This window comes from Hemicordylus capensis, chromosome 1, assembly GCF_027244095.1.
Source record: "Hemicordylus capensis ecotype Gifberg chromosome 1, rHemCap1.1.pri, whole genome shotgun sequence".
Lineage (NCBI taxonomy): Eukaryota > Metazoa > Chordata > Lepidosauria > Squamata > Cordylidae > Hemicordylus > Hemicordylus capensis.
In genome coordinates this window covers 221,160,990-221,431,011 of record NC_069657.1, presented here as the reverse complement: position 1 = coordinate 221,431,011, position 270,022 = coordinate 221,160,990, and the positions used below count along the sequence as shown (strand labels likewise).

Sequence of the window (270,022 nt, the reverse complement as noted above, 5' to 3'; positions counted from 1 at the left end):
ATACAAATATAATTTAAAAATTAAACACCAACACAGCACCATAAAATATAGAGCAGCAGCAACAAAAACAACATATTAAAGCCTGAGTAAAAAGCCAAGAATTCACTTGCTTTCTAAAAACTGTGATGGAGACTGAGGAGCATATGCCCACTGGGAGAGCATTCCAAAGTCTGGGGGGCAATAACTGAGAAGGCCCCATCCTATGAGCATGACAACTGAGCCTCCCTCATTGTTGGCACATAGAGCACAGCCCCCTCCAATGACCTTATCAAGTGGGCAGAAACCCTTGGGAGCAGACGGTCCCTCAGATATCCAGGGCCCAAATTGTTAAAGAGTATTAACAGTCAAAAACAGCACCAAGAATTGGACCCGGAAACAAACTGGCAGCCAATGTAGATCTTTCAATATCCCAGCCGGCCACTACAGATAAAATCTTAGCTGCTGCATTTTGTACCAGCTACAGTTTTTGAATATTCTTCAAGGGCAGCTCCTCATAGAGCACATTGCAGTAACCTAGCCATGACATGACTAAGGTGCGGTAACTGTGGCCAGATCTGCCTTCTAAAGAAAGATGGCACACTAGCCAAAGCTGCACAGAGGCACCCCCGGCCACTGCCTCCACCTGAGAGATTCGAAAAGCAGAGCCAGGTCCAGCAATACCTCCCAAGCAGCGCATCTGTTCTTTCAAGGGGTGTGCAACCCCACCCAGAACCGGTCAAATCCCCTCATTCCCCTCACTGCTGGGTGAGATCATCAGGAGATTTGGAGCAGGGTGTTATCAAATTGCACTGAATCAAAACAAGATGGAAGTACAAATGGTGAGGGGTCATAATTTGAGGGATGTGATGGAACTTCTTGGATGTGATGGAAATTAATGAGTTTAATGGATGGCTTTGCACTTCCTCTAAAAGAAAAGATACATAGCTTGGGAGTGCTTCTGGACTCAGGCCTCACCATAGTGTCTGAGGTAGAGGCTATGGCCAGGAGCGCTTTCTATCAACTTTGGTTGATACAACAGCTACGTCTGTTCCTTGAAGATAATCTCAAAACTATGGTGCATTCTCTGGTAACTTCTTAGCTTGACTACTGCAATACGCTGTTCATGGGGCTGTCTTTGTAGGCGGACCAGACTCGAACCGGACAGGGCATGTTCGGTTTTGTGCACCTCAAATATCCCCCCCATTTGGTTCGGGGAGTTCACGAGTTTAGTCCCCCCCCCCGAAATAGAACCCACTGCCACTGCTCTGGGGGCTTCTCCAAGGCTGTGAGGACGGGGAACTTCTGGAGAACATGTCCCCGCCTGTGGCCTCAGAGAAGCTCCCAGAGTGGCAGCAGTGAGTTCTATTTCTGAAAAAAATTAAACATTACAAAAATTTAACTCCCAAACAGGCCAGGGGGGTTTGGCTCGATAACAAACCAAATGGTGGGGGGTGGGGGGGTGTTTCAATGTCAAACAAGTTAATTTTCGAACCTGTTCGTACATACCTAATGTAGACCAACTGTTTTACATCTCCCCATACATATTTTTAGGCCCAAGTCTTTTGGGCTGTTTTGTTTTTGTTTGTTTTTTAAATCACCACATAAAACTTGGTTGTTCTGGCAACTTCCACCTTTTGTGGGAGGATGATGCTCCATTGATTCTGCTAGGCTTTGCTCTGGACTCTGGAGCTGTATTGTTTTAACTCTGGTTAAAAGAAAAGCTGGTTGCTTTTGATTGCTGTATATGTCAGGTTAGATTTTTAGCTGCTTTTTCATTTTGTTGCTTGGGGTGGTTTATATTGCTATTTGCATTTTTTTCCCTACCCCAAACCACTGAGTATAATTTTTAGCAAAATATTTCAAACAAGCCCCCTGCCCTTGACTCAAAGATTTTTTTAGAAAATTAGAGCATCAACAACAACAACACTGCAGCATTCTGAACAGGTATCTCAGATCTTCAGAGGAGAGCTATTTGTTTTGCCAATATATGATAAATTCATTCCAGTTCACAAGAAAACTTAAGCTTTTCTTAAGAAAAATGTGATAATTAAAAAAAATCACAATAAAATATTTACAAGCATGTCAGTATAAACACAAAATATAATTTATTAATACATGCACACACACCAACTTGAAGGAAAAACATTCTCCCTATACTAATACTGGGAAAAGTGAAATCAGCATTAGAATTCACATAAGAGAGCTCTCAAGAATAAAGCATGTTCCAATAAAAATCAGAGAAAAGTTGCATATAACAAATATATGTATGTACATATGTATATACACAGGCACACTGCCAATATCACACTTCCCATAGTTGCCTCTGTGCTGCTAATCTGTAAATCCGAAAAACCCTGGAACCACTAAAATTCTCCATGTAAACTGGGCCGTACTGTAGTAATTCCATGAATCAGTCTTGGCTCAATCTCTGGTAGGCTCTCTTTTGCTTGTTTTGGCTGGACAGGTATATATCTGTATTTCTCTGGTGGAAGATCTTTTTGGTTGCGTATAGCAGTCAGATCCAGGATCCCTGCTTGATTCACAAACCAAGACTCATAGATTTCATCTGTGGGGCGAGGATCAGGAGGATGTACCATCTTCATGAGTTTTGGCTTCATCACAAGTTTCAACAAATCTTTCTTAAACATTTCCCAAGCGTTGTGTCGGAGGAAAACCTGGCACAACTCGTCATCACTGAAAAGTGAAATCAAAACTGAAAATAAATCTAGGTTTCTTTTGTTCAACAGCAGTTCATTGAAATTTATTCTACTGACCTGGGATATTTAACTGTCAAGTTGTATAATTTTACTGTTGTGACATTATCAATAAGTTCCTCAAACTTTTCTTTTCTGAAACGGATGATCTCAGCTCCTTTACTGACCAAAATCATTTGACGGGTATCTTGCAGATTTGTCTAAGAAAAAGAGCAAATGCAACTTTTGTCGCTATGCAATTTGATATGGTTCCTGTACATGCTCACCTACTTCTCAATGCTTTAGAATGCACTGAGGTCAAATTTGACAAGTACCAAGGCTTGGAAACATTTAGGGTAGATCTTCAAGTTCCAAAGAATACCATAACCCTGTATTGAGTCTTCCTCCTGCTCATGTGGTGACTGTAGAAAGAAATTAAAGCCTGTTAGATATCAGGTTTGTGTGTTTCTTCTTCCTCCTCTACTGACCAGATTATGTAGAAAAGTTAATAAGCATGTAAGAGCCCTGCTGGATCAGGCCCAAGGCCTATCTAGTCCAGCATTTTGTTTCCCACAGTGGCCCACAAGATGCCTTGAGAAGCTACACAACCGGGAGATTAAAGTATGCTCCTTCTCCTTCCTTTGCTCCCCTGCAACTGCTATCCAGAGACATGAGTTGACACAGGAACAACTGGAACACTCATTACTGCAGTGATTAGGAGCAGAGGTTTGAATGCATGAACCCAAGGTCAGCTTTCAGTCTCACCTGACCCAAAATCAGTGTGGGCCAGCCATTGAGTGAGCAGGCCCTGTGTGTGAACACAGATCGGCAATGGCCACTACAATTAGTCGGATGTTCTGCTGCAGAAGATCTCTCAGAGTGATCTGCATTGCCAACAAAATGCAGAAATGCACAACAAAAGTTTAAGTCAGCAAAGGTAACTTCTGAGGGCATAAACCCTGGCACTTAATTTTTTTCAGGAAAAACATTCCTGAAATTTTTTTTGGCAATTGTTCCTTGGGGATATCTACTACATTCTCCTTAAAAAAAAAAAAAAAAAGTTGCATTGTCAAACACAGAAAATAGATTGGGATTTTGTTTTGTTTTTCTTTATACAGACCAATGCTTGCTGCTGACCACTAAAACTGAAGGTCCCCAAAGGTGCATGGGTTTTCGAATACTGCTCCTTACTCGTTCAGTATGGAAGTCACCGTCTCCCAGTGCCTTTATCCATATCTCCTCCTTTCCTTCCACTCCTTCAGAGCCAAGACCTACTCTTAGCCTCAGCCTGCAATATGAGACTCACTCCTAATTCTTTTTCTGTATATGCCTGCACACTTCCCTCTCTTTTTTCTCCTTCACTTTCTCTGCCTCTCCAGCCTCCCTCCTCCCCCACCACCTTATTCTCTCCTTTCTTCCTCGCCTGTTAAAATAAAGAAAGTGGCAGTAGTGCTTCTAGTACAACCTGCTTCTAGGGCAGGGATGCAACATAGTTGTAGATAATGGACCACAAGACTACTGCCTTAGGAGGCACCGCCGTGCAAACAAATATAGCTCATCTGGTTTTCCTTAGTAAGGTAATACTACTACATTCACAATCCCCACATAAACTATTTTGTGTCCTAGAATATGTCATATTTATGTGTTGCCCAAATTAGTTCAGTTAAGGCAGCAGAGGGCTTAAGACCTTATGTGAATTTTCATGCTGAATGTAAGAAATATTCTTTATATTCTAGGGCAGGGGTTCTCCACCTTGGGTCCCCAGATGTTGTTGTTGGACTACTACTCCCATTGTCACCAGCCAAAAATGCCCTGGCCTTTAGGCAGGGGATGAGGGGAGTAGTAGAGTCCCACACTGGAGGACCCAAGCTTGGGAACCCATGCCCTAAAGCTATAGGTGAGGGAAGAGGAGGAAGCAGGGGGAACCTGGGCCACCGCATTCTAGGTCTTTCCCCTAATGTTCAGCTCAAGAAGCAAAAAACCAAGTCTCTAGTCCTTTTACTTACAGTGATACAAAGACAAAGTGGAGGCACTAGTTGTGCTCAGTAGGTAAACCAGCCTCTTGTGAGTTCTTCTGCCCAATGGGGCAAAGGCACTGAGAAGTCTAATTTTCTGAATTGTATTAAAATAATACAAAACATTAACTATAATTGAAACTAGCTGGCCCGGGCACAGAGCATCTGTGCCCCTAGTTTTCCCTAATACTCGGCCCCTCGTTCTCAGCCCTCCCCCCTCTTCCCCCCCTCCAATGTTTTTTCTCTCTGGTTGGCCGCCTGGCCAGAAACCTTTTCCGGGGGCTCCTGGTGCTTTCTCTCCCCCCCCCCCGGACCGCCACCCACTGCTGCTTTTGCTTTCTCTCCTCCACCGGCTGCCGCTGCTTTGTCTCTCCTCCTGCCTGCCCGCCTGTTTGCTGGCCTGTCCATTGGTTTTATGTTCCCTGCCGCCGTCGCTTTCCTCTCCCCCTCACTCACGAACTTTCACGAGAGCTGCCATGCATGGGATTAGCCACAGGTACCTCTAAGAGAATTCTATAGATAGATAGATGTACTAGACTGCTTTTATTGTTGTTGCCGTTTCAAATGGATTTACAATACCCAGCCCATGTATCCTTAGTTCCCCACTCCCACCAAAATGGGGGCTAGGATATACTCACTATATATTCCCCTTTATGCAGTTCATCCACTCTGACATACACAGCTGCAGCAACGGAAGCTGGCACATCTCCATAGGAAGTATAGTATGCTTGCTTCTTTTTGAGGCTTCCTGATACAACACTTTGAACAACTTCTTTTCCATCATCTTGCTGCCCATAATCCAGACTAGAAGATAAAAGAATGAACCATCTTGATCCATTTTAGTGTTGCACTACTTCAATCAATGTAATTTTTTCCTCTCTAAGAATAAAAGCTGGATATTATATGATTTCTAGTAATGAATATCTTCGGAATTAGAGAGTCAAATGAAACTGAGTTGAGATTTAAAAAATATATATCAGTGAGTTGGAATTGAACCCAAGCCTAAAATCTCTTTGTTGTCTTGTACAATCTAACTCCAAACACAAAAAGTGGTAACCTCTTCAAAACTGATTCAGTAATCAGGCACTCAGGAAGGTCTACTGAGGGTGGCTAAGGGCTCTTCTCTGCTCCAGTTGTATTTGGCAAAATTATATTTCCCAATGAGCCAGCTGGAAAGAGGAACAAGAGAGATTGGTAGGCAGGGTGCTTAAGCAGAGACTTGTTGACTGAAGTCTAGGAACAAGGCCTCAGGGTAGAGACTCTAGAGCAGAAGCTGGAAGCATCTTGTGTTTCCTTGACACAGCAATTCCTCCTTGCTGCTGGTCTACTATTAATCCTCAACAGAGTGGCTGCCATCCAAATTAACCCTCCACTGATGCACCAAGTTTTCTGTTGCACAAGGGGGGGGGGGATTTTTTGTGATTGCCCCTTCTCTCTGCCCTTGCCAGTTCTTCCCGAAACTATCTCCCCGAGGCAAGGCTGTCTAGCTTGTGCAGGGCCCAAGGGAAAAATAGCTTGCATGGGCCTCGCATGATGAATCAATTTTGCTTGGGTCCTACCAGAACTAGAAGAGTCACTCTGCTATAGCTTGGGACCCCTGTAAGTGCAGGGCCCTGGGTGACGCCCACCCAACCCACCAAGCTCCCCTTCAGACAGCCCTACCTGAGAGTCCTTAGGGGGTTTCAGAGGTAGAGGCAGCTGCAGAGGGAGGGGCTCACCCCTCCCCCAGCATGAGTGCACTGATAAAAACATTACAAAAAAGCAGTCATTATCTGATGGAATGTGGCATCTGAATTAAGATAATTTTGTGTGGTGTTTCATCAACTGCACACATGCATGTGTACATTACTCAAACACTGCACAAAAAGGATCCTGAGGTAATCATATACACAATTGTATCAAGACTGCCTTTCTCCTGCATTTTATTAATGTGAATATGTGTATTGGTAACATAGAGAGAGGGAAGAAGCAAATAAACTGAAATCTGTGGTCATCTGGGAACACTAATCTGTGGTCTTGGTCCATATAGGATGCACTACTTCAAATCTCTCTAACAATCTTCTGGAAGCTCCAAATCATGTTACTTCTGAGAGCTCAAGAAAAAAAGAACGTGGGTTGGAAGGTCATAGCAGAGGTTCTCAACCTTGGGTCCCCAGATGTTGTTGGACTACAACTCCCAGACTACCTTCCACCATTCCCTGCCAAAATAACCAAATGCCACTGTGGCTGAGGATGATGGGAGTTGTAGTCCAACAACAAGTGGGGACCCAAGGTTGGAAACCACAATGAAATTAAGTGGCAAAAGTAAAAGAAGATGTGTTTTCATGCTACCTCTGTTTTGTCCTCCATAGGGTCTTGAAAGACACCAGAAAGCAATCTTTGTGTATTTCATTTCCCATCTACTCTAGCAGTAGTGGCACCAGAAAAGAAATTGAGGAGGGGCGGGGTGGCACAGAAGGGGCAAAGTGCATTTATGAGTGGGTGAACTGTGTCCCACATATTAGATTTCTGAAATAGAAATGTGGAGGGGGGGGCAGTTTTCTGATGGGACACTTGTCCACCTGTTCCCCCTGGAGTTGCAAGTAGGATATTCTGGAAAGCAAGCAAAGTTGATTCCCTCACCTCTCAATAACACAAGGTTCCACATTTATCAAAACACTTCTATGGTTCTTGAAAATAGAACTTTGCCTTTCATAGCCTTCATAAAGCTTATTCAGTGGCTGACTAGTATAGTACTCTTTCAGCTCACTCAGTTTCTGCCCAGTGAAGGAGTTCCAGGTGGTACTTTTGAATCTATCAACACACGCAATATCTGTAAAGAGAGGAAAGAAAGTACCCTTGAAACTAGTCACAATCAAAAGTTGGTATCCCACTTTTGTTTTGATATTTATATATTAGTAGTATTTTGAAGGATATAAAGTAACTCCAAATGTTTTTAATCTTTGGAATGCATCTGTTTTTTCTTAGAATGTTTTCATACTGCAGGCTTATGTTGCTTTGAGCTTCGGGCATGCGTTTTATGTTAAATCTGATATAAAACAGAAAGTGTTGTAAGAGAAGTATTTGTAACAGAAATGAGCATTGTCAGTTGTTACCAGTGAAGGTTTAATGTTTACAGTGCAAAGTTAATTAAGCAAGACCCACTTGAAGTCTCATGGGTGAAAACATACAAAAGTCTTATGAAAGACTTAATAAGCCACAAGTCTCAATTGCAGTTGTAAAAGGATGGATTAAAGGGGCAACCCTTTTCTGTTCTGTTTTTATTCTTATATTAAAAGTTTTTATAAAAAATTTTTAAAGGAATAGCAGCATGAATTCCCTACTTTGTCAATACATGGAAAGATATAACTTTATTAGCCATTTGCTAATAAAAACAAGTCTGATTTCTGGAAGAAAATGCTTCAGTTAAAGAAGAGGGGCGAAACCTATACATTATTATAATCACAAGAATCCCCCTCTGAGGTGAGCGGGCTGTGGCAGGGGGTGAGGGGAGCAATCAAGTATTAGCGCACAGATGATCTGCATGGGTTAAGCTAGTTAAGATTAATATCTTTCATAGATACCATGCTGACAGTAGTGAAGCCTTGAGAACTCAACATATATGCAAAATACAGATCTAACATACCAGACCCCATTTGGCGCCTTTCCTTCATGTGCAGTTCGCGTTTCGGAAAGCCCAGTTGTTTAGAAAGCCACTTGCGATAAGATGGACAAGTGCTGAGTTCAACCAGTCGCAAAACCTCACAAGCACCCTGTTGAAACAAAAAACAAAAAACAAATATTGAGTCAGTACTGTGTCTGACTGTCCTGTCTGGTAGTCCAATAACCAGAGGTTTTGTGGTGAGAGGGCCTCTGGATTTCAGAGTGGGGAGTGAGAATCAGTGCAGAACAGCAAGGTTCTTAATACAGGTAGCTGAATATCTATCTATCTATCTATCTATCTATCCAGTTTCTATACTGCCCTTCCAAAAATGGCTCAGGACAGTTTACACAGAGAAATAATAAATAAATAAGATGGCTCCCTGTCCCCAAAGGGCTCACAGTCTAAAAAGGTGGTTTTATTTTATTGATAAAATCAAATAAATACAATTTAATGTTATAATTTTCAAAAAGAAATCATTTGATTGTCAGTCCCTTTGCCCTCACTGGCCAGAGCAATGGGAAGCACATTTATGGCTTAGTGAGTAACTGGGTAAAGTACTGCCTTTACACTTTCCCTCATGTATTGACAAATAAAAAAGTCTAGCTCTTTCAGTTTAAATAAATGAATTATGAATATTAAAACACTTGCCGTTTCCACTGTTTTTGTGTGGTGCCAGTGTTGTGTAATGGTTAAAGTGTTGGACTAAGACCAGGGAGACCCAAGTTCAAATCCCCATTCAACCATTAAACTCACTGGGTGACTCTGGGCCAGTCACTTATCTTTCAGCCTAACCTACCTCACAGGGTTCTTATGATAATAATTTTTGAGCAGAATAGTGACTGCACGTTTTGATCCTTAACTCCACTTCTGCAAGGGCTAGAGCTTAGCTTACCCCCACCCTTTTAAATGAAAACTTAAATCTGGGCAAATCTGGGTGGGCTAAGCAATCTGGGTGAGATGCTTAAAATCCAGGTGAAATCTGGAATTTCAGGGGGCATGGCAACTCTAGATGGGAAGGTATGACTACCCAGTAGCACTGGCCATATCTGAGCGTGCAATCCACACAGCTTTGGACTGGGCCCCAAGAAAGCAGCAACCACACCACATAAATGCTGCTTGTATGGAGCTTTAGAGAACAGATTGCATTTTGGAGGTTTGAGCTGATGTTACTCTGGAATTGTGTGTTTAGCTGCTGCTCCATGTGTAGATTTGTAAAGAAACATTTTCCCAAAGATATCCTAAGTGTCCAGTCCTCTCACCTCAAAGGAAAAGGACCCAACAAAGCCTACTCTGAAATTCCCAACCCCTGAAGAAGGGAAAGCAAAGCCTATTATGAAGCACTAATCACAAACCAATCTTACCTTTGTAATAAATATTATGGTGGTTGATCCTGCAATGTCATTGGTAATCACCTGTCCATAGTTGAATCTCTCTACTTTGCAAAAATTAGCTACTTCCTCTACTGAATCATCTGGCATGGTTTCAAAAAGGCTGAGAGTTCTGGAACAGAAATGCAGTTCTTTTAATATAGCATCTTCATTGCACCCAAAGGCTGCCTTTAAAGCAATTCTTCAGGAAGGTACAAACTGCATGTGATGGCAGCTCATCCATATCTTTAAACCTCGATCTACCCCAACATACAAAGCAGGGTGGGTCCATTTTAAAGACTATATACGGAGGAATGCCAAATCCTTCCCCATTCACAGCTTACCTCCCTATAGTTCTTCCCTCAGATACTTTTTGCCCAGGCCCTGCCAAGGTCATTTCTGCTACTAGAGCCCAACTATGGGACAAGTGGGAATACAGGTGAAACTCGGAAAATTAGAATATCGTGCAAAAGTCCATTAATTTCAGTAATGCAAATTAAAAGGTGAAACTGATATATGAGACAGACGCATTACATGCAAAGCGAGATAAGTCAAGCCTTAATTTGTTATAATTGTGATGATCATGGCATACAGCTCATGAAAACCCCAAATCCACAATCTCAGAAAATTAGAATATTACATGGAACCAAGAAGACAAGGATTGAAGAATAGAACAATATCGGACCTCTGAAAAGTATAAGCATGCATATGTATTCAGTACTTTCTTTCAGCTTCTGCCTTCGAGAAGGAGGTATAGGGTCTTAAAGACCAGGACCAGCCGCTTGAGTAGCTTCTACCCAAAAGCGGTCTCAGCTTTGAACGCAGCAAAACACAGCTTCTGAGGGGGTTTTTGTATTTAGTTTTTAGAGTTTTTTAGTGGGTTTTTAGTGGGTTGATGGGAGGGGGGCGTATGGGTATATGTTTAGATTATTCTTGTTAGGTCCTGTAGTAGTGGTTGTAGATTCTTTTCAATCTCGTTGTTCTGCACAGGACAATGACAATAAAGATCTATCTATCTATCTATCTATCTATCTATCTATCTATCTATCTATCTACTTGGTTTGGGCCCCTTTTGCAGCAATTACTGCCTCAGTGCGGCGTGGCATGGATGCTATCAGCCTGTGGCACTGATGAGGTATTATGGAAGACCAGGATGCTTCATTAGCGGCCTTCAGCAATTCTGCATTGTTTGGTCTCATGTCTCTCATCCTTCTCTTGGCAGTGCCCCATAGATTCTCTATGGGGTCAGGTCAGGCGAGTTTGCTGGCCAATCAAGCACAGTACACTGTATACTTTTCAGAGGTCCGATATTGTTCTATTCTACAATCCTTGTCTTATTGGTTCCATGTAATATTCTAATTTTCTGAGATTGTGGATTTGGGGTTTTCATGAGCTGTACGCCATGATCATCACAATTATAACAAATTAAGGCTTGACTTATCTCGCTTTGCATGTAATGCGTCTGTCTCATATCAGTTTCACCTTTTAATTTGCATTACTGAAATTAATGGACTTTTGCACGATATTCTAATTTTCCGAGTTTCACCTGTAGGTCTGCAGGGGAGGTAAACTATAAGTGGGAGTGGAGTTCAGTACCCTCTCTCCAAACATTCTTTTGCTCTTTTAATCAGCCCCACCCCGCCAGCTCTGTTTAGAAATGATGTGGGGAGACCAGGTATAATATAAAGGCACAGGAAGTAAAACTGCCTTTCCTCTCACTTTGTTCAGGTAAACAGCTTCCCTTTGGCAGTGCTGCTCCGGAAGTGGAGCAGGAAAGGGTAGAACTTCTTGAAGACAGCAGAGAGGTGGGCAGGAGGTGAACCCCTTTGGAGTGGGTAAGGTGTGAGGGGCAGTGGATGTACCTAAAGTTGCTGTCGCCTGAGGCAAGAAGGGAAAGAGTGAATGCGAACATAGGAAGCCGCCTGATATCATATCAGACCATTGGTCCATCTAGCTCCGCATTGTCTAGACTGCCTGGCAGCAGCTTCTCCAAGGATCCAGGCAGGAGTCCCAGGGATTGAACCTGGGAGCTTCGGCATGCAAGGCAAGAGGCTAAAGGTGACGTTTCCCTCTCCCAACCCTGCCCTCTTTTCATATGCAAGTTCTGAGTAAAAAGACTTTTGAGGCACTAAAGCAAAAACTTCAAACTGATAATCTGGCAAAACTGAGTTCAGGACTGGGTTTACCTTATGCCCACCAATGAGCACTTGGAAGAGGGAAGCAGAAAGGGTATGTTTTAAAAAACCAAATATTAGATGGGGAGATTAATAGAAAACGGCTGGAAAATTCTGGAAATCTAGGCACTAGGGGGCAGAAATAGTAGTCGAGTCTCACATGCACATTCATCTCTAAACAAGTTAGGGTGGGGGGAGCATTTTTTAAAAATCAGCTCATATCAGAAATTGTTTTTCTTGCAATGCTGGGACACCAGCCTGTACATATATTCTTAGTACATTCTAATGATTCTAAGACATTCTAATGATGTTATCACATAACACAAAGCGATATAAATCTCATGCTCACAAAGGAAAAGCTTTAGCATTAGCAGATATTTCATATTATATAGGCTACCTTTTTAATTGAATGGAATAGAAAATCAAAGCAAAACAAATTGCATAAAAAGAAAATGAGCAAAAAGAGACTATTGTAGAAGATTACATAGCAAGAAGTTACCTCAAATACTCATAGCGATTTCTGGCTTCTTGCTCAAGTTGCATGTCTAGTTTGTAGGCAAAAAAATCCTTTTTATCCACTACCAGAAGTTCTGTTTCTTCCACACAGACAACTGTGGCAACTCTCAATGTGCCTTTTAACAAGGCAACTTCCTGTTAAAATGCAGAAACAGATGCATGCATTAAGACAATGCACTCAACAGGAGAGGCCTGCAGCTAAATAATGTGGCTGTTTGTTTCAAATTAATATGCAGTTCTTCAGCTTTGTAACTCTTGGCTGTGTGCAACTCTCCACTCTGCCCATTACCTCTGAGTTTCTTCTCCTCTCGCTCTCCCAAGTCCTAAACCACCTTCTCATACTTGCCAACATGTCACTATTTCCCCATTCACCTGCTTATTAGGCCCACGTAGATATTCTCCTCTTTTCCTAGCCTCTCTCTAGGATCTGAGAAATTCAGCTAATGATAGACTATTAGGATCAGAAGAGCTGTGCTAGTGGCAGCCAGAAACCTTTCTGCCTGCCTCACCCTCTGTGACATTGAGGCAATTCAGCTAATCTGTGCCAGTCACATACTTAGTCACCAGCACGGCCTCAAAATGCTTTAGTTCCTGAATTACATTTTGATTCAACTTGGGCATCTTGTGCTATAACATTAAGGCTGATATTCTAGAAAGAGAGATTATACTCAATGGGGTGTAGTCTTATGCTCATTAGCCCTCAAGCCTGGCAACATGAATAATATTAATAATGCATGTTTCTCTAAGATGTACAGTTCTATACTTCTTGTTTTATAAGCTTAGCACTGTTCCATAGAATTTTAAAAGCAGAAAATTTCCATAGAATTTTAAAAGCAGAAAATTTAAAAAGCAGAGTAAATTATGCAAAAATAAGATGCTGTGCTTAATTTGACTCACATTGCAGAACAGACAAATGTCCATGCATTAAAGTGACACCTCTCTTTTGAATTTCAGGTGAAACAGCTATGTAATGGGTAATCATTCATATCTATCTATCTGTATAATTCTCTTAGATGTACCCGTCGCAAATCCCATGCGTGGCAGCTCTTGCAAGAGTTTACGAGTGAGGGGAGGGGGAGAGGAAAGCAACAGCGGTGGGGAACATAAGGCCAATGGACAGGCCAGTGAACAGGAGGCAGGGAGATAAAACAGTGGCCGGTGGGGGAGTGAAAGCCATGATGGGGTAGGGGAGAAAGCAGAGACAGCCAGCGGTGGGGAGAAAGTGGCAGGTGGCCAGAAAAAGTAGCTGGCTACTACATTGGAGGAGGAAGAGGGAAGAGGCCTGAGAATGAGAGGCCAAGAATGAGTGAGAGCTAGAGGCACAGGTGCTCTGTGCCCGGGCCAGCTAGTTTATATATAATGTATAATCAGCAGGGTTTGAAATTTAGTAAAAATTGCAGGTTGGGTAGACTAACTATGTTTGTAAGGGTTTAAATTTATGTTTTGAATTATTATTATAGCAAGGGTAAATCTTATAGCTGATGATTCACGAAGAGATGTGTGTGGGAAGTCCACTTTTGTTTATTTGTTAATGATAATATTACTATTGTTAAAATCAATAAAAATTGAATTTGGAAAAAAAAATGTATAATCAGGAAAGCTTTACTGTTAGAGGCAAACTAAATATTATATTAAATACATGTTATATTAAAATGTTAACATTATATTAAAATGTTATATGAAATTCCCCCGCTAAATGAGCAAAGAGACACCTTTTTAATCTTCTTTATTGAGTAGGGGGAGAGCAACTGGTCCTATACAACCCCAGTACAGCCTCCCTCCAGTGGCTGCTGCAATCTTATTTTTCTTTTTAGATTGTTAGCCCTTTGGGGGAACTTAGTAGTACTACTGAGGTGTGAGTGTCACCTTACTTAGTAGTATTACTAAGTGGAGCTTGGCCACTTGAGAGGGCCTTTACTTGTGTAGCAAAGTACATCTCTGGCCCCTGAAATGTTTTGGAGGAAAGACCAATACTGAAAATATAGAAGTTGGTTATCTATACAGTATACTTATCTATATGGTATACATTCTCAGGCTGGTTTAATCATAAATGCTTCACAACTAGATCTATAATGTCCATCATCAGCAATTATAATTTATTTGTGTGCAAAGTAATTATTACAAGTGCCAGTAATGAAAAGGACTTTGTAGTACTCAGTATTGATGTAAGGGTATGCTTTGATATGAACTCTAGTGCATAGTTGCAGATGACACTCACACCAAAAGAAAGCCCTTTCCGGATAAGAGTTGGGGCTGAATCTACAAAAGCATGGCTGCCATCATAATCATCTGTGACAGCAACCATGCCACAATAGATGAAGTAAAAACTGGACCCAATATGCCCCTTCCTGATGACCACTCTCCTGCGTGCAAACCTGAAAAACAGACATACATGATCAGCTAATAGAAATTAACCTGAATGGGACAGGCCTCAGTCATGATCATACTTTACACCAACTCAAGATTTGCTTAGAGGTGCAAGACAAGATACATCCAGAACAGCTGATTTGGTATGAGCTGTAAAGTGAAACAGCATGAGTGATTGTACGCAGCAATTCCGACAGCCCTGAACCACTGCAAAGGATGAACTTCGGAAGCTGCCTTACAGAATCAGACCACTGGTCCTAGATCTAGTTCAGTATTGTCTATACTGACTGGCAGTGGCTGATATCATGGCTAATAATGCATACCGCACAGGTAGTGAGGGACTGTGGGGATGCGGCTGGGGCTCACACACAACTCCCACAGTCCCTTTACATGTGCAATGTTGTGCAAGTGGGCAAAATATCCCCACATTGCTTGCGTCCCAGAAGCACTCTAGAAGAGAGGAAGCATGTCACTTTTGGAGCATGGGTGGAGCAGGGACTTTTCACCCATTTGCACAACAGTGTGTGTGTGTGTGTGTATAGAGAGACTGGGGGAATTATGCATGAGCCCCTGGCGCATCCCTGCAGTTCCTTATTACCCATGCACATCATTAATGAGGATGTTAGACAGTGGCTCTCCAGAGTTCTGGACAGACGTCTTTCCCAGCCCTACTGGAAGATGTCAGTGATAAAACCTAGACCGCCTGCATATAAAGCTGATGTTCTTTCACTGAGCTATGCCCTCTTTAATGTCACAAAGGCCTTCAAAAATTAGAAATTAAGCCACCATGTTGAATTCATCCACCATTCCATGCCCTTTGAAGCAGGAAGTCCCCATGCAGAACTGATTTCCCCTCTTTCTCCGTCAATGTATGGGCAATGACCATTCTAAGTGGGGGAGTAAGGATGCATTGGGACTTCCTGACACAACCCATGCAAAAGAATCCCCAGAGCTTCACTCTTGCCCCCAAAGGTGGGTCCCATCCTCGAGACCTAAACCAATATATCCTGAGCTTGCAAAGAGGATGCCCACCCATTTTTTAGTTTAGATTGAAATGTCCCTCCAATCTGAATCCAGAAAAAGTTATGGTGCATGTATCAAAAGCTTGGGAAAACAGATAAACCAGGGTTGGCCAATCTAAGACTCTTCAGCTGTTTTTGGACTAGAAACCCCCATCATCCCCAGCTGCAATATGTTGTGGCTGGGGATGATGGTAGTCCAACAACAGCAGACAGTCTGCTCCCCTGCCCATTTCCTTGGCCCCTCATCAGAGGCTAGCCATAGGAGCATAGCCAGCTGGAGAATCTGGCATTTGGCACCTAAGAAACTGGTCTTGATACACTCAGATAGCCGAATATGAAAAACTTGATCCAGTGGGAAATGAGCATGGCCCAGTGGAAAATCCACCTGGAAATGGCAGGGGGTCCCTGCCATTGGTGAACTATCCAAAGTTCCGGTGGACAAAGGAAAAGTTAATGCCCAAGGTCATGAGAATCCTCAGCCCATTCAAAGTGCTTCAAGATACAACCAACTTCAGGAATTCTCTTTGAGGATACAGATTGGGACCAATAGCACCCTGTTGTTCTGACCATCAACTGAATAAGCATTGGGGCCCACAACTTTCCCAGGCCCCTGCCACTTGAGCAGGGGAATGAACTTCCAATTTTTCTACCCTTGGGCTTAAGCCAGCAAAACCCCCCAAAAGACTTAGACACCCCCCCCCCAACACACACACAATCACACACTCAGAGCTCTGCCCAGGACTTGGTATTCCTGACATGCAGCTTTTAGGACAGGGTTATCTAAGGTAGCTGAACTTGCAGGAGTCCAGTGGCCCAGAGCTTCACCCCAGCAAAGAGCCTGCTTTGCTCTGAAACCCTTCCCTTTGAGCTGAAATCAGTAGGCTGTTGAGCCTTTTGTTACCCTGGATTGCAGGATCCAGACTAATGAGAAATCACATGAGGTCTCAATGTGCCTTGAGTGGGACACTTGTGTACCGCCTTGGCCATTCTCAGCAAGTAGTGGGCTTCCATGAGATGTATCTTGCCTTTTGCCCGAGAAGTCCAGGATTCCCTGAGCAGCAAACCCAGAAAGAACTCCTGTGAGGTTGAAACTATGGCATGAGTTCTATACTCATGCCTGACTGCCTGGAAATCTCAGTGCTCCCCCCGATTGCTGTGAACGCCCATACTACCTATAAGTTGGAGGCCTAAAATCTGCAACACATTCAAATTAAAGAAACATTTTGCAATGTTACGACCCTCACCCCACCTCCAAATTACCGTTCAAAGCGAACCACTCTAGCTAGAAGGCTCTGCAGATTTGGACTATATTGTCGGTAACTTTCCAGAAGCAGCATGCGGTTTTGCAATTGCTTCACTTCGGCATCAGTTCTCCATGCTGGCGGCTTCCTGGTTATTTGGATTGCTTTTAAAGGAAAATGATCCTGAGAAGACATGAAACCTCACTTAAATTAAACAAATGCACATAGAGAGATAAAACATTACTTTCTGATGACCCAAAAGATGGTATATGAATGTTTCTTACGTTTGCTTTTTAAAGAAGTAAAACCCAACTTTGCTCTCTTTTCTTTCTGTTCACAGGTTGAACAAGGTTCCGTGCATGTGATTGTCTCCAACTGAAACCACAATTCCATGAGGAAGGGCTGGCTGATGGCTCCGATTTGTGATATGGCAAAGGTATATCAAAGTACCAATAAGGTAGTGGCCTTGTGTAGCATCAGTGTGGATGTCTGTTCACACACTCACTTCCTCTACAAAACTGCAATATTACAAATCAGATATGATCACAGGGCAGCCTGTGTAACACCAGAACAAATCTTTCAAAGATATCCTAAGTGAATCTACCATAGTTCCATATCTACCATAGATATCCATAGTTCCACTACCTACACTTAACCACAATAAGTGTGGTTAATCTGTTAACTAATCTACAACTAGTAGTAGATGGTTAATTAGAATAGCAGCAGTCCATGTTTAAGGCTCCCAGTGCTGACAGTACTGGGTATTTACATCCCTTCATTCATGTCAAGTGCTCTCTTGAAAATTCTATTCCAAATACTAATCCAGAGTTCCTTGTGTACTGCAGTGGGCTGTATGTAAGGATCTTTCTGATACTGTCATCTCTGATCACCTGATGGGAAAGAGCGATTGCCAGAAATCAGTCTCCCCCACCCCCACCACCCTCAAATCTGGTGATCAGCACTCTTGGAGGTAAAGGCACTGCTGGTCATCTGTTCAGTGGCATTTGCACAATTCAGGAGTATTAAGTGTGTACATCTTCCCTAGTTGTTGGAAGTAGATTTTCCCGCCACCTGCATGGCACCCTGAACTCCTTGGAGGAAGAATAGGATAGAAATATTGTTTTGCAAGTATGGTAGGCACAAGTGTGGTGGTGCACATAACGTTATTTGTAACACTATCAATGTGTATGGTGCTTGTACACAATAAAAAGAAAAACACTAGCTGAATAATACCAACAAAAGGTTTCTGTCTGCCCCGAGAAATGTACAAATGAAGTTTTGACAGTAGGTGATAACAGCTGGGAAGGAGAGGAGTGGGAGAGGATTAAGGTAATGGATTGATCATGAGTAAACGTACCTAGACTTCAGTTTAAATGGGGGTGGGGATTAAAAGGTTAAGTCAAAGACAGCTTGGAAAAGTTGGCTTCACATGACTGGGCTGGTAAGAAACACTACACATATACATAGATGCACACTCACACATATCTATGCCTTTTTGTTGATACTGTATTTTAAGTGCTATTATCTCTCGTATGGGAGTACTCATGTAGTGGAACATAAAAGATTGCTTTTGTAAAGTGTTAATCACAGCAAGGCTTCCTTCTGTCCTCACAGCAGCACCTCACTATTTCATACACTTTCCCCTGAAAGTATTATATTATTCAAAATTAGCCAGTTGTAATAAATTGAGATATTCCGGAATTGTCACAGCACAGCTGACGTCCAAAAGATACCTAACTGAAGGTACCTATTTCTCTTGACAAAAAGAACACAGATTGGCCAACACTCCCACACTCCTCCTTCCCAGCTCTTAACACCCACTGTCAAAACCTAGACTGCACATTTCTTGGGGCAAACAGAAACCTGTTTCTGTTGTTGTCCAGCAAGTGTTTGGTTTGGTTTGCTTTTAGTGTGGAGGCTGAAGAAGGCTTTTGATCCTGAGATGCCCTCTGGTAAGGTCATTTGGGAAGCTAAGAGCATTGCCAAGCCATCTCTTCATTGCAAGGTGCTAATGATCAAGCTGCTGGGCAGGAGCGGTCCAACACATTTTGCTGCCCGAGGCAGAGAATATGATGCCCCCCCTTCTGCAAGTGAGTGCTTAGCATTCTCAGGCCTTGCAGCCGAGGCAGTGGCAACCAGCCACCCCCAAGCACTCTCCAATGATGCCACAAGACAAGCAGTGGTAGCAAGGGTGTTCCTAGCTCAAGTCCAGGAGTCAGGGAAGAAGATGCACCCCAGCAGTGCAAGGAGGGGGAAGTGGACAGTGTGCCACAGGAGGGCAAGGAAGGGAGGCAGCAGTGGACACTGGGCTAGAACCATGGGGGTGGAAAACCTAGCACATGTCGCCCTCTTGCATTACTCCCCACATGTGCCTGAGGTGACTGCCTCACTTTGCCGCACGGAAAGGCTGCCATGGCTGCTGGGACAGAAATAAGGGTCAACTCCAAGGAAAAGGCCTGTATGTTTGAATGCAACATAACAAATAAGAACTGGTGACACACTTGCCCCCGTAACAAAACACTCCAAGGTTACACTGAAGCTACTGGACTGCAGCCCACACCCTCACACCCAGATGTCGATGCAAGGAAAAGAGGAAACAGGTTTGCCCTGACCTTTGAAATGCTGAATTCATGGCGATCAAACACGATGCTAGAACTCTGCTGCTTCTAGAAATCAAACAGTTAATGGCAATTAATCTCATTAGTGTGCACAAGTGTTCTACAGCCACATTTCAATGTTAGTTCTATTGAATTGTTTTGATTGTGTGGCTGATATTGGTAAGCCCAGTAATAGGACTGTTGGAGTAGGTGATGGGGCAAAGCTGGCATCAGGGTTTGTTACAGGATCTGGATCCTAGGTCTGTGCCTTTATTGAGTGGCCCAGCATTAATGGCAAGTAACTGTATTAAGGGGTGTGTGTGTATCTATAAGACAGGGACAGGCCTTCCCTCTCTTTTCGCTATGGACTCTGGGGTGTACAGGAGCCAAACGGCTGAATTGGCACAATTGGAGAAAACACAAATAGGGTTAGATTCCCAGCAAATGCCCTGTGTAGACAAATGCACATCTGAATTTTAGTTACACAGAGCGGAAAACAGAAGCTTGCATGCTTGAGTTGCAAGCAACAAAGAGGCGCTAAATCCTGGCAATCCTATATGAACACATTTGCACCATTTGCTGGAGTTTTGTGCCCCAGAGATTCAGTCAATCATCATTTTATTAAATAAAAAAAGTCTATAATAAACATAGGCTTTGTATCAATTTTTGCAACATTCCTTACTTCCTCAATCCCCTCATGATATTCTAGAAGCTGAAAGCCGGAGAATCCCCGCAGACACAGCCGGAAACACTTGCATGCTCTGATCAACAGGATAAGTTCTACAATGAAGTTGTAGAAAGCCTATGAAAAAGGACATGTACAGAAAATCATGGTGCCATTTCTGTTTCAAAGGGAAAGGAAAATGGAGTTACAAATACTGACAAGACCCCTACAGTTCCATACTTGGAATATTCACACACACACACAGAGTCCAGAATTCAGGAAAATAGTTTCCATGAGAGGTGGGGGAGAGGGAGAGAGGGTGCCCCACCTACAGCCCTCTGAGCGGTGGAGCAGTCAAGAAAAATTTGAATGTTTTGGCTTTGATTCTAAGAGCCACACTATGGAGCTATTAACACGCGCATGCCAAACCAGGCTAAGGGAGACCAGCCCGGTTTTGCATGTGCATGTGAACGGCCAGAATCGGGCCCGATCCCAGCGGCTACATGGCGGCAAACCCACCAAAGTAGCCTCCCTCAAAAATGAGGTTAAGGAAGCAAGTGCTCCCTTCACTTAATCTTCTTGATTGTGTGTCAGCAGCCACGGCTGGCACACTCGGGGTGGGGGGAGGGGATCCCAATAATGCACCGTGCACTCATGCGGTGCATTATTGGAGCTCGGGGTGGGGGGTGACATGCAGCGGCATGACGCGGCACCCCAACCCCCAGAGCAGCCAGGCGCTGTTCGCCCACCTAGGGAAGGCACGGAAATCGTCTGCCGGGAAGTTAAGTTAAATCCGCCTTCCCCGCAGACCTCCCTGGAGCTCTTATTTATTTATTTTATTTGTTTAAAGTATTTATATCCTGCCCCCCCTCCAGTACATTACTGCTTGGGGCGGCTCACAACATCTTCTCACCGATCACGAGAAGAACTCCTATATGTTATAGGGGACATGTGGCTGCTACTGACCTATGTTCCCTCCCACTTCTCCGAAGTTTACAGCTGATACACAAGATACGTATGATATTCTTCGTACATTATCAAGAGTATTTATACAGCACTTGTCAACAAAACAACACAGAAAGCAGTTTACACAGGAAAGGGAGTTAAAGAAAAATAATGAGGTAAGAGTTCTGTCTCAAAGGGGCCCCAACTGAAAAAGAAACACAGGGGAAATACCAGCAACAGTCACTGGGGGTGAGGAGACTGTGCTAGCTGAATAGGGACAGTTGTTATCTGTTAAATATAAGAGAGCTACGGTTCGATTCCCCGCAGGTATGTTTCCCAGACTATGGGAGGCCTATTATCAGGCAGCAGCGATATAGGAAGGTGCAGAAAGGCATAATCTCATACTGTGAGGGAGATGGCAGTGATAAACCCCTCCTGAATTCTACCAAAGAAAACCACAGGCCTCTGTGGGCACCAGGAGTCAACACCAACTCGATGGCACAACTTTACTTTTACCACTTTAGAAGGTGCATGGCAAAAATGTGTTCGGCATTTCCCCATCAGCCAATGAACTGAAACAATTATACAGAAACCCTGAATGGGATAGTGTCATGTCATGCCTTTCCTTTTAACAGATATTGCCAAGGAGACATGGGTGATATACAGGTTAGCAGCAGCCCTGTGTATCCCAGAGACACTAAATTTTAGGCCTTAGAATTAACACCAAGAAATTCTCATTCTTTCTGACCAAATGAGCCCTTTACCACTGGGAGGCCTTGGGTAATACAGGACTTTGCAGGAATTGCATGATTGCTGGAGAAGCACTTGCTCTCTGTTTTGCTGAAGATATTAATCCACGAGAGAGAGAAATTTAAGCTTAAAAACTCCCCCATGTACTGTGAAATATAACATGAGTGGTAGCAGCCCTGCCCATTCTGCTGTGCATGTGTAAACATCATTGACAGCATTGCACCCCAGGGCAATTCCACTCTGGCAGAAACTGTGCAAACGCAGTAGCACAACAGGAACTCTTTATTTCCAGTGGGTGTCCTAGTGTGCAACAGTGTTTGCACAACATTCCACTGGTGCAGAGCTATCCTGGGGCATAACTCCATCAACTATTTTTACACGTGCGCAGCAGCATGAGTGAGGCTCCTACCACCTGCATTGCATTGTGTAGTATGTGAGGAGTGATCTTTATTGGAATCAACCAAAAATGTTGACTCACTATTTTGTGGTTTCTGGATGTCCTGATAAACAGAGTATTTTACGGGCCCTGGTCAATTTATTGTATTTTCTGCATCATGTTACAGCACCTGCATGCTATTGCTCACCATATACTCAAAGCAACCTTTGTTTTTCCACATTTTTACATAACCCAAGGGCTAAACAAGTTGTTATACACAGTTTAGAGGCATAGCAAAGTTGGAATGGGCCTCAGGAGAAAGAACGTGAATATGGGCACTTCCTCACCCCACTCCATGCCAAATGTAAAACTACCTCCACAACTCTTTTTAAGCTAGAAAAGCTGCTTCGGCTCAGACCCTTGTAACTAGTTCCCGCCTAATTAATTTGTTGATCTTTTTTTCATTCACAAAATTCCATTAAAACACATTTTCACTTTTTCATTCAAGTCTGAGTTTGACTAATACAGTATTAATATGTTGGAGCTAGGACCCTGGCAGCATCAGCTCTCAGCTGCAATGTCTCATAGTGACTACTGGGGGGGGGGGCGGGCAGGCTTAGGGTCATGGACAAAAGTGCTGGATTCCTCCCCTCTTTGTTCTTCCAGTGCTAGTCTCCATTCTGTCTCTCCAGAGATGGCTGTTTGTTTTGGACTCTCTCTTCAGCCATGAGCAACAGCTGAAATTAAGCTGCGGGCTTTTTCACACATCCTTTTGTAACTTCTAAATAAATCCTTGTAGTTCTTCAGTACTAAAGAACTGTCTCCAGACCTCTTGCTTTGCTGCTTTATCACCCAACTGGTTTTGCTCTGCTACTGGGGGACTGAACTGCCATTCTTCCCCTACAAAATATCTTGTTCATTCTTCCTTTTTGAAGTCCACCCTTAATGCTGTGGCTCATTTAATCTGCTTCACACACCAGTCTGGGCACAGTTCTCCTCTATTCCATTGCCTACCCTGGCTTCTGCTTCCTTAATGTGCAGTTAACAAGGGTATGCTTCTGCACCTTACTATCAGGTATCTTTGTTCTCTACTATCCCTGCAGTTCCTTTTAGACCTAGTTCACCTTCTGTTCAATCTTCCTGCAAAACCAAACCTAGGCTTTTCTCTAATATGGCTTTTGGCATTGGAATTCTCTTTATTGGTTCACTCTTCAAAAGACAATTTAATAATCCATCTTTTGCTTTGACCTTCCCTGATTAGTATTTTAATGTTTACTCCTCGACATTCTCATCCCATTCCCATCTTGTTACACACACACACACACACACACACACCCCTCTTTAGTCCCTGAGGTTATTCCCACGATCCCTGGAAAGCGGGCTAAGGGAGCTTTCCTTAGCCTGCAGATGAGCCCGGTGCTCCCAAGGCAGCTACCCCGCCTAATTCCCCCTCCCCTTAAATGAGTTTAATGGAGTGAGCGACCTCATTTAGTTGCTTGTGTGTTGCCACAGCGCACAGCAACACATGAGTAGGCCCCCGACTGGGAGGCTGCAAGCAGCCTCCCAGGCTTGGGGGTTTCTGCAGGATGCCCCGCACACTTGCCCAGGGCATCCTGGAACTTCTGGGGGCCATGCGGCCCCTGATCCCCGCAGCCCCCACCAGCTCCATGACGGAACCGGCAGTCGTGTGGGCTGCCCAGGGCTGCCTTTTGATCATCTGCGGGGAGAGCGGGCTAAGCCCACTCTCCCTGCAGACCCAGAAGAAGCTCTTCTCACCAATCGTGAGAAGAGCTTCCCTATCTTGTTTGATAGACAGGGACAAATTGTTTTTACTCTAAACAATACCTACCAATTCTGCAAAAGTAGGCAGACAGAAGGGCCCACATCAGGGATTGATCTCATCTGGCAGCTAGTGATGGCCCATTGTACCCGAGACTACCTCTGCACCCATAGTCTTAATGTGGTGGTGGCAGAGCAACTCTTCAGGTCCACCTTCGGGTGCCACCATTTCATTTGGTGGTGACCTGGGATAGGGCCTTCTCAGTTGTTGCCCCTGGATTGTAGAACATGAAGGGCCCCATGCAGTTGGCCCTGCAGGCAGATTGATCCAAGCATCTGCACCTGGAAAAACATACCTTGATTCCTCTTAGGGGGCCAGCTGAACTTTGCTTATAACCTATAAAACAAAATTAGATCACTTATTGAGAAGTCTGCCCTGAGCCACTGTGTCTTAAGTCCAGATGGATGATGACTCCCTTAGAGCTGCTATTTCCAAGAAGGAGCCCATTCAGAGCGGCTGCTCACCCAAAGTGGGCGAATCCATTTCTTGAATTAATTACACTTCAATTCTGTATGTTCTTAGCATTTTATGAGGAAGAAAACCATGGGTTGCTGTTCCTGAATGAAAAGGAGATTAAGCATTCAATTATTCTTTAGAAAGGTGACCAAAAGCTGGTGAGATATAGGCAAATATGGCTGATTTATGAGCTCATAGCCACTAAAGGGGCAAATAGCAGAGAGAGAGAGAGTTTTGATGAAAAGAACAGCACAGGAAGGGGTTAAACTCAGAGGTGTATCTAGGGAAAATAGCGCCTAGGGCAAGCACTGAAATTGCGCCCCCTGTCCAAACATCTGACACCCATCTTTCAGATAACTTTACCATAATATCAATTGAAAAATACAAGTCAAGCTCGTTAATCTTTTAATATTTCAAAAACTATTTCGCAGTGGACGTAGCCAGACCAAAAAATGCTGGAAAACTACAAATTTCAGTATGCTGGGGCTCATGAAATACCCAAATACTATGTGGAGGCGTACTTGGAAAACTAAACAGAAGTGCCTGTCTAATTCTCTACTATGCATCTACTAGCATCACTATTACATAAGTTTTAAAAATAAATGGAGAATTTGACTTTTCCCAGATACTAGGGTCTTGCAGAGGCCATTTGAGTATGTGTGGTGGCCATTTTGTTTTCGGTGTCCATTTAATTTTTTTTTTCATTCTAAAAAATGGCACCCCCTTCAAGTGGCGCCCGGGGCATGTGTCCTGCCTGCCGTACCCTAGATACGCCCCTGGTTAAACTCCCATGCATCACAGTCCTAATCTGGAATTGGACACTTCCCCTCTCCCCGCCTGCCTGCCCGCAGAACTGCTTTTTGATGATGAAGAGATGCCGCCAGGTGTTTTATCCCATCAGTTCTAACCAGTTCAGTTGTCCAGAGACTAGTCCTGAGGAGGATACTGTAGAACAGGCTTCCCCAACCTGCGGCCCTCTAGATGTTGCCAAACTACCATTCCCATCACCCCAAGCTACAACTTATTGTGGCTGGGATGATGGGAATTGTAGTTCAGCAATGTCTGGAGGGCTGCAGGTTGGGGAAGCCTGCTGTAGAAAGAAAAGGGCAGGCAAGATCCCCCCCACCCCCACAGTCCTATGCTGAAGACGGCAAAATGATGCTGGGCTGAGGGTGTTTTTCAAATGTCTAAAACTCACTAATCCAAGAATGTAGAACTAGTTTCCCAGAAGGTTTTTTCCAGCGCTGCATGACTAGAGACCTCCGGAGATTGCCTCTGTGGGAGCGGAAAGGGCGTTCGCAACTGGAATAGAATCATCTGCTAGAGAACCAACTGCCTGCACTCTCAGGATAATCCACATTCCATTCTTTTGCCTGAGAGAACATCAGAACAATCCTGCTGTATTGGACCAAAGGTCTGTTCTAGCCCAGCATTCTGTTTCCAACGCTGGCCTGCCAAATGGCTCTGGGAAGCTTATACCAACAGGACAGGGCATGGAAGGCAACAGCCAGCCTTTCATTGGTATCAAGCACCTGAAATTGAAAGATGCCTCTGAACTTTTAACTATGATGCTTACACTATCATGGCTAATGGCCATAGACAGGCTGCTGCAGTCATTATCTCCCCCATGTTCACTGAACACATGTGGAGCTGACATGGCAGCAGGTCCCACCAAACTGCACACACAGAGGGATCTGCTCACACGACTGGGACCCCTCCTTTACAGGTTGCCAATCTCATGGACAGGGCCCTCCACACGTGCGCATGGTGGGCCCATTCCAACATTAAATACAGGGGCTGTGCCTGGTGCTTCCTACGTACGCTCATAGACCACACAAACACAATGTCTGCATGTGCCCTTTTGCTCCATGTGTTGGACACATGGAAAGAGAGCAGGATCATGCCTGCCTGCTATTACCATGTCCACCCTCACCTAGTCAGTAATAAGGAGAGAATGAGCTAGATGTGTGTAGGATGAATGCACAGAAGCTGGAGTGGGGCTAAGGGTTGCAATCCTGTCCCTCCATGCATTCCTCCAAGGCATGGAGCCAAGATGAGCATGGGGTTTATTAATCTAATTTTTTTTAAAAAAAAGTCAGCCTAGTATTCATCACCACCTCATCTTGTGGCAGTGAATCCCAGAGAAGCCCATCCCTCAAAGTATTTGATAGGAAACTGCAGCTTCAGGCAGTTTGAAATAAGGCTTGTTTCTCATGGTAATTTTAGCACCCTCACCTCTGGTAAACAGTTTTTTATTTAAAACATTATTTCATAAAATTGCAACAATATTTTATCTATACAAAATCATTGCATAAAATGGCACCAGAGCCAGTGGGACCAAAGATGTGTGCCTCCAAACCATGGTTAACACTATCCACACGGGCAGCTAAACCCAGGCTTGGGCAGCCCAGCCAGGGCTTGGTTGCCTGCGTGTACTGCCAGGATCAAGCCCCAAGCCTGGGAATTTACCCCAGGCATTAACTTGGGTTTAAGGCTGCAAGTGTGCCCTTAACCCCAGGTTTGGGGTCATATGTGGGTGCGGGTTGCAGGCTAGAGCACCCAGCTGAGGGAGGATCCCTCAATGCAGGGCATAGCAAGGTTGGAGTGGGCCCAGAGACAAGCTTTTAAAATGGGCCCCTCGCATATATACACACACAAACACACTTCACAATATATAGTGCACTCACACTCACATCCCCATTATGAATACAGTGAATATCTAGTTCACATTGAATCTAGTTCACATGGGCGGATCCAGCAGGCAATTACAGGGAGTACAATAAGAATCCCCCCCCCCAAAAAAAAGATTCCGCTCCCCATATAAATATACCAGCCCAACAGCCAGCTTCCTCGGCTCTGCAGTTACATACAAATTCCTAGTGGGGGAGAAGCATAAGATGCCAGGAGAACCAATAGGGCTGGGAGAAAAGTTAACCCCTTTTTTACTCTCTGCTACTGCCGATCTCCAAGAGACTCGATATTAATTCATGGGGTGCAACACGGGCGGGCGGGGAGTCATGTGATGTGCCTCTAGGGGGCCCCTTGAGGCAGTGGGACCCCAAGACAACTGTTTCCCCTTTTCTAATGGTAGTTACACCCCTGCCTCAATGCACCGCGCTCCTGGTGTGGTGCATTGAGGGATGCCGGAGGACTTCCTCATCCAGCTCCCTGCTCTGCTGCTTGCTGTAGCAACGATCATGTGTCAGGAAGACAGCTGATCTTGTGGTAGCAAGCATGAATTGCCCCCTTTGTAAAGTAGGGCACACCATGGTTTGCATTTGAATGGGAATCTCCATGTGTGAGCACCAGAGGCGTATCTAGGGAAAATAGCGCCTAGGGCAAGCACTAAAATTGCGCCTCCTGTCCAAACATTTGACACCCATCTTTCAGATAACTTTACTATAATATCAGCTGAAACATACAAGTCAAGCTCGTTAATATTTTAATATTGCAAAAACTATTTAGCAGTGGACATAGCCAGACCAAAAAATCTGGGAAACTACAAATTTCAGTATGCCAGGGCTCATGAAATACCCAAATACTATGTGGAGGTGTACTTGGAAAACTAAATAGAAGTGCCTGTCTAATTCTCTACTATGCATTGTAGCATCACTATTACATAAGTTTTAAAAATAAATGGAGAATTTGACTTTTCCCAGATACTATGAAAATACTGCTTGGAATTTTTCTAGTATTTCAGAAAGACAGTTAAAACGAGAGAAAGAGAGCAAGAAACTCCCAGTGGGCCTTAATACTAAGGATTTCACACTGATTCAAAGACAAACTCACCATTAATAGCCATATTATTAAGACATCACATTTAACTCACTTATCACAAGAAGCAAAGTAAGAGCAAATGAATATAATCCTAGCTTATAAGCTTCAGGTCAGTATTCACAAGCCCTGATTCTCTGTATATAGTGCCAAACTAAATATGTGTACAGTGACTTATATTATATTAAATGTTTTTTTTAAATTACCTGTAGCCCTTTCGGGGGGCTTCCTAAAGGCCAGGGGGGTCTGCAAAGGTTCCCCCTCCACCCAACAGCCTCTTAATTAACCGCCACAGCCCGTCCCGGGCTGATTTTTGGGCCTGTTTGAGCCTACAGAGATTGGCGTGGTGGCCATTTTGGAAGCTGCCATGCATGCTCAAATGGCCTCTCTGAGGCCTGGCAAAGCCTAGGGCCTCACAGGGACCGATCAGGGGCTGCAGTGGTCATTTTTAAAAATGATTAAAAAAAAAAATCCCACCGAAAACAAAATGGCCAACGTGCATGCTCAAATGGCCTCTGCTAGGGCCTCACAGAGGCCATTTGAGCATACACGGTGGCCATTTTGTTTTCAGCAGCCATTTTTTAAAAAATTCATTTTAAAAATGGTGCTCCCCTTCAAGTGGCGCCCGGGGAACATGCCTTTCCTGCCATACCCTAGATACGCCCCTGGTGAGCACTGTAAGATATTCCCCTTAGGGGATGGAGCCACTCTGGGAAGAGCATCTAGGTTCCAAGTTTCCCTCCCTGGCATCTCCAGATAGGGCTGAGATAGATTCCTGCCTGCAACCTTGGAGAAGCCACTGCTAGTCTGTGTAGACAACACTGAGCTAGACAGACCAATGGTCTGACTCAGTGTGTGGCAGCTACCTATGTCTATGTTCCTAAGCAGCAGAGCAAAGAGACCAAAATCACTCGTGTGCAGGGTGGCATGTCTCCCCACCAGCCCTCTGCCCTGCCCACTTATTTGGTTGTGTGTATGACTTTACTGTCTCCCCAAAAACTTTCAGCTTCCTTTACAAGTATTATGTTTCCAGCTTCTCTTCTTCCGTGACCTCTGATTTTTACCCTCTTTAAAAGACTTGCTGTCCCATTAAATTAGCTCTTCTGCTCAATAGCATAAAGAACTTGTGATCATATGGATGATATGATCATTGCTTTGTTAGACTAAAAGTGTAGAGGACCAGCTGATTTCTCTTAAGATGAGCTAATGGTTCAGCCATCACCCCGGAGGAGAAAGTAAACAGTTGTGTGATGACACATATCTTCCATCTGATGGGAAGGATTGATTCGTGTGTGTTTGTTTTTGCATGATAACAGAAGCAGCAGCTTGAAACAAATATATTCTTGCTTTTTGTGCACTTCCTCATTTCTTCATCCATGAGTCTCTTTCTCCCCAAACCACATTTCTTCTTCCCTCATCAGGAGTCAAAAGGTGTCCTCCTTCCTCCCTCAAATCATCACATACTATGCTGCTGAGGTGACCCTATGTGTCCCTACCAACTATACAATTTGGTTCATATTGGTCCACGCATTGCAAAGTTGATGGCAGCAGGTGTGTGTGTGTGTGGCGACACACAAACAGGGACACACACACACACACACACAATGTCAAGTGAGCTCATAAGCTTACTTTCCTTAAGGAAAGTAGGCTAAAAATGAGACCAGTTAGTCATGACTAACTTCAGTTCCTTGTTTGAAAGTTATCTAGGACCCTTAACCAGGCTTAAACAGTGTTAACACACTTTAACCAGGATCACTAAGCCCTGCAATGTTAATTGTGAGAACCTAGAATTTCTGGGCAATCCTGGCCAAACTGCTGTGGCTAAACCACATTTAACCAGGATACATAGCCAGGATCTGATCCTGGTTAAATATAATTTAATCGGAAATAAATTTGGATCTCTAAACAGATATATATGGCGTACATTGGACAAATTGGTTAAATGTAGTTTAATTGGATATACATTTGGTTCTCTAAACAGATATATATTTTGAGATCCAAGTGTATATCCAATTAATCAAAATTGTATCCATGTAACACATTGCAAATGTAATTACAGTAAGAGACAACTTACATTAGGAGGCTTCAAATCTAAAGCGGAGCGGATGAAAACGAATGCTGCCTCTGCTGAAAACCCATTTTAAATTTACTGGGAAATAACATCTTTTCCAGAATTAATTATGAGGACAGACATTACTAAACTTGGCCAGTTTACAGAGAACATGCCTTTTAGAATTCTGGTAGTCTCCTAAACGGCATAATTTCTTCCTCTCTAGCTGTTTATGGTCCACAAAAACCTGGGGTCAATTGTCTGGATAGAAGTTTGCTCTCCTGTCATTCTTTAAGAGTACATTTGGAGAGATCAGATGCAGTTCCTTAAATACTGTGAGAATAAAGGGCACGCAAGAGAACAGAATATGCTCCAAAGGCTTATATTACATAAAAAGTTGAAATCTCAATTGTGAAGGAAGCTTACTTTGGCAAATCTGAGCAGGCAGCTCTCTCCATGATGATGCATCGCCCATAGTTCAATGTCTCCCAGAGCCAGAGGCAATGTTGGGCTCCTCAGTGGATGCCCTCAATCATCAACCCCGATTCAAGATGGCAGACACATGAACATTTGAGGCGCAAGTGGGCTAACTTGTGAACCACCTAACCAATTTGAACTAAATTTACTACAGCTGAAGGGACACATGGGGGGGCTCAAGGCCACTGTTTGTAATGATGTCATCCACCCCAGTTCAAGATGGCAGATGAGAGAAATGGGCAGTTAGGCCCATTTGAGGCGCAAGTGGGCCTAACTTATTTGGACCAAACTTGGTGCAGCTATAGTGAGTGATACAAAGGGACACCTCAACTGCATAGTTGGTGATGATGTAATCTACCCTGATTCAAGATGGCGGACTCGTGAACGTTTGAGGCGCAAGACTCAACTTGTGAACCACCTAACCAATTTGAACCAAATTTGCTAAAGCTGTAGGGACACATAGGGACACCTCAATGGCATAGTTTGTGATGTCATCTACCTCAGTTCAAGAATGGGGTTCAAACTGGTTCTAAGGTTGCTGCCATTTTGTCAGCACTTTTACTTGTAGGGATGTGCCCGGAACCATTCCGGCAGTGGTGGGGGTGTTCCCTTAAGGGTGGGGGTGGGAGCATTGAGACGCTGGGACTCCTCCCCTCTTTGTTCTTCCAGTGTTAGTCTCCATTTTGTCTCTCCAGAGATGGCTGTTTGTTTTGGTCTTTCTCTTTCCTGCCATAAGCAACAGTTGAAATTAGGCTTCAGGCTTTTTCACATTTGCTTGTCATCTTTTCTTTAAATAAATCCTTGTAGTTGCTCAATACTAAAGAACGGTCTTGAGGCCTCTTGCTTTGCTGCTTTCTCACCCAACTGGTTCTGCTTTGCTTTTTGCAGACTGGACTGCCATCCTTCCCCTACACCTGCCTGCCAGCACCCATCTGCACTCCCCCTAGCTGTTGAGTGCCAATGTGGGCTCGGAGTTCCTGGTCAGATAGACTCCAGCTGAAGACGCTGAAAGAAGACGCCAGATTGGTAAGCCCCCACAAACCCCATTTAGGGTTCTTTCTTTTAAATAGGGCACACTTTGGGGTTGGGGTTAGGGCACACTTTGGGGTGGGTACTAGGACTGGGCAGCTTAGGCCATAGTAATCCTCTGCCTCTCTTCCCATAGACTTACCCCATTGTTTCTTGCTCCTCCCACAAAGCCTCCCCGCCCCAAATAAAGCTTGATTCTTTTTCCAGCTTCAGTGTGTGCACTACAATGTTATAGATAGCACCACGTGTTGCACACACAGCATAATAAATAGACCACCAGGTCTGTAGCTGTGAATCTCCTTTCTCAATGCTCACAGCTACAGACCTGGTTGGAAATAGACCCAAATGCTGAATGTCTAAATCATTACATAGAAATACAAGGACTATGATTCTTCAGTACTGATGCCACTCACTAAGACTGTCATAGTCGAAATGTGCTTGGCACAACACAAAGTAGACAAGCACTTCCTTGCGCTGTGTCTCACCATGAGAGGATGAGCCACATGCAGAAGAGTTCTCTCCATACTATTGGCACAGAAGCTTGGTAACTCCCATGAGCCTTTGACTTTTGTTGCGATACTCTTTTTGGATCTATCTATCTATCTATCATGCATGTGTTTATAGATTTCTATATATACGCTTGATGTGTTTTAACTTTGGAGAGCATATTTTGTTGTTTGCTTTTTATCTGAATTTATACAGGTTTTATTCAGATCACTTTTAGACCATATGCTACCTTACTTTTATAAAACAATACAGACTTGTGATTTCAGATAGTTTTAATTCTAAATATACATGTATTAATATAGATAAATATACAATACATATATCTATGTTGAAGGGGGGCTCTTTTTGTTTCAGTATATTGTTTCTGAGACCCTACAAAGACATGTTTATTTTGTATAATCACCGCCCTGATGTGATGGGAGCCAGCATGGTGTAGTGGTTAGAGTGCTGGTCTAGGACCGGGGAGACCCGAGTTCAAATCCCCATTCAGCCATGAGACTAGCTGGGTTACTCTTGGCCAGTCACTTCTCTCTCAGCCTAACCTACTTCACAGGGTTGCTGTGAGGAAAAACTTATGTAGTACACCGCTCTGGGCTCCTTGGAGGAAGAGCAGGATATAAATGTAATAATAATAATAATAATAATGTGTCAGCCAGGGCCCAGCCAATCTGAGGCCATGGCTTATATATTATCGAGACACAAAGAGAAGAAAGAAGTTATTCTCAAGGAAGTTTGTGTTTTTTCCTAAAATATTTTAGCACCGATTATAATATGCTTGCTGTGCTATTGCTTGTTGCTTTGATTGCCTGGTTTTGTTGGATCTCAGTTGAACAAAGACAGAACTTGGATGCTTTCCTTTCTTCCTTGAGTTGTGGTTTGGTTTGTATGTGAGATGGTGGTGTGGCAGGAAATGGACAGTGGCACATCAGCTTTCTCTAGTGTATGTAATATTTTCTTGGTGGTTGTGAGATAAGCTCCATGTCTGTCCTTAAGACTAACTTGTGCTTCACTCAGTGTTGTTCTGCTCTGTATTCTGCACTGCAAAGTACTCAGTCAAAATGTGGCTATTCTAGTTGAACTTATGGCTATGCTTGCTAAGGGTGTGGTGGTGGAGCAATAGAATCATAATGCTGTGTCAGTGTGAGAGAGAGCAAGATGCAGCGGATTCTGGGTCAGTGATTCTTTTTCGGACTGTGTTTGAAATGTGCCATGTGTGTACTGTGCTGAGAGGGACAGATTGAGATGATTCCCTTTTTGTAGTAGTACTGTTTTTCAAAACATGTGTGGCAGTGCACTGTTTCACCCATAGGGAATAATTGGGAACTTGAGCCACCCCATTATCCCCCATGGGTAGCTTCTGGGGACACCAAAGTGGGTTGGGTGGTAGGGCATGATGGGTGCTATCTACCACCCAACCTGCAAAACAACTAGGAAATCAGGGAGTTTTTAATGAATTTTTGATTTTTTTTCTCTGGGTCAGTCTGTCAACCCTAACCCTAGGGGGATTTAATTTAAAAAATGCCCGATTGCCTAATTTTGTTTTGAGGGGTTGGGTAGTAGGTATCATGCCCTACCACCCAACCCACTTTGGTGTCCCTAGGAACTACCCATTGGAAATAATGGGGTGGTTCAAGTTCCTTATTATTTCCTATGTGCAAACAGATTCAAACTGGTTCAAGTTGGTTTGTTGAATAGATTGGAACAGCTTGTCGGTTTGACCAAACAGTTTCACAAACCCATAGTCCAGTTTGAATTTGGTTCAAATCTGAACCAAACCATGGGAAATGGTTCTGCACACACTCCTACCCCAATACAAGATGGCAGATGCGTGAACGTTTGAGGCGCAAGTGGGCTAACTTGTGAACAGCCTAACCGATTTGAACCAAATTTGCTACAGGTGTAGGGACACATAGGGCATGGCTCAAGTGCATAGTTTGTAATGTCCTCATCCACCCTGATTTAAGATGGCAGACATGTGAACGGTTGAGGCACACATGTGCTAACTTATGGACTCCATAACCGATTTGAACCAAATTTGCTACAGTTATAGTGAGTGACACAAAGGGACACCTCAATGACATAGTTTATGATGATGTCCTCCACCCCAATTCAAGATGGCAGACATGTGACATTTAAGGCTGAAGTGGGCTATCTTGCAAAAATGGTAATTAAGATTATAGTGAAAGGAAAGTAGGCAGATTAGTTCTTTCCAGAACAACTTGTTTTCAAAGATGTTTAGCCATGTCTAATTTAGTCTGGATCTTGTCCATTATCTAAAATGAGTTTTAGGACGAAACTATTTGCTTTATATAAGCAATCCAATAATTTTGTTTAGAAAACACACCATGTTTTGTAGAAAATTCTCAAACTTTACATTTTAATACAAAACACTATACACTGTATACAATACAAAAACTCTGAATTTGTACAACTAGAAATACTTTCATATTCACATGATCAAATATTCACCTTCACAGCTCCAAGTAGAGTTATTCAGGTTTGAGTATTACAAGTTGCCAACTGTGTACAAGGATTTAGGTATTTATAAATGACTGTTTGCACTCTGGCCACAAAGTTAGCATGTGCACACATTATCTTCCGTGTAAACTGTTGTCATCTTTATACAAAACACACATAAGGAGGAAAGTTTAGTTACAACATTATGGTAATATTAAAAAATGTCTCTGTTCCTCTTCGTTCCGCTTCTAAAGTCCTTCAGGTTTTGGGAGCAGTTTGTCTGGTAACACAGAGAGCTATGTTCTAGAGAGAAGGGTTCAGAATCTCACTGTATGTATTCAGAGCTCATTGTGTGTCCAATGTTTACGGCCAATTCAAAGGCATTTAATTTGCAAATCACAATTTTAGTAGCAGCCAGGGAAAGGTTTAAAATTAAATTTAGCAACATGAAGTATGCGACAGAAACATGGATGAAGGTTTTTTCCATTACTCATGTTATTTTTATATGCAGTCCAAAGATACCTGCAAGTCATTAGTTACTGGTTAGCCAATTATCAAACTATTTCTTTGAACTACCTACATAGCAACAATTCTGAACACGATCACAGACATGTAGTTTTCTCATTAGAAAATAAATGCAGAATTGTAAACTTTAACTTCTGATGGAACCCCTCTGTATTCTGTAGTAATCCCTACCCCACAGATGGAAAGCAAGAGCCATTGCAAAACTACCTTCAAAAAATAGCACCAATAACAAATATGGGATTTTAAAAATGCAATCAAATGATTTAGATTTTCTAACAAAAAGTATCCTGGAGTATTGTAAGTCACCTATTTATTGCCTCGTTTTCCAAACCATGACTTCCATATACCAACAGGATAAAGAAGGAACACTGAATCTGTAACAGGATCTCCCCAAAATTGCCAATTGCCAACAGCGCCTACAGTGACTACAAGGGACTGAAGAAAAGCACAGAAAGAAAACTCCATCAGCTGTGATTCTGCCCATCACTGCAGTGCTCAAACTAAAAAACAGCACCTGGTTGTTGTTTCAAGAACAAAGATGTAAGTATCCACACAGAGCAATGGTGTTTGTAATTAAAGGATCATATTTCTGTGGTATATCTCCACTTAAAAATATATCTTCAAAAAACCCCACCCAAAATCACGCGCACACAGAAGAGCCACAATATTCATACTAACGAACAGTATGTTAACCATTTGCCGTGCTAATGCCACGCAATATAATTCAGCAATCTTTGGAGAGAGCAGATCTGCAGATAGCATCTTTCTAATAAAATGAATGGGGATCATATGTGCTCAGAAGAGCTCTGTACTGTACATGTTATGTGCATCCAAAGCACAGAAAACAGTGGATCAATCCTACACTTAACTAACCAATCAACTGAACTCAACAGGACTTTCGTCTGAAAAATATATGCAAAATTGCAATCAAACCTTTATTGCTGACTTTGGCTTCAGAGTTCTAATTTAAGCACTAAATGTGTCAATGTAAGGAAAAATCAGATTTAATTAAACATGTACATGTTTAAATACCTTTAAATGCATATAATGAATGGTCATTATGTTTACCATTTTTGAACCCTGCAAATATGAGTAGTGCATTCAGAATTCTGTTGGGTACACAGTCCCATGTCTTCAGTTTTGAACAATTACTGCAGAGAAACCCTTCCTTTGTCACCAGTTTGAGAGTTTTCATTCTGAACCCTCACTCTCTTTTGTACTTCCCTAAAGTCCATTTTTGTGACAATCCACAGGAAGCTCAGTTTATCCCCTTGAATAATGGATGGCACCTCTTCATATTTCTTGAAGCTTCAGACACATTACAGATCTTACAATTCTGTTCTACAACATGGTAAAATAAATAGACACACTGGGACACTCAGCTTTTCATCCTATATGCTTCTCTGAGTGTGAAGAGTAAAAGGTAGGACAGCAGAAAAGTCACCACGAGATGAAAGGGCTGCTGTTAGCCACTGTGGCTGTTTCCCCTTCAGAATAAAGGGTATAGCATGAGACAGGAATGCCATTAACAAGACCGGAGTTTAAATATAGGGGTCAAGTGAAAGATTGTTCTTCTACAATGCTATGTATACTTCTACTGGTCATCCAGTTTAAAAGTTTTGTTGTTAAAAATCCATTGCTACTGCTGTCAGGACAAATTCCATTGTGTACGAGATTGGATTGTCAAGACAAGTAGAAGACTTCAGAAAAACCAGTCGGAACAGTCAGAAAGCATGGGGGTTTGATTTTGGAACACCTACTAAAATACTAACCACAACAAACAATTTATGTATTCGTTGGAATGCAGTGTGGACGACAACAAAAAATGACAAACAGCAGCTCCACGTGGGAAATGAGTGATCTGGAACTGGCAGTGATTGAGAGTCATAGCCGCAGTAAATCAAAGCAGCTGTCTAATACAGAACAGTGCATGGAGCTTGCAGCAAATCTCACATTGTCTTCTCCAAGGCAGGCCTTTTGTCAATACCAGTCTTAAGAGATATTACGAACTCAAGTACTGGATGGAGCCTGGAAGTCTCTGAATGTCTCTGTCTCCAAGGATACTACTTGTCCTTTGGCTTCTTGATTAAGGTAGCCTGTGAGGATAATGCCCTCAGGATTTTCTTTTAATAACAGAAAAGGACACAAAATAAAAACATGAGGGTTAAACTCTATAATGCATGCATGCAAGGATATAGAAGACTATCATTCAAAATTAAAAAGTCTAGTGAACAGAAATCACAAATGTTCTCAGAGTTTGTTTCTTACTGAGTGTTATTCTGGGAACCCCTGCATTGGAAATATGGGACTAACTTCTTTCTGGAGATGGATAAAGACCCTGGAACCTTACAAAAGGGACACAAAGGTTCCTATCTGCAGTTTCCTTTCAGATTTTGTTTTAACATGCACTACTGTCCATCACTTCTAAAGTGAGAAATCCTGGGGCTCAAACCTCCCTGCAAAGCAGGTCCTCTTACCAGGAAGCTGCTCCCTTCTTCCAGCCCCAGATGCTAGCTTAAGGCATACCCATAGAAGCAATCTCATATTTAACATTACAAGGATAATGTTCACACTACAAGAATAATATGTTCATCCTTATAATGAAAGGATGAAAATAAGGTCTGGGGAAAGCCTTTTACTAGCTCACATTAACCAGGCTAAACATACACCTTTGGATAAAGCAATGATATTAATCTATGTTCAGAGAGAAAGTGTTATACATACAGAAAAATATTTACCTGTGTCGTAAATATATGTATGTATGTATAAACATATGTACCTATCTTACCATAAACCTATCCCCAACCCAATGATATATTGCTCACATTTTAATTTGTGATATTAAACCCAAGATTGAAGGAGGATCGTTGGTTTCTATGTATCTTATGATGCCCTCTTATCATGCCTTTTAAGTAAATACAAAGTGGTTGGATGTTTAGCACTTTCAAGAAGGCACTGAATAGCTAACCAATTCCAGCATACTTCTGTTGGGAAAAATGCAGAGGTATGTTAATGTAGATGGGCATTGAGCCCTTTGTTTCAGTCCATGGATTTCAGGATTATGAATAAAAAAGCAAGAGACAGTTGCACTCTTCCTACCTGCAAGAACAGTCTAGTATTTAGAAACCATTAAGAATTTCACATCTAGACTATCAATGCTGCTATAATTTGCTAGAACGTATTTATACACAGATAACCTCAGAATACAAGAACCCGAAGAGTAGCCTAAAATAGTCTCCCCAATTTTGCAGTCTCATTCACAGGGTGTGAAAGTTTGTGCGGGGGTATTTCAGCAATTCTGGGGTGGAAATGCTCCCAGTGGCTGCCATTTCCCCTACCAGAATGTTCCTCAGAATAATGGCTAAATGTGATAAATAAATGCCATGTAATGATGTTGCCTCATTCTGAGGGGCATTTTGGAAGAACCAAATGGTATCTAACAGAAGGAGGGCTGCCACTGCTGTGAAATGGACCAAAAAAAAAGTTAGCCCTCTGCAACCCCCAGTCACCAAAATTTGAGTTGAAAGTTCCTAGAGAACATTTGGCTCAGTCATAGTTGTAGCGGACTCCACAGTGGCATCTTTACACACCAATAGCTAGCCATCATCTCCCACATACTTGTAACACGGATAGCAAAGAAGTGTAATACTCTTCTGCATGTTAATCATGAGAGATTTGCACTTACTAAGAGTAGCACAATTGCCTGTTATTGGTGCAGAAATCGTCTGTACATCTAAAATAATCTGACAGGCATCCTGCTCGATACTATCTTCTATATTTCCAACAGTTATAAGCTGTTTCACAGTGACTACCCTTTGATCTGGTACAGTTTGCTCTTCATGGATTGACGCAGTAGTGTTGTTCTGTATTGGACTGGAACTTGCTTGAAGGTTAGGACCCTGACAGAGTGTAGGCTGGCTTGCCTCCCTATGGAATGCAGAAGGTTTTCAGAGTTGAGAGGAAAGTAGCTGTCCACTGTTAGAAGAGCTGCTGCTCCATCAGTGGAAGCAAGTGTTTGCTGCAAAAAACCAAAGGAAATAAAAGAGAATAAAAACCATCCGAAGCATTAAAAACCATTGGATGCATCCATGTGAAGTATTTTTAATGCCGAAGAGTATAATGGTGCACAGACTTTGCTCTTAGTATTGGTTAGGGATGTGTGCGGAACCAGTTTCTGTGGTTTGGTTCGAATTCGAACCAAATTAAAACCAGACCACCAGTTCAACAGAACTGCTTGGCCAACCCAATCAATCTGCAAAACAGTTCAACCACAGGGAATAATGGGGAATCAAACCATCCCATTTATTTCCCATGAGTAACATCTAGGGACACCAAAGTGGGTTGGGCAGTAGGGCATGATGGGTGACCACCCAACCCGCAAAACAATAGGGCAATTTTAAAGGAATTTTTGCTGGGTTAGTAGATCTGATCCAGAATAAATTCAAAAATTCCTTAAAAATCAGCCAATTGCCTGATTGTTTTGCAGGTTGAGTGGTAGATAGCACCCAACATGCCCTACCGCTTAACCTGCTTTGGTGTCCCTATGCACTACAAATGGGGAATAAAGGGACGGTTTGATTCTCCGTTATTCTCTACGGGCAATACAGCACGTACTGCCACACAAGAGAAACACCCACCTACCACAGTTAAAACAGCGGGGGAGGGGGAATCTCACTCCCAACACAAAACACAGTCCAAAAAAGAATCACTAGCCCAGAATCTGCCAGCCGCAGTGCCATTTGCCTGCGCTACACCATTGGCACAAGTTGCTCTCCTAAACACTGACACGCTCCATTGCAACAGTAGCAGCCTTTTGCGAGCACAGCCATAAGCTCAGCTCAACTAGAGGAACAACTTCTTCAGCCACATTTTGACTAAGTACACCTTGCAATGCAGAATGCAGACAGAGCAGACCACCAGAGCAGTGAGTGAAGTACAAGTTAGTTAGTCTGAGTCTCAAGGATAGACATGTAGCTCATCTCACAACAATCACCAAGAAAAGATTACACACACTAGAGAGAGCTGAGCTCCATGCCCATTTCTCACCACAACACCATCTCACAGACCACACCTCAACAAGTCTCAAAGAAGGCAGGCAACCAAGCCTTTGTCCATCTGAGATCCAGTAAAACAAGATAGTCATCATCAATAATAGAAGCAGTAGCAATAGCACAGCAAGCAAATCAAACAGTGATGAGAAAAAGAAAACCACACAGTTACTTGATAAGAAGCCTTCTTTCTTCTCTTCATGTCTGGGAGGGATAAGTTGGCCTCAGAACTGGCTGGGCCCTGGCTGTGCTGACATTCTGCCTGGCTGACACGTCAGGGCACCAGTCCACACTCATCATGGGCCACATGAGTGCATGTCTGCTCGTGGAAAAAGTTAAACTAAAACACAAAAAACCCAAACCTTCTGCCTGCTCCACCACAGCCTCCAACTGGTGCTGGGCCTCAGGGCACCCGTACATCGTTACCACAGGCCTGGCGGTGTACATGTCTGCATGTGTCAGCAGTACTAATGGGCAGACTGTGACACATCTGGTTTGGGGGTTGGCCAAGGATGGGGTGAACCGACAGTGGTGTTGCAGCAGGTGTGAGTGTCCATGAGAAAAATCACCTTCCACATGATAGCTCGGGATAGCCCAGCAGCGGAAGACTGGCTTTGGGGGAGACCAGCTACTCTACCAAGCCAGTATCCAAGTGCGAACAACAAGGTGTCACCATGTCCCCAGCCATGGAGAACACCCTCTTGCTCTGGGTGCTGGTTGGCAGGCAGGAGAGGAACCGTCCAGTCACAGCAGCCAAATCTGATCAGACTTGGCCAAGTGTTGACCAAAACTAGATCTGCTCCATCTCTGGGTCTGCCACCACCAGCTCCTGCAGGTACTGCAGAACAGAGTGCTCTGCAGTGCCACAGGGTTCGGTCAGCTCTCCCATACCCCTGGCAAGGTGCAAAGGCATGCCTGTATCAACCACTGGGTAGAACTGCTGGCTGTGTTGGCACTGCCAGGGACACCATGCTGCTGCTCCAGGATGTGGTGGTCATGCTGCTGCTGGGGGTGGAGTGTGCACTAGAAGTAGTTATGACCCTCCTCCATTATGACTTTCCTTCAGTTTCTTTCTAGTTAAGTTGTCAAAGGGTTTCCGTGCTTGTGAAACACTATGTTATGAAACTGAATATGACCCAGTTTTATCTGGATTGACTGTCAGTTTATTCTCCTTCCAGCCCATTAACCAGGCATATTCAATAATGAGAGTGCCATTCCCGGTTCAGATGCAAATAAGAAGCAGATCTGGATGTCATCAGCATACTGACAGAGGCACTCTTAGGACCAGGCCACAGGATCTGGCCTGGTCCTCCACTCCCTGGGAGAGCCCTCGGAACAGTCCCCACCATGAGTAGTGCTGGCAGCAGCGGCCATCTGCACAGGCCACTGCGCACCGCTGCTATCGCCACAGTGTGTGGACGGGGCCTCAGTGGGGATGGGGCAGCGCCGCTACTAGTGGCCATGCTGTGTGTGCAGAGCAGCTGCTGGGTTCAACCTCTTGGCCCAGTGGCTCTTGAGAACTGTGAGGAGCTTCCTCACAGTTTTCACAGTTCTCAAGGGCTGCTGGGCCGAGAGGTCAAGCCCAGCGGCTGCTCCTGAGTCCTGCTCTGCCCACCAACGTCACCAGGTCCACGGGGGTGGGGGAGGCCTGCTTGTCTCACCCCCCCCACACACACACACACCCTGGCCACACACGGTGCAGCTTGAATTTTTGAAGGTGCAGCAGGGCAGTGGCAGGGTGGGGTGGTGGCAGGCAGAAGGCCCCCCGGACCTTTTGGTGCCGTGGTTTGTAGCAAATCTAACTTTTTAAAAAAAACCTTTTAATTTTAACGGGGGGGGGGGGGCTCTGAAGCCCTTCAGGTCCAGGCACCAAAATTACCTAGGAGTGCCTTTGCATACTGATGGCACCCTACACCAAAACCTGGACAATATCTCCCAGTAGTTTCATACAGATAGAACTGATCCTTCTAGTACCCTGTAGGGTAGTTCCTAAGGAAAGAAACAAGCATCTCCTGGAGGCTTTACACATAGGGCTTCTACACCAAATCTGCTTCAGGAATTACCCCCAAGTCCCTTCAAGATCCTTGGACCCACTCCACACACACGTTGGGCTTTGTCTTGCAAATTCTAGCTTGAGGTATTTCCAGGTTTTTAAAATGCTGGTTTTAAGCTACTTAGGAGAGGTGAGCTGGTCTTGTGGTAGCAAGCATGACTTGTCCCCTTAGCTAAGCAGGGTCCACCCTGGTTGCATATGAATAGGAGATTAGAAGTGTGAGCACTGTAAGATATTCCCCTTAGGGAATGGAGCCACTCTGGGAAGAGCATCTAAGTTCCAAGTTCCCTCCCTGACTTCTCCAAGATAGGGCTGAGAGAGATTCCTGCCTGCAACCTTGGAGAAGCCGCTGCCAGTCTGTGAAGACAATACTGAGCTAGATAGACCAATGGTCTGACTCAGTATATGGCAGCTTCCTATGTTCCTATGTACTTTTTCTGAAAACGCTGGAGTAAATAGGGAGACACATTGATGTAGAATCATTGGCATTATAAGAAGGATACTCTCTTTACAAATGCAGATGTAGCAGTTCAGTACTCTCTCCCTCTCCCCCCACCTGCCCCACCATTGGCTACAAGGAAAACATGATAATTTGCATCAAAAGCAAACCCTAGAGCAGAGGGGAAGGGCTACTTCCCTCAATGCTGTGAGTGTACTTCGAAGTGACTTCGCTCAACATTTACCCTGTAGCAAGAAGCCATGTGCGAATAACTCCCTGGTAAGAAAGGAGCAGAACTGCTAGCCTACACAGGCAAGGGTACATCTTAGTAGAGTGTAAAAGGCTTTGAGTTCAGTTGGGGTACTCATTATTCAGGACACCTAGATTTCATCATTAGTATGTCTTCTAGTTTCTCTAGTCTGTCATTTTACATTCTTACTTAATCTTACAGGGAAATGGTGGATATCCCTGCATAGGGGTTGCACTCTACCCTCATCCCACAAAATTAGCATTGCTCTTGAAGACAGTTTGGAAACTTCAGTTGGTTCAGAACGCAGCACCAAGACTCGTTACTTGTGTTACATGCACAGAGCACGTAACACCTAGGCTTGGATTCAAAGAATCGTGGTGGTGCTCTGCACATGGAATTGAGCTTTCTGACTCCTTTACTTCCTGCATTCATTTTAATCCCTCCTACCGAAAGTTGCTCTTGAGAATCAAGAGAGCCGTCCAGATTGCTATGCAATGCAGTGGTGGAGGGGCTTCAGCCAGGAAGAGGGGAACATGACCACCTCGCGAACATGGCGTCTCAGAGAGAGGCTCCGGACTAGCTGTCCAGGGTCCTCTGCCTCTATCTGGCCCAAATTATCTCTCATCACATGATGGAGATCGGATTGCAAATGCAGGGCTTGGTCCTTTCCCCGGGGTGGGGGTGGGGAGGTTTGGGAAGATTTTCCCGGACGAACCCCTAGAATGAACCTTTCTTCTCAAGCAACTGGCTGAATAGAAGAGACAAGTAACATCAAAGCCGATGAAGAGACAACCTCACAATCAATCTATCCGCTTTTTCTTTCCTAATTAATCTCTGAGAGGATTGTAGTTGGGAGTGTGCAAGATCCTTGGTATTTTCTCACTTCGTTTTCTTGAACCTCCTACAGCCTTTCCTAGAACCAATTACGGAATGATTTACAGTGCTAAGAAGGGGGCTGGTGGAAGAGGGTGCTTGACCGATGGAGATGCCGTATGGATGTTTTTTCTACTTTTTCGTTGCAGAGCCTACAACCTACATTTTTATCAGCTCAGCTCTCAGCTAGAAGATTGTAATTCTTACTTTGAACTCTGATTTATTCACTGCTTTGGCATTCCGCTGTTAACAAGATGCCGTGATGTTCGAATCCTGCTTGGATGTTTCCCCCGCCCCTTTCTTTTTCTACTTTTCTGCTGCAGAGACTACAGTTTACTTTTTTATTAGCTTAGTTAGAAGATTGTATTTTTTACTTTGAACTTTGACTTATTTACTGCACTGGCTTTTTGGTGTTGACAATATGTTTTATGGCTGGTAACTAAACTTTCTGCTTTCCACTTCAGAACCTTTAAGAGAAGTTTTCCTATATGGGAGGAGGGTATTTTTTTAAATTTGATTTTCAGAACAATTACTTAGCAATGTAAGCCTTTGAAATCTAACACCAGAAAAATGGAAAGAATAAATTGGATTGAAACGGAGAAAGACTCTTCACCCTTTCCCATGTGTAGGTTTTTGCATGGAGTAAGTTCCGGTTTATTATGTCTTCAGCAGAACACCTTATCTCTGGGCCAGGAACTCTCTCAAAATTTCTCAAAACTCTTATGTTAACCCATTGTTGGACTTGGATCTTTCTATTGTTTTGTTTTTGATGCAGTATAAGAAATACTTTGGAATCAAATTAAATATGTCTTCCTCCCTTCTTTTTCCTTCTTCAAAAATAATGAGACTCTTGATTTCCTCTGATTTGTTTCAAGAAAAAAATGTATTAAAAAGAAAAAAGTATTGAAGTTACCAGGATGAAACTATAAGGATTTATTTTTTAAAATCCCCCCCCACACACTGTATTCCCTGTGATGCTAGTTCCAAAAATATAACAGAAGTTAGGGAAACTTGTTTAAACATTTTTACCTGTAAACATTCATATATATCATGAATGCGGCAGTACTGTTGATCTGAATATGTAACTAGTCTCTGCTAAATGAAAAATTTGCTTTCACACTCAAATACAGCATGATTGCTGCTGCTGTACTACTGATCTGAATATGTAATTAGTTTCTGCTAATTGAAGAATTGCTCTTACACTCCATGTTACTTAACTGCCTCTATCCAAAATCTTGTAAGAGGGATTTCTCTATTTTATTTTATTTAACAGTTATTTTACCCCTTTTTACTGTTTATCTTTCACTTTTTCTTTTCGGTCTTTGTACAATAGGCTTTGGATACCAGTCATGAATACATGTTAAACTGTTATGTAAGAAGGTTGTAATTTTTACTTTGAAATCTGACTTATTCACTGCACTGGCATTTCGGCGTTGACATTTTAAGGCTGGTATTCTAAATTCTTTTGTGTTTTACACCTCAGAATCTTTACGAGATGCCTTCTTTCATGGGAGGGGGTATTCCCCCCCCCCAGCAGAACACCTTATTGCCGGATCAAGAACTTTTTAAGAACTTACTTGGAATTAAATAATATGTTCTCTCCCTCCTTTCTATTTCTTTTTTAAAATAATGAGATTCTTGATATCCTTTGATTTGTTGCAGGGTAAAAATGTATTTTTAAAAAAGGAAAGAAAGAAAGAAAGAAAGAAAGAAAGAAAGAACTGAAGTAACCAGGTTGAAATCATAAGGTCTCTCCGTTATTTTCTCTCATGGTATTCCCTGTGGTGTTATTCCCAAAATATAACAGAGGTTAGGGAAATTTGTTTAAACATTTTTTTCTTGTAAACATTCATATATGTCATAATTGTCGTTGTGTTGTTGTTTTGAATATGTAATTAGTTCCTCCTAATTGAAGAAATGCTTTTATATTCCCTGTTATTTAACTGCTTTTACTACTAATCTTGTAAGAGGGAAATCATTAAACTAAAAGCTCAATTTCTCTTATGTCACAGGTAAAATTTGAAACATGATTTGATGGTATTGTATAAGACCGTGGTTAAGGAAACCTTAGCTGGGCTTCAAAATGATGAGAGAGCTTCCAGCCAGTTATTTTACCGTAATTTTACTCCTTGTTATTGTCTACTTTTTACTTTTATATTTTTGTACATTAGGTTTCGGACACCAGTCATGAATATATGATAAACTGTCATTTTACTGGCATGTCAGGGCTGAGAATTTCAATATGGATCTGCGCTATTAAGAAAAATTCACATTCAAATTTCATGTTTTTGGAGGATATTTATATACTCCTTTATATATCATTTTATATATCATATTCAAAAACTGTTCTTCCATTCTTTTATATGTTTGTCTTCTATACATATATCCTCTCACATACCAGATTTCAGTTTTACTCTGTCTTTTTTGGTTTTCAATGGGATCTTCACAGCTGAGAGCGGAAATGGGTTTTTTCTGCATTGTCTGTATTTTTATTACGTTATTATAGATTTTCTTGCTGTGTTTTTGTAGAGAGGAGAACCAAACACGAAGTTATAATAAATAAGCATGAAGATTTTGCTGCATGATTTGGCGCTGAGCTCAACACTCTGGCGGGCTGCTGTTCTGTTTCAAGGGTCCCCTCTAAGTACTTTGTTGAAGATTCATTAATCATATTTTTATACTATTATAAAAACAATATTACTTGTTGTTTTTATATTATTATTTTGGAGTTGAGAGAACTCATGCTCTTTCTGTTTAGGTACGAAACTAATAAAAGTTTTTAATGGATATAATATATTAATAATATTAATTATAAATATGTTTAATGATACTTTTGAGTCAGCAGGTACGGGAGGGGTCCCCTGTTATGGAAATGCTCTGTGCCTGAGCATTAATCTTAATCTTCATGTATATCGTTTCCTCCTTCTTTTCTGCCAGTTTTGGCTCTCCCCTCTATATCTTGGTTCACTGTTAGTCTTGTAATTTTATTGATGGTAAGACTGAGTCTTATGTTAACATTTCTTATTTTATAATTATATACATACATATATATAATTATATATAACTATTATTGTTATCTTGATATCTTGCATGTAGAGGAGGCTCTTATGCTGGACCTGTTCTTGTGTGTAATCATGTATACTCTCAGAGATGTAACCTTTTCTGTTTTATCTTATATTACTAATAAAAGCAACATAAAATCTTTTTTTTTTAAGGGGGAAAAAAAGAAAAAGGTGCTTTAGAGCCAAGCCTAATATGTAAATGTGCACTAGCTACCAAATTGTTCTGGGCTAACTTCAAGGTTGGTCTCTGAGTCATATTGGTCTCAGACCATATTACACCTATACTAAAAGAACTGCACTGGCTACCATGTACTGCTGTTGGTTATAACCTATAAAGCCCTAAACAGCTTAGGCACAAGGTATTTAAGAGAACACCTTCTTGTTATCAGCCCCGCCACCTACTGAGATAATCTGGGGAGGTCCATCCGCAATTGCCACCAGATTGTCTGGGATTTTAAAAAAATAAATATATTCTACTCTGCTGTACAGTATTGAGTAGTTACTGATTTTAATTCTTGTTGGAATTGTATACTATTTTGTGAATGTTCCTTGCTCTGGGAATTTCTAAAAATTGAAAAGCAGGTAATAAATTTATAAACAAATTTTTAAAATGCAGTATCTTGGTGATGTGGATGCATTTGTCATGAGTTCTCTTAGGGCCAAGTACATACACCCAAACTAGTGCACCAGTACATCATAAAGCACAAAGTTATGCCAACCTTGCAGTGAATTTTACCAGCACTGCAGATACTAGCACAAACATTAGGATTAGTTTGCCAGCCAGATATTTATGGAGTCATTGGGAAAGATACTATATTATTGCCATGCTGTCAAAACAGTTAGGCTCAATGGAAGTCGCAAATTCTAATAAGGTTTGCAATATATATATTTTTTAAAATGATACTTTTGAAGATGCAAATAAATGTCTTCACTAAATTCATGGTAAAAAGCAACATGGTGAATAAATATCCATATTTCAAAATAATTTCCCCTCTGGGAAAAGGGATACCACTCAAAATATTAGGCCTAAAAATTGACATCTTGTGCTCCAGCAACTGCTAACAATGAAATTCTTACCTTCCAGTTCCAGGCGTAGGGTGGTTTGTTTTTTTCAGTTCAATTGGTCCATTGCAAGAGAAGCTAAAATACAAGTTAGAACACACACACACACACAAAAGGTTCAGCTTAATGTGCAACTCTCTATAAATTCACTGGTATAAGCAATACATCATATCAAACACCAGAAGAATTAAGAGGAATTGCACATTAAGGCAAACATTTGTTTATATATTTTTCTGCGATTAAGGTTAAATACAAACGAATCCACAGATCAGGAATCCGTCAGGTAAGAATAGAAATAAATGTCACCATGGATAAATCTTTAAGCATAACAAACTTGGCAGTGTCCCTTTTAATATGTGTAGTGGTTACCAAAAACAGCTGACAGATCTCTGGTTCTCTCTCCATAATGTGCCATGATGCCCCCAAATAGTATGTTTTTCTGTACCTATCACGAGCTGCTGCTGGCAGGGGCAGAGAAATGCAGGACATTGTATGCATGATAGAAAGGGGAATTATACATGTGGTGGCCATTCTTAGCAGCAAGCACACACAACTTGCTTGGCCCTTTGAGCAGAGAAACTCGAGGAGAGTTAGGGAAAAATGCTATTGATTTTACAATTATGGCCACATATACTAGTATACTAATATACTAAGAAGGCCAGCATGGTGTAGTGGTTAGAGTGCTGGACTAGGACCGGGGAGACCCGAGTTCAAATCCTCATTCAGCCACGAAACTAGCTGGATGACTCTGGGCTAGTCACTTATCTCTCAGCCTAACCTACTTCACAGGGTTGTTGTGAAAGAAAAATTCAAGTATGTAGTACACCGCTCTGGGCTCCTTGGAGGAAGAGCGGGATATAAATGTAATCATAATATCAAAACGATGTGCAGTTCAAGAATGAATTGTTAACGATGTGGTACAAATGTGTATACTGCATATGTTATGCTGTGCTCAGGGGTTTAATAATCTACATGGAGACCACTTTGAGAACGACTATATCCAGTCTTTTTTACCCTCCAAGAGCTCCTTGCACAAGTGTTCATTCATGAAGACAAGATACCACTTTCTCTCATCTCTATCACAGCCCCGCAGTGCCCTACAACTATGCCTTCTAGTTTCCCAGGCCTTGAATCCACCCCACTGCACTCTGCCACCAGAACCCTGATCTATTCCACTGCAACCTTCCCACTATCTCGACCTAGCATTAGGCACTCCATTCCTACATCAGTGCCACTGTGTTCTCTTGAGTTACCTCCCTTCTCCTTACTGGCAGTAATGATGGGATATTCCATGTGCTTTTCTGGGAACAGCTGGGTTGATTTAAAGTAGCCCTGGCTTTAATCCTTCATAGCCAAAGAGCAAGATACTCTATGAAATACAAGCCCAAGACAGATATCTAGAAAACATCCCAGGATGCAGAACACCATACCCAAAAAATGATCTCTGAACAAACTTAGGATTTAATACACCACATGATACTTTGCTGCAACAGACTGACATAACGATCCCTCTGAAAGTTGTTTCTTTAAATCTGTTGACTATTCCATGAAGTTAATTAACACTGGCACTTATGGCATGGAAGCCCAAACAAGAAAATATGCCTTATCAAAATGAACTGATCCTAAGTCTGTCAGAGACAAATGTTGACTTGGCTATTTACATTCCTCCCACCCTTTATTTATGTGAACATATATTTGCCTACGGAGGATAAAACTTCATGCATCTGATGAAGTGGACTGCAGTCTATGAAAGTTTATGCTACAATAGTCATGCCACAAATTTATTGTGCTAATTTTTTTAGAAGTAAGCCTCACTAGCCACCACAAGTGGGGGGAAAGACAAGTGCGGGGGAAGTCAAAATGACCTTGTTTTCAAAATCAAATCTGAAAAGAGACCAATCCTTGCATAACCAAAATTACTTTATCAGTTCAGCATGATAACACTATCACCCAATCCAAAGCTCTGTGAAAGTTTTACAGTGAAGGCAAAACTCACACACGGAATTCATGTCAGTGTTGGAAACAGTGCTACACAGGTGGAGAAGATGTCCATGTGGTGCTCCCTCTGATATGGGAATAATGAGAAGACCCTTTATATATCTTGTGTACATAGGAAATCCCTACACTGTAGCTTAATTATATTTTTAGGAGTTTTGCTGAATCTTCTTCTTCAAATATATTTCCTTCAAAACACTTTACTAAGCTGTTCTCCACCCAAACAGCAATTTCTTCCAATATGCTCATCACTTTCGAAGAAAGGGTACTGACATTCCTACACAAATAATTACGCAAAGGACAGCCTTTACAGGCATTCATGAGGGCTATTAAGCATACAAACTGTAAAAACAAAACAAAACAAAAGAGAACACCAATCCCAAACCAACAAATATGTGTTTGACAAAGGAGTGGCAATAAACTGTCCACTCTGAAACTGCCACTGAAATTAGCAATGGTAATACCTATAAAGGTCATATTGGAACAAAAACTCTATGATTAACTCAGCAAAAAGTAATCTTAGTTGTATTTCGTTTCCTCCTACCCTCAGTAGGTGGTGATGCAAATGTAACTGTCACTGTTTCAGTAAGAACATTTCCACTGTCTGTAGTCCACTGCAGCTGAAACAGGAAAAAAGAGTAGTTTTCAGAAGTCAGAACAAAGACTGCTATGAAGCAAAACCACAGTGACCCATTCAGACATTATGTAGAACCATGGTTTAGTTTTGGTTCACACGTCTCAGGCTTGTGAGCCCCATTTCCCCTATGTATAGTTCTGTAACTACTGTCCTACTGATCACAGTGCCCTCCCTTTTAATTTCAGGAATTCACTAAACACAAAGGATGAAACACCATTATCAGATTTGGAAATACTTGCATCACATTTGGGGTCAATTGGTTTTCCTGCACAAGCAATTTTTTTTAATAAAACATGACAGAAAAATTCATTTCCTGATTTTCACTAGGTTAGAATAGGGAATTGCAAAAGGAATAATTGAATTTTAAAGTTGGAAGGAATTCTGGTGGTCATCTAAACAGCTGTCTGCTCAAAGCAGGAAACTGCTCCAGCATACTTAACAACAGATGACTGTTTGAAAACCTCTAGCAAAGGAGAGCCCACAACTTATACAATGCAAACTGTCCCACTGTTGAACAGTTCTTACATTCCTCCTAATGTCTACCCTAAATCTCTGTCCTTGTAATCAGTGTTCCCTCTAACAGGGACTCCCAGATGTTGTTGACTACAACTCCCAGAATCCCCAACTGCAATGGCTTTTTCTTGGAGATTATGGGAGTTGTAGTCAACAACATCTGGGAATCCCTGTTAGAGGGAACGCTGCTTGTAATGAGTGCAAATCTCAGTACTAGAATTATCATTCAGTTTTTCTAGTAATAGATAGATTAAAGGTTTTGTGGCTCTCTTACCTGTTTTGTTGTGTGGACCAATACAGACCTAACATTTTTCTCCCCTTAACTGCAGCAGTTATGACAGGGAACTGTGGGCCTATGTGCTCCATTCCCACAACTACTCCCTTCCCATACACAGATTCCACTAGCCTTACCTGTGATTTGTCTTATCATAGCATTACGTTTCCTAACCTAGAAACAGCATTTGCATGCAATCCTGGGAACCATTCCCTATCCCTTAACTATGGTTAAGAGATAGAAAGAATTACATCTACATCAGAGTCAGAGTCAAACTAGAGACTATGTTAAGCATGTGCTTAATGCTGATGTACTTGTGTCCCCTGAACAACTAGTGTGTGTGCAAACATATGATGTTTTAAATGAATCAAGAACAAGTAGTGAAGACTGACAGAATAACTACAGAACTCAATTCAAAGAGGGAGATAGGAAAAAGAAAAGTCAAATATTACCATGGCAGGAATGGTTTCTGTGTTATACACCATCTTCCCATTTCTTAGCGTCTTTTGTACTTCATGAATGTGGTTCTTGATATCATTAACAGTAGGAAAGAATGACAAATTATGTCTCTCTGGTACTTCATCAGGTTTGAACAATTCTCGCTCTACAAACTTTCTGTTGAGTATTACATTGTGGGAGCAGGGAAGAGATAACAAAGGTTACACACCATACATGTAATAACAAATTTATCTTTCTTGTCCCTATCTCCCCATCAGCTGTATATACCAAGTGTATGATTCTATTAACAGGCCAACATATCCAGTCAGCCACATGTACTTATTATGTCATGGTACATATTTTAACTCAGGGTATTCTGTAAATTTTACTGGGCCACTTCAGTAAAGGACATTTCCATATACTGTAATTTGGGGTAGAAACACCATGGTGCGTGCATTTTAAAAAGTTGTTTTTCACCACCTGCAGTGTTTATGCCGATGTGGTGTTTACATGCGCATTCAGGGGGAAGCCAAAAAAGTGCTTCTACCGGTGCAGTGTTTACATGCGATTTCCAGGAGGGATTTTGTGTGGCGATTTCATGTGGGGAAAAGTTGCCCAAATGGCATAAGAGCTACACTGCTAGTTTCAAGCTGACAGCTGTGTTAAGAGCAAAACAGATTGGAAACAGAGCTGCAGCCCATGAATTTGAAGTGGATGAACACTGCATTTGTAGGTGAAAAAGGAGAAAAAGACAACCTGACTCCCCTCAGATTTAGGAGTCGAGAAGGCAACTGGCTGAGTTTTGATTTTGTGTAATAGCCTCATAAGTAGGAAATACTGCTGCCTCTTTTATTTCTAATTATTTTAGTAGTATTTTTAGTATGCTGAGGACTTTTTAAAATTTATCTGGTGTTATTGTTTGCAATAGAAGTTTGATTGGCCTCTCTTTTACATTTGTTTTAATTTCATGCTGGTCGTTAACCAAAATAAAGAGATTGATTGATTGACTGACAACCTGACAAGCATGACGAAATCGAAACGTGCAAGGAGAAGTGGTGTTGCAGCCTGGCCTGATTTGGAGAATAAGCTTGAGGAGTGGATTAAAGAGCAGAGAGAAAAGGGACTGCCAGTCTCTACTGTGAAAATCTGCCTAAAAGCAAAATTAATGGCACAACAAATGGGAATAACTGACTTTAAAGGTAGCTCGTGTTGGTGCTATAGATTTATGAGGCAAAATAATGTATCTAATAATAATCTTTATTACGGTCGTTGACCAGCACAAGTTATAAAACAGTAATACTATACAGTAAATGCAATATAAGGAAAGTGTTGCAGTATTACGGAGATTAAAATTGATGTAGCATTAAGACTGAGGGGGCGGGAATCTAAAAATACAAAATTTTAAAACATGATATAAAACACAAACAGAATAGATAAAATGCATGTAAGCTAAAAAGGACTCAGCCAAACACTTTGTTTCAGTCAAAAAGCAGTATAAAATCAGAACAAATTTAAAAGAAGGGATAATCAGCATTCTATGGGGTCCTGCTCAGCACAGAGTCACTGAAAATGCTAGTAAAATACTAGTGAGATAGATTAAAATAAAAGGGCAGCTTATTCCTGCTTATTGAACAGTTACAACTCCAAACACAGCTCAGCTCCCAATCTGGGAGGAGATATACAATTCAGGGGCTCTATAAAGTGTTAGCATTGAATTAGCTACTTTAAAGCTGGCAATAACTTTCCCCACATGCCCAGCTACAACTAGCCGAGATATGAGTACAAATTGCTCTGGCATTGTGTCGTTTATTTGTCCATTTTTAGGCTCTTCCGAAAGCGAAGGGCTGCACTGCAAAATCTGGCTACCTGTCTAGTGGAAAAGGAATTACTTCCTTCCAGGAGCCTGGCAGTCATCTGAGGTAGATCGAGACCTGGGAATTTGACTGTCAGAGGGTGAATGAAATCCCGGCGCAGGTCTCTGTGGAGCAGGCATTCCAATAGTACATGGGTAACTGTTTCAACTTGACCCTCGCCGCATGGGCAAAGCCTCTCCCCATAGGGGATCCCTCTGTATCGTCCCTCTAAAAGGGCTGAAGGCAAGGCATTACATCTTGCCAAGGTGAAAGCTTTTCTAAGAGGGGGCACCTCCAGGGCAGTAAGATAGGGTGCTGGGGCCAAGCAATACCTAACTGATTCTTGGCACTGAAAATCAGGTACCCTTGCCATGTCTGTCTGTCTCTCAATATCCTCAATTCTCTGTTTGATGGACTTCCTAGCTGTCTCCAAACTTTGCGTGAGCAGGGCGGACTGATCGAGGCCCAAAGAAGTCATCTTTTGGTTCAGTGAACGCTTCCAAGTCGACTGGTATGAGTCCGCTAAGACTAGGCGGCTCAGCCCTATCTCTGAGGAATGGACTCTCAGCCAATAAAACAGCGCCATTTGCCAACATCTGGCCTCAACTCTAACGAGGCCCGCCTCCAGTCTGAGCCTCACATTGGAGGTGCATTTAGGGGTTTGAAATAATGCTCTCAGAAACTTGGACTGCACCACTTCTAAGGGGAACAGATCTGTATAGGGACCCAGTTGGGCACCGTATAATAACTGTGCCAATGGTTTCGCCTGAAAAAGTTTGATGGCCGCAGGGATAAGATGCCCACCCCTGGATCTATAGAACTGCAGAATAGCTCGGGCGCTGTTTTGAGCGGCCTGGGCCACGTGCAAGGCATGGGCTCGTCTTGAGCCAGATGAGTGAACAGCTACCCCCAAATATACAAAGTTTTGGACCTGCTCTATCCTTTGTCCATCAATTTTCCAGACCCGTCTCTTGGGTCTCCTAGCAAAGGAGAGCACCTTTGTTTTCTGGTAGTTGATACTCAGCCGTTCAGTCTTACAGTAGACTGCCAGTGCCCCTAAGGCCCTCCTAAGCCCAACTGGGGTTCTAGCCAAAATGGCCGCATCAACTGCATACAGTAGCACTGAGATACTTCTTCCAGCTAGCTTCGGAGGATGGAATTCACAACTATCTAGCTGGGTCACCATATCATTGATGTATAAATTAAACAGCAGGGGCGCCAGCACGCATCCTTGCCGGACCCCCTTTCCAATTGGAATAGCTCTAGTTAATCCTCCTTGCGGGTTGTACCTAATCCTCATGCTTGGTGATGCGTGTAAAGCTCTAATTAGGGCTAAGAGTCGCCGATCAATAGAGGAAACTCTCAGTTTATCCCAGAGCCTGTCCCGAGGGATTGAATCAAAAGCGAACCTAAGATCGACAAAGGCAACATGCAAGGACTGAGCGTATTTCTGTGCTAGATGATGCAGAACAAAACAATGGTCTACAGTAGACCTCCCTTCTCTGAACCCCGCTTGCTCATCTGCGAGAATGTTGTCCTGAGCCATCCAGTCCCTCAGCTTCCCATAGAGATGTTTAGCATAAAGCTTACTAACTGTACTCAGAAGACTAATTGGCCGATAGTTGCCTGGGTTGCTTCTGCACCCCTTCTTGTAGATTGGTACAATGATGGCCAGGCCCCAGTCTTTCGGTATACACCCTGAGCTATCAATAGCAGTAAACAACGATGCAAGCACCGGCGCCCACCAGTCTATATTAGACAAGAACAGCTCTGGCGGGACCAAGTCCGCTCCAGGGGCCTTGCCAGGCTTCAATTGATGTATTAAGTCAGAGACTTCTGCTATAGAAACGGGCGGCCAGTCTGGTAGTGGCTCCTCATTGAAAATGAAGGGGCCTGAAAGGGTCCCTTCCTCCCAGAACAGTTTTCGAAAATGCCTCTCCCAGAGCTCTGGATGTATGTGAGCATCAGGCGTTAGATGTCTTCCGAGGGGAATCCCTGCCACAGCTCGCCAGAAAAGGGGCTGCTGTCTTGATTGAATTGAGTGCAATAACAGATCCCAGGAAGATTTCATATAGATTCGCTTTTTCTGTTTAATCAGCTGTTTATATTGCTTTTTCTGGAGCAATAGTTCTTGGGCTGATGTTGCAATAGGATCTAGCTTATAGGATTGGTATCTTTTTAAAAGATGGTGTCTGCACTCCACGCACTCTTGGTCAAACCATGGTTTAGAAGGTCTCCATTGACCTTTGGGGGATTCGCGCTGTTTATAAATGAGATGTTTCTGCAGTTCCAAGGTAATGGAGTTATAAACTTGTATAGTTTGAACCGGGTCCAAGGGATCAAGCATATCTTGGCTCAACTTCTGTAAATGTTGCGACTGAAGAAGAGTGGAGATTGTCTGAGCCAAAGACTGAGACCATCTGGTACGACAGCAGTTTTCCTTTATCTTCATAGCAGGGACTGACTCCAGCTGTTTGAGGCCCGGCAGGTTTTGCAGGAGCAGAGTAACTGGATGGTGATCACTTTCCACTTGTGGGACCACCTCCAGACTAGGGGAGTACTGGGCCAGGCACCTCAAGATAATAAAATAGTCTATGGCACTCGCTCTCCTCCCTGCCCATGTATCTGTGTGCACCAAAACAACAATGGGACAGCAGCTGCTGAAGGACTGGTGGGGGGAGGGGGAATCAGTGTTTTTAAATTTTGTTGCAAATGCTATTGAGCGGGGGAAGACTGTGGAATCACAAATAATAAATATGAATGAAGTTCCACAAACCTTTGACTGTCCCCTGAAAAGCACTGTGAATGAAAAAGGAGAAAAAACAGTTTCCATAGTGACAACTGGAAATGAGAAGACATATTTCACTTGCATATTACCATGCTTTATAGGAAGGCTGCTTGTGGCGGCGGACCCACCATCGGCGAGGTTGCCACCAAAGGGGCGGCACCAAAGGGGGTCGCCCCTTTCGGGGAGAATGAGGGCTAGGCTGAGGGCTAGAGGGCTTCTGTTTAATCAGTTTTAGGCTGTTTTGGACTTGGGTTGAAGTTGCTGTAATGTGTTTGGGTTCATCTGGAGAAGTGGGGGACAGGGGGCTCCTTCGTTGACTATGGGGCAGCTATCCCGGTAGTGGTGGGGAACAGAAGAAGTAATGTTGGCAAGTCAGCAGGCTGTTCAAGGGGAAGGGTAGTCAGAAATTTAATAGCTGTCTCCCCTTCCAGCTGTCCTGCCAGGTCTTTGACTTCAGGAAGCAGTGCCAACAACCAACATAGCCTTACCCTGCTCATCTGTAATGCCAGGTCGGTCCAAAATAAACCTGAACTCATCCATGACTTGATCATGGATGAAGGGGCCGACCGGTTATGTATTATTGAGACTTGGTTGGGGGAGGCTAGTGGTCCAGTTTGGTCCCAGCTTCTCCCTCCAGGATATTCGGTAGAGGAGCAGGTGAGGGCAGCGAGGTGGAGGTGGCTGTGGTCTATAAGGATAACATCTCCCTCACCAGGGTCCCTGTTAGGGTATCAGACCATATTGAATGTGTGTTCTTGAGTTTGGGGACCAGGGATAGATTGGGACTTCTGTTGGTGTACCGATAACCCCACTGCCCAGCAGAATCCCTTACTGAGCTCACGGACTTGGTCACTGAACTCATGTTGGAGTCTCCCAGACTCTTGGTGCTGGGAGACTTCAATGTTCATTTGGGGACCAATCTGTCCAGGGTAGCTCAGGAGTTCATAGCGGCCATGACAACTATGGGCCTATCCCACATGGTCTCTGAACTGATGCATATTGCAGATCACATGCTTGATTTGGTCTTTCACTCTGATCAGGGTGGTGTTCTGTGGGTGGGGACTCCTGTGATTTCCCCACTGTCATGGATGGTCCATCATTTGGTCAAGGTGGACTTACAACCACTTCCCACCTCCGCAGGGGCGAGGGGCCTATTAGAATGGTCTGCCCGAAGAGCTAATTGGATCCAGTAAGATTCCAAGAAGCTTTGGAGGGATTTTATGTACGCTTTGCCGGTGATCCTGTTGATGCCCTGGTTGAGAATTGGAACAACTTGCTCACCAGGGCAGTAGACATGATTGCTCCCAAGCATCCCCTCCGGCCTGCTTCAAAATTGGCCCCTTGGTATACAGAAGATCTACAGGGGCTGAAGTGGCAAGGTAGGCAACTGGAGCACAAGTGGAGAAAGAGTTGACTCAAATCCAACAGACTGTGACATAGAGCACATTTAAAGATCTATGCTCAGGCAATACATGCGGCAAAGAGGCGGTTCTTTTCTGCCCGTATTGCCTCTGCGAGTTCACATCCAGTGGAGTTGTTCAGGGTTGTGAGGTGACTATTATCTTCCCCCGCTCCCTTGAATCAGAATTTGGAGTCATCAGTTACCTGCTGTGATGTATTTAAAGAGTTTTTCGCAGATAAAATCTCTCGGATTCAGGCTGACCTAGATGAAGACTCCACAATTAATTTGATGTCTGAACTAGAGGTGTCCAACAACTCCTCTTATGCAATTCGAGTGGATCGGTTTCCGTTTGTGACTCCTGAGGATGTGGACAAGCTGCTTGGAGTGGTGAAGCTTACCACTTGTTCTCTTGACCTTTGTCCAACATGGCTTGTTCTATCTAGCAGGGAGGCTGTTGTAGGTGGCCTGGTGGAAATCATAAATGCTTCTCTGAGGGAGAGCAGGATGACTCCTTGTCTTAAGGAGGCAATCATTAGACCTCTTCAAAAGACGCCTGCATTAGATCCCTCAGAGTTGAGCAATTATAGGCCTGTTTCCAACCTCCCATGGGTGGGCAAAGTAATTGACAGGGTGGTGGCCTCTCAGCTCCAAGTGGTCTTAGAGGAAACTGATTATCTAGACCAGGGCTGCTCAACTTCGGCCCTCCTGCAGATGTTGGCCTACAACTCTCATAATCCTTGGCTATTGGCCACTGCGGCTGGGAATTATGGGAGTTGTAGTTCAAAAACAGCTGGGGGGCCTAAGTTGAGCAGGCCTGATCTAGACCCATCTCAAACTGGTTTTCGGGCGGGCTACGGGGTGGAGACTGCCTTGGTCGGCCTGATGGATGATCTCCAATTGGCAATTGACAGAGGAAGTGTGACTCTGTTGGTCCTTTTGGACCTCTCAGCGGCTTTCGATACTATCAACCATAGTATCCTTCTGGAACGTCTGAGCGGGTTGGGAGGCACTGTTTTACAGTGGTTCCAGTCCTACCTCTTGGACAGATTCCAGATGGTGTTGATTGGAGATTGTTGCTCTTCGAAATCTGAGCTTAAGTATGGTGTCCCTCAAGGCTTAGTACTTTCTCCAATGCTTTTTAACATGAAAATGCTGGGAGAGATCATCAGGGGATTTGGAGCCGGGTGTTACCAGTATGCTGATGACACCCAGATCTATTTCTCCATGTCAGCTTCTTCAGGATTTGGCATATCCTTCCTAAATGCTTGCCTGGGAGCAGTAATGGGCTGGATGAGGGAGAATAAACTGAAGTTGAATCCAGATAAGTTGGAGGTACTTATTGTGAGGGGTCAGAACTCTAGAGATGATTTTGATCTACCTGTTCTAGATGGGGTCACACGTCCCCAAAAGGAACAGGTTCACAGTCTGGGAGTACTTCTGGATTCACACCTCTCCCTGGTTTCTCAAGTTAAGGAGAAGGCCAGGGGTGCTTTCTATCAGCTTCGGCTGATACGCCAGCTGTGCCCGATTCTCGAGATCAATGATCTCAAAACAGTAGTACATCTGTTGGTGACCTCCAGACTTGACTTCTGTAATGCGCTCTGCATGGGGCTGGCTTTGTATGTAGTCTGGAAACTTCAGTTGGTTCAGAATGCGGCAGCCAGGTTGGTCTCTGGGTCATCTCGGAGAGACCACATTACTCCTTTACTGATGGAGCTACACTGGCTTCCAATAGGTTTCCGGACAAAATACAAAGTGCTAGTTATAACTTATAAAGCCCTAAACAGCTTAGGCCCTGGGTATTTAAGAGAGCGTCTTCTTCACTATGAGCCCCACCGCCCACTGAGGTAATCTGAGGAGGTCTGTCTCCAGTTACCGCCAACGCGTTTGGTGGCTACACAGAGATGGGCCTTCTCAGTTGCTGCCCCGAGATTATGGAATGCACTCCCTGCTGAGATATGATCCTCCCCAGCTCTGGTAATTTTCAAAGAACAATTTAAAACCTATCTTTTCGCCCAAGCTTTCTCAGCTTCCTACATTTTTCAGGTTTTAATCTCTGGTTTATTTTTTAAATTGTTAAATTGTTTTAAGTTTTTGTATATGTTTTTAACTTGTTTTATGCTATTGTTAAGAGCCCAGAGATGAAAGTTTGGGGTGGTTTAAAAATTTAGAGATAGATAGATAGATAGATAGATAGATAGATAGATAGAGATAGATAGAATATCAGTCTGCGCCGCAAATGGCAACAAACTAAAACCAATGCTAATTTTTAAATGGAAATTGTCAGGGGCATGCTATCTGGCACCGAGGATGAGGAAGAAATAGGCAATCTCAAAAGGCAAGAAGTTGCAGAGGCAAGCAGGACCGATGCATGGGAGGTTGAAATAGAAATAGAGCCTAGTACATCAGCTACTCTGGGGGAAGCACAGCCGATCTCAGCTATAGAACGGCATCAGTCAAAGAGACAGGAGGAGATAAGGAGGTGCACGTGCAGAACGGCTTGACCAACAAGAAGAACTGCTGACTCAGAGACCCAGGATTGAGAGCACCTGGCTTCAGCCTATTTAAGACGGCTTTGCCTCACTCACGTTGCTAGTAGCAACGTCAGGCTTTGGTGAGCGACCAAGCTGTGTTCCTGTTTGTTTTCACTGTGTTTTTGACTTCAGATCGTTGGTACCCTGCTTGTGGATTTCGACTTGGATTTGGTTTGACTGACTGCATATAGTGACGACTCATCTGGCTTTGGTTTTTGGAATTTGCTTACTGCTTGGCTCTAACATTCTCCTTTTGACCCTTTCTCTACTTCTCGTTCCGTCGGCTGATACATAGCTCAAGATTAGCCTGACAGGTTTACGAGAGAAATCTATCCCGAATGGCGATTTTCTTTCGGATGTTGTTATTCGTACTAATGAGAAAGGGTGGATGTGCGAAGACATAATGTTTGAATGGCTTAATGAAATTTGGCAGAAAAGAAAAGGAGCTTTTTTCCAATCGCGTGGCATTTTGATCATGGACTTGATGCATGCATACTTACTGGATTCAGTTAAAAATGAATGGAAAAAGGTATCAGCTGTGATTCCTGGTGATTTGACCAAAATCTTGCAGCCTTTAATGAGGCTTTATCTTTCACTTTATCTGTGAACAAGGCATTTAAATGTGAAATGTGAAAGCATTGGGAAAACTGGATGAGGAAAGGCCTACATACATTCACAAAGGGCAAGGAAACGCGCAAAGCAACCTACGGTGAGGTCTCAAAATGGGTTTTGGAAGCATGGAAAGCTGTTAAAACTTCTTCAGCAATTTCTGGTTTCACAAAAACTGGAATTATACAATCTGAAAATGATGCAACTAACAGTTCACAAGAGGATGAAAATGACGAGGATGCAGACTATCCTGAAAAATTAGATGAGACCTTGTTAAACCTTTCTATTTCAGAGAGCGATAATTCAGACTTTGAAAGTTTCCTTTGAAGTACAATTTGAAATTTATAATTTCTGGAATGTGATGTACAAAAAAAGCAACCAATGTTCCCTTTGAAGTGTTTCTTTATCTTAGAGAGCACCTTCTTCTGCATGATGCCCACCGCACATTAAGGTCATCTGAGGAGATCCGTCTACAGTTACCACTGGTTCATCTCTGTAGCTGCTCCTGGGCTATGGAATGCACTTCCGGCAGAAACCGTAATTTGAGATCATTATTGTCTCAGGAGAGCCCTTAAAACTTCTCTGTTTGGCCTGGCCTTCCAGGGTTTTTAAATCATAAACTGTTTTAAATTATTTTAAATGTTTGCCCTGGTTTTCTAGGGTTTTTAACTGTTTGAATGTTTAATTGTTTTTATTCTGTTTTTATAGTTTTCATTTTAATTATTAACAGGTTTTAATTGTTTTTATTTTGTTGTAAGCCTCCCCGAGCCATTTTTGGAAGGGCGGTATATAAATTGAATGAATGAATGAATGAATGAATGAACAAGTGCAATTTAAAGTTTATAATGTGATGTGCTTTAAAATAAATGAAAGAAGGTTTCCTATGAAGTGCAATGGGAAATTACTTCTGAAATGTCTAAAATTTTTAAAAATTATGTTCAGCATTTGTGTCTTAATTTCCTTTCGTTGCATTCATTACCTTTCATCGTGTTAAGACTGAAGAGGATATGGGTTACCAGTGATTTATGTTGCAATGCTTAGGTGTAGTAAAAATTTCAACTTAGCTGTACAGTAGTAAAATTGTAAGCATTCAACACAACAACAAAAAGCATGATGTCCCCCTCTATCTGCAGCATTTATGCTGATGCGGTGTTTCTGCTAGCTTTCTACAATTTTTCAGCCTTTTTTCCTTACTGCGGCATTTACATCGATGCGGCGTTTCAACCCAAAATTACAGTAAATAAAATAACCAGGCATATGCAGCAATTTGGAAGGGGAGACTTAAAATACCACGATGTAAAGCAACCCTTTAAAGCAAATACTGGGAAAGTACCGATCAAAAATAAAGAGGTTTCTATAATGAGAGTGTGGTTGGACAAAGAGGTCTGGTGTGTTTATTCAGGGCATTGATGCTCACAAACCATACCACATCTACTCACAACCCACACTGATTCCCCTCTTCTACTCACAGCAGATGTGAATAATTAGACTCCGCCTGCTGGTGCTTCCAGAATCAGATATGATTCTGGTTTACCTTCAGTCAGAGCTTGTATTACTAAAGCTATTATTGCTTATATTATAAATGAATTTATTTAAAAGAAAACAAGTTCTTTGCTAAACAATGCTACAGATAATTATACATTGGCACAGGTGGCAATCTATCTAAAGGAAGGCAGTATCTTGGGTTCAAAACCCCAAACCATTTTTTCCACTTTTTTCCCTGCTAGATAACCTTCCTGCACATTCAATTGGATCAAAAGCACCTAATTATATATGTAGAAATGACTTATGCAGACACTCTGATTCAAAAGTTAGGGATTTTAGTGATCAGCAAAGGGTAAGCATGTGGTTCCCTATCCCTCAGAAGGGCCAGTATCTTAATTATTTGACATGAAACCAAACTAAATGAAATTTGTTAGACAGGGATTGCAAAGCCTTACCTTAATTGCTTCCTCACTGCGTAGACTTGTTCTGTTCCTTGAGACACTAGTTCTCTAATCTTATCTGCTACTTGTGGGTGAAGTCGTGATGGCAAAATGCAATTCTCGACTGTGTCATCCACTTCCTCAGGAGATGGCACGGAGAAAGGCACAGAAGGTGGTGAAGGTGGAAGACAGGTCTCCTCCATTTCATGATACTGGTGAGCTTGCTGGGTGGGCAACTGCACATACCACCTGATAAGAAAAACTGGCAGGTACAATTTCCAAGCAAGATAGCAAGAATAAGTCACATGTCTAATTTTTTTACCAGAAAGAACAAGTCTAGTAAATAATTGTTTTAATTGCTTTTAACTGCTTAATTTGAAATGGCTGTTTATTGTTTTAATCTTTATATGTAAACCACTATGAGAGTTTATGAGTGGTGGTAGAGAAATGTAATAAATAAAAAGGCATGACACCATTTCCACACGTACTATCACTATTAGCTACCAGAAAACCAGTTTCTATCTTCTTTCACTCCATACCATCACCATCTTGAAGTACTTTGACAAGTACTAATATATTTCAATTTAAGACACAGAAGCTAGGCACATGCAGAGGCGTAACTATAGGGGGGGCAGAGGGGGCACGTGCCCCGGGCGCCATATTTTCTGGTCACATGGGGGGCGCCGCCATGACAAAAAAATTTTTTATTATTTTTTTAAAAAATTGTTAATACAAATGTTTCCTGCTCAGTGCAGCAGCGCTGCAGCAGTCAAGGGAGCGCATCGACGCCCCCTCCCCCATGAGCGGTCCCTTCCGTGCTGCCCGCGCCCCCCCCATTGCTTTGCTGGCGCCTGGCGGCCAGTCAGTGGCCTGGCTTGGCGGCGGCGGGCGCTTGTGAGGAAAAACCTAAGTATAATGTAATATGTTGGGGGGGTGGGGGGGCGCGGGGGGCGCCATTTCAGTGCTTGCCCCTGGTGCCGTTTTCCCTAGTTACGCCTCTGGGCACATGTGTCATTTTAATCCCTGCCTGCCACATCTGTTCCTATTACTGTAACTTCGAAATCTATACAAGTACCACGTCAACCAATTAGAATGATGGCTAATGATTTATAACAGATAATCCTATTCAAATCCCCCAGGGTTCTCTGATGCATTGGGAAAACATACACACACTTTTTGTTGGCCAAGTAAAGACATGAAAGGACATGAGCAGGTAATGCACAAAACTGAACAGTTTCTGATCCATCCCTATGGAAATGTTTAATCAAATACTTGCATAGGAGGAATATGGAGGATTGTTTTTAAAACCATTCGTTATTGTTTCCATTGTTATACCACAGTGAGATCTGGGCTAGAAGTATCTTGAAGATATCAGAGGGAAACAACTAGGGCAGAATTAAGGTAATAAAAATATTCAATAAAAATGACACCAGTTGCTGTAGCCATTAATCAAGCTGGAGGAGAGAGATTACCTGAGGACCCCTCCAGCATCAATCAGATTTTTCTTCAGCATGTTGAAAGCTTTTTCCTGCTCCATTCGTATTATTTTCTTATCAATTTTAAGGTCTGTGGGAACTCTGTATTCAGGAAACTTTTGAACCTTCTTAATGTAGATCCTTCCACGGAGAACAGTGAGAGGAACATTTGGGTTGCAAGGAGAGAGGAGGAGTCAAAACAAACAATGTTTTTAATTTTTGCTTTTTATCAATTTCTCTTAAACATTATAAAGTAATGAAAACTACCAAACTATTTAAAGAGGTATGAGAATAGCAGCATGCTGATGAATTCATTAGTAAGCAAGCAAAAGAATCAACAGGTAATTGATTAGTCATTAATTTTGAACAGCAGCTCAATGAAAGAAGGTTGTGATAGAGGAATGCACAATTGGAAGAGGACACTAGACAGGAGCTTTACAAGTCCTTTCCAAACAATATGTACAAAGAAACCTTGTGTAAACAATAAAATGGTAATAAAACACCTAATTTGCAAAATGTGGCTCCCAAAGCATGTAGCATTGTCATCAATACTGGTTTGAATGCTTTAGAAAATGTAGGCTGCATCCACACAATCACGGTGATCTTGATTAAAGAGTTAAAGAGTTAATCAGGATCCCTCAGTCCTGTGAAGCTGATTGTGAGAACCCAGAATTTCTAGGCAATCCTAGTCAAATCACTGTGATTTAAATGATTAAACTACATTTAACCAGGAAAAATAACCAGGATCAGATCTCTTTTCACTCTGATTCTATGGCAGAGGAAGAAGCACAGACATGAGTTCTAAACTGAATGTCTGGTTCAAATCTCAGCTCAGCCATGAGTGCACAGAGTGGCTTTAGGCAAGTAACTATCTTCTAGCTTCAGATGGGACATGATACTGGCTTACCCACACTAGTTTGTTGTAAGGCGGCCTGCTCAACTTCGGCCCTTTGCAGATGTTAATCTACAACTCCCATAATCCCTGGTATTGGCCACTATGGTTGGGGATTATGGGAGTTGTAGTTCAAAAACAGCGGGAGGGGGGGCCTAAGGGGAGCAGGCCTGTTGTAAGGATTACTGAGATAATATATATGTTTTGTAATTATATAGTTATTTACTTAAATATGAGGTTTCACAGGGGAATCCTTATTTCTTCAATTTGCTCTTTTTTCCCTCTTCCTCAAAACTTAATACTCTAATTGTAATTAGAACCAAATGCTGCATTAAGATTTAGTCCTCAGACAGTGTAATTTTCAGTTGTGAGCAAAAAATAATAGATAAAACATTGACTGATCTTGAAATATAGTATCATGGTCTTTTACCGTTTGATCAGAAGTTTCTACACAAAATGGCCTTTGAGAGCCTGTGAGAAGCCACTAATCAAAGTAAATGATCAAACAGAACAAAATTCAGAAGCACTGTGAGATTTCAACCGTATTTTCTTTTTTTGTAGTTTATCCCCTCTATGCTTATCACAACTATCATCATATTTTTGGACAGAATATGGAAGAAGTTTTCCTTACAAACAATTTGTACAGTGTTAATCAGACAAACATTTGCCATGTTTCTTGCGGTGCACTAACCAGTTAGTTAATGTCAAAGTTTTGTTTCCTTCCAACTAGCCACTACTTACCTTGCTGGACATGTGGCTTTGTACAGCTGGCAAGAACTGTTCTCTGGCTCACCAGCTTTTCTGGGCTGAAACCCCTTCCTTCGGGGCCCATACTGGCATTCCATTACTATGGCTCTGCTTCCTGGAGAGATAGGAGGGATGCTAAATATACATTGGTTATGCATGACACAAAAATTTTGAGCACTTCCCCCCCATAACATTCTAAACAATGTGAGCTAATTTGATTCTTTTTCTCATAATAATGTTAGGATTTTAAAAAAAACAAAAAAACAAAAAAACAAAAAACCACCTTCCTTTCCTGAATAAATCCTTGCAACAACACTATTGTGTATAATACTGTTAGAGCAACACAAGAGGAATGCTACTATATAGAACTTTTTCAGTGAGCATTGGTTACTCACCGTGAAGGCTGCTTCTTGCTGTTGAATTTGAAGACATCTCATGTGGGTTATCCTTCCCACATGCTCCAGTAGGCAGGACTATGCAAATTATGCAGTGCTTTAGGAACCTGAAAGGGGAAGCCCAACCCAGTTCGTAGTAGCTAAGATACAGAGAAAAATCTAAGAAAAGACAGTAATCAATCTAAGAGAATAAAAGAAGAAAAGAAAAATACACCACTAGACATGGACGCCCAGATGGGTCGGTTGAGATGTCCTCAAATCCAGCATCAAGAAGAAGCCTTCATGGTGAATAAAGTCTCCACTCCTTTCTCTGCTGCTGGATGAGGACATCTCATGGGGGACATACCACAGAATCTTGGGTGAAAGTGTGTCTACTGGGGTGGAAATACCTGTTGAAGGACTCATCTGCCGAAACTTGCTTGCCAGATGGACAGAAGCCAGATAGGGGTTGACACTTATTTAGGTAATCAAACATCACTGTCGGGCCCAGCAGGATCCCTTAATAAAATATTAGTACCTCGTTTCCGGAGGGCTCTGACGTTGGCCCGGTGTAATGCCTTAGAAACGGCTGTCCGAGAAGGGAGATACTGTAAGATCCCCTATAAGGAGCGTGTCTGCCCTTGTGGTTCTGGGGAAGTGGAGTCAACGGCCCATGTTATCTTGAATTGTCAGTTTTATCGCACTTTGAGGGAAAGATATATAAGTCCTTTTTTAACAGCATACCCCAGTTGTTCTGAGCAGCTCTCTCTGGAATTACTTTTGACAGACCATTGGGATGTAGTATCTTATAATGTGGTGAAGTATTGTTTTCTGGCTAATAAGATTAGAATAAGAAATGTTGAGAAGCGAGATATGGGGTTGGATTGAATTAAATTTTAGATTATTATAATGCATGGAGCCTTCTGTTTTATGTAATGAATGGGCTCGGGTGTTATGGTTCTGTTTTATATTATGTTATGTTACAGTTTATTATTTTATTTGACCAAGTTCGCTTTTATGTAATGCTCGCTTTTATGTAAAGCTTTTGTACTTTGTGTTTTGCTGGTCGAATGACCGTAACAATAAAGATTTATTTGATTTGCTTTGCTTGTGAGGGGTGATGGATGTTGAGCTTATAGTGCCAAATGAAGGTAAATGGAGATGCCCAGGTGGCCATTTGGCAGATTTCAGAAAGTGGGGCGTTTGTGGAGAATGCAGCCGACGTGGCTGCAGATCTCATTGAGTGTGCTGTGGTGCTGAGAGGAGGTTGTAGGTTCTGAACCTCATAGGCCAACGTGATACAAGCTTTGATCCACCTGGTGATGGTAGATGTGGAATTCTAACCCATGGAAGCTGGTAAAAATGAGACAAACAAGGCATCAGTGGAACGGAAGGATGCAGTGTGCGACAGGTAAACCTTCAGGCAGTGGCACACATCCAGTTTATGCCATGCTTTTTCCAAGGGGTGTACTGGCTTTGGACCAAAGGAGGGAAGGACAATGTCCTGTGACTGGTGGAAAACGGAAGGTAGAAAGGAAGGATCAGATATCAGTTGGAGTCAGGTGGGGGGGAGCAAAAATTGGCATCAGAGGACAGGGCACATAACTCAGAGATACATCTGGCCCCAGTGATGACCACCAGGAAGGCCAGTTTAAAGGAGAGGAGGAGTACCAGAATAGATCAGATTGGTTCGAAGGGCCAATAGAACTGTATAAAAATACCAGGAGGGGAACCTGTGTACTGTCAGAGGTGAAGTCAGGGTGGCGCCACAGAGGAAATGTTTAAGGTGAGGATTCGAGGGCAAGCCTTGTGTAGAAGAGGTTGAGAGGAGATTCGCGAGGAAGCTGCTTGAGTGTGTTTTCCTTGAGGCCCTTATCAAGGCCATTCTGCAGGAAAAGGAGCAGCTCAGCAAGGCCACAGTCTTCCCTGGAGAGTTCATGACAGCAGCAAGATAGATGCAAGCATATTGCTTGTTTGAGTAAGCATGGCTCCTTAGGAGATTCCGTTCAGTTTCCAGGCGGTCAGCTTGAACCACACTTGGTCGTGATGAAGGATGGGGCCCTGGTGGAGAAGGTCTGGAGATACTGGTAGGAATCAGGGACCCACAGCAGTGAGATGTAATATTCCTGTGAGCCACTGGCGTCATGGTCAATGTGGTGCCACTAGAATCACCTGAGCTTTAAGGAGGCAGATTATGTGAAATAGACAGCTGAGGGCTGGAGGAAATGTGTACAGGAGACCATGGGGCAGACAGAGCATCATAGGGGAACTGAGAGAAGAACTGTGTGAGCTTTGTGTTGCCTGGGGAAGCGAAGAGATATGTCTGAGGATGATCCAGGGCCTGGATCAGAAGTCTTAATTCATGTTCATTGAGGCTCCATTCTGCCGGACATATCTCTTTTCTGGTGAGCCAAACTGCTTGTGTGTTCATAGAGGCGGTGTCAGGGAGATTAGATGAGATTCTGCCCATTGTAATAAGAGAGTCACTTCTTGATGAAGAGATGAGGAATTGGTGCCTTCTTGGCAATTCACATGTGCCTTTGCCATGATATTGTCAGTTTGGACTAGTTCACGTTGGTTCAGCAGGAGAAGACGGAAAGCCTGGAGGGAGAGGCGAATGGCTCTGAACTCCAGCCAGCTGACACTGTGGGATTGTTCCCAACATGTCCATTTCCCCAGAGTCAAATGCTGTAGACAATGAGCCCCCCAACTAGAAAGACTGGCATCCGTCATCATTATGACTTTAGTCTAGGTGGATCCAGGAAGCTCTTGCCTTGAGAAAGACGTGATGGGTGTATCCACCAGTGGAAGGAGTGGATGACGTGTGCTGGTAATTTGATTTTGGTAGGGCGCCAATGTGCTATGTCGGTCTAATAAAATAAGAACCACCACTGGAGGATGTGCAGGTGGAAACAGGCTGAAGGCACTGCTTCCAGACCATAAGACCCAGAAGTTTGGCCAATGTGAGAACGGGCACTGTGGCAGCAGTGGAGATCTGGTAGATAAGGAGTAAAATCTTCTTTATGTGATCTGGTGGAAGGATGAGATCATCTTAAGAGGTGTCTATTATCACACCAAGGTGGTGAATCTGCTTGGACAGAAATAAGTGACTTTTGATGAGTTCACCAGAAATCCATGGTCGAGAGCGTCTGCAGTGTGTTGCATATATCTGACTCCACAATCATAAGAGAGACTTGATGAGTAGGTTGTCTAAATAAGCGAAGACCCAAATCCCTCTGAGTCGGAGATGGCTACTAGAGGGGCCAGTATCTTTGTGAAGATCCTGGGCACCAAGGAAAGGCTGGATAGCCTTGTGTTGATAATGCGGCCTGCCTCCTTGAAGTGTAGGAGGGAACTGATAGGGTGAATTGACACATGTTGGCAGGCTTCTGTCAAATCCACTGAGGCCATGAAGTCAGCGTGGTGGAGGGACTCTGCAATGGACTGTAGAGTTTCCATTTTGAACTTTCTGTGCCTGACAAACTTATTTATGAACTTCAAATCAAGGACTGCTCAGAAGGAGCCGTCCTTTTGGGGCACAGTGAACAAAACTGTGTCATCCGGGGACTTGGACTGAGTTGTCAGCAATATGCAGATAACACTCAGCTCCATCTCTCCTTGTCATCTGATCCTAGGGAGGTGGTGGATGTCCTGAATCGGGGGCTGGAGGCTGTGATGGGTTGGATGTGGGCTAATAAACTGAAATTGAGTCCGGACAAGACAGAGGTACTGTTGGTCAGTAGGAGAGCCAATCGGGATGAAGAAATTTTACTGGTTCTGGATGGGGTTGCACTCCCCTTGAAGGAGCAAGTATGCAGCTTGGGGGTACTACTGGACCCGGCTCTGATTTTGGAAACTCAGGTGGAGGCAGTGGCCAGGGGTGCCTTTGCACGGCTTCAGCTAATGCGCCAGCTGCATCCCTTTCTCGAGAAGGCAGATCTGGCCCCGGTTACCCATGCCTTAGTCATGTCACGGCTGGATTACTGTAACGCGCTCTACGTGGGGCTGCCCTTGAAGAATATCTGAAAACTGCAGCTAGTGAAAAACGCGGCAGCTAGGGTTTTGTCCAGAGCTGCCCAATGGGAGCACATCACACCAATCCTGAAAGAGCTGCACTGGCTGCCAGTTCGTTTCCGGGTCCAATACAAGGTGCTGGTTTTGACCTTTAAAGCCCTTAACAGTTTGGGCCCGGGATATCTGAGGGACCTCCTGCTCCCAAGGGTTGCTGTCCGCTTGACAAGGTCATCTGAGGGGGCTCTGCTCCGGGTGCCTACAATGAAGGAGGCTCAGCTGTCATGCACTTGGGACAGGGCCTTCTCTGTTGTTGCCCCCAGACTTTGGAATGCTCTCCCAGTGGCCATTCACTCCTCAGACTCCATCACAGTTTTTAGAAAGCTTGTTAAATCTTAGCTTTTTATCCAGGCTTTTACATGACCGTTTCTATGCTGCTTCTATGTGTTTTTATTCTTGTGTCTATGTGTTTTTATGCTCGTATTTCATAGTTTTTAAATTAGATTTGTTTTATATTTTTAGTTTAATATTTTAATTGTCATTTTGATTGTATGTTTTTAACTTTTGTAAACCGCCTTGGGGTTGTTTTTAATGAAAGGCGGTATAGAAATTCAACAATAAATAAAATAAATAAATAAAAAACAGAGTAAATGCCCTTGCCCCTTTGTTGGGATGGAACTTGTACTACAGTGTTGATAGATTCCAGGTGCTGAATTGTGTGGAGTAGGTCTGCATGTTTGGTAGGCGAGCATGATTGGGGATTGGTAGGAAGTGGTCAATGGGGAGAGAAGTTAGCTCTATTTTGTAGCCATGCAAGATGGTACTGAGGACCCATTTACTGGTTATGTTGGCTTCCCAGACATGGAAGAAGTCAGAAAGGCAACCTCCCATGCCCAACAGTGGTGTGTCAGGATTGCTTCCTAAGCTTGGGTTGTCGTGAAGGTTTGGTGAGGTTGGTTGGATGGCTGGATGGCCTATTGTTGTTGCACTGCCTGTTCAAGAAGGAATGTTGTGGTCTAGATTCTCTATCTTGGGGTCTGAATGCATGTTGAGGGGAATGAAAGGACTGGAAGGGCCTGCATGGCTGTCACTTGTCATCTCTGCACAGGGCTGAGGGCAGGGCCTTCCTCTTTTCTTTAGTTTCAATTAGCACTCCTTGTTGCCACCGAAATTCTGGGAAGTAGTATATGGGACCGCTGCCAGATTTGTACCTGAGGCCAAGTCTACTTGCCAGCATTTAAGCCACAGGTTTCGCTTTGCTACCACCACAGAAGCTACGGAGCAAGATATAAAACAAAATGAATCTAGGGTAAGGAACATAGGAAACTGCCATATACTGAATCAGACCATTGGTCTGTCTAGCTCAGTATTGTCTTCAGACTGGCAGCGGCTTCTCCAAGGTTGCAGGCAGGAATCTCTCTCAGCCCTATCTTGGAGAAGCCAGGGAGGGAACTTGAAACCTTCTGCTCTTCCCAGAGCAGCTTCATCCCCTGAGGGGAATATCTTGCAGTGCTCACACATCAAGTCTCCTATTCATATGCAACCAGGGCAGACCCTGCTTAGCTATGGGGACCAATCATGCTTGCTACCACAAGACCAGCTCTCCTCTCCTAAAGGGTAGCAATGGCTATAAAAGGCTGTGCTTATAGTATCTTTAGTATCTGTTTTTGGCAAGTTAAATCTGAGGGAGGAGACTGGAACAAGTCATCTACCCAGAATAGAGATGCTCGTGCAATGATTGAGATAGCAGTAAAGGCGCATATGGACAAGGAAGCCGCCTCGTGTCCCTTCTTGAGGGCTGACTCCAGCCTTTTCCTACTGGGGCCTCTGAAGGCGCTGTCCCTGTCCCAGGAAAGAATCACGCCGGACAACAGAGCTGCCACAGGCACGTTGGTGGGCCAGGACCTGGAACATCTCAGAGGCTTCCTGGGTAAGGCCATAAAACTTATTTACAAGTGGAGTAGTCTTCTTGTTTGCTACTGGTGCTTTCCATTCCTGTTTACCTGTTTAACAGTGTCAGCAAAAGAACCAGGAAAGCAAAATAGCAGGTCCTGGGGCTTGGGTGTTGAGAATATTAGGGTTTCCTTGGGTGGTGGAAGATGTTCTTTGTGAAGCAGTTTGCTGGAGCCCCAGAGCAGAGATGGCTCTATTAAAGAGCTGTGAGAAATCATCTGGCAGCAAAAGCCTAAGAGACTTGAAGAAAGAGTTAGGGGTTTGATCGTCTGACCATTCACCCTCTTCCCTAGAGCCTAATTCCATATCAGGCTCCTCGGTCCCTGGGATGGGAGTAGCTGGCTTATCTGGAGTAAACCAGGATTTTCCAGTTCAGGATGGGAATCCATTCTACTGGGGTGGGGATCTGGAAAATCGTATCCTGAAATAGCTGAGGAATTGCATGGGGAGCCCCCTGACCCCCACTGGCTTTATGTTGTTTTTTAGATCACTTTGCCCACTTAGCCTTGAAGGGCTTCCTATACTTAGATTTCTTCTTTACCTTTTTAGGAGAACTTGGTGGCAAAGAAGAGAGAGAAGAGTAGCAGCTGCTGTGTCCGTTTTTGGAAGGTTTGTGCTGTGGGAGCAACTGTTCAAGCATTCCCTAGAACCAAGTCTGCCAGGCTGGGGGAACCTCCAAAGGGAGAGTAGGTATAGGGTTAACTGGCACGGGTGGCTGGTTTGGAGGGGCAGAGGGGATGAGAAGGCCCTGGTCTCACTGGTTGTGGCACTGGTGATGGCGTATCTCCTATCGACTCTCCTCAAGGGCACAGTGGCAGGAGCAGCTTGGAAGGCATTCCCGTCCCACCATCTTTGGAACGGCTTCAGTCCTTTTCATAGCTTTTCTCTCAAGAGGCTTGGTCCATGCTGCTCAGTGTTGGGCGAAGAGGAGCGTTGCCATCTGGAAGCTGCCATTGTTGGTTTGCTCGGGTGGTGGAGTGCTCTGAACGTGGCTCCGACGGTGGTGAGGGGGGCATTGAAGGCTCGGCCAATGAGGGTAAAGCTTTGCGGCACGGCCATTTAGAGGCCGCATAGGGGGGCAGGATTCTGCAAGTCCTCCTGAGCACTGGAAAGTGGCAGGGGCGATGCAGGAAGGACTGGCAATGTCCTGGGGTCATCTGGCACTGAAGGCTACCGAGATTGCACCTGGGCCTGATCCCGGATGTGGGCCGTACCAAAGGGCCTTCCTTAGGATTGGAGGTGTCCCCTCCATTAGACAGCACTGGCAAGGATCTGTTGACAGTTGGCTTGTGCGCAGCATTGGAGCGAGTCTCCCCGCAGAGGGAAAGCAGGAGGTTTTCTTACCCATATGGAGCAAGACATTCCTAATTCTTCTAGGCATCTGAGCCATAGCGGCTTAAAGACATAGAGGGAGAGAAATAGGAGGTGTTGTGTGTTTTTTTAAGATAGGAGAAAACAAGATAATAAGAAAAAGGTATTAAAAGGAGGAGGGAACAAATGTAAGGCTATAGCAAAAGAGAAGGCTTTCTCTAAGAAAGGTAAGGCTGACTCTGGAGCAGGATGCAGGACTAGAAGAACTGAGTTGGGCTTCTCCTTCCCAGGCTCTTAAAGCATTGCATAATTTGCATAGTCCTGTCTACTGGAGCATGAGGGATGGATAACCCACATGAGATGTCTTCATTCAGCAGGACATAAAGATCAGATTATGCTACTGAGTACATCCAAGTGCTTATGGCTGAAGCTGGGGTGCAGCTGTCTATCAAACTATCTGTATAGCTCACAACCACATTTTACAAAGTTATAATCATGACTTTTTGTACCAAGTTCAGTACTACACTAAGTACTACTATGTTCTTCACAACATGTTGGTTTTGATATCCACATGATAAAACTTCCACAAACTCATATGGTAATGTGTTTTATTGCACATGTGCTGTGTTTTATTGAGACAGCTATGTTTTAGAAAACACAAGGGAAACAGCAAACTGGAACTTCAATCAAAAACCATAATCAAAACAAACATATAAAAATAAATCTGTATTAAAGCTACAAATGACTATAAGTACAAACAATAATACATAAATATAAAACATACATATTAAGTACAAGCAATACATACATACATAACATATGGGTTTTCCAGATAACTCATTTCGATGTTTTATCAAACTTATACAATTTTTTAATGTAAATACAAATACATGGAATTACGTAAATGAAAGATAAACATACATATAGGATTGCTCAAGTAAATGTGAGACATATAGATCAAGAATTTTAAAAAAGGAACTATATGCAGATGGATTTCTCAGCTTGGTAATAAAACTGAGTCAAAATCAACCAAATCACTCCCAAGGCAAATTCTTATTGGAAACTCTTTAGCTCTTCAATATAGTCAGTATATCAAAAAATAAAAATAAAAATTACAAGTCTGATAAAGTGTTGGAACACAATCTAGACAACTCATCATGTTTTTAATATGTACAAATTGATTATTATTTATAATTACAATACAAATTTATTTGCATACATCTATTTTGATTATGGTTTTTGATAGAGGTACCAGTTTGCTGTTTACCTTTGGTTTCTTTTGGGACCTCCTCCTCTTTTGTGGTATGTTTTAGATAACTTATCAAAAATGTATCTATACGGAATATTGTATTCATAATCTGTTTTGGGGAGTCCATGCTTAATATGCCATTCCAAAAAACTGGTATTTACTACTTATAGCAGACAAATGCTTATATTTTATTTATTTATTTATTTATTGTTGAATTTATATACTGCCTTTCATTAAAAACAATCTCAAGGCAGTTTACAAAAGTTTTAAAAAATACAATAAAATGACAATAAGAATATTAAGATAAAAATATAAAAACAAACCAAATTAAAAACCTATAAAATACAAGCATAAAAAACTATACACAGGTAAAAACACATAGAAGCAGCAATAAAAACAATCATGTAAAAGCCTGGATAAAAAGAGCTAAGATTTAACAAGCTTTCTAAAAACTATGATTTAGTTTGAGGAGCGAATGACCACTGGGAGAGCATTCCAGAGTCTGGGGGCAGCAACAGAGAAGGCCCTGTCCCAAGTGCATGACAGCCGAGCCTCCCTCATTGTCAGCACCCGGAGCAGAGCCCCCTCAGATGACCTCATCGAGTGAGCAGCAACCCTTGGGAGCAGGCAGTCCCTCAGATACCCCAGGCCCAAACCATTAAGAGCTTTAAAGGTCAAAACCACCACCTTGAATTGGACCCGGAAACGAACTGGCAGCCAGTGCAACTCAATGGGTGTGATGTGCTCCCATTGGGCAGCTCCGCATAAAACCCTAGCTGCTGCGTTTTGCACTAGCTGCAGTTTCCAGATATTCTTCAAGGGCTGCCCCACGTAGAGCACGTTATAGTAATCCAGCCGTGACGTGACTAAGGCATGGGTAACTGGGGCCAGATCTGCCTTCTCGAGAAAGGGATGCAGTCGTGCAAAGGCACCCCTGGCCACCATCTCCACCATAGCTTCCAAAATCAGAGCCGGGTCCAGTAGTACCCGCAAGCTGCATACTTGCTCCTTCAAGGGGAGTGCAACCCCATCCAGAACCAGTAAAATCTCCTCATCCCGATTGGCTCTCCTACTGACCAACAGTACCTCTGTCTTGTCCGGATTAAATTTCAGTTTATTAGCCCACATCCAACCCATCATGGCCTCCAGCCCCCGATTCAGGACATCCACCACCTCCCTAGGATCAGATGACAAGGAGAGATAGAGCTGAGTGTTATCTGCATATTGCTGACAACTCAGTCCAAGTCCCCAGATGACCTCTCCCAGTGGCTTCATGTAGATGTTAAACAGCATGGGGGACAAGACCGAACCCTGCAGGACCCCATATGCCAGTGGCCACGGAGCCGAGCAGTAGTCCCCCAGCACCACCTTCTGGACCCTCCCCTCAAGAAAAGACTGGAACCACTGCAACGCAGTACCTCCGACTCCCATACTTGAGAGGCGGCCCAGAAGGATACCAAGGTTGATGGTATTGAATGCTGCCAAGAGGTCCAGCAGAACCAACAGGCATGCACTCCCCCTGTCTAGTTCCTGGCGTAAGTCATCCACTAGAGCGACCAAGGCAGTCTCAGTCCTATACCCAGGGCAGAAGCCAGATTGAAAAGGGTCCAGATAATCCGTATCATCCAAGACCCTCTGCAGCTGGGACGCCACCACACGCTATATCACCTTGCCCAAAAAGGGCAGGTTAGAGACTGGACTATAGTTGTCCAGGTTGGAGGGATCAAGGGAGGGCTTTTTAAATAATGGTCTTACCATTGCCTCCTTGAGACATGGTGGCATCCTGCCCTCCCTTAATGAAGCATTAATAGTCACCTCCAACCATCTACCTGTACCCTGCCTGGCAGCTTTTTATTAACCATGAAGGGCAAGGGTCAAGAGCACATGATGTTGCCCACACACTGCCTAGGATCTTGTCCACATCCTCAGGCCGCACTAACTGAAAATGATCCAACACAATGGGACCAGACAGTACCAGAGGCACGTCTGCCGGAACTGCCAAAACTCTGGAGTCCAAATCAACACGGATCCAAGCAACTTTATCTGCAAAGTGGCAAACTGATTACAATGAGCTGTAGATGATTCCTCTCCCATTACCTTGGGGGATGTGTGGAGCAGTGTTTTTACCACACGAAACAGCTCTGTCTGTCTGCACTGAGCAGATGCAATCGAGGCGGAGAAAAAAAGGTTTCTTCGCCGCCCCCACTGCCACGGAGTAGTCCCTAAAATGGGCTCTAGCCCGTGTTCGATCGGATTCGTCATGACTCTTCCTCCAGCATCGTTCCAGCCGTCCGAGTTGTTTCATCACCCTAAGCTCCGAGGAAAACCAAGGAGCAGATCTGGCTCCACCAAGCTGGAGAGGGGGTTTAGGAGCAACCGTGTCAACAGCCCGGGCTGTCTCTCCATTCCAGAGATTGACCAGGGCCTCAACAGGGTCACCAGCCCTGGATACTGGAAACTCCCCGAGGGCCATCTGGAATCCAAGTGGATCCATAAGCCTCCGGGGGCGGACCATCCTAATCAGTCCACCACCCCTGCAGAGGGTAGACAGCGCAGTCAAACTAAACCCCACCAGATGATGATCTGTCCATGACAAGGGAGTCGTCTCAAATTCCCCCACCTCCAGATCATTTATTTCCTGGTCGGCAAAAACCAGATCCAGAGTATGTCCTGCTATGTGGGTAGGGCCCAATACCAACTGAGACAGGATCATGGTTACCATGGAGGCCATGAAATCCTGAGCCATGATTATGATAACTCAAAATCTCTTCTTCCCCCAGACTAGACAAAGCAGACACCCAGTCCTCAGTCCACATCCAACACACTACCAACTGGACCAGTCTGGTTCATTGTCACAACCAACTATTAATTATGGACCAATTCATATATGCATGGGTGCTGCTTCATATCTGACAACTGAAACATATGAACTGCTTGCACTGAAGAGCATTGAGTTTAATCCATTTCTTGTAGTTTCTCACATGAAAGTCATCAGTGATGATACAGGGCTGGGATAGATATACAAGTGCCCTTAATCAGAGTTAGCAAACGACCAGGATAGAACAGAACACAAGGAATTTATGTGCAGTGGGAGGCAGCATGAGGTCCTATGGTCTGATCTCTAAATCATGATTCTCCATTATTTATATCTGCACTGACCCATTGCCACTGAGTGATGAATATGCATATATGAACTTGCCTAAGAGCTCATTAACAAGTCCTTTAATAATTTAACAGAGCTAGATCAGGAAACTAAAGTTGTTGACACTAAACACTAAAGTGCTTTCTAAGTTCCTCGTAGGAATATATATAAATTATTTTACATTTATATCCCGCTCTTCCTCCAAGGAGCCCAGAGCGGTGCACTACATACTTGAGTTTCTCCTCACAACAACCCTGTGAAGTAGCTTAGGCTGAGAGAGAAGTGACTGGCTCAGAGTCACCCAGCAAGTATCATGGCTGAATGGGGATCTGAACTCGAGTCTCCCCGGTCCTAGTCCAGCACTCTAACCACTGCACCACGCTCTTATACCTATGTATACCAACATGTTTGAAGATGGCAACTGTTTATTTTGCCACAATTAGCTATACTTAAAAGCTACCCCACAGTAGCTTTTAAACATGTATAACTATACCCATTTACCCAGAGATCAGGGGCGTAGCTATAATTATTCAAGGGGTGTGGGCTAAGTGTTTGTGGGCTCATGAAGAAAAGGGCCCACTTGGGAAACAGCCCGCTCTTCACTCCTACCTCCCTGACTCATTAGCAAGCTGCTGCCACCTGACTGGAGTGTGTGGTATTATTTGCACAGGAGCAACAGAAAGGGCATGCCTATAATGTTTTCTTTTTCAGCATGTCCATATTGTTTGAGATTATTTTAATGAAATAACTATAAAAATAAAATAAAATAAAAATAGTTCTTCAGCAAACATGGGTGGGGGCGGGGGGGAGCAAGGGGCCCATCTTCACTTTTTGTCCCAGGGCCCACTTCAACCTTGGTAATTATTATGCCCCTGATGGAGATGATCTTTGTTTAGAAAAAATGCTATATGAAGAGTTCTGAAACAAGTTTCTCTCAGAAGAATAGAATAAGTATATTTACATGCAATACAGAATTTGAGTATAATCCATTGCATTGAGGAGACAAGTTCAAATCCCCATTCAGCCATGAATATCACTGGGTGACTCTAGAGTAGTTTCTTATCTCTCAGTCTAACCTACCTCACAAGGTTGTTGTGAAGATGAAAAATAAATCCATGTACACTGCTCTGTGTTCTTTAGAAGATGAATGGGAATAAATGTAATAAAAAACATAGGAATGCTGAAATCATTTTCTGTAGTGAAAACGTCATCACAACACTTTGCCATCATACATTCAAAATTATCTATGCAATCAGTGCTAGAAACTTAACACACAAGAAAGAATGCTAGAAAACGCAGGGAAAAGCTTTTGGGTTGTTAAAGCCGAGGTTTAAAGAACAAGGAGCCTATATTACAACAGCTTTTCCCTTTCTGACCCTTCACAGTACTATAAATACACTGCAAAAACCCTGAGGCACAGTCTCTTTAAATAAATTTGAAAACAGTTATGAAGAAAGTTAGTTACCAGCATTGACAAAAGGAATCCCATCATATGGGACGTACTGTGATTTCCACATCAGCCTTGTGGCAGGTTTAGCCGGGCTTGGAGACTGGCGTGTTCCCCACACACTGTGTGTTTGCTGTTTGTGCAGTGTTAGAATACTCTCTAATTCTGCCTCGCTTGAACAATAGCCACGGTAGGAGTCCCCAATTTTCTGCATAAAAAGGAGGTGACATAATAGGATTATTCACCAACTGGAATGTTCTCTGATGCTCAAAAGGTCAGTGGTGACAAGTAAAGGTTGCATGTACACTATCTGTAGATGTGAGGATTTTTCTAAGAGTTTCCTCACTTTTCAGTGGCCTGAGACCACTGGCAACTACTGAACTCATGTGGTGTTATGTACTTATTTGTATTTATAGAATACAAAGTCTTGAACTGCCTAAGCATGTGGTTCTTTGCTACCGTGCATAGGTCACTGATAAAGATCTATGCACACCATCAGCCGCTGGGCAGTAGGAGAGACATTCTACCCTACATTCCACCCCCCGCCCCATGATCCTAAACCCACGCTTTTGCCCTCTCTCTTGACCACTGCCCCAACCATTTTCAGTGGGGTTACCCTCTCTTTCCACATCCTCCCTTCTCTCGGCCTCTCTCCTCCAACATGCACTGTTCATGGCAAGGCTTCACCACCTCCAACATACATGTGATATGTTTTTTGAAGAATGCAACCTCTACCTGTTTTGAGCTGAAACAACAGCACTCTTTAAATGCTCTTGCAGGAGAGAGATCAAATATCGACTACTCCCTTTTTCATAAAGTCAGGTGCCTACCTATTCCTATGTTGAATACACACCTAAAGTCCCCAACAGGGAAAGGGAGGCCCTCGCGTTCCCTCCTTCAGGATATACATTCAGCAGCCAATTGTCAGTTCTGCAAAACTGTCCAACTATAAATGTAGGTCATTTGTGTTCATCAGTTACTAGAAAGATGTTCATGGTAGGGCAATTCCTCTATGCTTGTTGCATTTCATGTAAGATACGAAGAAAAACTTTCACAACATGTTTTCGTTTTATTAATTCACCTCTTCTAGACAAAAACAAACAATTTTGAGATAAATTAGCCATCTGCTAACTGGGCAAAGAGGCACCTTTTAAAGTAAGGACTCTCTTATAATTAGGAGTGGGATAGTAAGTGTACCAATTAAATCCAGAAATGCCCCTCTCAGTGGTTGTTTCTGGTATGTCCCTTGTGTTTCTTTTTAGTTTGGGACAGGGAACCATTTTTTCAGTCCTTCTGCTATGTAAACTAAACTTTGTGAATCTTTTATTGAAATGTTGTATATATTATTATTAACAATAAGTGACATCTTGTTAATAATAATTATGATATGTCATAATTATGAAAATAATTATTTATGACTACAATAACTGTGTATTAATAATTTATAACAACATTTTACAATTTCATTTATTATCTGTACACTTTTCCCAAGACAGATATTTCCTTCTTTTGACTGAATTGTTAAGGCTATTTACATTCCATGACATCAGCTCAAATCTTCTAGCCACAACTCTCACTTTACAAGACTTCCTTGGATCAGGCTCAACAAAATGAAACAGAACAGAATTAATTAGGGAACAACAGTAGTCACCTTCTACATTAGTTTCTGAGATCAGTTTACTCAATTCTTTCGCTCACCTCACAGCTCCTAAGGCGGCGAGCCCATATTGGTGTATTTGAGGGCAATGGCTGAGGAGAAATGGGGAAAGTATCTTCCTGGATCCTAAAAAATCAATGCAAATACAATATTAGAAGAAGTTCAGATAACAAGGCATAAAATCTGAATATAGCTTTTGTTAAAACGGAAGCCAATTTATAACCTTTTGCTCCTTATAGATATTCATTTAAAAAAACAAGTTGCTTTCCTGTAACTGATAATCTGGGAGTGATCCATTGACATTCATAAGCCTGAGTTCTGTGCCTGCACAGGACCTTGAGGGTGGATTCCTCAAGCTCCTCATGGTGCCAAGATCCGCCATGCTTGCATAGCTCGTTTGTTATTTTTGGCAGTTAGACGCCATCTTATTTGATTCCTGTTATTTTCTTCTTCATACACATATTACAGAATTGTCAGCTTGCTGTAACGGGGAGGATGGGAGGGTATTATGAATGTCAATGGATCACTCCTGGATCATCAGTTACAGGTAAACAACCTGTTTATCTGGATCGATCTGTTGCCATTCATAAGGCTAGGTGATTAACGAGCCCTCCCCAGGCAGAGGGTGCAGGAAGCTATTGCAAAACCTTCTTTACAACGTTCCTCCCAAAGTTAGCTGCCACTGCAGAGTGAAAATCTAGAGCATAATGCTTAACAAAGGTCAACTCCAAAGACCAAGTAGCAGCCAGACAGCTGTGCCACAGATGAGGCATAGGCTCAAGTAGAGTGGACCTTAATAGTGCATGGAAGTTCCACATTCTGATACTTGTAGGTAAAGAAGATCAGTTCCACTAGCCAGCAAGACAGCCGCTGCCTGGAAACAGGGCAGTCCCTTAGTTTGCCCACTAAGGGAGGCCACAAACAGCCACTTAGTCTTACAGAAGTCCTGAGTTCTCTTCAAATGAAACAGGAGACCCCTCTGGACTGCCAAGGCATGAAGAGACCTCTCCAGGGCCGAAGAAGGATCTCTGAACAAAATAGGCAGCATTATGTTCTCATTTATATGGAAATCAGAAATTTTTAGGACAGAATGTAGGGTCCAGTCAAAGAAGTACCTTGGTCTAGATAAAACCGTGTATAAGTTACATAAATTCTTAGAGCAGTTAACTCACTCACCCTTCTTGCAGTTGTTATAGCTACAAGAAAGGCAGTCTTAAGAGCAACTAGCTTTAATGAGGCTGTTGACAAGGGTCAGAGCAGCTAAATCACAACGACAAATTCCATTGCGCTATAGGTTGGCGCACTGGGGAGTATAGTTATTAATTCCTTTTAGGAACCGCTTACATTCAGGATGGGAGAAAAAAGTCTTGCATCCCATCTTGAGTGTCTTGAAGAGATCACAGCCAAATGGACCTTTATAGAGACATTGGCTAGGCCTCTAGACGTCAAATTTGTTAAATAAAGCAATAGCATCCTAACAGAAGCAGTATCAAGTTCAAAACCATGACTCAGTGCAAACGTTCAAAACTATTTCCATTTGCAATGGTAAGTCCTTCTAGTGGAGGCTTTTTTGTCATTTAAAAGTATTCTGTCTTGAACCCTATCTTCCACGCTATTAGTTTTAATGTGTCAAAGTTTGGGAGATGCACTTGACCTCCATAATGAAATAGGAGATCTGGGTGCTGTGGTAGTCTTCTGTACTCATTTTTCAAAAGTCTGAGTAGCTGTGGAAACCACGGATGGTATGGCCACCAAGGAGTTATATCAAAATGTAAGTTGTGGACTCTTGAAGAACTTTTGCCACCACCCTGCTCAATAGCAGATAAAGAGGGGGAAAGTAGAGGAAGCCCCATTTCCACCTGTGCTGTAATGCGTTGCCCAAGGAGTTTGTCCCCAGACCTACTCTGGAACAATACTGAAGGCACTTTTTGTTCCTCTGCATAGCAAACAGATATATAGTGGGGTGCCCCACACTCTGAATATCATGAAGAGATAGCTGGACTTGATCTCCCACTCGTATGCTGCATGAGTATGAAGGACCTGCTCAAGTCTTGCAGGGCATTGTCCACTTCCCTGATATGTACTGCCACAAGATGAATCCTGTAAGCAATGCACCAAGTTCCATATTTGTGGACTGAGAGCACAAAGGGACCGAGAAACAGCCCCCTCCCCCACCTGTTTATGTAGGCGATCGAAGTGGTGTTATCAAGTTCCATCTGTACAACATGACCTTGAAGCTGAGGTAGAAAGGACTTTAGTGCAAGAAATACTGCAAGTAATTCCAGAAAGTTGATGTGTAGCTGGCCTTGCTGCGAGGTCCGTTACCCCTGAGCCTGATGAGCCCCACAGTGCACCCACCATCCCATGAGAGAAGCATTCGTGGTGACCTATGCAGTAGAAATCAGTTTGAAATTGAACCCCAACCTGTAGGTTTTCCTCCACAGTCCACCACTTCAGGGACCCCAGGACAGAGTCTGGGATGGTTAGAGTTTTGTAAGGGTTGACAACCAACCCTTGGTTGAAAGACAGACAGGAACCATAACTGGAGGTTCATCATATGCAGGCGCACATACTGCACTGTCACAGTGCAAGAAGCCAGGAGGCCTAGTAATTTCTGAATGGTGCACACCCCGTGAGTAGGTTTAATTCAAAAACAGAGAAACAGATCTCCTATCTGATGGTAGTGCTCAATGGGCAAGAATGCCCTTTGTGCTTGTGCATCCAACACTGCCCCAATGTAATTTATTCACTTTGCAGGTGTTAAGTTGGATTTCTCCCTAATTGACCTATGTTTCCAGCATCCTGAGGAGATGTAAAACACAAAAGATCTGAGAAAGTAACTTGTTTTTGTCTCTGGCCACCAAGAGCCAGTCGTCTAGGAAAGGAAAAAGTGCTAGACCTCTGGTCCTCAGATGAGCCACGACCACACTCATGTATTTTGTAAGCATTCTTGGGGCAGTAGCAAGTCCGGAAGGCAGTATATTGTACTGGTAGATGCATTTCCCACAGTAAATCTTGGGTACTTCCAGTGATTCATTTGTATGCCCATGTGGAAGTATGCATCCTTTAGAGTCCAATGCTGCAAGCCATTCCTCTGGGTGGAGAAGAGGAAGGATACCTTGCAACATTATTATCCAAAACCTCCGGACAGAGACAAACCTACTGAGCCAATGTAAGTCCATAATAGAGTGGATCTCCCCATTCCGCTTTGGTATTTGGAAATAGTGGGAGTAGAAGCTGCCCTTTGACATGTCAGGAGCAGTTGCTCATTTGACAGGAGCAGTTGCTCATTTCTCCAAAAGCGCTTGCACTTCTTCCATCAACATTGGTGAGGCAGATGTATACTTTATGCCTGTAAAGACTGGAAGGGACTTGAACTCTATTGCATAGCCAGTGTTGATTATGTGTAAGACCCAACGGCCAGATGTTGTTGTTGTTGATGATAATAACAATAACAACAACAACAACAACAACACTACATTTATATCCCACTCTTCCCCCAAGGAGCCCAGAGCAGTGTACTACATACTTGAGTTTCTCCTCACAACAACCCTGTGAAGTAGGTTAGATGTTATATGGTGCCATACAGATACACAGCCAGATTTATGCTGGAATTTCTGATATGGTTTACAGAAGTCCTTGAGCTCAGAAGCCTTATAATAGGTTGTCTCCAATCATATGGACCATATCTAGAGGTAGCATAGGAGGTCCAAGTAGACGTAAAGGATTTTGCTGTGAATTTGATACTTCTTCAATTTCTCCATTGTAGAATCTGTGTCATTACTAAAAAAAAGCCCTTGACATCATATGGCAGGCTCTCAATTTTATCCTTCATATCCTTCAGCCACACATGTCTCTGGATGGAAATAGCTGAGGTCATTGTTCTGGATTCAGTTTCTGCTAAATGTTTGGCAGTATTGGCATCTGTTTGGCATGTATTGGCATCTAATGGCACAGTGGGGAAATGACTTGACTAGCAAGCCAGAGGTTGCTGGTTCGAATCCCCACTGGTATGTTTCCCAGACTATGGGAAACATACTATATCGGGCAGGACTATGGGACTATGGTATGTTTCCCAGACTATGGAAAACACCTATATCGGGCAGCAGCAATATAGGAAGATGCTGAAAGGCATCATCTCATACTGCACAGGAAATGGCAATGGTAAACCCCTCCTGTATTCTACCAAAGACAACCACAGGGCTCTGTGGTTGCCAGGAGTCGACATCAACTCAACAGCACACTTTACCTTTACTGAGGTGTTGGCGCATCACAGATGTAGACTTTGAGTAGGTTTCCATGAAGTGCCTCTTCAACTCATCAGGTGTTAAGGAGGTATGGTCCCAGAAGAGATTATCCAAAGTTAATGATTGTACTTAGCCATGCATGCAGCATAATTGCTAAGTACAGATAAGCAAGCAACTGAATAGACTCTCTGGCCTAGCACATCTAGCTTGCTCTCATCCTTATCAGATGGTGTAGAATGGAAACGGTCAGACTCAGCAGAGGTAACACAGTCTATGACCAAGGAATTTGGTGAAGGGTGTTTCATTAAGTACTCTTTGTCTTCTTCTTGTACTCTATATAGATTTTTCAAATATTTGGATGTTGTGTCGACGTTAGGACAACATCCCAAGCAGACTTAGCTGCCTTAGAGTTGACCAGCAGCTTAGGTAAAAAGACAGGCTGAGAAGAGTGGGAAATGGTCATAAAGTCATAAACCAGATCTTTTAGGTCCATTGCCTTTTTTATTTCAAGTCCCAAGGTCTCCACCATTTCTGCCACCTGTAGCTGGTAAGATTTGAGCTCCTCATTAGGAGAGATAGATCGAGTAGGCTGAACATCTGGTAATGAATCAGATGGATGTTCCGTAGAGGCAGATTCTCCATCAGTTGAGTTTGAGTCATCATACTCCTCATCCGAGAAAGGCTGACTAGCTGCTAAGCTCCTATGAGAGCAGGGTCAGCATCAAGAGCCATAGCATGTGTTGCAGTAATAGGAGGCATATGAAGAAAATGAGCAGCTGTAGGCACAGAATACATCAGGGTGCAAGCAGTAGCATATGCCCGCTGTGCAACCAAGGAGGTTGGTGCAAGAGACAAAATAGTAGGTGCAGATAATGTAGACTGACCCCAAGAGGGTCTGAGGAAGTATAACATGGGTTACAATCTGCACCTTACGCAATGTAGAACATTGCTGTGCCTTCCATAACTTGTATTCGTAATAATCATAAGGGAGGCCAGGGGATTCCACAGCATGAGAGCGATGTGGATCCCCCCAACCACCTTCAGATAACAGTCCTTGAGACACTGTATGATCTTTAAGGGACTTCCAAAATGTAAAGCAGGAGCAGGAAGTAAGCAATTGGCCAACGGAGGATTGTTTAGCAGAAGGTCGCAAAAGGACCTGAAAGCTATAGTAACAGTGGTGACATATTGGGTTGGAGACATCAACAGTATTTTTGGTACCCAAAGAGGCACTTCCTCAGCATCAGTGTTGTCATACAAGATCTGAGAAAACCTTTGAAGTGGAAGCAGAAAGCGTACTCTCAGAGTACAGCAGGTATAGCAAGGACCACGCAGTAGAATGGTCAAAGCCGACATCCAAAAACACTGTCTTGGTGTTGATGTTGAACATCAATGGCGAGCGCTGTGGAGATCAAGACTCTCGATGCCAAGCAGTTGGTTCTCTCGGTGTCAACAGTGACTGTTGAAGCATATTTATTTATTTAACAGATCTTGCATTTTGGGTTGGTTTACAATTAAAATCAAATAATATTTATTTATTTATTTACATTTTATATCCCGCTCATCCTCCAAGGAGCCCAGAGCTGTGCACTACATACTTAAGTTTCTCCTCGGTGACTGGCCCAGAATCACCCAGCAAGTTTCATGGCCAAATGGGGATTTGAACTCCGGTCTCCCCGGTCCTAGTCCAGCACTCTAACTACTACACCAAGCTGGCTGGTGGTGATTAAATGATTAGTATCATTTAAAAGCAAACATTACAAGTATTACAATTATAAATCTAATTAAAAGCCTGGGTGAACAAATATGTCTTCAGTGCCTTTTTAAAAGTTGCCAGAGATGGGGAGCTCTTATCTCAACAAGGAAGTGCATTCCAAAGCCAATGGGCAGCAACAGAGAAGGCCTGTCTCTGAGTAGCCAGCAGACGAGTCAGTGGCAACTGTAGATGTAACTTCCCAGAATATTTCAATGGGAGATGGGGCTCATGGCGAAGAAGATATTCTCTTAAAAACCTAGGGCCTAAGTTGTTTGGGGCTTTATAGGTAACAAGTATTTTTCAGCCCGTTAAATTAACGGGCGCTAGTCGCCGCCCTCTCCCGCCCGGGCCCACCGCCTCCTTCGGCCGGGGCCATCTGGGGCTGGCGGCAGCCTCCCTGGCTGGGCCAGGCCCCCTGCCACCTCAGGCCCCCCGCCACCTCTGGCCTCCCTTAGCCTCCCCGTGGCCGGTCCAGTTCTGCGGCTGCCGCCTCTGGCCTTCCCGCAGCGGCCACCGCCACCAGCGGGCCCAGTCTCCCTGCTGCGGCCGCTCGGGCGTAGCGTGCGCTCTGGCCGAGGCAGCGGCTTCCCCCGCCGTCTCCTCCCCCACGCCCAGCCTTGGCAGCAGCCGGGCTGGTCCCGCCGCTGCCGCATCTGCCCTTCCCGGCCCCCGCTTCTCCTGCTCCCGGACCGGGAGCCAACATGGCCGCCCGTGTTCCTGCCTGCTTCTCCTGCTCCCGGACCGGGAGCCAACATGGCCACCCATGTTCTCTCCGCGCATGCCCAGAACGGCCGAGAAAGACACGGGCAGGGACACGGGCGCACACTTTAGCTCTTTATTATAGAGGATTACCAGCACCTTGTATTTTGTCTGGAAAGTTATCAGCAGCCAGTGTAGCTCTTTCAACATGGAAGTAATGTGTCTCTCTGGGATGACCCAGAGACCAACCTGGCCGCTGCATTATGGACCAGCTGCAGTTTCCGAACTACGTACGAAGGCAGCCCCACATAAAGCACACTGAAGAAGTCCAGTCTGGACGTTACCAGCATATGTATGTTCTAAGGTCATTCATCTCAAGAAATGGATGCAGCTGGTGTTTCAGCCAAAGCTGGCAGAAAGCACCTCTGGCCACCACCTCAACCTAGGATACCAGGGAGAGGTTCAGATTCAGAAGCACCCCCAGACTGCGTACCTGTTCTTTTTGGGGGAGTGTGACCCCAAAGAACTAGCAAATCAAAATAGTGTCCTGAGTTTTGACACTCTTATCTGGATTCAGCCTCAATTTTTATCTCTCATCTAGCCCATTCACCGCTTCCAGGCAGGCATTTAGGGAGGTTATGCCTTCTCCTGATGAGGCTGACATGGAAACATAGATTTGTGTGTCATCAGCATAATACCCTGCACAAAATCTCCTGATGATCTCCCCCAGCAGCTTCATGTAAATGTTAAACATCAGAGGCAATATGGACCCATAAGGGACATCATATGAAAGTTCAGATTTTGAACAACAACAATTTCCAAAAGACACCACCTGGAATCTGCCCATGAGGTAGGAGTGGATCCACTGCAAGGCAGTGCCTCCCACCCCCAATCCCCTCAGACATTCCAGAAGGGTACTATAGTCAATAGTATCAAAAGCCACCAAGAGATCTCAGCTTCCAAATATTTTTGGGTTTTAATCTTTGGTTTGTTTTTAAATTGTTAAATTGTTTTTAAGTTTTTGTATATGTTTTTAACTGCTTTTATGTTATTGTAAACTGCTCAGAGACTAAAGTTTGGGGCGGTGTACAAATTAGATAGATAGATAGATAGATAGATAGATAGATAGATAGATAGATAGATAGATAGATAATCTAAAAGGACCAACAGGGTCCCTCTGTCAATTCCCAGCTGAAGATCATCCATCAGACCAACCAAGGCAATCTCTACCCCGTAACTCTCCCGAAAGCCATTTTGAAATTGGTCTAGATCAGGGCTGCTCAACTTCAGCCCTCCTGCAGATGTTGGCCTACAATTCCCATAATCACTGGTTATTGGCTACTGTGCCTGGGGATTATGGGAATTGTAGTCCAAAAACAGCTGGGGAGCCTAAGTTGAGCAGGCCTGGTCTAGATAATAAGTTTCCTCCAAGACTGCCTGGAGCTGGGAGGCCACCACATTCTCAGTCACCTTGCCCAGTCATGGAAGGTTGGAGACAGGCCTGTAGTTTCTTGAGGGATCCAATGCAGACTTCTTCAGAAGTGGTCTAATGATTGCCTTCTTGAGACAAGGAGGCATCCTGCCTTCCCTTAGGGAAGCATTTATAATCTCTACCAGGCCCTCTACAACAGCCTCCCTACTTGATAGTATAAACCATGTTGGGCAAGGATCAAGAGGGCAGGAGGTAGGCTGCACCATTTCAAGCAACTTGTCCACATCCTCAGGAGTCACAAACTGAAACTGATCCAGGGTCACCACATAAGAGGAGCTGCTGGACACCTTGGCATCGGACTCTGTAAGAATTGTGAAATTTGAATTTAAGTTGGCCCGAATACAAGAGATTTTGTCCACGAAACTCATTAAAAACATCGCAGCAAGTAATTGGTGGTTCCAAGTACTGATTAAAGGGGAAAGAGGAATGCACTATCCCCCTCACAACCCTCAACAATTCTGCCGGATGTGAACTTGTGGGCATGATATGGGCAGAAAATAATCGCTTCTTTGCTGCGCGTATCGCCTGAGTATAGATCTTCAAATGCACTCTATGTAATAATCTGTCGGATTTGAGTAGAATCTTTCTTCACTTGCGCTCTAGTCATCTACCTCGCTGCTTCAGCCCCCATATTTCTTCCATATACCAAGGGGCCAGTTTCGAAGTGGGTTGGAGAGGACACTTAGGAGTGATCATGTCCACAGCCCTAGTGTGTTGGCTGCTCCAATTTTCCACCAGGGCGTCAACAAGGTCACCAGCAGAGCCAACACTAAATCCTTCCAAGGCTTCCCAGAATCCTATTGGATCCATTAACTTCCTCGGGCAGATCATCCTAATGGTCCCCTTGCCCCTGTGGAGATGGAATGTGATCATGAGTCTTACCTTAACCAGATGGTGGTCCACCCATGACAATGAGGAAATCACAGAAGTCCTCACCCACAGAACACCACCCTGTTCAGAGTGAAAGACCAGATCAAGTGTGTGACCAGCAATATGTGTCAGTCCAGAGACAACTTGGGATAGGCCCATAGTTGTCATGGCCGTTATGAACTCCTGAGCTTCCTCGGACAAATTGGTCCCAAAATGAACACTGAAGTCCCCCACCACCATAAGACTGGGAGACTCCAACACCAGGCCTGAGACCAAGTGTTAGGGACCAAGTGTTAGCTCAGTTAGGGACTCTGTTGGGCAGCAGGATGATTGATACACCAACAGAAGTCTCAGTCTATCCCTGGTCCCCAAACTTAAGTACACAAATTCAATATGGTCAGACACATCAACAGGGATCCCAGCAAGGAAGATATTGTTCTTATAGACCACAGCCACTCCACCTCCCCACCCATGTCCCCTCACATGCTCCTCAACAGAGTACTCTGGAGGGAGAAGCTGGGACCAGAATGGGCCACTAGCCTCCTCTAACCAAGTCTCTGTGATGCATAACAAGTCAGCCCCTCATCCAGAATCAGATCATGGATGACTTCAGGTTTATTCTGGACCGACCTGGCATTGCAAAGGAGCAAGGTGAGGCTCTGCTCCCCTAAGTCAAAGAGATGGCAGGACAGCTAGAAGGGGAAACAGCAATTAAGTTTCTGAATTCCCTTCCCCTGCAATGGCCTGCTGACCTGCCAACGTTACTACTTCTGTTCCCCACCACCACTGGAATAGCCACTTCATAATCTGCAAATACACCCCGCATAGGTGCCGCCGTGCCAGCAACAGTGACCTCTCGCGGTGATTTTCAGCTGAGGTTGAGGCCGACATCGAAGGGTGCACAGTCATTGACACGGATGTCAAGGAAAGACATTGTGGTGGATCAGAAACCGGAACAGCATCAAAAGACCCTTCAGGGGAACAATTTTATTTATTTATTTAATACATTTCTATTCCGCCCCAAACGCAAGTTCTCTGGACGGTTTACAATCCCCACCCAGCATCGATCCCGATGCCAATAGGGATGTAAAAGCACGCTGAAGATCTGTTGGAGTAGCGGCAGTTGATGTCAACAGAGGAGTGGAGCCCCGATCTTGATTTTTTAAATATGGGAGCATCACAATCCTCATCAAAAGCTTTGCACTTCTTATGCTTGTGCTTAAGCAAGGGGGATAATTTTGATGGCGCAACAGGCAGTTGAAGACATGTTCAGGTGTCGAGATTGAAGAGCCAGATGGGGGTTTAGACTGTGCAGGTACGGCAGCCCTTGACACCAATTTTGACAGTGAAGGAGATTGCAGCATCAGCGCCAGCAGTCCCAGCACCTCCTCCTATAAAGCCACTCGAAGCTGAAGTGCTGTGTTTTTCAGCATTTGACGTGAGAAAGAAGTGCAAACCTTACAGGCTGGAATATTGTGGTTTTCCCCTCAAACACAAAAGGCAAAGTTTGTGGCACTCTGTGGATGGGAGTTTGCTTCCACAATTCCTGCACCTCCATGAGGGACCAAAGTTAATGAAGGCAACGTCTGAGTCCAAAGAAATGTCCAATAACCAATCCAAGTCAAAGATTTAAAAATCCAAACAACAAAGACAACGTTCAAATCCAAAGAATAATCAAATAAACTGTCCAAGTCAAAGCCAGAAACAGTAAAAGTTAAAACAAAACTCTCTCTCTCTCTCTCTCTCATTCACAGAAATGAACCCAATGGAGGAGCCATAGCCACCGAGGTGTTAATGCTTTGGCAGTTGGAAAGGAACTGAATAAAATGGCATCTAACTGCCCAAAATAACAAGCATGCTGTGCACGCAGATATCAGCACACAAGGAGCTTGAGGAATCCACCCATGTGATCCTGCTAAGTTGCAGAACCAAGGTTTATGAATGGCAATGGATCATGATCCATATGAGATTGATTTGCAAGAAGGGACAATTCCCAAATTAATATTTAAAACCTATAATTTCAAAACATCACTGTCCATTGTACTCACCAAAAGATACTAATGGGAAGGGGGAAAGTATGAGGTGCAGAAGGAGTGTGAGGAGGGATGGTATTCAAAAGATTATGGCAGAAAACTTTGTACTGATAAGGATATAAGCTCTCGAGCAAAAAATAAGAGTGGGATGCACAGGGGCCAGCCTTACTAAAGTATCAGCGATAGAGACTATAAATACGATGAATATTTATATACCATTTTCCAACAAAAGTTCTCAAAGCGGTTTACATAGAAATAAATAAGATGGCTCCCTGTCCCCAAAGGACTCACAATCTAAAAAAGAAACATAAGATAGACACCAGCAACAGCCACTGGAGGTATGCTGTGCTGGGCATGGATAGGGCCAGTTGCTCTCCCACTGCTAAATAAAGAGAATCACGACTTTAAAAGGTGCCTCTTTTACTCAGTTAGCAGGAGTTATTCAGCAGGACAAGATGTTTAAAAGATTATTACCAGGGTGTTTCATTAATGATCTCAAGTTGAAGATGGTGGAGGAAGCAGACTGCCAGCCCCTATGGACCTTCCACTGCCTGTGGCCCCTTCATCCTATCCCCAAACGTGATATTCTTGCCACCACCATTGTCCTCCTCTCCTCTTCCCTCCTTTCACCTGCTGCCGTCTGCTTCTTCAAAGGGCTGAGGACATGATTAAACGGAATTCCTGCTGCTGCTACTTCCCTGTCCTGGTTTTATGAACAGGCAGAAGGATGCAGCGAATAAGAGGAACAAGAGTGGCAAGGGGGGCTTTGGAGAGGTGCCATATGGAGAGGGAAGCTACTGACAACCTTCCTTCCTTATGTGATGCTCTTTGATAGCATTGCAAGAGTTGGGTGGGAAGCTTCCCATCCGAGCCTTGCAAAGCCTTTGGAAAGCGTCCACCAGAGAGGGAAGCTGGAAACCCTCCTTCCACAGAGTATTTGCAGAACTTTGCAAGACTCCAATCAGGAGCTTCCCATTTGAACCTTTCAAAGCTTCCGGAAATGGGGTTGCAAGTGGGGTTGGCAATCGTCCCTCCTCACACAGCATCTTTCCATGGTCGCATTATCCATAGTCTCTATGCACTTAACTAGCTCTCCAACTATTATTCTCAATAAAGTCTTATTTAACAGTATAGAATCAGCAATACTTACAATCTTGTCAAGAATGTACAAACCCTTTACATCCAAACAATTGTTTAATGGTCTGAAATAGGCAAGGGTTGTTCTGTATTTTGCATTTTATAATGCTGGTTGAAAGTGATGCTCCTTCAAAGAATAGGATGGAAGTCTAAAATCAGCCCTGAAAAAGCAGACTGCAACTGCTTCATAAACACCACAGGAGAACGTTCAACTAAATCTGACAATGAGGAAAAGGTAAAGGGTGCCGACTCCTGGCGATTCGAACTGGCAACCTCTGGCTTGCTAATCAAGTCATTTCCCTGCTGGGCCATCAGGTGTCTCAAATCTGACAACAGGAACAACTAATTATTTACAAAGTCACAGATAAGCCTTGCTCATTTTCTGACCTACCTAGTTGTTGTCTTTTTGGATACTGTAAGAGATGCTCGAGGATGAAGGATGTAACTGCTTGTACTGTCTGCTATTGCTGCCACTGCCACAGTTCGCAGATTCCCATCACAGTTTCTCTCTCCTGAAATGCCTTTGCAAAAAATGGAAACAAACTTTCCTCTTTAATAAGTGTACATAGAATCAAAAATACCTGTGATTAAAAAAACCTTGCTATAAATGCACAGTTTGCAGTTAATTTTTGTGTAGAAAGACTACTACATAATGAAGACATACGTATTATGTTACTAGGGATGTGTGAACCAGCTCAAGGTCAAGTCGGTTCGCTAAGTTGGGCCTAGTTCAGCTCAACCTCGAGCCAAACCCGCCAGGGCCTGCTTGGGTAGGCCACACAAATTGGTAGAGCCCACAAGCAGGACACGCAAATGGCCAGGGCACATGCGCAGCGACCTAAATAATGGCCACTATGATAACAGAGAGGGCTGAAACAGTCCATAGAAAACTGGGGGGAGGCCGGAGGGGGAATCTCTGGAGACCCCCCTGAGGCCGCAGCAGCACCCTGCAGAGGCCGTCGGACCCTCTTTTTAAAAATGTTTATGTTTAAAACCCCGAACCAGCTCAAACTCAAGCCGAGCTGGGGTTCTAGTTTGAAGGCACAAAACTGAACATGCCCGGTCCTGTTCAAGTATGGTCTGGACTCAAACTGAGCAAACCGGTTTTATGCAAACTCCTAATTGTTACAAAAATGCACAAATTTAACAATAAATGTTTTAACTTAGCAATGTCCTACTGATTTCAATGGAACCTACTTTATAATGCAATGGGGTCATGAGACTGGGGTCTAAAGTCCACAAGTAAAACTTACTTACCCTGAGAGCTGGTGACATCCAAAAGCTGACTTTGGGGGATAATGACTCGTGCCATTCCTGGCTGAGCAGAAGGTATGACATGTAGCACTTGCCCATTTTCAGTCTGGCTGGCAACAATCATCTTTGGAGGAAATGAAGAAGTGTGTTTATGGGGATAATAAACTGGCATGATTTAGCTGACTGTTAGTTACAACTGTCAGAACCTAACCACAATCATAATTCCTCTTGCTGAAAAACAAGAAATGAATTCTACGTGCCACTCTAGTGACCAGAAGATTCAATTTTACAAAAATTGAAAGTAAAAAACATGGCTCTACTTTGAACATTCTTACTGACTAATAAACACTAGATCAAATAAAATCTGTGAGAAATACTGTTATACTCAATATACTGAAAAAAAGAAAACAGGAAGAGGTTGACCAGATTATATACTCTTAAGCATCATAATTCAAACATCAGCATAAATAATGATTCAGAGAGCAGCAGACAGAAAGGTAATGGAGAAAGGAAGCAGATACTGAAAAAGTAAAGGGTTAGACCAGCTGAAAGATGGACTTCAGATGGACTTACTTTCCAGTTTGAAATTAAAAGTCCATTTATATGTTATGGAAAAATCCCAAACTACTGAGTCCAAGTACAGAAGGAGAAACGAAAGATCTTAATAAAATTCATTTGTTGATGGAAACCCGTTTCTATCACCCTGCACGCTGGCAGGGTTAAGGCACTAACATGAAACCATGGTTTACTTAATTAAACCATGGTTTTATCTCATGTCTGAACCTAAGTCTGCCTACAAACCAGTCTGAAACCATAGTTTGAAGTTGGTTTGCAGACCACAATTTGTGCTGAGCATTATGTCTGAATTCACAGATCATTGACAATTTGGCACTGTGCATGAGTTGCTCTTCCTCAATACACTACTATACTAGGGAAATGGAAGTGAACTTATGAAGCTGAGTCCTGAGCAAATTGGAAACAAAATCAGACCAGCCGCTTTAAACCACAGTTTGCCTGCTGTATATCTGGACACTCAAATTATGGTGTACGTTTTTAAGCACAGCTGGCACAAACCACAGTTTCATGCCTTTGTCTCATAGCTATTTCAAGGTCTCTTCAACACAGTAACTCAACAAAATCCATAACATGCTTAACTTCAAATGTCTGAGATAATATGTGTTTTTTTCCATTGATTCATCACCTGACATTTAACAAAAAACTTAAAGCAAATGAACACGTTCCCAAAACCTCAATACAGTTTCCTTTTTGGAAGACTGAAGTATAAGAAAACTTAAAATAAAAATTAGCATTCATTAGAGAAGTCTTCCTTAGAATTTTCTGTTTCATTCCGTATTGCATACCAAAATCAGAGAAGCCTAAAAAAAATAAACAAGTGTGTCAACAACAACAACTATTTATATACTACTTTTCAACAAAAGTTTCCAAAGTGGTTTACATAGAGAAATGGTAAATAAATAATAAGGTGGATCGGGCCAGTTACTCTCCCCCTGCTAAATAAAGAGAATCACCACATTAAAAAGGTGCCTCTTTGCCCAGTTAGCAGGGTTTTGTCCTTAAGTCATATCCCTATCAAATGTGTCCTTAAGTCGCATCCCTCTCAAATAGAATTAGACTTTAAAACTTGCTCCTGCCAATTAATAAGCTAAAACAGTAGCTTACTGATTTACTGAATGAAAGTTTACAACCCTAAATTTTTGTAATCTGTGGACCTGAGTTATAAAGATTAATAGGCACACAGAAGTCTGTTGTGACGCAGGGAAGTGATTGCAATTCTCAGGCCAACCAAGAGACAATCCTTTCCTCTCTGGATGCAAAATGTATCCAACAGTTGCTTGTGCCAAAAAAATACTCACCATATGAGTACTGGACCCCTCTAAGGATTGTACTTCATAAAGGGAATGGCCACTCTGGTCTACAAGTTGAAATGGTTCTGTCGAAAAAGAGGGTAGCTGGGACAACTGCATTTGCTCATTCAGTGATGAAGAAGCATCTTCCGTAATTGGCACTGTGACTGGCAGAACTGCTTGAGACACATTCTGTCCAAAGCATGGGTCCCCAGTTTCTGTGTATGTTAGAGGCTGCAACAGATAAAGTTTATTTTAAATCTTTTCAACCATTTGTTTTATCAGATTAGGAACAGCAAATACTGCTTGGGCTTTCTTAGTCTTTCAGGATTAAAAAAAGTCTCCAAACTAACCATGCATTTATCACCTACAGTGAGAAATTGAAATTATCCTTTGTCTTGAATGAAAAAAATCCACTAGAGTAAGATCCTCTAATCACAGACAATTTCAATTTATGTTTCAGTTCTTATATCTGCTGAAGACTGTTGGTTAATTTTTACACAAAAAACCACCAGGCATCAAGGATTACTTGGAAGTTCTGTGTTTTTATCCCATATATGTGGCTTTGGACTAAGGTGAATAAAATGCAGAACACACATGCACTCTTCATCTTGTGGTAGCAAGCACGAATTGTCCCCTTTGCTAGGCAGGGTCCACCATGGTTTGCATTTGAATGGGAGACTACATGTGAGCACTGTAAGATATGGGGGTGCTCTGGGAAGAGAATCTGCATGCTTGCATGCAGAAGGTTCCAAGTTCCCTCCTTTGCATCTCCAAGTAAGGTCTTAGAGAGACTGTAACCTTGGAGAAGCTGCTGCCAGTTTGTGTAGACAATACTGATCTAGATGGACCAATGGTCTGACTCAGTATATGGCAACATCCTATGTTCTTACTCAGCAGTGCTCTTTCCCCCAAACTTTGGGGCCCAGGTACAAGGCCTCACAGCCCCTGCTGTCTCTGGGGGGGCCTCCAAATGACCCACCCAGCCCCAGTGTGCCTACCCTCATCTCCTCCCAGCTCGGTGTTGCATCCAGGGCCAGATGCAGCCAAGCGCTACTTAGCCACTTTCTGACTCTGAAGCAGCTCACCTACTCAGTACGCCTCCGAGTCATGCCCTGCCCCTGCATGAGAGAGACCCTTGTGACTGCTTCCAGGAGTAGCAACACTGCGAGATATCTGTTGTTGCACGAGCAGCAAAAGAGAGCAACCAGAGGGCCCCACCGAGATTCCCCTCCCACAGGACGCCCCAGGCTGAAAAGTGCAGCTCCCACCCACCAAGCCTCCCTCCCTCGGGTTGAGGATAGAAGGCAAACAAACCGTTGCTACTACTAGATATCCAAAAACTCTTTTTAAGTTGGAGAAGATGCTGGAAGACTCCAATGGAATAAGCGTTGGGGAAATGCAAACACTGTTCTTCAATCTCTGTGCCAACCTCCAATGGGGGCCGGGGGGGGGCCAATAGCTACAAGGAACCGAGCTTCCAACCCCACTCCTGCAAGCAGCCGATAATAAAGAGCACTGTTCAAACCCCTGCCTGGCCTGCCCTGACCCTGCTGCCTCACAAAGTATGTGGTTTACTCTTTGAGGTTATTTCAAAATGCCCCCCCTTGTATATTTATGGAATGGCTTTGCCCTAGGGCTTAGATATTGGGCACAGATATATGGCAGGGTGCGAGGGCACTGTATATTTGATTTAAAGTGGATTGGATAATCTGTTGGTTTTTTAAAAATTTTACTTTTTTTTTTTAAACCCATCAAAAATGTCCTATAACTGGTTTGTTTCATGGCAGAAAATTACAAAAATCTGCAACTGAAGCCCCCCTTAGACCATCATTCCACCCCCAATATGAAGGAATCTGCCCCTTGCCTTCATTAAAAATGGTAAAAACACCCCCCTCTTTTGCCCCACCATTTAGATCTTCTGGAATGGCTCAGCATAGGGCTTTGATATTGGGCACAAATGGAGGGCAGGTGTGGAGGGAGCTCTGAATATTGAATTAGAAATGAATTGGGCAATTTGTTGAATTTTTAATAATTTTCCCCTATTGCAGTAAAGCTGACAAAAAAGGTAATCCACATAAATACCTATGGATTCACACCTAGTGAAAGTGAAGCTAACTGTACACATCTAAATGAACAAACAATTTTTAAAATAAATGTACTACTCCCCACCCACCCCCAATGCAAAATGTGGCATGTGCTGCACAGGTCGTCAGTGGGAGGTTTCTTGTTCGAAATTCCTTCTAAAAATACAAAAAATAAATAAATCCACCTTTCCCTGAGCATGTTCTGGTGTAAAAAATAGTGTATTGCAGCTTATCTGGTGGCGGGTGGGTGGGGCGGGGTCCTCAAAAAGGCCTTTAGGTCCAGGCCCCAAAATTAGCTAGGTGCACCACTGTTCCCATTTTCCTCTTGCATAATATTTTTCAGAGTTGAGTTAAGACATTGGCTAACATACCACGAAATGTTCCATGTGTCTTTTAAGGAAATGTGCACACAGTCATACAAATTGTTCTTGTATAAATGCAAGAATTGCACAAACATAGCTGCACAATGGAAATCATTATTTCCAATGGCTGTACATTGTGTTACTCTGTGCAATTTTGTGTTTGCACAAGGGTTCACTTGTGCAACTGCATGCATGTTTCATTAAAAGACACATAAAACATTAAAAGTCACATGAATGACACCTCAGCCATTCTAAGATAACAGGTTTCTGAGCTGAACCAGGGCTCAAATAAGACCTGATCACAGTCAGCGTGCTTTTAATGACAGGTATACATACCCACACACACAAAACCTGCACAAAATTCTAGGCAAAACACAGGCATACAATGCTCCCAGAAAACGTTCATGTTTGGGCTCTGGTACACTTTCTGTGCAAAAAGGATTCTTCCAGTCTTATAAGGAATATATGCAAGGGAACCAAATATCATAAATTGTAATCCAAAGCTTTCCACTACTTCTGCATCTAGTTTTTTTGGTGACTTTTGAATCATGATCAGGTATACAAATGAGCATTTATTGAAACAGTTGTATATGAACTATATAAATGAAAGAGCTAATATAAAATAGATGCTTGTACATCTTAAAATGCAATCTTAATATTTACTTAGAAATAAGTTTTGCTAAGTTTAATAGAACTTACTTCCCAGCAAGTGTGCTCAGCACTGAAAGTTTATCTGTATAATTTCAGCAAGGTATGTCTAGATTTCACCTAAAACTCTGCCGGCCTGTGAGATTTTGTTTGTGTGCAGGCAGTATGCACCACTACCGCATTTCATCCATTTTCATGTTGGCATATTTCAGTTTTATTCCTATAGGTTCTAATCAAGAATTGCAAAACTAAAATGACTGAACATAAAGTACACTGAGTAAAAAAAAAACTATGGCAAGATGACTAATATTTGTAGACTTCTCAATTAGAGGCTTACACTGAGTTCTTGAATATTTGATTTTCAAATAAACTTAATATCTAAAGGAATCTGAGAAAGCACACTTTAGAAGTCAAGCCTCATGCCTGTGTGCTTTTAAAAAAAAGTTTAGAAATTTAACTGCAAAGACAATAGTGCACAACTGATTTCTTACCCGGAATACCTGGTCACCTGTTCCCAATTCTTTTGCATTATTAGAGTTGATCAAGAAGTCACTGGCTCCTTCCATGTTGTTATCATGATCCACTCCATTTTCTTCCATTACAGACCAGGCTAGAAAAAAAGTATTTGAACCTAATGTCTTGACAGGATGCATTTTAGCAGCATTCTGTATTTTCTCTTTCATATAATCCAATTAGATTTCACATGACCAAAACCCGTTCTCATTATTAAAATTCTTGAGACTTGCCAAGTTAAAATACATCTCTTCCTATATAAAAAGTAAAATTTTGACATCATTGTTTAATTATTATACAAGTAACTCAGCTAATTCAATGCTGAACAAAAAAATTATGACAACCAAACTAACCAGAATCTTAAGAATAAACAATTTCAGTTCTTATTTTATTTTTACTTTATAGTCCACAGAATTGCTGTCAGATTTGGAAGTATGATGGCAAAAATATTTAAATATGTTTTATCAGGTTCAACAAATTGGTCACATTTGTGAACAAGTTTTATTATAATGTTGCTTAGAAAATGTTTCTTAAGGTCTACAAATTGTACTATGATCTAAAAATCTGTCATGTTAACAAAATGCCAACTAAAATATAGTCCACTGTAAATGGATAATTTATAATGATCATGATTTTATCTATAACGCAAAACAATTTAATTGAATCAAAGTAATGCAGAGGTACAAAGGCAAACTGTCTTTTGTTGTGGTGGTATATTAGAACTATTTTGTAAATATACAAGATTGGCTCAGGGTATACTGGAACTGAGCAGCATTATCAGATGTTTGAAAGATAAATTTAGATTGTTTACATCGAAAAACTTAGATAAAGCACATAGTTTATAAACTGGAACTGCAACATGATGAGCAGGAAAAACTGCAGCAGGATTTTAAAACTTCAGCTGTATCTGGAAAAGAGACCATCAGCAGCATAACCTCTACTAGAATCATAATTTAGTCACAGACACACAGAGATCACCATTTAAATGCTTTCTTCCTTCTACCTATTATAAATTACTAGCTGGGCCAAGAGCAGAGAATCTGCACCTCTAGTTCGCCACCCCACCTCCCACCGCTTCCCACCCCCCATTGTTTTCTTCCCGCCTGGCTGCCGCCACCTTCTTCCACCTGCACTGCCATCTTTTTTCCCCACTGCCATTTTCTTCCTTCCCTCCCACCCATCCCCATCACTATCCAGCAGCTGCTCGTGAACTCTCACGAGAGCTGCCACACATGGGATTAGTGACGGGTATGCCTAAGAGAAATAGATAGATAGATAGATAGATAGATAGATAGATAGATAGACAGGTTATATCCAGTTTCTCAAGCACACTAGGGCTTGTGTTTTGTGAGCCCTTTGTTATTCTTTTAATCCAAAACAGATATCAATGAAATGTCCTTCCAAGTTAGTAAATGCATGTTCGAAGGTGATTAACCTCTAGCTATACAATCAGGCCGTTCTTTTCCAACATGTTGACTTGACATGCTGGGTCTCAAACTTGCCTAGAAGCCATGCCCCCTTATGTATTACATGCCACAAAATAAGAAGAGACAAAACAAATCAGTTATTAGAAGATGATGCAGTCCAAACAAATAAGGATCACAAATGTTTTGTAGCTAACTAGAAGTTCCTGGGCAGAGCTACAGACACTACTGGACTCATACTCTTTTGTACAGCTTTTGAATGGACCTTCTATGTTTAGGTCATTTCCATTTCTTTTGTATTCCCCAAATAAATTATCTAGCTTCCCTACACTTTTTAAAGTTTAGTATAGCATTTACTAGGGCCCATATGAATGTGCTGCCCTCAGCCCTTTTGGAAAAAAGATTTGATAAGGGATTGCCAGACTCTGGCTTATGCCCTTGTGGTGCAGGCCTCCCCCTGAAATGGTTTTACATGTGTTGTTATATTGCTCTCTTTACTGTGATACCAGGGAAGAACTTATATTCCCTTTGTTAGAGCAATTTCCAGGAAGATCCGACCCCTTTTATTTGAATTTCTGCCTTGAGGACCAAAATAATGAGCTCACTAAAGTGGTGGCAAAATTCATTTATGTTGCTATTAAGATTAAGATCTTGTTTAAGGTCTAATTCATAGGAGCTTACTGTTTTATTATGTTTACTATGTATAATATTTAGTTTTAATGTTTTTTATCTCTTTTGTATGGCCTACGGCTGTAATAAAAATTGATATTCCCCAATTATTATTTTTTAGATTGTGAGCTCATTAGAAACAAATGTTGGGAACATAAATGTTTAGAAAAAATGCTGCCAGGCTTAATCAACACTAAATTTTTGAAGATGGTTTCAGTGCCATACTTTGGACATTCAAAGCAAGAAAAAAAAAACAGTTCTGAACATAGATCAAGTGGCTCTCTCTCACCACTGACATTTGGGACTCAGTTTGAGTTCTGCACTTCTTTCATTCAAAGGTAACTGGGGAACACAACCAACCACAGATACTAGGGGCTTTTAAACAGAATGGAGCCCAGGCACATTGTTTTAGAAATTAACATGGTAAATGAGATTCAGCCACAAAGACCTACACGTACACTGCTCCACTTCCATCCTTACAACCTTCATGTCTCTTCACACATATATCTCATTCTACCCAGCTGTACCTCAATAGATATCAAGTATTACAACTACACAAAGTAATGTGTAACTTCTCACTATGTGTATAGATTGCTGGTGTATACCAAAAACTGAAACTGACAGCCTTTCTTATTTGGAATGACATGATACTGTCTCAGAGCTAAATATGGCCACTTTATTATTTCCACACAGAAATACCAATGTTCTGTGTTGCGAGATTGCATTGTAAGGTGTGCTAACATTAAACACATTCAAAAAGAAATAAAGTTGAATCCCAGGCTGTAGAAAAATGAGTATTTTGAAGCCAAAAGGGGATGGGAAACCTTCAGCACACCACAACTCTCCATGGAGTTATGCCTATTGAGTTTTCGTTTAAAAAAAAAATACTTCAAGTAACTGAGATGGCTTTTCTACTTACAAAAATCCAAACAACATAATCATTTTATTTGAATCTCACATAAAAATGAGCTAGCTTTAAAGTTTCACAACATGCTTCCTCAGGCTGCATGTTAAAGTGAGGGTTGTGGGGCAGGGTGTTGCATTCTTAAACTCGTGTTTCAGAAAATTGTTTGTAGACTAACTTCCAGAGGGGTAGCCGTATTAAGTCTGTTGCAGCAAACCCAGTCTTGAGGCTCCTTACAAACAAACAGTTAAATACAGCACACACAGGTTAAGCTTTTTAGGACTAGAACCCACTGCTGTGCGCCAAGTGCGCAAAGTTTCAGGTTTCAGCACCCAAGGATACGGGGACCAAGCCGCAATGGGCACATTCTCTCAATTACCAAAAACAAACAAACAGCCCACAACCCCTTTAACGTACAATGTGTGTGCCTATTTTGTTTGTTAACCACGGGGGAGAGAGGGAGGACGAGGAGGATGCCCTAATAAGCACCTCCGCCTCTGAGCACGGTCGTAGCTCTTGGAGGCTCCTCCTCGGGCAGCGCCGGGGTGGTGGGCTTGGGAGAGGGAGCCGCTTTGCCCTCAAGCCCCCCTCCCCGGCGTGTACAGAGCGGAGGGCACGGGGGGAGGCAGCGACGTCCCTCTGCTTGCCCCCCCACACGCGACACCAAAGGTCGAGCACTCTGTGGCGGCACTTGCCGGCTCCATCCCAGCTTCTTCTCTGCCCAGCCCGGGACGGGCAATACAGACAGGTCACAACCTTGCGAGGTAAGCGGCCGAGCCCCCTCCCCCGCGGCCGGCGAGGTCTGGCAGGGGCGGTTCCATGCCCGGGGTGGTGGGGGGGGCGCGCGGCTCCTCCTTCCCACCCGCCGCACCATTCAGCTGCCGCGCGCCAGCGCTTTGCCAAGGGGGACGGGGGTGGGGGGTGGGGTTGGGGCTGAGGGAAGAGGAGGAGGAAATTCAGAACGAGTCTACTCAACCTCGTCTTGGCTCTGGCAGGCACCACCCTAGAGATCGCGCGGCCACCACAAAAGCGCAGGCGCAGCCCTTCCGAGTAATAGCAAACGCGAAGCGGGGGCGGGGGCTCCCCTCAGAAAGGCACCAACAGGACACCATACAATCCGGAAGTGCTGAAATGATGCTTTTTGAAGAGAAAACGAAGAGAACGTTGTTTTATCTTTTCTTTTAAGTAAAAGTTCCATACAGCCCACAGTTTTCCGCTTCCGATCAGGAGCCTCCATGCGCGGGGAAAGAGTGGTGGGAATACATATGAATTGATGTTAAAAACTCAGATAAAGCAGACAGGGATAAAGTCTCCCTTTCGGTGCGAAGCGTTGAAATAATCTCGCGGGTTCCCTACGCTCCTTGTAGCACAGGATGGGCATGCTCCTTAATTGCAATAGAGGATATCTGGGGACTGTTTATGTCTGTGAGAAGGGCAGCAAAAAAGTTAGAAATTCTTATTGGATATATGGAGTTTAATTGGTTTTATTTTATGAGTGACAGTGAATAAGCGTTTTGGAAAAGCAACGCTTCTGTTTCTCCAGCTTAGACGTGCCTAGCTCTGCAGCGGTTTACTGCCTCAAAGTCTAATAAATCTGTGTCCTGTTGAAATCAGTCTAATAAATCTGTGTCCTGTTGAAATTCACCTAGTCTACAGTGAAGTTTACTGTGAACATAAATTACAAACATAGTACATGTATGCCAGAATTTAAAAAAAAAATACACTTCTATTTTCCCAAAACAGCATGGGAAAAGTAATCTCAAACTAGACAGGATTAAATTCCCCAGCTTTACGATGTGCCTTGCAGGGATTTTAACACCAACATTTTATGTTCTTGAAGATTATATTCCTTTCTCCATTAAAAAGACTTTTCTACTTATATATTGGTATTAAATCTCTTAACAGCTTTCCTATGTCTACTACATGTCTAATCAACGAGATTGGATAAGTCTCCCTAACAACAATCCTTCCACTTAAACCTCGTGACAGGAAGCCGACGAAGCGAGAGAGAACGGGGGGCGGGGGGAGCCGGTTCTTTGTATTACCTTTAGAGGCAGACTGTACTAATCGCTTGTTGAGCAATCCATTGTCGCTACATTACAGGACGAGGAGGTTGAACTCGAGTCGGCCACGTGGGATCGAAGGTTTTGCTTTTGGAGAGGCCAGAAGTCTTTCCAAGCTCTTAATTTCTGTCTTAAGAAGAACCACCGCACTAGGCCCTGGCTATGGCGCAGCTTCAGGCACGCTTCTTCACTGATGACACGAAGTATGTGGGAATCGGAACGGGCAGTGGGGATCGGGTGGCGGGGGGAGGTAGAGGGATGGCTGAAGCTGCTGCGCTTAACTTTCCAGGTGTCTCTTGCTCTTACTCCTCTATTTGGCTTCATTGGTTATGGGGACGTGAAATGGCTCAACCAGAACGTAGCAACTAATTTACTCTGTTTGGTGCAGGCTAAATCGAAGCCATGGGATTCTTTCATGCTTATAAGTGTTAAATTACATTTACCCTCGGAGTAACCTTCATTGAACACAGCGGGTCTGAACTGTTAACGGCCTTTTGGCCCCGTTGTAATCTTGTGTGTATCTGTCTCCAGATGGATAACATTTTGTACAACTGACAAAGTGGGCCTTAATCCAGGGATCTTCACTATTTTTCAAGTGAGAACCATTTCCTACTGTGCTGATCTCTGCCAGGGCTGTGTTTTGTGGGGGAGGGGGGGCTTTAAAAGAAACCGAGCCCTCTCGAGCCCCGCGCTGGCAAGTGGTGTTCTTCCCAGCGATTTCCCAATAGAAGTCTGTGGTAGGGGGTGTGGACAAACCAAAAATTGTTGTTCGATTTGAATTCAGACCAAAATTGAACTGAACCGCCTGCCCCTGAACCAGTTTGGTCAAACTAACTGGCCAGTCCAGTCCGTTTGACTGAACCAATTTGGAGGTTCAAGGGGCTATACTTGTAAAGGGGAATCCAGAGAGGATTCCCCTTTACAAGCAAAGGGGTGGGGGAATCCTTTGTGTTCTAAAGGGTGGCCAGGGGGTGCAAGAGAAGTGGTTTAATGTTCATACCGGGCCCCCAGCACTGCTGCTTGCCCCCCTGGTTTAGCACAAGCACTCAGCACTACCTGTGCAGCAAGCTGCCTGTGCAGCAGCGGCACAGTTCTAGCCTTCATGGATGTGCGGAGGCCGGAACCGTGCTGCTGTCACATGGGCAGCTTGCTGCAGAGGGAATGCTTAATGCTTGGGCTGTGCCAGGGGGGCAAGCTGTGGTGCTGGTCACTGCTGCGCTGTTAAGAACATTAAATGACTTGTCTTACCGCTCCCCTGGCAGCCCTTTCAGTCCTGAACCTGTTAGCCTGAACTGGACTTGGTTCAGTTGGATTGTGGACTGAACCACCTCCAGTTTGGTTCATGATTGAGCTATTGAACTGGCCCAGTTCGAGGCAAAACAGTTCAAGATCGAATGGTTTGTGCACACCCCTACTCTATGGGGAAAGTGCTGGGAAGGACTGTATGAATGCTCCATGAGTACCAGTAGCATAGAGAGGGCATAGGTAGCCTGTGTTCCACCCACCTCCACAACCCAGTTGCGCCTTTCCCCTTGATGGCACTCCTTCTCTTTCTATCGGCTCTTCTCTCCTGGCCTGCACAGCAGTGGCAGCTGAGCAGTGGGCTGCTCCCTCAGGGAGGCTGCCATCACATGCACGGCAGGAAGAAAAGGGGTGTTGGGGGCAGCTGCCGGGGGCCCAGCGCAGCAGCCCCAATGGCAGCTGCACCAGAGGATGATGACTTGTTTCACCCTGATGATGTCAAGATTAGGATAAGGATGGGAATGTGAAATTTGTATTCTTTTTATAAAGTGTCAGACTTTATGGAATATAACAAATATGTTGTATGTATGAACTGCCTTTTGGCAACTGAAATTGTTGGACATTTCTGACATACAGCACCATTACACTCACACCGTTTTTAAAAAATACATACGTGCTATTATGAAACAATTCTAAAAGACTGAGATTTAATTTTTTCCTGAATATATTGTTCTTATTTTCTTTCCATAGATACATAGTAGATGATGTACCTTTTTCTGTCCCAGCTACTTCTGAAGTTGCTGATCTCAGTAATGTTATCAACAAACTGCTGGAAGCTAAAAATGGTAAGATTTTTTTGTTTTGGGGAAGTGGTTTACATTTGTTTCCACTCTTCTTTCCAGGAGCTCAAAGTGGCTGGACTGCCTAGGGTTATCCCATTTTGTCCTCTCAATAAACCTATGAGGTTGATTAGGCTGAATGATGGTGACTCATCAAAGATCATCCACTACTGAGTGGGGCTTTGAACTCATGTCTCACCAGTAGTTGTGTGCCCGAACCGGTCCGGCAGCCATTCCAAAGAATGGCCAAACTGCCGGACCGGTCCGGCCCTGCCTGGTTCGGGTCCGGGTGGGGGGTATGTCTTTAAGGGCGGGGAGGGCTTGCTTAGCCCTCCCGCCTCCTTGCCCCCGCCAGCGCCCGTATTGTACAGTATAGGGGCGCTGGAAACCAGCCGCCCCCCCCCCCGCCGCCGCCGCGGCGAAATAACCCCTAAAACCAGCGATCGGAGGCCCGGTCTACCCGGCCCTTTCCCGGCGGGTAGACCGGGCCTCCGGAGAACGGCGCAAGCCACCATTCTGCTGGAGGCCTTCCAAGCGAGAGGAGCTCTGTGCCGGAGCTCCTCTCGCTTTTTATCCAGCGACCGGGTGAGCGACTGGGTGAGTGGGTGGGCAGGCGGGCGGACAGCTAGCTGGGAGGGAGGGAGGGCTGGCTGGTTTTAGGGGTTATTTCGCCGCGGCGGCGGCGGGGGGGGGGGGGCGGCTGGTTTCCAGCGCCCCTATACTGTACAATACGGGCGCTGGCGGGGGCAAGGAGGCGGGAGGGCTAAGCAAGCCCTCCCCGCCCTAAAAACAAGGCCCCCCTTCGGTGCCGGTCCGGACTTCTCCGGACCGTGCACATCCCTACTCACCAGTCTATACTCTTGCCGCTACATTGCACTGGCTTCCTCTTAAGAGTCTATGGAACCAGAGACTTTAAATGAAACACATTTTATCTCTTGGACTGTAATAATTAATCTGAATCTTTTTATCTAGAATTTGAGGCTGTGCACTGACACTATAGACTTGGCAGGAGATTCAGTATGAATTCATTTTGATTCTTATTCAGCCAAGCATACTACAGTGGAGATATTTATAAATAAAATTTGCACACCTTATTATTGTGGATAATCTATTATCATTGTCACCTTTTATTTATCACTTGATCATATTTATTATTTGATTTATATCTTGCTCTATCCAATATGTTCAAAGCAGTTTATAATATATTTCTAAACTCCTTTCTTCATCCTAGAAGTTCAGGAGTTGGTGTGTGTAACAACCTGGTAAAATAAGTTAAACTTTGAGACAGAGATTTAAACCCTGCTCCCCCCCCCCCCGATCCACATCTGGTATATCCACTGCATAACACTGGCTCTGATTACCTGTTGAATTTGCATCTGCTGCAACAGTGAGCGAACGTTAGTGCCCGATTCTGTTCCTGCTGTGATCACAGGGCCAGTGCATATCACACATTTCCTGCCCAAGCAAGCAGCCATTGACTTCCCTGGGTACATGGTCAAACTATGTATTTTCTGCTATAGAGTTGGCAACAACTTATGTTGTTATTCACCTGCCATAATGGCAAGAAATTGCTACTCAACTTCTAAGTTGGTTCACACCTTCAGGTTTGTCCTCATGAGTTCTTGCCTGGGGAAAGCTAAGATTGTTCACATAGACAAGAAATATATTGTAAACCGCCCAGAGGTTTACAAAAACCTTTCTTTGTAATCCACCCAGAGATGTAAGTTTTGGGCGGTATAAAAATATGTTAAATAAAATATGTTAAATAAAATAAAAAATATTGTGTGAAGTGATCCAAAGATTCACACAGCTGGGATGGACCAAAGTTCTATTGGATTCAATTTGCTGATTATGCAAACTGTTAGTATATAACTGATGTCTAGGGAAGCACAGTATAACTTTTATCTGCTGATTAAAAACTTGAAGACTATTTTATCCAGTAATTTTTTTTTCTGGATGAAGTTTTGTTCCCTATTGAAGTTCTATGATATTAACAATATAATATGTTTGTATAAGAATAACTAAAGAGAGGCTGTATTTTGGACATTGCTTCATTCTCCAGGTCTGCTCAAATATGAATGGCCTTTTCTGATTTTACAAATTAAGTTATGTAACCTAACATGTCATTTATTTCTCTATAGAGGGCCACAAATATGTGGAATTTGACTTCCTTATCAAGGGACAGTTCTTACGTATGTCTCTGGTCAAATACATGGAAATGGAAAATATCTCAACAGTAAGTCATTTGATTGAGGGTTTGTGGGGTTTTTTAATTGCTGATTAGTGTTTAATTTTTAAAGTTTCCAATAATTATGTTAAAACAAAGTTACATTTACAGATTAATCCTAAACATGTTCAGTTGAAAATAAGTTCCACTGAGTTCAGTGGGACATCTTTTCCTGGTAAGTGAGATTAAGATTGAAGCTTAACCCTTAATATGGGCATGCGTATAGTGGCTGGGGATAAACATGATGTCTATTTAATTTTATGTTTTATGTCTTTAAAATATTTATTGCTGATTGTGATGTATAAAGTTAGCTCTTGTTAAAAATATGTCACAGAAATGGAGGGTGCCGACCATCATCCATTGAAAAAAGTGACAAAACTCCCATTGATTTTACTGGATCAGCATTGCAACCTGACAAGTGGCCAGATTAAGCCATGAAGAAGGTTGTGTGGTCCCAAGGAACTGCTTGTTTTGGGGTCATGTTACCCACATTCTCATTTAGCAAAGGCTTAATGCTGCTGCTCAAATCCTACAATGCCCATTACAGAACTTAATGCATTCAGGATTGATTGCCATCATAGCCCAGTACAGCTAACAGAGAAATTGGGCACTACCTTGTACATTTACTCTATTTGGCCATCTTGTAAAGATGAGCCAAGGCTATTCTGTTACAGAGGAAATGTTTGTTATTCATTCAAAGTCAGGGGCGTATCTAGGGTGAGGCAGGCAGGGCACGTGCCTCGGGCGCCACTTGAAGGGGGCGCCATTTTTTGAAATTAATTTTTTTTAAAAAAAAAATGGCCACCAAAAACAAAATGGCCACCACACATGCTTGAATGGCCTCTGTGAGCATGCATGGTGGCCATTTTGTTTTAATGGCTATATATATAATATATACACACACACACACATATATACATACACGTAAAAATGGCCACTGCACATGCTCAAATGGTCCCTGTGAGGCCCTAGAGGCCAGCGGGGGGAGGGGGAACCTTTGCAGACTCCCCCATGGCCTTTAGGAAGCCCCAAAAAGGGGCTACAGGTAAAACATTTTTTAAAAGAAAATTAATACAATATAAGTCACTGTACACATATTTAGTTTGGCACTATGTACAGAGAATCAGAGCTTGTGAATAATGAGCTGAAGCTTATGAGCTAGGATTGTATTCATTTCCTCTTACTTTGCTTCTTGTGATAAGTGAGTTAAATGTGATGTCTTAATAATATGGCTATTAATGGTGAATTTGTCTTTGAATCAGTGTGAAATCCTTAGTATTAAGGCCCACTGGGAGTTTCTTGCTCTCTTTCTCTCATTTTAACTGTCTTTCTGAAATACTAGAATATATTCCAAGCAGTGACACAGTTTACTCTGCATATCCTTTAATTATTTTCAGAGTATCTGGGAAAAGTCAAATTCTCCATTGATTTTTAAAACTTATGTAATAGTGATGCTACAATACATAGTAGAAAATTAGACAGGTACTTCTGTTTAGTTTTCCAAGTACACCTCCACATATATTTGGGTATTTCATGAGCCCCAGCATACTGAAATTTGTAGTTTTCCAGCATTTTTTGGTCTGGCTACGTCCACTGCTAAATAGTTTTTGAAATATTAAAAGATTAACGAGCTTGACTTGTATGTTTCAGCTGATATTATGGTAAAGTTATCTGAAAGATGGGTGTCAGATGTCTGGACAGGGGGCTTGCCCTAGGCACTGTTTTCCCTAGATACGCCTCTGTTCAAAGTGGCTGACTGTTTTCTTAATTTCCGCACACACAGGAAGAAGTAGTAGAAATAGAGTATGTAGAGAAGTACACAGCACCTCAGCCTGAGGAATGTATGTTCCATGATGACTGGATCAGTTCTATTGAAGCCACAGAAGAATGGTAAGGCAGACCTATTGCATTCCTACTCTTTTTAGTGCAATTATTCTATTGAAGATTATCTCTTGAGTTATCAGGTTCCTTCATAGAACTCAGTCCTCTCTTCTGTATGTCTCGCTTTTTAAGAGTTGTGTGACCCTTAGGAACATATTCACGCAAGCAGCTATCTATCTTATAGCAAGGGAAGAGAAGCAAAAGAATGCCCACTCAGCTGCACAGGGAGCCTTCAGTGCAGGGACGCTGAAGGCTTCCTGTGAACACGCAGTCCTCCTTCCACCCAGACAGAGCTGAATAGCATGTGGGCCAGTGTTCCTAATTCATTTGCCTTGCTGGGAAAGGGTACCTCATTAGCAAAAATGCTTGAGCACTGAACTTCTCAAATTTGATTTTCATGGTGTTTCAAATGCTCAATTTAGTAGTGTGCCTAGAGCAGTGTTCCCTCTAACAGGGATTCCCAGATGTTGTTGACTATGACTCCTCTAATCCTCAGGCGAAAGCCATTGCAGCTGGGGATTCTGGGAGTTGTAGTCAACAACATCTGGGAATTCCTGTTAGAGGGAACACTGGCCTTGAGTAAAATCTATACTGTGAAGAGCTATGGGTGACTTAATAAAAATTTTTCTTCTGAATTCCATAGGATTTTAACAGGCTCTTATGATCAGACTTCTCGGATCTGGTCAGTGGAAGGCAAACCCATAATGACGCTTGCTGGGCATACAGATGTGGTAAAAGATGTGGCCTGGATAAAAAAAGGTAAGTAGATTTCACTTGCTTGAGATTTGGGCTAAACTCAAAAGAAAATGTGCAAGCCTGAATGCTTCAGTATTTTGGGGTCAAACTAGGCCGCATGCTGCTTGCACGATTGAAGCCTGCATGTTTGTTATTTAAAATGTAAATAGCCACTGAGTGGCTAGGCAGGGCAGGTGATAGGTGGAGACAACTGTAGACAGCTGTGGAGGTGGAGCCAGGACCTGGTGGGTGCCTTTGCAATAGCAATAGCACTTACATTTATATACCGCTCTATAGCCGAAGCTCTCTAAGCGGTTTACAATGATTTATCATATTGCCCCCAACATTCTGGGTACTCATTTTACCGACCTGGAAGGCTGAGTCAACCTTGAGCCCCTGGTCAGGATCGAACTTGTAACCTTCTGGTTACAGGGCAACAGTTTTACCACTGCGCCACCAGGGGCTCATCTCAATAACTGACAAAATGTAGACTTGTAGCTAACGAGTGGGATCAAAGTACAAACACACACACAAATCTCAATTGCACATCAGCAGGGATACAGAGAAATATCGAAAACATTGGTTGCTTTATAGTGCTTAACAGCACTGGTGTAGATTTGTATCTAATACAGCAGGATCAAAACACAAGCACACACAGGAAAAGAACTGTGTAAAGCACAGACCAGCTACAAAAGGCTGCTTCTGTGAAGAGTAAACGCATTCTGAAGTCACCAGGGCAGCTCTGTCTGCCTGAATATTTAAAAAAATGAATACTACTAATCATCATCATCAACAAGAAGAAGAAGAAGAACTCTGAGCCAGAGTGCTACAGTGGTTAGTGTGCTGGACTAGACTAGGAAAATCCAGGTTCAAATCCCCATTCATCTATGAAAACCCACTGTGTGACTCTGGGACAGTAAATCTCTCAGCATAACCTTCCTCACAGGGCTGTTTGGAGGATGAATGTAACCATGTGCACCACTCTGGGTTTCTTGGAGGAAGCACAGACTATACATTTAGAAGTAAATAGATCTATGTAAGCCACAGGTAAAGCAGAGACCAGCTACAAAAGTGGATAAAAAATGCACTCTGAAGTTACAAGGGCAGCTCTGCCTGCTTATTTCAAAAATATATATATAAATAGTAGAAAAATCCCAGGTTTTTCAGCACTGCTTGCTGCAGCCAGGAGCCATCTCCTGTAACATAGGACATCATGGGAAGAAAGGATGCATGGGGACACCCTCTCCCCACTTCATGCCAGCTAAACAGCTGGGTGCCATTTCCTGCCCACCTTAGGTGCCCACCACTTAGCCTGGGTGTCCATCCTACCAAGCAGCAAATGTTTTTTACAGCGATCACTTCCTTAATCCTTGCCCAGTGAACCATTACCACCAGTCGATATATTAATAGATACTGACAATCCAGAGAAAAACTTAGATGCTCTCTACATAGCAAACAGATTTTTAAAATTATTTTCCTTCCAACAGAATCCATTCCTTCTCTACACCACACCCATATGGAAAGCTACTTCTGCAATTTGAAGCAGTTTGGACTCAGAAATCCATGCCCTAAAAGAACTTGCTGGCTTCTTATGCCAGTTTCAAAATTAATTAGTCCAGTCGTACAATTTGGTGTTCCTTCCAATGTTTTATGGCATGTCATTTTGGGAACCATAGTGCTTTGTATATAGGGCCATAGTGCTTTGTATATAGCAAGGGAGAGAAAGCAGTGCTTGCATTTCTCCCCTACAAACAAATGCAAACTAATAAACCATCAAATGATCAGATTTACCAATAGCCAGCCAGCCTACCTTCTCTCCAACCAAAATAGTGATTAGATTCTTCTGAGTAGTTAAAAGAAAGACTTCCCCACTCTCTGGGTATTCTGATTGGCTGCCTGAGGAGTCAGTCAGCCTAGTTCCTCTCGAATTGGTTTATAGGGCAGTCCTAGGACCACCCACTTTTCAGAAACAAAAGTGAGCATGGTTATTGGCTCTTACCTTAGTAACAGTAATATTTTAAAAGATCTGGGGCTTTTCATTTGTTCTTTGAGGTTGGTGCTACCATTGTCCACCTCACAACTCTTAAAGCAACAGGCTGCAGGCAAGAGCAGCAGAGAACAGAGAGAGGCAGTAGGCACACAAAATGGAGACAGAGAAAGCATGGCTGACTGAGAAATTTAAGGTGAGCACCTCCCACTTTGCCCATAAATAAGATCCACCCCTTGTGAGGGAGAGAGAGAGAGATTGAGACCACAGCATGTTAGTTATTAATTGTGTGTGTGTGTGTGTGTGTGTGTGTGTGTGTGTGTGTGTGTGTGTGTAAATGACATTATATGAATCTTCTTTCTCTGCTCTATCCCTTAGACAGTTTGTCATGCCTGCTACTAAGTGCCTCTATGGATCAGACAATCCTGTTGTGGGAATGGAATGTAGAAAAGAACAAAGTGAAGGCCCTTCACTGCTGCAGAGGACATGCAGGAAGCATAGAATCCATAGCTGTTGATGGCTCAAGAACGAAAGTAAGTTAAGTAATGTCCCGGGTTTAAAGTTGAATACCCTTTTTGGGACATGATTGGATTTTTCGCAAGCTCACCCCCCAAAAAAAGCCAGCGAGGAGAGGTGTTTCAGTTGAGTATTAAAGACTCTACTGCAGTTCTTGTAAATTGTGTCAAAATATTGTCCTGTCCTGATAACTTAATGGCTTGTGCTGGCCACCCTGCAGTTGATTCTTGTTCCTGTTGCCAAGTGATATTGTAAAGCCCATTTCTGTTTCTTTCACTTTGAAGTAAAACCTGAACTTTACACCTCCATTTTAAAAAAAGATGCATCTTCCTCTTATATAGATGCCAAACAGCGATCCCTTTAGAATGACTTGGTCTTTCAGAGAACATGATACTTTTCCAGGGGAGGAAAAATCCTATATAATGTACTTTTGAAACAAAATCTACACTACTGCATTTTTTCGTAGCATCTTCTTCCATCTCTGCCATATTGCTAAGCAATTAATGGTCTCTAACCATAGTACTGAAAATAGTGCGGTCCCATAGAACAGTGCTTCTCAGCGTTTTTGGAGTCATGGACATGCGTGGTGTAGTGGTTAGAGTGCTGGACTAGGACCGGGAAGACCCGAGTTCAAATCCCCATTCAGCCATGAAACTAGCTGGGTGACTCTGGGCCAGTCACTTCTCTCTCAGCCTAACCTACTTCACAAGGTTGTTGTGAAAGAGAAACTCAAGTATGTAGTACACCGCTCTGGGCTCCTTGGAGGAAGAGCGGGATATAAATGTAAAAATAAATAAATAAATAATACATTATTCACGCACAGTTTCCTGTAAGTAAGGGGGTCGCCCCCATCCCCACTCCCCAGGCAGCCCTCGCTGCTGGATAATGTTCATTTCGAGGAAGTGAAATGAACGTTATCCAGCAGCAAGGGCTGCCTGGAAATGAGCTTCGGAGAGCTGCCAGTGGCCCATGCTGGCCCAAAATTGTTTCTTTGGGGGGTGATTTTCATTTTTATTGTGGAGCCAGCATGGTGTAGTGGTTAGAGTGCTGAACTAGGACCGGAGAGACCCGAGTTCAAATCCCCATTCAGCCATGAGACTAGCTGGGTTACTCTGGGCCAGTCACTTCTCTCTCAGCCTAACCTACTTCACAGGGTTGTTGTGAGGAGAAACTTAAGTATGTAGTACACTGCTCTGGGCTCCTTGGAGGAAGAGCAGGATATAAATGTAAAAATAAAATAAATTAGTGATGCCTCACGGACCGGTACCCAACGCTTCGTGGACTGGCACTGGCCCACAGACTGGTGTTTGAGAAACACTGCCATAGAATTCTTCAAAATCCTTGTTGGAGTATGCCAGAGATGCCAGCAGCTGTATTTTTGTGGCTACTCTATTGTTCAGGCAGTAATCCAGAGGCTGAAATAATTTTACTACATAACTCAACCACCTAACAAATGTTCAGGTTGTATTACAATATCTGAATAGATATCATCCAGGGCATTATATAAAACTAAAGATTACAGTGTATAACATCTTTCTTTCAACACATTTGGAACTCTTTGTTTTCTTTCTATCCTTGTTACATGCATACCCTGCTTCTCTCCATCATTGAACTTAAGGCAGTGTACATGACATTCCCAGGTGATCACTTATTCAGGCACTGACTAGACCTAGACTTGCTTAGCTTCAGTTTCAGCAAGGTGATTGTATCACCAGCTCTCAGGCCATGCTCTGGGATCCTTTAGAAATAGAATGGTGGACAAAACTTTTACCACACCTTTATGAAAATGTGCTGCCAGGGATTGATAATAGTGTTTTGTGGGTCATACCATACCTCTGGGCTCCCAGTTCACCTTCCTTGTATATGCATTTGTGGTTGCAGCAGGGTTTGTATTGTTTATCTAAAATGTATATCTTTAGAAGTTTGTGAATAGAACTATGTAAAAGATTATTGAAAAGAGTTTGAGAATTTACTCCTGTGTTGTGTTGAGCTGAAGCATTATTATCCTTTCAATAATGAGTGGTGCTGTTAAGACTCAACTTAGAATGGTGAACTCAATGATTTGCCTGAGCCCCTTAAGGATTTGATCCAGGGCCCTCTTTAATTTGGACATCATTTGGGCTTGACTTAGTGCCTGCCTCGCTTCCCCAACGTTATCTATCCATTGATGAGCCCTTGCAGCAGCAAAATATGGCCCTGTTCACTCTTTCACATGCTCTAGGGAGCATCCATTAGCACTGGAACATTGGGGCCTACTTTCCCATACTATCTGACACAAATGGTTGCTCCTGGCTGTGGGTTTGGGAAAGGGAGGGCAGGGAGTTCAAATCATTCAAATGGGTTTCAAGCTTAAGTTAATTTGGGCTTAGGAACATAGGAAGCTGCCATATACTGAGTAAGACCATTGGTCTAGCTAGCTCAGTATTGTCTTCACAGACTGGCAGCAGCTTCTCCAAGATTGCAGTTTCGATTTTGTTTTATAATTGGTTATAAACTATTTTGTTATAGATGAAAAGCAGAGAATAAATAAATAAGTATTTTGACCTAATTTTAAGCTGAAAATATGTTTTGTTTGTTTTTAGTTTTGCAGTGGATCTTGGGATAAGATGTTAAAGATCTGGTCTGCAGGTAAATATTTAATGTCTAGCTCTCTTTCCATTTTCACCTCCCTTCCTGATCTCCATATCTTTCATCCTCTAACTATGCATTTATTACAAACACATATCATACCTCTTTTTATGAATTCTAACAAAATTTTGCAAAATTAACTACCACATACAAAAACCACATACAAATGCACATTTACAGACTGTAAAATTGGTTTCTTGGTGCAAAATTCTGGATTCCCACAGTATTATGAGTTGGAAGAAATACATAGGACAAGTTGAATCTAACCACTACAGTTAAGGTGTGATTTATATAGGTTTCTGTAACTCAATAAATGTCTCATTTCATAATGTTTTGAAAATGATTTAGATTTAAATATTTTGCAGTGAACCCACATAGTGGGATGCTGACCAATATGAATTATGGTTGAAATTACTTTATTCTGATTCCAGTACCTACAGATGAAGAGGATGAAATGGAAATGGAGGAAGTAGCAAATAGACCAAGGAAAAAGCAGAAAACTGAACAGTTGGGATTAACAAGAGTAAGATGAAGCTGGATGGCCTAGAATTTTATTTTAATTGATTTATTTTTTATTTTATTGTATTGTATTTATTCAGTTTCTATACTGCCCTTCCAAAAATGGCTCAGAGTTTACACAGAGAAATGGATCCCTGTCCCCAAAAGGGCTCACAATCTAAAAAGAAACGTAAGACAGACACCAGCAACAGTCACTGGAGGGGTGCTGTGCTGGGGGTGGATAGGGCCAGTTACTTTCCCCCTGCTAAATAAAGAGAATCACCACATTAAAAGGTGGTGCCTCTTTGCCAAGTTATTTATTGGGTATTTATTTATTTAACACATTTGTGTGCCCAAAACACAAGTCTCTGGGCGGTTTACAACAAAACACTAAAAACAACAGATAAAAAGATTAAAACATTACAGCAATTAAAATTAAACATTTTAAAACACAATTAAAACTATATGTAATTTAAAGCCTGGGTGAACAAATGTGTCTTGACTGCCTTTTTAAAAGTTGTAAGAGATGGGGAGTCTCTTATTTCAGCAGGCAGTGTGTTCCAAAGCCCAGTGGCAGCAATGGAGAGGGCCTGTCCCTGACTAGCCACCAGACAAGCCGGTGGCAACTACAGACGAACCTCTCCAGATGATCTCAATGGGCAGTGTGGTTCATAGCGAAGAAGGTATTCTCTTAAATACCCAAGGCCCAAGCTCTTTAGGGCTTTAATTGCCATATGGATGGCAATTAATGGGGGAAATATCTGAACCTTGCAGCCCAATCCTATACCCATTTACATGGAAGCAAGTCCCGATAAGTGTGTATAGGATTACAGCCTTAGATGACATAAATTTTCATCACAAAATATTTACAATAACCAGATTCTCCCGATCTTTCTTTTTAATGCCCAGACTCCCATTGCAACCTTTTCGGGTCATACAGAATCAGTATCTTCTGTACTTTGGTCGGATACCGATGAAATATGTAGTGCTTCATGGGACCATACAATTAAGGTGTGGGATGTTGAAACAGGAGGCCTTAAATCAACTTTGGTGAGTTTATTTGTGATTGCAGCCTATTGCCAGCTTGGTAGTTTAGTTGATTTCAACAAAATATTTGTGCAAAATCTAAAGAAAAGTTCATTCCTGACAGCTCTCTTTTGTTTTTATGTAGACTGGAAACAAAGTGTTTAATTCTATATCTTACTCACCATTATGTCAGCGTCTTGCCTCTGGAAGCACTGACAGACACATTCGGTTATGGGATCCTCGAACCAAAGGTGAGTAAAAGTGAATTGATATTCATGAGAAATAATTTTATAATGCATGCTCCTTGCTGATTAAAAAACATCATGCACTTTATTGAGCTCTGTACACTTGCTTTGACATATGTACTTTCGTAAGGCTTCCAAACTAGGAATGACTGACCATATGCCTTCTATAGCATAAGAACTGTGAGATCAGGAATAGGGATGTGCACGAACCTGTTCGGAGGCCCTTTTACTGGCCTCTGAATAGGTTCGAAAGACCAGCAGTTTGGCCGATTAGAAGATGGGGCGAGTGCTCTTACCCCTTCCGCTACATTTCTCCTGATGGCACTGCACTTTAAAAGGGTCCAGTGGAGCAGAAGTGTACTTCCCTGCCACCCGGCTGCCTCGTTGGACCAGAAGTGCATCGGCATGCACGTCATGTGCACACTGAGCATGCACACATGCCAGGTACTTCCGGTCTGATGAAGCAACCCTTTTAAAGTGCAGCGCCGGCAGCGGAAACTCGGAGGGATGGGTAAGAGCACCCTCCCCCACCCTTAAAAGTATCCCCCCATGCACCCTCGAAGCGTCCCCTCGCCAGTTCCATGCACATCCCTAATCAGGAAAAGGTTACTGTTAATTTCTTCCTGCAGTGGTTATTGTCTAAAATGGGAGAAAGCTCATCAAAACTGCTTGTGTTGTCTTCTACATTCTTGAAAAGCTCTTGATTCTGCTGTAGATGGTTGAAGTGAGAGGAGAGGAGAGCTGGTCTTGTGGTAGCAAGCATGACTTGTCCCCTTAGCTAAGCAGGGTCTGCCCTGGTTGCATATGAATGGGAGATAGGGATGTGCACGGAACCGCGGCGGGGCGGTTCAGCCGGGGGTGTGTGTAGCTTTAAGGGGTGGTGGTAGTACTTACCCCCCCTCTGGTGCTGGCGCTTTTCCAAACGTTCTTGGGGCGGCAATGTTCCTCCCTGCCGCCCCTGCCCCCGTCGTTGTCCTTGCGAGCTTAAAAGCAGGAAGAGCTGGTGGCGGCGCACGCCAGCGGCGGAGACGAGCGCAAGCGCCGCAAAGGGCGCATGCACGCCACCAGCTCTTCCTGCTTTTAAGCTTGCAAGGACAACGACGGGGGCAGGGGCGGCAGGGAGGAACTCTGCTGCCCCAAGAACGTTTGGAAAAGCGCCAGCGCCGGAGGGGGAAGAGCGGTGTGGGGGGGTAAGTACTACCACCACCCCTTAAAGACATACACTCCCCCCCCGGGCCAAACTGAACCCCCGGAATTCCGGACCGGTTCGGAGGCCTTGACAATGGCCTCCGAACCGAACCATGCACACCACTAATGGGAGACTTGATGTGTGAGCACTGCAAGATATTCCCTTCGGGATGAAGCCACTCTGGGAAGAGCAGAAGGTTTCAAGTTCCCTCCCTGGCTTCTCCAAGATAGGGCTGAGAGAGATTCCTGCCTGCAACCTTGGAGAAGCCACTGCCAGTCTGTGAAGACAATACTGAGCTAGATAGACTGATGGTCTTACTCAGTATATGGCAGCTTCCTATGTTCCTATGTTTTTCTTGTCACAGCACTGTTGGTGCCTTGTTCTTCTCCTTCTACTTGTTAAAAATCTTATGGTTGGATTTAACACTTCTTGTTTATCTCATGGTTCTTCAACATGTGGGCTGTGTGCCACAGGCAGTGGAGATTTAATACCTGGAAAGGAATAGAAGGACCTGCTATAGATAAAGCGAGGGCTGTGTCCCTGCATTCCTCTCTCTTGTTGAGAGACTGTCTGTTTTCCAGTTCGGAAGATTATAAATGCAACCACCCCAAGGAATGGAGGCTGACTGTGTCCAATAATGTGCCCTAGAGTGACTATCTCCTACTTTGAATTGTAGTTGCCCAAAATGACTGGTGCTAGTTTATCTGAATCCAGTATGTGCTGATCTTGACCCTACTATATGTTTATAAATATTATGAAGTTCTTACGCAACCCATTGTAAATTGTGACTAGTGAGTCTTGTCTAAATTGTTGCAGATGGTTCTCTGGTGTTGCTTTCTCTTACCTCACATACTGGTTGGGTGACATCAGTGAAGTGGTCACCCACACATGAACAACAACTTATATCAGGTTCTCTAGACAACTTTGTCAAACTCTGGGACACAAGGAGGTAAGCCTTAATTTTGTGGGTTTTGCATATGGGTTCGCACACAGATTAAAGAAACCTCACTTTAGGTTTCTGGAATACATAGGGAGATTGCTCCTCTTTAAAATGTATTGAGTAGTACACGAGTCTCATTTTAGTGCTACTCCCTCATCAAAGTCTTGGGTCTATGTCTGCAAACTGCCCTAAGCCAGTTTTGGAGGGGCGGTATATACATCAAATAAATAAATAAAATCCCTTTACAAATGTGCCCTGAAGTTAAATTCCATAGCAGCATTATGTACCACTGGCACAGGAAGCAATACAAAGCCTTTTGTGATTAGAACCCAGAGTGAGCTTTTTATCATCTAGCTTCTATATATATAATTCTCTAAGATGTACCCGTCGCTAATCCCATGTGTGGCTGCTCTTGCGAGAGTTCGCAAGCGAGCTGCTGGGTGAGGCAGAGGAAAGTGGAGGCGGACAGGCGTGCAGGTGGAGGGGGGAAAGAAAATGGCGGTGGTGGGCAGGGAGAGAAGAAGGTGGTGGCCGGGGTGGAGAAAAGGAGTGGGGGAGGAGCGGGGAGAACTAGAGCTGCAGATGTTCTGCGGCCAGACCAGCTAGTTATTTATTATTAAAGTGCCTATGTAGCTGGATCTGCATATAATTTAAATAGTGAAACCATATGTCTCTGAGGACTTGCAGTCTAAAAAAGGTGGCATTTAAGGGAATTGGAAGGGAAAGATGTTGGTTGGCTGACTTCAGTAAGTAGCCTTGAGGATTTTTAAAAAATTATTTTCATGTAATCTGAGTAGTAGTATGATTTGTGTCTGTATGTTATTAGTTGTAAGGCTCCTCTCTATGACTTGGCTGCTCATGAAGACAAGGTTTTGTCTGTGGAGTGGACAGAAGCTGGGGTAAGTTTCCCCACCCCCAGAACTGACAGAATGGGGTGACACTGAGGGCAATTCTGATGTTTCACACTGCACCAGAATACATTACACTAAAAATAAGTATGTTGTGTACTTATTATGTAGTGTAGAATAGCAAACGGGTGCAAATTGTGAGGAAAATTGGGTTGTGTTAAACCATTTGCAAGAAGAAATGATTGTGCAAAAATACCATATTGCTCCCTTTTACTGTGTCTTTCTCCATATTGTGGATTCAAGATGATCAAGGCAACCTTCTGTGGCATCATGAGGTTGCCATTTCCCAACATTAGATCGACAAAGCTCAAGTGACAATGCCTTGACACAAAATTTTGTATGAGCCCAGTGTAAACAAGCGACAGAGGATGGCAAAACAATGGTAAATTAGCCAATCTTGCAATATATACAGGGAAACCTCATTTTCAGCGGTTTCGCATATCCGCAGTCAAGTAAAAGACACCCAAGTGGGGCATAGCAGAACACAGAGAAGTAAAACATGGTAAGCAGCTCCCACCTCCCCAAATGTAGCAGATCTTTGGCAATTTTTGACCATTTTCCTGACAACTGGGAACCTAACCCCCACAATCCCATAGCCCAATGCCTTCATGGTTTCCATATCCACGGTTGCAGCCAGGAACAGAACCCCCATGAATATCGAGGTCCTCCTGTACTGACATTTCCTGAAAGGCGTGGAAGTGGAGATTTTCAATCAGTACACAACTTTTGAGCATTGTGTACAATACAACAATGTGTGAAACTGGTCTTATTTTGGTGATACAATGATGCAGACATGCAAAGAACATTTTTTTCACATCCTCATGTTGACTTGATTTCCCCCCTTTTATAGGGGGTGATATGGCAGACTTTTCCTGCTATATAATACTTGCCCAAACAAAAAGTTGTGGTGGATTTTCATTATGTGGTGGCTTAGTTCTCTTGTATTTTGCAGCAGAATTGTGTTTGCTGGTATTTAGAGCCTTACATTGTTTAGTTTGAAAAGTAGTTTGAAAAATAGCTGGTTCTAAACATGCTTCATTGGGCTGGTTCAAAAATCACGTGAAGCCAAGACAACCTTTTTTGCATGCTGCTCAGGACCTTGGGAGCCCATATCTCCATTCCTGCCCTTCATGCATGAGTCTTGGAAGAATTTTATTTCCCATTGTAGTTAGAAACAAACCAGGATGGATTGTGACATTCAAGCCAACCAGTCCTGGCTTATTCTAAGCAGAGGTCTTAAAATAAACTGAGATTGGTTGTTTGGATGTCTTAGTTGATCCTGGTGTGTTTCTAACCACAATGGAAAATAAAATACTTCCAGTGCTCATGGATGAAAGGGAGGGGGAGCACAAACTCCCAAAGCTCTGAGACATCATGTGAAGCCGTGGTTTTATCCTTTGTTCTGTGTGGTGTCCAAACCAGCCTATTATAACTACATCTCTTCCCACCCACCCCCTTCTTTAGTTGCTGTTAAGCGGAGGAGCGGACAACAAGCTATATTCCTACAGATACCAAGCAACCACTTCTGATGTTGGAGCATGAAAATGAATGAGAGAACAATCGGGGAGAGAGAACTCTACAGCTAGAAGTTCTTGGAATCTATCATGCCACATCTTCAGAAAATATGCTATGTTATAGTTTTACAAATTATGTATTTATAACTTTGAGGAATAATACATTTCCTTTGCATTCTTTGTTTTTATGTATTTGAGGACAGGCTTTTGTATTTAAAGCCTTTTCTGCACTAGCGAAAATAAAGTGTGAAGATGCTTGAACTATTAACTAGTCTATTTTGTGTAAATGTTTGTTAAAGTGTTTTTATTTTGTGCAACTATATTGTTTGTGATTCAGCAGAAGTTTTATTATCACTGAAAAACTGCTGTAAGTGGATATTGCCCATTTATGATTCTAGTGAAATAAAAGTTAGGGATTGTTCTTTAACATGGCTGTAATAGATCGCATTACAGCCATGTTAAAGAACAATCCCTAACTCAAGATATTTTCTTGGGGCAGGCACCAAAGAACTATAAAACTAACTTTACATGCCCAAAGGAGCTTTGAGTTTAGGACTGTGGTACAGCATGGAAGTCTGCTGTTCAAAGAAAAAAAGTTGAAAAATTCCACAGTATTTTCCCAAGCTTTGGATCCTAGTAATATAATTAATTGTATTTCTTATGAATATTTAAAGACTCTTAATGTGCACTACTGTTACTTTAAGAGATGTCAAATAATATATTTTGTACCTGCTGTGTATGGGGTAGTTGCAGAAACTTCAGGGTGCAGATAAGAGTAGACTCTAGATCTGAGTTAGAACATCCCAGAACAGAGTTACCTATGTGAGTGGGAATTAGACTGAGTACTGTTTTTGTAATTTCTGAGCAGGCATGGGAGAGATTCCTGTCTCTTCCAGTGCTGCTGATAGAAATTCAACTTATTTTCAATTGGAAGCAGCTTGCCTAGGGAGCAAGATGCTGTTAGTTCAAATCCCCGCTGGTGTGCTCTCCTGTCTGTGCCTAATAAATATATCTTTTTAGTCCCCTGTATCAGCCAGCAGTGATATAGGAATGTACTGGAGGCGGATGTTCACTGCAGTGACAACGGCAAAGACATCATCTCATACTGTGCAGGAGGAAGGCAATGGTAAACCACTCCTGTATTCTACCAAGAAAACCACATGGCTCTGTGGTCGCCAGGAGTCAACACTGACTTTACGGCACAACCTTTCTTTAATGGATCTCAAATTACCAAATACACAACATTTACAGTAGCTATATTGTATGTTCTGAACACCAGTAAGTGGCTTCATGTATCATGCAAGGAGCTGGTGCTCATTAAGAGGTAAAGAGAGAAGATGTACCCCACCATGATAACTTGTGAGAAAGGGTTCTTTCCTGTAGACACTGCATGCATCAAATAGCTTCAATCTGCCTGGAGTTTGAATGATACTTCTAACCTCTTAATGAGGTTGAAAGACGGAAGGGAAGAGGGGGTGGTCTTGTGAAGCTCCTGAAACTGATTGTAACTTCCTCTATAAGTCTGACACTTTAGAGGTGTTAGGTGTAAGTCTCCCTTCCACAATGATTTTTCACAGCCACAACCTTCTCTGTGGACAAGATGTTAAGAGGCAACAGTAATATCTGAAATTATCCACAACATGTAAACAAAACAGACAACTTTTCCAGTTGGAGTCAATAGTTAAGTTTTCCCTACAGGAAAGCTTAATCCGCATTCTTCTATATTACTTTTGATATATATTTTTTAAAATCTGTCATTCTTTGTACATGTGGAAGTAAAAGGCCAAATACTAAGTTTTGAGGCTGGCAGTGCCAGTTGTCTTTTCTTTCTGCATTTGTATTATACAGCTTTTTTTTATGAAGCTGTTCAACCTATCAAACATCAATACAAATATTTCCTGGAGGTAAGGATTTTCAATAAGCCTGTTTTAGAGCTGTGATGGAAATATATGCATGTTAATTAAGCCTCCTGCTGCGCTGGAATACCTCAGTTGGGCACATCTACTGTGAAGTTTGACATCACGCATCTAAACTCATTCCTTTACTATAGAAGGACAGTTTTCCTTACCAGAGATACAGTTAGCTGTATCTGTTTCCACACCAGAGGAAAAGGAGAGTAGTTACTTTGGTATGGTAGTAAAGAAAGACTCTCTGATGAATGTAAAGGTATAAACTGAACAGAGCAAATAGTTGTATCTGAATGGAACTCATTGCAACTGGAATGTATATGGGAAGTGGGGTTTTGTTTTTTGGTCTTCCAAATGAAAGTCTAGATACCTGATAAGAAGTAGGCTTGTGCACATTAAGAATTAATAAGAGCAGGGAGCAGGCTTGTACTGGTGTAGGTTACAAAAACATCTGCAAGTTGCCAAGCCTTTTAGAGAATTCATCTTGCTTGAGGAAATGGATACTCTACTTGCATATTTTTGCCAATGGGGATAGAAGTAGCTTTTTCAGCAGAAAAAAATGACATGAGAAGAAAGAGATATAGAGCCTATCTTTCCCCTCCTAAACACATACATGCTCACCTGCTGCTACAGCTATGCATAAAAATAGCATAATTACACAAAATGTTTTGCACAGAAAGCAGTTGCCACTCAATGCAATTTATAGAGAGACTGATACTTAGTGACTTGCAGAATTTTAGGTTACAAGTTAGGTCAGGTTGTTTTACCCAAGTAAGTTCTAGAAGAGCATCTGTTGTTATGATCCTTACATGCACATAAAAGCATTGATAGCTGTGTTGAAGACTGAAAATTATTTTTCTTCAGGGTAGAATGGGTTCAGATCCTGAGTTACCCCCCACCCTCCACCACACATTCCACAGAGTGAGCAAGGATTGACAATTAAGGCCATTACAGAAAAACAATACAAAACACTAATTTTGATTACTTCTGTTCTTAGTGGTCCTTGTATTTCACACAGATGGGCTTTGCACACATGCAGAAACCTAATCTAGAGCCTTTTTGGTGGTAGCCCCACCACACGCCACCTGTTATTCACTCAGTTTTTGTATCGTCTGCCACATGCTTTACTTCACTCAGTTGGGAACTTCATTTGATAAGACCTATTGTTCTTCTTTGAACAAGTAATACATATCATCGGGCATTCAGACTATAGAGCCTCTAAAGTGGACCCAATATTTGGACCCAATATTTGACCCTATCGATTCAGACACCGCACACTCCATATTTTTGCCTATGAACCCATCTTTAATGGACATAGTTAAGATCTGCTGGGCGAAGCCAGCTGTACTACCACCTATATATATATATACTTACAAAGTTCAGGTGGAAGACAATCAATTTCTACAAAAATACCCTACTCCCAACTTCGTCATAGTAGAGGCAGCTCAGTCTAGGTCTAAGGAAGCATGTAGGTTTTCTAAACAGCTACCCACACTTCACACCATGCTACAGACTGCACAGCTTGTTCCATGTCAGCAGCAGTAACCTTATGTCACCATGCCGGGATGCGTTCTTCCAACTTGGCACCTGAGACAACCAGAATTGAGAATCTCCCCTTTGATGGCAAAGCACTCTTTGAGGACAAAACTGATGAATCCATTGAACACATTCAAAAGCTGTGAAATACAGCTAAATTGAAGATGTCCACCCAATCATATGGGTTCACTAAGGGCAATAAGCAGGCCAAGACTTTGTCCTTTCACCCCGCAAGCCAGTCCTTTTTCTCAGACCAATCCCTGTGGCAGTCCAAAACAGCCCCATACCACAAATAGCAATACTCTTTCAGCAAGATGCAACAGCCCAAAGCCAAGCCCTCTGCTTACACCAAGAGACCCTGACTTGGACAGTTTTGGAACACACCTGAGACCCTATCTGGATGCATGGGAAAGCATCACATCTGACAACAACAACAACAACAAATATTTATGTACCGCTTTTTAACAAAAGTGTCCAAAGCGGTTTACATAGATAAATAATTAAATAAATATAAGACGGATCCCTGTTCCCCTAAGGGATCTGGGTGCTCACCATACTTTGAATTAGATACGCCATAGAATTTGTTTCTTATCCCCCACTCTCCGGGATCAAGATCACACATCCTTTAATAGAACTTTGGGAAGAGATACACTCCCTCTATTGAAGGATGCCATCCAACCAGTGAGGAGAAATCCTACCATGGTATCCTACTCCTGGTACTTTACCATTCCCAAAAGGGATGGTGCTATTCACCCCATCATGGACCTGAGATCTACAGACCTTCACAACATGCAAGAAGTTCAGGATGCTCACAATCTCATCCATCCTTCCTATGCTCCTCAGGGGCTTGTGTCAATAGACTTCAAGGATGCTTATTATATCTCAATTCACCCGCAGCAGAAAAACTCCTACACTTCTAGATAGGCTCTCAAATGTTCCGATTCATAGCCATTCCCTTCAGTCTTTTTATCGCACCTTGTGTGTACACGAAGTGCATAGCTGTGGTGGTTGCACATTTACAAGAACAGGATGTCCAGATCTTCCTATGTTTGGACAACTGGCTCATTACAGGGGAACCCTGGGAACAACTGTCTGACAATGTACAACATACTTTGCTGACCTAGGTCTATGAATCAAGCCCGACCACCTCCATAAGGTTTCTAGGCATCATCTTCAACTCAATGTGACAGGCCAGCTTTCTCCCCACAACACAGATACAGTCTTTCAGCAGCCTGGCTACTCGTCTCCTCCATTCAGGGGCATGGGAACAATGGAGTAAGGGGGGGGATGACCATTCCTCACATCCGATACTCCCCTGTGGTTGGATCCAACTATCAAAACGTTTCTGAAAGGACTGACCAATATTGTTCCTAGATGTTCCAAATGTCTCTGTGGGATCTACCTCTAGTCCTATACAGTTTTATGGGGTTCCCCTTCAAGCCTATGACTTAGTGTGATATGCATCTCCTCACCTTCAAGACTGCCTTTCTGGTAGTGATAACCTCTGCACATAATTCAGACCACCCTTACCTGACATTCCACAAAAACACGGTGGTCCTGTGACTTAATGTTTAGTTTCTTCCCAAAGTAGTAGCCGCATTTCCCAGGGCACAACAGTTGTCCCTTCCAGTTTTCTATCCGAATCCCACATCTGAAGCCGAGAGGAGACTCCACATGCTGGATGTAAGGAGGGCATTAGCCTTCTATAATCAAAGGACTACACCTCTCTGGACCTCTAACTTCCTCTCCATTAGCAATGGTGATAACCAAATTGAAAGACGGGGTAATAGAACCTCTGCACAATCTATCTCCAAATGGACTGTAGCCATCTGAATAAAACTTTGTTATAAGAATGCTGATAAGCCTACGCCACAAGCAGTACAAGCCCATTCCACATGGGCACTAGCTACATCTACAGCGCTTGACCAGGTGATTCCCCTGGACTCGATCTGTAAGGGAGCAGCATGGGTGTCAACATCTCCTTTTGTGAAACACTACACGTTGGACACCAAAGCCTGGCAGGATGCAGCCTTCAGTCGCACAGACCTACAGTCAATCTTCATTTAACTGTGGAGGATGTGGACAAGCTGCTTGGAGTGGTACGGCCTACTACCTATTCTCTTGACCCCTGGCATACAAATGTGTGCTAATTTAATTTAACAAAATAAAACTCCTGAGACTCCTACTCCCTCCACCTGGTACATCACATTGGCATGCACCCATTTGGGTGAAGTACAGGGACCACTAAGAAAAATGGCAGGTTGCTTACCTGTAACGGTAGTACTTCTGGTGGTCACCTGTACCTTCACACACACACACACACACACACACACACACACACACACTTACTTACTTCCTACCCTCTGCAGGAATGTGTTCTTTTGGATGCACCAGACTCCAGAACTGCAGAAATATCAGTTTGGAGCCTCATTTTGGATAGAGAGTGGGGCATGACTACCAAAAAGAGAGGCAACATAGTTTGGAAGGCTCCCAATTGGGCTCCAGGGAAGACGGACACGTTGCTAAGGTTGCTGGCTACGGCGGGAGGCACAGGGCAGAGGGAGCCTGCTTCTCTGTGGTGGTTTCTCCTCACTGCTGCAGGCGGTGCCTCCATGACCTTGGGGCGCCCAGAGACCCAGTCAGTCAGTCCTTCGCTGTGACAAGCCGGAGGCGACGACCCACGCCTACCCACGCGGGGTTATTCTTCTTCGGTGCTCTCCTCGGGCTGCTTTGCCGCTCTGCTGCCGAGGCCAGCGACTCTACCAGGTGAGCCGCACCAACAGCCGCCTTTAGGCGAAGATAGGAGCGATGTCATTGTTTGTTTTGTCGCCGCAGAAATCCTTCCGCCTCTCCCTCCATCCCGCTCAGAGCAGGAGGAAGAGCAGGATAAAAGCTTTGCCCTGTGAAGATTCTACCCCACGGCGACTGGTTTGAGGGGGTGGGGGAGGCAGACGGGTTGCCTAGCCCTTCCTCTTGGGATATTCTCCCAGCCAACAATGAAGGGAGGGCAAACCTCAAAAGATGCTTCTAAAAATCCAAGAAATCCATGCCTGGATAATGAAGCAACCTTTGGGCTATCAAATAAGTTTCCAGAGGCACTAGTCACCATGTCTCCAGCATAATATAACAAGTTTTTGCCTTCCAGGGATGCTGGCTGTTACCTTAAATGCTGCACTGAGCACAGTATTTCTGGAGTGCGGAAATATATTTAAAGGTATGATCCTCCTATGCATGCTTACTCTGCAGTAAAGCCCACTTCTGGGTCCTAGGGAAAGGTGTCTAGTATTGCAGCCTTTGAAAACACCTGTAGAGGTTTGCCTTACCTTGTTGGTTTGTTTTGGAAACTGATGCTGCCCTCTTTTGTTTCCTGTGATTCCTATGGCTGCATCCTTGCATGTTGCAATAGTAACACTATACCTTTGTTAGAACTAACTACAAAGCCACATTTTGGCTGATCTTAATAACCATATTATGCTCGGGAAAGTTGCTGGGTAAAGAATGCTGGGGAAAGTTTAAGGAAAGAGAAGAAGACAACGACCAGCAGCAGGATGGATGGACTTGATTACGACAGCAATGAATGCACCACTGAGAGACCTTAGAGGCCAAGCTGAAGACAGATCATCCTGGAGAGAATCTATCTATGTGGTCGCTAAGAGTCGACACCGACTTGACAGCACTTAATCAATCAATCACCGTATTAGGGTACTATTGCTGGTTCTCTCTCTCTCTCTCTCTCTCCAAGACAACAGCATGCATTTAGTTTAATGCTTCATGTTGTATTTCCTCTTTTACAATTTGAAAGTTAACACAGTTTTCTTTCCCCATCTCCACTCCTCCCTGGATGCATTTGCAAAAGGGGTCCCTGTATGCTAGAGGAGGGGGAGCAGTGAGGTGACTCATACAATTTCTAGTTTAAGGGAAGGCGGAGGGATTAGGACTTTGTGGAGCTCCACAGTCTTATTCATCTGCTCTGCTTGTGACACACTGTGGTTTGGATAGTGTTAGTTCATGAGGGGGCCTGGAGGGTAGATGCTCTTGCCTAATAGCAGAGGGTTGGACCATGTGGCCATTTAGTGTCTTCTAACTCTGTAATACTGAGCATAGACACTTAAGGTTGTTCGACTCCAATGACATTTGGTATTACCATGTACCTTTCAACTTATGTCTCAGGCTTCAAATACTGGAAATGTAACATTTTTAAATACTGTTTTGGACTGCCTGAAATGAAACTTGTCCTAGTTCACCTTGGGATGTGGTGCCTAGCAATTTGATATCCAGGCTTGGTTTACACTGATCAGATTCATTTTGCATTTCAGGTTGAAGAGTGATGTTTACTATGGTTCTTTCTAAAATTAAGCTTTTTTGGATTAACATTGCTCTCAGTTTTTAAGGGTAATAGTTGCAGAAAAAAATGACAGGGATGTTAAATAAATTACTATAGTAATTTAATTTCAGAAAGGATCTTAGTAAACAGTAGCATCAGCTTGAAAAGCACAATATGTATGAACCAAGCCTGGATATCAAATTGCTAGACATCACATCCCAAGGCAAACCAAGATGTTTGTAAATGGTCATTTCCTTTCAGCCAGTCCAAAAATATCTCAAATAATGTTAGAGTTCCATGTTACAAACTATATTGAAAGATTAAAATAAAATAGTCTCCCAAAACTACCTACACTATCTGATTTGGGAACTTTAATAAGAAAAACAAAATATTTTAATGAGCATAGCTCATTGTAAATTTTATCAGGAAACTGTCTTATTGTTCCTCTGATATTGGCCCTTCTGAATCTCTCAGAAGTATTTTATGTGGCGTGTTTATTTTCTGACCAGTGTACTGAAATTAGCTGCAAGAGGGCAAAACTCTGTGCTGCTGTTTGTAAGATTAGACAAAACCATACCAATTTTGAAACTTTTCTGTAATTTTTCAGTAGCAGTGTCAGCTAGTTATAGCATTATTTGCTAAGGACACCTTAGTTAGGTGAGTTGTTTGCTTCTGTTTTTGATACAAATTGTATTATTTTGCTGTGTATTTGTATTCTGCTGGTTATGGACTGAAATAAAGCTATGTATGTATGTAATGATCATAGATAAGATTATTAGGCCTCACTGCATGGCCAACTCATTCACTCTCAATAATACAAGCATACTGGAGCATTTGTACAAAAGATAATTTAAGGTTCCTATTATGTTGGCCAAGGCACTCTTAAATATCAGAAACAACTGGAAGCAGGACATCCTTATGTCTCCCACTGAAACCACAGGACCTGAGGTTTACAGCAAGCACTCCAACAGACAGCAAGTCATATATGATAAAGTGGAAGGATGGTATTTGATGGGGGAAGGTATTTGAATTGACAGTCAGGAACAAGGGACTGTATCTTAGCCTTTTGTGGAGTGCTGCTCCATCACTGGAAGTGCCTTCTGCTTGTGGATCGATATTTGCACTTATGCAATCATATATGAATTATTATTTATTTGTTGCATTTTATACCACCTTTTTGCCTTGACAAAGGCACCCAAGGTGGTTTACAGTATTAAACACACACACACACACACACACACACACACACACACACACACGTTATGTATGAGTTACAAAGCGATGTTCTTTCAGGCTGTAGGTGGTCTTCAGGAGCCGAGGACAACAGCTCCCTGGCTTGGGTACCTTCTTTTTTGCCTTCCTCTTAGGGCACGTGCGTGTTTCAGTATTCCAGAGAAGGTGGGGGAGGGGCTGCCCCAACAGTCCTCAATGCTGGTATCTATGGGAGTTGAAGTTATCCACTTCCCTGGCCTGGGTACCTTCTTTCTTGCCTTCCTCTTAGGGCACTTGGGTGTTTCAGTATTCCAGAGTAGGTGGGGGAAGGGCTGTCCCAACGGTCCCCACAGGCCAGTGCTGATGTCTCTCTAGAGGAGCCTGTGCTATCTGCTCTCCTGGCCTAGGCAGGCACCTTCCTTCTTGGCTTCCTCTCAGTACACATAGGTTTTCCAGTACTTTAGGGAAGGGTGGGGGGGAGGATCTGCCCCAACAGGAGCCAAGGTTATCTGCCCTCCTGGCCCAGATGCCTTCTTTCTTGCCTTCCTCTCAGGGCAGGGGCAGAGCAAGGTTGGAGTGGACCTCGGACAAAAAGTCTCGATGGGTCCCTGCCACCTGCCACCTCACTGCCTTCTTCAGAGAAGCAAGAGAGGGAGAGTGAAGAGCAAGCTGTCGCTCAGTTGGCAGGCCCCTCCCTCTCCCTCAGGGTGAGGCCCAGACGAGAGACATTTGTCCTCCCTTGTTCAGTTATAGGCACGTCCCTGTTTCAGGGCACACAGATTCGTCAGTCCTCTAGGGAAGGTGGGGGAGGGGCTGCCCCAACAGTCTTCACAGGCCAGTGCTGGTCTCTAGGGGACGGGAGTCGATGTTATCCACTTGCCTGGCCTTTCTTGCCTTTCGGTCAGGGCACACAGGTCTTTAAGTAACCCTGGAAGGGTGAGGGATGGGGTTGCCCCGATAGACCTCACAGGCTCAGGGCTGTAGCTATAATTGAGCGGATGGGTTCAAAGAACCCGGGGCCCCCAGCTCCTGAGGACCCCTCAGCTCCACCCTTCCCTATTTTCTTCATTATCTCCCTCACTCTGAGGGGCCACTGGGGAGAGGAGTAAACACGGGCCCCCCTCTCCCCTAGCTATACCCCGGCAGGTGCTGATGACTCTATAGGAGCCAATGTTATCTACTCTCCTGGTCTGGATGCCCCCTCTCATGCCTTTCTGTCAGGGAAAGCTGTCTATAAGCACAGCTTTCCTTTTGTGAGCAGAAGAGCTTTTAATGATAGAAAAGTGTGCCACAGAAAGTTAGGATACAACGTATAGAAGTCTGAAAGTCAGATAAGCCACACATTCAATAGAATGTAGGGAGCATGGGAATTAGGCAGAAAAAATGGAGAGCAAAAAAAAAAAAAAAAAAAGAACACTAGAAAGTAAACTTCAAAAGGTGCTAAAAAAGAATATATCCTTTATTTGTACTCCAATTTCTTAATATGACTAATGCATTTTGTGTACAATATACTCTTTCTCAGAGGCAGTATTCACTTCCTATCTCCTAAGTGAGAAAATTCAGTATCTTTTGGCCCTGCTTTGGATCCTCCTCCTGCATCAGAGGTTAGGTAGGTATTGTTACTTCAGTGAAGCCCAGGATTTGGAGATTTCATTCCAGACAAGTTTGCCTGGCTCCTTCCTTTCTCCCCTTTTGGAAGAAATCAGAATAACTATATTCAGTCATGCATTTGGAGAGGAAGGATAGAATGGTTTTGTTTTGAAGAATATGCCTCTGCTGTTCTTTTACCTGATGTATTAGTCTGTGACTGTATTTTTGGTGGAAAGATTACATACACATACCATAAAAACATATCAGATCAGTCACTGTTCATTAAAACAAATATGTTAATTAAATTAACAATATTTATTTTTATTAAGTTAAATCCCCCCCCCCGCAAAACCAAGAACCTGAGCAGTAAAATATATACAGTACAGTAAAAGTATATAGCATTCTACTGACAGTACCTTTTAATTTAAGGCTGTGTAGTTGACATCCAAACTGATGCTGCACTAGCCAATTCCATGAAGTCATAGGAACATAGGAAGCTGCCATATACCAAGTCAGACCACTGGTCCATTGAGCTCAGTATTGTCTACACAGACTGGCAGCGGCTTCTCCAAGGTTGCAGGCAGGAATCTCTCTCAGCCCTATTGTGGAGATGCCAGGGAGGGAACTTTGAACCTAGATGCTCTTCCCAGAGCAACTCCATTCCCTAAGGGGAATATCTTACAGTGCTCACACTTCTAGTCTCCCTTTCATATGCAACCAGGGCAGATCCTGCTTAGCTAAGGGGACAAGACATGCTTGCTACTACAGGTGAAACTCGGAAAATTAGAATATCGTGCAAAAGTCCATTAATTTCAGTAATGTAAATTAAAAGGTGAAACTGATATATGAGACAGACGCATTACATGCAAAGCGAGATAAGTCAAGCCTTAATTTGTTATAATTGTGAGGATCATGGCGTACAGCTCATGAAAACCCCAAATCCACAATCTCTGAAAATTAGAATATTACATGGAACCAAGAAGACAAGGATTGAAGAATAGAACAATATTGGACCTCTGAAAAGTATAAGCATGCATATGTATTCAGTACTTGGTTTGGGCCCCTTTTGCAGCAATTACTGCCTCAATGCGGCGTGGCATGGATGCTATCAGCATGTGGCACTGATGAGGTATTATGGAAGACCAGGATGCTTCATTAGCGGCCTTCAGCAATTCTGCATTGTTTGGTCTCATGTCTCTCATCCTTCTCTTGGCAATGCCCCATAGATTCTCTATGGGGTCAGGTCAGGCGAGTTTGCTGGCCAATCAAGCACAGTACACTGTATACTTTTCAGAGGTCCGATATTGTTCTATTCTTCAATCCTTGTCTTATTGGTTCCATGTAATATTCTAATTTTCTGATATTGTGGATTTGGGGTTTTCATGAGCTGTACGCCATGATCATCACAATTATAAGGCTTGACTTATCTCGCTTTGCATGTAATGCGTCTGTCTCATATATCAGTTTCACCTTTTAATTTACATTACTGAAATTAATGGACTTTTGCATGATATTCTAATTTTCCGAGTTTCACCTGTACAAGACCAGGTCTCCTCTCCAAAGGAGCTTGCGATCCAGACTAGTGTTGCATTAGTGCAACAGGGTGTGCTTGCGCAATCTGTGGCATGTGTCCTATTATGAAACCTCTTCCTCAGTCCATATATGCTCGAAGGAATGATGCAAAACTATTTGTTTTCCTTGTTGCACAAGGGCAACACTTGTGAAAGTGGGCCAAAGGGGGGACCAAAGGGGCAAGTAGCTGCATAACTTTGAGCATGTGCTCAGCTGCACAACCTTCTTTCATGAATACATTTTTTCCATTGCACAGAGTTAGTCTGGATGTCAGTCAATATATTTAGGTAGAATTTTTTAAGTATACAATATACAGCTTATAGTTTAGATGTAATTATAATTGTTCATATATTTGGTACATGTAAAGACTGATTAACAAATGGATTGCCTCATGAAATTAACAGGTAGTGAAAAGAGTAAGGAAACTCTTGCAAATTAGAAGTTAATGTACCTAGAACACTGTACAACAATGCATATGAAGTCTTTATGAAAAGCCATGACACAGAGATGGACTGTTTAAAAAAACCTGGCAAAACTAAATTTTAATAATTAGATTTTCAAAATAAATAAATTCTTCATTCATTCATTTCCCCACTAATACCCTGTTCCGCCTCTGAAAAGCTCAGAATGGCTGATTAAATTAAGAGTTGCATTTTCCATTAGTAGTGTCTTAACAGAATTTGCTGGCACTTGATTGTTTTTTTTCTTTGACTCATTTACCTTTATGTTTTAGTTACATCATGGATACTGTCAAACAGTGTAATCCAGAAGATCAGTCAGTAGTCAGTAAAATGCAGAAGAAATACTGGAAAACAAAACAAGTCCTAATAAAAGTTACAGGAAAGAAAGAAGATGAACATGTGGTAGCATCTGATGCAGAACTGGATGCCAAACTGGAGGTAATCATGAACATTTTTATACAAATACTGAGGGATGGCTACTTCATCTGTATCACACTGCAGAATTAAATTAAAATCATTCCTTTCCATTTTTTCTTTTAAATCTGTGTTTATCTCTTTTACAATGTCTTTTGTGCACAGACATTTCAATCAAATAGCACAGCCTTGCAAATAGTTTAGCAATTGATGTTTGCTCTTCCCTTTTCTAATTCTTGGTATGATACTCCCTGGACCCCTCCCCATGCCAATTTGTTATCCCACCAGGACTTGGTAACTATGATCCTTTATGTTTTCTAAACTGTCCCCATTTTGAAAAACCAATAAAAAGTACAAGATTAATTTCCATTATCTGAGAAAAGGTTGGTCATGTCAAGTTTATTTGTAGTAGGTTGACTATCGCTGTAACCCTAATGCAACCTTATCATAGTGGTAATCATTTTAAGTGGCAATCATCCTGACTAAATAACTCAACAGAAGTCCTATGGGAATTAAGTAGCTATAAGAACATAAGAACAGCCCTGCTGGATCAGGCCCAAGGCCTATCTAATCCAACATCCTGTTTCCCACAGTGGCGCACCAGATGCCTCTGGGAAGCTCACAGGCAAGAGCCGAGGGCATGCCTTCTCTACTGCTGTTGCTCCTTTGCAACTGGTATTTAGAGGCATCTTGCTTCTTAGGCTGGAAGTGGCATATAGCCCTCAGACAAGTACAACAACAAATATTTACATACCGCTTTTCAACAAAATTTTCCAAAGCAGTTTACATAGAGAAATAATAAATACATAAGATAAGTTGGATCCCTGTCCCCAAAGGGCTCGCAATCTAAAAAGAAACAAGATAGACACCAGCAACAGTCACTGGAGGTACTTGTTGAGTGTGGATAGGGCCAGTTACTCTCCCCCTGCTAAATAAAGAGAATCACCATATTTAAAAGGTGCCTCTTTGCCCAGTTAGCAGGGTTAGCCATTGATAGATATTAATATTAGCAGTTTTATTTTCAACCCTGTTCCTAATTATTCCAAGCATGGAATTGGCATTTTTCACAACTGCCACACATTGTGTTGACACTTTTGACAAGCTGTCCATCATGACCCCAAAATCTCTCTCCTGGTCAGTCACTGGCAGCTCAGACCTCATCAGTGTATATATGAAATTGGGGTTTTCTGTCCCAATATGCATCTTTACACTTGCTAACACTGAACCGCATCTGCCATTTTGTTGCCCATTCCCCCAGTTTAGAGAGATCCTTTTGAAGCTCCTCACAATCTCTTTTGGATTTCACTACCCTAAATAGTATGGTGTCATCTGCAAATTTGGCCACTTTACTGTTTACCACAACTTCTAGATCATTTATAAAGCCCCTGGTGGCGCAGTGGTAAAACTGCCGCCCTGTAACCAGAAGGTTACAAGTTCGATCCTGACCAGGGGCTCAAGGTTGACTCAGCCTTCCATCCTTCCGAGGTCGGTAAAATGAGTACCCAGAATGTTGGGGGCAATATGCTAAATCATTGTAAACCGCTTAGAGAGCTTTGGCTATAGAGCGGTATATAAATGTAAGTGCTATTGCTATTGCTATTGCTAAATAAATTAAAAAGCACTGGTCCCAATACAAATCCTTGGGGGACCCCACAACTTACTTCCCTCTCATACCTACCCTCTGTTTCCTGTCCTTCAACCAGTTACCAATCCACACATGAAGCTGTCCCCTTATCCTATGTCTGCTAAGTTTTCTCAAAAGGTTTTGATGAGCAACTTTGTCAAAAGCTTTTTGAAAGTCCAAGTATACTGTGTCAACTGGATCACCTTTATTCACACTCCTGTTGACACTCTCAAAGAACTCCAAAAGGTTGGTGAGGCAAGATTTGTCTTTGCAGAAACCATGCTGGTTCTCCCTGCTCTTCTATATGCTTAACAGTTTTATTTTTGAGAATGTTTTCCATCACTTTGCCCGGCACAGATGTTAAGGCTAAGCTAACCAGCCTGTAAGTTCCCGGATCCCCCCCGAGCCCCTTTTTGAAGATCAATGTTACATTGGCTACTTTCCAGTCCTCTAGTACAGAGCCTGATTATAGGGATAAGTTACATATTTTTGCAAGGAAGTCAGCAATTTCACATTTGAGTTCTATTGATTAACTTAGTCTGGGTGTCAGCCTATGTAATTGTCTTAACATGCTGCTCTTGTATCAACAAATATATCTTCTGAACTAAATTAAACAGCTGAGTTACCTAAAATTTTGTTTAAAAGTTGGTTTATTGCATTCTTTAGTAGTTGTACAAGCATATACATAATAAAGATATATACTAGTACAAATCATAACATATATCATTACACTTATGAACCCTGTATTGGTTTAAGCTTGTGATTGAGATGTTTGCCAATTCAGTTAATGATAGTAAACTATACCAACAAACCTTTTGTTTTTTAAAGATTTTTCACACCATTGAAGTGACCTGCACAGATCTTTTAAAGACAATTGAAAAATACCAGCAGGGACTTAATGGTAAGATATAGCCATATCTTACTATACTTTAGTTTTGCCTTATTTTCTCTCTCTCTCTCTCTTTCTCTGGCATACCCGTCGCTAATACCATGTGTGGCATTAGCTCTTATGAGAGTTTAGGATGCATGATATAGGTCAATAATAGAACTAAAGAAACATTTAGGGGGCTGTATATATAAAGTAGCATTCTAATGTGTACCTGGCATTCATGTAAAATTTGAGAAATTTGATCCAGATAATTTCATTGTTCTAAAGTTGCTATTTCTCTTCTTTATCTTGTAACATACTTGCATATAGAGGAGCTTCTGATTTAGTGACACACACAAGATATGCAAAACGATCGGAACTTCTGTTAATGAAACTTTTCATTAACAGTAACAGAAACTTAACAGTAACAGTAACAGAAACTTTTCATTATAACAGTATAAAACTTTTAAATTCTGCTTGAAACAGTTCTGTAGACATGAAAGTGTTCATACTCTTTTATGAGCAAAAGTCTATGTTTTGCTATGTAGTGTAGGTTTGCTATGAACAACAGCAGACATCCTCACTAATGATGCACCCATGTGCTGAGAAAATGCATCCCTGCTGTGGAGAGTTTCCTGAACTCCACTGTGCTTATTGCCCAAGGGAAGTGATTGTCATTTCTCTCTTAGAGAGATATTTTCAGGTGGCACAGAAGACTTCCAAGAGAAGGAGATATCAAGCAAATTCCTATCTCTACACAATAAGCATAAGCAGTGTGTGGCTCAGGAAACTCTTTGCAAGTTTGCAGTGGGGACAGTTCTTGCACAGGCACATGTTTAGTGAGGATGTCGACCACTGCTTTCCATTTTCTCTTTGTAACAAGGGTGAACATAGTACAGTAATAATGCCAGGTAACTTATTTTATTATTTTTAATAGCTATATCTGAGCAGGAGAATGAGCTAGGGCTCTTCCTAAAGTTTCAAGCAGATCGAAGTGAAGCTCAAATTGACAGAATGATTGATGCCACTGGCAAGGCCCTCTGTTGTTCTTCTCAACAAAGGTAAGTATGTATATATAGAGATAGTTAGTTAGTTAGTTAGTTAGTTATTATCCCATTTATTCATAAATGAATTGAGTGTTATTGCTATAAAATAAATTGAATAGATGTAATATATTTACTTGGTACTCCAGAGCATAAATAAAACCGGTTTGAGCTGCTTAGTCAAACCAGTTTGGATACCCACAGATCTGGATCGTGATCTGTTGAGATCCATAAGAATGGGTACTGCACCTGCACAGGATCCTTGCGGGTGGAATACCGCATGTGCCCCGCCTCCACAGCTCCAGCATGTTGCAATCAGACCTCGTGCTGCTGCTCCTCGTTTGGATAAGTCCTTAGTGAAGTTACAATCTAAAAAAGAAGAAGAAGAAGAAGCTTTTATCTTTACAGTTATTGACGATGGAACGGACCTGACAACGTTAATGGACAATAGCTTCAAAAGATGACAAAAAGACTTTTAAGTCGTGTGAGGGATGCAAAGCTAAACTCCCCTCAAAAGACCTCCATGACTTGTGCTTGATTTGCCTAGATGAAGGGCACAATGTCTCAACTTGCAAGATCTTTCCGTCTTTCTCAAAACAAATAAGAAAAAATCAGGCTCTGAGGCTTCATGCTGCGATTTACAATGACGTTTTGAGCCCATCGACACCGGGAGAGCCACTCCCATAGACACTGACATAGAAGTCAGCATTGACTCTGTGGGCTGCCTTAACAAAGCTGTTGTAACCCTCGGCATCCACTTCAACATTGAAGGCTTTCAAAAGCTCCAAACTGCTAACTTTTGCCAGGCACTCAAAGTAAAAAGGAAACAGCTATCTGCAGAGGACGCCCCTTTGGTGCCCAAGACTACGAAACCGAAGACCATCGATTTGATCGAGGATCGGGCACCATCTTCTTCTGATCTACAAACCATAGATATCGACCAGCTAGGAGACCTGGCTCTGAGGGAAGCACACAACATCGACCGCCCCTCGACACTGATGGACGTCGAGACCAAGGTCAATATCACCGGCTCTCACACTAGTTGATTCTCTGGTGCCTTCAGATCAACAGCGATAGGAATTGTCAACATCAAAAACACTGTTGAAGACTGTTCTGGCCCCTATGTCTACGTGAAACACTCCAGTGTTGTCTGCATCGAGACAAGTTATACCTCAATATCAGCCACCTGCTCCTACTTTCGAAGTTGAGAAATGCAAAGACAATGGTGATGCTGGGTTGGACCCATCCATGGGCCAGACCTTACCCTCCATATTGGATTCCAGTACAAGTACTCCTTCCATGATTACTTTCAAGGGCTTCCTGCCCCAAAGTGACAAACATCCTGTGGAAGACCCAGAGGATACCACGGTCCCCGCACCAGTTCCAGCTGAAGAGCAACCCACTACCACTCAACCACTAGTCTGTTATGCCCTATCTGTGGCTCACCTGGCCACTACTTCTCCATGGCATGCTTGTGGTTTTTCTCACTGCACCATGGCTCTTACTATTCTGGCTGGTGCAAGCATGGGTTAATCCTCTCTGGGTTTTCCCTATGATTACCAGGAACAGAGGCTATAGAAGCCTACACAACCAAAGCCTTACTACTCCCTGACATTGTCTCTTGCACAGGTACTACTGGTTCACACCATAGCAAGTGGAGACACCACCGTCTCTTACTTCAAGTGTAGCAAATCAATGTCGACCCAGACTATTACTCCACCTCCTGTGCATAAATTGGTGTCTTCAGCTACTCAGACAGTGGTCCCTGACCCTAAGTCAAAGAAGACAACCACAGAAACACAAACCAAAAAACAAACAAACAAACCATAAGACGGCCTCTACTGAAACCTAATCACCTGAGCCGATGACACCGATGCATTCTGTTTCTAATAGTCATCATGGCTCTTCAGATTTTGAGTTGGATAATGAAGATCCAGACAATTTAGCTGATCCTCCAACAGACATGAGACCAGTCATACATGTCTCCCCCACAGAGGAGATGAAAGCATGCCACAACAAATTAAAGATATGCCTGAGGCCCTGTGTCTGGACGTGAAATCACAAGTAGCGACCATTGATGACCCAGTTTATAACTTCATGCTGAAGTCACAATCCACACAGCCAGTAGCTTTGTGGGTTCTTCCTATGATCTCTAGAGTGGCACAATGTTCATTGGAGGTTATACATACCTCCACTTCCACCATTAAGAGATTGGAGAGCTTCTATTTGTACAAGAAGCAGAAAACACTTATCTTTTGAAGCACCCAGCCCCGAATTCACTGGTCATTGATTGCGTGACATTCACAAAGTTGGGGAAAAGAAACACAACACCTGGTGATAAAGAGGGATGAAAATGGACAGGAAAGTGTACTCCACCGCCTGCCTGTCTATCAAGATAGATAGTGAATTACTCTGCCTGCATGGCAAAATATAATCATTGCCTGTGGGAAGACTTCCAACAAGATTTGGACACATTATTGCCTGAGGGTTGTTTTTTTTTTAAGTTTCAAACAGACCATGCCGAAGTCATCTGCGCTCACACGTCAGCAACTTAGCATCAGGGAGGACCACAGAAAGCACCTAAGATCCACCGCAGGAGAGCAAGTATACCAATACAAAGTATTGCAAAGACCCTTCAGCCTTTCCACCATCCCCAGGGTATTTACCAAGTGCATGGTGGCAGTAATGGTGCATCTGAGGACACAGGGTATTGTGGTTTACCCATATTTGGACAACTGGCTCATAACATCAAAAGACTACGTTCTCAGACATCATATGTGTTAGATCTCCTCCACGACCTAGGGATCCAGGTTAACTGGAAAAAGTCTTATCTAGAGCCAGTAAGCTACATTGGAGTTGTACTTAACATGGAAATGAAGAAGGTGTACTTATCCCACAAATGGTATGACTGCCTCAAGGAAATGGTCCAGGATTTCCATCAGCATCCCATGAAGACTACCCATCACATACATTTATTGGGTCTCATGGCATCCTGCAAGACAGCCTAAACCATACCTTTGCTCAACAGCAACAACATGAGTGGCAACTAAAGGAGGACTACTTCACTCTCCTCTTCAAAATGTAACTGACCATAGATCTATTCGCAACATCAAGGAATATGAAATGTGATTGCTTCTGTTCCAGAGCGGGACACAATCCACTGTCATTAAGGGATGCTTTTCAGATGGATCCCTTACATGTTTCCCCCACAAACCTTGATAAGGCGTGTGGTAGCTCAACTATTGAATACCCAGGTGGTATGCATTCTAGTGACACCATGGTGGCCAAGACAACCGTGGTTTCCACAGGTACTTGAACTGTCCAGAAACCGGTACCACCGATTGCCACAGGAAACAGATCTTCTTATTCAAGACAATGGCCAAGTGTTGCATCCAGACATGTTCACGTTGCACCTGAAGGCATGGCTAATAGACTTCTAGCAAAGATTCTACTTAACCAACACAAACCCTCCACAAGACGGAATTACTTGGGGAAATGGCTGCATTTCAAGACTTATGCTAAGGCGAGAGGTTTCAACCCCAGACAGGCTAGCATAAAAGAGGTTCTTAGAAAAGAAGACAACCTTAACATCTCAAGGCTTTGCAAATGTCTCGTTAAGGGTACATTTTGCTGCCCTATCAGCAAGACACTCTGGATGGGATGGCAAGATGCTCTTCTCACACCCTGATAGCAAAGCATTCCTGAAAGGCCTGATGAATGTATACCCTCCTGTACATACACTCGATGCACAACGGAATATCTCATTAGTCATTTCTGCATTAACTCAAGCCCCATTCAAATCTAGGAGGGCTGCCACTACTAAACTAGTAACCTTAAAAACTGCTTTCCTTATAGCCATCGTGACAGCTAAAAGGGTCAGTGAACTAACAGTTCTATGTATAGATTCACAATTTATCCAGATCTACCTGGACAAAGTACTAATGCGTATGGACCACGATTTCCTACCCAAAGTGGTATTGGATTTCCATCTTAACCAGGACATTGTGCTACCAACATTCTTCAGGAACCCATCCACTCCACTAGAGAAAGCTATGCATTTCTTGGATGTCCACAGGGCTCTACATTATTACTTGGATCATACAAAGGATTTCAGGTCTACCAAATGCCTTTTTATCGCTTACAAGAGCTTGGCAAAAGGTTCCTGTATCTCTAGACAACATTCACCCAATTGGCTAGTGGAATTGATTATACTGGCCTATAAATCACAAAATGAAGACCCTCCAAAAGATATCAAGGCCCACTCCATGCATGCCTATGCTTCTTTGGCTGCGCATAGCATTATCTGGCATATCATTTAAGGATATCTGTAAGGCAGTTACATGGTCCATGGAATTCATTCATTCATTCATTCATTCGATTTCTATGCTGCCCTTCCAAAAATGGCTCAGGGCGGTTTACACAGAGAAATAACAAATAAATAAGATGGATCTCTGTCTCCAAAAGGCTCACAATCTAGAAAAAAACTTAAGATAGACACCAGTAACAGTCACTGGAGGTACTGTGCTGGGGGTGGAGAGGGCCAGTTACTCTCCCCTTGCTAAATGAAGAGAATCACCACATTAAAAGGTGCCTCTTTGCCAAGTTAGCAGGGGTTAGAATTGCCATTCATCAAACATTACACCATAGATCTTCACTCTGCAGTGGAGGCTAACTTTGGAAGTGGCATATTAAAAAGAATGTTACAATAGCTACTGCACCCTCCTCCACAGAGAGCTAACTAAACACCCATACTTATAGATCTCAATGGATCACCATCTAGAAAAACAGGTTGCTTACCTGTAACTTTTGATCTGGTAGTGAGCCGTTGACATCCATAAGACCCTCCTGTCTACCCTGCTGCAGTAGTGTTGGGCTATGAGCGTAATGTGTGTGAAGATACATTTTACCTCCATAGTGAACTCATCATTCAAGGATGGTCATCCTCATTGGCTGTCTTCCAAGAACTGAAAAACATGACATCTGGCCTGCCTTAAATAGTACCACGCTGGAGTTGTAGAGGCGGGTTGTGGGCACCTCGAGGAGCTGCGGTATTCTACCTGTGAGGATCCTGCACAGGTGCAATACCCATTCTTATTGATGTCTACAGATCACTATCAAGTTACAAGCAGCCTGTTTTTCGGTCCAAATTTGGACCAAACCATGCCAACCGGTCCGTGCACAACCCTAACCTTTATCTTCCACAATCAGCACATGTGGAAGGTACCACTATGTTGAAAATGCACTGATTTGGTAGTTTAGTACATGTTTAGCAATTCCAAGAAAAATCTTATTGATATTCCAAGCCATTATATATCTAGACTGTTTGGGAGGCTGATAAATTTCTGTAAAATGCAAAAATCCCCCACTTCTGTCCTCCATAATCAGCATATGTGAAAGGTACCATCATGCTGAAAATGCACTTGTTTGGTAGTTCAGGATTTGTTTAGCAACTCCATGCGTAAAGAATTATATGCCAATCCATTATATCTTTAAACTATTTTTTATATTTGTCAACATTAATCATTAAAGTTTATTACATATACACTGCAGACTCCCAGTTATTAGCAATGATATGGTAGAAACAAAAGCAGAACACACCTAAAGGAACTGCTCATTGCCATTCTCTGCATTTTCTACTGCTGCCATTTAACTATTGGCATTTTTATTTTATAAGTAATCAATTTTACTTCTTTCTTTCTTTTTTTGTCTTCAGGCTAGCTCTTTGCACTCCTTTGTCTCGGCTTGGACATGAACTTGCAACCTTTAGTCAGAGAGCTGTGTCTGATACCTTGCTAACAATCAATCGAATGGAGCAGGCACGCACAGAATATAGAGGTGCTTTGCTGTGGATGAAAGACGCTTCCCAAGAACTGGATCCAGACACTTGCAAGCAAATGGAAAAGTTCAGAAAAGTATGTATCCCTAAAGCTTTGGGGTCAGATCCTAGAGCTGGCACAAGGACAGTAGTTGTGCTTTCACACATGTGCTGGTCATTAGCAAATAGGCTGCTTTGCTTGTGTGGAAGCTAATATGATTAGGCCATAAGGTTACATAAATATCAGGTTTGTTTAGAGTGTGTGTGCCCAAAAAAAAAGTTTTGTTTTGTTTTTTTTTAAATGCAGTTATAATTTCTTTATATTATTCTAGGTGCAAATGCAAGTAAGAAACACCAAGGCCCAGTTTGATAAGCTGAAGATGGATGTTTGTCAGAAGGTGGACCTTCTTGGAGCCAGCCGCTGTAATATGTTGTCCCACTGCCTTGCTATCTACCAGGTATCTGTCCCAATTTCTTAGGCAGTATGAGTACTTCTGTATCATAGATGTAACATCATTCTTTAAAGTTTAATATCTTGAGTTATAACTTAATGCATGTGAGTTCTGTTATCATAGACTTTATATAAAGATGCTTAAGAGTGACTGACTGGGGGTATAAAAATTGTTAGAGTTCTTCCACATGAGACTAACAATGATGGGCAAGCTCTTCCAGCTTTGTAATCAATTCAGTTTTTCTGAGCTTTCTCAGGGAACTTTCAGGAAGGTCCAGGGTCTTCCAGAAAGACCAGACCTTTCAAATTCTTTCTGCCAGTTCCCACTCCTTCCCAAATAAATTTAACCTTGCAGCTGGTGGGGAGGGAAAGCTTCCCTATAGCCTCATTCCAGTGGCAGCGACTGTCTGTTGGGGCTGGGATGGGGCAGAGCTAGGGGTTAACCATAGGTGGATTAAGAGTACTCAGGTCCAATCCACAGACAAGTTAGAAATAAGTGGAAGGGCAATCACCAGCTCATGGTTTTCTCCAATCTGTAAAGTTGTTTACTTGTCTCATCGAAAATCTCCATCTTTCATACCAGCACTTGGCAGCTGGCTATTTAATGCTGAGAGTAAAGGAATCCTGCCCTTAGAGTGATTCATGGTGGGTATCAGTTTGGAAAGTAGCAGTGTTCTCTCTCTCTCTCCCGCCCCCCGCTCGTCCCCATGTCTCTTTTTCCCCTCAGTAGCTCTATCCCTTCTATCAACATTGCCTCCATTTCTCTTCCTCCTTGCAGTCTCAGCTCTCTCCTCCCCATGCAGGATTTGGCTAAAAAGACCACCTGAAGTTGTCACTTATATTATGGTCACTCTCATAATATAAACATTTCTGGGTTATGTCCTTAGGCTGCAATCTTATGTGCACAAGAGTTCATTAAGGCTTCACTTGGAAACCTTATAGAATTGGCTGCAATTCTATGCAACATTTACTTTATCAGATTTGAAAATTAAGCCATATAGATCACAGACCTGACCAAATAATTCATGCCGAAGATCTCTCCATCCAATACTACTACCACTCACCAAAAAAAGTTTAAAAACAAAATAACCAACAGCAAACAAAAACTGTTATAAGGACTAGAGAGAGAGGTGCAGCTACTTGATTAGTCAGTAAATGGCAAAACATCTTTCATCCACGATTTTATTGTGGATGAGCATGCTGACCTGGTACGTGTGACGGAGACCTGGTCAGACAAGCTGGGTGGGGTTGGTCTTTCACAGCTTTGTCTTTCAGGTTTCCTGATCCTTGAGAGCCCCACCTCCTCTGTCCTGGAGGGGGTGTTGCAGTAATCTATAATGAGACCTTTCCCCTTTCCAGCTGTCTTGGGGGACTTCAATGTCCAAGCTGAGCCCCCCCCCAACCAGTAGGAGTGGCTCAGGATTTCATGGCCTCCATGGCAATCATGGGCCTATCTCAGCTGGTATCAGGCCCTACCCATGTGGCAGGACATACTCTGGATCTGGTTTTCTCTGACCAAAGAATAAATGATCCGGAGGTAGGGTAACTGAGATAACTCCCTTGTCATGGACAGATCATCACTGGTGGGGTTTAGTTTGACTGCTTCTTCTACTGTCTGCAGGGGCGGTGGACCAATTAAAATGGTCTGCCCCCAGAGGCTTATTGATCCACTTGGTTTCCAGACAGCCCTCGGGGAGTTTCCAGTGTCCAGAGTTGACGACTCCTCTGGAATGTAGAGACAGCCTGGGCTATTGACATGGTCACTCCTAAACACCCTCTCTGGCTTGGTGGAGCCCGTTCTGCAACTTGGTTTTCCTAGGAGCTTAGGGCAATGAAACAACTCAGACGATGGCTAGAATGACGCTGGAGGAAGAGCTGTGACTTATCCGACTGAACAAGGGCTAAAGCCCATTTTAGGGACTACTCCATGGTGGTGGCAGCAGCAAAGAAACATTTTTTTCTCCGCCTCCATTGCATCAGTGCATACCAATGGAGCTGTTCAATGTAGCAAAGGAATTGCTCCACACATCCCCCCAGCTAGTGGCCTACAGTCCGTTATGATCAGTTTGCATGTCACTTTGTGGATAAAGTCTCTTGCATCCATGCTGATTTGGACTCCAGAGTTTTGGCAGTTCCGTCAGACATGCTTCGGGTACCATCTGGTCCTGTTGTGTGGGATTATTTTCAGTTAGTACAGCCTGAGGATGTGGATAAGCTCATGGGCAGTGTGCAGGTGACATCGTGTATGTATTTTTATATTTTATTTTAATTCTTATTGTGTAGTTTTTATGGTTTTATATTGTTAAATGTTTTGTAAACCTCCTTGAGATTATTTTAATGAAAGGTGGTACAGACATTTAAAAAATAAATAAAATAAAAATTCTGGAGTTCCCTGGTTTCCAAATTGTGCCTATGGTTGCTCATAAAGGCAATCTCAGAATTCCTAAAAATGAAACACAAATATTTCTGTATATACTTGTATACCCTTTCCCACCACATTTTCTAGATTTCTGAATGTTACTATGATTTGCTAATGCAATTTTAAAACATACAAAAGAAAAGGAAAAGCTAAAAGCTCCCAGCAAATGCTGGAGAAATCCAGTGCCTTCTGAGGGCTTGGTTGAGCTCCTACCATTTCTGAACTCCATTTGCTTGCAGACTGAGTGCCCCCAGTTTGCAAAAACTACAACCACTTTTCATAAAAGATGGGACACCAACACAATGTGTGCTCGCCGCTCTCTAATAGAAACAGGGCTTCCTGCTTCCTTCCAGCCTCATTCAAAAACTGTGCCTACCCCCAGATGGTTCTGATTAGTGGTCAGGTAAATCAATCATAGCTGAGCCTTTCTTTATTGGCTGAGGCTTCAGTAGGATCTGGAAGTGGCTCCTGGAGGACTAGCCCACCTTGTGATAACAAACAAAAAGCTAATTACTGGCTAGGATTATTAGTTATTTAATATTAATATTGAGGAGGTAATCATTATGCTAATTTTAGCCAGCAAGGGCACAGAGCCTGGAGCCCACCCTAGCGACATAAACTGCAGGTCCTGGAGCAGTATACTCTTGAGAGAAAGAGAGGAACTACAATTCCAATGCATTCCAGAGAGTTAAACTTGGCTCAAAGCCATATTCACATATAATATTCTGTCTTGGGTTCAATCTTAATATGATGTGGGTGTGATATGTAAGTGCATCTCCTGACATTCTTTTCTTTTGCTAGAAAAACTCACAGCTTGGTGCTGGGAGAATTTAACTCTTTCCTCTTGTGCTGCAACCCTGATCCAAATCATCCAGCTGACGCTGTTAGCTGTTCAAGGGAAAACCTTTGTATTGTGCCTATATGTCTTCACCAGCAAAGCAATTAGCAGTCTGAGGGGCAATTTGGACCAGGGCTGCAGCACTGGAGGAAAGGGTTACTCACTCCCTCTCCTTGCTGCTTGTTTCCCTACTCAGAATAATCTCACCACAAACTGTTCTTTCTTTAAAAAAAAAAAAAAAATTGTGATCAGAGCAGCATTACAAATTTTTAACCTTACATATCTGTCTGTCTGTTTACACACACACAAATACAAGTACACATGTAGCAGAATTCCCCGGGTTCTCTGTGACAGAGACTTGACACCAATAGTGAGAGAAAGCAGATTTATTGCCGGCAATTGGTCTCAGTGGAATAAATTCCAAAGGCTGAGACCCAGATTACACTGTGGCTTCGCCTTTTATACACATAACAATTTACATATAGTGGATAAAATTCTCATTAGTAAGCATTGTCATCTTAACAATTACTACCAATCAGACAATTTCCCATACTAAGCTATAACTAAGCATTTCTCCCCCTCCTTCCCTCTGCATCTTGCTAAACTATTTTCACTCCCTAAAATTGTGGCCTTGAGAGAGTGCTGGCCAGCAGGTTGTTATCTACAGATAGCAAAAGGGGCCCCTGTCTTACATACCAACAGGAATTTATTGTGCTGTTAGCAAGTAGTAATTAGAGCAGCTTGGGTTTATGCAGACCCTTTTAACCATTTCTTGACCATAAAACTGAGTCTGCCTCACACACACACACAACATCAATATTTGTTTCCTTTAGATGACTTTTTTGCATTTCTGTGAGAAGACAACTCAAAGGATGTCTGAAATTAATGAAGGCATTACTTGTTTCCACTCATGTTATCCTGATGCATCTGAGGTGAAGATTTTATATTATTTGTCAAATAAAATAAAATGCCAGCTCTAGAGAGGAAGCATGCTGTGATGGCTGGCTAGTTTGGGACTGTCAATGTATTTCCATATTTCAGGAGCATAGGGGCTTGCTGGGGCTGCAGGATGAGCTCAGCCAGCAGCCCCCAGTTTTTAAAATAATCTCTCAATTATGTTTTTAGAATGTGCTGCTATATTGATGATGGTCACCTGACAAGTTATAATTATGTGGGGAAATGAACATCATTATTATTTAAATAAGATGCTAGTGCTTTGCTGGCCACCAACCTCCCAATCAGAGAAGGCAAATGAAGAAAGAGAGAGCATTAAAAATTGTCATCAGAATTCTTATATAATTTTTTTTGGAGGGGGTCAAGTTAAACATGTTACTCTCTTTTTAAAAATAACATTTTTATGAGTGATTTCAGGAGGCTATTAACCAATCTACAGAAGAAGGTAAAGAGAATGATGAAGATGCTATCTCTGCAAACCTTGATAAGTAAGTGTAACAGATAACATCTAAAAATGGCAGAGCCAAAAAGCCACAACCTTCACTTTACATTCTAGGCAGGGGAAGGAAGCACTGCCAGACCCCTCTTAGCTATGAAATGTGGAAGCTCCATGAATGCCCAAGCACGTGGGGAGCTAAATACTACCATATTTACCCAAATACAAGATGACTCTGAATTTAGAAGAGCCTCTTAAAAAATAGAGGTTTAATACAGGTTATACCTATATTTACCCCTGATTTCTATCATCAAAGAACTTGGAAAAAACCTAGTCTTAGATTCAGGTAAATAAAGTAGTGGCAGCAGCATGTGTCTGTCATGATCCAGTATAGGGCACATACAGAGCCCTCCCACCGCTACTGTGCCATGCTGTACTCAACCTGCCATGGCAAAGGAATGGTCGCAGGCTTGTAGCCAGCCTCAGAATTTGGGGGGCAGGATTGCAGAAGTCAGGCAGGTTATAAAATGTTCAGTGAGAACAGTCAGTGAGGCTGGGGAGGAAAGAGAATTTTTTGGTGTGGCAGGTACACACCATGCCACCAGCTGGCTATGGGCCTGAATGGTCGCACCCTCAATTGAGCATCTAGAAACCTGGGCCCTTGTGTACAGACTACTTCCAACTGCTAGTCCAAACTGTCACAGTAAAATCCGTGCAGGTGGGAAGTGACTGGGAAGTGACTCTCACTGCTCAGTGACTGAAAAGGGATTTGGGAGCAGTGTTCCCTCTAACAAGGATTCCCAGATGATGTTGACTACAACTCCCATAATCCCCAAGCAGAAGCCATTGCAGCTGAGGATGCTGGGAGTTGTAGTCAACGACATCTGGGAATCCCTGTTAGAGGGAACACTGCTTGGGAGGCTTCATTCATTTTACTGGAGGCTACAGGATGGGAGAGTGAGAGAGAATGAGGTAGGTCCAGAGCTTCAATACAGCTTCCCCTGAAAACAGCAGCCATGAATTAAAATGAAAAGCACCTGTTAAAAGTAAGACCTGCATTACTATTAAGATTTGTCCAGATGCATTTTATACAATGTATAAAATGCCTTTGGACAAATCTTAACAGTAACACAGATTTTACCTTTAGGAAATGCTTTTCATTTTAATTCATGGTTGCTGTTTTCAGGGGAAGCTGCACATTTAACATAGTGAGGCGCTTCACACGATTGGTGTGAAGCGCCAGATGGGATTTGTGCAGGGAGAACGAGCTTAGCCCGCTCTCCCCACACATGATGAGTCGCTCATTGTTGGGCGGCCAGATCGGCTGCCCAGACGAGTGACTACTCTGGTCGGGTGCTCCTGCGCCCGGCGGCAGCACCGTCAGGAGTGCTGGGGGAAGGGGAGCACTGCCACGCAGCGCCCCAGCCCCCCCCCCCCGCACTCCAGAAAGGCACCGCATGCGTGTGTGGTGCCTTCCCGGGTCCCCCCTCCCCTCTCCCCTCCCCCACCCCAGTGTGTTAGCCATGGTTGCAAGGCTGACACACGATCAAATAAACAAGGTTTATGGAGTGCTCGCTCCATTAACCTTGTTTAGGGTGAGGGGTAGTTAGGCAAGCTAGCCGCCCGCGAGTCCAGTGGTTCTCACTATTGCTCGAAACTGGGCTAGGGGAGCCCAGCTCAGTTTTGAGCAATTGTGTGAATAGTTTCAATGTGTAGTTATGGCCTGAGAACAAATCTGAATGATTGGTAATTTGTTTTCAAACTGGAGATAGTGTTAGAAGTGATTTTTGTGTTTCATTAATCTGTAGATTACCATTTTGTTTTTGGTAAAAAGCCATAAATAAAGCTACATCTCAGAAAACCAAGATGAAGCTAAAGACAGAATGCTATTATTTCCTGAATGCTTAATCATTGCTGCATCCTCCCTCCACTCCATTGCTCGCAATCTACAAAGCTATAGAGTATTGCCTAAACTTAACCACATACATTGGATTTAGAATCTGTTGTGTGGATTTTCAGTTTTCATAAAAGCATAATGCACAGAGGATAAATTGCTGACATCCTGAGTAATGCTGGACATATGCACCTAAAAAGGGTATGCACACAGCACTAGTATCCCATACCTGCCAACCAGCCAGAGGCCATTGCAGCTGGAGATGATGGGAGTTGTAGTCAAAAACATCTGGGAATCCCTGTTAGAGGGAACACTGCTGCCAACATGTCTCTATTTTCCCATTCACCTGAATGGGAAAATAGGGACATCTTGCCAGGTATAGTATCCCCTCTTCTGAGGTGTGGGTGCTTACACAAGGGATGGTGATTTTGCAGTGGCAAGGGTGAATGGGAAACGTAGATATAAGCCTGCACAACATGCCAACTACTGAAATGAATGGGACATAGTTATAAACAAAATGCTCTTGATTGCTCTGAATCAAAAAGCTAGAACAAGTTAAATAAATAAATAGGCAACTGGATTAAATTCTCTACTGAAATACATTCAAAGATTCATGCAGATCAAGATATGTGCCAAAAATTCCCTGTTCATTTTAGGTATCTAAAAGTAATTTTATTTCAGTCATTCCCTGGATCTTGACCATATGAATTCAGAGATTAAAAGCATCTTTTTCCCCCCTGGGAGATAATATAAATACAATGATCACATGCATACATGAGGATGAGCAGACTCCAGTTCCCCAACTGTATCAGTAGCATTTCAGTATTTCTAAGAAGTTCCATATAACTGGAATTACTTTTTTTGTAATTCAAGGTTGATTTTACTGGATGAAGATGCTTCTGCCATTCCATCAGGTACAGTACTGATATTTATTGTACTGGGCATAGGAACATAGGAAGCTGCCATATACCAAGTCAGACTATTGGTCCATCTAGCTCAGTATTGTCTTCACAAACTGACAGTGGCTTTTCCAAGGTTTCAGGCAGGAGTCTCTCTCAGCCCTAGGATATCTTTCTGAAGTCAATAAAAATATATCTAGTAGATCCCTTGTCTCCTCAGTATCCTTATTTATTTTGTAAAAGACAATGTAGTAATCATTTCCATAAATTAACAGTAAGAAGGCTGCCACTCTTCTCAATAAGAAACCTTTCCTGGTCTGTGGGTGGTACAGTACATACGTAGTTTACATAGTTATCAGGGAAAAGTTGGATAGATGAACCTGTCCTTGACCGGACTCTTGTATTTGGTATTGCTCATCTTCCTAATTTCTTTGCCCATCCTGCTTGAACTAAAAAAACCCCCCAACATATTTGTTGTACAACTGTGCTCTGACGAGGCTGCAATATCATAAGGCTGCATATTAGTGTAACTTTTGCGAGTTTTTAAAAGTTTGTCCATTTAAAGAGCAAAATAAATCTTTCCCAAGACAGCCTAGTTGTTCTATCAGTGAGCATAGAAACAACAATTAAAAATGCATATTAAACAGATGTGCATGAGAAAGAGCATGTGTGGTGTAAGCAATGCACACCAAACTCACACAAAATATAATTGGGGAAGTCTGTGTCCTGGCATGTTCATTTTTATAATGGTAGATTTTAGGAGTGAAGTATTTCTATTAGAGATCGATAAGAATAATCAAGGAAGATGCAGATGACAACATAGGTATATTTTTTCATATCTTTAGATAAAATGGAACGTTCTTTTTGGCTGCTCTAAGCTACATATGACAAAATTAGAGAGAGAATGGGAAGTAAAGTTGAGCACATAGAAGGTGCTTGTGAATTTTCCTTTCCCCCCTGCAGCTCCCTGCATCCCATCTTCTCCATTCCTGATCTTCAGGGGCAGCTTGCGGGTGATGGGGGGCAGGATCCTGTGAGAAAGAGGACATGGAGAAGTTTGCTTACATGAAGTTCCTTCCATATGGTAGCTGACATCCAGACTAACATTGTGTGCTGAAAAACATTTTGCATGTGCAGCGGGGGAGAAGTGATTTTTACCAATCTCCCCTTCCCTCTGTCCCTGAGAGTTGTGGGGCCTCAGGGAGGCATAGAGTGCTTCAGAAAGAAGGGGGATTTGTGAAATCACTAGGGATGTGCACAAAACCGGTTTGCTTGGTTAAGTTCGAATTCGAACCGGGTTCGAACCAGGAGGGTGAGGTTCAGTTTTGGTTTTGCTCAACCCCCCCGGTTTGGTTCAAATTCAGACTGTTTTGAATTGGTTCAAACTGGTTCAAACCTCCAAACATGGGTGGTGTGGTAGCTGGCACCCAAGGGTACCTACCACCCAAACCCCAAAGCAATTGGACACTCATACAATTTTTTATGAATTTTTGAAATTTATTTTTATTTTTTTCTCATAGGGTATAATGGGACTTGAACCAGCCCATTATTCCTTATTGTGGAGCACCCATGGGTGCCAACAACCACCCAAACCCCAAAGCAATCGGACACTCCTACGATTTTAATGAATATTTGAAATATTTTTAATTATTTTTCTCATAGGGTATAATGAGATCTGAACCAGCTCCTTCTCCTTACCATGAATGCAGGATGCTCAAACCAAACCCTTGTCCAACCTCTCTCACTCTCTCCCTTCACTACCAGCTTCCTGTACTCTGCATCTTCAGCTGCTGCTTGGCTTATATTCTACCATGGCTTTTGCCAGTGACTTGGGCTGGCATGTACAGAGCTGGGTGACAGCAGCTTACCTATCTATCATATTTATATACCGCCTGGTATCTCTCTCTGTCTAGGTAGTGTACATAATTCTAAACCGCCTATATCCTACAAGCAAGCTCATGCAGACTAGATGCAAGTTACCTGTGCTCTGAATTGCTTTTGCATTTTCTCTATAGGATTTTAAAAATCTTTTATCATGAAAAAGGCTCAGGTTAGTTAGATAGAAAACAGTAGTTTCTAGTTGATGGGACTGAAACTGGAATGTGGGAATCATTTCTCCTTAGACCCTTGTGAATCAACCTGTCAATCAGCCATTTTATTTATTTATTTATTTATTTATTTATTTATTTATTTATTTATTTATTTATTTATTTATTTATATCTACTGCTTTAGGAACGTTTGTTGAAAAGCGATATATAAATATTCATCGTATTCTGCCTGCGTGGCTGTCATGGCCTAGTATTTGAGGATAGGTGTGTGGGAATGTATTTAGAAATTCACAGATGATGATGATGATAAATTAATTATCGGGCTCTGATAATTTATACTGCAATCCCAGGGGATAGACGAGTTGATGAAAAATAATTGGAGAAAATAACTAAATACAAGGACCTTCAGATTGAAATTGAGCAGCTCTGGAAAAAGAAAACAACAGTGGTGCCAATAGTTGTTGGTGCAGTACCAAAAGAACTTGAACACAATCTTGACACCTTGGGCATCAATATAATTACAACACATCAACTACAGAAGGCCAAACTACTCAGGACAGCATAAATACTACGGGACAGATACTACAGCAATATCTTTAATTCTTCTTTAGTTATCCTAGACCCTTGGAAAGGCCTGATAATTAAAGTGCCAAATCCAGTGAATAACATCTGGTAGACTGTGTGTGAATAGCTTATTTATTTTATTTATTATTATTGTTGTTTACACAGTCAGACAGGTGTTATTGACTGGTTTGTTATATACAGACATCGAGTCCTTCCCAAAGACCTGGGATGGTTGAATTTTATTATCAGTGTTGATGCTGTTATTATTATAGATATCGTCGCAGAATATACGCTGTTCCCAGTAAAGCTGCTTTTTGTAATTGGCTGATGGTGATTTCTGTGGCCCCTATTATTATTATTTCTTGTTTACACAGTCAGACAGGTGTTATTGACTGGTTTGATTTATCCAGACATTGAGTGCTTCCCAAGGACCTGGGATAGCTGAATTTTATTATCAATATTGTTATTGTTATTATCGTCACAGAATATAGGCTGTTCCCAGTAAAGTTGCTTTTTGTAACTGGCTGATGGTGATTTCTGTGGCTCCTATGGTGTTTAGGAATGTGCACAGACCGGTTCGGAGGCCATTCTAAAGGCCTCCAGACCGGTCCGGGCACTGGGTGGTTTTGGTTCGGGTGGGGAGTTTGGGGGCTTCCATTAAGGGCGGGGGGGGCTTTACTTACCCCTCCCGCGCTTTTCACACACTGCCGCCGTAATTATTGAAGAAATTGCTCCTCCGATGGCTGTTCCTATTTTAAAAAATGGCTGCCCCCTTGAAGCCCTGGCCCCCTGCTGCTGCCTTGAAGCCCCCTCCCACCCCCTTAAATCTCGCCCCGGGCCCTTAAATCATGCCCCGATAACATTAAGAGGCAGGCGGCGGGGAGATGTCCTCCCGCCCCCTTCCCTGCTAGGCTGCAAAAGACTTTAGGAAGGCTTCTGCGCGCGCACGCGCAGAAGCCTTCCTAAAGTCTTTTGCAGCCTAGCAGGGAAGGGGGCGGGAGGACATCTCCCCGCCGCCCGCCTCTTAATGTTATCGGGGCATGATTTAAGGGCCCGGGGCGAGATTTAAGGGGGTGGGAGGGGGCTTCAAGGCAGCAGCAGGGGGCCAGGGCTTCAAGGGGGCAGCCATTTTTTAAAATAGGAACAGCCATCGGAGGAGCAATTTCTTCAATAATTACGGCGGCAGTGTGTGAAAAGCGCGGGAGGGGTAAGTAAAGCCCCCCCCGCCCTTAATGGAACCCCCCACCCCAGTGCCGGACCGCAGCTCCGCGGTTCCGTGCACACCCCTAATGGTGTTGAGGTGCTCTTCAAGGTGTTTTGGAATTGCACCTAGGGCACCAATTACTAATGGGATTATTTTGGTCTTCTTCTGCCAGTCTTTCAATTTCAATTTGTAGATCTTTGTATTTTGTTATTTTTTCTATTTCTTTTTCTTCTATTCTGCTATCCCCTGATATTGCTATGTGGATTATTTTGACTTATTTTTCTTTCTTCTCGACTACAGTTATATCTGGTGTATTGTGTGGCAGATGTTTGTCTGTTTGTAGTCAGAAGTCCCATAGTATTTTTGCATCGTCATTTTCTACCACTTTTTCAATTTTATGGTCCCACCAATTTTTGGCGACAGGTAGCTTGTATTTTTTGTAGATGTTCCAATGTATCATCCCTGCTACCTTGTCATGCCTTTGTTTGTAGTCAGTCTGTGCATTCTTTTTACAACAGCTGATTAGGTGGTCCATGGTTTCATCTGCTTCTTTACAAAGGCGGCACTTGCTGTTTGTGGTTGATTTTTTGACTTTTGCTCTTATTGCATTTGTTCTTAGTGCCTGTTCTTGTGCAGCCAGCAGTATTAAACCCTCTGTTTCTTTCTTCAAGTTACCATTTTTAAGCCACTGCCAGGTCTTGGTGATGTCTGATTTTCCACTTATATTGTGCAAATATTGACCATGCAGGGGCTTATTTTTCCATTTTCCTGCTCAGTTCTTGACTTGTTCTTTCTTGTAGGCTTGCTTTGTTTCATTGGTGTTGAATAGTTTCTCATTATTGACCATTTGAAGTGCATCTTCTTCACTGTCCTTGATATATTCTTCAAGGCCTCTTTTCTCCTCCTCTACTGTTTGATGGACTTGTAGCATTCCTCTTCCACCTGAGCTGCGAGGGAGGTATAGCCTATCGACATCACTGTGGGGGTGCAGAGCATGTTTGATAGTCATGATTTTCCTGGTCTTACGATCTAGCGTCTCTAGCTCTGCCTGGGTCCAGTCTATTATTCCTGCAGTGTATCTGATAATAGGTATGCCCAGGTGTTGATGGCTTGTATGGTGTTCCCGCCATTGAGTTTGGACTTGAGGATTTTTCTAACTCTCCTGATGTATTCACTTCCAATTTTTCTTTTAACTTCAGTGTGTGCAATGTTATCAGCCTGGAGAATGCCCAAGTATCTGTAATGTTCTTTCTCTTGCAGTTTCTTGATCTTGCTTCCATTGGGTAGTTCTATTCCTTCTGTTTTTCTTATTTTTCCTCTGTTCATTATTAATGCAGCACACTTGTCTAGTCCAAACTCCATTACTATATCACTACTGAATATACGGACAGTGTTCAGTAGTGATTTGATTTCTGATTGGGACTTTCCGTACAACTTCAAATCCAGACATCGAGTCCTTCCCAAGCACCTGGGATGGCTGAATTTTATTATCAATGTTGTTGCTGTTATTATTATAGATATTGTCGCAGAATATAGGCTGTTCCCAGTAAAGTTGCTTTTTGTAATTGGCTGATGGTGATTCTGTGGTCATTATTTTATTTTATTTTATTTTTATTTATTTTTATTTTATTTTATTTCTATACCGCCTGATATGTACATCTCTAGGCAGTGTACAATAACTCAGATCATCAGACTGGAAAAGTCCTTCAAGTTCTTAGGCACCAGAAAGATATGTTTAAGTGCTTGGGTTTTTCCAGCCCTACATTAGGAACTTAGGAACATAGGAAACTGCCATATACTGAGTGAGACCATTGGTCTATCTAGCTCAGTATTGTCTTCACAGACTGGCAGCAGCATCTCCAAGGTTGCAGGCAGGAATCTCTCTCAGCCCTATCTTGGAGAAGCTGCCAGGGAGAGAACTTGAAACCTTCTGCTCTTCCCAGCAGATATCCCCTGAGGGGAATATCTTGCAGTGCTCACACATCAAGTCTCCCATTCATATGCAACCAGGGCAGACCCTGCTTAGCTATGGGGACAAGTCATGCTTGCTACCACAAGACCAGCTCTCCTCTCCTTTACAAGACTGGCTCTGCTTTACAACTGGTTCTGTACATTACAAGAGCTGGTCTTGTGGTAGCAAGCATGTCTTGTCCCCTTAGCTAAGCAGGGTCCATCTTAGGCAGGGTCCCCTTAGGGCAGGGTCCCCTTAGCTAGGCAGGGTCCAGACTTTATGTGTGAGCACTGTAAGATATTCCCCTTAGGGGATGGAGCCGCTCTGGGAAGAACAGAAGGTTCCAAGTTCCCTCCCTGGCATCTCCAAGATAGGGCTGACAGAGATTCCTGCCTGAAACCTTGGAGAAGCCACTGCCAGTCTATGTAGATAATACTGAGCTTGATGGACCTATGGTCTGACTCAGTATATGGAAGCTTCCTATGTTCCTATGACTTTGAAACTATGTCCCACCAAATGGCAAGTTCAAAGAACCTGGAATAATAGCAGCTCAGTGTTAAATTGTGAAAGAAGCAGAAAGAAAGCATGAAGACCAGTGCTTGATAGGGATGTGCACAGAACCGCACGGGGGAGGCTCGAAGGCAGCTGGGTTGCTGCTTTAAGAGCAGGGGAAGGCCACTTATCCCTCCTGCCGCTTCCCCCCACCCCGGCATCCATTTCTTTCAAAGCCCATTGGGGTGGCAGCGTACCTCCCTGCCGCCCCGTTGCCCAGATATGACCGGAAGTATCCGGCATGCCTGACTGCGCAACAGCAGGGTTGCAAACATGTCATGCCCGCACACTACACATGCCAGCGTGTGCAGGCACTTCGGAGACTTCTGATCATATCTGGGCAATGGGGCGGCAGGGAGGTAAGCTGCTGCCCCGATGGGCTTTGAAAAAAACGGATGCTGGCAGGGGGAAAGTGGCAGGATGGGTAAGTGCACCCTCCCCCACTCTTAAAGTTAGACACCCCCGCAGTCAAACTGGTAGAACCACCAGTTCTTCATATTGCTTTGGAAGCCCATAAAATGCCTCTGAACTGGTTCCGTGCACATCACTAGTGCTTGATCGCCAAAATTCATTTCCCAAACAACTTGAACATTTTAGAATTATCTTACTTTATCTCAACCATCACAGTCCTGGCAGGCTCACTCTAGTCCAATGGGGCATGCATGCAGCAACCCATGCTTTGCAGGTGGAGGCCTTTCAGAAAGCTAAAATCCTACAGATCAGCTGTATCTGGGGTATGATCCGTTGAATCCATTAGAATGGGTTCTGCGCCTGCACAGAAGCCTCTCGGTGTCGAGTTCCACAGCTCCTTTATGGTGCCCCGCCCCACATGACCACGTGGCTATTTAAGGTGGGAGGAAGCACAGGCACCTCACTTCCTTTGCGACCGCCGTGGAGATTAGTACACTCTGTTTCTGCGGCTCCTCGTTCTGGTTCCTTAGTAAATTGCTCTACTTTAAGTTCTGCTGTTTTTAATGGATATTTGACTACGAATTGCCCTTGGAAAATGTTCTTGGATTACCCTTTTTAACTGTCAACAGATCGGACTGATATTCAGCTTTTTGACTCTGGATTGTTACTGACTACGTTTGTGAGTACCGGACTGGTTGTTTTTGTGTGACTTGATTTTAAAAAATGGATACTCCTAAATCTAAAAAGACCTTTAAACGCTGCGAAAAATGTAAAGCGAAACTGCCCTCTCAGGACCCCCACAATCTCTTTTTGTTCTGTTTGGGTGAGGCTCACAACACTTCATCGTGTAAGATTTGTCAGCCATTCTTCAAGTAAACATGGAGAAATCAGGGACTACGCTTGAGGGCTTTACTGTATGACGATGTTTTGACTGCTCCTTCAACCTCGAAGTCACCACATCAATCTCATGGCTCGAGGGACCTGCATGCTACTCAGTCTAAAACCTCGAAGCCCACCGAAAAACCCCCACAAGGCAAGGAGATAAAATGGCTGCTGCGAGTGATTCCGCCAAAAAGGCCAGGAAGCATTCAATGTCGGGTTCTACCCCTTCTCTGGGCTCTGCCCAAGATGTGTTATTTGTCTCCAAATCGAAACCTTCAACACCGACACACCCGGCATCAAAACAAACCTCCATCTCAAAGCTGTCGACGGTGACATGCCTGGCATCGAAGAAAAAATCCTCCGTATTGAAGCCCTTGACGCTGTTGCACCTGGCATCGAAACAAACACCCTCCATATCGAAGCCTTCGACGTCGATGGAATTGAGACCAAAACCTTTGACTTCCATGTCGAACAGATCGACATCGGGAGAGCCTTCCACTTCATTGTTACCGTACAAGCAGATCATCGACATATTCGGTACCGTCTGGAAGGGATTTGATGCCAGCACCAACGCCGATCAGATCCCCATCGACATCGAGGGAAATTGAGCAGGTATCTACTCTGAACACACTGGCTCTTATATCTATGGTCACTCCTTGTTTTAGGGCTCCTCTGACTTTTGCACTTGAGCAGGAGGATCTATCTGATAATGAGGGAGCTTCATTGGATCCAGGTGCAGCTCAGTCTCTTCTGAACATGCTGGAATCCAACACTACCATACCATCTACCTTTAAAGGTTTTCCACATTCGGAAGAAGAAGTTCCTTCCACACCCATGAATCCCACAGCACAAGTGCTGACTGCAGCCCAGCTTTCTACAGCGACACCATGGCACACCTGTGGCTTTAGCCATGAGGTTTCTCCATCTAATGAAAGGGCTTTGCCTGCCACGTCATCACCTGGCTTAGCATATGACTTTGGTGAAAGCAGGGTTTGGTGTTTAAATACGTTGCCAGTTCGTACCCTATCGGCAGGCGATGCACCTTCTGCCCCGATCCGGAAGCAACACTCATCCATTGCAATGCAGACTCGGGTGGCATTGTCTACTAGACACACCCAAACATCAGTGCTGCAGCTGTCTTCAAAGGCAGTGCAAATGGAGGAGTCCATCCCATCTAGCCCATTGCATCAGCCAGTAACACCCATAACACCTACGCCACACTCTCCATCTCTGCATGAAACAGAGGACAGTCACCATGGGTCTTCTGATTTTGAATCTGAACTCAAGACCGTGGAGCCTGATCCCTCGCCAGATGTGGCTACACCATGTCTCCCCAACAGAAGAGCTGAAGGCTTATCATCTCCATGTCAAGAACATGGCTGCGGCCCTCTATCTGGACTTAGCCTCACAGGTTAAAACTATGACCCAGTGTATAATTTCATGGCCTGAACTCAATCAGCCCAACCTGTTGCCTTGTCTCTCCTGTCAATAATTTCAAACACTGCTCAGTGTGCACGGGCAGTTCCTCATACTTCCACCCTGACATCTAAAAGACTGGAGGGTCTTTACCGGGTGCAAGAACAAGACAACACTTAGCTTTTAAAGCACCCTATACCCAATTCTTTAGTTATTGATTGTGCAACCACTTCACGTTCCGGGAGACGGCACACTACACCCACGGACAAGGAAGGCAGGAAGCTGGATGTATTAGGCAGAAAATTGTACTCAACTTCTTGCCTCTCCGCCAAGGTGGCGAATTATTCTGCCTGTATGGCCAAATATAGTTATTGCTTGTCGGAAAACCTAGAGAAGGACCTGGACACGCTCTCACTCAACCAATTGAAAGTCCAGTTCAGGAAGACACTGCAAAGGGCACAAGATCTAACTTGTCAACAGCTAAGCATGGCTAAGCACTTAGCAGAGTCAGAATCTCAATTGATTACAACAAATTACGTTAAGACGTCATGCCTGGTTATGCTCGGCCTCTTTGCAACAAGATATGAAGGATAAGATTGAAGGCCTGCTGTTCGATGGCAAGGGCTTGTTTTCTGTAAAGACCGATGCAACGATGGAGAAGATGAAGAAATCCAAGTTCACCGCAAAAACTTTCACCTCATCTTCTTCTGCCTCTACATCATATACGGTGAAACAAAGAAATTTCTATCGGCCCCATGCAGGCTATAGACCACAGGAAAGAAGGGACTACCGAAAAACCTATCAACCGTTTTCCAAACAGACCACACAACAAAAGAACAAATACCCCTCTGCCCAATGCAACAAACAGGGAGAGGGCAACAAACAGCGTCTTTGAGATTCAGGGGAGCCCATCGCACGCCCAAACATCTGTTCAGCTGCTTCGTCCAACCCCACACGTCAACTGGGAGGAGACATGGTTGGCCTACAGCATCCATGTGCTGACCCCCATAGCCAACACCACCACCAGATTGGCAAGTCATGCGCAAGCATGGTGCCACATAACATCAGATCGGTGGGTCTTGAAAATTATCACGTTGGGCTATGCGATAGAATTCAAGACCCGCCCACATTTTCGGGGCCTACGTTTCACAAAGCCAATTCCTGTGCAAGAAGCACAGGAACTCCTACCAAAAAAAGCAATAGTCCAGGTGCGATTGGCCCAACGATGGCAGGGATTCTACTCCCACTATTTTCAAGTCTTGAAGAAGGATGGGGGACTCCGGCCAATAATGGACCTGAGGCGTCTCAACAAATTCTTCCAAGTGAAAAGGTATCGTATGACAACATTACAAGACATCCTGCCACTTCTGTTTCGAGAGTGGTGGCTTGTGACGTTAGATCTCAAAGATGCCTATTTTCACATAGGAATCTGCTCTTCTTACCAGAAGTACCTGAGATTCACCGTAGGCACCTCAGTCTACCAATACATAGGAATCCTGCCCTTCGGGCTCTGCACGGTCCCACGCGTGTTCACCAAATGCATAGCAGTGGTAGTGGCTCATCTCAGAACAAAAGGCATGAAGATATACCTGTTTCTCGATGACTGGCTCCTGACGTCAAGAGACAAAGGAGAGTTACTTCCACAGATAAAGTATATGTTAAACCTACCAATGTTCTGGGAATCCAGATAAACTGGAAAAGATCTCATCTGACCCCAGTATCCACCATATCCTACATAGGAGCAATGCTGGATACTGATGTGGGTCAGGCCTTCTTACCAGAGGACCGCTATCTAACCATTATGAGTTTTATCTGTCAATTTCAAACCAACCCACTACAGCCGGCACAACAGATCCAACACTTACTGGGTTTGATGGCCTCATGCAATTCGATGGTTCGTTACACACGACTTTGGTTCCTATCCTCCTTCCATTCGTACAGGGACAATCCCAGGAACCGATTGTTAATACCTCTGACAATTCTATGGTCTCTATCTTGGTGGACAAGAAGGGCCAATGTACTAAGAGGGATCCCATTCTGATTACAGCCCATCGGTGTGGTTGACGACCGATGCTTCACTGAAAGGTTGGGGAGGCCATTGCAATTCTGGAATGGCACAAGGTCTGTGGGCAAGAACCTAGCGACTGCTTCACATAAATTTTCTGGAACTTCTAGCAGTTTTCCAAGCCATGAAGGCCTTCCTCCCTATTCTCAGAGGTCAGGTAGTGCAATTGCAGTTGGACAACACCACTGCAATTGCCTACATCCACTGACAGCGGGGGGACAGTGTTCAGATCTCTTTGCGGGCTCAGCATTCAGATTTGGCATTGGTGCATCAAGAACAGCATCACCCCTTTAGCCCTGCACATCAAGGGAATGGACAACATTCTGGCGGACAACCTAAGCTGGATGTTCTCAACAGACACTCGTCACGAGTGGGAGCTGAACAACCTATACTTGTGGCCAATATTCGACCACTGGGGGTTTCTGGAAATAGACTTATTTGCTACAGCACAGAATGCAAAGTGCGAACGCTACAGCTTGAGGGCGGGTCACAACCCCTCCTCCATGGGAGATGCGTTCCAGATAGACTGGTCACTGTACCTGTACCTTTGGTGAGCAGAGTAGTGGCGAGGATTCTAGAAAACCTGTGAAGTGCATTCTGATTACGCCATGGTGGCCCCGCCAAACGTGGTTTCAACATCTACCCAAACACTCTTCTAACACATACAACAAACTTCTGGCCTATGCAGATCTGTTGGTGCAGGAAGATGGACGGGTTCTTCACCCAGGGGTTTTCACTCTACAACTCACGGCATGGAGGATCGGCTTTTGAAAAAGATACTACTAAATGAACGGAAGGCCTCTACTAGAAGGAATTATGCAGGCAAGTGGAAGTGATTCACCACCTATGCTGCAAGACATGTCTTCCGTTCCTTGAAAACGTCAGGTCCTCCTCTACCTTACTATGCTTAAAACCACAAACCTCTCCAACATTTCTATTAAAGTACACCTGGCTGAACTGTCTGCGAAACATCCAGGATGGGATGGCAAAACAGTTTTCTCTCACCCTTCCTGTAAAAGCTTCCTAAAGGGCCTCTCTAATCTATAGCCCCCTGTTTGACAACCTATAGAACAGTGGAGTATATCCTTAGTCCTTTCGGCATTGATGGAGCCTCCTTTCGGACCACTTAAAATGACTAGTATAAAGTTAACATTCTTAAAGATTGCCTTCTTGGTGGCTATTACAATGGCCCGTAGAGTGAGCGAACTTACAGCTCTCCGCATGGATGTGCCATAAGCACATTTAAATTTAACAATAAAAATAAATAAATAAGCCCGTTTTACCAAGACAAAGTACTTTTACGCCCTAACATCTCCTTCTAATGGATGTCAACAGATCACTACCAGATCATCAGTTACAGGTGAGCAACCTGTTTTTTCTGGTGGTGGTAAATGAGTCATGAGAGTTAATTGTTTTTTGTTTGTTTTATGATTTTTACAGTTTAACTGATTTTAAGATTTTAAATGTGGGTTTTTATGGAGTTTTATTGTATTTTAACTTTTGTAAACCACCTTGGGAGGTCTTATGAAAGGTGATATAAAAATGGAACAATAAATAAAATAAAATAAAACTAGCCTCTCCATTCGGAGAAAGTCATTCATTATTGACTTTTTAAAGGGGCTCTGTATGCAGCTATGCTGCCAGATTGGAAAGGGGACTCATGTGCACAGCACTTAGCTGCACACACTTCCAGAACCAGGTAGGAATACATGCACAGAACATATGTACATGTTTTCACACTGTGCTCCTAGATTTGGGTGACCAAATCTAGTACATCATGGTCAAAATGTGTTTTACAAGGCTCTGCCAGTAGATGGAGCAGAAGCAGCCGGTGAAGGCAGCACCGGGGTTGGGTGGGGTGGTGAGAGGCACTTTTAAAGATTTAGAAGCAGGTGCTTACCAGCATGTAAGCAGCACCTGCAAGCTGCTGCACTCCACCCGCAATTCCACGCAGCGGGGAGCACTCCACCCAGCATGTGGCGTGGCCACAGTATGGCCCTGGTCTCTGCGCATGTGTGGAGGCTCCACACACGTGCAGAGACTAGGGCCCCACCAGATGCCGAGCAGTGCCTCTGCCCCCCACAGAATTGCAGGCAGAGTGTAGCAGCTTGCAGGTGCTGCTTACATGCTGGTAGGCATCTGCTTATTGCTCCTTAAGGGTGCCTCTCCCCATCCCCCCCATCTCACCCCCGGTGCTGCCCCTCACTAGCCACTTCTGAGACGGAGGGCTTATGTGAATATTCTTTAGTCCAGAACTTTCTCTAGAACCAAACTATGCTACCACTGAGGACCAAACTAGATGTGATAACAAGAGCTCCAGTCACAGAACTCCCATGTCACATCTGCTTTGACTTTCAGAGTTATGTAAATTGAGATAATTTATTGTTTGCTATTATACATTGATAATACAGAGCAAAGCATGAAAATGTACTTTTTAGGGGTGGAGTAAGGTTGGAGTGGGCCCTGGGACAAAGTGAAGATGGAACCCTTCCCCCTCTTCTTCTTTGGAGAGACAGGAGGGGGAGAACGAAAAGCAAGCTGTCACGTAGCTAGTAAGCCCCTTCTCCTCCCTTAGGGGCTGAAGAATATTTGTCCCCCCTTATTAAATTATAGCTATGCATCTGGACAACATTTTCAGGAATTATAGTAAACTAGCTTAACCTGCGCCGAACATCTGCGCACTAGTACTTGATTGCTCCCCTCACCTCCGCCACAGCCCCCACCTCAGAGATCTCTCCACGCTCACCTGAGCCACACTCCTGCTCCTCTTCCTCCATCCTGTTGCTTCCATCCCCCTCACCCCTCTTGATCACTCCTCCATCCCCCTCACCTCTCTTGGTTGCGGCTGCAGCGTTGCTGGCACCTATTGGCCAACCTGCAGCCTCCTATCCCCCGAGACCTTCTCACTTGAGCCCTGCTCTGCTCCTGCTCTTCCCCACAGGAGCCCTTCCTCGCTGCTGCCACCACGGCCACTCATTCCCCTCAGGCTGCTGACAGGCCCAGGCCCGTCCCTTGCCTGCCTGCCTCCCTCCACCAATGGCCTTGGTAGCCCCAAAGTGATTGGGCACTGCCCAATCAGGTGCTTCTGACTGCAAACTCTCACGAAAGCTGCCATGCATGGGATTAGCCATGGGTATGCCTTAGGGAAATAAATATATAGAAGATAGCCACAAGGAGAACAACACATTGTCCTTCCTTTACCATTTTCCTCATCATTTTCAGAAGAATTGCCCACGGACTCCTTAGAAGATTTTGAGAGAGATTTTTCTTTCCTTTACCAAGCAACAGTTCTTCAATTGTTCAATTTACCAAGCAACAGTTCTTCAAGTACTCAAAATATCACCCAGGAATGTCAACAAGTATTTGGAAGTCCTTGTATGAATCTCCCTACGCAGGGACCTGTTAGGGAGGCAGAGCCACCTGGATTCCTACCTTCACAACTACTTGATGTTGGCCTTCATATGGCTGAGAAATTCAGTAGTAAGTATCAGGAAAATAGTTGTTGTTTTTTAAAAAAAGAAAGCACAAGTTCTTGTACATCATGTACAGGTAAACTGAATAGCTTCTATTAAGTCTAAGAATATGAAAACTAGACATAAAAAAAGATATTAAGGATCAAAATGTTAAAGTATGTGTTACTTTCATTTATACCCATCCATCCTGTCAAGATCACAGACTGGCTTATGTATGATTTGTTGATGGTGTCGTGTCCATCCAGGCAATCTACAGGGCCAGACCTGCTTAATTTAAGCAGCAGCATCATGCACTTTCAAACAACTCTCTGGTAATGCTCTTTTGAAGTAACAGCAGCATAGACTGGATGGATATCATTGTGATAAAAACTGTTCAAAAATTATTTTAAATGATAGAAAATGTCAAAGAAATTAAAGGTGGATTACAGACAGTTTTAAAAACAGCAAAATACAAAATCTAAACAAGAAATAAACAAGATGTTTTTAATTGTTAATCATTGTTTTATGTTTTATAATTTTTTGTTTTAATTATTAATTGATTTTAATGGTGTTTTAATGTAAACCGCCCTGAGCCTTTTGGAAGGGCAGTATAAAAGTTTTTTTAAAAAAATGCCCCCACCCCCAAAACAATAATAATTAGAGTATTTTGGCCTGCCTCACTATACAGTTTTCAAAACAAGCTAAGATCTTCATTCTGTCAGGCTTTTTGCTTATTAGGGAGATGGGTTCCTGTCAGCGTTCCCTCTAACAGGGATTCCCAGATGTTGTTGACTACAACTCCCAGAATCCCCAGCTGCAATGGTTTTTGCTTGGGGATTATGGGAGTTGTAGTCAACAACATCTGGGAATCCCTGTTAGAAGGAACACTGATTCCTGTATACTGCCAGTTTATGCTGTGCTTTTTATTAGATTGTTTAACTATTACTTTATTGGCCTACATCAGGGATGTCAAACTGTGGCCCTCCAGATGTTTTTGGACTACAACTCCCATAATCCCCAGCCACAGTGGCCAATAGCCAGGGATGATGGGAGTTGTAGGCCAACATCTGCAGAAGGGCCACAGTTTGACATCCCTGGCCTACATGATGCAAAGTTCTCATGTCTTGATTAGGATTTGTGGCACCACTGCTGCAGACCCAGAAGCATCAGTGCCACTACCAGCGTTACCATATTTATTCCCATAGGTGTGAATGGGGGAAACTGCAGTAATGCTGGTAGCACTACTGTTGGTTCTCTACAGCAGTGCTACTGCTTTGGGGTCTGCAGCAGCAGCACCATAGGTTCTGACAGAGATGTTAGAACGGTGCATCATGTTGGCCATTATCTGTTATTAATTTGTATAAACGGCTTTAATGATTTATTAGATGTTAACAATGGGCAGCATCTAAACTAGTTAGTTATGACTAAGCACCACTGAAATCAATGAGAGAAGTTGTCATGACTAACTTAAGTACCATTTATTCCAATGGGACTTAGTCATGATTAACTTAGTGTGGATGTTGCCCCTTAGAACTGATTTTTTGCATATTGGGTAACATTGCTGGTAAAACAAACAATGTATCACCACTACAATGTATCACCTTTTAAATTTCAATTTTAAATTTTTTTTTGGCACAAAATACTTAGTATTCTGCTCTCACATGGAGCTTCTAGTGACCTCTCATCCAAATTGCTGACCAGGTTGATACCTGCTTAATTTCGGTAGCTGAAACTAAATTTAGTTTCACTAAAATTTACTCACTAAATTTACTCAAGGAAGTCCCATTGAAATTGAAAGGACATCAGCATGCCTAACTTGTCCTTTTACTTTCAATGGGACTTCCTCAAATAAATGTAATCAGGATGTCAGCCACTAACTTCTGGTGTTTCTAGATTATTTGCTAGGCCCACAATCTAGTGCTGTGGTATAGTTATTTCTGGTAGTGTGATTTGGTGAGCAGGGTCATTCTACCAATGCCATTCTATCAGTGTCATTCTACCTTTATGAATAAATTGGCATTGCTTGATTTTAAGGTATGCAGCAATATATTGTAAGTCTTACTGTGTCAAGTTAGATTAGAACTTGATCTTGTTATTTCTTTTCCTCAAGGTTGGATCTCTCAGTCAGAATTTCTAGACCCGTTCCCCAAATCACTGCCTGAGAATCAGCCAGCACCTTCACACAGCACACCAAAGATACTACAAGGGTGTAAGTTATGGATACCACTGAACATGTTTGAGTCCCCTCCCCACCACAAAAGAATTGTTTTATCTTCCATCTGTCTTCTGTCAGAAATCAACAGTTTAAATAGAAACAGGAAGGTGTCAGCTTTATTTAAATATGCGTTTACCCCCTTTGTATGTATTTTTAAAAGTCTAAACAATTACAAAACTACACACTGATGTACAGATCTTTGCAGTGATCTGGTATCCTTCACAACATGGGTAATGTGCCTGAGCAGTAGCCCTCACGGAAGGATTTTCAAGCTTCCCGAGGTCCACTGTAGCTCCGGCCTTCACGCGCAGAGGCGTATCTAGGGAAAATAGCACCTAGGGCAAGCATTGAAATTGCACCCCCTGTCCAAACATCTGCCACCCATTTTTCAGATAACATTACCATACTATCAGCTGAAAAATACAAGTCAATACAAGAAAAATACAAGTCAAGCTCATATTTAATATTTCAAAAACTGTTTAGCAGTGGACATAGCCAGACCAAAAAATGCTGTAAAACTACAAATTTCAGTATGCTGGGGCTCATGAAATACCCAAATACTATGTGGAGGTGTACTTGGAAAACTAAACAGAAGTGCCTGTCTAATTCTTTACTATGCATTGTAGCATCACTATTATATAAGTTTTAAAAATCAATGGAGAATTTGACTTTTCCCAGATACTCTGAAAATAATTAAAGGATATACAGAGTAAACTGTGTCCCTGCTTAGAATATATTCTAGTATTTCAGAAAGACAATTAAAATGAGAGAAAGAGAGCAAGAAACTCCCAGTGGGCCTTAATACTAAGGATTTCACACTGATTCAAAGACAAACTCACCATTAATAGCCATATTATTAAGATATCACATTTAACTCATTATCACAAGAAGCAAAGTAAGAGCAAATGAATACAATCCTAGCTCATAAGCTTCAGCTCAGTATTCACAAGCCCTGATTCTCTGTACATAGTGCCAATCTGAATATGTGTACAGTGACATATTATATTATTTTTTAAAAAAACTCTTTTTACCTGTAGACCATTTGTGGGGCTTCCTAAAGGCCATGGGGGGGTCTGCAAATGTTTCCCCTCCCCCTGCTGGCCTCTAGGGCCTCACAGGGACCATTTGAGCATGTATGATGGTCATTTTTTAAATTTTTTTTAAAATGGCCGCTGAAAACAAAATGGCCACCATGCATACTCAAATGGCCTCTGAAAGGCCTGGCATGGCCTAGGGTCTCACAGAGGCCATTTGAGCATGCACGGTGGTCATTTTGTTTTTGGTGGACATTTTTTTAAAAAAAAATAATTTTAAAAAATTGCGCCCCCCCCTTCAAGTGGCGCCTGGGGCATGTGCCCTGCCTGCCCCACCCTGGATACGCCCCTGTTCACATGCCAAGTGCACTTGATGTGTTTGGCAGCAGAGCATCCTTCTGCTCAGTTCCTTCTTGATCACTGTTGTGTGTGCTTCCCTCAGGGTTCGCTCCTTGGTCGTGCTTGGTTCCTGAAAGAAAAATATTCATGGTTTGAATTCTCAGTTTTCCACTATGATTCACTTTATCTCTATTCTTTGCCTTATGATTTGGATTAGTTTTCTCTATATTTGTACTGATGGACACTAAAAAAACATTCAAGAAGTGTTCTTCATGCCGCTGGATGCTTCCCTCATCTGACAAACACAATATCTGCCTACTTTGCTTTCGAGAGAACCATATTGCCTGAACCTGCAAGATTTGCTGATGTTTTCTGAAGCAAACCAGAAAAAGCAGAGAATTGAGTTTAAGGGCTGCTTTGTATGATCAAGCATTATGCCCTCTGACCCTGATGCAGTGGCCCACTAACATTGTCAGCATCGATGCCGTTCAACCATTGACAACGAAAGTCTCAGTCATTATTTCAAAAGAGACTTTTAAAAAGCCTCACAATATCTCCAAGGATGGGTACCACAGACACCACAAGAAGTGTAAGCACCGTGATGATGACTCTCCATCTCATGCTAAATATCGGAAAACTTTGTTGACATTGACTCTAACACTGTCAACTTTGATGTCAAAGTCTCTCCATAGATTAATACAAACGGTCCCGAAAGAGAAGCATCCAACTCCGGTTCAGCCATTGCCTCTGGATTTGGATCAAGATCCATCAAGATCCATAAGAATGGGTAATGCTCCTGCACAGGACCCACACAGTAGCATGCTGCAGCTCGTCAAGGTGATCAAGCCCCGCCTACACGCCTTCAGCGTGCTATTTAAAGGTGAGCTGGGTGCCATGTTCTTTGGTTCTTTTCCGGCCACCGTTGCATGCAGTCCTTGGGCTGTCACTCCTCATCAGATTAGTTCTTCTTTTTCTGAGTTTATCTGCAAAAGAAATTTACAGATGGATTATTGGCTGTGACTGGAACAACTCTTGTACTACTCTGGTGTTAATTGTGTGGAACGGCTTTTGAACTTCCCTGGCATTATTTCTGAAATTGGAACGGACTTGAACCATGGATTGGATCACCCCTAAAATGGCTGAGGAGAAATGGACCTTCAAGAGATGCACTGGATGTTTACACCAAGCTCCGTTCGAAGGATCTCCACTTCTTGTGCTTAATCTGCTTGGGGGAAATGCACAATGTTGCCTCTTGCAAGTTTTGCCTGTCCTTCTCAAAACAAATGAGAAAAAAAGGGGCTTTATGGCTGCAAGCTACTATCTATGATGAGGTGCTAAGTCCCTTGAAATTCACAGAACCCTACCTTTTGGCCTTGACCCCAAAGGCTTTGACGTCAACTACAATGCAGCCTCAACCTTCAACATCAAGTTGGGCACTGGCTTTTTACTGGATACCAAAACTCTTATCGAAGACCACACGGGAAGGTTCAAAAGCAAAGAGGAAGCACTCAGATTTGGAAGACCCTCATTCTCCCCATAAATCAAAAAGATCTAAGACAGTAAATCTGACAAATGAAAGAACACCATCTCCTTCTGAGCTCCAGCACCTTCCTTCGAGACCTCCTGCAGTCAAACTCAAAAGCGACTAACATCGTTCAACACTGAAAGCTTTGACTTCAAAGGATGCTGAATGTTTGAAAATCATCAACACTGAAAGGACATCAACTCCCAGACAGTTGACGTCGAGAGCCCGTCCATTTCACCAGCACCGACATTGATAGATTTGTCTCCTCTATCAACACCTGCTGATTGACATTGAGAGAAGCCACCGATATAGACTCAAGCTACTATGACATCAAAAATCCTACCTGTTTGTTGTTGAATATACCTGTTCTGTCGGCATCGAGCCTAGTGACCCCTCGATTCCAGACAGAGAGCCCAACCTTCAACATAGAGGAAGCAGATAGGGATGCAATGTTGGACACTACGACAGCATACATGTTACACATTACTAAGATACTGTCAATCTTAGATTCCAGCACCCCCTCAGCTTTGACATTTAAGTGTTTTTCTCAAACTTCAGAAACAGGAACCCTGAGGGAATCAACAACTAGGCAACCCCTGACCCAAAGGGCACAGGGTACACTCACAGCAGCACACTTGGCATCCTCACCATGGCATACCTGTGGATTTACGCACTCTTCAGTGGTGGGGGAAGCGCTTACATTGGGAACTAGGTCCCCTGGCTTCCCCTATGATTTCCAAGAAGATCAGCCTTGGAAACAACCTCAAACGAGATCTTGCCCTCTGCCAGCTACAGTGATAGCCCCAATTCAGACGGTGCCAGTGCACATTTCAACAGCCATGCAAACAGATTCCTGGCCTCCAGATAAAATTTTCAAAAATTCAGCCACACAGACCTTATGTGGAAATGTGAATAGGGGAATGCAGACTTTAGACATTCCAATTCCACAACGAACAACCTCCTCCGAGACTCAAACCTTTACACCTCCATCTCCATCTCGCTCCCCATGGAATCACCATGGATCTTCGGACTTCGAATCCGACCCTGATGATCCGGATGCCAGAGTGGAGTCACCTACTGATGTGGTCCCAACTACTCATGTATCTCCTAATGAAGAGATGAAGGCATATCATCGACATGTTAGGGATATAGCGAAGGCTCTAGGCCTTGACCTTAAATCAGAAATGGCCACAACTGTTGACCCAGTTTATAATTTCATGGCCAGGGTGGAATCTACACAACTGATGGCTTTGCCCGTACTTCCAGTCATCACTGGAGCAGCACAGTGTACACGGGAGGTGATCCACAAATCAACCCCGACATCCAAATGGCTGGAAAGTCTGTATCAAGTGCAGACAAAGGTTCATGAATATCTATTAAAACATCCTGCACCCAACCCATTAGTCACTGATTGTGCTGCATCATCATCTACAAAATCCGTTCATAAACATACCACTCCAGCAGATAAAGAAGGGAGGAAATTAGACTTTCTGGGAAGAAAGCTCTACTCCACCTCCTGCTTGTCCATCAAAATAGCTACTTATTCTGCCTGCACGGTGAAATATACCCATGGATTATGGGAAGAGTTACAGAACTCTATGGATGTCCTCTCCCCTGAAGAATCCAAAAGAAAATTTCAAGAGACTCTGGATAAGTCAGCTGCACTTACCAGACAACACTTAAGTACAGCCAAACACTTGGCTGAGTAGGAGTCCTGCTCTTTGACAGCAGCAGTCTCCATAGGCAGGCACGCATGGCTTTGCTCAAAAAATCTACATGGGGATATGAAGGAGCGGATTGAGGGATTACCTTTCGATGGAAAAAGCTTATTTAGTGAAAATACGGACTCCACCATGGAGAAGATGAAAAAGTCAAAATTCACAAATAAAACATTTACTACGACACCCACTTCCTCCTCTGGCTCCAGATACTGCCAGTATCCAAGACAAAAATCCACATACAAACAATAGGAGCGTTGGGATTTTAGGAGACAGTATCAGCCCTACAAATATCCTTTCCATGGCAAGGGAAAGCAAAATCAATCTCAACACACTAAACAACCTGATCCTCAGAAGCACCTTTCAGGGCTGGGACCACCCATTGTCCCTGTTAGACTCCTCCCTTCTTCTGCCACAGGGGGCCAGAACACCTTGGCAAGTGAACAACAACATCTCTCTCATGAACTCTATCCTCCTGCCAACAACCAACATCAAGTTGGCACGCCATGCCCCTGCATGTTACCACATAACATTGGACCACTGAGTCCTGAAGATCATATCTACAGTAGGGATGTGCAAACAGGTTCGACGTTGAACATGTTCAACATTGAACCTGTCCGATTCTACTGTTTGGGATCAAACCAAACCACTCCCTGTTCAGTCCAATTCTGGACCCACCCACACTCCAGCCAGTTCGGGGGGTTTGCAAACTTATTTCTTTTTTTAATTATTTTTTTCAAACTTACCCCCTCCTAGGGAGTTGTCTGTGGTGGCAGGGGTGGGTGGGGTCCGTGGAGGTTCCCCCTCCTCCCACCAGCCTTCCTTAGTCAAAATATTGCATGACCCAGACCATGCACAGGGCCATTGCGCAGGTGTGGCGGCCTCAAAAATAGCCACCATGCTGGGGGGAAAGGCCGAAAAGCCAATGTTTAGACTAAGGGAGGATGGAGGGGGAACCTCTGCAGACACATGCACACACCCCACCACCTTGGACAACTCCCCAGGAGGGGGTAGGTTTGGGGAAAAATTTTTTTTAAGTTTGCAAACACACACCCCCAGACTGAACCGAACCAGGGGATGGGGGGTTCGAGGGGGGTGCTGGACCGAACTGGCCCGGTCTGGTTCAGGTCCAGTTTGGACTCAGACCAAACTGAACCAGCCGGTTCCGTGCACACCCCCAATCTGTAGGCTATGCGATAAAGTTCAGAACAACCCCAACATTTACAGGGATGAGGTTCACACAACCCTCCCAAGCATTATTGGAAGAAGTGAAGGAACTCCTGGCCAAAGAGGCTATTGCCCCAGTACAGAGGGTGCACAAACAGGATGGTTTCTACTCCCAGTATTTCTTGATCCCGAAGAGAGATGGTGGCATACGACCTATTATGGATCTGCGCCACCTGAACAAGTCCATCCATGTGAGAAAATGCCATGTGATAGCTGTACAAGAAATCCTGCTTCTTCTATATCAAGAGAATTGGCTGGTGACACTAGATCTCAAGGACACATATTTCCACATTGGCATCAGGGAACAACACAGAAAGTATTTCAGGTTTGCAGTGGGAAGTCCAGTGTACCAGTACACAGTCTTACCCTTCGGTGTTGCCACTGCCTCCAGGGTGTTTACAAAATGTATGGATGCAGTGATAGCTTACCTGAGGACACAAGGTATATCGTTCTATCTTTACAAGGATGACTGGCTTCTGACTTCCAAAGACAAAGAAGAATTACATTCGCAAACAAAATATGTTCTCTCTCCTCCAAGACTTGGGGATCCAAGTCAATTGGAAGAAGTCCAAATAGGAGCCAGTTCATGCAATCAGCTACACTGGAGCGGTTCTAGACACAAAAACCAGGAAGGCTTACTTACCTCAGGAATGCTTCCAGTACATCAGGGACTTAGTTTTCCATGTCCAGGAGCATCCATCTCAACTGGCCCAACTCATTCAAAGACTCCTAGGTCTGATGGCATCCTGCAACACAGTGGTGCGATATGCTCAGTTAAAGATGTGCAAATTGCAACAGTGGTTTCTGTTGGTCTTCCACCTGAATGTAGATCGATAGGACCTATGTCTAGTGATCCAAGATCAAATCCTACGCTCACTTACCTGGTGGTCAATGAATAGGAATCTGCTGGAAGGGGTTCCGTTCCAAATGATTACTCCTCCTATCTGGCTAAAAATGGATGCCTCTCTGCTAGGCTGGGGGGCCTACTGTGGAACTCATCAGATACAGGGCAAGTGGACCCTTCAACAAAAACAATTACATATCAATTGCCTGGAGCTTCTGGCTGTCTTCAAGGCAATTAAAGCCTTCCTCCCTCTTCTGCAGGGAAAAGTGGTGCAAGTACAGTTAGACAATATTACATCCCTGGCCTACATCAGCCATCAGGGAGGGGCTGTGTCTTGGAGTCTCTGTGCACTAAGCCTACAACTTTGGCATTGGTGCATCCAGCATTAAGTCCACCCATTAGCCATGCACATAAAGGGCCTGGACAACATCTTGACAGACAACTTGAGTTGGATTTTCCCACAACAGCAACAGCACGAATGGAAATCAAGACAGATAGCATCACACCTCTCTTCTCAAGCTGGATGCAACCAACCATAGATCTGTTTGCCACTGCGGAGAACAAAAAATGCACCTGCTTCTGCTCCAGGGCAGGACATGACCCAACCCACAATCACTGGGGGATGCCTTCCAACTGAACTCGCAAAAAGGAAACCCCTTATATGTTTCCACCGTGACCCCTGATCAGCCAAGTGGTCTCCTATCTTCTGGCTACTTCTACATCCAGTATCCTGGTGACTCCATGGTGGCCAAGGCAACTATGGTTTCCACATGTACTCAAACCTTCAAGGAACCACTACCGAAAGCTACCAGAAGTAGTAGATCTATTGATTCTGGACAAAGGCAAAATGCTACATCCAGATGTTCTAATGCTCCGCCTAACAGCTTGGTGAATCGACTCCTGAATAAGATCCTCCTTAACCAGAAGAAGTCTTCTACCAGACACAATTACAGGAGCAAATGGCTCCTTTTTAAATTTCATGCAAAGAAACAGGAGTTTCAACCCAATCAAGCCACAATTAGATGTGCTTCTCTACTTAACAAATCTGAAATCTAAAGGTTTAGCTAATGTATCTCTCAAAGTGCGTTTAGCTGCATTATCCTTTAGACATCCAGGCTATGAGGGGAAGACTCTTTTTTCACACCCAGAGAGCAAGGCTTTCCTAAAAGGCCTTGTAAACCTATATCCACCTATTTGTAATCCTGTGGAGCCATGGACCATATCCTTAGTCCTTTCAACACTGACAGAGACCCCTTTTGAACCTCTGAGCTCTGCCTCCATCAAACTGGTGACTTTGAAAACTGCTTTTCTGCTACCAGTAACCACGGCTAAACATGTAAGTGAATTGCGGATAGACTTGCCATACACTTGCCATACATTAGGATCTATCCCGATAAAGTCCTAATGCAAATGGATCTGGACTTTCTTCCTAAAGTAGTGTCCAGCTTCCACCTCAACAGGACATTGTTTTCCCTACATTCTTCAAAGACCCATCAACTCCATTAGAATGGGTGATGCACTCCTTAGATGTGCATAGAGCACTGTTGTATTACCTGGATTGCACTAAGCACTTCACATCTACCAAATGACTCTTTGTTGCATACAAGGGCTCTGTAAAAGGCTCCTGTATTTCTAGACAGAGAATGTCCAGATGGCTAGTGGAACTCATCCTGCTAGCATATAAGACATAGAATGTTCAACTTCCAGAAGCAATCAAGGCCCACCCTTCCTGTGCCTACACTTCATCGGCTGCACACCTATCAGGGGTAACCTTCACGGACATTTGCAAAGCAGCTATTTAGTCCACTGAGTTACCTTTTGTCAAGCATTATGCCATAGAAATGCACTCTGCTGCTGAGACGAGCTTTGGGAGAAGTGTTTTAAAGTAGGTGTTGCAATAGCTACTACTGCACCTTCCTCCAGAGGGAGCTGGCTAAAACCCATTCTTATGGATCTCGATGAATCTCAATTCAGATAAACAGGTTGCTCACCTGTAACTATTAATCTGGTAGAGATCCATCAATATCCATAAGATCCTCCCGAACCACCCCTCTGCAGTAGTGCGATGCTACATGTGTATTGAGTGTGCAAGCTATTCTCCTTTGATGATAAACTCACCTGATTCCGGATGATGATCCTCCATGGTGATCGTCCAAGAACTGAAGAACATGGCACCCAGCCCACCTTTAAATAGCACATTGAAGGCATGTAGGTGGAGCTTGGTTGTCTTGATGAACTGCGGCATGCTACCGCATGGATCCTGCACAGGCACATAACCCATTCTTATGGATATTGACAGATCTCTACCAGATAAATAGTTACAGGTGAGCAACCTGGTTGTTATTGTTGTTTTAAATCACCGATTCCACATAAGACTCAAACCCCATTACCTTCTATGGTTCCAATTCTGCCTCCAACGCATACTCTGTCTTCCTCTCCTTGGAACCTTCCTCTCCTGAGATCATAGAGACCAGTTCTACCAACCCCTTCTTCAGTGTCACACCTGGCATCGTTACCGACATCAGCTCCAGCAAAAACTTGGGTGTCTTCCATACCAGAAATCTTCAACACCATTGGTCTTGACACCGATGCCAACCAAGCCTGTGTCTGAATTAGGAAGGCAATCACATGCTTCCTCAATTGTCTCTGCATCATCTATTTTCTGTATCAACTTCCCTTCCACACTGTCGATGTTGAAGGAATTCCCTATCCTGCAGATAGGGATGTGCCTGAACTGATTCGGGTCCTCCTTGGGGAAGCACTGAACTGGCTCAGGCGCCCGCATCCAAACCAGTTCAGTGGGGCAGAAATTGATTCCTTTTTTAAAAAAAAACAGGTAAGTAGGTCCTTACCTATACTTCTGCTCCACCACTTTCCTGGGCACGGTGCTCACTTTCCAAAAGGCCATGTGCAGCTGCAATGCTGCTTCCAGCAGCTTGCGTGGGGAGTCAGCATGCACATGGACATGGCCACTGCGTATGCACAGCAGCCATGAGAATGCCAGCACCGCGTGCAGGTTGCAGGGAGCAGCGCTTCAGCCACGTGCAGCCTTATGGAAAACGAGTACCACACCCAGAAAAGCAGTGGAGGAGCTGGTAAGGACCTCCTGGTTTTTAAAGGAACCAATCCCCACCCCCGTCCGCCCGAGCCAGTTCAAGCACATCTCTGCCTCCTGTTCATTGACTCTATCCTGGGGTCTCCACATACAACACCATCTGGAATGACTTTTAAGGGCTTTTCTTTGCATGGACTTGATGTCGAGGACAATATTGGTTCTGGTGCACTACCTATCCCTCACCAGTGAGAATGACACCTGCTTGTTCTCCACCGTATTTTCTAAATCACCCTTGGAAAGAAAGATTCCATTTATCACTTCCTTCATACTCCTCATATAAAAGGATGATGGACTATTGGAGTTCACCAGGTGCTCTTTATCCAGGCTATAGAGGAATATAAGAAGCTGCCTTATACCAAGTCAGACCATTGGTCCATCTAGTTCAGTATTGTCTGTACAACTGGCAGTGGCTTCTCCAAGGTTGTAGGCAGGAATCTCTCTCAGACTTAGCCTTATCTTGGAGATGCCAGAGAGGAAACGTGGAACCTTCTGCATGCAAGCATTCAGGTGCTCTTCCCAGAGTGGCCCCATCTCCTAAGGGGAATATCTTACAGTGCTCACACATGTCTCCCATTCTAATACAAACCAGGGTGGATCCTGCTTAGCAAAAGGGACAATTCATGCTTGTTCAGAAGGATAGGAAGATTCACAGGCCCTTTTCATATGCCTTTGCCTTCACTACCTTTATGATAATGAAGAGTTCAAACTATGGAAACTCAGGAAGATGAAATCCACTTTCCATTCACAATATTAACCCCTGTAGGAACATGATTCCTCATTCAAGAGACCATTAGACCCTCCTCCTTTTCCACAATCTCCTGCAGACCGACCGAGAGAGCTGACCCATCCTTTCTTTCCAGATCTGCAGTTATCTCTTCTGCCACACTTCAGGAAAAATCTCAGATGATGAAAATATATCCACTTCTGATTCAGATGACAATTCTACCACCATATAAAACCCATTCAACCTTCACCTGATGAAAATGTTCCCAACAACCCTTCTAATTCTCCCACAGAAGAGACATAATCCAAGTGGCTGAAATTGCCAAAGTCCTTGGTCTGGAACTGAAATCTCTGGCTCTCAAAGTTAAAGATCCTGTCTATTACTTCTTCTTCTACTACTACCTCTCATCCTGCATCCCTCCCTATGCTGCCAGTATTAGTGAACTCAGCCAGGTCAGTATGGGATGCGCCACTTACCTTTACTTCGACCTCTAAATGCCTGGAAAATTAGACTCTGTGAACTGGAAGGTTTACCCCTCCTCTTCTCTATCCATAAAAATAGCCATTTACATGAACAACCTCTTCCCATCCATTAGGAAACCAAATGAATCTTGGTACCTCTCTTTAGTGCTTTTTATGCTAACAGAGCCCCACTTTGAACCTCTACCTTCAACACCCATTAAGTTGCTCTCTATAAAGACAGTCTTTCTGATTGCTAATAATTGCTATCACCACAGCACAAAGGGTCAGTGAACTCACCGCTTTGAGGATTGATTCCTCTTTCACAAAATTCTACTCCAATAAGGTGGTTATGAGAACAGACCCTTCCTTCATACCTAAGGTAGTTTCTGACTTGCATGTCAACCAGGACATTATCCTTCCTGCCTTTTCCCTTAATCCTACCACTCCCTTGAAGTGCTCTCTCTCGACTCCTTAGATGTCCATAGACCACTCCTCTTCTATATGGACAGAATTAAAGAATTTAGAAAGACACATAAGACTCTTCGTTGCCTTCAGGGGCAAGAACAAGGGCCAACCAATCTCTAGGCAGAGACTTCCTTACTGGCTTGTTCAGCTTATTTTCATTTGTTATAAAGAACAAGGCATACAACCTCCAAACATGGTTAAAACTCACTCTACCATAGCCGTGGCTATCTCTGCTACTTGCTTATCAGGAATAAATTTTACTGACAACTGCAAGGCTGCTACTTGGTCTTCCAGCTTGCCTTTTGTTAGACATTATGCTTTAGACATCTGAGCTGCAGCTGAGACCACCTTTGGGCGGGTTGTGCTAAAGAAGGTTCTTCAAGTAATATTCTCCAGCTCCTTTCTATGGGGAGCTTGTGAATCTTCCACATTGTAAAGGATACCAGATCACCACAAAGATAAACAGGTTGCTTACCCAAGCTCTCTGCTTATCGAATGTTTCTGCTTTAATGTACTTACCTCATGATTCAACTGAAAAAGTTCCATTTTCACAGCGGTTGATCAGGAACTGAGCAAAAGAGCACTTGGCACACAAAAGATGCTACAGAGCACCTTGGGGAGTTTGAAAATCCTTCCATGGGGGCTACTTCACAGGTGCATAACCCACATTGTGAATGATACCAGATCACCAAAAGATTACCTGTTACAAGTAAGCAACCTGTGTTTATGCCTTGACTAGATTGAAATATTTTCAGTATTGAAGAAATACCTTGGCTCAATTGATTTTGATTTTCAGGGCCACAAATCTACTAATTAATAAATCTGAAGAAAGAAGAATTCTGAACAGCTAAACTAGCCCCCCCCCGCCTGCATCCCGAATTGGTCATTAAATTAAATTATTTCATTTTGCCTGTATTCTAGCTGTGGAGACTAATAGCCAAGGCATGTCAGCATGGTTCAATGCTTTTGCGGACTTGGATCCCCTTTCAAATCCGGATTCTATTGGGCGTTCAGATGATGAACTCCTCATTGCCTGATTAGCTGTTTTATCCAGCACACAAGCTTCTCCAGTATCAAACAACAGTGTCCTTCAAGGAGAGACTCTAAGATTGCATTGTAGATATCACTAATAGTGATGGCGGCACACTGAGAATATTAAGAGTGAAAACTGACGATGTCTCTTGATTTCAGGGGTATTTTAAAGGTATGGAAGTTTGTTATTCATTACTACTTGCTCACATAGATATAGCACAATTAATTTGTCTCTGAATGGAGTGATAAGCACAGGATTTCAACCATACTTTCCAGAAGTGAAAGTTACAGAAGTTAGGCAACCAAATCTCTTCTTCTCTCAGCCTTCTATACATTTATTTGACTCAGGATTTGAGGAAAGCTATTTACATACTCACATATGGCTCTCAAACTTCTGGTAGATAGCTAAATTTCTTTATGGAATTCTTATGCATATAATCCTTTTGTTACATACATCTGAGGTTTTGCTCTTTAATCTATTTCCTCTCTGCGTGGAAGACAAGTAGCTTAGAGTACACAACAACACATATTTTGTTGATTGTATTTGACTTTTTCAATGCCCAGTACATTTCAATAGTAAACATACTGCATTCACTCCTTATTTTAAACAGGTATTTATGTAAATCATCCAGAACTCAAGGGTCTTGCAGCTACCAGAGTCACTTCCCCAAGGGCCAGACTCAGTGTTACATGCAGATGTGTGTAATATCATCCAAGCAGCCCTTTTTAAACTGGAAAAGCTGTTTCTGGAAAGGTTAGTGGGACTGTAGTGGGATGTTAATGCATTCCCTGCTCCAATTCTCTGCTCCTCCAGTCCTTTTTACTCTGTAGAATTTCAGGTGTGGGTTGCCCACACTTCAAATGCCATGGAAGGAGAAGGAAAAGGGGAGGGTGATGTCTCAAGATGGGGAAAGGGTTAAGCACCTTCCCCTTTCTCTGATCCCTGTTGCCTTTTCAGAAGTGCCCCCCCCCACCAGTAAAAATAGTTTTTGCATGTTGTCACATGCATATACTCATAGCATCTAGCTTGGTAAGAGCAGGACTGGAGAGACTTTTAAAAGTACCTGAATATATTAGTTACACAGTTGACATAACTCTCAGTCAGAGCATGAAACAGTTTCCTAGAATGTTATTGTAGGAAACAATGTTATTCAATTGTTTTGAATCAGTTAAAAGAGACAGTAAAGCCCTTGAGTCTGTTCTGATCCTTTTGTAGCTTTATAGTTGATAATTTGGAAATTGGTCATTCTACATGTACACTTCCACATGTAAGACACTTATTTTAAGATGTATAAATGATTCTTATTTAAGATGATATTACAGTAAGAGAAATACATGTTCTACGTTCAGTATACTCATCCATTTGTGTTGACTTAAAGTTTATCAAGACAAAATAAAGAATATTACAGAACTATATCCTGGTGTAAATCGTCATAACTGAGTGAGTGCACACAGAAAGCATGAGGTCTGCAACAGATGAAAAGCCTTTCATTTACAACAAATCTGGAAATATATGTTGATAGGTTAGTGGGATAAATGTTGTTGGAAAGTGTAAGAATGCTGTGTATCAATACCTTAATTTTATATAGGATTGGTTCTGAGCATTGTTACATTTCCCAGCAATATGAAGAACAATCATTGCCATTAAGTCAGTCTATGGTGCAGTCACATTTAGAATGCTTTGCTGGTCAATGACTGAATAAACTTAAACTTATCTATCTTTAGAATGTTGTGTTCCACACTGGTCATTCTCTAACTAAATAAGTTGTAGCAGATCTGGAGAACCAGGACAATCAACAAGAGATTGATTGTAGTCATAGAAGCAAGTGCTGCTAGCTCACTGGACAGACACCTCAGATGGAAAACAGGCAAGGCAGATTCAAACCCCACAAGTAGGAGGTGGTAAAATTAAGACCAAACTTACATTTTTTTATTTGTGTAACTTTAAAAGAACCATTCTAAGATTCTGTATTGTTAGTATCTAATGCTGCATAAGATGAAATTAAACAAAATATTGCAATAGATGTCCCATAATACATAGGTTTTGGCTTAAAATATTAAAAGAGATTAATAGAAAGACTCTGATCCATTTCTAATCATGTGTACTTATACCATGTGACTTGCTGTGCCAGAATGGGGACGGAGATGTGCATCCACTGTGTATCTGAATGCACATCCTACTGAAAGCAGTACAATACAGATGGCAACATCTGCATTTGGATATATATATCTGATTTACACCCACAGTTACCTGTTTGGAGAAAAACCTGTGTGCAGAAGCAGGCTTCCAGAGTTATTATCTTATCTTCTAGATTGGGATGACACTAAAATTACACCCTATAACAATAATTTTCATGCACTTGGATGAAGTTCTACAGAATGAGCACTAAAGTAACACATTTGTTGATAGCAGCTAAAATTTTGGGGGTGGGGGACTAGTGCAGGTCAGTTATGCTAAAATAATAAACTAATACATAAATATATAGATAAATAAATAGATAAAATAATAGGTTTCCAAAGTTTTGTAAGGAGCTCAAATGTCTAAACTCACAGAATTTTTTGGAGAGGACAAATAGAACAAAGACAATTTGTAAAGAACCCTTTTATTGATTTTGGGTTGAAAATGGATATATATATGGTAATTAATTCCCAAGACTATTATCCTCATTATTATAAAGATGGTATTGTATTTGCCATAAATTCTACATTAAAATATTGTTATATCATTGTAACAGTAAAGATAATGGGTGACATATCATGTAGTGTTAGGTGGGTGGCAACAGCAAGAAACACAGTGGCAACGCAGTTTGTGCAAGAGCGCTTTTTACACTTTGGCAAAAAAACGTGTAAATGCAGTTGTATGACTGTACAGCTATTATTTCCAATGGCCATTGGACTGTATAGCCATTATTTCCAACATATTGAAATGATGAAATTGATCTGGCTTGGCAAAAGTCTGGAACAAGCTGTAAACAGTAAACTGGGTTAAGGCACTGTGTAACTGGAGCCCTGATTAAGCTAGTAAATGTCTTTTTGTCTTAGTCTGAGCCCCTCCCCCTTTATTTAGCAAGTACAACCCACATAAGCAATGCAGATGCTTACCCTAGATGCACTTATTTAACATCTTATTTATTTCCATAATCACAAGAGGAGTTATGGCTTTAGTTCTCTTCTATGACATTACTGATAAGCATTAAACAATTCACTTAATTCTGTTTTGGGGAAGAAAAGGGCAATACAGTTCTAAAAGCTTCTCCATTTTAATAAGGAACACAGTTTGCCTTAAAATGTGTACAGTATATAATTTTAAGGACATCTTTTATTTTTGTGTGAGCTGTTTGGATGTTAATTATTAGTCTCTACTTTGAGTCATCAGCTCATTTCCTCCAAACGAAAGATAAAAACACGATCCACTGAACAGCTGACAAAAATTAATAGATTGTTTCTAAAACGCAGAAACCAATTTTATTAAGCAGAACAGGCTACTTTATATTTAAATGAGGTGCAATCATTTATTTGTCAGATTCTTTCCACACAGAGAGACAGCAAAAGAGATTAGAGAGGATTTGCAGAATTATGGAATAGGCATGTTGTTATACTTGACTACCCGTAGTGTTGGGTTAAGTCTTTGCTCCTCTTAATCTACGCATTATAACAAATCCCTTTCATGCAGACAGTAAACAAGTTACCAATATGGCATCAGTCTCACTTCTGTTGTTTTGATGTCTGGTTTCTCTTTCTAGTTCTCTACATGTTAGATGAAATACACCCAAGAGGAAGGGAATAATGCACTAAATAAGACCTAATTAAAATCTGCTTTTATACCCAGGTAGATATAACTAATGGCCAAAACAAAGATTATGCTGAGAGATCCATGATCGATCTCCTAGCATTTATTTTAACCATAAGAACAGGAAGGTCCTACTAATTTGCTCAGGTAATTAGTGTTGGGGGTGTTTTTCTCACACCATTTTAATAATCTAAATTGCCCTCCCCATAAGTGGCACCAAAGAGAGGGCAAACAGCTCTCGCAAACAATAAGATTCCCCCCATTGCTGCCTCCCTGTGGCAATTTAATGCAAAGACCTTTTTCACTTTCAGGGAATGCTTTTCTTTATAATCATTAATTGAGAGAGAGAGAGAGAGAGAGAGAGAGAGAGAGAGAGAGAGAGAGAGAGAGAGATTCCCCATGTTCTTACTTCCAACCCTCAGCACAGAACTGGAGAAGAGAACTGCTTCCTGCTTTTGGTGGCTAGCTGCTATTCAGGCTTGTTACACATGCCAAAAAATGTTTCACATGTGCAAAAGGGGAGGGACAATATTAGGTGATCTTCCCTTACCTCTGCAGCTGATTAAGCCTCCTGTAAATATGTCCCATGGGACATATTTTTGGGATGCACAGTGGGTTCTACAAGGAAGGTGAGATCAGCAAAAATCGCCCTCCCATTTGTGCATAAAATCTTTTGGCATGTGCAATGCTAATCTATATGTCAGCCACTGATTTTATTGTGTTAATGGAAATATGATTTTATTATGTTTTTGTACGCTAACTGCCTTCGGTGCCTCTTCAGAGGGGGAAAGTGGGTTACAAATCTTTAAAATACAATTTGGAACTGAAAGGAAGCTGACAGTCTCTCATCCACATAGCTCACCCACCCAGAAGAGCACTTTGCCTCTTCTGTGTTCCTCACCAATATTTATTTTCCCCCTGGTGCTCCAACTGTCCCTTGCTCCTTGGGCAGGGGGGAATACAGGCATGACCTAAGTACCAGGCATGATGTAGGTACCTGTGATCCTTGTGGTGGCTCAGCATAATTCCAACATTGAGCTCTGTTCCTACGCCCATCGCAGAAGGATTCAATAGTTCCTTGAGGTACCTGAAGCCCAGCCCTTTGTGCGTGGAGTGCACTCAGTCTCTTTTTGTCAGCAAGGTGTCTCTTTCCTAAGTTCCTTTCCGTCCACCATAGTGTGTGCTTCCCTCAGGATCCACTCTGCAGCCTTGGTATCTGGAATAAAGAAAACAGGGTTTTTTCATGTTAGTGTTATAAGTTTTTTAAAAAAACAAAAAACTTTCGGACTGTTTCTGGACTGTGCTTTTCCTTTCAATTTGGTGGCTGTGATTTCTGGCGTTTTTGGACCCTGGACCTTTTGCCTCACATTTGGCTTTGGCTTTCTCTGTGTTTTTTCTCGGCCTGCTCTTGGACTTCCCTTGACTTTTGTTTTCTCTGCATTGGACTGTATTTACCTCTAGTCTCATGGACTCAAGAAAAACCATTAAGCATTGCACCTTTGCCATCATCCGACTGCTACAAGCTGTGTTTGCTGTGTTTAGGAGAGGACCATACAAGATCTGTCTGTCCTCCTCCAAACAAGCCAGAAAAAGCCGAGAACTTCAATTGAGGGCTGTGCTTTACTAATCTGTGTTTCACCCACAGACACCAATGCCTACAGTGTCAATGGCCTCAATATTGAAACCCTGGACCCTGTTGACACAGAAGCCACCATCGGACTCCTCAGCATCACCCCTGAAAAAAACCTAAGGATGCCCTGAAGGGATCACCATCTACTAGAGAAGAAGAGAAAACATAGGGACTCTGAGTCCTCTTCAACACCGAAGCATCATAAAGCATTTCCAAAGCCTTCGGCTACCATCACTAAACCATCGATGTTGTCAACTCCATCGACCTCGGCACCTGTGAAGAAGTTAAAGCCTTTTCCCACGTCCTCAACACTGTCGTCTGTTGAGCACCGTTCTGCTTCAAAGACCCAGCTGTTGCCTTGTGCGATCTCTTCCTTTCTACCTTTGAGTTCACTCGTCTTCTTCACCTGAACTAGTCATTGAGCCAATGGATGAGCCACCTTCAACATGAGTGATCCACATTTTCTGGCATTGACATTGACATCAGCACAGACTGCACCTCATTCATTGCTATTCTCTACTGTCCACCTGTCACCAATACTGATGACTTCAACATTGATGGATTCTTGGTTTTGACCTTCATCTTCTCTCTGAGAACACTGATCGCTGTTCTCATTACATGAACTTATTTCTGTTCTCTTATTACTAAAAAATAAGAAATTAAATTTAAAAATACACAGAAACACATCTTATAGTGAGTGAGACCAGTTTTCAAAAAGCGTCTGAAATACATGAAAGATACCATACTAGGTTTCAAGAACAACATCTGTTTTAAAATGTTTCCAAATATAAAAACAAAATGCTACAAACACATGGCTAATAAATAATGTGATGAGGATCTTGGTGGCAAGAGGGCCAGTCCAGCATTATCCACTCCTACCTCTTCATATTCCCTTTTTCTTTTGGTCCTTGCTGCCACTACCTATTATTACCTCTCTAAAGTTCCCAATAGGGAGGATTTAGGTCTCTCAGGGTTTGTCCATTAGGAATCAGCAGATTCTGTCTTCCCAGGTGGGAACACATAGTCAACTTTCTCTTGTATTTGGGGTTTGTGGGGGGAAATGTGTGAGCCAAACAGACATGGACTTCCTTCAGTGTTCCAACACTACTAACCCTACATGGTCAAAATACAAAAAAATAGTTTTATTACAAGTTAGAGAAGAAGGATCAGGGGATCCTTCCTGGATCATATACCTGGAAAAGACCAGGTATATCAAGAAAGTAAAAACTTGGCTTCTAGGCTTAAAAACCTAACAACTGCAGGAACACTTACAGGTTACAGTCTTTCTTGGCTAGTTTGACAAGGAAGGAACACTACAGCTGGCTGGAGTCCACCAGAAGGAGAAGGAATAACGATGAAGAGAGAGATGTGACTTCATCAAACCATGTTGGAGGAGGCAGTGCCTAAGTTATCCTTACAACCAATCAGAGATGTCATTCCTCAGATACACAGTGCTAGGAACACAGTTTCTGGGAGAGATTGGTGGCTTAATTGATTGGCAAGGCCCTAGGGGCTGAGTCACCTGCTTACATCTCCAAACAAGGGCTAAAAGAAAGGTTTTAAAAAAAACCCCAGCTCTTAATGGCTCTGTAAAACAAGACAAAAAGAAAAACAAGAAATCTGAATCTGTACATGTTTTTTTGTTGGAGCTAGGACCCTGGCAGCATCAGCTCTCAGCTGCAATGTCTTACAGTGACCACTGAGGTGTTTTTAGGGTCATGGATAACAGTGCTGGACTCCTCCCCTCTTGGTTCTTCCAATTTTAGTCTTCATTTTGTCTCTCCAAAGATGGCTGTTTGTTTTGGTCTTTCTCTCTTCAGCCATGAGCTGCAGCTGGCTGGCCCACAACTTGCTTCCTGAAGCAGGTTGCTTCACCTTGGTTCATAGTAGGGCCAGGCTGCCCTGCCCTCCTCCCCTCTGAGAGCTGAGTGGTAACACCACTAGCAGTACTACTTAGGCGTGGAGGTGTATGTTGGATCTGATTCTAAAAGGACATAACTCATTCCCATGCAAGGGTTTCCTTTCATGCTCAAGTATTTCTCTTTGTCCATCCCCCTAGGATTTCTGAATAGATTCCCTCTGAAACTCTAGAGTAAAGAACAGTCCAATAGAAGAGGGATGATGCCCTGTAAAACATCCAAAGCAAAAACAGTTAGATGAGTGATCACAGAAGGGAGAACTCTGAAGCTCAAAAGGAAAAAAATGTTTATAGGGTGTTGAGTAAAATGATATAAGATTTTAGGACTAAAACTGCCAGGATGAGTAACACTTGCCAGCTTTCTAAGAATTATCCTAAGGAAATACCTTCTGGCAGATGCAGACAAATTAAAGAAACTTTGTTCTGCTTAGTGACAGACTCCCATTATACGTCTCACAGTGGCAAATCCAGCCTGACACTGCAGTTGGCCTGCAGAGAACCATAGATACCTGAGTTTAGAGCCCTCCTGCTTGACTAGATATCTTTCTGGGTGGCCTAGGGCCAGATCACTAGTTTGCAGATTAACTAACTTCAAACCTATTAGGAGGATGTAGTGATGGGAAGGATTTGAGGGAGGTCTTGGCCTCGCTTTCAGCAATAGTGATGTGCCTGGACCGGTCCAGAGACCATTCTACAGGCCTCCGGACCAGTCCGGACATGGGCGATTTGGGTTTGGGTGGATTGGGGTGGGGGTTCCTTTAAGGGCAGGGGAGGGCTTACTTACCCCTCCCGCTGCTTTCCCCCCTTTGGCGCACATATTTTCTTTAGTATTGGGGCGGCAGGATACCTCCCTGCCGCCCCTTCCCCCACTTGGCTGCAAAAGGCTTCTTTTGCAGCCAAGCAGGGGAAAGGGCGGCAGGGAGGTATGCTGCCTCCCCAATTACTAAAGAAAATATGTGCGCCGAATGGGGGGAAAGCAGCATGAGGGGTAAGTAAACCCTTCCCTGCCCTTAAAGGAACCCCCCACACCAGTGCTGGACTGCAGCTCTGCGATTCCGTGCACACCCCTATTCAGCAACTTCTGGGAGGAGGGTGGACCTTTTCTAATAAGGGGGAAAGCTCAGGAAAATCAAAACAGAAGGACCAGTCCAGAGGACTGGGTGGGAACTACACTCACAGCCACCAGCAGAAGAGAAAGCTTGGTTCTGTTAGTTTGTGTTCAGTCCCAAGCTGAAGAAGCTGGCTGAGAAGCTGCTGGGGAATTCAGAAGGCACAGCCTGGAGGCTGGAGACAGCAGGAAGATCCATGTCTGTGAGTTCTTTTCCTTTATTGTATTGCTTGAATCTGAGTTGTCTGGTTAATGACATTTCTCTCTCTTAAAATCATCAGCATACTAACACCCTGCACCAAATCCCCTGATGATCTCTCCCAGTGGTTTCATGTAGATGTTAAAGAGCATTGGAGAGAGTATGGAGCCTTGAGGAACACCATACTTAAGCTCAGATTTCAAAGAGCAACAATCTCCAATCGACACCATCTGGAATCTGTCTGAGAGGCAGGAGCGGAACCACTGTAGAACAGTGCCTCCCACCCCCAACACTCTCAGACGTTTTAGAAGGATACTATGGCTGATAGTATTGAAAGCCGCTGAGAGGTCCAAAAGGACCAACAGAGTCACACTTCCACTGTCAATTCCCAATTGGAGATCATCCATCAGGCCAACCAAGGCAGTCTCCACCCCGTAGCCTGCCCGAAAGCCAGTTTGAAATGGATCTAGATAATTTCCTCCAAGACTGCCTGGAGCTGAGAGGCCACCACCCTGTCAATTACCTTGCCCAGCCATGGGAGGTTGGGAACAGGACTATAGTTGCTCAACTTCAAGGGGTCTAATGCAGGCTTCTTTAGAAGAGGTCTAATAATTGTCTCCTTAAAACAAGGAGGCATCCTGCCCTCCCACAGAGAAGCATTTATTATTTCTACCAGGCCTCCTACAATAGCCTCCCCGCTAGAGAGAACAAGCCATGTTGGACAAGGGTCAAGAGAACAAATGGTAGGCCTCACTGTTCCAAGCAGCTTGTCCACATTCTCAGGAGTCACAAACTGAAACCGATCCAGTTGAACCACATAAGAGGAGTTGCTGGACACCTCCAATTCAGACATCAAATTAATTGTGGAGTCTCCATCTAAATTGGCCCGAATCCGAGAGATTTTATCTGCAAAAAATTCTTTAAACACTTCACAGCGGGTAAGTGATAGCTCCAAATTCTGATTCAAGGAGGGGGAACACATACTAGCCCCCTCACAACCCTGAACAACTCCACTGGATGTGAACTTACAGAGGCAATACGGGCAGAAAATAACCGCCTCTTTGCCGCACATATTGCCTGAGCATAGATCTTAAAATGTGCTCTATGTTGTAATTTGTCGGATTCAAGTCGAGTCTTTCTCCACTTGCGCTCCAGTCGCCTACCTTGCCGCTTCTGCCTCTGTAGATCTTCCATATACCAAGGGGCCCGTTTTGAAGCAGGTCAGAGGGAACGTTTAGGAGCAATCGTGTCTACTGCCTGAAAACCATGGGTGGAGGGAGGCAGCTGAAAGACCCTAACCCACTGTCACACATTTTGTATTGATTCTAATAACATTACATTATTTCTATTATATTTTGAAGAGTTTATGCAAAATAACCATACTTCCTGATGACCTAAATATATCAAATTTTGCATATCCAATCCTGCCATTGAAATTAGCTGAATTAACAATGGAATATGCTCAGCAAAAGTTCAATTTTCTTTTAGTGTTTTTTTAATTTAAGCAGAAATGTTGATGAAGATATTTTAACTGTTATTGTTCTCAGATGTTTAATGCTCAGTAATCCAATAATTCACGAATATCATGCTCCAGAAAGCAGATCTTTCTCAGATTCAAATTTACCATACTTTTTTTATTTTATTTATTTTACATTAATATTCCACTCTTCCTCCAAGGAGCCCAGAGTGGTGTACTACATACTTAAGTTTCTCCTCACAACAACCCTGTGAAGTAGGTTAGGCTGAGAGAGAAGTGACTGGCCCAGAGTCACCCAGCTAGTTTCATGGCTGAATGGGGATTTGTACTCAGGTCTCCCCAGTGCTAGTCCAGCACTCTAACCACTACACCACACTGGCTTTTTAATTTTAACAATTTACATGGTAATTATTCAATAAAATGGATATTTGAAGTTGAAATTCTATAGTTTTCAAACTGTTCTTTTACTTCCCTTTTCAAGTATATTAATAAAAAATTCTATTACATATATTTCACGTCTTGAACTTTCCTATACGTGTAACATACTCAAAATGACTTCGCCCAGTCAGTGACGGGTCTCACCTACTAGTTTTGTATATTCCTTGGGCAGTTATAATATATTGTTACAGTGGAGTCTTAACAGTCATATAATTATTGTGATATACCCAGTATTTCAGAAGGTGCCACAGTATCTGTGAAGTGCAGAATCATTGGGCTCTACAAGGAAAGTGCTGGAAGGACTACATTCCACAGTGTTCTGCATACGCCTTTCAAGATGACTCTGGGGCTTGAGGGCAGTTTCTCTGAAAGTCACACACACCATTGCTGGGGGAAACAGTACTGCATGAGAGGATACCTGTTCCTCTCATGGCAGGGAGTGAGGCATGGTTGCATTTTGGCCCTTCCCTCTTCATTTTTTATATAAACTCATTGATGCACTCTCTATTAGAGCTAGATTTCCATCCTCCGAAATTACGCCAGCAATTATCTCCTTTGTAGAGATAAGCTTGCACAGAGCCCTTCAAAAACTTGTTATATACTGCCAAGAGGAAGAACTATAAATTAACTATCTGATTGGGATGTTCACGGACTTGTGTTTATGTGAGTTTCTCTGTGTGCATGCTCCTGTGTGGTGTGTGGATGATGTGTTTCTGTATGTGTGCTTAACGTGTGTGCGTGCACATCTGGTTTTTGTGTGTGCGTGTTGTGCAAGTGGTTGTGTTTAACATTTCTATACTGCCAAAAATGTTTGTGTCTGGGCGATTTACAATTAAAATCATTTAAACATTAAAATCAATTAAACAATGAAAATCATTTCAACATTAAAATCATTTCAAACCCAACATTAAAAGTATTAACCTATATAAATCTAATTAAAAGCCTGGCTGAATGAATGTGTATTCAATGCAAATGTGTTGTGTGCATGTATGCTTGTGTGCACATGTGGCTTTACATGTGCATCTTTCTGCATGGTTGTGCTATATGTGCTCATTTGTTAGCATATGCTTGTGTGTGCATGTGTATTTTTTGTATTGTTGCACGTAGGGGGGCATTTATGGTACACATATTTGTGACTGGTGTGTTTATGCTGCATGTGTGTTTGTTGCGTACACATTTGTGTTTGCCTGTTTCTGTGCATTTTCACAGTCATTCTGCATACCTCCCAAACTGCCACTGCTTCTCCCTCACTTCCAGCTTGTCTGTTCCACTTGTTCCTCTCCCCACCATTCCCCAAGATTTCACATTCTCCAGTTGAATAGGCATTGGCCTTGCAATAGAATCCACTAGCTGGCTCCCCCTGCCAGACATGCCAGCTGCACGGAGGAGCAGGTTTGACTGTTGCCCCCCCCCCCGCGCTTGGACTTTACATCTGGCCCCTCTGGGTTTGCTTTCCATCTGTTGCCCCGACAAGGAGCTGCCTGCCAGCCTGCTGCCTTCAGGAAAGCCTTGACACTTAACACCTGTGTCAGCCAGCAGTCCTTTGTGGCAGAAGGGGCTGCTGAGAATTTTAGCACTTAGCAATAGCAATAGCACTTACATTTATATACCGCTCTATAGCCGGAGCTCTCTAAGCGGTTTACAATGAGTTAGCATATTGCCCCCAACATTCTGGGTACTCATTTTACCGACCTTGGAAGGATGGAAGGCTGAGTCAACCTTGAGCCCCTGGTCAGGATCGAACTTGTAACCTTCTGGTTACAGGGCGGCAGTTTTACCACTGCGCCACCAGGGGCTCATTTTAGAGGCTCATAAATCACTGAAGACACACCGGTGGCGTGACCGGCAGCCTGCCTGTAGGTGGCCAGCCCTCTGGGGTGGGACTGAGGGCTGGGGGGGTGGTTGTATCGTGAGTGGGTGGAGATTTGGGTTAAAGGGCTGTTTTTATTGCCCTGAGTTGTGTCAGGCCTAGTTGTTGAGATGTGTTTGGGCTCTCCTGAGGGGGCATCATGATGCAGGGGGTGCACCCGGCAGCCTTGGGGCAGCTATTGCTGTAGTGGTGGGGAATAGAAGAATTGGCGCTGGCAGAACAGCTGGCCGTTACAGGGGAAGAGAAACTATTAATTTAGTAACTATTTCTACTTCCAACTGTTCTGACAACTCTCAGGCCTTGGGGAGCAGCACCAACTACCCACAGAGTCTGGCCTTGCTCCTTTGTAATGCCAGGTCAGTTCAGAATAAGACCCAAATTGTCCATGATTTGATCACGGATGAGGGAGCTGACCTGGCATGTATAACTGAGACTTGGTCGGGGGAGGCGAGTGGCCCAGTATGGGCTCAGCTTCTCCCTCCAGGTTACTCTGTTGTGGAGCAGGTTAGGGGAAGTGGGCGGGGGGGTGGGGGTGGAGTGGCTGTGGTCCATAAGGATACTATGTCCCTTACCAGGGCCCCTGTGAGACAGTTGACTTATACTGAGTGTGTATTTCTGAGGCTGGGAACTAGGGATAGATTGGGGATTCTGTTGGTGTACCGTTCACCCCACAAACTGAGCTGATGGAGCTGGTCGCAGTGTTGGAGTCTCCCAGGCTCTTGGTGCTGGGGGACTTCAATATCCTCTTTGGGGCTGGCTTGTCTGGTGCGGCTTATGAGCTTATAGCAGCCATGACAACTATGGGCCTATCCCAATTAATTTCTGAACCAACTCATGTTGCCGGCCACACACTCAATTTGGTCTTCTGTTCAGATTAGGGGGGTGTTCCGTGGGTGGGAGATCCAGTGGTTACCCCATTGTCATGGACAGACCACTACCTGGTTAAGGTTGGTATCACGGTCACAACCCACCCCTACAGGGGTGATGGACCTATTAGGATGGTCCGCCCAAAAATCCGCTGGACCCAGGAGGTTACCAAAAAACCTTGGAGGATTTTGATGTTGGTGCAGCTGGTGATTCTGTTGATGCCCTGGGTGGGAACCTGGAATAAAGAACTCACCAGGGCAGTAGATATGATTGCTCCTAAGCATCCCTCCAGGCCTGCTTTTAAGATGGCCCCTGGTATACCGAAGAGTTGCGGGGGATGAAGTGGCTGGGTAGGCGACTGGAACACAAGTGGAGGAGAACTTGGCTCGAATCTGACAGAATGCAGCATAGAACCCATTTGAAGACTTGAGCGATGGTGGTGCATGCAGCAAAAGAGAGATTTTGGTCAGCGCACATTGCATCTGCAGGTTCGCGTATGGCAGACTTATCCTGGGTTGTGAGGAGTATAGTTGCTGCTCCTTCTGCCTCAAATCAGCTCCCGGGCCGACTTGGACGCCACTATTTCTGCAGGGTCTGTGAGGGAGGTATCCAGCGATCCCTCTTGCAGTGTTAGGTTGGATCAGTTTCAATCTGTGACTCTTGATGACGTGGACAAGCTGCTTGGAGCAGTACGGCCTACCACTTGTTCTCTGGATCCTTGCCCAACCTGGCTGCTCTGATCTAGTGGAGCGATTGTTGGAGATGACCTAGTTAATATCATAAATGCATTGCTGAGGGAGGGTAGGGTGCCTCCTTGTTTGAAGGAGGCAATAGTTAGACCTCTTAAGAAGCCTTCCCTGGATCCCTCAGCGAAGGACAGTTATAGGCCAATCTCCAATCTCCCCAAGGGCAAGGTAATTGAGAGGGTGGTGGCCAACCAGCTCCAGGCCGTTTTGGAGGAAACTGATTATCTAGACCCATTTCAAACTGGCTTTAGAACAGGCTATGGGATTGAGACAGCCTTGGTCGGCCTGATGGATGACCTTTACCGGGGAATCGACAGAGTGTGACTCTATTGGTTCTCCTGGATCTCTCAGGAGATTCAATACCATCAACCATGGTATCCTTCTGGGTCGCCTGGGGAAGTTGGGAATAGGAGGCACTGCTTTGCAGTGGTTCCGTTCTTATCTTTCGGGTAGATCCCAGATGGTGGAGCTTGGTGACAGTCGCTCTTCAAAGCGGGAGCTGTTATAAGAAACCGCTGGGTGAGGTCATCAGGAGATTTGGTGCTGGGTGTTATCAGTATGCTGATGACACCCAAATCTACTTCTCCCTTTCATATTCAGGAAATGGCACTCATTCTCCAACTGCCTGCCTACAGGCAGTAATGGGCTGGATGGGGGATAACAAATTGAAGCTGAATTCAAGCAAGACGGAGGTGCTCATTGTGGGGGGCTCAGAATCTGAGGGGTGAGTTAGGTTTTCCTGTGCTGGATGGGGTTACAAATCAAATCTTTATTGTTACGGTCATTCAACCAGCAAAAGGATGGGGTTACACTCCCCCAGGAGCAGGTGTGCAGCTTGGGAGTATTCCTGGACCCAGGCCTCACCCTGGTATCTCAGGTGGAGGCCACGGCCAGGAGTGCTTTCTATGAGCTTCGGCTGATTCAACAGCTGCGTCCATTCCTTGAAGAGGATGACCTCAGAACAGTGGTGCACCAGGTGGTAACCTCCCAGCTTGACTATTGCAATGCACTCTACGTGGGGCTGCCTTTGTACGTAGTCCAGAAACTTCAATTAGTTCAGAATGTGGCTGCCAGACTGGTCTCGGGGGTAACCCAGATAGACCGTATTACATCTGTTTTGAAACAATTGCACTGGCTTCCGATACGTTTCTGGACAAAATACAAAGTGCTGGTTATTACCTTTAAGCCCCGAATGGCTTAGGTCTAAGTTACCTTAGAGAGCGCCTTCTTCTGCATGATCTCCACAGCACATTAAGGTCATCTGAGGAGGTTCACCTCCAGTTACCACCAGCTCATCTTCTCTATAGAGGGCCTTCTCTATAGCTGTTCTGGGGCTGTGGAATGCACTCCCTGCAGAAATCCATAATTTTAATTATTAGCCTTCAGGAGAGCCCTTAAAACGTATGTTTGGCTCGGCTTTCCAGGGTTTTTAGATGGGTTTTAATATTTTAACCCGGTTTTAGGGTTTTTAATTACTGCAATTGTTTATCTGTTTTAAAATGTTTTTAATTGTTAATTGTCATCTTGTTTTTTAATTTTTGTTTTAGCTCTTTACTGCTTTAATGGTTTCTTTTAATTGTAAACCACCCTGAGCCATTTTGGAAGGGCGGTACAAAAATCAAATAAATAAATAAATAAATAAATAAATGTATGTTAGAAAACTGGTTACACTGTCAGATTGATCATGCTCTGTATAACTTCACCAGTACAAAGGAAGCTGCCATATATTGAGTCAGAGCATTGGTCTATCTAGCTCAGTATTGTCTTCACAGACTGGCAGCGGCTTCTCCAAGGTTGCAGGCAGGAATCTCTCTCAGCCCTATCTTGGAGAAGCCAGGGAGGGAACTTGGAACCTAGATGCTCTTCCCAGATAGATACTTTATTTCGGTCATTGACCAGCAAGATAAATGAACAATAACAACATCCAATCAAGTAGCAAGTTCTTTACGAGTTTTACAAATGACGTAGCAAAACTTGGCCACATTGCTAGAGACTGTTTCTTTAAAATTGGACAGCAGATAATCTAAATAAAACTCGTCAGTGTGGCCAGGAAACTCCATTAATAACAGTGAAATAAAATTTGTATGACTAGCCTTGTAAAATGTGCAATAAAGAATTACGTGTGCTGTAGTTTCTCTAGCTCCCGAGCCGCAAGGGCAGAGGCGGGCAGTATATGGCCATTTCTTGAACTTCTCCTCTAGAACTGCAGTAGGGAGTGCATTTAGGCAAGTGTGTGTCATGGCTCTCCTAAATTTTGCTGTGGTTAAACTGATTGCCTATTTAAATCCCTCTCGGCAACTTTGCTAATTCTTCTTGCAGTTCTATATCTAAGACACGCTGCTTGATGACCCGCGTGGCTTGATCATACCCCATCCTGAGGAGCTCTTCCTGGGGGAGACCGTAAGATTTTAATTTGTGTCTCAGTGCCACCTTTCAGTTCAAGGAGTCACTATCTACAAGTGTTAGGGGAGCCAAGCCCACTTGAGAGATCTGCTTCAGCCAAAACAAAGATCGAATATCTAAACAATCAAAAAGAATCATTTTACCCGGCCGTGGGGATGATTCAGGAGGATGGTGGGGGGAGGGGGAACCTTTGCGGACACCCTCCCCCATGGCTTGCAGGAAGCCCCTCAAAGGGGCTAAAAGGTACTCTTACATTTATTTACTTTTTTACTTTTGTAAAAGATAATCCATGAACTGTCTGGAGCTGGGGGGGAGGGGTTTGATGGGGGCCAGGCCAGACTTGGCCGGTTTGGTTCAAGCCAGCCTGTTCCGTGCACACCCCTGCTGATTGCTGAGCGCTTTGGATTACATAACTGAGGTGTGCTCTTTGGCCTCCAGCAGAGTGAAAAACAACTCAGATATTTAAAGATTCTTACTTGTTCGATTATGTGGTCATTCATAGACCATAAGTGATATTTGGCTCGTTTGGCGAAGACCATCACCTTCGTTTTCAAATAGTTGACTTCTAGCGCCTCTTCTGCACAGTAAGCACTTAATGCAGCAAGCACCTGATTCAGCCCAATTGGGGTCTGTGTAATGCTCTTCCCAGAGCGGCTCCATGCCCTAAGCGGAATATCTTACAGTGCTCATATGTAGTCTCCCATTCATATGCAACCAGGGCAGAGTCTGCTTAGCTAAGGGTCTTAGCTTGTCTGCTACAAGACCAGCTCTCCTATTCAAGCCAGTACCTAGCTTGCCATACGCTTATCTATATATTTAATTGTCTTGGGACATGCGTGCCCAGGATTTGGCGGCGGAACTCTTGCAACACGCTGCGAGAGTTCTGAAGTGAGGACTGAGGGGGAGGGGGAGAGAGAAAGGCGGCGGCAGGGGGAGAGAAAGGCGGAGGCAGGGTGGCCCATCTTGGCCGCCTGCCGCAGCTGTGTAAGTGTGGAGGAACGGGAGGGGAGGAGGGCTGGAGAGCGCAGGGACGGAGGGAAGGGGAAGAGAGGAGAGACTGGGGCAGGAGGAAGAGGGAGGGGAAACAGTGGGCCCCAAAGTGCCGCACAGATGCTCTGTGCGGGGTTGGCTAGTAGGAAAGAAAATCAAAGTAACTTTTGAACTACTGAATAAAACTTCACCAAACCACTAAAAGTTACTCTTCCTAGACAAGCCTCAACAGACTACCTCAGGAACTTTCACCAAAATTTGAATGAAATATGATATGCTTGGAGAGTTTTGGGGGAAAGGGTTGAAATGTCAATTTCCAGCACATTTTAACTTGCTGTACCGGAGGCATTTTCCTTCAGATTGCTTTGAAATTAGATACTTTTGCAGACCTTGTCTAGTTAATCACACACCCAATTTCAAGTTATTAGCTCAAGAGACGTCGTATTGATAAGCAATATAATTTTGAGGCTTCTAACCGAACCTTTTTTTTAAAAAAATGCTCGGCTTAACTAAAGGGGCATCCCCATGCCCCTTTAATCACAAAATATACAAAATGTTTGTCACCAACAGGAAGCGAGCAAGACCAAAGCTAGGGCAGGTCTTAGCATTTTCACTGTTGCACAGTGAAAATCAGATTACTTTTGTAAACTGGCTCAGCATGCAAGTTTGTTTGGGGTTGTGGGTTTTTTTTTGTTTTTTGAGACAAGTTATCATGCATCTAGGATATAAAGTTTGAACCTACAAGAAGAAAAAACTAGATGTCATCTTCCTTTATTGGACTCTGCAAATTCATGACTTTTTAAAAGCATGTACACAGGATTAAAAATATTACAATCCTTTCAAATACAACTTGATCTTATTCTCATTTTCTAGAAATGGAACGAGACCAAATGGAAATATTTGATTCAATGCAATCCAGGGTTTCTTGATTACTAGGGTTTGAAATCAGATCTCCAAGGACACTTGTTGGAAACCCTGGTTCTACGAAACTGTTAAAAGCAAACCTGTCCCCTAACCTCAGTAACTGTGAATAGATGAGCCCTCAGTTATGATTATGTTGTAAGGCAAAAGGCAACCTTTGGAAATTTAAAATAAACTGAGTGCATGATCTGCAGTGAGTGTGCCAAAGAGACTCAACATATATTTCCAAGTCAAACTTCGCTGTTGGATCATCACTTATTTTCTGGCCTCATATTTTTCTATGAACCTCCTGCTTCTGAACTGTATGCTATAACATTAGGCAGCTTATAAATTCACAAAGTAAAAATGTATTTTTAAACCTGAAGAAACACACAAGTTTTAAATTGAAGTATTTATTGAAAGTGTGTGAGTCGCATAAAGGTGAGTAAAACATTGTTGTAAAAAAATTCAATAGATTTTCTTGCAGACATAGGTCTTACATCAGTCATTAAAACAAAAATAGAAAAACAAGAAATGCCCAAACACACTGGTGTGCATTGAGGGGAACTTTTTTAAAAAAAAGAACCACCTTAAATACTGTCCTTTGCAAATATAGCACACAGCCATACATCTTACCAAATCAGATGTGGATTTCTCCAGAATGTCTTTAATCCAGTACTGGCATAAAATAGGACAGCCAGTCTCTAGCAAGAAGGAAAGTATTTTACTGTACATGCCACTGGCAGTGAATTGCTGTGATAAAAATCACACTACACAACATCCAAATAGAGTTAAGGTGGTAGGAAAGATACATCTTATTGTCATTTGAATGGGTCTAAATGGGAGACACAATCAAACAAGGGACCAGAAACTAAGGAAAAGATCCATACTTTATAAAGTAACACTTAGGGAAAGTCCTTTGCCTTTTCATTGTTACCCAGTACTTGAGACAGATATTGGTTAAGGAAGTGTGTCCTTCATTACTTTAGATACTCCCAAAATCTAAACATTTATGTTCTCCAGAACTCTGTTTTGAAGTAGTCTTTAAAGTAAAATGTGTACGGTCAACAATATCTTAAAGATTGCCCAAAGACTATGATGAAGCCTCACCAATATCTGGTAGAACCATACATACTTTTAAAATCCTAAATGCCTCATCTTCAGATAATATCTGAATATAAAAGTGTAACTGTCCATTTATTTAGAAAATCTTACTGAAGTATTCCTGCTTTTTGATTTTTGCTGGAGAACTTGCAACAAGCAGTACTGCCACAAACAGAATTAAGTCAAAGCAAAAGTAGCAAAGGCCCAAATAATTCCTGTTTTGATTTAACCATCCCAGTTACAAATTGTAGCAGCCGACATGAAACTGGTTATTGTTCCTATGATTTCTCTCCAAGGCATTTGCAGGCCTTAACTTTGGAGTATATCCCATTTAAAATATCAGTTGTTCAACTCGACAACCATTTAGAATGTCCTTTCCAATAAACATTTGAAATTTAAATATATATATCAGATCACCAGAGATGTGTTTTTGATACTTCAGCCCTTACCGAATCAGGAGATGGGATCAGAATGGGGAAGGAGAAAGGAAACAGTCTCCTTTCCCTTCTTCTTTAAGCCAACTTATGGTTGAAAGGCAGACAAAATGTTGAAAATAAATCTGTATCCTTGTGTCTAGCCCTGCAGCTGCATAGAGAACAGGGGAGAATGCATAATGCACTATTGTCTTCCTTCTGGCTCCTTAAGGCAGCTCTAAAGCCAAGTGGTGAGAACCACCACCCACCCACCCCCAAATTCCCAATTGCAATTGCAATCTAGGAGCTGGTTTTGGAAATGGTGTTGAGTGGGGAAGCTAAAATTAATCTTTGATGTGTTGTATTATCTTCTACCATACCTCAATATCCCAACGTTCTTTTTCTTGGTTGTGCTCCGTATGAGAATACTGGCAGGTCAATGTAACAGTACGACACGATCATTTAAAATACAATTTATATAAGAGAATCTTGAGAGTGGAAATAAGAAATCTGGTTTTTAACTGCTTCTTTATTTTTAATTTACTAAATTGATTTAGGGGTGTGCACGGAACCGCGGAGTTGTGGTCCGGCACTGGGGTTGGGGATTCCAAACAAGTTCGGGGGGGGCTTTACTTACCCCCTCTCAAGAATGCCTCCGTATTTCTTGAAGTAAGCGGGCGGCATACCTCCCTGCCGCCCGCTTCATTCCCCCTCCTCCGCGGCTGCTACTGCTGCTAATCTTTGCTTTGAATCAATACTCAATCGGGCGGCAGGGTATCTACCAGTCCCTGCCGCCCGGCTCTTCAATGCCCCCCGACTTAGCTTGAATAACCCTGCCGCCCCAGGACCCCTGCCGCCCCTTCCCTTCCCTTCCCTTCCCATGCTCAGGGGGTCGGCAGGAGAACTCCCCCGCCGACCCCGTCCCCTTCCCCGGGCGGCTGCACTCTAAAGTTAGAGCGGGCGGCGGGAGAGCTCCCAGCCGCCCGCTCGCTTCCCCGGCTGCGGCGCTGCAAATGGCTTCTTGGAAGTGCGCCTGCGCAAAAGGCTTCCAAGAAGCCATTTGCAGCGCCGCAGCCGGGGAAGCGAGCGGGCGGCTGGGAGCTCTCCCGCCGCCCGCTCTAACTTTAGAGTGCAGCCGCCCGGGGAAGGGGACGGGGTCGGCGGGGGAGTTCTCCTGCCGACCCCCTGAGCATGGGAAGGGAAGGGAAGGGAAGGGGCGGCAGGGGTCCTGGGGCGGCAGGGTTATTCAAGCTAAGTCGGGGGGCATTGAAGAGCCGGGCGGCAGGGACTGGGAGATACCCTGCCGCCCGATTGAGTACTGATTCAAAGCGAAGATTAGCAGCAGTAGCAGCCGCGGAGGAGGGGGAATGAAGCGGGCGGCAGGGAGGTATGCCGCCCGCTTACTTCAAGAAATACGGAGGCATTCTTGAGGGGGTAAGTAAAGCCCCCCCCGAACTTGTTTGGAATCCCCCACCCGAACCAAAACCACCCGTGCCCGGACCGGTCTGGAGGCCTTTAGAATGGCCTCCGAACCGGTCCGTGCACATGACTAAATTGATTTTCTTCTGCAAGATTCTCCTTTTTGTCCTCTAAGTTAACTTAGACTTAGGGAGATCTTATAATTGGAATTCTAAGGACAATGAGCAACTTTTGACTATTTAAACCATATAAGTGCTGCTTACTTGCCATGGGCTTTCTAACACTACTTTGCTGGTATAAATCGGTCCAGCAGTCTCATTGCATTTAAGTATAAATTTATTGGCCAAGCAACATTTGCTGCTTATGATATGCAATTCCTCAACATTTTCCCATTAGTTACAACATTTGGAACACACAAGAGGGCTAAATAAATACTGTACTGTTAACAAGAACTGGAGTGTCAGTTTTCAAACATGCACCTGCAGGCCAGCCTGAAGTGCCTTGGCCATATGTTGGTTCATCCTTATAGCATAAACGAAGGCATGAAAAAAAGTATACGTTATAAAAAGCTTTGCACAAGTTTTTATCTCAACTTGAATGCATCTTACAGAGACTCGTTAAAGCAATGAATCTCTTATTTTCAAGGATTTCAAACACCTGCATTTGATATGTGATTCACATAGTGATTTGGTCCTTGGGTACTCTATGGAAATTTCCCCTAAGAACCACCATACAGTCAGAAGATATATTTAAGCTCCTGTTTAACATGAGAAGCAGAACTGGGTTTAAATAAAATGCAAATACCCCTCTTGCATGCAAGTAGACCACACCAGAACATTAACAGCTTCATAACAAAGGTGATCTGTGTGCAGAAGTTAACTACCACAAATATACCATACTATTTGAAAGCAAACTTTGTTTTTCCTTGAATATTGTTTTTAGCCATAACTCTTTCAAACTGGAGTAAAAATATGATCATTGAGGACCAAACACTCTCAAATGAAGTAAAAAGGATGTTGCCCTCACAATGTGAACTTTATATGCAGCAAAACAAGCAAACCTAGGACTTCATATGCCAGCAGGCAAGTCTATAGAACAGGGTGAGGCCATCTTGCTGTGCCAATACAGCATGTGAAAATAGAACCAACGATATGCCAACACAAAAGGTCAAGAACAGGGTACAATAATGATAAAGTCACACTTTTTAAAAGTATTCCAGAGACACAGCTGTGTTAATCTGTTACAGCAAACACAAGTAGTTCAGTGGCACCTTAAAGACTGACAAATATATTGTGGCACAAGCTTCTGTGGACTAGGGCCCACTGTCAGATGCATGACATAGTCACCTAAATGGGTAGGTATATATAACCTGAGTATAAAGGGGGGGGGGTTACAGAAAAGAGAAGCCAAAAGGCCAAGCAATGCAGGAGACAGTAGCCAGCATAACAACTATGCAAACACAAATGAATACACCAATCAATGTGGATATGACCCATTCCCAACAAGTGGCCATTGGTAATGAATAGGCACAGAAACACTGTTCATCTTGCTATGCCTATTCATTACCAATGACTACTAGTAGAGACTGAATCACAGTAATGCCATAATAGGTTTGTTAAATTTTCGTCTTTCCTATAACTGTGTAGGCTGGCCCCGATTCATTTTAATTCTGTATCAACAAGCTCTTTCAAATGACTGAGTTTATCTTCCATGAGAATCTTCAACTTTGGGGATGCTTTGCAATCTGACATTTTGGCCTTTTATCAGCTGCACTAGCACACACTGTGCTATTTAAAGAATCTCACTCAGTAGATACACTTTTGTATCCAGAAAAAGTCAGGGCCATTCACAACCCAATTTAGTAACAGAAACTCCTTCCTATTTTTGATTGTTATACAATCACAGCAAACAAAGAGATAAAAAATAATTGAAAAGGGCAATATCTGCAGACCAATACTAAGAAAAGTTCCTTAGTTTAACACCTTAACAATATTGCTAATCAAAATGGAGACTATGTCCATTCAAATAAATTGCTTTAACGAATATCATGCCTGACAAACTATTACCCTCAAGAGACCCACGAAACAGTACTTTGACAAGCAGGAAAAACCATGCACCGCCATTTCATCATATGACTACAGGGTTTATATAGTACAGTGACAAGACATGATAGGATTTGGGTATATGCCGATTTGGGTATAGGCAATTCAAGATTTTGACAGCAACACAATAAACCAAGACATTCCAAGAGGCACTGATGTGACAGTCAATTGGGTTTTGGAAGGATGGGAGGAAGAAGGGGGAAAGGAATATGGTTCTGAAGCACAACACTGGGGACAAATCATGACACCATTGGCAGAAGTGCTTTAAAATGCTATTTCCAGACAAGTAATTCTATAAGAGTGTTTACCACACATTATCCCCCCACCTCCCCAATACACATTATGTACCAATATTGCTCTTCTTTTTAGTCTGAAGAATGTTAAGCTTAACTGGGAGAAGTAAGGGAGTCAACATGGTCACATGACAGAATGTTGAAAAATTTCAATCCTTTGGTCCCAGCAGTAGAAATGATGTAGCCAGAAAGGTGTTTCATCCTGCTTTCTTCTACGCACCAGAAAACTCTATATTTGAAAATATGTTTTTGTATGAACTAATGGCTCTTACAGTGCCACTTGCTTTTTCTCTTGTAGATCTTTGCTAGGAATAGTTGGTAGGTCTTTGATCCCCCCCTCCCTTTTTAAAAATCAAAAGGTTTAAATTGGGACCCAAAGCAGTGGAAAAAATTGGTCCTTGCAATCATAACGAGTTATGGATGTCTCCATTCTTACTGCACCAAAGCTTTAAAAAAAGTGCAGACCAGAGACTGAACTTAAGCTTTCACCAACAAGTGTAGCAGTCTCTCTGCCACTCCTCTTTCCTAGATCTCACACCAGGCTAACAGTCATGGTCATGAAGATCAAGATACTAGTACGACCTGTTTAGCAGTTTATGGAATTGCCAGCAATTATGATGCAAACAGATGCGATTAGGAAGGCTGAATCACAACTAGCTTCAAGAAGTTTCTTTTAAAAAAGGTTAACAAAAGCAAGTTTATCCTTCAGTTTCTTCACCACGTCCTGACTGTTGAAGCATAGACATCTGTGGTATAATTTTACTTGTTCCGCGGGAGAGCCGATCTTGGTCTGCATTTGCAGATAAGGAAGCCATGGCAATAGGTTGCAGCAAAGTGGGTGTCATACCAGATGTGACCGTCAGATTGTGAGTAGCACCCTTGAGTGTAAGATCTTGTGTAGGAAGAAGTGGCTTGAGAATGCTGACAAGGCAGAACGCAGAGCCACTTTTAGGAATGAAGTTCACTTTATTCTTGTCAGGGCAGTAAAATGCTGGAATTTCGTGCAAGGGCTTTGGCCTACAGATAAAAAATTAAAAAGGTAAAGATTAACACAGAAGACTGAAGTTGGCAACAAGAGCTTTGACTAGTTTAACCGTAAATTCAAGGTAGTGTGAAATTAAGTACATGAAAGTTATGTGAGCACATTTGTGCAACTGCAGTGTGACATTTAAAATTCTATTATGCAAAGAAATATCACCATTTTATTCTAAATTTCTGTCTTTTTATTTTTTATTTCATTTATTTAACATTTTTATACCACCCCAAACTCACGTCCCTGGGTGGTTTACAAAAAGCAATTAAACATTAGTTAAAACAAATAACGGAAAACTTAAAACAGTAGTTAAAACAAAATAAATGATATGGTAAAAGTTAAAATATTTAAAACAACTAATTTTAACACGTTTTAAAACAATGTCAAAAAAGCCTGGGTGAATAGATGTGTATTTAATGCATACAGTGATGGCAGTGCTGGTCCCAGAGATCAAGAAATATGAAATGGGTGAGGAGGTTTTCTTACTGGACCAGAGTAGCTGCAATTGGACACAACACAATACCTTGGTTTTATTTTATGGCTGAACCCAAGCCTGTTTGTTTGGGGCCAACAAACTAGAATCTGAAACCATGATTTGAAGGACAGAAATCACAGGTAGGGCAACTGATCCACCTCAAAGAGGTTGCTGCACCATGAGTTAGGGAGTGAACTTACAGAGCCAAATCCCGAGTGAATTACAATATCATCAGGAAAATGCTGATATACACGGATTCTCATAGATGGAACAGCTTAGCCCTCTACTATCTCCAATAGTCTCTACCCCCCCACACACACACCTGACTGCACACAGCTTTAAATAATTACTGAATGATAAAACTGACAAAGTGACAGAGCTAAATAAACAGGTTGCTTACCTGTAACATATGATTTGGTAGTGCTTCCACGACATTCATAATCATGGGTTCTGTGCCTGCGCAGACCTGCTCCGGGTAGTAGTCGTTAGCTCCTCGAGACGCTCTTAACCGCCTCTGCACGAGCCTGCAGTTCACTATATTGGCGGTTAGGCAACCCACTCTTCAGTTTCTCGCTGACCGACGTAGCATGTACTAGCTAATGCATTAATTCCAGTATGACCCATAGTATGCAGTTTGCAGCGGGGCTGGACAGGCGGGTATTATGAATGTCGCGGAATCACTACCAGATCATATGTTACAGGTAAGCATCCTGTTTATCTGGATAGTGATTCCCTGCGACAGTCATAATCATGGGTGCTTAATGAGCTTGCTCTCTTGGAGGTGGGTGCAGCATACTACTGTAACACCCGTTTCAAAACTTCTCTGCCAAATCTAGCTTCCACTGCAGACTGTAGGTCCAGGGCATAATGTTTCACAAATGTGTGGTCAGTAGCCCAAGATGCCGCAGAGCAAATGTCTGTCATCCGCAGACCTGCCATATGTGCCGCTAAAGTGGAATAAGCCCTTGTTGAGTGAGCCTTTACAGATCTTGGGGCATCCTTTCCCTGGCATTCGTATGCACACTTGATCGACTCCACCAACTAAGGAGAAACAAGTTGGCGGGATGGCTGATGTCCCTTGTTCTGTCCCCTGAACATCAGGAACAAATGATTAGATTTTCGAAACGGCTTTGTCCTTTTCAAATAATAGAGGATTGCCCTTCTGACATCCAAGGAGTGCATTGCCCTTTCAAGGGGCGAAGACGGATTCCTGAAAAAGGAAGGTAAGGTGTCACCATTGATATGAAAGTCGTTTACAATCTTAGGCTGGAATTCTGGATCCAGACGCATTACCACCTTCTCTGGCTGAATTCTAGTATAAGGCTTATGCATACGCAGAGCAAGGAGTTCACTCACCCTCTTTGCTGAGGTGATGGCAACCAGAAAAAGCATCTTTAACGTTAGTAGCTTCAATGGTGTCGTAGACAGGGGCTCAAAGGGCTCTTGTGTCAATGCAGACAGCACCAGGGACAGACTCCATTTCTCCACCACTGGCCGAACAGGCGGGTATAAATTATTTATGCCTTTCATGAAGTCCTTGGGTAAACACTGTCTTTCCATCCCAACCCTGGTGGCGGGAGGAAATGGTGGCTATGTGTACCTTGATGGAAACATTGGCTAAGCCCTGTGATTTCAAGGTCGTGAGGTATAGTAGGACGTTTCTTAACGTGGCATCCCTTGGCTTGAATCCCTTGGCCTTTGCATAACTTGCAAGCCTCTTCCATTTAGCCTCGTAATTCTTCCGCGTTGATTCTTTCCTGTTTTTCAGAAGGATTTTCCTCAAAAACCTACCCTCCAAGCCGTCAGATTGAGGGTGGCAAGGTTGGCATGCAGGAGCAACACGTTGTCTTGGAATATTTGGTCCGCTCTCTGCGGCAGTCTCCTGTAATTCCCGTCCGCCAGACTGAGCAGTTTCGGGAACCACGGTTGCCTGGGCCACCACAGGGTGACAATTATGGCTTTGGTCCTGTCTTGAAGTAATTTGGCCACTACTCTGTTTAGTAGTGGATATGGTGGGAACAAATAGAAGACAGCGTGAGTCCAGTGGTACTGGAAGGCATCTCCCTTGGAGGCTTCTCCCAGTCCCATCCTTGAGCAATATTCTGCACATATTTTGTTCTCGGCCGTCACAAAAAGGTCCACTGTCGGGGTTGTCCATGACCGAAACAACTTGGTCACCAGCTGTGGGTGCAGCTGCCACTCGTGTTGGTATAGGGACCCCGCCCTGCTCAACGCATCCACCAGCAAGTTTTCCTTGCCTTTTATATTGATGACCTGAAGATGAATGTTTCTGGCAATGCACCAGTTCCACACCTGTAGGCTCAGTCGGCATAGAGAAACAGACACTGTGCCGCCCTGGTTGGTTATGTATGCGATCTCTGTAGTATTGTCCATCTGTAAAAGTATTGTGTTGTCACGTAACACATGCTGGAAAGCCTGCAGAGCTTTGAATGCAGCTAGAAGCTCCAGAAAGTTTATATGGAAGCGCTTTTCTTGTTGATTCCATCACCTGCTTTGTTCCTGGCCTCCTAAGTGGGCACCCCATCCGTGCTGTGAGGCATCCGTGGTCAATGTCAGGGTTGGCACTTCCATCAGAAAAGGCATCCCGGCCAACATGTTTGTGAATTCCATCCACCATCAAAGAGAAGCCAGAACTCGATCTGGCATCAGAAGCACTTTCTTCTGTGGGTCCATATTTGGGTGGAATGAGTGTAAGAACCACTCTTGAAGGATTCGCATCCGCCGCTTCGCATATCTCGCCGCTATGGTGCAGGATGCCATTAGGCCTAGGAGTACCTGAATGTTTCTGGCCTTCTGGTGTGGGGCTAGTTGAAACTGGCGTACTAAATTGCAAATGCGTAAGAATCTGTCCTCTGGCAGGAACGCCCTTTGAGCAGTCATGTCCAATAACGCACCTATGTAAGGTAGGCGTTTGGCCTGAGTCAGGTGCGATTTCTTCCAGTTGACTTTCACCCCTAGTTGCTCTAGAAGCGACGTGATTGTCACAATGTGAAACTCTAGTTTCCCTCTTTCCTTTGCTGTCACGAGCCAGTCGTCTAGATAGGAAAAAATAGAAATTCCTTGTAGTCGGAGATACACAATAATAACCGCCATGCACTTAGTAAACACTCTAGGGGCTGTAACCAGCCCAAATGGCAAAACATTATATTCATAAACTTGTGTGCCCAGGGTAAACCTTAAGTATTTCCTGTGATTTGCCTGCATGCCAATATGGAAATAGGCATCCTTTAATCCAACGTTGCAATCCAACCCTCTTCATGTAGAAGAGGGAGGATTGCTTGCAACGTTATCATATGGAATTTTCTCACCTCAACATATTGGTTCAAATCCCTGAGGTCCATAATTGAGCGAATGCCGCCATCCCTCTTGGGAATCTGGAAATACCCCTGAGAAACAGGATGGCCAAGGTACAGGAGATATTGCCTTTTTCTCTAACAAGGATTGTACCTCTTCCCTGAGGGTTTCAGTCTCGGGGGTGTACCAAATACCTGTAAAGTCTGGCAGAGTTATGAATTCAATAGCATATCCCGTTTGGACTATGCGCAACACCCAGCGGTCTGATGTTAGATTGCGTCATGCTAAGGCATGACTTGCCAGTTGGATGGAACTACTGGCTACACACAAGGCGGTGTTGGGCCCTGTGGTGACCGATGGTAGGGTTTGTGTAGGTATGGCATTTATCCCCAAGTGGGCACCATTGTTAAGTGTTAATTGGTATCACAGGTGCTGTTTGTTCTGCTGGCCAGATTTGTTCTTTGTTTGTTGGTCAGCCCTGTTTTTCCCCATATAGGACCTCTTATTGTATCGATTCCAGGGCTTGCGGTAATCTCTACGGTCATTACATTGAAAATAGTTCTGATGTTTCTGGGGTGGCTGGTACCTGTTCGTATTGTACCTCTGAGTCTGGGCCATGAAGGTTCTCACCGTCAATTTCGATTTTTTCCACTGTTCCATTGTATCATCAGTGGATTCCGCAAAAAGGCCTTTGCCATCAAAAGCCAAGGATTCAATACGGTCGCGCATGTCCTGTTGCAAGGACGTTGAGCGGAGCCAGGCATGTCTGCGCAACATAATTGCCGAGGTCAGTATCCTTGACTCTGATTCTGCCAGATGTTTTGCGTTAGCCAATTGCTGGGTGTAGTAGTAGTGGTGGTCTGAAGAAAGGTAGCTTCAAATTTCTGCTTGAACTCCTCTGGTGAGAGCGCAGCCCACTGGTCATAGAGTTTTCCCCACAAGCAGTGCGTATACTTAGCCAGGCAAGCCATATAATTAGTGATCTTAAAAGATAGGCATGCTGTCGAATATGTGCGTCTACCCAGCACGTCTAACTTCCGTCCCTCTTTGTCTGCTGACGTAGTATGGCGTCTTCCAGTTTTTGCTGTGGAGGCACAGTCTATCACGAGAGTTTGGAACTGGATGTTTATGAAAGTAAACATTGTCAGCCTCCTGGATCCTATACAGTCTCTAATTTCTTTGAGGTTGGGATCGAAGTTTGTAATACATCCCAAGCTGATTGTGCTGCATTTGTGATGACCGGCAGCATGGGGAGATATACCGGTTGAAGACCTGGGGTCTTCTTTATGAAGTTGTAGACAGGGTCGTCTACCTCTGAGGATTTTGGACGCAACTCTAGACCTAGGAGTTTTGCCGTCTCTGTCAATTGCTGATGATACGTCTTCAATTGCTCATTCGGTGAGACCGACAAAGGCGGAGGGACTTCCAGTGGTAAGTCTGGCAAATTTGGTATGTTTGATTCCGAATCACCTCTCGTGGAATCGGAGTCATAGCTGTCATCATCAGATGAGTCAGAGGCATTAGGAGAGGCAACGTGCACAGCTGAACTCGAGGTTCCTGAAGTGGAGAGTAGACTTGGCACGCGGTGTAGGTTGGTGAGGCGCGTCGTCCACCTGGACGGACACAGTTCTTGACATAGTTCTTGTCGCGGGTTGAATGGCTGCTTGCACTGCCACTGTCTTTGCTGGCCAGTGTGAAGTTTATGTCTCATGGGAATGTTGTGTTAGCTGATTTCTCAGTGGTGTGACCTGAGTTCCAGCATCGCTTTGCTGTCGTCTACGAACTTGCCACTGTTTAAACAAGGCATAATCCTCCTGTGGCAGTGTAATAGAGGTTGCTCCCCATCCATTGCGGGGCAGTAAACTCACAGACTCAGGTGTCTTGGGAATAACTGCTAGACATCCATCATCTGCTGCTGAATCCTCGACATCCTCTTCCTGGCCGTTGTGGTCTAGATCAGGGTGGAGGAATCCTCTAAAAGTCGAAGTGGAAGGAGTAGTTTCCTCTGAGCGAAGCAGATGGGACAACACTGGATCTTCCCCTTGGGTTATTGGGGCGAGTTCTGCATCATATGTTGGCTGTGTATCGAGAATAGCCTCCTCGGTATCGAGAATAGCCTCCTCGGTATCGAAAGCTGTATGAATAGTACTGTCATCTTGTAGTGCAGCTACTTTGACCTCGAGCATAAAAGCCTCTTCATTGGGTTGATCCGAAGTGGAGGCATGCCCCTTCTATGTCGACGGGAGGGCAATATGCGTTGAAAACGAGGGGGTCTTCGATGTCGAGGTATGTTCTCGTGACTTGGTTGTGCGCTCTTTCAGCTTCGAAGTGTATTTTCCAGAACGGTTTGTCTTAGTCTGTGCCTGGGAAGCCGGTACCAAGCTTGATTGCGCTGGAGACATTTGCGGTGTCAGGGCCGGAGAGAGTGAGACCGCTTGATGTCAGAGGCAAGTCTCTTGCAACCCCGAAGGAGAAGGGGTAGTCTCCACAGCACCCGCATGGCGATGCTTCTTTCGCTTAGCTAGCGGTGCAGAAGCCGATGCCAAGCCCACTCAATGCCGTGGACTGGAGGCGTGGCTTGATGGCTCTTTATGCTTTCTTTTCTCTGGGTTTTAGACTACAAGGATTGTGCAGTTCCCGGAGAAAGCAGGGAGCTAGCTCCCTGTAGGTGGGCGCAATGCATCCTCCATCAGGGTGACCTTCAGACGCGCCCATCTATTTTTTTTAAAGTCTGTTTTGAGAAGCCAGCACAGATATCGCAAGATGCGGCAGGGTGCCCCTCCCCAAGGCAAAGGAGACAAAGCTGATGCCTGTCAGTTGAAGGGAGTTTGTTTCCGCAGCCCTGGCACTTTTTAAATGTGGTTTTTTCCACGGGTGCCATCCTTAAGATTTTCCACCCCTAATCGTGGTGGTATTAGGCACTGATCCCTCACTCATGGGGATGGATTAGGGGAGTATGGGGCACAAAAAACGCTGAGCTTATCGATTACCGTTCTGTTAGTCTGTTGCCAGTTTTCTGTCCTTTTTTTTTTTTTTTTTGATCCTGTTATATGCTTTATTGTAAAAGGAGTTTCCGAAGAATGGGCAGTCAGTCTAGAGGTGAAATACATGTAAATCAAGAATATAATTAGCTGAGCAGCTTTAACTTTCCGAAGCGTCTGAACGCCTAGGCGGTCAGAAAGAAACTGAAGAGTGGGTTGCCTAACCACCAATATAGTGAACTGCAGGCTCGTGCAGAGGCGGTTAAGAGCGTCTCGAGGAGCTAACGACTACTACCCGGAGCAGGTCTGCGCAGGCGCAGAACCCATAATTATGACTGTCGCAGGGAATCACTATCCAGAACCTTGGTTTATTCATGCACACATACTATTGACAAACTAACCACTAAGGCTGCATAGCCAACAAAACAGATGTTAGATATAACAAAATATTAGGACTTTAATGTAAGTGCAGAACTACTTACAAGCTTTCCTCAAACACTTTCACCTTCTCACAACCCTCAGGAGGTTCACGTTTGAACATGTAGCTGTTGTTGGGTTTTGGTGATGTGGCATATTTGGGCAAAGGAGAATTGTTTCCATTCTCTGTAGTGAGCAAAGAGTCAGTTACTTAAACATACCAACATGCATACTGAACACATGCTAAAACATCTGGCCTTGCCTTTCCATTCCTTCTCATGCCCATTGTTATCATCAATAAGAAGCTACATGGAAGTTTGTTTTCCAAGTACAAAATATTCTCTTATTGATTTTACATGAGAACCTCTGTCCTCTATTCACGGTTCTGCTATTCCTGGGGTATCTTATTGATACCCGTTTCCAGTATTTGTGGATACTAATGGGTTAAAACCCATGTATCCATGGTTCCTAAAGGGCCAGAAGTGACTGCAGAGATCACTTCTGGCCTCCATTTTGTTAGGAGGAGACAGGAGGAGCCATTTTATGACACACTTTGTGACTCATTGGGTGTGTGTGTGTGTGTGTGTGTACACATTTCCCTGTGGTTTGGGGGGCATTCCTGAACACATGGGGGACACATGGAGCACAACCAGAGTAAGTTCAGGCTTGGGACTTTAAATTTTTTCTTTCTCTACCATAGGACCTAACCCCTCTTTCCCCACAGACCTAATGCCTCATTACTTGCAATAGTAAGGGAGGAATGGAACCCCCATGAGTATCGAGGGAACGAGATTCTCCTATATTTGAACATTTTCACAACAGCCCCCCATGTTGCAAAAACAGTTTTTGAACCTGAAAGGAGTGTTTAAAAGCTGTTTGTGACACACAAGGTTGACTTTAAAAAAACAATGTCAAGTTCAATCCAGCTATTGCCTATCACAGGAATCAAGTAGCTTTTTGGATCCTAGCATAGACAAACATCAATTACAGGTAGGAACCTTTGAATATCACCTCCATCAATATTCCTAAATTTATTTCAACACCCTTTTCCTATAGTAAATAAATGGTGCATAGCTTGAAGGATTTTCAACATAGCAGCCAACATAGAACAAGTTTTTTAAACCAAAGCTAGGTCTAAAGTTTGTGACAGGACAGAAAGAGATGAAGGCATTTACAATTTTAGTCTGAGAATGTTCCAGGCAGTACCTTTATCTCTGGGGTCCACAAGCAGGTCATCAGCTGAGCATGGGCTCTCCTCACTGCCCTCATTGGAGATGGCAAGGAATGAGCTAGGGGACACAGACTGGGATCTGCTACTGTTGTTACTGCCCTTCTCTGCTCCACCAGGAGTTTGCGTATCAATGCTGCGAGTACTGCTGCTGCGCTGAATCAAAGGAGGTGGAGCTCGATGCCCATCTGGAATATCCTGTGGCTGTTAAGAAAAAACATATTACATACTCCTTGCCACGCAGCAGACTACTAATCTTGTCTGGAGAAGAATTACTTTACATGTTAATAGACTACTTTAGCCCTTTGTATCAATAAAGCTCTTTAGCAGAAGATTAGTTATTCTTCAGACTAAAAAAAGGGGGGAGGGGAGATGGAAGCCAAACTTAAGGAGATTTGGGGTCTTGTAAGGCACTCCAAGGAAGGGGAAATATATATCAACTTAAGAGGATTTAAAAGGATGAGCCTATACAAAAAGCAACCAAATTGCCTCTAGCAGGGTTCCTCATGACCCCCTTCTTAATGTCTCAATTTCTCCCACCTTAAAAAGGCTTCAACTAAAAATACTTCCAAATACATTTATCTTGGATATATTTAATGCAAAAACAGAGTGCAATCAAAAGGTATGTCTACTAAACTTTATGACTCTAAATATTTGAGGTTTCCCAGCACGGAGTCAGTATTAAAATAGTACTGAATATAAACTCCTTGCTCTTTCACTCTCCAGTGCCAGTTTTGAATCTGCTTGCTTACTAGCCTATTTGTTCTAAGGTAAAGTGTGCCATCAAGTCGATTTCAACTCCTGGCTCCAGCCACACTCATATTGGACTCATCCTAGTAGACTCACAATAAGTTGTTCCTCTTTCTCTCCTGTCTCCTTTATGATTATTTCAATCTCTTGATTCAACCCCTCTATGCTGTTGCGGAAACGTGATCCTGATGACTTTGCGATTGGTATTACGGGGACGAGTACACTCTTTGGGACAGGAGCCTGGAAACCCCAAAAGGTTAAAAGAAAGAGGTTACATCCCAATAGTTTAAAAATAGACAATCTATTCAGATTATAGTATCATTCTATTATAATGGCAAAATGAATTCCTAGCGGTTACTAAAATTTCTTTCACTTCATACAAGAGACATTTTACATATGCTCTTTGCTCTTTGAATGATTTACAACTCTTGAAAATTATTGGGATCACCATAACAGTTCACTCCCTGACACATATATTATACACCCTGTCCCCAATCAAGATACTCTGGTGAGCCAGGAAGAAAAGGCCTAGTAGTGGGGAAATTAATTTTAAAAATACACACAATTATTTGCAACATTTTAACATATCCTCCTTCTTAATTGAGATTACATAGTAAAAGACAGTGAATGGATTTCCTTATCTAGATAGAATATAAATATGTTTCAGCTTTTACATGTAACTAAAGCTGAGAGGTTAGCCTCAGAATTTTAACCTAAAGGCAGCCTCATATGACCAAAAAAAAAAAAAAAAAAAATCCAAACTACTGGTTATTGGAGATTGGTAGTGAGCTCAGTTTCCAGTGGGGGATGATGGTGATATGCCAACATTGGCCATGCTGTCAGAACCTGCCAATATTCTGTCCGACTTGAAGTTCCAAACCTGACATCTAACCAAGATGTGAAGTTGGTTACAGATGTTGGGTTCAGAATGGCAAGTTGGGCAGAATATGCCGACATTGGCAGATTCAAATGCCATGGCCAATGTTGGCATATTACCATCATCCCCCATTGAAAATTGGGCTTGCTGCCGATCTTCAGTAATCCAGTTATTGATCTCAGAGTTGTGCAAGGTAATCAAATGTAAAACAATAATTTGTTCAATGGTAAAGTTGCTTTTCATTAATTTTATCATCAATTTTATCCTGCCTCTTCCACAGTACTGGCATCCCTCAGACATTTGGAAGAGTTCCTATTGCCACACAGTACCTGAGATACAATCAGTTTTCCTGGCACTTAAAAAATCTACCGAGTGGTATAATCTTACCTGGCATTGATTAATGGCTGCATGATTACCATGGAATGGAGACTGCCTTTCTTTATCCCGATGATGCCTGCTGCTGTGTTTACTTCTTTGTAGTTGCTGGCGTAGCTTTGCAATCTAAAAGGATATTTTAGAGTTTCTCTTAAGATTTATAATGAAAATTCTGAATGGTTTTCTGTCAAAATTCAGATGGAAACATGACCTAGGAGCTACCCACAGTCTGCTAAAATTAAAAGGCCTATTCCTTCCCTCTGCACTGGACAGATCAAGAATAAGAACATAAGAACAGCCCTGCTGGATCAGGCCCAAGGCGGCCCATCTAGCCCAGCATCCTGTTTCGCACAGTGGCCCACCAGATGCCGCTGGAAGCCACAGGCAGGAGTTGAGGGCACGCCCTCTCTCCTGCGCTTACTCCCCTGCAACTGGTACTCAGAGGCATCCTGCCTTTGGGGCTAGAGGTGGCCTTTAGCCCTCCGACTAGTAGCCGTTGATAGACCTCTCCTCCATGAAGTTATCCAAACCTCTTTTAAAGCCATCCAGGCTATCAACACATCTCGTGGCAGAGAATTCCACAAGTTGATTATGCATTGTGTGAAAAAGTACTTCCGTTTGTTGGTCCTAGATTTCCCGGCAGTCAATTTCATGGGATGATCCCTGGTTCTAGTGTTATGTGTGAGAGAGAAGAATTTCTCTCTATCCACTTTCTCCACACCATGCATAATGTTATAGATCTAGGATCCTATCCTTATAGAACAGGATGTCTATACACTACTTAGATCATGTTTAAATCTTTTCCCCATCCCTAATTTGGTTTGGAGTGGAAAGAAGACCATCCCAGATATATGAAGGCACATAGATCCCGAAAAAGATCTAAGCTGTTTCCAGTCCACCTTTGTTGAACGGAGAAGGGGGAAAGGTTTGTGCCTCACTAGGTGGAACTCCTTCTCCACTGAAACTTGGTACAGAACAGACATAGGCTGACAGTAACATAAGTCTCAGTCCCAAGTGCGATAAGAGGACCACATGAAGTCTGGCACGGCACAATCACCCCATCGTTGTTCTGCAGATATAAAAGCAAGCTGACATTGGCATTAAGGGGCCAGAAAAAGAGTCATGCCCAGGCAGACTGCCATGGCTTCATCATGACTTGGATGTTGGGGCCATGATAGAGATTCTCCTACCTCAAAAGGAACCGCATGACTTTGCTGCATCTATACCACTTAGTTGTAGCTTCTGTTGCTTATTTTGTCAAGGTTTAGTTTCATGGGATTGCCTTTTTCCACAAGGAGGTACCAATTCAAAGGGTCTGTGGAGATCATCTAGCTTCCCATTGCCAGTCACAATGAATATTATAGTAAGCAAATCCTGGATGTTCATTGTGGCCAAATTATAGAAATAAAGAACAACTTTGTATATTTCACTGGCAGTGACATTAAAACAAATCCCAAACTTAAAAGTTGATTCCAGAAAAGTAGTTGAGGTCCTCTACTCCTAGTAACATCTCTATTGTTATTTCAGTACTATAAAACTGAAAGTTATCTTCTAACTACTGCACTAGTCTCTCTACACTAAGGATGATGCCCTGCTCCTCATTACAGCTTTCTACTCTTTATTAAAGTGCTGAAACATGATTCTCTCAGTCTTTAAAATGGGAAGTCAAAAGTTATTCCTCTTAACAAAAATATCCTGTATGTCTGCTTTCTCATGTCGTTCATGTAGCAAGACTGAATGGTAGTAATTTCTGTGCACAATAAGGCAGAGGGTAGGGGTATATGCAAATACGATGGTAAACAGGTATCTTGACTTCAATACAATATATTTCCCAACCTCTTTGAGTTGGTCTGTGCTGCCCCATGATGCTGAGCGCTTATGAGAGCCTTTCTTCTTTTCCAAGTATTCTTCAGCCCAAGCACTCTCAGTCTAAAAAAAAAAGAAGAATATTTTAAACTCACAAGCTTACTATAAGTAGGGTGGATAGAAATTGTTTTTAAGTTGTATTTTTTCCTAAAATTTCAGTTATTTCAAATATCCTTTAAAAAAAATCCGGTTTAAAATGGAATCTGAATAGAATACAAGTATGTTGAAGTTAACATGTGTGATCTCTTAAATGCACAATTTTGATCTATCACCAAACACTCATTCAGCTAGCTTTTAGGAACATAGGAAGCTGCCATATACTGAGTCAGACCATAAGTCCATCTAGCTCAGTATTGTCTACACAGACTGGTAGCAGCTTCTCCAAGGTTGCAGGTAGGAATCTCTCTCAGCCCTATCTTGGGGAAGCCAGGGAGGGAACTTGGAACCTTCTGCTCTTCCCAGAGTGGCTCCATCCCGAGGGAAAATCTTACAGTGCTCACACTTCTAGTTTCCCATTCAAATACAACCAGGGCAGACTCTGCTTAGCTAAGGGGACAAGTCATGCTTGCTACCACAAGACCAGCTCTCCTCTCCTGTGCAAAACAAACTAGTACAAAAATATTCATGCACCCGTTGTGGCGCGCGTGCGCACTCGCCACCGCCGTGCGCACTCCGTACGCGTCACATGTTGATGTGTGAAGTCTGCGGAGCGCACGCGCGGCAGCGAGTACGCACGCACGCCACAACGGGCGAATGCGTACGGTATATTAAAGCACTATCAGGCTAACGACGGGGCCAGGGGCGGCAGAGAGGAGCGTTGCCGCCCCAAAACCTTTTGGAAAATCCATAACGCTGGGGGGGGGGGAAGAGCGGCAGCGGGGGGGGGGGGTAAGTACCACCACCCCGGCCCTTAAAGCTACAACCCCCCACGTGCCCGAGCCGCCGGACCGGCTCGGAACTGGACCGGTTTGGAGGCCTCCAGAATGGCCTCCGGACCGGTTCGGGCACACCCCTATATGGCACAATGGTCATATATATTGTTTTGGCCAGGCTAGATATTCATAATAAGACTGTCAACACAGATGTTTACTTTCCATCTCATGAAGAAACACTGTTCTTCCTGCTCCAGACAGGGCCAATCAAAAGGCTTTTCTCATAGCTAGGAAGGAGGAGCAATCCTCTCAGCCTTAGTTCTTTGCCCTGTCTCGCTCCTGCAGGCTGCAAGATAGCTTTGCTCTGCAAAATTCTTTGAAAAGTGTGAGGAGATTTGAATTTATTGCTTCCCTCCCCTGCACCTCTCCCTATGTTGGCTAGTGAGAGTCAGGGGGAACTGGGGAGACAGCCGTATAACCAACTGCCTAACAACCTCTGCTGTGGCGCTTCACGGCTCTACCAACATGGCTGATCGTGCCCCATGCAGCGAAAGAGAGGCTTCTCCTTTGAAGGACTGAACTTCACAGGCTGCCTGTCAGCCCGCATGGGTGGCTGCGACCACTCCCGCCACCATCATTCGTAAAAAGAAAGCCACGAAGTCCAAGGACGCAGTGAAGAAGAAAGCAACCCATAAAAGTAAGACCCCAGACCAGGAAGTTTTACCAGTAGATATGGGGGAAGGCACCTCGACCATAGCGGAGGGGCAGGGCTTGCAAGCAGCTGCGCTGAGTGGCCAGCCAAGAAGCAGCCAGGCAGCGGAGGAGGTGCGTTCAGGCACAGGTCTGACTGCCAAATGCTCACATCCTTCAGGGGCGGCCATACAAGAGGGCAAAGGGGGAGAGAGAGGATATACCCCCAAGATGTGTCGCATTGCTCCGCCGGGTCGTGAAGGAGGAGCTTGGTAAGCTGGCCTGGCCTCAGGTTCCCACCTTTCCCCCCCAATTCCACCATTTCTGATATAGGGAAAGCTTGACAGCACAGCTCCAGTTCTGCACGGGCCTAGTACCTTCTGAAGTGGGGATCACCGAGAACCACCCAGGTCCTTTCTCCACATGGGTCCCGGGTCCCAGCGCTGTCCACAGTGGCTCCAGTCCTGACTGAGCCCAATTCTGATTCTTCGGCTGAGGAAGAGGGGGAACTGTTGGGGGATGAGGCAGCCTCCTCACAATCTCCTTCGTTTCAGCTTTTCAATTCAGCAAATTTTCCTGTGCTTCTTCATAAGGCTCGCAAGAGTCTGCGCTTAGAGGAGACTATTCAGTCAGCGCCTGAGCAACCAGAAGGGGACCCTGACCTCCTGCCATCCATACAGGTGCCAGAAGTATCTGTGCCCTATCCAAAGTTGTTTTCACACGTTATTCAGGCTGAGTGGGACAGGCCCACAGATAGTAAGGGGTCTCTCCCTACAGTTAGGCAATGTTATTCTTCAGCCAAACCAATGATGGAAAAGTTAAAGGTGCCACCCATAGACACAGAAGTGGCCGCCTTGGTGACGGGGGCCATGCTTCCTAAGGATGGGGATGAGGTCCTCAGAAATCAAGAGGATAAGAAATGTGATGCAGCTCTGCGCAGGTCACATGAGCTACAGCCCTGTCGACGAGAGCCTCCATGACCAACTCCATTTTTGCAAGGGTGTCTACTTTGTGGGTGAGGCAATTGTTGCCACTCGTTCCACCTGAGCTACCAAAGTTACGCCAGGGGTTAAACAAACTGGGAAAGGCAGTGGTCTTTATGGTAGATTCTTCCCTGGATGCCAACCAGCTGTCTGCTAGGTCTCTAGCCTCAGACGTTACTGTTTGTAGGATGCTGTGGTTGAAAAACTGGAAGGTTGATCAGAAGTCTAGGAGTAACCTAGCCAACCCGGCCTCTAAGGGTAGAAAGTTGTTCAGTGAAGAATTAGAGCCCATTCTGATAAGAGAAAAGATTTATTTATTTTTACATTTCTATACCGCCTTTCGTTAAAAGAAAACCCCAAGGCGGTTTGTGGGTGGTGGGCAGGATGCAGGCATTTGCACAAGTTTGAATGTTGTCATGCAAGGATGCCAGGGTCTTCCAGACCATCTCCAAAGGATACTCTTTGGAACTTGCCTCCCAACCTCCAGACTAATTTCTCCCCTCTCCAAGGTTGCAAAGGAGGAGCAAAAACTCACTGATACTGAGTGTCATTCGCCACTTGTAACAGATTCACGTTGTTGAACTGGTTCCTATGGGGGGGGAAGGGTTGTGGATTTATTCATTCCTTTTTCTGGTTCCCAAGAAAAATGAGGAATGGAGGGCTATACTGGACCTCTAATTTGTGAACAAGTTCCTGAGGAAAAAGAGGTTCTGAATTGAGATCCTCCATTCTATTCTGATGGCCCTTCAAGAGAGGGATTTACTGGCATCAGTAGACCTCAAGGAGGCTTACCTCCATGTGCCAATCCATCCCCAGGACCAGCAATTCCTTCACTTTTCCTACCGCAATGTCCATTACCAATATTGGGCACTCTCTTTTGGTCTGTCGACTGTGCCACAAGTGTTCACCAAGATCATGGTGGCACTTGTGGCGCATTTGAGGACTGAGGGGAGAGAATCACCAAGGATGTCAAACACAGACATTTTAAATTTCAAAAGAGGAAACTTCTCCAAAATGAGGAGTATGGTGAAAAGAAAGCTGAGGGGGGAAATCAGGAGAGTCACATTGCTCCAGAGTGCATGGCGTTTACTCAAAACCACAATACTAGAAGCCCAGTTAGATTGTATACCCAAAAGGAGGAAAGGTACCACTAAGTCCAGGAGGATGCCAGCATGGCTAACGGGTACCGTCAAGGAAGCCATAAAAGGGAAGAAGACTTCCTTCCGAAATTGGAAGGCCTGTCCAAATGAAGAGAACAGAAAGGAACACAAACTCTGGCAAAAGAAATGCAAGGTGACAATAAGGGAGGCAAAAAGAGAGTTTGAGGAACATTTAGCCAAAAGTATCAAGGGGAATAACAAAAACTTATTTAAGTACATCAGAAGCAGGAAACCTGCCAGGGAGGCGGTTGGGCCATTAGACAATGAGGGAGTGAAAGGGATTATTAAGGAGGATATGGAGGTTGCAGAGAAACTGAATGAGTTCTTTGCATCTGTCTTCACGGCAGAGGATACTGAGCATATACCTGTTCCTGAACCAGGCTTTTTAGGGATGGAGGCTAGAGAGCTGAGTCTGATAGAAGTGACAAGGGATGATGTTCTGAACTGTCTGGAAAAACTGAAAGCTAACAAATCACCAGGGCCGGATGGCATCCATCCAGGAGTCCTCAAAGAACTCAAATGTGAAATTGCTGACCTCCTTGCTAAAATATTTAACTTATCCCTGAAATCAGGCTCTGTACCAGTGGACTGGAGAGTAGCAAATGTAACACCGATTTTCAAAAAGGGATCCAGGGGCGATCCGGGAAATTACAGGCCGGTTAGCCTAACGTCCGTTCCAGGCCGTTAGTTCCTAACGTCCGCATCCTCAAGGATAAAATTGTAAAGCACCTAGAAGAACAGGCCCTGCTGGGAGTGAGCCAGCATGGCTTCCGCAAAGGTAAATCTTGCCTCACCAACCTTTTGGACTTCTTTGAGAGTGTCAACAAGTATGTGGATAAAGGTGATCCAAAGGTGGATAAAGGTGATCCTGGACTTCCAAAAAGCTTTTGACAGAGTTCCTCATCAAAGACTCCTGAGGAAACAGCTGTCATGGGATAAAGGGACAAGTACATGTGTGGATTGCTAACTGGTTGAAAGACAGAAAACAGAGGGTAGGTATAAATGGAGAGTTTTCACAATGGAGGGAAGTAAGAAGTGGGGTCCCCCAGGGATCTGTACTGGGACCAGTGCTTTTTAATTCATTCATAAATGATCTAGAAGCAGGGGTAAGCAGCGATGTGGCCAAATTTGCAGATGATACCAAACTTTTCCGGGTAGTGAAATCCAAAATGGATTGTGAGCAGCTCCAAAAGGATCTCTCCAAACTGGGGGAGTGGGCGACAAAATGGCAAATGCGGTTCAATGTTAGCAAGTGTAAAGATGCACATTGGGACGAAAAACCCCAACTTCAAGTATATGCTGATGGGATCTGAGCTGTCGGTGACGGACCAGGAGAGGGATCTTGGGGTTGTGGTTGACAGTTCGTTGAAAGTGTCAATTCAATGTGCAGCAGCTGTGAAAAAGGCAAATTCCATGCTAGGGATCATTAGGAAGGGTATTGAAAATAAAACGGCTAACATTTTAATGCCCTTATACAAAACTATGGTGCGACCACACTTGGAGTACTGCGTACAATTCTGGTCACCACATCTTAAAAAGGACATTGTTGAACTGGAGAAGGTACAGAAGAGGGCAACCAAGATGATCAGGGGCCTAGAGCACCTTTCTTATGAGGCAAGACTACAACACCTGGGGCTTTTTAGTTTAGAAAAAAGACGACTGCGGGGAGACATGATAGAGGTCTATAAAATCATGCATGGCATGGAGAAAGTGGAGAGAGAGAGATTCTTTTCCCTCTCACACAACACTAGAACAAAGGGTCACTCCATGAAATTGATTGCCAGGAGATCTAGGACCAACAAACGGAAGTACTTTTTCACACAACGTGTGATCCACTTGTGGAACTCTCTGCCACAGGATGTGGTGACAGCCAACAACCTGGATGGCTTTAAGAGGGGTTTGGATGACTTCATGGAGGAGAGGTCTATCAATGGCTACTAGTCAGAGGGCTGTGGGCCACCTCCAGCCTCAAGGGCAGGGTGCCTCTGAGTACCAGTTGCAGGGGAGTAATGGCAGGAGAGAGGGCACGCCCTCAACTCCTGCCTGTGGCTTCCAGCGGCATCTGGTGGGCCACTGTGCGAAACAGGATGCTGGACTAGATGGGCCTTGAGCCTGATCCAGCAGGGCTGTTCTTATGTTAGGGGGTTCACCTTTACCCTTACCAAGACGATCTGTTGATCAGGTCTCAGTCAGTCCAGAAGAGTCTAGAGGACATTCAGATCACTTTCTCGGTGCTCAGGGACCACAGTTTCATTGTCAACATCCAAAAGAGTTCCCTGCATCAGGATCCTTCATCTGGGGGCTGTTATGGATATAATTTGGGGGTGGTGATTTCCCTTACTTTCGAGCACAGGAAGAAACCGATGGCCAAGTGCCAAGTGCTGACTTGTAGGCCCAGGGCCGACATCGTTTCTCTCAGCCAATTGCAGGAGGTGATGTTTTCTACTATTAGGATAGTTCCATGGGGACGGTTCCATGCATGGCAACTCCAGTGGTTCCTCCTGCCATGGCAGGAGCAGGTCATGGAGCACTCCAGGTTCAATGTCACCTTGCCAGGGTGGGTAACTTTTTCACTGGCGTGGTGGACGACATCAGCCACTCTAAAGGGTGTCAGGTTTCTCCTGGTCACTCGAATCCAGGTCACAACCGATGCCAGCCTGCAGGGATGGGGGGCCCATTGTCACCATCTGCTAGCAGCAGGGGCTTTGGTCAGAAGCGGAAGAGGCAAATTCCATAAACTGGCTAGAGCTACGGGCCGTATGGTATGCCCGTCAGGAATTTTGACCGGTTCTCCAAGGCCGTCACGTTCTGGACAGAACAGACAACGCGATGGCAAAGGCCCATATAAATCACCAGGAGGCACAAGGTCCCAAGTTCTGATGAGTTTGGCGGACAGGTTACACTTTTGGGCAGAGCTCCATCTTTTATCTCTGGAGACCGATCATGTCAGAGGAATATTCAATACGGTGGCAGACTGGCTAAGCCGGTCGCAGTTGAACCAGGTGGAATGGGCTCTGAACAACCAGTCATTCGATAGGATTGTCCAGAGGTCTGGTTGCCCAGTGATTGATTTGTTCACCTCTCCAGTCAACGCCAAGCTGCCTCAGTTCCTGTCGAGGTACCTCTCCCCAGGGGCCAAAGGGACAGATGCACTGACGGCAACTTGGTCGGAGGACCTAGTTTATGCTTTCCCTCCAGTGGCTATACTTTCCCAGACAATGCAAAAAATCCATCAGGAGAAGGCAGAGGTGATTCTAGTGGCACCTCATTGGCTGCAGAGGGCTTGGTTTTCAGACCTGGTGGAGTTGTCCCTGGAGCCGTAAAGGCTCTGGGGTTCCATCCCCTCTTCTTCACCAAGGACTAGTCTTTCACCCGGAGCCCGAATGGCTCAACCTATTCGCGTGGAGATTGAGCGGGTGTTTCTAGTGGCTTGTGGCTACTCGGGGGCAGTCCAGAATACAATCTTGGCCTCCTGCCATCCTTCAACTGTTAAAATCTATCACTCAACATGGAAGGCTTTTACCAAGTGGTGGCACACACAGGGTGCTTTGTCTGTGTCTGCTTCAACAAGCCATGTTCTGGGATTTCTTTGCTTTTTAAAATTTTATTGGTTTTTACAATATCTTTACAATCCCATCACATCTATGTTCTGGGATTTCTGCAAAAAGGGTTAGATGACTACCCTTAGGAGGCAGGTCTTTGCCCTATCCTTGGTCTGGGAGGAGCAAGGGATGTCGTCTTTATCCAGTCACCCTCATGTCCAGAGGTTCCTGAAATGGGCAGCGGCTCTTAATCCACCTACGGTGCACAGATTCCCTACGTGAGACCTTAACTTGGTGCTACAGGCTCTTACCAAACATCCGTTCGAGCCTCTAGGGTCAGTGTCCCTTAAACTCTTATCCTTTTTATTTTTATTCTTGGTTGCAATAACATCCGCAAGGAGAGTATCTGATCTGGGAGCTCTTTCAGTGTGGAAGGAACTATGCTTAGTCTTCCCTGATTATGTTCTCCTCCAAACTGATCCTATCTATTTAGCAAAGGTCAATTCTGTTTTTCACAGGTTTCAAGAGTTGATGTTACCTTCTTTTTGTCCAAGACCCGTGTCTAAGGAAAAGGAATGGCACACCTTGGATGTGCGCAGGGCCCTGAAGACGTACCTAACACGCACTAAGACCTTCAGGGTCTTGAGTCCCTTTTTGTTTCTTTTAGGGATTGTTCACTGGGTAAGAAGGTATCCAAATCCACCCTCTCTAGGTGGATCTGCCAATGTATACAGCTGGCCTACCTGGCAAAAGGGATGCCTTCTCCAGAAGGCACTCTACCAGAAGGCACTCTACCAGAAGTGTGGTGGCTTCAGCCTCTCTGCCCACCTTGGCTCCATTGGTGGATATTTGTCAGGCCTCCACCTGGTAGTGTTTATCAACTTTAGTTAAACATTATAAAATAAAGAACTGGGCTTCTGCCGATGCTTCTTTCAGTAGAAGCATCCCCTGCTAACTGGGAAAAAGAGGCACCTTTTACCATGGTGATTCTCTTTATTTAGCAGGGGGAGAGTAACTGGCCCTATCCACCCCCAGCACAGTACTTCCAGTGACTGTTGCTGGGGTCTATCTTATGTTTCTTTTTAGAATGTGAGCCCTTTGGGGACAGGGTTCCATCTTATTTATTTGTTTGTTATTTCTCGGTGTAAACCGCCCTGAGCCATTTTTGGAAGGGCGGTATAGAAATCAAATTATTTATTATTATTATTATTATTATTATTATTAGAAGGGTTCTGCAGCAGGTGGTGCCGTCCTAGGAACCAGACTCTCCAAGGCCTACCATGTATGTTACAAGGGGCTCTAGTAGATCCCATCCTATTGGTAGAGACAATGAATCATTGGTACTTACCTGAAAGGTCATTCTCCTCAGAAGTATGGGTTGTATCCGCCCCGCCCAGGTTCGTCTGGGTTCTTTTTCTTCTGTCCTTTTGTCTGTGGGCAGCGGTCCTTTCTGGGTGGACTGTTCTCCCCAGAGGGTGTTGTGCTAGTGATAAGCTTTATTCCATTGGGTTTTTTCCTTCCCTTGTGTGTTTGTATTTGGCACCTTGGTCTGCTTGTAGGTTTCTCTATGGTTTTTTCCCCTTTCTGATTATGGCGCGTCAGAGAGCTGGCTAAATACTGAGGCTGAGAGGATTGCTCCTCCCTCCTGGCTATGAGAAAAGCCTTTTGATTGGTCCTGTCTGGAGCAGGAGGTTGAGACAACCCATCCTATTGACGAATACAACCCATACTTCTGAGGAGAATGACCTTTCAGGTAAGTGGCAACAATTCATTCTACCTAGTAACTACTAGCCCCTGCCTTAGAAAGGTTCTAAGCACTTAAATATTCAAGTAAATGTTCTTGAATGTACAGTAGAACCTTGTTATTCATGGTACTGCTATTTGTGGTACCACATATTAGCGGATGTCTAATTGACACCTATTTTCACTATCTGCAGATACTAAAGGGTTGAAACCCACATATCAGCAGTTCCTAGAATGCCCAAAGTGACCACAGAGGTCACTTCTGGTCGCCATTTTGTCAGGAGGAACCATTTTGTGGCTCTTTTCTTCAAAATAAGAACACCACACATTTCCCCCACAATTTTTCATGGTTTGGGAGGCATTCCACGGATGGGGGGTGGGGGACATTCCTGAGCACATGGGAGCACGGTATAGTAAATAATTTATATTACTATTGTTATGACTATTGTATTGTTATGACACAATTTCTTCACCTTTTTGATCCATTCTTGAATTTAACCCCCCTTTTCCCATAGGCATAATGCCTTGTTACTCGTGGTAGTAGGCAAGGAACGGAACCCGCATGACAGGTTTTGTCTGGGTATACAAAGAGTGCCAAACAGAAATCCTAGATTTCACAATTGCTCTCTCTCCAAGCAAATATAAATTCTGTAGTGTAAAAGCATCCCAATGGTTTTTGAATTACTGAGATTCAAACTAATCCTATGATTTGGTTATCAATGAAATACTGCTCATGTTTTAAGTAGTACATGTATATCAGTTATAAAGTAAAAGAATTCATAGTTTTACTTTTTAGCACGATGTGCAGAATCTGATAAGCCCTAGCCAACAAGTGTAATTACAAAACCCAACCTGTGCATGTAGTTTGGTAACAGACTATTCAGAATACTCTGCCCGCACATGCTGCTATGTAGTCCACTGGGATTCTACCAGGCTTTTCTTCTTACTGGATACTGGAATACTCTCTCACTCAACTGATACTTCCAATATAAGGAAGAAAGGAAGTGCTGACATGAGAGTCTCAAGCTTTGCCTCAAAGGAGGCACAGTTAGGACAGTATCTAGGGTTCTAGTAGGCCAATACCACCATTTCTTCTAAGCTGAGCAGCTGCATGCCCACCTACGAAACTCCAGCCCCCCGCACAGAGGATTTCAGCAGCCACAAAGCATGCACTCCAATGGCTGCTTAAAGTGCACAACAGTCTTTCCCCTGCCACTGCTACATTAGTGGGGTAAGACTGCTGTTATCTCAAGCACAGGCAGAAGAGATCATAGAGGCAGATGGTCCAAGACTCCAGCAGCTGCCAGCCACTAGGAGAGGAGGTGCGGGCTTCTAGGCATGTACACACTCTCCCCCCAGCCCCTGCCCATCTTCAACAGCTTTCTCCACTCTGTTAAGAGAAGGGGGCTTGCAAGCAGCTTCCCTTCTCTTTTGCCTCCCCCGACCCCTACAAGCTTCTTTGCCAAGGGGAAGGGACTTCTGCCAGGAACTCTGGTGCAGCAGTGCTGCGAGAGAGAACAAGAGAGAGTGCATGTGTGCCAATGTTCAAGCCAGGATAAAACTTTAGAGATTACAAGAGCGCTGAAGAGGAATGGGGACAAGACACAGTGTGAAGGGGGGACTGTAGAGGAAGGTGTGTGGGGTGGGAAGGAAAGGAGTGTACCTAGACGGACTGTGTGCGCACACGTGTGTATACAGACCATGTTCTTTCTCTCTCTGGAAACTATTCCCCAAATCACAGACTAAAGTCTGGTTAAGACAAGAGTCATTTTAAGGGGGCTTCCTTCCAAAGGAAGTGTGCACAGAACTGCAACCTTAAGTACTGTAAATGAAGCAGCTTTCAGTAGTATTGGAGTTTCCAGATCTTATGTTAAGAGGATCACCCCTGTAAATTCCTTTAATGGGCCAAGAAACTATCACTGCTATAGATTCAAGGAAAACGTTTCGGGACATTTTATGTGAAAGAAAGTCCTTCTATATCTGTGAAGTCTTCATTTGAGAAATTTTGATGTGCTGTTATCTAAAACCAAGCATTTTGCTGTAGCGAGGTTGTGTGTGTGTCCCTCTTGCTGCTGATATTTACCTAGTTACAGGTACAGCAAAAGAATCTGTGAATCTACGTTCTTTCCACTTCTGCATTTCCCGCTCTCTCCTGTCTATAATGAATCTTTTCACCAAAATAATGGAGGGACTTGCTACTATTCCCAAGCCATTGCCTGAACTATCAGAGCCATTTTGTGGATACAGGGAGATCCTGCTTCACCGCAGGGATACCTTAAACCTTCAGATCCCATCCAGGATTCTATGCAATTAAGTATGCTGGGTGGGGCTCTAACCTCAAGTATGTGGTGCTCTAATTGCAGTACCATAGTAAACTCAGGTCAGTGCACTGCTGCCCATGGATGATCCCGTCCTTTTTCAGGCAGTATTATTGCTTTTAAGCAAAAGTGCAGTTTGCACTTTTAAACAACTGTTTGAGTATTGCTCAGGTTGTTGTGATGCTAAGTTAAATGCAATTCTTATCTAAGTGTATGACAATCTGAATGTGTGACACTCTTATCTGGCAAACATTTTTAAAGGCCTTGTTTTAGATTCTGCCTTGTTTTTATTATACTTAATTGTAAAGCAGAAAAAAGTAAAAATCCAATGATATAAACTGAATAGAATTGTAAAATAATTTCTTTCATTCCATATTTATGGTATGTGTATGTGGTATCTATTTCTATTTATCTACAATACACACAGAATAATGCACATGTGCGCACACTGCCTTAATACTGCCATACAGAATACTCATTCTGCTCACTGATAAAAAAAGTTAGAGGAAACACTGGCCAATACCCTCCCCCATTTCCCTTTTTCCAACTGACAGCATTCCGTGGCTCTATTGCCCTCAAAATTCTGTATGTCCTGGAAGTCACCTCCAATACTTTCTACTGTTACGACAGCCACCTGTCACTTCTGCTTCCTAGTTTCCCTGTTTTCTATCACTATTAGCGGACCTCCATCCGCAGAAGTGCAGGCAACCTTACACGATACCACTCCATCTGTATAGGCCCTATTTTTCTCCCTGGTATCACCTCAGTAGCAGTAACATGTCCATCAACCCTCTTCAATCCAATCAATTTCTTTTTTAAACTGCAGGACAGCTTATAAATATTTTAATGAATCCTCCAATGCAGAAAAAAGGCTCTGTTAAAGCAGTGACAGCCCTGACACACTGAACCAAACAAGCCCAAATGCCCACATCTCTTGTAACTTTATGTAACTAAATCGAAGTATGCAAGTGTGTGCACAGGATTAAAAGCCTTTCAAATGTTTAAGCTACATAAAAGCATTTAAAATTTATCTTGCTCAACTTCCATGACCCCACCACAGCAGCCAGGGCACAGCCTGTTTCCTCTCTGCTTGGCAGGCATTCTCCTAGAGGGTAGGGATGTGCCTCCTCTGGGAAGTGCTGAATTGGCTCAGGTGCCAGCATTTGAACCAGCTTGGTGGGGCAGTTCTTTTAAAAAGCAGGTAAAGAGCTTCTTACCTGCTTGTCCACACCCCACCGCTGTTCTGCTGCTCCTTACGTGCTTTTTAAAGGAAACTGCTCCCTGCCCCACCACTGGCTGCCCCGAGCTGTTTATGCACATCCCTACTAGAGAGAATTCTTACCTGTGTGGCTTTGTCCCTCATGCAAGGTGTAACTTGTCCATGATTATCACGAGGCCATTGCCCGGCAAGGTAGGGAGCAGCAAGTATGTCAAGTGAAGGGGTACGACGAGCAATATTGGAAGGGCTTGATGATGGCGGCCGTGATTTATCAACTGAAAAGAAAATACATATTTCCATGAGTAGAAATAATGCACACTTTTTTTACATTCAAGTAGTCATTTAGCTCATGATATCTCATTCACTATAGTATGCACTTGATATATAAAATTTGTTTTGTAAACTCCTATCAAACGTGTTCACACACTCTTGCAAACTAAAAGAGCATCTGTTGCTTTACAGTGTTTTGCAGGACTATATAGTAGGGTGTAAATTTGTATCTAACACAGCAGGATCAAAACACACACACACACACACACACACACACACAGAACTGAACAAGCCACAAGTAAAGCACAGACCAGCTACAAAAGGCTGCTTCTGTAGGAAGTAAATTCATTCTAAAGTCACCAGGGAAGCACTGTCTGCCTGATTATTTAAAAAACGAATACTACTACTAAACAGGAGAAGGAGGAGAAGGAACCCTGAGTGGTACAGTGGTTAGTGTGCTGGACTAGTCTGAGAAAGAAACATTGGTAGACTGTGAAACACTGGTAAACCGTGAAGGGTTCTTTTTCAGCTACAGGGAGGTCATCCGACCCACCCGCAGATGGGAAGGGGTTGCCAGTTGGGGTTGATTGTTTTCGACTCCCAGGGGAGCTAGTTTTTAGTCTGTTTTACCTCTTTTCTTTCATTGATACTTAGTGATTATCTCTCTAAGTCTTTCTCCTCTCAACAGTCCTGGAACAGTAAGTCTACCAATGTTTCTTTTTCCAGACTATAAAGAGATCATCTTCAACAATGAGTTAACATCTTTCACATGCTCTGAGACAGGGCTAATTAAATCTGAGATAGGTGAGTCACCCAGCATGCAGCTGGCCCTCAAGCCCCAGTTCTAGTCCTGTCTTGCTCCAGAGACAGTGTTCGACACCAGAGCTTATGCTCAGCTATTTGGCATTGTAGTATTTTCAGGCTAGTCCTCTTCTTTTCTGCCCTCCTTTCCTTTCTCCTGTGCACTAGGGTAGGAAGGGAATAATTTTTTTTCATTTTCAAACTGAATTTTTTCTGTTCACTTCAGCCGTTTTGTTTTCCGTTTTCACCGTTGCTTTCTGGTTGATTACCCCACCGTCATGGAGGCTTCCCACTTGGGGGAGGTGCTGGTGGGTTTCCTCTCTGAGGGACCTATGTCAGAGGCTGGGGTAGAGAGTCCATTAGGAGGAACCGCCCCCGCCCCCAATGAGCAAAAGAGACCACACTCGGCTTCTCCACAGCATGAGCAAGACGTCATTTTGCAGCCCAAGCAGGTGGGCACCTCTGATCAGATCATTTCTCTGGAGGTTTTTCCCAACATTTCAGTCAAGCTGCATAAGAAAGCGGTGAAGAAAACTAAAAACTTAAAGGAGGTGGCCACTCCAAAGAAAAAGAAAAGGGCAATGTTTTCCACCTCAGGAATCAGGCTCAGCAAGTGGCTCCTCATCCAGGTGGTGTGTAAGCAACACAAGCTTTGCCTCTTCCTGCCTGATTTGACTGCCATTTCTCCGACACCTCAGGGGTTGGTTGCCAATTTAAATGCCTCCTGCCTGACAAGCCCTATTATATTTTGAGCCTATTATATCAGATCAGGGCTCTAGCTTGCTAGCCCCAACCTAGTTGTACCAGCACCCACACTCCTGCCCAATTCTGCCAGTGGTGCCTCAAGTACCCGAGTTGCCTATGGTGCCCACTGCAGTGCTGCCTGGTGCAGCAGCCCTGCCAGGTCCTACCAACTGAGATTACACAGGCACCAGCTGTTCCAGTGGACGTTTTTAAGTAGCTACAAGACTTCATCACAAAGCAATGCATAGCTGTCATATCTCCCTTTTGACTCCTACCTCAAAGGTTCCTGACGCATTGCCTTTGCCCCCTGCCTTGCCAGGTCCCTCTGCTCCTCCTCCCATTAAAACTACATGTTCAAATCCCCATTCAGTCATGAAACTCACTGGGTGACTCTGGGACAGTGACTTATCTCTCACCATAACCTTCTTCAAAGGGCTGTTGGAAGGAAAAATGTAACCTATGCACCACTCTGGGCTTCTTGGAGGAAGCACAGGCTATACATTTAGAAGTAAATAAATCTGTATCAGCCACAGGTAAAGCAGAAACCAGCTACAAAAATGGAGAACAGATGCATTGTGAAGTCACAAGGACAGCTCTGCCTGAATATTTTAAAAATGAAAACGTAAATAGAAAAATCACAGGTTTTTCAATGATGCTTACTGCAGCTATGAACCATCTCCTGTAATTTAGAAGGCACCATTGGAAGCAAAGATGCATGGGGACACCTCTCCCTACTCTGTGCCTGCTGAACAGCTGGGTGCCACTCTCTGCCCGCCTTGGGTGTCCACCACTTAGCCTGGGTGTCCATCCTAGCAAGCAACAAATGTTCACTTCCTTAATCCTTGCCCAATGAACCATAATCCCCAGAGGACATATTAATGTTACAGATACTGGTCACAATCCTGGAAAAGGACTGGTTAGCTCTCTGCATAGAAAATGGATTTGTTATTTTCCTTCCAACAGAATCCATCCCTACTCTACAACACACGCATATGGAAAGCTACTTCTACAATTATTTGAAAAGCAGTTTTGACTCAGAAATCCATGCATATGCTCTAAAAGAAATGTATGGCTTCTTATACCAGTTTCTAATCTAATCAGTCTTACAGTTTGCTCTTACTTATAATGTTATGGGCATTTCATTTTGGGAATGTGCCATAATGCTTATGGATACAGATCAGATCAGAGAGCAAGGGAAAAAAGCAGAGCTTGCATTCCTCCCCTCCAAAGAAACACAAAGAAGCCAGGCTACCATCTCTCTAACCAAAATGGTGATTAATTTCTTCTGAATAGCTAAATAAAAGAGAACACCCCCGCCACTCTGATTAGCTGCCTGAGTCAATCAGCCCAGTCCCACTCTCTACAACTGGACTAAATTTGGTTTAAATCAAGGTTCACAAGTTAGATCTCTTGCACCTCAAATGTTCATGCATCCACCATCTTGGATCAGGGTGGATGACATTATTACAAACTACACCATTGGGATATCTCTATGTGTCCATACAGCTGTAGCAAATTTGGTTCAAATCAGTTAGACTGTCTGCAAGTTAGTGCATTTGCGCCTCAAAAGTTTACAATCCACCATCTTGAACTAGGTTGGATAACGTCACAATCTATGCTGTTGAGGTGTCCCTACAGCTGTAGCAAGTCACAATCAAACATGGTTTCTTCTATTCTAAGCTCCACGGAAGTCTTGGTAGAAGATCAGTAAGTCCGAAGTGTGAAACAAAATTAAAACAAGTTGTTCGAGTAAGAACTGATCAGCCTCTTTTCCTTTCACTGTCTCTACAACTGGACTAAATTTGGTTCAAATCAAGGTCCACAAGATAGATCTCATGCACCTCAAATGTTCATGCATCCACCATCTTGGATCGGGGTAGATTACATCATTACAAACTACACCACTGAGGTGACCCTGTGTGTCACTCACTACAACTGTATCAAGTTTTGTTCAAATCAGTTAGACAGTCCTCAAGTTAGTACACTTGCACCTCAAAAGTTCACCTGTCCAACATCTTGCATCGGGGTGAATGACACCACAAACGACACCACTGGGGCATCACTATGTGTCCATGCCAAGCGAGCTAGGTGTTATAATTGGTCCATACAAGGAAACAAGATTGAGCAGGTTAATTCCTTTAAATATCTAGGAATTACGTTTCAATCTGTTGGCTCTAGAAATGCCCATTTTCACTCCATCAGACAGTCTGCTCAAATGGTTGTAAATAAGATCAAATCTTATCATTTTACACATGGTGCTGCTTTTATACCTGCGACAGTGAGACTTTATACAGCCAAAGTACTGGCTTTGCTCTTATATGGAGCCCAACTGGGACTTGCAAGTAATTTTGCCTTATTGGAGGCTATCCAGACTAAGTTTATCAGATGCATTTTGCAAGTTCCATGTCGTGCTCCGAATGCTGACATCAGAAGAGAAGTTGGTCTTATTAGGTTGGAGTCCTTATACTGGTGCTGTATTTTTCGATTTTGGTTAAAATTGAGTTTTGGACAGGCGGGTTTAGCCTCTTTGGCTATGAATGATGGTTTTAATTCGAGCTGGAAATGAGCTGTGTTGAGCAAATTTTCCGTTTTTGGCCTCTCCATAGAGGATTTGCATACTGTAGGAATTGAGCAAGCCAGGAAGTTAGTTAAGCAACATGTCCTGGATATAGAAGTTCAACAAGAAGGTACATGGCTCAAGCAAGGTTTATACTTAGGGAGGTCAAGCTATTAATCTTAAACCAGCTATATACTTTGATGTGGTGCTTGTCCCTAAATTTAGACGAGCTCTCACTTTAGCATGTTTAAATGTTCTTTCTACAGCAGTATTGGATGGCAGGTTCAAGGGAGTTCCGCTATTTTTACGACTTTGCCCGTGTGGCAAAGGGGTTATAGAATCCACCTCGCACGTTATTCTTTATTGTGATTTTGATAGGGAACCCCGTTTAAGACTTTTATCTCCTATGTTAGACAATTTGCCTGGCCGGTCTGATGAATTTTATTTAAATTATCTTTTAACTAATGAGGACACTGATATTATTTCAGTTATGGCCAGGTTTTGTTATATTATTTGTAAAATACATACTGGTTTATTGTAAATGTTTGCTGGTCAATGACTGAATAAATTTAAAACTAACTATGTGTCAATACAGTTGAAGCCAATTTGGTTCAACTCGGTTAGACAGTCCACTATTGCACTTGCGCCTCAGAAGTTTACATGTCTGGCATCTTGAATTAGGTTGGATGACATTGTCACAATCTATGCTGTTGAGGTGTCCCCATGTTCAGGTGTCCCTACAGCTGTAGCAAATGTGGTTCAAATTGGTTAAGCAGTTCACAAGTTAGCCCTCCAAAGTTTACGCATCTCCCATCTTGAATAGGTGTGGATGACATCATCACAAACTATGCCATTGAGGTGTCCCTGTGTGTCACTCATTCCAACTGTACATAATGCGGTTCAAATGGGTTAGAAAGTCCACAAATTAGCTCACTTCTGCCTCAGATGTTCACAAGGCTGCCATCTTGAATTGGAGTGGACATCATCACACACACCCCACACCATTAGGTCATCCCTATGTGTCCCTACAGTTGTAGCAAATGCGGTCCACAAGTTAGCCCACTTGCACCTCAAAAGTTTACACATCCAGCATCTTGAATTGGTGTGGATGACATCACAAACTATGCTGTTGAGGTCCCCCTATACATCCCTACAACTGTACCAAATTTGGTTCATATTGGCCCAGGCGTTGCGCAGTTGATTGTGGGGGACACACGGACACACACACACACTGCTGGGTGGTCTCATAAGTCTACTGGAAGGTAGGCTAAAAATTAAATGTCAGTGGGATGGACAGGGGACAGACCCCCAACCTGCAATGCTCCCCAAGATTCCATTCCTGGTGTGGATAGAAAAAAATGGGATCAACTAGCACAAGAACTGATATATGCAGTTCCTTACACAAGCCCACAGATGCTCATGTGGAAACGCCCTTCATCTGGAAATAACCTTTGTCTTCAAACACAAATACACTGACCATTGCCCACAGCAGAGCTTGTTGGTAGATTATGGAAGCATGCTTTGCTCCCAATTTTAATTTTCAACTCACATAAAGGCTGCTGAAAAACAAGGGCTTAAAGATTTGGCTCTTTAAAGTCCTGAGTTAATCCAGTTAATATTTTAAAAGTCACACACTAACCCATGTTTGTTCACATACAGGTTGACAGTTCAGTATTAGCTTATAGATACTGGCAAGTAATCATGTTTTTCCCTTTCAGTTAATTGGTTCAAAACTATTTTTCACTTAATCTTGGATTTCACTCATAGAATCTGACAGGGTCAAAGGTTTGTTTGTTTAATATGGAAGATGAGCAGAGTAATTTACATACAAAAATGGTGTAACATTCAGTTTCCATATATAAGATTAGAAATATTATAATTTAAAAATATAAAATATTATTACAGATTGAATCCAGTTTTGCAGTTAAAAGCAAAGCAACCTGATGCTTCTACAATATGGAGAGAACTGCAACATTATTAATAAAATTTGATAAATTAAATTATTAAGCTATGCGATCTTGCCTTAAGAGAACAATGACGGTGGGAGAAGAGACCTATTTCCTAGAACTGACTATGATCCTACTTGCACTGAAGGGTGAAAAATATCAAGATGCCTGTAGTTTACAGAATGTCAGGAAATACCTTGTCCTATTTTTACTGATGACTAATTAAAGAAACAGAAAGTTCTGAATGCATTTCTTACACATACTTTGAATTAAAACACTAGAAGGGAATAATACAACTCATTCTATGCTATGCTAAAATTATTTTTTGTATAAATTAGGTTTCTTTAAGATCTGTGAAATTGTAACCCACAGCTAGTTGTTTGTTTAACAGAGTGGAGTCAAAGTGGGCAAGATCTTTTGGGGAACACTTTTGCCCCAGAACACACACCCATATTAAGGCAATTTTCAGATGAGTAGGAACTGTGAACAGGAGCAAAAGTGTTTGTTCATTCAGAGTGAGGATAATGCTTCCTAGAGCATACTGAAAAATAAGAGTGATGCCAGGGGTAGCAAAGCAGCTACAAACAGGTAGCAGGCACTTCTCTGAAAGCAAAAAATAAAAATAAAAATAATATGCAAGCATTTGGTGAGGAGCATTTCCAATCCAAAAGCCCAGCAAAAAAAAAAGTTTGTTCATGAAAATTCAGTAGTGCACCAACATACTTATTTTTGAGAAAACACCATCTAATAGCAACTTTAGGAACATCGGCAGCAACATCCATTTATTTATCAATATCAAATTTTTGGAGTATATTTTGTGCTGAGTGCTACTAAGTAAATTATAACCTTTTCAAATCTATCGGTCAGCAGAGAGGAAGACAGCTCAGTCTGTGCCATAATTTAAATGACATCAGCTGTTGCATGGATGAAACAGAGATTACATTTAACTAGATTTCAACTGCTAAACCAAGTGGAAAAAATGGAAGCCAGCTCCACATGAGCAGCCAGCTGCAAACAGACCAAAAAGAAAAGAATAGAATAGAAAGAAAAAAGCAGTGCATGGATTAAGCCAAGGAACATTTGTTTGATGCTCTATCTTAAACTATATTCTTGCATTTAGTAGATTATCATTTGGCTTTGAGCAAGTTCTAAGAGGTCTTCATTAAGTTAATCAATTGTGTTTAAGCGTGCTTTGCAGCTAAGTTTACTGTCACACACCACTATGGAAGAATGTACATACTAACCAATATGTGGCATCTCTCAGGCAAGCACAGTAAAGTAAAATGATGAATTTTCCCAATAATGCACACTACCACAATTTGGTGTGTGAAGGCTATTCTTAGCATCATTTGTCAGACTGCCACATTATTAGTACTCCATGAAAAAGAACTATTGATATGCAGTTTGGCCTACATCCAGACTAGCGCTATGCTAGTGCAACAAGAAAATACATGCCTCTAAATGGTCTGCAGTGCTCTCCAATATTGAACAACTGCTAGAAGACCTCTAGGGTAGGGGTTCCTAAACTGGGGTCCATGGAGTCAGGTCCAGTGGTCCACAGAAAATCTCTGCTACACTGAATTTAATTTGCTTCCTCATAAAGTTCTGAAAAATAACTATACTGAGCACTATTTTTTATCTTCTTGTTTTTACTGGAGCTTTATGAAAGTATATAATATATAAAAAGAGTAGGGGTCCATATTACTTAAGGATCGGGGGGGCTGTAGGTGTAAAAAGGTTAAGAACCCCTGTTCTAGAATATATATAAGACTGTGCAACATGTCATATGTCTTCCCCAAGCACAAGAACAAATCTAGAACCACCACCACATATTTAAATACTGTTTTTCAACAAATGTTTCCAAAGTGGTTTACACAGAGAAAGAAAGAAAGAAAGAAAGAAAGAAAGAAAGAAAGAAAGAAAGAAAGAAAGAAAGAAAGAAAGAAAGAAAGAACCCTCAGGGCTCACAATCTAAAAAGGGCTCACAATCTAAAAAGAAACATAAGACAGACACCAGCAACAATCACTGGAGGTTCTGTGCTGATGGATAGGGCCAGTTACTCTCCCCCTGCTAAATAAGAGAGGTTCTGTGCTGATGGATAGGGCCAGTTACTCTCCCCCTGCTAAATAAGAAGAATCACGACATTTAAAAGGTGCCTCTTTGCCCAGTTAGCAGGTTCCTTTCTTTGCACAACATCTTTACATTTGTGCAATACTATACCAACACAATGCTAATCTGGATATAAGTAAACACAGAACACTGAGAGTGCACACATTCACGGTGCTTTTTGGATTTGTGGTCAGAGCAGCAATTTATCATTATTTTATAAAATAACAGGTATTTTGCTTAATACCTTAAACATCATCCATAAGTAGTAATTTAAGTACATCACAGCATGTGGAGAAACTGTGCCTCATATGATTGATGTATCTCATTAGGATATAAATACATGAATTATTGGGCTGATGCTAAAATAGATACATATACTACAGTTAACCATACAAGTATTGCATATACCAACTTCCTCTTAAGCCTAGAACTAAGGAAAAGCTAGTCTCAGACTAATACATACTTTCTAAATCCATCCAATATTTGTAATTATTCATCTAGTTCCCCAGGCTATTTTCAGAATATTTCATAGAAGTACTCTCTGCATATTTGAATTGTGTAGTATTTTCATTGTTATTCCCTTCTCTCGTGGGATGCTACTTAACCTCCCCCCTGCGCCCACCACCGCTCAGCTGCTAGCTTCACATGATGTGACCTACATAACAAGAGATTCATTTGCTTCAAGATAGCGGTTATAACAGCTGGGCTGATGAACAATAGAAGTATTTCAGCAATGTCTTTATTTTATTAGACCCAATTACACTATGGCCAATGGTTGCAAAGCTATTCAGTGTTCCCTCAGTCTGAATTTCTCCTCTAGTAGGAAAGTCAAATTACTGGTCTTCTATTAAGGAAAGCAACCCTTTATTTTAGCAACTGCCAGGATACAGTACTTGCCTATACTAAAAATGAAAACATTCCCTGGGAAATATGGACATTGACACTCTGTAGCAACAAACAATTAGCCACAACATTATAGACTGGAGTTGCAATGACTATTCCAGATATCACATATTTACATAGATATTTTGCAATTGGGCCAACCACTCTAAATAAAGCACACAAAACTATATGTACAATTTGTAAACATCAGATTTCACATAGGTTATCAAAACTATTTATGTGTGGTCAGACTGTCATCTAACATCCTTCATTCCAATAGGACATCATATTTAAATTAATCTTTATAGTGGTTGGTTCTTTTTATTTTTTTTAAGGCAACAATATACTTCATATATTAGCCATATTACCACCTTGGGATTGTTTTAATGAAAGGCGGTATATAAATTTAACAATAAATAAATAAATAAAATATTCCTAATGTCAAGAGGCCAAGGCATTCAATGACCACAAAGCAACTCATAAGAGAGTTGCTAATTTTTTAAAAATAGCAAAGAATCCATGGAGCTCCCTCATCAGCCAAACCAAGTCCTATGTTTAATAAAACACTTGTTTTCTTTCAGAATTAGTAGTTTTTCTACCATAATAATCAGGGAGTCAGTTACAAGTTTGAGTTCCGTTCTGGTTTATGTTCAAGAGAGTTCTTTTAGCTCAGATACCAACTTTGAAATGCGGTCTGGTAATTGGTTCAGACACTTTGTACTGGTTTAGGCACATATTTCATGCAGGATATAAAACTATATTACCTGTAGTGCTGTAAAACAAATACAATTATTATTTAGTTGGGGAAATGTTTAACTGTTTGTTCTTGAACTTTTAAAGGTTGTTATAAAGACGATACATGCAAAAGGATAAATACACAAAAAAACAAGACAATAATACAATTGCAAGCTGAGTGCTTGATTATTGAACTACTTATTTGGAACCGGTTACCATTCTTTACATTCAGAGTTTGGTTCTATATGTCTTGTTCAAGGCAACCAAGAGATTTAAAGTTTGGGTTCAAATCTGGTACACCGGAAAATACTCACTGAATTAGTTTTTAGTAAGAGTTTCTAATTGCTTCAAGATGGAAAGTATCTTTGTCCTCACCAAAACTTTATAAGTATGTAAAGGAAACATGCCAATAATTACCCAGTAGCATTGTCAGGTCCACATTTCTGTTTACATGAATACCAAACACCTTTACTTTGCTCTAGAGTTTATAACAGGGATGGGCCTTTTCTGCACAGCACCTGGACTACACAGTTGCCATCTGGAAAGCAGCAGGAACAGTGGCTTCACTGCTACACAATCAGAGTCCAGATAACCTTAATCTGGTAACAGCTGCTGGCTTCTTCTGTGTGTTTCATAGCACTACCATTTTGCAGGCAGCAATCCAGAATGGGCTTCACTTAGCCAAAAACATGTCAAGCTGTTTAATGTGCTAATACCCGAGAAATCCTGAAGCAGAATGGGCACAGTAACTAGTGAATAGTTTGGATGCTATCTAATTTCAAAACTGATGTTCACAGCTACTGCTCCTCATGCATCTCTATTGAATGGCAGCTACCACTCACTAGAGGCTGATAACACACTGACTGGGGAAGCTAGTGGAAATGTACACCATTGGATTTATGTTCAAAACTTTCACATGCTTTTGAACTATAGGCTCTTTCCTCTACTAGCACATAAAGACAAACTTCAATGAGCAGTAGAGATATCCTGCAATATACAGGGTGCCAGAGTCAAAGCCTAGGAGAAAAGAGCAGGGCTCCATCCTGTACTCTAGCTGGATTCAGAGACTGAAGTGATTGCTCATTAGAAGCAGGAGTGAACTCTGTGAAAAATGGATTTAAATTTTTTTTAAAGGAAATAAAATACTAAATTTCAAAGTCTTATTTTATAATGACATGGTTAAAATTAAATCATTCTATACTTCCATTTACAGTCTCAAATCTCTCTCTCTCTCTCTGGAAATTTCTGGGCTTTTAGTTTCAGTTTTTAAGCAGACTAAATTCACATGTACAAAGACACAGGGTGGATAGAAGAACTATTCTGTAGCGGGTCTGGGCCAAGGCACAGGAGTTTAAGACAGTCTCTGTATAGGGAAGTTAAAAAAAAGAAGACAGTGGAAAGAAAAGGGAAAGATGTTATTCGTTACATAGTTTCCTATATGTCCCTCTACCTGGCCAAAGAAGAAACTATAACTGTTTCTTGGTGAGAGAGAGACCTAGATGGGAATATTTTGAAGAAATTTCTTCCCTGGATGAAAAAGGAAGACCTAGCAAGTGTGAGCAGTGCAAAAAGCAGATTCAAGGCCTCACTGCAAGCATCAAGAGTTTAAAGGACAAACTAGGTGACTTGGATTCAGGAGACTGTTGCATTTGCATGAGTGAAACAGTTATGGGACATTTAAGATTTAATAAATGTAAGTGTTATTTTGTTTGTGTGTGTGATTTACTTCTTACCATTCCTTAATGTATAGCTGCTTCACCTGCAGCTTGACACAGGAAATGAGTAAAGTTATCCAATACTTTTATGTATTGTGCTTTTCCTAAAACTAAAAATCAACTCTCTCACACAAATGTTTAACCTTTCCCCAAACCCCCCACAGGATCCTATAAGAGTTTTGGGGAAAGGTTAAACATTTGTTTAAAATCACCCACTTGCCCATTTTGTTTGTGGATTGGGTGGTAGGTAGCACCCATCATGCCCTACCACACAATCCACTTTGGTGTCCCTAGAAGCTACCCATGGGGAGCAATAGGGTGTTTCAAGTTTCCCCACTGTTTCCTATGGCCAGAAAAACAGGTTGCTCACTTGTAACCAATGACCTAGTAGTGATTCGTTGCAGTCATAAGAATGGGTTCTGCGCCTGTGCAGGACCATTCAGGCAGAACTGACTAGCTGATAGGTAGCATATTGAAGTCCAAGACCCCCAAGGTAGCATTCTAAGAAATGCTACCTGTTCCACAGACAGGTACCACAGGACAGGCAGAGCTGAGGGGTCTCAATGCATAGATGAGATGTTGGTGCCAGGAGGAGGAGTTTAGATTTGTTAGACACTGGAATACATTTTGGGGCAAGCAAGGCCTGTACAAAAGGGACAAACTGCACTTGAACCAAGATGGAACCAGAGTGCTGGGGCTTAAAATCAAAAAGGTCACAGAGCAGCTTTTAAAATGACACTTGAGGAATGGCCGACAGGAGCTAGGCAGTATCCAGTTCGGTAAATGCTATCCTTTAAAGTATGAGGGTGTAAAGGATTCAGATAAAACAGAAGAGGACAGAGCAGAACCACATAAAGAGCAGACACAAGGCTGTGCTAGCTGGTCAAAGAGCCGAAAGAAAGATAGCATATACCAGGTAAGATTCAGCGTATAGGTGCTTATATACCAATGCCAGAAGCCTCCAAGATGGGAAGAAATAGCGACCAGATGAACCTTGATGGAGACATTGGCCAGGTTATTTTGCTTCAGAGATGCAAGGTAGAGCAAGACTTCACGGGAAGTGGCAGCGCGAGGTAGGAATCCACATTGCTGGGCATAAAGTCTGAACAATCTCCACTCAAGTGGATTTCTTCCAGTTGTTTAGGAGAATGTCCATCAGGAGTCTATCTTCCGTGTGGTCAAGTTCAGGGTTTTTAGGTCGGGATGGTGTAGCCTTCCATTTTCTTGCAGGAGAAGGTTTTCGTGTTGGGGCAGACGCCTGTGGCAACCCCTCAACAGTTTGAGTGTGTGTTGAAACCATGACTGCCGGGGCCACCATGGGGCAATCAAAATGCAGTTTTCAGATTCCTGAAGAATCTTCACTAGTACCCTGTTCAGCAATGGGTAAGGCGGAAAAATATATAGAAATTTTTGACCCTCTGGAGCAGTTGCCACTGCCTGCCTTCGAGCAGTACTGGGGGCACTTCATGAGTGTAGCGAACAGGTAGATTTCTGGCGTGCCCCAGGCCCGGAACAACAGATGGAGATATTGAAGGTTAACTTCCCATTCATGTTGGTACAGATGGAGTGAGGACCTGCTGAGATGGTCCGCCAAGACGTTGTCCACCCCTTTGATGTGGATTGCGACCAGGCCTATCTGTCTCGGTATGGCCCAGTTCCAGATCTGGAAGCTGGGCACACAGAGCGAGTGGGAGACCGTTCCTCCCTGGCAATTCAAGGTGCCGATGGATGTAGTATTGTCTAGATTGATTTGGACGTGTTTCCCTGTCTGGGATGGCTGAAAGGATTTGAGGGCCTGAAACACCGCCAGGAGTTCCAAGAAGTTGATGTGCATCTGGCGTTGGCTTTGAGACAATAAACCCTGAGCTTGCAGGGCCCCGCAATCCCCAGCCCCATAAGGACACATCCACTGTCAGTCATGCTGCTGGCTGGGGTACCTGGAAAGGTACCTTGGAAAGCAGGTTGGTTGGCTTTGTCCACCATTGTAGGGACACAAGGACTGGTGGTGGGACTGTCAGTAACATCTGTGCACAGTCCACATTTGGACAAAATGCGGAGAGAAACCAAAGTTGGAGGCGCCAAAGACGTAACTTGGCGAAGTGCATGGTGGAGTTGCATGATGCCATGTGCCCCAGCAGCTTTTGAACTTTGTGCGTTCTCTGTGTGGGTTGGTCCATGAATGATGCTACTAGCGCTTTGATGCGGAGGAAGCGCTCTTCAGGCAGGAATACCTTCTGCAGCTGTGCATCAAGGACTGCCCCTATGTAATCTATTCATGTGACTGGCTCCAACCTGGACTTCGACCAGTTGACTTGAATGCCCAGTTCTTCTAGTAAATTCAGGACTTCTGAGACCTGCAAAATTAACTCACTTCTTTGTCTGCTTGCCAAGAGCTAGTCATCCAGTTAGGGAAAGATGGTTACGCCTTGTGCCCGAAGGTGAGTGATGATGACAGCCATGCACTTGGTGAAAACATGGGGTGCTGTTGCCAATCCGAAGGGCAGGACATTTTATTGAAGATATGACGACTGTGAACCTCAGGTATTGTCTGTGGTTGGGTTAGATCCTGATGTGGAAGTATGCATCTCGGAGATCCAATGTTGCGTACCATTCCTCCCCATGGAGAAGAGGAAGGATGCCCAGCAGCATCACCATGCGAAACTTGCACACGTCCACATGACTGTTCAACCATCATAAGTCCATTATCGGTCTCAGTCCCTCATTTCACTTGGAAGTAGCAGGAGTAAAAACCCCACCTCTGATCTGTACACTGAACAGGCGATATTGCCCCATTCAAGAGAGTTTGAACTTTGTCCATCAGTAATGGGAATGCAGGTGTGTACTTGATCCTGTTGAACACTGGTAGGGTCTCAAACTCAATGGCATAGCCCATTTGGACTATGCGAAGGACCCACCAGTCTGATGTTATGTTTTGCCATGTGAAGGTGAAATGGCGCTTTGGAGTAAGTCCAAAGCTAAGATGGAGCTCTGCAGTAAGTTGTTCAAGACTCTTGAACAAGTGAATCTGGCCACTTGATCAAAGGTGGTGCTTGTTGGAGTCAGCCAGCTTAGTGCATTGAGCTTGAGAAGCCCTAGGCTTTTGGTTAAAAGGTTTTCTCCCGAAACACTGATAAGCTTTACCGGAGTCCCTCCTGTCAGTTTGTTTGTAACCTGAATATTGCTGTCGATTATATTGGCAGTATTTTGACATAAAGGATTGAGTTTGTGTTGAAAATATTTTCACAATTGATTTTGATTTTTAAGTTGATTCCATAGTGGCATCTGTTGTCTCGAAAATGGCCCTTCCCATCGAAGGGCAAGATCTCAACCCTCTCCCTCATGTAGGGTTAAAGTGCGGTTGACCTTAGCCAGGAATGCTTTCTCAGTGTTATAACCCCAGCCAAAGTTTGGGATTCCGTTTCTGCTAAGTGCTTATAGCATTGCCAACTGCTGGCATGTGAATAGTGTGACCTTGGCATATATGTCATTAAATTTAGCCAGGAACTCTTCAGGTGAAAGGTCAGACTGTTGCTCAAAAAGATCATCCCAAAGGGAGTGTGTGTACTTTGCAAAGCAAACAATATAACTGGTGATTTTTAAACCGGGTTCTCTACATCAAGGTCTTGTTTCTTCAGTTCCAATCCCAGAGCCAATGCTAATTTCCCTGCTAACTTGGCAAGGAGGCACTTTTTAACGTGGTGATTCTCTTCATATAGCAGGGGGGGAGTAACTGGCCCTATCTACCCCCAGCACAGTACTTGAGTAGCCGTCGGAACCATCAACAGTCGAGCCTTCCAAAGTTTGTAATCCTGGTAGTTGGAAGAGAGATCAGGGGAACGAAAGTATGTAACATCTCCTGCTGCTCCTTCAGTAAGTAAACCTTGTGAGGTTGCATAATCTCTGGCTGCCCTCCAGACGTGTGGGCTGGTAGGTTGTGGTGTCGAGAGTCAACTTGTGGTTGGTTGAAAAGGTTGAAAGGCTGGTGACACTGAAGCACCTCGGATCAGACTATTTGAGGCGGATCAGACTATTTGAGGAGGATGAAGGTGAGAACCGCCTCTCACGTATGGAACTGCGTCTAGGTACGAAAAAACCTAATTCGTCTAAAGGAATAGCATTCCTGGAGGGACCTGAATCAGGGGAGGAAGAGAAGGATGGTCTGGAAGGTCTCCTGAAAGGGGCGGAAGGCCAGGCTATTATTTCCCAAGGAACATGGTGTCCTCTTACGTGAAGAAGTGGAGACAGAAGTGAAGCGAGGGGCTGGTTGGGCGTTAGTGAGGGCTCGCTCTGAAGTGTCTTTAACCTCCTGATGTTTCTGGGCTGCAAATTGGTCAAAAGCCTGCCTCAGACTGTCCAGATTTTTGGTAATGAAATTTATCCTGCCAAGTATGGCTATCAGACTTTCTGCTGAGATAATGCAGATGTCGCTGAGTTGTTCAGAGATTGAATCAGATAAGGGGCAGGATGCATGGCTGGAAAGTGTTGGGCCATTTTCTCTCTGACCTGGGGAGCTACTAAGAGCAGCCCTACGGGGCAGCTTGGAAGCGTGTTGTTTAGTGGCCAGCTTGCATGGAGAAGCCTCTTTGTCTAAGGAGGGGGGACCTCCATGCACAAAGCCATAAATCTATTGTTGGTACTCGCAGCATACGCATCTCGCGCTGTTGCCTCTGATAAAGGGAGGAAGAAGTTGAGCTTGGTCTGTTTCTTATTTTCAGTGTGTTCTCCGCTGTCGTCTGCCAGATTTTTGCTGGCAGGGCTGTGTTGAGATCTTTTCTTCCCCCTGCGGGGAGGCAGGCCCTTGGGAAGCATGCCGGGGTTGTGTGGGGGAAGAAGCCAGGTCGGGGGTAGGGGCTCATGAATCAAGATGTTAAGGGCCATCTTGGCTCCACCCCTGGGTGGAAGGCCTGAGACGAAGAGTAGAGGGACCTGGGAGGACAGGAGGTTCAGGAACCCTCATGTCAGAAGGCAGAAGGGGAGACACTACTGTCATACATTGCCTGGTAATGAAGTCCTTTAGTCAGCTTGGCACATCCACAGGAATAGCAGATGCTTGTGGAACTTGTGTAATTTCAGGTGGCCCACCCGGCAGGGTTGGCACACATGGTGGCAATGATGGTACTGCTGGAACTGCGCCAGGATTATATTCAGGAATCGATGGCAGGATTGGGTCCTGCAATGGCAGCAGAATAGGGCCCCTCAAGCCATATTTCTTGCAGGATTGGGCCCACTGTAGGTGGGAGGATCGGACCCATAGGAGAGGTCATTGCTGCTGGTATTACCACGTCAGGAGCTAGCAAGCTAGACCCCTGATCCAGTATATTAGCCCCCAATATGGAGCCCTGTATAACCGGGCTTGTAAAGGCATTTAAAATGGCTGCCGTCCCCCGAGGGACCGGGGAAATGGCAGGAACTTCAGGTGGGAAGCAGTGCGGTTTATGCTGTCTGCAGGCAGCTTGAATAAGGTGGCGCTTGCTGAGCCACATCCCCGTTTTGCCCACTTTTTCTTTTTTGAAGGCTCTTCCCCCTTAAGGTGCTTTGATTTCTTTGCCAGCTTTTTGTGCAGCTTGTCGGAAGGTACAGGGATGGAACCTGAGAGGGAAGGAGAGATCGGGAGTCCAGGCTGCAGAGAGAGAGAGCAGAGCAGCGAGATCCTGGCGCCGCGGAAGATTCACATGGAATAATTCGGACCCCAGGGAGATCTTTTTAATGGGGTCTGGGCCCCTGGCTTCAGACAGTGGTCCCTTAGAGAGGGAACCAACCAAAACATCCCCCAACTGAGAAACTTCCATATAAGAGCCAAAGGAGGGGGTAGGGATCATGTCAAACAGAAACCAACACAAACAGTTAAAGGAAAATAAATGTTTTAAATAGCCCAATAAACTCAAAAAGGTATTTTTCTTTAAATAAATATAAACAGACTCCCTTCCCACCCTGGCACACAGAAAGAAAGGAAAGGAAGAAGAAGAAAATATTCCAGGAAAAAACTAGCTAGCCTGAGGTTCTACAAAACTGAGAACTCTGATCTGTCTACAGAGCAGACAGGACCGGAACTGGGGCTTAAGGGATAGCTGTATGATGTGTGACTAGCCTGACAAAGTTTTATTGGCCCTGTCTCGGAGCATGTGATGGATATTAACCCATCGCGAGGATGACCTCCCTATACATGGAAAAATTTAACCATGGCACCTAGACTAGGATATTCAGAGGTGGAGTTACTTAATAAAATATGTTTTTGTCCCAGGGAGCCTTATTTCTGTTATAAATATGTTACTTGTAAATTACCCTTCCCCTTCACAGTGTCTATCACCAAGTCCATTAATTTTGTCACATGTCCATTGTCTGGTTCATAGATCCAAAGTAAAATTGTCAACCAACTGACCTAGACCAGTTAATACTAGAAGACACATTCTGAACCAGATATTGTTTCCAAGTTCTCTTTTAAGGGAGCTCCACATGGAGTAAGTTACAGCAGTCTAATCTGGTCATCACTGAAGCAAGAGGTGCAGTTTGCAAACTAGATGAAACATGCACTATTGCTCACAGTCACATGAACAACAAAAATTATATTTATATATTGCCTTTCTGCCAAGGCATTCAAAGTGATTAACAATTTAAGAGTACTATATCAACAACAAAAAGCTTAAAAAGACAGATGAGCGTTGTCTTTGGCTATAAAGAAGTTAAAGTACAAGACAATTTTAGAAGTAATTAGCTACACTGGAGTTAGGCCACCTTGACCAGAACTGGGTAATATATAACCAAGGCTATTTGCATGACCCACAGTCTTGTTACAGTAGCCGTGAGCTTCTTTTTAAAAAGTATTTTTAGCTCAAAATTGCCAAGAGCATTAGCAATGTAACATAAATACTACTAAAGTACAGAAACAAAACAAAAAAACAAGTTCAAATTCATTATGTCTCCTCATTCAACATATTAAGGTCTTTCAAACATTGATACAATTTTCACATCTAAGATCATTACTATAATTTAACAAACTAAATTAGGTATACATGTTGCACATGATTGTTACCCCAAAATGGTTTAACTCATTTTATATTTCCATCATGATAATACAAGGCAGCATCTTCTTTTAAAGATTCTCATCATTTAATAGCTTAGTTGAAAAAAGCCCCCTTTAAAAAGCAGACAACAGCAAAAGAAACAGATGTGGTCTCAATTATTTCTTCACTAGGGGAACTACTGGGTTTTGAAACGGTGGCCCACATAATCCCATGAAAAGGCCTTGCATTTTAGGTCAACCCATCTAGAGTGGACCAAGTTTTATTATGAATGGTTAGTAGGTCTTGGGTTCGATACAAAGACCTCACAGCAACAGCAAAAGCAAAGCACCAATTTTCCTCCCCATCTTTAGCTTCCCCCAAAAGCTGCTCCGACAGGTCTTCTCTGACTGACCTTCTTGAGCCAGTTTTCAGTGGCGTCAGGGCTTGGCATACATACATGGTATGTTGAGAACTCATATTTCACTTATACAGTGAGATCTTTATATCAGTCCCCTTGTTTCTGTACAATGCTCTAGAGCAGGGTTTCTCAATGTGTGGGTCCCCAGATGTTATTGGACTTCAACTCCCATAATCCCCAGCCCCAGCGGCCTTTGGTTGGGAATTATGGGAGCTGAAGTCCAATTACATCTGGGGACCCACACGTTGAGAATGCAATCCTAGAGGATTGCAGCAAAGCAGTTATAGATTTTAACAAACACAAAGTCCTCTTTACACAAACTGCTAAATAAGCTGCAAGTGAAGTACTTCCCAAATTCCCTTTCTTTGACTGGGGCAGGGGGGAAAGGGCATAAGGTTGATTTTCTCTGCATATTTCAAACACTCAAAGAACAGATTTTTGATATTGTATCATCCACCGAAGTTTTCCAGGTGAAATGTTTTTACTTTATCAGCACTGAAAACAAATTTAATAATGAGAGGAACCCATCTGTTTAAATGATTCAGCCCTCAAGTACTAGAAGTATGGACATTTATATCCTGAGAAAGTTTATAAAATTTTATTCTGAAGAGAAAGTAAAACACAATCTGCAATTCACTGCAAGCTGTTAAGTATATTTTCTAAACTTTCCGGTCTAGTTATAGAAATTTGATTTATAGAACTGATCTACTCTATATTCTAGACTCTTGTATATTCTCATTGCCTCCCCACCATACAACCCACTTCCCAACAACTTTATGGTGAACAAATTTCAATTCAAGCTTGGAACATAGGGGGTGATACTACTGTAATCAATAAGAAAATACAATGGTACTAAATAATTACGCAATCCAACATGAAAGCTCCCTATTCTATTTCCATCCTGATCTTTCTTCAAAAATGAGACCACCACAGCTTCAGAAATACTGCTTCATGTGCTCTCAGACCAGTTTCTTCTTCTCCCACAAACATTAAGTTCCCACAGACTGATAATTTGCAGTTTCAAACATTTAAATGCTTAATTTCACATTCCAATTCATCCATCAAAATCAGACCTTCAAGAAGTCATATCAAAAACAATAACTTTATTTGCTGGCTGCTCACAAAAAAAACAACAATAATCATCACTACTATACTTACTAGAATAAAAGAAAGGCAGGTGCAGGTTAACTGGAACATATGCATCTAAGGTATTGGGGGGTGGGGCAAGACAGAAGCAGTGGTCCCTCTAATTTTTTTTCATCTCTGTGTGGAATGAGTTTTCTTCTGGGTGGCAGCATCAAGGCAGTGCGGGCGCACCTGCATTCAGAATGGGGCCTTCCTGATTCAACCTGAGCAGGATCTCAAACGAACTGAGTGGACATCCAAAAACTTGTGAGCACACGCACACCTTAGAGGGAACAGTGGACAGAAGGTGTCTTTAGGAAAAGCTAGGAACAGGTCCCAAGAAAGAGGTAATCCAAAATTAGAAAACAAGTCCCTACCAATCCACAAAGCTCTCTACCTAACAAACTACCCCACATCCTGACAGCTAAATGTTATACAGGATACCAAAACGCAGTTATCACTGAACAGCACACTGCTAAAGGGAAACATTTCTTTTCCAAATGTACATCCAGAGACTACACATAAAAACTTAAGTAAAGCCCTGCTGGATTAGGCCAAAGACCCATTCATTCTAGCATCCTGCCTCAAGCAGTGGCCAACCAGGCACATCTGGGAAACTTGCAAGCAAGGAAAAGAGAAAATCATCCCCTCCCATTGAAGTGTTCAGGGGGATCCCATCCTATACCAAGGCTAATAGTCAGACAGCCCCATTCTCCGTGAATTTGTTTTAATCACCTTTTTAAACCATCTAAATTGGTGGCCATCACACATCTGGTCGTAGAAAATTTTAGCATTCACACAGCGTGTAAAGAAGTACTTCCTTTTGTTTATCTTGAATCTCCCAGCACTTACCGTCAACGGATGATCCTGAGTTCTAATATTATTTATTATTTATTTGATTTCTATACCGCCCTTCCAAAAATGGCTCAGAGTGGTTTACACAGAGAAATAATGAATAAATAAGATGGATCCCTGTCCCCAAAGGGCTCACAGTCTAAAAAGAAACATAAGATAGACACCAGCAACACTCACTGGAGGTACTGTGCTGGGGGTGGATAGGGCCAGTTACTCTCCCCGTGCTAAATGAAGAGAATCACCACATTAAAAGGTGCCACTTTGCCAAGTTTGTTATGAGGGAGAAAAACTACTCTATGCACTCTGTACTGTACATAATTTTATATGCCTCTATCATATCCCCTTACCCTCCTTTTTCTAAACTAAAAAGGTTCAAAAGTTTTAATCTTTTCTCATGAAAGATGAAAAAGAATCAAAATGTACTGTATCCATTTTTGTAAACTCTAGTACCTTTTTCCAGGTTTGCCATGTTAGTTATGAAGAGCTGCGTGTACATGGCTTGCCTTTGAAGACCAAGTACCATCAAAATGCCATATGCCATTCACTCTAAGAACTCAACTCAAAACAGATTTTCTACCGTATACTCCAAATTGTGACCCTACATTCTGCTTATTTGGACCTGTAATTTCATCCTCCGCTCTAATATTGTCTCTCAAAGACATTCTGAAAGTTGCACTACCTTACAGGGAAAAATTGCATGCCATAAAGTTATTAACTGTACGCTTCCAATCATTTATGAGTCTTAGTTAAGAGTTAGGTGGGGCAACATTCTCAAATTACACTATTCATTCTCTAACAAATTCTATTCGTTACCCTATATATCAACCAACAGCAGCCTTGAGGACATAAATGGACTCGAGAATATTTACTCTCATAGTTTCACGGATGAAGGAAGCTTAAAAATCAGCCACACTTTCCAAAGTTCAAAGTAATTGACAATTGTAATAAGGTTCTCCTGTAGAATAGGTTACAGTTCTATTGCATACACTACTGAGTTTACTTCTGGAGGAAACATGCTCAGGTTTACACTGCAAGGCACCTCAATTAACCAGTAAAAGGCACACAGTTGAATGGGCACCAGAAGAGAAGATTAAGCTGACACTCTGGTTCCAGACACAAGAAATCTGCACATTTAATTTCAATTGTCTCCTGTAGCTCACATTTCCTGTTTTTCCAAAATGCATACATTCAATGAAAGCAAATCTGTCATTTACAAATGTGTAACCTGATCCCATTTATTGGAAAGTAATTCAGACTGGATGACATCCTACTGTTGCCTTTGCACAACAAGTGAAGTTGTGCGAACACAAGAAAATCTCTCCAAGCTGGGTGAATGGACAACAAAATGTTGTTCAATGTTAACAAATGTAAAGTGATCCATATCGGGGCAAAAAACCCCAACTTCACACATATGATGATGAGGTCTGACCTGATGGTGACTGAACAGGAGAGAGATCTTAGGGTCATAGTAGACAGCTTGTTGAAAGTGTCAACTCAGTGCATGGTAGCTGAGAAAAAGGCAAAATTCAAGCTAGAAATCATTAGGAAGGGGATTGAAGATAAAAATGTTAATATTATAATGCCCTCCTACAAACCTATGGGGTGGCCCAATGGTCCCTCTAATTTTTTCATCTCTGTGCGGAATGAGTTTTGTTCTGGACAGCAGTATCAAGGCCAATGTGTGCGCACCTGCATTCAGAATGGGGCCTTTCTGATTCAACCTGAGCAGGATTTAAAATGAACTGAGTGGTCATCCATAAACTTTTCAGCATGCGCACGTATGCATGCCTTTGAGGGAACAGTCATGTGGCCATATTTGGAGTACTGTATACAGTTTTGGTCACCACATCTTAAGGACATTGTAGAATTGGAAAAGGTGCAGAAGAGGCCAACCATGATGATCAAGGGCTGAGAAAACCTTCCTTGAGAGGTAAGGCTACAACACCTGGGGCTTTTTAGTTTAGAAAAAAAGACTGAGGAGCAGTGTTCCCTCTAACAGGGATTCCCAGATGTTAACTATAAATCCTAGAATCCCCCCACAAAAGCCACTGCAGCTGGGGATTCTGGGAGTTGTAGTCAACATCTGGGAATCCCTGTTAGAGGGAACACTGCTGAGGAGCAACATGATAGAGGTCTACAAAATTATACATGGTGTGGAGAGAGAGAATTTTTGCTCCCTCTCGCATAACACTAGAACCAAGGGTCATCCCATGAAACTGAAGGCCAGGAAATGTATGACCAAGAAAATGAAGTACTTTTTCACACAGTACATAATTAATCTTTGGAATTCTCTGCCATGGTATGTGGTGATGGCCACTAGCTTGGATGGCTTTAAAAAGGGCTTGGACAAATCCATGGAGGACAGGTCTATCAATGGCTACTAGTCTGAGAATTATAGGCCACCTCCATCTTCAGATGTCTCTAAATACCAGATGCAGGGGAACAACAGGAGAGAGGACAGGCCCTCACCTCTTGCCTATGGGCTTCTCAGAGGCATCCCCTGCTAACTGGGTATTTAAGAGAAGGTCTTATTTGCCATGAACACCACAGCCCATTGAGATCATCAGGAGAGGTTCATCTGCAGTTGCCACTGGCTCATCTGGTGGCTATTCAGGGACAGGCCTTCTCCACTTCTGCCTTGAGGCTTTGGAATGCACTCCCTGTTGGAAAGAAGAGCCTCCCAATCTCTGACAACTTTTTAGAAGTCCTTAAAGATGCAAGCTTTTAATTAAATACTGTTTTAATAGTTTTTAATGTATTTTTTAAATTTTAAATTGTAACTTTTTCTGTTGTAATTTGTATTGTTTTATTGTAAACCACCCGGAGACCTAAGTTTTGGGCAGTATATAAATATGTTGAATAAATAAATAAATGAAACTGAGCAAAGAAGAACCTTTTTAAGTGGTGTTTCTCTTTTATTTAGCAAGGGGAGAGCAACTGACCCTATCCATTCCCAGTACAGCAACCTTTTAGTGCTTGTTGCTTGTTTATCTTGTGATTTTTAGATTGTGAGCAAGGATGTGCACAAACCTGTTCAGAGGCCCTTTTACGGGCCTCCAAACAGGTTGGAACACTGGGAGGTTCAAAGGTCAGACTTTAAGGGGCAGGGGAGCATGCACCCTGCCAGCATGCCATTATACAAGGCTCCTTCAGGGTGCCAGCAAACCTCCCCGCCACCCTGTCCCCTTTGGCCAGAAGTAACTGGCGCATGTGGCATGCTGCTGCCCCGAAGAAGCCTTGAATAATGGAGCACCGGCGGGGAGGAGCGGAGGAAGGGGTAAGTGCACTCTCCCTCATCTTCAAATCACCCCTGCCAGGTTCCATGCACATCCCTAATTGTGAGCCCTTTGGTGATAGGGAGCCGTTTTATTCATTTATTTCTATCTATGTAAACTTTAGTGAACTTCTGTTGAGAAGCAATATAGAAATATTCATCATATTCTTATCTGGTGGGCCACTGTGGGAAATAGGATGCTGAAATAGGCCTTGGGCCTGATCCAGAAGGGCTGTTCTTATGTAAATCACTTAAGTGCACAAAGGCACAAGGATCTTTGAAGTTCTTTTTAAAATATGAGGCATGTCATAGGTTGTGCTCACACAAATACGCTTGTGCAAGTCCAACACTGACCTCGAATGCAAGTTCCAGACTTGGCGCAAAGTAGTTAGCGCAGCACCTGGTGCTAGCGCAACATCAGGATGTCAGCCACTGAATTCAAAGAGGTTTACTCCCAAGTAATCATGCACAGACTGCACACAGCCTAATCCTAACCATATTCCCTCTTAAGTAAATTAGAGCTGGGCTGTTAGAATGATGTTTTTAAACAATCTGAATCAGGGTTTTTAAGTTGTTACAATTATACTGGCACAGTAGTTAAGATGAAGAATTGCTTTTACATTCTGCCATTATACAGCTCTGGACATTCTACTTGTCATAAAATCAAGTGTCTACCCAAGGCATCTGAACATTTGCAGAAATCAGCTAGGTGACGAGTGACACCACCCCTCCAAACCTGGTACAGATCTAATGCAAAATAGCAGAGAGGCAGCTGTTTAAAGATTTACGCTTACACTTTAGAATACAACTGTTGGCGACATTTTTTTTTTTTTGCCATCAGATAACATATCTTCACTGCAGCAAAATCCTGTGTTTTGGAAAAAATCCACCCAGTATTTCCCAAGTTATTAGTCTCTGATCTTCATAGCAGAGTAAAATCAGCTAAAGGCATAGAGCAGCAATGTTGCCCACCGAAGATTTTGAAGCCAGCTATGAGAAGGGCAAGTTCTGGATGGCAACTTCCTGGTTCTGAATGAATCTCCTTGGTAAAGAGAGCCAAGAACCCTGCCACTTATATAGTTCCCTTTCCTCTCCTATTCCTTTTATGGGCTTTTATTTGCTCCTTCTGCTGAGGTAGTGGCAAGGGGCCATACAAGGGCACACAAGATGGAAAGATGTCTTGTGACTGAATGCAAGGCAACAAGGTGGCAAACGGACTTATGAGGGAACACAAAGCAGCATCAAGATGGTGGTGGGCCTTGTGAGCTCATGAGAGACAGTGAAGAGGTGGTGAAATTACCTGTGGAGTCATGCAAAGCAGCAGTGGAGTGGCAAATGGACTTACGAGGGAACACGGGGTGGTGGTGAGGTAGCAGGGAGCCTTGTAAGGGCACACAAAGTGGTGGCAGACTGCTTTTAAACATGCAGATGCTGCTCCCCATGAACAACTAGAATTCTGCCTTTGAATTTTAATGTATACATCATAGGCTCCACTTAACCAGCATGGTTAAGAGCCACTGTTAACACTTCTCTTTCCCACAGTGCCCAATCAGAATTTTTTTTTTTTTAATGTCTGGAAGTTAAGCTGCAAAGGCCTTGTACAGTCTAATATATGATGCTAGCTTTACAAAGGACACCTCGTGCAACTGGCTTGGTCTTTCAGCTGGACATTGAGCTGGGGAAGGAGGCATCCAGGAAGAAATTCAATGGGGCAGATATCCCAATCACTTCCTAGAGATGCTCTGATGAATTTGCACGTAATGCCATCTCTGCAAGGCACTCTACAAAGTCTTTACAGCTTACATAGCGTGCAAGTCAAGATAGGCACCATAATTTGTCATTTCCATGATTTTTAGAGCACGAGTGAAAGCTTAAAGCTTCTTAACTCCCAAACTAAAGTGTAGTGGTTAGAGTGCTAGACTACAACCGCGGAGACCAGAGTTCAAATCCCCATTCAGCAATACTACTTGCTGGGTGACTCTGGGCCAGTTACTTCTCTCTTGGCCTAACCTACTTCACAGGGGTGTTGTGAGGAGAAACAAGTATGTCGTACACCACTCTGGACTCCTTGGAGAAAGAGTGGGATATAAAATGAAAACAACAACCCCCAGTGAGGCACTACCTTGGCGTGGTTGTGGGGCTTGCGTGCTCTGAGGAAGGTGAAAGCTATGCCAGAGATCCAACCATACTGGACAGGTCTCACCAGAGGAGCCAGACAAAGAGTGCCTCTCCCATCAATAATATGGTGAGACGTAACTTTAATAAATCTATACCGGATCGGTAGTCGCCCAGGTCAACAAGGACCATGCCAGGTGCTGGAGTCCCTGGACATCTGGTGGCAAGTGGGCAACACGACTCGGGATCTTCAGTTGAGTAACCAGGGCTGGAGACTGCAAGGTTACTGGAAGAAACGTCGCTTAACTGGAAAAAATATACGAAAAATGCCAACAAGGAAATAATGATCTGCTATTACAAGTCTAGTCCAACTAGAAGAGGTTATTTAAAAAGAATGTACCAAATCTGGAAAGAGAAGCATCCAGATACAGAAATAACAGAACAAAGGCTAGCCAACCAGAGAAGATTCATAATAAGAAATAAACTATTCACAGAAGTTGAGCTGGAAGAACTGCAAAGAGCAACACAGGCTCAAGATATGGGAGAAGCATTATCACCAACTGAAGCAGTTGCTCAGGCGCAGGTGGAGGTGGTGTTGGAAATCGAGGATGCCACTGTTGCTGAACTGTTTCAAAATCAAAACCAGGCAACCTCCCCTTTGCCTTCACCTCAAAAACCCAAATGCTGTTTAACAGAAAAGCAACAAGAACTAAAGCAAAAAATAACTGAGCACATGAACCAAATGACCACCAGGGTTCGACTTCCAGAGCTAAAAACAGTTGCCAAAAAACAACTTGCTCAGGCATTAAAAGATGTCAATGCTGCACTTGCAGAAATAACAACCAAGAATTTGCAAGAAACAAACCAACTAATGTACAGTGCAGCAACAGCAACAACACAAGAGCTGGGATATAAGATCAGTGGACCTGTAAAAAAAGAAAGTAGTACATCACCTAAATGGAAGATTAGATTAGAAAATAAAATCTCCAGGCTTAGATCAGATGCTAGTAAATTGAAAGATATGAAAGACAAGAAGCTGAAGAATGAAAACACCAAACAGTATCTGATCCATAAATACCACCTAGATTCAAAGAAAATTAGAGAAGTCCTGGAAATAATAAAGCAGCAAGTAGCAGTGTCAAAGAAGATTAGCAGATATGAAGCCAGAATTAAACACAGGCAGAATCTCCAATTCCAGTCAAATCAGAGATGTTTCTACCAAAGCATAGAAGGAGAAACTGCAAGAAACAGTGCAATTCTGGTGGGAATTATGGGACAATCCATTAGATTATAATAAAAAAGCAGGCTGGATGAAAAAGGTCAAAAAATGTAACCAACAAATGCAAGATCTAATAATAACACCAGAATTAATAAGTGAAAGAGCAAAGAAAATTAAAAATTGGACTGTGCCAGGCAACGATGAACTGCGTGGCTTTTGGCTTAAACACCTAACAAGCCTTCATAAACAACTATCAAAACAGTTCAATCACATTTTGCAAGGAGGTGATATTGAACAATGGCTAACAACTGGGAAAACCCATCTCATAATGAAAGACCCAGCAAAAAATGCAGTTCCAAGTAATTATAGACCAATAACCTGCCTGCCAACCATGTTCAAATTATTAACTGGAATAATAGCAGATGAAATCATGCAACACTTATTAACTAACAAACAGCTTCCAGCTGAACAGAAAGGAAATGGCCCAAACACCAGAGGCACAAAAGACCAGCTGCTGATTGACAAAATGATTTTAGAAAATTGCAAGAGAAGAAAAACAAATCTAAGTGTTGCATGGATTGACTACAAGAAAGCCTTTGACTCATTGCCTCACACATGGTTACTAAAATGTTTAGAAACAACTGGTGCAAGCAAAAACATTCAGATATTTATTTAAAAAGCAATAAGCATGCCGAGTACACAGTTAACAATCAATGGTGAGACACTTGGACAGGTTAGCATTAGAAGAGGTATTTTCCAAGGGGACTCACTATCCCCTCTGTTGTTTGTAACTGCCATGACTCCACTTTCACAAATACTAAACAAAACAGGCCTCAGATACCAAACATCTAAAACATCAAGTAAAATCAACCATCTGCTGTACATGGACGATCTGAAGTTGTATGGAAAGTCCCAATCAGAAATCGAATCACTGCTAAATACTGTCCGTATATTCAGTAGCAATATAACAATGGAGTTTGGACTAGACAAGTTTTTATTTATTTATTTTTACATTTCTATACCGCCTTTCGTTAAAAGAAAACCCCAAGGCGGTTTACAAAAATTAAAACATACAATAAAAAGCAATAAAAACATCAAGCTAAAAACATATAAAACAGGGATAAAAACAATACAACAGATAAAAACACACAGAAGCAGCAGTAAAAACGATTATGTAACAGCCTGGGTAAAAAGCCAGGTCTTTAAAAGCTTTCTAAAAGCCGTGATGGAGTCTGAGGAACGAATGGCCACTGGGAGAGCATTCCAGAGTCTAGGAGCAGCAACAGAGAAGGCCCTGTCCCGAGTGCACAACAGCCGGGCCTCCCTCATTGTCGGCACCCGGAGCAGGGCCCCCTCAGATGTCCTCGTCAAGCGGGCAGCAACCCTTGGGAGCAGGCGGTCCCTCAAATACCCTGGGCCCAAACCGTTAAGGGCTTTAAAGGTCAAAACCAGCACCTTGAATTGGACCCGGAAACGAACTGGCAGCCAGTGCAGCTCTTTCAAAATGGGGGTGATATGGTCCCAACGGGCAGCTCTGGATAAAACCCTCGCTGCCGTGTTTTGCACTAGCTGCAGTTTCCGGATATTCTTCAAGAGCAGCCCCACGTAGAGCGCATTGCAGTAATCCAGCCGCGACGTGACTAAGGCGTGGGTAACCGTGGCCAGATCTGCCTTCTCGAGAAAGGGACGCAGCTGGCGCACCAGCCGAAGCCGTGCAAAGGCACCCCTGGCCACCGCCTCCACCTGAGCTTCCAAAAGCAGAGCCGGGTCCAGTAGTACCCCCAAGCTGCGTACTTGCTCCTTCAAGGGGAGTGCAACCCCATCCAGAACCGGTAAAATCTCCTCATCCCGATTGGCTATCCTACTGACCAACAGTACCTCCGTCTTATCCGGATTCAATTTCAGTTTGTTAGCCCACATCCACCCCATCACGGCCTCCAGCCCCCGATTCAGGACATCCATCGCCTCCCTAGGATCAGATGACAAGGAGAGATAGAGCTGAGTGTCATCCACATATTGCTGACAACTCAGTCCGTCCCCGGATGACCTCTCCCAGTGGCTTCATGTAAATGTGAAACAGCATGGGGGACAAGACCGAACCCTGCGGGACCCCACAAGACAACGGCCATGGAGCCGAGCAGTAGTCCCACAGCACCACCTTCTGGACCCTCCCCCCAAGAAAGGACCAGAACCACTGCAACGCAGTGCCTCCGACCCCCATACTCAAGAGGCGGCCCAGAAGGATACCATGGTCTACGGTATCGAACGCCGCCGAGAGATCCAGCAGAACCAACAGGGACGCACTCCCCCTGTCTAGTTCCCGGCGTAGGTCATCCACTAGAGCGACCAAGGCAGTCTCAGTCCCATACCCGGGGCGGAAGCCAGATTGAAAAGGGTCCAGATAATCCGTATCATCCAAGACCCTCTGCAGCTGGGACACCACCACACGCTCCATCACCTTGCCCAAAAAGGGAAGGTTAGACACAGGTCTATAGTTATCCAGGTTGGAGGAATCAAGGGAGGGCTTTTTTAATAGTGGTCTTACCACCGCCTCCTTGAGGCACGATGGCATCCTGCCCTCCCTTAATGAAGCTTTAACTATCACCTCCAGCCATCTGCCCGTCCCCTCCCTGGCAGATTTTATAAGCCATGAAGGGCAAGGGTCAAGAGCGCAAGAAGTCGCCCGCACACTGCCCGGGATCTTGTCCACATCCTCAGGCCGCACCAACTGAAAAGAATCCAACACAGCGGGACCAGATGGTACCAGAGGCACGTCTGCCGGAACTGCCAAAACTCTGGAGTCCAGGTCAGCACGGATGCGAGTGACTTTATCTGCAAAGCGACAGGCAAACCAATCACAAAGAGCTGTAGATGACTCCTCCCCCATTGTCTGGGGGGGATCTGTGGAGCAATGTTTTTACCATACGAAACAGCTCTGTTTGTCTGCACTGAGCAGACGCAATGAAGGCGGAGAAAAAGCATTTCTTCGCCGCCCCCACCACCACGGCATAGTCCCTAAAATGGGCTCTAGCCCGTGTTCGGTCAGATTCGTGACGATTCTTCCTCCAGCATCGTTCTAGCTGTCGTCCGAGTTGCTTCATCACCCTAAGCTCCGAGGAAAACCAAGGAGCAGATCGGGCTCCACCAAGCTGGAGAGGGAGTTTAGGAGCAACCGTGTCAACAGCCCGGGCCATCTCTCCATTCCAGAGGTCAACCAGGGCCTCAACAGGGTCACCAGCTCTGGACACTGGAAACTCCCCGAGGGCCATCTGGAATCCAAGCGGATCCATAAGCCTCCAGGGGCGGACCATCCTAATCGGCCCACCACCCCTGCAGAGGGCAGACGGAGCAGTCAAACTAAACCCCACCAGATGATGATCTGTCCATGACAAAGGAGTGATCTTAAATTCCCCCACCTCCAGATCATTTATTTCCTGGTCTGCAAAAACCAGATCCAGAGTGTGTCCCGCCATGTGGGTAGGGCCCGATACCAATTGAGACAGGCCCATGGTTGCCATGGAGGCCATGAAATCCTGAGCCACACCCACTAGGGGGGCCTCAGCGTGGACATTGAAATCCCCCAAAACAATAAGCCTGGGGGAACCCAAAGCCACCTCCAAGACCACCCCCGCCAGCTCAGGTAGGGAAACTGAAGTGCAGCGGGGTGGTCGGTACACAGCAGAATCCCCAGCCTATCTCGGATACCCACCCTCAAGGACAAACACTCGAAATTCTGAGATTGCCTGACCGGGCACCTGGAAACGGGAAGAGTCTCTCGAAAGATGATTGCAATGCCTCCTCCCCGACCCTCAAGGCAGGGCTGTTGCACGATCTGGAAACCTGGAGGAAAGAACTGAGAAAGACCAACCCCGCCCAGCGCATCCAACCAGGTCTCCGTCACACATACCAGGTCAGCACGCTCATCCACAATCAAATCGTGGATGAGAGATGTTTTTGCGTTAACTGACCTGGCATTCAGCAGCAGCACCCTAATCCTTGAAGGAGTGTTCTCAGAGCTCCCTAGGGTCAGAGGGTTGGGAGAAGGGCCGGAAAAAGGAACAGGCCTCAATTGCCTGGACCGATTTCCCCTGTAACAGCCTGCCAAACTCCCACCGCCATACCTCCCTCTGCCCGCTACCTGTGATATTGCCGCCCCCGCATTATTAATGCAGCACAAGTGTGCTGCATTAATAATGAACAGAGGGAAAATAACAAAAAGAGAAGGAATAGAACTGCCCAATGGAAACAACATCAAGAACCTGGAAGTGAAAGAACATTACAAATACTTGGGCATTCTCCAGGCTGATAACATTGCACACACTGAAGTTAAAAGAAAAATTGGAAGTGAATACATCAGGAGAGTTAGAAAAAGCCTCAAGTCCAAACTCAATGGCGGGAACACCATACATGCCATAAACACCTGGGCTATACCTGTTATCAGATACACTGCAGGAATAATAGACTGGACCCAGGCAGAGCTAGAGACGCTAGATCGTAAGACCAGGAAAATCATGACCATCAATCATGCTCTGCACCCCCGCAGTGATGTAGATAGGCTATACCTCCCTCGCAGCTCAGGTGGAAGAGGAATGCTGCAAGTCCATCAAACAGTAGAGGAGAAAAGAGGCCTTGAAGAATATATCAAGGACAGTGAAGAAGATGCACTTAAAATGGCCAATAATAAGAAACTATTCAACACCAATGGAAGAAAGCAGGCCTACAAGAAAGAACAAGTCAAGAACCGAGCAGAAAAATGGAGAAATAAGCCCCTGCATGGTCAATATTTGCACAATATAAGTGGAAAATCAGACATCACCAAGACCTGGCAATGACTTAAGAATGGCAACTTGAAGAAAGAAACAGAGGGTTTAATACTGGCTGCACAAGAACAGGCACTAAGAACAAATGCAATAAGAGCAAAAGTAGAAAAGTCAACAACGAACAGCAAGTGCTGCCTTTGTAAAGAAGCAGATGAAACAGTGGACCACCTAATCAGCTGTTGTAAAAAGATCACACAGACTGACTACAAACAAAGGCATGACAAGATGATACACTGGAACATCTGCAAAAAATACAAGCTAACTGTAGCCAAAGGTTGGTGAGACCATAAAATTGAAAAAGTTGTTGAAAATGAAGATGTAAAAATATTATGGGACTTCCGACTACAAACAGACAAACATCTGCCACACAAAACACCAGAAATAACTGTAGTCGAGAAGAAAGTAAAACAAGTTAAAATAATCGACATAGCAATACCAGGGGATAGCAGAATAGAAGAAAAAGAAATAGAAAAAATCACCAAATACAAAGATCTACAAATTGAAAGGCTGTGGCAGAAAAAGACCAAAATAATCCCAGTGGTAATTGGCGCCCTGGGTGCAGTTCCAAAAGACCTTGAAGAGCACCTCAACACCATAGGGGTACAGAAATCACCATCAGCCAATTACAAAAAGCAGCTTTACTGGGAACAGCCTATATTCTGCGACGAGATCTATAACAACTGACAATAAAATTCAGCCATCCCAGGTCCTTGGGAAGGACTCGATGTCTGGATAAAACACACCAGTCTAACACCTGTCTGTGTAAACAAGAAATAATAATAAATAATAATAATAGCAGCATGTCTTGTGTACTAATATAGTTCAATGAACCAGCTGACAAATAACTGTTTTTGTTTCTGGCTGGTGAACCGAACCCACATTTCCTGACCCCTATGACCATCACTAGTATAGCCTCACAACTAAATCAATGAAAGTTACTAGCTCACAGATGTTTTAACTAATATGCTTCCCCTCGTATACCTATAGCCTCCTAATGGTGTAATGGGGAAATGACCGGACTAGCAAACCAGAGGTTGCCAGTTCGAATCTGCACTGGTATGTTCCCCAGACTATGGGAAACACCTATATCGGGCAGCAGCAATACAGGAAGATACTGAAAGTCATCACTTCATACTGCACGGGAGATGGCAATGGTAAAACCCTCCTGTATTCTACCAAAGCCAACCACAGGGGTCTGTGGTAGTCAGGAGTTGACACCGACTCAATGGCACACTTTACCTTTACCATATACCTATGTCAATTTGTGGTGCTATCAATTGGGGTGGGAGGTGGAATAAGAAGCCAACCCTTCCCCAGTTTATAGAACCTTTCCTGACAAGTTTGTTTGGAAACTTATTCACCACGAATAACCAGCCAAGCGGATGTTTACAAGTTCGCACTATACAAAAATTCAAGAAGGCCTTTTAGATTCAACATATAAAGTACTACCTCTTACTTACATTGACAACAACTTTATGTATTGGCTGCCCCCCATAACAATTGTTCTCTGGGCAGTTCACAAAATCCAATGGGCTAGCAGAGTGTTTCTGAAGTGTGTATCAGGTGTCTCATGGAAGTGAAAAGTTTTGCAGAGCACCATGATAATCTCTGACTCTTTGCATTGTGGACATCCACTGGAGAAAAACGAACAAGTAAATAAGTACACCACTCTACTCCTACTGCTTTTGATGACTGGTTGCATAGAGGGCCACTAGACAAGTCTACTTTTTATGGTCTTTTTCCTTCCCTCAAATCACATGATTAAGTTCAATAAATTTAGTGGGAGTTTAGATTTCAGCAGTGCTTCCTCATGACTTAACCTGGATGCTACTCTATAAATCTAACTTCATTCTGGACCCAGGGAATATAGACCGTGAACAGAGTAGCCGGTCTTTGTTTTGTCTTGCTTACATTAGGGGACGCCCAAGGCAGCTGTATTCTCCACTTAGAGGGGATCACTGTAACAAGGTTTCAGTACTGGTTTCAATCCTGCACATACTATATAAAGTAAATATACATGTAGTCCATAGAAGGTCTACTCCACTTAAGTCAGGAGAACACCTAAATACTGTAGTTTAGACATTCAGAAATATAGCTTACACAAGCAGAACAGAGTTTTGCTTTTTCGTTACCTAGGGGCACGCTACTCTGCCAAAAAAAAAGTTCTCTGCCTTCCTTCCCCAATGCACAATTACTAATATAGGTTTTCAAATATCAGAAAATAATCCTAGATAACCAGCACCTTAGATATACTTCCTTCCCTCAAATGTTGTTTACCAGAGAAAACCCCTTAATTTGTTCTCCTCTATAGATTAGCATTTTGTATAGTTTACCATCACAACGCAGTCAAATAGGCTGAAATCAGACATGTCTAGACATGTTCTTCCACTCCCCTATTCCCGTTCACCCTCTTTTAGTCATGGCATTTGTTTTATATCATTTGACTGCTGCAGACAGCTCCCCAAAATGCTATTTGATAAACATTCGTCCTCAGTTGTGTAGAACGATACAACGGGAGTTATTCAAAGCAGCAGAGCCAGTCAGAGGATCTGCAAGAAACAAAACAATATGAAACGTGACACCTCGACCACCACCACGTCTCCCGCTAACGGGCAGAGCCAGAAGGAAACGCAGGTTACGTGCCAAGAGTTCGCTTCGCCGCGTGGTGAGCTCACGGGCCGGCGGCGGCAGCAGGAGCAGCGCTATTGCCTGGCAGCAGGAGGAACGCGGTGGGGATTCGACCTCTCCTCCGGTATACAAGGGAGGCTGCTCCCAGGGCCAGCCCTCCGGGCTAGGCGATACATTTCCGCTACCAGCCTCCCTATTGGCACCTGGGCGACTCATTTCTCGCCCTACCTTCAAAGACCCCCAGACAAGCGAGGTCTCCTGCTGGGGTTTCCTTCACCCGCGCCGAGTTTTTATCGCCGACCGCTTCCTCACCTTTACAGACAGGGGAACTGGGGCTCTTCCTCTCCGGCGAGGCCCTGCTTTGCTCCGGGGACCGTCGCCTTTGGCGATGCCGGATCCTTCCCCCCGAGGAAGAGGTAGCGGCGGCACAGGCGCTGCTTTCAGGCACAGGCGGCGAAACCGGGGAAGAGCAAGGCGACGGGGTCGAGGCCGGCAACGGCGGGGGTGGCGTGGGCAGCTGGTGCAACCGAGGGGGGCTCCCCCGCGCTCCTCCTCCCCCACCAGTGCGCGTGGGGCTGCCGCGCGTGGAAGACGATGACGACAGGGGGGTGGCGGCCGTGCAGCAGGCGCCGCCACCCACTCCCACTGGCGTCTGCGTGGCTACGGCAGGGCTGCTGCCGCTGTTGTTGCTGTTGCTGCCACCGCGCGCGGCGCCGCCGCCGTTACCAAGCGTTGGGCGCGTGGGGCTGGCGGTGCGCGAGGAGGAGCAAGAAGACGGCGGCGGCGGGGGAGGCGGCGGTAGTGCCGCCGCTGCCGCTGCGCGTGGAATGCCCCCGGCGGCGGCGGCGGCGTTGCTCCTCGTGGGGCTGCCATGCTGCTTGAGCTGGAAAGGTACCGTGGCCCGCATGGGCTGTAGGCGACTGTTGCTGCTCGCTGCTCCTCCGGCCGCCGCCGCCGCGGTCGCAGCCACAGCCGCGGCTCCCCCTCCCCCCAGGGAGGTGGCTGGGGTTGGGGAGCCGTTGCGCCTCACGCGCGAGTGCGAAGACATTCTCTTCGTGTCCGACAACGGGTGCCCCAACGGGGCAAAATTAAGGTTAAAAAACAACAATAAAATAGAACCCGCTCGTCTCCTCAGCAATCCGTCCTCGAAGAACACGGCGAGCGCTCGTGAGGCTTCTCCAGCCGCCTCATCAACAATAGTGGCCGCACCGGCCTCTCCCATTGGAGGCGCATCATCTCCGTTCCTGCCGCTACAGCGCCGGGATTGGCTGAGGGGCGCGGCCTAGGGGGTAAAGGCGGGGGAGAGGCTTAAAGAGACAGTGGGGTTTGGTGTGCTGCTCCTCCTTGGGAAGGAAATGGGCAAACTGGGTGACTGCACGGGAGATCGTTCCACACATATTCCAGACACCCGTGTCATCTGTGGTCATGCCCTATGACGGTGTCACCCATCCGTGGGCGGAAGAAATCAGGTAGTCAGGCTGCAACGCTCAGGCCACCGCCATCTCGGGAGGGAGGGAGGGAGGGATTCCCGCCCTGGGTACACAACTTTGAAATCCTGTCCAGTAGTAACTATGTAAGAATAGATTAGAAGCCCTTCTACAGGCCATTTCAGCCTCTGCGTCAGCTTTAAGGAGGGGCCTATTCACGCCTTCTCTTCTAGCGTGCCACCTGAACACCCAGGGGAGTAGTCGAGTTGCGAGGCTGCACGCGTGCCTGTCTTCCCACAGACTACTGGCGCTTACTGATATTATAACCCGCCTATTTATCATATCGGCAACCCAAGGGGCACCTAGGCAATTTTGGAGCTTGGACCCAGAGGCTTTTGGAGCCCCACCTCCACCGTTGTCGCACAATAATCTATCTGCATTGCACTATTTCTTACACCAGAACATGTTTAGGGAAAGCTGGAAACTTTTGTT

The 270,022-nt window shown here is 43.5% G+C and overlaps 5 protein-coding genes across 38 annotated transcripts; 2 read left to right on the top strand and 3 right to left on the bottom strand.

Annotated features, from left to right (window-relative positions):
* Positions 1–2,061: 2,061 nt before the first annotated feature.
* On the bottom strand, positions 2,062–27,491 carry CNBD2 (cyclic nucleotide binding domain containing 2). Of its 7 annotated transcripts, none has more exons than XM_053283441.1 (14): positions 27,476–27,491; positions 24,654–24,746; positions 24,485–24,525; positions 20,297–20,416; positions 19,630–19,683; positions 17,037–17,200; positions 14,606–14,762; positions 12,371–12,522; positions 9,692–9,830; positions 8,313–8,439; positions 7,310–7,499; positions 5,326–5,491; positions 2,754–2,893; positions 2,062–2,673 (listed from the first exon to the last, which is right to left on the bottom strand). In XM_053283441.1, the coding sequence occupies exons 2-14, from the start codon at positions 24,670–24,672 to the stop codon at positions 2,343–2,345; spliced, it is 1,800 nt and encodes a 599-aa protein (XP_053139416.1). In that variant the 5' UTR covers positions 24,673–24,746; positions 27,476–27,491; the 3' UTR covers positions 2,062–2,342. The 7 variants fall into 7 exon arrangements, with proteins under 7 accessions (XP_053139416.1, XP_053139459.1, XP_053139406.1 ...); XM_053283484.1 differs by lacking the exons at positions 24,654–24,746; positions 27,476–27,491 and adding exons at positions 17,302–17,535; positions 27,333–27,438; XM_053283431.1 differs by lacking the exon at positions 27,476–27,491 and adding an exon at positions 27,333–27,437.
* A 7,339-nt stretch (positions 27,492–34,830) lies between these two features.
* On the bottom strand, positions 34,831–104,542 carry CARF (calcium responsive transcription factor). Of its 13 annotated transcripts, XR_008312605.1 has the most exons (15): positions 104,414–104,542; positions 100,419–100,537; positions 96,840–97,064; positions 94,969–95,089; positions 94,103–94,232; positions 81,519–81,603; positions 79,839–80,028; positions 66,328–66,448; positions 64,692–64,835; positions 63,235–63,468; positions 52,123–52,285; positions 50,791–50,866; positions 39,150–39,391; positions 38,290–38,448; positions 34,831–37,587 (listed from the first exon to the last, which is right to left on the bottom strand). XR_008312605.1 is itself a non-coding variant. In XM_053280808.1 (14 exons), the coding sequence occupies exons 2-13, from the start codon at positions 100,524–100,526 to the stop codon at positions 48,301–48,303; spliced, it is 1,626 nt and encodes a 541-aa protein (XP_053136783.1). In that variant the 5' UTR covers positions 100,527–100,537; positions 104,414–104,541; the 3' UTR covers positions 39,250–39,482; positions 48,267–48,300. The 13 variants fall into 13 exon arrangements, 3 of the variants coding, with proteins under 3 accessions (XP_053136783.1, XP_053136801.1, XP_053136794.1); XR_008312604.1 differs by lacking the exon at positions 38,290–38,448; XR_008312612.1 differs by lacking the exons at positions 38,290–38,448; positions 104,414–104,542 and adding an exon at positions 103,855–104,342.
* Positions 103,921–124,143, top strand: WDR12 (WD repeat domain 12). 2 transcript variants are annotated; one of them, XM_053280861.1, is made up of 14 exons: positions 103,921–104,201; positions 105,541–105,703; positions 107,493–107,587; positions 109,723–109,817; positions 111,592–111,698; positions 112,333–112,448; positions 114,790–114,944; positions 117,510–117,555; positions 117,987–118,078; positions 118,963–119,103; positions 119,225–119,330; positions 121,330–121,462; positions 122,280–122,352; positions 123,826–124,143. In XM_053280861.1, the coding sequence occupies exons 2-14, from the start codon at positions 105,663–105,665 to the stop codon at positions 123,901–123,903; spliced, it is 1,278 nt and encodes a 425-aa protein (XP_053136836.1). In that variant the 5' UTR covers positions 103,921–104,201; positions 105,541–105,662; the 3' UTR covers positions 123,904–124,143. The 2 variants fall into 2 exon arrangements, with proteins under 2 accessions (XP_053136836.1, XP_053136844.1); XM_053280869.1 differs by lacking the exon at positions 103,921–104,201 and adding an exon at positions 104,739–104,757.
* An 8,777-nt stretch (positions 124,144–132,920) lies between these two features.
* ICA1L (islet cell autoantigen 1 like) lies at positions 132,921–184,793 on the top strand. 11 transcript variants are annotated; one of them, XM_053285440.1, is made up of 13 exons: positions 132,921–132,982; positions 134,377–134,463; positions 136,750–136,915; positions 139,344–139,416; positions 140,321–140,444; positions 146,140–146,338; positions 146,574–146,699; positions 150,783–150,881; positions 151,321–151,391; positions 154,107–154,147; positions 168,449–168,706; positions 170,789–170,887; positions 183,267–184,793. In XM_053285440.1, the coding sequence occupies exons 3-13, from the start codon at positions 136,757–136,759 to the stop codon at positions 183,380–183,382; spliced, it is 1,365 nt and encodes a 454-aa protein (XP_053141415.1). In that variant the 5' UTR covers positions 132,921–132,982; positions 134,377–134,463; positions 136,750–136,756; the 3' UTR covers positions 183,383–184,793. The 11 variants fall into 11 exon arrangements, with proteins under 11 accessions (XP_053141415.1, XP_053141421.1, XP_053141410.1 ...); XM_053285446.1 differs by lacking the exon at positions 132,921–132,982 and adding an exon at positions 133,033–133,116 and having other exon boundaries at positions 168,452–168,706; XM_053285435.1 differs by lacking the exon at positions 132,921–132,982 and adding an exon at positions 133,033–133,116.
* A 20,174-nt stretch (positions 184,794–204,967) lies between these two features.
* FAM117B (family with sequence similarity 117 member B) lies at positions 204,968–269,342 on the bottom strand. Of its 5 annotated transcripts, XR_008312589.1 has the most exons (9): positions 268,332–269,342; positions 233,012–233,163; positions 220,332–220,424; positions 218,508–218,621; positions 217,340–217,483; positions 216,472–216,697; positions 215,331–215,451; positions 209,909–211,608; positions 208,961–209,762 (listed from the first exon to the last, which is right to left on the bottom strand). XR_008312589.1 is itself a non-coding variant. In XM_053280684.1 (8 exons), exons 1-8 carry the CDS (start codon positions 269,323–269,325, stop codon positions 207,743–207,745), a joined length of 2,163 nt encoding a protein of 720 aa, XP_053136659.1. In that variant the 5' UTR covers positions 269,326–269,329; the 3' UTR covers positions 204,968–207,742. The 5 variants fall into 5 exon arrangements, 4 of the variants coding, with proteins under 4 accessions (XP_053136659.1, XP_053136664.1, XP_053136636.1 ...); XM_053280684.1 differs by lacking the exons at positions 208,961–209,762; positions 209,909–211,608 and adding an exon at positions 204,968–208,061 and having other exon boundaries at positions 268,332–269,329; XM_053280689.1 differs by lacking the exons at positions 208,961–209,762; positions 209,909–211,608 and adding an exon at positions 204,968–208,061 and having other exon boundaries at positions 268,416–269,326.
* Between the last annotated feature and the right edge of the window lie 680 nt (positions 269,343–270,022).

Excerpts from the sequence above, each read along its gene's own strand:
- CNBD2 (XM_053283421.1), bottom strand. The coding sequence starts at position 25,895 with ATGCAGCGCTGGAAAAAACCTTCTGGGAAACTAGTTCTACATTCTTGG. Across the intron at positions 24,526-25,843 it reads AGTTCTACATTCTTGGATTA|GTTATAAGCAAAGTTCAGCT; the intron begins GTGAGTTTTAGA and ends TTTGTTTTATAG. Across the intron at positions 8,440-9,691 it reads CCATAATATTTATTACAAAG|GGTGCTTGTGAGGTTTTGCG; the intron begins GTAAGATTGGTT and ends TTGTTTCAACAG.
- CARF (XM_053280808.1), bottom strand. The coding sequence starts at position 100,526 with ATGGAAGAAAATGGAGTGGATCATGATAACAACATGGAAGGAGCCAGT. Across the intron at positions 94,233-94,968 it reads GGATGTCACCAGCTCTCAGG|GCATTTCAGGAGAGAGAAAC; the intron begins GTAAGTAAGTTT and ends TTTTTTGCAAAG. Across the intron at positions 80,029-81,518 it reads GCCGCCTTAGGAGCTGTGAG|AAAATTGGGGACTCCTACCG; the intron begins GTGAGCGAAAGA and ends CTTTTTATGCAG.
- WDR12 (XM_053280861.1), top strand. The coding sequence starts at position 105,663 with ATGGCGCAGCTTCAGGCACGCTTCTTCACTGATGACACGAA. Across the intron at positions 109,818-111,591 it reads AAATGGAAAATATCTCAACA|GAAGAAGTAGTAGAAATAGA; the intron begins GTAAGTCATTTG and ends CCGCACACACAG. Across the intron at positions 111,699-112,332 it reads ATTGAAGCCACAGAAGAATG|GATTTTAACAGGCTCTTATG; the intron begins GTAAGGCAGACC and ends TGAATTCCATAG.
- ICA1L (XM_053285440.1), top strand. The coding sequence starts at position 136,757 with ATGGATACTGTCAAACAGTGTAATCCAGAAGATCAGTCAGTAGTCAGT. Across the intron at positions 151,392-154,106 it reads ATCTCTGCAAACCTTGATAA|GTTGATTTTACTGGATGAAG; the intron begins GTAAGTGTAACA and ends TTGTAATTCAAG. Across the intron at positions 168,707-170,788 it reads TATGGCTGAGAAATTCAGTA|GTTGGATCTCTCAGTCAGAA; the intron begins GTAAGTATCAGG and ends CTTTTCCTCAAG.
- FAM117B (XM_053280661.1), bottom strand. The coding sequence starts at position 269,325 with ATGGGAGAGGCCGGTGCGGCCACTATTGTTGATGAGGCGGCTGGAGAA. Across the intron at positions 233,164-268,331 it reads TTGTCTGGGGGTCTTTGAAG|TTGATAAATCACGGCCGCCA; the intron begins GTAGGGCGAGAA and ends TTTTCTTTTCAG. Across the intron at positions 218,622-220,331 it reads GCACAGACCAACTCAAAGAG|ATTGCAAAGCTACGCCAGCA; the intron begins GTTGGGAAATAT and ends ATATCCTTTTAG.